The sequence below is a fragment of the Mustela erminea genome, chromosome 11, assembly GCF_009829155.1.
Source record: "Mustela erminea isolate mMusErm1 chromosome 11, mMusErm1.Pri, whole genome shotgun sequence".
Classification (NCBI taxonomy): domain Eukaryota; kingdom Metazoa; phylum Chordata; class Mammalia; order Carnivora; family Mustelidae; genus Mustela; species Mustela erminea.
Genome location: NC_045624.1, coordinates 65567435 through 65813173, shown reverse-complemented (window position 1 = coordinate 65813173; position 245739 = coordinate 65567435). Strand labels below are relative to the sequence as shown.

General features: G+C 38.5%; 2 protein-coding genes and 1 pseudogene across 2 annotated transcripts; 1 reads left to right on the top strand and 2 right to left on the bottom strand.

Annotated features, from left to right (window-relative positions):
• Positions 1-2168: 2168 nt before the first annotated feature.
• RPA3 (replication protein A3) lies at positions 2169-5902 on the bottom strand. Its single transcript, XM_032304288.1, has 4 exons — positions 5742-5902; positions 4359-4433; positions 3082-3190; positions 2169-2531 (listed from the first exon to the last, which is right to left on the bottom strand). The coding sequence occupies exons 1-4, from the start codon at positions 5838-5840 to the stop codon at positions 2449-2451; spliced, it is 366 nt and encodes a 121-aa protein (XP_032160179.1). The 5' UTR covers positions 5841-5902; the 3' UTR covers positions 2169-2448.
• UMAD1 (UBAP1-MVB12-associated (UMA) domain containing 1) lies at positions 5771-225273 on the top strand. Its single transcript, XM_032304286.1, has 4 exons — positions 5771-6238; positions 36196-36288; positions 152224-152297; positions 223713-225273. The coding sequence occupies exons 1-4, from the start codon at positions 5794-5796 to the stop codon at positions 223968-223970; spliced, it is 870 nt and encodes a 289-aa protein (XP_032160177.1). The 5' UTR covers positions 5771-5793; the 3' UTR covers positions 223971-225273.
• Positions 110867-110995, bottom strand: LOC116569721 (annotated as a pseudogene).
• Positions 225274-245739: the final 20466 nt, after the last annotated feature.

Sequence of the window (245739 nt, the reverse complement as noted above, 5' to 3'; positions counted from 1 at the left end):
TGGTACAGCCACTTAGAAAATGTTTGGCAGTGCCTCAAAAACTTAAGCATATTTACCATTTGGTGCAGCAGTTCCACTTACAGGTATATATCCAAGAGAAATAAAAAATATGTACACACAAAAACTTACACATGAATGCTCATAATAGCGTAATTCATTGTATCCAAATGGTGGAAACCACCCAAATTTCCAAATGATGAATGGATAAAAAATGATATATCCATACAGTGGAATATTTGGCCATAAAAATGTTGATGAACACTGATTTTTGCTATAAATAGATGAACCTTGAAAACATGCTAAGTGAAAGAAGTCAGTCACAAAAGATCACATATAATTCTATTTCTCCAAAATGTCCAGAATAGGCAAATCTGTAGACAGAAGGTAAGTGGTTTCTTGTGGTTAGGGGGTGGTTGTGGCGGTGGAGGGATTAGGCCATGATAGGTAAAAAGTACAGGGTTTCTTTTCGGGGTGATGAATATGTTCTAAAATTGATTATAGAGATGGTATACAACTCTGAATACCTAAAAGCCACTTAATTGTACAGTTGAAATACATTAATCATATACGTGAATTTATCCTGATTAAATATTACCAAATCAGGGAACACATGAGAGTTTGCACACATTCAAGCTATACTTGCTGAAACTAAAGTGCTGGTAGGATATCCAGGAGCAGATGTTGAGCAGCTCAGAAGTGAGGCTGGGACTGGAGATATGGCACCATAAATAATTAGTAGAAATGACTCACTTGATGGAAAGTAAGATATCCTATTCATTGAGTGCAATTTATTAAACACAGTAGTTCAAGGTAAGGTTTTAAGCAGGACACCTTAAACATTTTCATAGCACAGAGTCGTCAGAGGTTAACACAAGTGAGGATGGACTCTTTCTCTGGCATTCAAGACAAGTTATTGAGACTGGCTGCTGTTCCTCCTAAACCTAAATTTCAGCTATAACGGTCTTTACTTTCAATGTTCCTTAAGTAATTTGGAGACTATTTTGGGATAAAAGTTGAAATTGAAGATACTATCAATTTCAAATTTTGTACATCCAACACGGGGCTTGAACTTATAGCCCCAAGATCAAGAGTTGCATGCTTTAGCAACTGAACCAGCCAAGTGTCCATAAAATAAATATCTTTGGTAAAATTTATAATCTAAATTTAGAATTAGTTAATTTCCCAACTGAAGAAATTAAGTCAAGCCATAAAACCTGACTGGCCATATAAGTTACCAATTATTCTGCTTTACTCTCTATTTTATAATTGCCACATCCCAACCTGGCCCATCCCCAGTGTTACTTAGTGGTATGAAGTACAAATAAACAGAAATTTCATACTAAGAATGACAGTTGAAAGGAAGAAAAAAGATCAAATGATTTCGTCAACTGTTCTAATGATTAGATATCCCTTATTTGGCATTAGTAAATGTGGTTTCAAAATCCTGAGAAAGAGGTACTGTGATAATTTTATATGTCAACTTAGCTAAGGGAAACCCAGATAGCCAGTAAAACATTATTTCTTGCTATGTCTGTGAGGGCATTTCCAGAAGAGATTAGTATCTGAATCAGGAGGCCCTTACCAAATAGGTGGGTATCATCCAATATGTTCATAGCCCAAATAGAACAAAAAATGTGGAGGAAGAGCAAATTTGCTCTGCCATATCTGGGATGTCCACCTCCTCCAGTCCTGACACTGGAGCTCCTGGTTCTTGGGCCTTCAGATTCTGGGATTTAAATCAGTGGCCTCCCACTATTCAGGTTTTCAACCTTGGACTGCAAGTTACATCAACTCCCCTGATTCTCAGACCTTGGGACTCCTTGGCTTTCATTACCACATAAGTCAATTCCTGTAACAAAATCTCATATATATAGTTCTGATATATATGGTTCTTTTTGTTCTGATTCTCTGGAGAATTCTATATAGGTTCTCACAAATTATAAAAGATAAGGATTCTGTTTGCTCTTTTAATAAATTAAAATCACTTTTTTTCAGTGTCAAGGAAATAATTAACATAATGTAGTTTATGAGGTAGCAAGTAAATTCTTCACACATGTGGCCCAGGATTTCATTTGGTAGGTTTAAGTTCTGTCTGACCTTACACTATGAAAATTCCAAGTTTGTGTTTGAATACATGACTAAAAGAGTAAGAATGAAATGATCAACAGTATGTCTGTTTCAGTTTTTATTAATAAAACACAAAACTAAACTCAAGGCAACTGCTTTGTTCCAATATCTGGTCTGACCGTACACTGGAGAAGTGATTCTTTATGAGGAATTAACTTGCAGTATACAGACAGGTTACATCAAAAGTGGGATACTGCAATATCTAATAAGGTTAGGTAAATGAAATTAAAAAGAAAACAAATTAAGTATTAAAAATCACAGAAATATTCCCCTCAACTATCAGGGGGCTTCCTGTAACAGTCTTCAATGTGTTTATCAAGATCAATCATATTGCACCACCCCCAAAGGAAAAAACTGAGGGAACTCATGAGTAATTTTCACAGCTTCATTGTAAAGTCCAAGATCTGAAAAAAAAAAAAAAAATTTATCAAACATTTAATCTATAATGGAAAGATGTAGCATCATTTATTATCTAAAAGCTTTCTACCTCTTTCTCTTTTATAGAGATCAACTTATTTTCACAATCTATCTTCTAAAATAGATAGGGATCATCACAGCTATTTACCCGTGGCTCTAAAAAATAAAAGACATGGGCAATAGGCAACTACTCATTTTGATATCCATTGTACAGGCAAATTCTTGCCTGGTTTTAGGTGTTAGGCATTATTTGATGCTTTTGATACATATGATAAAACAAAAAAATCTATTAACATTATTTCTGTTTGCCAAGTTTTAAGTTTCTCTTCCCATAAATACTCTTTAATTAGTTTCCTGCATATACAAGCATTACTTAAAAGGGGGCCAAAATGTTCTCCCATTTTCCTTTGGGATCAGAAAATTCTATAGTAACTGAAAAATGGCAGGACTGAGATTCAAGACCAAGACATCTCAAGTTAAGAAAACTGTTTTCCTCCTAATTACATGAAAGTACTTAATACAGAATGCTTTATTTACCAAAAGGATGGTTATCTTCTTTAAACTGGACATATGATGCACACATAATGGTTGCCTTTGCTGTTACTTTTCCAACTACTTCCACAATTCCAGAGATTTCTTCATCAAGCTAACACAAAGGACAAATTGTCAAATTGGTGTTGTCATATTTCTAGTTGGTAACTTGGAAAATTGTTACAGTTTACTAATCTTTCATGTAACAAAATCAGCTTAAAATTTACCAATGCAAAAACTGAACTGTAAGTTGTTAAAAATGTTTGAGTACTTAATGTCAGCATGTCAAGTCCTATTACCTTTAGCAGTACCTTCAGGTCCAAAGATCCAGTTAAATGTTTAAGTTGAAGACAAAATCACTTAAGGATAATGAGAATGTCTAGGATTTCTACAAGGAGTAATTTATTTAAAAAGACCCATTGAAAGGAACTTTCTATTTTCTTATCTTGTGCAGTGTATTCTGTATATATTACCCAAACAACACATGGATTTATCGTCATTTAAAAAAAAAAATTTTTGGAGTACAATAAATGTAAAAACAAGTGATAACTAAAAGTACACTTAAACAAAAACAAAACAGAATTTTTAAAATGTCAAGCTCTTGAAAGAAAAAATGACTTAAAAGGTTTTTTTTTTAAATGTGATTTTTTTGGTCTTTTATAGGAATAGGAAATGTTACCCAGTTAAGGGATGTTTTAAAAAATCATGGAGCCCAAGGGGCGCCTGGTTGGCTTAGTCATTAAGCGGCTGTCTTCAGCTCAGGTCATGACCCCAGAGCCCTGGGATCAAGTCCCACATCTCCCTCTCTCACTTCCCCTGCTTGTATTCCCCCTCTCACTGTGTCTCTCTCTGTCAAATAAATAAATAAAATCTTAAAAAAAAAAAAATCAGGGAGCCCAAAGAATCATTGGTTAGAAATGTAAAGGGATATATAATGTAAGAAGAGGACAAAAGTTTAATTTTTCGAGCAGGTAAGTTTTATGAGGTGGTCCTTTATATCACTCCAAGAATCAGAAACATCAGCAAGATGAATTAACTACAAAAGTCTTAGAATTAGGGATGCCTGGGTGGCTCAGTTGGTTAAGCAGCTGCCTTCGGCTCAGGTCATGATCCCAGCGTTCTGGGATCGAGTCCCACATCGGGCTCCTTGCTCAGCAGGGAGCCTGCTTCTCCCTCTGCCTCTGCCTGCCTGTGCTCTCTTTCTTGCTCTCCCTCTCTCTGACAAATAAATAAAATCTTAAAAGAAAAAAAAAAAGAGTCTTAGAATTAATACTTGACCATACGGGCTCCATCAACTCAATAGTTCCATTTTTTCCTTCTCCATCTGAAAGAATAAACATTTTTCCAGTGGGATGAATCTAAAAAAGAAACACAGGATTAAAAAAACAAAAAACATAAAACAAACTTTAAAATCTCATTAAAATAAAAATATTGTAAGTTGGAAAATGAGATTGACCCAAAAATACTTAGTCAATGCACACAAAGCAATTTGGTTTTGAACAATTTGGTTCAGATTATAATCTTGTGTTAACCGCAACTGGTCAAACACCACCTAGTTAAAGTTGAATTTCAGATAAACAGTACTTTTTAGTACAAATATGTCCTGTATTTTTATTTAGTAATCTGGCAGCCCTGCCCTAACAACAAATTAAAGGGGGTTCATAATGTCTAAAAGTGAGATCTACTAGCACTCATGATTTAAATAGTAGGTATTCCACCAGAGAGTCTGTTTTAAAAATTAAGTTTGATGGGGACACACCTGTGTGGCTCAGTGCTGGAGCGTACCACTCTTGACCTCAGGGTTGTGAGTTTGAGCCCTACCTTGGGGGTAGAGAGTTTTTTTTAAAAAATGAATAATAAGTATGATGTAGTTAACAGAACTGGTTGCCAGAAGATTTGGGCTCTACTACTGATCTGTAAAGACTGCATTCAGGTCTGGATGAAAGTCAGCTTTGCTACTTGCTGTGGCCTTGAGCAGTTAACCAGACTCCACTCCTACCCAGTTTGCCTACTCTGAAGTCAAGTAACACCTACTGAACGAAGAGGACGAGTGGCTGAAATGAACTACTAAGGCTTTACAATAGTTTTATGTTTTTTTCCCCCTCAGCTTTCCCGGTTCACTGACTCCGAAACTTTGGGGCTGCTTCTCATCAGTAGGATGCAGACGCTGCACTCTTAACACTAAGATGAGAACACAGACTGCTATGGAATCTGGAAGGGACAACTGAAGAATGTTTATGACGAAGTGACCAACAAGAAAGCGAAGTTTGAGAAAAGAAAATTCCATTAGAAAGAAACTAGAAAACCAGAGCAGTTGCCAAGTCTGGCTAAGCGAAAAAATCAGGAGGTAAATGTGTGAGTCAGGTCTACAATTTTCTTTGTAAATACAAAAAGAAACCAGAGGGGAGGACGTTAGAATTTAGAACCGAGCGTATTTGAAAACGTCACGATTCCGCGCCATAAAAGTGGCGCCAAAATGGGCTGCAGGGGCTAAAAAGTGCGCAGAACGCCCGCGCGTGTAAAACGAAGCATTTGGGAGCGCAGTGTTGCTCTAAGGCCTGTCCTCCTCCACCCCACCTTTCCACCCTGAGGCTACGGCCCTGGCGGTCAAGGGGTCCCTCCACCCGGCTCCAAAGCAGGGGGCCCAGGGCAGCCACGGCGCGCACCTTTTCCAGCCTTCCTACGAAGCAGACCGGCCGGTCGATGAACTGAGCTAGCATGCTGGCGTTGACGCGCGACCTGGGCAACTCCATGACATCCACCATGGTCGCGGTGCGACACCCGCGGCCGGCAGGAAACAGAAGACCGAAATTCTGCGCCCCACGGCGTCTATGGGGCAGAAGATGCCGGCACCAATCAGCGGAGACCCGCTCTCTCAGTCCACCAATCAAAAGCTCGGAAATCTCGATCGAAATCGCGCAGTCCCAGAAATGGACAGAGCGGGGAGGGCTGCTTCCGGAAGTGGGGATCGGCTGCTTAGTGACGCATGGCGTCCCGGAAGTTGCCCACGTCCTCCGCAGAGTGGGCAGGGGAGGCGGGGCTTGGATGGGGCGGGGCGGTGGCTGCCTCCTGCGATCTCCGGGCCTCCCCGCCCGACTGGATCCCGGAAGCAGGGTATTGGGCTCCTGTGCGGTAGCGGCGAGGGACTGCGGCGCGAGCCTCAGGTACCCCTTCTCGCGGGAGGCGCCGCAGCCTTACTGTTTCCCTTTCTCCCCATCGACGGATGCGGAAGAAAGAGGCGGGACTGGGTTCTTGCCCTGTCGCGGCATTATCGGTGCTGCGCACCCGCGGTTGGAGTTTCCCCACCAACCGGCTTCTCGGTTCTGCGTGGCAAGCGCGGGATTTGTGTTGCAGTCGAGGTGTCGGGTGTTTTTGACACCCGCCGTCCTGGAGACGGGAAGTGGGGTCGCCAATGATCTTTCATTGCCCTTGTCAGGCTCCTGCCGCTCGGTGACAGAGGGTCGGTGATTTAACCGCTCAACTTGCGTCACTTAACTGTTCTGTTTTCACACCTGTTAGAAGGGTTGATCCGATGATCTCTACAACCCTTTCTAGCCCTCACAACCTGGCCAAGCTAAGGAGGTGGGAGTTCTCTCACCTCCTCCGTGTTAGCGACGAATTGAAGCTTTGGGGAATGGGTAGGGGGAAGGATCACTGAGCTAGGTGAGGGACGAATTTAAGTAGCTGTTAGATCCTGAGCAGGGGCGCTTCTCCCTGAGACATACTTTGCCTTTCAAAAAACGAGGGGGTTCGATGACATGAATGTTTTGTAAGATCCCAGCAGAGTTTTGCCCATGTGATTCACGGACTCGTCTTAACTTCCCAGAACTTTCCCTCATTGCTCCCCGCACCCCGGGACGAGGGAGGCATGGAAGACCACCTGTTTCAAGGAGATTTAGGCTGGGGGCGTGGATTGTTGAATCGGTCGGGGCTCAGTGGTTGTGCATTTGGGGACTTCGTCTGCTGGGACTGGTACTGACTTGCCAGGGATATTATGGAATGAGCGGTCATAGAAATACCTGCCAACTGCTGCAGAAATTGGAAAAACAACTTTTTATTTGGAAACTGCGTCCGTGAATTTGCCTAAAGCCCCAGAGTTGTCACCGTTCAAATTCGGGTTTTAGCTCGAGTGTCCCAGTTTTATCTCATAGTTGCCTTAAGCAAAGATGATTCTTTTTGACGCTTCAGGCTGCAATTTAAGATAGAAATGTGATGTTCCATAATTAAATGATAGCCTCCCTCAGTGTTATTTAACTGAATATATTTGTCTTTTAATATCGCTGTCACGAAAACAAATTTAGAGGATTTCATTAGCAGATGAAGAGTGCATGTCGTTTGGCGTATACAAGAATGGTTGTACTGGTGCAAGTCAATAAAGTCTATATTTTTGCGCAAAACGTTGACATTTTTTGCATTTCAGGGTTGCTTTGGAAGACAAGTTGATGTGCATTATAAAGGGTAGGGTGCACGAATATCTTTAACCTCGGCCTTTAAAGTATCAGGTATCAGATGCTAATGTCATTATTTTATTATATTTTAAAAACTACTTTTACATACCAGTGGCCTTTAAAAAAAAACCGTAAAGATGAACAAGATAGTTTAAAACAGCGTTTTGGATATTTCTTGGGTCATTTAAAATGTATTATGTAATACATAGTCAAGAGAGAAGAGTATATATAGCTAATATGGATTATTTCCAGAGAAATTAAATGAACTCGCAAGGGCCTCACATTCAGTTTAAGAAATGGAATTTAGCCAGTTAGTAGTTTGCACTAACTCAGTTAATCTTCCTCTCTGGAGGAGCCACAAATAAACACTATCTTGACATTTTTGTTAAGCACTCTAAGCTTTTCTATATAATCTAATCACACATGGAGGCATTCTTAAATGGTATGTTTAATTGTGCTGGTTTTGGCCGTTGTATAAACGGAATCATACCATATATATCCTCTGACTTTTGCTTTTGCTTTTGCTTTTGAGATTAATCCATGTTGGCCTATGTGGGTGGAGTTCATTCTTTTCACTCTGCTGTTTTGCTGAGTTATTGACTAACATTTTAATTGTTTACTGTTCTTTCGTACTGCAAACACGGATGCTGTGAATGTTCTTGTACCTGTTAGTTGGTGCAGTTGTGCAAAGGGATATCAGTAGAATTGCTGGAACATAGGTTGTGCCTCTTCTGCTTTACTAGTAAAACCAAGTACAGTTGATCTTTGAACAACATAGGTTTAAACTTCATGGGTCTACTATTGTGCAGATTTTTTCAAAAAATATAGCACAGTACTGTAAATGTATTTTCTCATGACTTTCTTAATATTTTCCTTTTTTCTGGCTTATGTAATGTACAAATTCAACATATAATATGTATAACATACAAAATACACGTTAATCGATTGTTGATGGCTTCTGGGATGGCTTGCTGTTAAGAGTAGGTTATTAGTAGTTAAAATTTTTGGGAAGTGGAGAATTATATTTGGATTTTCAACCATGGTGGGTGGGCAGTGTGCACACCCCAACCCCCATGTTTTTCAAAGGTCAACAGTACTGTACTCAAAGTAGTTGTACTGACTTACTTTTTTATCAGAGGTATAGGAGAATTTCAGTTGATTCACATTTTTGGCAACTCTTATTAAAGTTTTTTTTACACCCTGATGGATGTAAAAAGGTTTCATGTTGTGGTCTTAATTTGCTTTCCCTGATTACTGAAAGATTGAACAACTTTTCAAATATTTATTGGCCAGTTGTGTTTGTCATGGGTTTTTTGCCCCCCCTGTCTTTTTTTTCCTTTTTTTCATTGGAAGGAGCTCTTTTAATATGGTTAAAATGTTTTTCCCGGGGCACTTGGGTAGCTCAGTGGGTTAAAGCCTCTGCCTTCGGCTCAGGTCATGATCCCAGGGTCCTGAGATCGAGCCCCACATCAGGCTCTCCGCTCAGCGGGGAGCCTGCTTTCTCCTCTCTCTCTGCCTGCCTCTCTGCCTACTTGTGATCTGTTAAATAAATAAAAATCTTAAAAAAAAAATGTTTTTCCCTTTTGTGTAATATAGTTGAAAAGGTCAATTTAAAAATCTGCTATAAGAATCTTTTCTTAAAACAAGCTCTTAAAGACATTATATATTTAAAATAATAGTTTTGCCTTTCATATTTAAAAATACTCCATCATTTAGAATTGAGTTTATATGCACGTTGTCAGGTAGGTATCCAATTTCTTTTGTTTTAACAACTACTCGTACTCTTCTTGGCCTCTTTTGGTCTTAACATCCATCCAAAATGTTTCATAATTTTCTATACAAAAGTTTTGACTTTTAGATTATATTTATTCCTAGCTACCTTGTTGTTGTTGCTGGTATAAACAGTGTCTTTTTTAAGTTAAAGATTTTTAACTGATTCTTGCTTGTACACAGAGTGCATTTCACCTTTTATTCCGGCCATCCTGCTAAACTTATTTCTAGTAATTTTCTATAGGATTCTTTTAGGTTTTCTAGTCATGTGTGAATAATTACAGATTTGTTTCTTAGCCATTTTTACATATTATTATTGGTATTATTTTTTTTTGCCCAATTTAGAGCTTCTAGTACCATTTGAATAAAAGTAGTATTTCAGTTAAGATGGTGTTTGACTGCATAAGTAAAAGTATCTTAAATACACAAAGTCTTAGTTTCACATGTTAAAAAAGTACAGAGGCATGCAGCTCAGTGTGCAGCTGTGTGTAGTGTCTCTAAGTCATCAGGGACCCAGGTTCTTTTTGTCCCTCTCTTCTCTGATTCTGAGTATCTGGCATTATCCTTAAGGTCACCTCATAGGCCAGGATAGGTGCTGAGCACCAGCCATTTAGGCAGCAGAGAAGTGGGCAGGCAAAAGAGACTTATCTCCCTTTAAGGAGCCTTCCTAGAAGACCCTCACAACTTGTTTTCCTTATTAAGTTAAAGACTTTACCTTGTGTTCCTACTTTGATAATAGTTTTGATTGAGTGGTTATGGATATTTGATCAAAGACTTTTTTTGGTCTTAATTGAGATGATTGAAATGAATATGTTTTCCAGTCTTGACCCACACTTGCATTCCTCGAGGAAACACAAGTTGGCTATATTTTCTTTTTATTACATATTCCTGGATTTGGCTTGTTATTATTTTGTTTAGGATTTTTGCAGTCATGTTCATGAGTGAGATTTATTTGTAGTTTTTCTTTCTTATGTAGTCCTTGTCTGATTCTGGTATTATTAGGGATGTACTGGTCTCATGAAATGAGTTATAGAGTTTCTTCTATTCTCCAGGGTTTTCTGTGAAGCTGGAATTACCTGTTTATTAACTGAATAAACAGTTTCATGTGTAAAACACTCTGGGTCTGTACCTATTGCTTTAGGAATCTCCCACAAGTTTTTTAACTAGATGGTTGTCATCAATTTCTAAATATTTTCTAGTTTCCAAAATATTTCTTTTCTGATTCATGGGTTGTTTTTGTTTCCAAATGTAGAGGTTTTATTTATTAAATTTTGTTGTGTTGTTAATTTCTAACATAATTGCATTATAATTAGATGGTGTGTTCTATCTGATGCTAATTCTTTGGACATATATAAGATTTGCTTTAAGACTTATCGAGGACATGTTTTGTAAATATTTAATGTGTGCTTAGGAAAAAAAATTGTATTTTCCAGTTGTTGGATCAAACTTGTTAATTGCAGCATTCAACTTTTTTGTCTACCTTTTGTCTAATTAATGTTTCAGTAATTGAGATAATTGTGTCAGATATCTTAGAGTGGCATTGGCAGTTTTTCCTTGATTCTGATGACTTGTGTGATGTATTTTTAAGGACTTGTTATTTGACACTGAAGGATAAGGGTTGTGAAATAAAATGATGACATGAAGTGGTGAGTGTTTCAAATCATGCTTTTCAGCTTGATGTTAATTTTGTCAGCTACTGCTGGTTAGAATTTGTTTGTTGTATCTTTTTTCCATCCTGTGCTTCACTGAGGGGAGACAAGACCCAGGGGCATGGATACTTATTACTTTCTCTCTTGAGTGGCTTATCAGAGAGCTAACTTGGAAGGTCTGAGCTTCAGGGCAGAACAGGCTGATAGCAGCCTGTGGGCTCCAGTGGTTCCCTTCTTCTCAAGGCACTGCCTTAGCCGGGAGGTATCCATTATGACAGGCATGCCCAAAGGTGTGGGCACTGGTGTTCAACAGATCACCAGCATTTTGCCATTGTTATATTTTCTCCAATAAACCTTATTTGATATTCATACCGTGTGGTTCTCCTATTTGGCTCTGTGTTGGCTTGATACCTTTCAACTTTTCTGTGTTCTCCTGTTTTAGGCGTGTCCCTTGTACAGCACATGAAGCTGGAGGTTTAATTTTCCCTTTGTCCATTTATATTGGTTGTGACTACTGATATTTTTGGATTTGTGTCTATAGTCATTTTATTTTGCTTTTTTTGTTGTCTGTTTTTTCTCCTCCCTTGCCTTCTTTTGAATTGATTTTTTAATTTTTTTCTTTAATTCCATTTTATTCCTTTGTATCAGTTTAAATATTGTGTATTGTTTTTACACTTTTTGTGGTCATCCTTTAACATGTGAATTAAACTTAAAGTCTAAAGTTATTTTACTCTGTGTCAGGACAAGAACCTATATCTCCATTTACCTTTTTCCCAATTTTTTTCAAAGATGTTATTTATTTATCTCACAGAGAGATAGAGAGAGTACAAGCAGGGGAAGCAGCAGGGAGAGGAAGCAGGCTTCCCACTGAGCAGAGAGCCCAGACGTGGGGCTCGATCCCAGGATCCCAGGATCATAACCTAAGTCGGAGGCAGATGTTTAACCTACTGAGCCACCCAGGCGCCCCAGCTTTTCCCCAATTTTTAAAAAAACATTTATTTGTTTATTTTGAGAGAGAGAGCAGGGGGAGGGGCAGAGGGAGATGGAGAAAGAAACCCAAGCAGCCTCTGTGCTGAGCCCACGGGGAACCCCTGTTGGGCCTCGACTTCACAACCTGGAGATCATGATCTGAGCTGGAATCAAGAGTTGGACGCTTTAAGGGACCTGAGCCACCCAGACACCCCTCCTGTCTTTATGCTGCTGTCTAGAGTTTTTGTTCTATCTTGATTTCTTGTAACTCCACAAATTTGGAATTATCATTGCTTTATGCAGTTACTATTTGCTTGGAATTATTCACATGTTTATGACTCTCATATAATTTATTTTTATATTTCAACATTTTTTCTGGTATTATTTTTCCTCTTTTTGAGTTATTTTTAGAGAGAATCTTCGGTAACAAACCCCATTGTTTTGTGTTTTTCTGAATTCTTTATTTCATCCTTGATCTCAAAAGATAGTTTTACCCTTTGTGGAATAGAGTGCTAAATGGAAAGTTACTTCCTCCAAAATTACTTTGATATTATTTTACTCTTTTACTTTGATATTTTACTCTGTTTTCCTTAAAACTGTGATTATGTTGTAAGTGGTCATGTCTCTTCATCTGCTTGATCCTCAGTTTGTCTTTGGTGTCCTACAGTTTTCCTGTGTAATGCATCCTGATGTGGCTTTCTCTCATTTGGTTTGCTGGCCGATACGTTGTGCTTCATGAATCTGATAATTGTGTTTATTGGCACTGGGATATTTTCAACCATAATTCCTTTGAACACTGCCTCTCTCCTATAATCTAACTCCTTCTGGAACTCAAAAGTAAGAAGGATGGTTTTTATGTGCTGTTGACCTCTGTTTTGTAATTCATTGGTTTTGATTCTCTGTGTTGAATTCTGGACAATTTCTTTCATATCTTCAGTTAACTAATTCTTTATGCAGTAGTGACTCATTTGCTCTATCTAATTTCAGTACTGTTTTTTATTTATTTGTTTCTAGATCTCTTGTTTGGTTCTTTTTACAGATCTTAGTAGTTGTCATTGATATTCTTTTGTTGTAGTTTTAGGTTTCCCTTTATTGTTTCAAATAATACAGAATATAAAGTAAATTTGTTCATAATCTAGTTTTGATACCCATAGTCTTTATAAGTCTCATTCTGTATGTTTGGGGTTGGGGTTTTTTTTATTCTGTTGACTTTTCTTTCCTGTGACTTGTTTCTTCATTTGTATTGTAATTTTTGATTATGAATTCACGTATCTTAAGTTTTTGGTGATTTCTTTGAGATTTAGTTTGAGGGTATGTTTCTTCACAGAAGATTTGTGTTTCCTACTTTCCTAGGTGTTTGAGCCCCAGACTTTGTCCTTCTCCCTGTGGAGCATGGGTCATTAAAGCCCAGACTTGTAGTTATTAGGAATTAGCGATGGCCACAGGGAAAGCATTAGCTTTAGTACTTGCATATACGCCTATGGATTTGTTGATTCCTGTCCTTTCTGTCTTGTACAGGATTTCTTTATTCTTTTGTTGGCTTGGGCATACATTTAAAAAAAAAGGTGTATTTATATTTAAGACATTACCACAAATACTCTTCTTCATCCTTCCACACAGTCAATCAAAAGCAAATATAAGCTGGGTTAAAGTGGGCATTCACTGGATAGAATTTCAAGAGATATAAAATATGGCAGGGAGCATAGTAATGAATTCTGGGTCAGTTGTACTTCTTGGTCATTACCCTTTGTGTAATTTATGGAAATTTGAGTCAGACTTTGACACATGGTTGACAGAGCTATTGCGTTTTTGTCTTATATTTCTTTACGTGCATTTTTTTTCTTTATTTTTTTATTTATTTATTTATTTTCTTTACGTGCATTTTGATGATAAATTGGGAAGGAAGTAAAACAGCCAGCTTTCTTGTTTCATCAGACATCTGAATCAAGTCTTCAGACAGATTGCAATACTGCTTGACTAGACTTAGTAAATTGTTAGCCACTTGCCTGTGGTAGTGCTGGTTTTACGCAGGACTCAGCACCATGCTTTGTACCCACTGGCATGGGAGAGCTGGTAGAGAAAGAGGCTGAGAGGCAGCAACTAGACTGGGTACTTCCTTGAATTTGGAGAAAGTGCCTTGTCTCATTTTGTTTCTCTAGGGCCCAACAGTGTGCCTGGCCAGTATGTGGCCTTCACAGCCTCTTGCCGGAATGAATTAAAAAGTCGGCAGTTGGGGCCCCTAGGTGACTCAGTGGCTTAAAGCCTCTGCCTTTGGCTCAGGCCCTGATCCCAGGGTCCTGGGATCGAGCCCCGCATCAGGCTCTCTGTTCAGCTGGGAGCCTGCTTCCTCCTCTCTGTCTGCCTCTCTGCCTACTTGTGATCTCTGTTGGTCAAATAAATAAATAAAATCTTTAAAAAAAAAAAAAAAGTCAGCAGTTGAACAAACGACTGATTTTTAGCAGTTTATTTATTTATTTAGGTTGTGTGTGTGTGTGTGTGTGTGTTAATAGGCTCCAGGCCCATCATGGGGCTTGAACTCATAACCCTGGGATCAAAAGTCACATGCTGTACAGACTGAGCCAGCCAGGCATCCCATAGCAATTTGCTGTTTGTTTAGAGAGGAAGTAAAGACTTGTGATGATACAATTAAGTTGTTCTGAAAGTCAAAAGACCCTTTTCTTTTTGTAAGGAGGTAGAGAGAGAAAAGCCCTGTATGTACCAGGCGCTGAGTTCTCACCAGATGGTGAATCTGCTGGCACCTTGATCACAAACTTCCCAGCCTCCAGAATTATGAAATATAAATCTGTTGTTTTTAAGTTAAAAAAAAAAGAAAAGAAAAGAAAGTCAAATGATACATACTTTTATACGCACATTTGGGAGTGATTCCTATTGGAAGTTGAATGTGTGGCTCCTGTTGTGTGTTAAATATATTTAAGTGAGCAGATAGAGCAATTTGAAGACCTGCATTGAATGTAGTAGTAGTACTACTAGTAGTAGTAGTAGTTGTAGTAGTCGTAGTTGTTGTAGTTGTTATAGTAGTGGTTGTTGTTCATTCTAGCTTTCCCTGTGCTATAGAGGGTGGTAAAGAGCTGTGACCTTACACCATTCTCCCTTACAACAGCATTCTCCCACAGAGCATTATTTAAATCTGCCCCAAGATTTTTGTTATGTGAAGAGATGCTTTTTGATAGAATTGTCTGGAGTCTTTTTCAGGATGTTTCTTCATTTCAGAGTAGCAACATTGAATGCAGTGGGCAGAAATTAGTATTGTATTAGTAGGAATCTGTTATTTAAAGCAAAACTTATATGATTTGGGGGCACCTGACTGGCTCAGTTGGTAGATAGAGCATGTGAATCTGGATCTGCGGCTGTGAGTTTGAGCCCTACATTAGGGGTAGAATTTACTTCAAAAAATCGTTAAAAAAAAAAACCCTAAAATGGTTTTTGGCAGCAGTTATGTAGAGTTCTGTTTGTAGCTTTTCTCAAACATAAAAATATATCATTGTACTTTAGAAGAGTCAGGGTAGCACTAAAACTTGACTCTGAATTATGTGCTTGGGCAATGAATGAGATCCAAATGATATAAATTATAAGTGAAATTTGTTTGCAGGCTCTCAAAAGGCAGTAGCTTTATCTTCTAAATTTCTGTATCTCCCCACACTATTTAGCATCTTTTTTAGGGGAAAAAGAAAATCTATGGTTTTCATGTGTTACTGCATTAAAAAAAAAAAAAGGAATTAAGAAAAAACAAAACCTCTTTAAATTGAGATGTCTGCTGACTGGAATGTATCACGAATTAGGGGATTACACCCATCCATAGAGGACCAGGACCAGGTTATGATGAAGAATTATCCAGGCCCAAATATTAAGAGTAAAAAGCTTGAAAAACCCTGGTTTAATATAAGGGAAGATTTTACCTTCCTTTTTTTTTTTGTCGATTCTAGTTAGTTAACGTACAATGCAATACTGGTTTCAGGAGTAGAATTCAGTGGTTCATCTCTTAACATATAGTACCCTGTGCTCATCATCACAAGTGTTCTCCTTGTTATATGAGCATCAACCAACCCACAGTGATGCCCATCACTCATCTCGCCCATTCCCCACCCACCTCCCTCCATCAACCCTTGTCTATTCTTAAGAGTCTCTTATTGTTTCCCTTATGTTCATATGATCATCTGTTTTGTTTCTTAAATTCCACATATAAGTGAAATCATATAGTATTTGTTTTTCTCCGACTAACTTATTTTGCTAGCATAATATACTCTACCCATGTCATTGCAAATGGCAAGATTTCATTCTTTAATGGGTGAATAATATTCTTTTGTATATCTATACCACATTTTCTTTATCCATTCATTAGGCAATGGTCATTTGGGCTCTTTCCATAGTTTGGTATTGCTATGAACATCAAATCCCATTGAATCATTATTTTTATATTCTTTGGGTAAATACCTAGTAGTGCAGTTGCTGTATCATATGGTAGTTCTCTTTTTAACTTTTGGAGGAACCTTCATACTGCCCTCCAGAGTGGCTATAACACTTTTCACTCCCACCAACAATGCAAGAGGGCTCCCCTTTCTCCACATCCTCACCAACATCTCTTGTTTCTTGTGTTGTTAATTTTAGCCATCCTGACAGGTATGAAATGGTATCTCATTGTGGTTTTGATTTGTATTTCCATGATGCTGAGTGATGTTGAGCATCTTTTCATGTGTCTTTTGGGTATCTGGATGTCGTTTTTAGGAAAGTGTCTATTCATGTTTTCTGCCTATTTTTTTTTTTAATAATAGTATTTATTTGACAGAGATCACAAGTAGGCAGAGAGGCAGGCAGAGATGGAGAGAGAAAGAGAGAGAAGCAGGCTCCCTACTGAGCAGAGAGCCCGATGCGGGGCTCAGTCCCAGAACCCTGAGATCATGACCTGAGCCAAAGGCAGAGGCTTTAACCCACTGAGCCACACAGGCGCCCCTCTGCCTATTTCTTAACTGGATTATTTGTTTTTAGGGTTTGAGTTTAATAAGTTCTTTGTAGATTTTTGGATACCTTATCAGATATGTCTTTTGCACATATCTTCTCCCATTCCATAGTCTGCCTTTTAGTTTTTTTTATTGTTTCCTTCCCTGTGCAGAAGTTTTTATCTTGGTGAAGTCCCAATAGTTCATTTTTGCTTCTGTTTCCCCTGCCTCTGGAGACATGTCTAGGAAGAAGTTGCTGTTGCTGAGGTCAAAGAGGTTTCTGTCCCTGCCCTTCTCTAGGATTTTGGTGGTTTCTGTCTCACATTTAGGTCTTTCATCCATTTTGAATTTATTTTTGTGTATGGTGTAAGAAAGTGGTCCAGTTTCTTTCTTTTGCATGCAGCTGTCCAGTTTTCCCAGTACCATTTTTTTAAAAGATTTTATTTGTTTATTTGACAGAGAGACATCACAAGTAGGCAGAGAGGCAGGCAGAGAGGGTAAGGGAAGCAAGCTCCCCTCTGAGTAGATAGCCGAATGCGGGGCTTGATCCCAAGACCCTGAGATCATGACCTGAGCCAAAGGCAGAGGCTTAACCCACTGAGCCGCCCAGGCACCACCCTCCCAGTACCACTTTTTGAAGAGACTGTCTTTTTTCCCATGGAATATTCTTTCCTGCTTTGTTGAAAATTAGTTGACCATATAGTTGTGGGTCCATTTCTGGGTTTTCTGTTCTGTCCCATTGATCTATATGTCTATTTTTTTTACATACTTTTTAAAAAGGTTTTATTTATTTCTTTATGTGGTAGAGTGAGTGAGAGTGCACAAGAAGGGGGTGCGGCCTCTCCAGAGAGCAGAGAGCCTGATGTGGGGCTCAATCCCAGGACACTGGGATCATGACCTGAGCTGAGGGCAGAGGTTTAATCAACTGAGCCACCCAGGTGGCATCTCTTTTTTGTGCCAGTACCATAATGTCTTGTCTTGATGGAGGCACCTTGGTGGCTCAGTGGGCCTTCGGCTCAGGTCATGATCCCAGGGTCCTGGGGTCGAGCCCCGCATCGGGCTCTCTTCTCAGCAGGGAGCCTGCTTCCCCCCCCCCACCCCGTTTGCCTCTCTGCCTACTTATGATCTCTCTCTGTCAAATAAATAAATAAAATCTTTAAAAAAAATAATGTCTTGATGACTACAGCTTTGCAGTACAGTTTAAAGTCCAGAGTCGTGATACATCCAGCTTTCTAAGTAGTCATTTCTAAGTGTCCTCTTCAATTTCTTTCTTAAGTGTTCTATAGTTTTCAGCATACAGATCTTTTACCTGTTTCGTTAGGTTTATTCCTAGGTATCTAGTGGGTTTTGATGCAATTAAAATTGGGATCAGTACCTTGATTTAATTTTCTGTTGCTTCATTATTGATGTGTAGAAATGCAACAGATTTCTGTATGTTAATTTTATATCCTAGAACTTTGCTGAATTCATGTATTAGTTCCAGCAATTTTTTGGTAGAGTCTTTGGGTTTTCTGCATAGAGCATCATGTCTGCAAATAGTGGAAGTTTGACATCTTCCTTGCCAATTTGGATGCCTTTTATTTCTTTTTATTGTCTGATTGCTGAGACTAAGACATCTAGTAATGTGTTAAATAGTAATTGTGAGAGTGGGTATCCATGTCTTATTCCCAACTCTAGAAGAAAATCTCTCAGTTTTTTCCCATTGAGAATGATCTTAGCTGTGGGTCTTTTGTATATGGCCTTTATGATGTTGAGGTATGTTCCCTCTATGCCTACTTCGCTGAGGGTTTTTATCAAGAAATTATGTTTTGTCAGATGCTTTTTCTGCATCATTGAGAGGATCATACGGTTCTTATCCTTTCTTTATTAATGTGGTGTATCACATTGATTGATTTATGACTATTAAATCACCCTTCCAGCCCAGGAATACTTCCTACTTGATCATGGTGAATAATTCTTTTAATATACTGTTGGATTCAATTTGTTAGTATCTTGTTGAGAATTTCTACGTCCATGTTTATCAGGGATATTGGCCTATAAGTCTCCTTTTCAGTGGGGTCTTTGTCTGGTTTTGGTATCAAGGTAATGCTGGCCTTGTAGAAAGAGTTTGGAATTTTCCATTTCTATTTTTTGGAACAATTTGAAAAGAATATGTTTTAACTCTTCTTTAAATGTCTGGTAGAGTTCCCCTAGGAACCCATCTGGCCCTAAACTTTTGTTTATTGGGAAATTTTTGATTACTAATTCAGTTTCTTTGCTGGTTATGAGTCTGTTTAAAATTTCTTATTTCTTCCTGTTTCAGCTTTGGTGGCTTATATGTCCCTAGGAATTTGTCCATTTCTTCCAAATTGCCCAGTTTATTGGCATGTAATTTTTCATAGTATTCTTTTATAATTGTTAGTATTTCTATAGTGTTTGTTGTTATCTCTCCTCTTTCATTTATGACTTTATTTGTTTGAGTCCTTTCTCTTTTCTTTTTGTTAAGTCTGGTTGGGGTTTATCAAGTTTATTGATTCTTTTGAAGAACCAGCTTTTCATTGATCTGTTCTACTGGGGTTTTTGTTTGTTTCTTTTTCTTTTTTTTTTTTTTTTTAAAGATTTTGTTTATTTATTTGACAGACAGAGATCACAAGTAGGCAGAGAGGCAGGCAGGCGGGGGGGTGGGGGAAGCAGGCTCCCTACTGAGCAGAAAGCCCACTGCAGGGCTCAATCCAAGGACCCGGAGATCATGACCTGAACTGAAGGCAGAGACTTAACCTACTGAGCCCCCCAAGCGCCCCTGTTTGTTTGTTTCTGTATCATTTATTTCTGCTCTAATCTTATTTCCCTTCTTCTGCTGGCTTTAGGTTTTATTTGTGGATACATTTCTAGCTCTGTTAGGTGAAAGGCTAGGTTGTGTATTGAGACTTTTCTTGCATTTTGAGGGAGGCCTGTATTGTAGTATACTTCCATCTTAGGACTGTCTTTACTGCATCTCAAAGGTTTTAGACTGTCATGTTTTCATTTTCATTTGCTTCCATGTACTTTTAAATTTCTTCTTTAATTTCTTGGTTAACCTGTTCATTCTTTACTAGGATGTTTTTTAACTCCATGTATTTGTGGTCTTCATAAATTATTTCTTTTGGCTGACCTCGTTTCATAGTGGCGTGGTCTGGAAATATGCATGTATGATCTAAGTCTTTCTGTACCTCTTGAGGTCTGATTTGTGACCAAGTGTGTGATTATGTTCTGAAGAGTGTTCCGTGTACAGTGAAAAAGAATGTGTATTCTGCTGCTTTAGGATGAAATGTTCTGAATGTATCTGTCAAGTCCATCTGGTCCGATGTGTTATTCCAAGCCATGTTTCCTTGTTGATTTTCTACTTAGATGATCTATCATGGCAGGAAGTGGGGTGTTAAAGTCCCCTACTATTATTTTATTATTATCAATGAGTTTTCGTATGTTTGTTATTAATTGTTTCATATATTTGGGTGTTCCCAAGTTGGGGGCATAAATACCTATAATTGTTGCATCTTTTGGATGATACAATGCCCTCCTTCATCTCTTGTTGCAGTCTTTGGTCTGGGGCCATTTGGGTGGTTCGGTTGATTAAGGATCTGAAACTTGATTTTGGCTCAGATTATGATCTCAGGATTGTGAGATCCAGCCACACATCAGGCTCTGCTCTCAATGCAGAGTCTGCTTAAGATTCTCCCCCTGTTATTTGTCTCTCCTACTCCCCATTATATGTGTGTGTGGATGTGCGTTTCTCTCTCTCTCAGAAAATAAATAAGTAAATAAGTAAAATCTAGTTTGTCTGATATAAGTACGGCTACTCTGGCTTTCTTTTAATGTCCATTAACATGATAGATGGTTTTCCATCACTTCACTTTCAATCTGGAGGTGTCTTTAGGTTCGAAAATGAGTCTTTCATAGACAGCATATAGATTTTTTAAAAAAATTTATTCTGATACCCTATGTCTTTTGATTGAAGCATTTAGTCCATTTACATTCAGAGTGATTATTGAAAGATATGAATTTGATGCTGTTATATTACCTATAAGGTTGTTTTTTGTTTGTTTGTTCGCTTTTCCTGCTGGTGTTCTCTGTTCCTTGCTAGTCTTTGTTGCTTTTGGTCTTCTTTTCTCCACTCAAAGAGTCTCCTTTAATATTTCTGGCAGGGCTGGTTTAGTGGTCATGAATGCCTTTGGTTTTTTATTTGTCCTTCTGTTGTGAATGACAGCTTGCTAGATAAGGTATTCTTGGTTAGGTATTTTCCCATTTAGCACGTTGAGTATATCCTGCCACTGTCTTTTGGTCTGTCAAATTTTGGTCTGTCAAATTTCTATGGACAGATTTGCTGCGAACCTGATCTGTCTTTACCTTGTATCTTGGAATACGTTAAGGGTTCTTTTTCCTTGCTGCTTTCAGGATTCTTTCTTTGTCTATTGTTTTTTTAAATTTGTAATATTTCTTGTGGATTGACAGCTTTTGTTGAATTTAGTGGGGGTTCTTTTTGCTTCTTAGATTTCAATGTCTGTTTCCTTCCCTAGATTAGAGAAGTTTTCAGGAACTCAAACCTTCTGCTTCTTTTTCTTCATCTTCTGGGACTCCTATGATATGAATGCTGTTATGCTTTAAGGAGTCACTGAGTTCCCTAAGTCTACATTCATGATCCAATAATTTTCTTTCCGTCTTCTTTTCAGCTTCATTATTTTCCATATTTTAATCTTCTGTATCAGTAATTCTTTCTTCTGCTTCATCCATCTCCATTGTCATGGCATCTGTTCATGTTTGCCTCTGGGTTACAGCATTTTTAATTTTGGCCTGACTAGATTTTAGTTATTTTAATCTCCGCAATAAGAGATTCTCTAGTGTCTTCTGTGCTTTTTTCATGCCCAGCTAGTGTCCATATTATTGTTGTTTTAAATTCTAGTTCAGACATCTTCCTTATATCTGTATTGATTAAACCCCTCTCTGTGACTTTTTTCCTGTTCTTTCTTTTGGGGTGAGTTCCTCCCATCTTTTCATTTTGTCCAGGGGGGAAAAAAAAAGGAACCTAGATCCTAGGTATGTTTTGATCTGCTTGTTAAAAGAAGCTAGATCCAAAAAATATCTTTGAAATTTTTAAATAAATTTTTAAAAATTAAAAAGTAAAAAACACGTTAAATAATAAAATTTAAAACATTTAATTAAAAATAATAATAGAAAATAAAAATAAAAAGGAAGGTAGATCCTATTTACCCTAGAGCTGAAGCTTTGCTGCACTCTGAGCTGTAGACTAGGTGCCTGCGAGGGGTTTTTGCTTGTTACCTGAAGGAGGGGACCCTTGCTCTGATTCTCAGGTGGACTTGCAGGTAGAGATGCCCCTCCAAGGTTCCAGGAGGGTGGGACTTGGTGTAAGTAGCTTTGGTCTCCACTAGGTGGTGCTGTTTTGCTCCCTGAAGTTTTTCAGCACTGATGGGCGGGGTGGAAATGGCTCTCTCCTCCTGGGATGGGGAGCTAGCACCTGCCACCCTTCAGGAATCTCTCACAGAAGAGCACACAGTCGCCACTCCTGTGTCCCAGGCCTCTTTGACATCCCTGTCTTCACCCTGCCTGCCTCTGAGGTGTCTGTCTGCCAGCTGTAATGGCACTCCTGTGTTTTATCTCAGGTACAGGCTGAGTTCCAAAACTCCAAAGTTTAGAGATCCCTGTGGGCAAGATCCACGCTGATCCCTTGGGGGAGGGCCTGGTTGAGCTGCAGCTGCCTGAAGGTTTGTCCCAGAAATCAGAGGTGCAACCACACGGTGGCTTGGAGTTTATGGCAAGGCACAGCAGGAAGCCTGCCAGGACTCGCTGCCTTCAGCCCATGCCTGTGTTTCTGTGCTAGCCAATGGGGCAGCTCAGTGGTGTCCTCTGGGTCCCTTGGCCTGGAGAGGTCATAGCACCCCATCTCCCAAAGGTACTCCAGCAGGGAAACTGCCTCTCCACATGCAACCCAGGGCATCCTCAGACCTTGCTGCCCACTCCTGAGTCTCTGCCCTCCTTCCTCACTGGAACATTGTTAAGACCCAGGCATGACCCCGGCGATGTTGCCCACCTCTGAAACCTCACACTCTGTGCTTCCTCGTTTATAAAAACTTGCGATGGTCTACTCCTCTCCTTTTCCCGGTCATTGTTTTAGGGAAGACTTCTTGTGCAATTCTCTGTGCGCCCATTTCCACTCTTTCTCAGTCCTCACTCTGCAATCAGGGCTCCCTAGCAGTACCCACATCTCTTCTGTCCTCCAAATCAGCTCTCTGCATTGCCTACTTTTCACGATGTGGTGGTTTTTGTTGTTTTTCAGCTCTAAGTTGTGCATTTTTACTCTCTCAGTCCTCTGATTGATTGCTTGGGTGTCCAGAATGATTTGGTATTTAGATAGCTGTGTTCCAGCTGTGTTCTAGGGTCTCCCTACTCCTCTGCAATCTTAAGTCCTCTGAGATTTTGCCTTCTTAAATTAGTAGAATCAGGGGGGAACATTATTATTATGGTGTTCTTGTTTATTTATTTATTTATTTTTTATTTTTTTTTTTTTTAATGAGTAAAGCCCAGACTGGAAAAAGCAGCCAGTTCTTATCACTGCCAGGATACCAGTCTTGATTCTGAAAACAATAGGGTAGTTAGCTAATTAAGAGGAAAATAGACCAACAAAAATCCCCAAATTCAGCAACAACAATAACAGTAAAACTATGTGAAACCTCCCTGATGATAATTCTAAGAGAGACTTTAGGGGTCATATTTATTTCCAAAGTAATAGAGGAGAGTAAAATTGTATGAGGTCCATTTTTCTCTTGGTGAGATGTCTATATGCAATGATGTAAAAAGGATACGAGAAGAAGGAAGGTTCTGTTCTAAAACTTTCTTGGACCAGCTTGTGACTTTTCAAGACATTTTTGTCATATGCTTGAAAAGCAGCTCTGCTGGAGAAAATTCCAGAAAATTAGTAATTTCAGATTATGTAATGCTTCCAAGATAGCAGGATTTTATTATTATAGCAACAGCTAATGATTGCAAACAGCTCCTGGTGGTATGCCTCTTACATGCTAATGAGTAGCTGGCAGTTGAGATTATCAGATGAAGCCTTTGTGCTGCTCCCCATGGCAAGTAAAGCCAACTGTTAAAAGTCACCAAGTTGGGGTGACAAACTAGAAACACCCCCCAACCCAGATTAATAAAAAGCCTACAGAATGAAGAAAAGAATTCCAACTTGGCCCCTGTGTGAAATCTTCCTGTGAAATTCTCTGGAGCGCCTTTACACTTTTCCAGAATCCTGTCTTGCCTGGTGCTTTATAATTATGAATTTCTAGCTCAAGATCTTCCACCTTTCTAAGTATTTTAGATACTCTGTTTAGGCTAAAAATCATACCTGTTTAACTTATCAATGCTTGCTAAAAGCAGCCATATTCATCTTGTTAGGGAAGTGAGTTTTCTTAAATCATATCACTTCAGTTTTTAATGGCTGATATATATGCACATGATTTCACTTTCCAGTTCGGTGACAAGTGAAAAGGTTAAAAGTGTTACATTAAAGGACGGGCTGTCTTCAAAGTGAGGTTGCCATCACCACTTTGTACGCATCTGGCTATGTTGTAAAAACTGCGCTGGTGTGTTCTGAGGACATCTCTGAGCTGCTACAGACCAGGGGAAGTGGAATCGAAATTCCAGTTCAGGGAGAAAAAAGAGCAATGTAAAATTTCCTACTGTTAGAAAGAACTTGTTCATGTATTTTTAAAATTGTTGATGGTGGATATTAAAATGTTCTGGTGTTTAGAGTCCATTGGGGAAGTTTAAAATAATGTTATAACAGTTTTATTTCCACATTTGTATATTTATGATATGCTAGAAACTACATCCTTTATAATTTTCAGTGGATTAGTTCTAGATGTTACCTTTAAAAGTGCAAACAGGTGCATAATGTCTCACAGTCCTTTTAGGGGTTATGTGAGCAGTGCTGTAAGATTAGTGGCTTTGAAACTTTTGCCTGCAACCCAAACTAAGAGATACGTTTCATATCATGTTCTAACACCCAAAGCCAAAGTTCAGAAACCATTATTTACCATATGTGATACTCTCTGATATCTTTTTGCTTCTTTTCCCTTTCTTCTTCTTTTTTTTTTTTGTTTCTTATTTCATTCTATTTAAAAATGTGGTCATGACCCACTAAATTGAGTTTGCTTCTGCTAAAGGATTGGGACCTGCAGTTTGAAAAACAGCTACAGATCCAAGATTCAGTTCTTTGTTTTTGTTTGTTTGTATGTTTGTTTCTGGAATGTTTTGGGGGAGAGGGGCCAGTCTAAACATAAAATCAGAGAGGTGAGAATAAAATTTGTGTTAATGCTTCCGTTCAATTAATTCGCTTTCAGACTTCCTGGGAGCTTATCTGTGACATCAGTTTAAAGGTCCTTTCCTTGCTCCCCACTTGCTTATCCTCTCAGATACCCATACCTTTCCCCTATTACACCAGTATCACAAACCTTTAAAAATAAAACAGCTATCTGGGATGGCAAAACAGAGGGAAAACCTTTGGGTAATCCTATTTGGTAGTCCAAAAGTAATGGATAAATTTTAAAAGGGGTTAAATTAATCTCTTTCATACAAATATAAAAAAGAGTACTGAACTAATTAAGGAGGGAAGTTGTAAGATATTATAACTTGTTCAAAAGAGAACTCAAAGTATCACCACACATTTCTAGTCAAAGAAGGGAATGTTAATTTACAAATGGATTCAAAACTGGTCACTATCACACAGAGCAGTAATGAATGCACTCTACCTGATAAATTTCTGTGGAGAGGAATTACTGGCATGACTATCATTTTCTACAAGTTACCTCCTATAGCGTGCTGACATAACCTAGTCAAAGATAAACAAAAGTTACCATAATCCAGATGGATAAGCTAGCCAGAAGATCTGCTAAATTCCAAAGCTTTTCACAATTTTTCTTTATGTTGATGAGATTTAAGCCATAATGCACATTCCTGGCCTGGGTTTAACATGCACCTGAAGGCCACATCCAGTTTGTGGAAGGTTTATTCAATCTCTGGAGCATTTTAAAAATATTTTTAGTTTGTTGCTATCACCTAAAAACTAGATTTTTTCCAAAATAATTCGATATCCACTTTGTCTTGAAAAATCAGAGTTGGTGACACTAGGCCCACGTTCCTTCACGAAACTATCACTGGAAACACCAAAGGTGCCTTCTGGTTTTTTTGTTTTGTTTTGTTTTTTAGACAGAAAATAGAAAAATGTGAATACTACAGGAGAACTGTACAGTGAATATAAACTGGTCATGCATCCTGGTAATGATAGCTATTAGGTTCACTGTATAGTTTTCCATATTTTTGTTTTCTAAGTATAAGCATGCTTATCCCCTCAACTCTTTCACACACAAAAATAGAAATTACTTTTATAATTAGAAGGCCTGCTAGTTTTTTTTTTTTTTTAAGAAACCAGTAAATTAGGAAAACTACAGAGAGAATAAAATAGTATAAAACAAATACAGCCAAAAGACATACTGCAAAGAGTATATGGAAAAGATGTTATGGACGCCTGGGTGGCTCAGTAGGTTTAGTGACTGCCTTTGCTGAGCTCATGATCCCAGGAGTCTGGGATGGAGTCCCGCATCGGGCTCCCGGCTCAGTGGGCAGTCTGCTTCTCCCTCTGCCTCTGCCGCTCCCCCAGCTTGTGCTCTCTCTGCCATACAAAAAAATAAAATCTTTAAGAAAAAAAAAAAAAAGATGTTAAAGCAAATGATTAAAGAAGTATAAGTAGATCATATCAGCTAAAATGATCTATTAAAAAATGTTTGAGGAAAAATAAATCACTTTAGCTGGAAGGTTCTCTAAGAGGACTGAGAGAGCAGGAGCAGCAGTAGGGAGCCCCAGGCTCCTCGTCCTGCTCACAGGCCTTAAAATGGGCCCTTCAGACCCAGGCAGCTTTAGACGTTCAGGCCGCGTTCCACTGAGCTTTCTAGATGCTTTGGAATCATCTTCGTGGGGGAGAGGTGAGCTAACGGTAGCTTCAGCCTGGTCCCATGTGTGTTTGTTGTTGTTACTGTTCTTATTGTTGTTTTTAGCTCAACTGTTGTTTTTAGCTCGACTGTAACGGCGTGTGCAAATCTGAGTTCAGGTTTCCTTAACTCAAAACTGTCAAAAGCTGCCTTTCACTGGTTCCTGAATCAAGCCCTTACAAGCCTTGTTTTGGTGAAGGGCTCCTCCTCGTGGCTCCCTGGGTATCTGTCTCCCTCCCTCCCTCTCTGGAGGTGCCCCGGGAGACCAGCCGCACTCCCTATCACTCTCTGTCTCACAGGAGGCTGGCTTCACGCATTCTTAGCTGACTGGCATTTGATTTTACCACCCCTGGGTTATGCTGAAGAGGTCAGTTGTTTCTGCAGTTTTGAAACATGGAACAAGTATGTTTTTGAAAATACTGAAGAAAAGGGAGTGTACATATCACTTTGGTGGGAATTAAGGGGATGCATTGTCATAGTATAATCTGAGATCTTAGAGATCGTGACCTCAAGCCCTGAACTTTCACATTTTCCGTTTGAAATACCACTGATGTTCCTGATTTTGGCTACCACTTATGTGATAACAACTCCCTTTCTCTGGGGCACTAGGCCTTATTTTTCTAACTGCGTTTTACATATTTATATTTGGGCGAGTCCTGTTTCCCTTACCTTTAGCTGGTTTGAAATGGAATTCATTATATTTCCTCTCTCAAAATGAACTTCCCTTTCCTTCTTTTCTAATTCATAATATCACTTTCTTCAGTCCCTCAGGCTTAAACTCTCAGTCGCCTTATGGTAATTTCTTCCCATCTGCGTTTTTGTAGAGCAGAGAGTTACTAGGTCCTTCTCCATATTTGTGCACCTCGCTTCCTTTTATTCAAATGTCGCCCATCTAATCTAATCCCTTTATGCTACAGCTCTCTAACTTCTTGACTCCGTGCTCTCAGTCAGCCTCTTCAGCATGTCATGTTAAACTTAATCTTTCTGAAACACAACCTTCCTCAAGATCCTAGACCATACAGTAACACTAAACAGAGCCTGGTCTGCAACTGGCTATTCTAACATATTCTTGACTCTTCAGCCCTTTCAAAAATTTGTCTCCACCTTGCTCTTGACCTTGCTCTTGCAGTGTTAATTTCTGCTGCTTATGTGCATGCCTCTGTTGAAGTTAATCCCCCCACCCTTTTAAAAAGATTAATTAATTAATTTATATATTTGACCAGAGAGCGGGAATACAAGCAGGGCGAGTGGGGAAGAGAGAAGCAGGCTTCCCGTGGAGCAGAGAGCCTGATGCAGGACTGGATCCCAGGACCCTGGGATCATGACCTGAGCTGAAGGCAGACACTTAACGACTGAGCCACCTAGGTTAATAATCCCTTTGCTGTCCTCCAAACGCACTGTACTGTTTGTTCTTAGTGACCCTTCTTACAGCAGAGGCCCTCCTTCTCCTTGCTTTGTGTCTGTACGCTACCCAGCAGATGACGTTGAACTCAAGGCTACCTAGTTGTGAAGTCCCAACAGGGCTCTTCTAATTCTCACTGACTCTTCTGGATTCCTTCGGGAGCAAATATGAAGGGGGCGGGATGAAGCCATGCACGTGTGTATGCATACAGGTATCCCCTGCTTTTTGAAAGTTCACCTTATACTGCTTTGCTCTTACGAAAGACTTCACCTTAGTACCTGTTGTCGCTGACTGAAACAAGTCTGAGGAGGATTTTCCACTTTTATGAAAAAAAGGTGGAAAGTAAAAAGAGGGTCAGTGTTGGTTTGCAGCAAGCTATTACAGAGGCAGTGTGTGGCCCCTCCAAGCTCCTTTCCTGGGAACTACACTGAGCATTTCAGCATCAAGCCGCTATAGCTCTCCACTCTGCCCTGGCTTTATCTGCATTTATTTTGTGTATCCCTTAGCTAGATGTGTCCTAAGGTACCTGAAAAGCTGAAGAGAAATTATCTTGGGAGTCCGGGCATGTTCAAAAATTGTTCCATATAAATTAATGCTAACTACTTTTTCGTTTTATGCCATTTTGGCTTCAAAATGCTTTTCTAGAAACTCTCTACATTTGGATAGCAGGGGAAACTTGTATGTTATTACTGTTAAGTGACTGCTGTTGATCAATCACAGATGGGAATTGTGGTGTATTTGCATTTTACATTATCTAGTGTATTGAAATTGAAAGAAGATAATCAAATTGAGAAAACCAGGTTGCCTTCATCCTTTTGTCATGGGTGATATTACTTAATAGGTAAGCCTTAGAATAATAGGGAAAAATAAATATAATACTCACCCTACTCTCTGGCCTTTCAGAGCAAAAAGAGCTGCGCTGCCTCGTGATCAAGCTAATAACCCTTTTAGATGCAGTTTCTGTATACTATTTAAAAGTGAAGACACTGTCCTTTTATTTTTCTGTTTTGTGTGACTACACAGAGAAGAGAAGCATTTTGTCTTTTATACAAAGACTGTATCTGTAACACACGCACAGGGGTTTAAGAGTTTGGAGGCAATTTTCCGAATCATTGTGAACTAAACATTTTTATGACATCTAGGTTATTGTGCTAATAGTGAATTTTTAAAATAGTTTTATTGAGTTCTTACAACATGCAAAAAATTTCACATATTGAAAGTGTATCGTTTGATGAGTTTTGAGATGCATTTATGCCCCTGAAACCATCCTCACAATCACTATAATGAACATATTCATCAGCCCCAACGTTTCCTTGTGCTTCTTTGTCATCCCTCCTTCCTCCACCCGCCCCCTGCTTCCCCATTCCCCAGACAACCACTGATCTGCTTTCTGTCACTATACATTAGTTTGCATTTTCTGGAAGTTCTTATAAATGGAATCGTACAATATGAACTCTTTTTTAGTCTGGCTTCTTTCACTCAGCTTAATTCTGTTGAGATTCATGCATGTTGCAGCATATTTTAGGACTTCATTCCATTTTACTGCTGAACAGTGTTATGGATATGCCACACTGTATCCATTTATCTGGTTTTGGACATTTGGGTTGTTTCCATTTGGGGGCTCTTACTCAAAAAGCTGGCTGACATTTGTGTACAAGTGTGACATACGCTCTCAGTTCTCTTAGGTAAATACCTGAGAGAAGGTCTGGATCATATGGTAGATGTATGTTTATATTTTCAGGAAGCTGCCAAATTCTTACTCATAGTGGTTGTACTATGTTACACACCTACTGCAATATACAAGACTTCCAGTTGTTCCACATTTTTGCCTGCACTCGGCATAGCAGGCCTTCTAAATTTTAAATATTTTAATTGTTATATGGTGGTATCTTGCTTAGATTTTAATTTGCCTTTGCCTGTTGGTTAAAGATGTTGACTATCTTTGCACGTGATTGTTTGGCATCCACATACCTTCTTTATGAAGTGTCTGTCATAGCTTTTGCCCAGTTTTTATTGTTTTCTCATTAATGAGGGTTTTTTTGTTTTGTTTTGTTTTGTTTTAATTTGAGAGAGAGACAGTGAGAGAGAGCATGAGCGAGGAGAAGGTCAGAGAGAGAAGCAGACTCCCCGTGGAGCTGGGAGCCCGATGCGGGACTTGATTCCTGGACTCCGGAATCATGACCTGAGCCAGAGGCAGTCGTCCAACCTACTGAGCCACCCAGATGTCCCTCTCATTAATGAGCTTTAAGAGTTCTTTATGGGCACCTGGGTGGCTCAGTGGGTTGAGCCTCTGCCTTTGGCTCAGGTCGTGATCTCAGGGTCCTGGGATCAAGCCCCACATTGGGCTCTCTGCTCGGCGGGAGCCTGCTTCCCCCCTCTCTCTCTGCCTGCCTCTCTGCCTACTTGTGACCTCTCTCTCTATCAAATAAATAAATAAATAAAAATTTAAAAAGAGTTCTTTATGTTTTCTAGATATGTGTGGTTGTTGTTGTTTTAAGATTTTATTTATTTTTGCGCGAGAGAGAACATGAGCAGGGGTGAGGGGCAGAGGGAGAGAGAGAAGCAGACTGTGCTGAGCAGGGGACCTGATGCAAGGCTCCATCCCAGTACCTTGCCATCATGACCTGAGCTGAAAGCAAACGCTTACCCAGCTGAGGCACCTAGACACCCCTTGGTATGCGTTCTTTAACAGATATGTGACTTGCAAGTATTATCTCCCAGCTTGTGGCTGGGGCAGGTGAATTTTTCATCCCCCATCCATACTGAGGTAGCTTGAGGATTCCCATGTTTGAGAATTAGGAGACATTCATTCTGGGTTGGGTCTCAGCTCAGCCAAGCAAGAACATTGCTACTGGTTAGTAATGAATTTTTAAGAGAAAATACTGGCATTTTTCTTGTTTATAAGTATAAAATTCACTTACTGTAGACAATTTTTAAAATATTGAAAATTGTAAATAAGGAAATGAGACTGGAATATGCTTGAGAACTCCAAGCAGAAGGCCAGCTGTCAAGGCTGTGTACATGAGAAGCATGAGTGCTTGGGGCTTCCCATATATTACACTTGGGGCAGCAGGACTATTACCAGCTTCCTCCACTTTGGGGATGGGGCTCTTAATTCACTCTTATTGTTGCTAAGGATTGTCTCAGAATTATGGTGGGCTGAGGCTGCACTTGTTCCTTCTGGATATAAGTTGGGTGCTGCATCGGCAATGCTTGGTCAGTATCTGGCCTAAGCACTTAATAAATGTTTATATAATAGAAATACAAAGTAAATGAAGTTCTTGAACGTAGATGCTATGGAATTAGTAAATATCTTCAGAACCTAGAGCTGAGCAAGACTTGGGAAAGAAGGGATTGATAAAGATAGAAATGGAGTGAATCAAATGTATGTGACTGATACTGTGCATGTGACTGATAGTGATATGACATTAAAGTCCAACACAAGTGTCCCACCTGCCAAGGACTCCTTGTCTTGGTGCTTTGTTGATGAAAAGCTTTCAGTTTGGTTGCAAAAGAACTTGATTTAAAATTCTAGCTCGGCTGTTGAGTAACCACTTAAACTTGGACCAATACTTAATCTCCTTTACTTTGATTCTTTCACTTACACATTGTGAATCCTTGGACATACCTGGAGAGCTGGCTATGAGGTTGTAGGAGATAGAGTACATAAAGCAATTTGGTATAATGACTGACACTCTAGGAGTCCAACACATGTTGGGGGATTGTAGTTACTCACCTTGTTTCTAGTCTCAGGCAGGATGGCTCAGTCTAGCTGCTGGGGTTGTGACCTACCCACACAGCTCTCTGACTTCGGGCGTAGTTCATAGAGGGGAGAGCTTACAGTGTTATTGCCAGCCTCACCAGGGTATATTTTTGCGCCACTCTGTGTGTTTTTCAGTGACAGGAAAAAATCTCCTGGGAGAAAGATAATTGCATTATGTATCCTAGTGTCCAGGACATAGTCTTTTCTTGCATGGAGTGATTTCTGTAAATCTGTGTGAGTGCACTGACTTTCTTGGTGCCTTGTGGAATGACTCATTAGTGTCAGCAGCAGTACTGGCTATACAAGGGAATCCCAAGACCTGTAAAGTTGGAAACTTGTTCTCACGGAGAAACATCTTGAAGAAGGAGTTAGGGTGGAGGCCAGATTGGTGGAGTGATGGGTGCGAGGGTGACTGGTATTTTTGTAACAATTTTAGAGTTCTTTCAGATGAATATATTTTTTTAAAGATTTTATTTATTTATTTGACAGAGAGAAATCACAAGTAAGCAGAGAGGCAGGCAGAGAGAAGAGGAAGCAGGCTCCCCGTGGAGCAGAGAGCCCGATGCGGGGCTTGATCCCAGGACCCTGGGATCATGACCTGAGCCGAAGGCAGAAGCTTTAACCCACTGAGCCACCAAGGTGCCCCTCAGATGAATATTTGTAGTGAGCTATTCTTTGCTGCCATTCTGAGTTCCTTCATTCTGTCTTGACTTCTTTTCTCTTACTCCTAATCTATTTCTTCCATGTCTGGAAATTGCTTGACTCGTGGAACCCAAGTTGTCCCTCCTTTTCTAGTGTTTGTAATGTTCTAAAGGAAGAGACTGTAATATTATTCATTGCCAATCAGTCATACTAGCAACAAACTGATGGAGCCTGTGTATAGTTTAAATTTGATGTTTTAGGTCATGGAAAGCTTAAATCCTTCACTTAATTAAGTTATAAATTCTGTATAAAACACTTGAATTAAAAAAAGAAACCAAGAGTCAGACGTTTAACTGATTGAGCCATCCGGGTGCCTCTTGGGCTGGCTTTTATAACAACAGATTTCAATTTTGGGGGCTTGAGACTGACTTATCAGAGCCCTTTTTATAATTTCCATGTTCGTTCCATTTCTGTTTTGTGGCCAGACATGAAAAGGTATTGGAGGGGCACCTGCATGGCTCAGTCGGTTAAATACCTACCTTTAACTCAGGTCGTGATCCCACGATCCTGGAATTGAGCCCCGCATTGGGCTCCCAGCTCAGCAGAGAGCCTGCTTCTCCCTCTGCCTGCCATCCTCCCTGGAGTGCTCTCTCTCTCTCTCTGTCAAATAGATAAATAAACCTTAAAAAAAACGTATTGGAAATTTGAATCCTTCTATTAGAAGGCTTTTCTTTACATGCTAGAACAGGAACCAGTTTTGAAAGGGCTTCTCTTTCTCTGTGTGTCACAAAGCTCCTTGATGTAGTGCCCTGATGGCACATGACACAGTGAACTGAGCAAGCCACATGGCCGCATCTGCCTCCAAGGAGGAAAGAACACTGCAGTCCTCTGTCCCCCTAAGCCAGAGAGCCAGTGAACAACCCTAATGATCCCGTGGTTCTCCTTTGTGGTCATCACACACAGTTCTCCTCATTGTAGGCAAAATAACTCACCCCTCCCCAAGCGCAGTCATCTGAACTGCTCCATTCAGCCACAGCATCACACTCCAAGTCCAGTGTCTCTCCATCAGGCCCAGGTGTGCCAGGTGTGTCTGGAGGCTTCGTGAATTAAAATGACCCATGCCCTGGCCCCTCCCACGCTGGTGGAACTGGGAAACATACTGCCTGGACCACTCTCACTCAGAAAGGGAATGGTGGTCATGGAATGGTAGCAATTCTGAAATGGAAATGAGCGACTAGGCTTTTTGGCGGGCCCCCACCTTGGGTTGGAGGATGCTTGTTAATTATGCCCAGATTCTGCTTCCTGGAAAAGGACCCCAGTCCTTGTTCTCCATGCCCATTGGCTCCAGCCTCTTGGAGTTTCCTCCTTTTCTGGTAACTTCCTTGGCCACTAGAGAATGGGCCCTCACTGGGGTCTGAGCAATTTTCCGTCTCTAGGGCTGTTCTAAATATCCACTAGTCATAGTCCTCCTTTAACACACACACACACATATACATATTTATTTCAGAACAGAGGGAGAGGGAAAGAGAGAGAGAATCTCAAGCACACTCTAGTGAGAGCCCAGTGGAGGGCCCGATCCCATGACCCTGAGATCATGACCTGAGCCAGCTGCTTAACCGACCGAGCCACCCAGCTGCTCTGGTCTTGTTTTAAAGCCAGACCTACAGTTTTGGCTAGACATGTCTCAGATTTGCTACATCCCTCACTGCATTCACCCCGCAGGTGCTTCTTCCCTCCTTTATTTGAGGGTAACTTTTCTCTGCTAGGCTTCAGCTGAAGACCTACCCTCTTCGTCCATTCCTGAACCATTTTATCCCAAGTAAAGGAATTGACTACGTGCCACATGGATCCATGCTGAGGTTTTAATATCAGGTGTAATGGTTGTATACTTGATTTGATGCTTAATCAACTGGAGTTCCTTCAGTGGTCTTCTTCCTCTTCTGTTCTTTTTTTTTAAGATTTTTATTTATTTATTTTTAAAGATCACAAGTAGGCAGAGAGGCAGGCAGAGAGAGAGAGGAGGAAGCAGGCTCCCCACTGAGCAGAGAGCCCGATGCGGGGCTCGTTCCCAGGACCCCGGGATCATGACCTGAGCCGAAGGCAGAGGCTTTAACCCACTGAGCCACCCAGGTGCCCCTTCATCTTATTTTCAACTGCTTGAGGTTGAGAAGTTGGTTGCCTTTTCCAGTCTTTCAAGTCTTTAAATCTGAGCTCTATTTTTATAAATTCCTGCCTGTAAGCCAACCAGTTCTCTTCTAATACCATTTCATTCTCCCATAGGCTTCTCTTCATCTTACTCAACTATTCTTCGCATCTCACTCTCTGTCTTTTCATCTTTTGCACTTGCTTTTGCATCTAATCTCATTTTTCACCAGGTCCTTATGGGCCGTGTCTCCTTGTCCTCTATGGAGGATGCCAAACTATTTCCAGACCTTTCATCTGGACCCGTCACTGTATCTTATAAGTGTTTTCTTTGAGGATTTCAGAGGCTGTTCCTTTTCCTTTACTGAACAGTTTTCTTGATCATATGCCTTGTGTTATTCTTCTCCAGTTGTTATTCCTTTAAAAGTAAAATCGGCCAAGTATGTTTATCAACAAATAAGCTCCATCACTGTCCATTCGGGTTCACGGCTTAGGGCAGGTCAACCTCTGCAAACCTCAGTACAGTTCTCCATTTCCAGAAGGCTTTGCTCAGATAAAATCTTTATTTACCCTCCCTACTTGCTCTTCTGGTGTGGGTGGAATATATGAAATTAAAATGCGGAGCACTTGCTGCCACCAAGACTTATGTTGCTTTGCTTATAGGGACTGTGCTCAGAATGTGACGTATCCTCTCAGGTTCCCCCAACTCCCTTTCCAGTTGTCTCTTAGGAGTTGTTGTCCTCCCTGAATGTACGAAGATGGGAGGAGAAAGAGAAATGTGGTGTGTGGGTATGTGTTGGGGTACAAAATCTTACCAACACAAAAGATCTGCACTGATGGGAATTTGAAGTTGCAATGGATACATTCAGCCCGCCAGTGTCTGAATCAGGTAACTGACCATGGAGTTTGTTAGAAGTGCCTTCCTTTCTTTTTTTTCAGGTGGCCTCAGTTTCATGATGCTTAAACTGATGGTGGCATGTCAAGAAACCTGGACAAGTTTTTGTTTTGTTTTGTTTTTCCTTTCCTCAGTCCGGTGTCTGTGTTATAGTTAGCGAGATCTTTCCAGATTCTGATGTTATCTGTTGATTTTAGTTTTATGTGTATAATTTCTTGTGTTATTTCCTGCCTGTTCAGAAATTTGATAGAGGTTGCATGGTTCAAAAGGCACATGTGGTTGTAAACTGGAAGTCTTTGCCCCTTAATTTCTGGGTTTGTCTTCTGACACCTGGAGGGGGCTTATGTTCTTAAGTCTGGTAATAGAATTCCTAAAAGTAATTATAGTGTTATCTCTGTGTTTGGCTTTTTACTAAAAAGGGTAAGGCTTTTTTATATCTTCCTCTGAACTTGACATTATATAGTGTTTCTGTTTCAGATAGCCGCAATGTTTCCCTTCTTCAGAAAATCTCCAGAATCTAAAAAGCCTTCCACACCAGAGACAGAAGCAGATGGATTTGTCCTTTTAGGTGAGTCTTTTTAAGAAATAATCATAATTGGCTGAAGAATTTTTCCTTTAAAAGATTACTTGGAAATTATGTGATTGATTTTTTAAATTAGTTCCTTCTAATTCTAGAATTCATTTATGTATATGAAATCTATAAAAATAAAGGTCATCAATCACTTAGAATATTGTCATCAAGTCATACACTTCTTATATATTACTTTGGCTGTATCCTTCAAATTAAATGTGAAAAATCATCCCTTTTTTTCCTACATGATAAGCTGGTCAACCTTTTTAATTGTGAAAAACCAGAAGTCTTGAAGGATCCTTGGTAGATTCAAGTTCTGTTTTATAAATAGCACCAAACCTTGCTTCTTAAATTAGCATCTGAAATTAAATTAGACATCCAATAAATAATTTACTGGATGAGGTATACTTTTTAAATATGTTAAATTGTGTCTTCTCTGTGTTTGTTAAGACTGGTTTATTTTCTGTTATAAAACTGATACCTGCACTTATTATGATTTTGGTGGCTTAAAAAAAAAAAAAAAAGTTCTTTCAAACAAATACTATGCTCTTTCCAAAGGGAATTCTGAAAAAAACATTTCCTTCATGTCACTATGTCTTTCCCCCTGAGGAGGAGATTTGCAGTCTTTGTATAGTTCTTCCCAGAAATTCTCTCCCCAGAGGGTGGTGAGCCAAAACCCAATGTTCCCACGTAGCAGGCATCCTCTTCCACTCTGGACTTCCTCCTGCCAAATTGAGCTCCTTCCTCAAGAAGTTGTGCATGAATTCATAGGGCATTTGCTCCCTGGGATGTTTCTCAGGTGTCTCCCTTTCCAGATTCTAGTTTCCTACCTCTTAACAGTCTTTATCTTGGTCCTGTCAGACCAGAGTCCCCTTGCATTGGCAAATGTTCTGTATGTCTTTGAGAAGTGGAAGATGGCTCCTTGGGTTTAAGGGTCATCCTGAATTTTCAGTTTAGGCCCTCTCAGAGCCAGGGTTCCTGCTGTGTGTGCCTCTTTTCCCATACTTTTAGAAGTGTAGGTGGGTGGGTCTCTGCCTCTTCAGCCCTTCTCTTTAGGATCTGGTCTCTCACAGAAATGACACAAATGTTTTGCCTATCTCGCCCTCTTCCATTGCTAGGCCTTAATCTCTGGGAGACCAGATTATAGTTTTTCTTGTGGCTAAATATTACCTTAGACTGTCCCATCTTTTCCACAGTCGAGTTCTGGCAGGCCAGAATACACAGTGCTGGCAGATGCCCTTTCCCTTCTGGCACTTTCTCTGAATTGCCTCATATTGTCCTGGGACGGGGCAATAGCCCTGGTGGTCAGATTTCTTTTCTCTCTGCCCAGATCTCCTCCACCTCAGGCAAAATAGTGAGGCATTGTTTAATGACCAGGGTCCGTGGTTTTTCCGGGGAACTTTCTGATAGGTATAAACTGGGGTGCCATGTACACGCCTATTTATCTGGCCCTTCTTACCACGTCAGGAGTTTATGCCATGGCTTCCTGGTCAGAACTGGCTCCGTCAGTCCCAACTTCTGTTCTTGAAATCTGCCAGCATTGCTTCCCTCTTACCTCCTGAATTAGCTTCACTACTGAACCTCAAGGATGCCTCTGGTCTCTTCTTTAGGCCTTTCACAAGAAATTTATCTCTCAAAATTTGCTTCAACAAAGCCTGATGTTCCCAGCTCAGTTCTTTATTTTTCTGTAGTCTGAACACATATGTGGAGAACTTTGCTACTTTCTGTTGTTTCATTATTTGAAATCAACATTATAATTTTTGTAATTAAATAGCCACCTAAAGGCTGTGAGAGACGCACACAGACATCTTTGAGAGCATGGGCAGTTTCTAATGCTGGGCCTCGGCAACTCTTTATACATCTTCTTCACCTCTCTGGCTCTCTGGCCCGCGCTTAGCAGCACTTTAGGGCTAAGTTTTAACCAGAGGCAAAAACACTCCAGCTGCTGCTCTTTCTGAAGTCTCCAGTGTCTGGTGGCTTGAAACATGTAGATGCTTCACTTTCGCCAGCTAGACCAATAGGGGCACAGTTTCCAGGCGATTCTACCTCAGTGGGTGAAGCTTATTTGCTGTGGACCTTTCCTCTTCTAGAAAAGACTCTGGTTTAAGACGCTGTCTTTAGCTGAGCCTCAGAAGATACAGAAACTTGCAGATCTGCTAATTCACGAGGAAACTTCCAGCACTACATGACTCTGATCTGCTCTCATGTTCCAGCTGTGCCATCTGATATACCTAAGCTCTAAGGGTACATTTTCCCGAAAGCCAACATGCTGTACTTTAAGGGCATTTTCCCAGGACCATCTCGGAAGGAGTCGGGTAGGTTCTGTCCCTGCACGGTACCTCCCCCGCAGCAACCATGGTGACACTTCTGTCGTTGTTCTACCACAGTGATATAATTTGAAATGCAGCTGGTGGTACTCCCTCTTTCAGATGACCCAAGCCACACAAGTCCCATAGATGTCTGCTGAGACTTTCTCGTCCATCTGCTTCCATGAGTGTTGATGCTTGTCTCTGTTTAGCCCTGTTTCCCTCCAGGTACAAAGCTTTACCCCTTCGCCACTTTCTGTGAAAAATCTGTGCATCTACCTACTGTTCTGTGAGCTTAGTTACTCTCCGGAAGTTGTGGTGGTATCAGCCAGCATCAGCATCAGCTCTCTCTTCCTGTGTCTCCTTTCTCTTCTTATTGATCACACCACCTCCCTTCTTTCTCAGGAACACCTCAGAGGCACTGTGGGGAAGCGCAGATAAGAATCCTGACTCGAGCCAGACCTGTTGGCTCAGTACCCTGGCTCTCCAACTTGCCAGAGTCTCTGTTTTAAGGGAGGCAGAACTTCTCACTCCTCCTAAGGTCTCTGCCTGGGCCTAGGAAATACATACACATAGGACGCAATGACAGGAGGGAAGCATGCAGATTTTTCCATGTACATGGGAGCTCCTCCCACCCCAGGAAAATGAAGACCAAAGAAGTGGCAAAACCTATGTGCTTATATACCAGGTTAAACAAAGAGGCCCTTATGGAAGAGTAAAGAATGTGGGGAGACAAAAGGAAGATAAGAGTTATTTTAACAGGGTCTGTTTGTACAGAGTTCTCTTGGCCTCAGTTCTCCACCTCTGCTGATAGGAGTATTTCTTTCCTCCTGGCATCTTCTCTAGGGGACTTTATCTCCTGCTTTTAGGAAGGAAAGAGAAGGCCAGAAATCCCTTCTTGCACCTGCTCTTTTTCAAGAGCCTTCGGCTCAGAACAGTCCTTATGCCAGAGTGGCATATTTTGGAATAGTGTATATGCCACCCCCCACCATTTTGGGCAAGTTATATAACCTCCGGGGGTGGGAGGGCATTTAGAAAATGGCACAAAAATAATACCAACCCCATAGGGTTATGGAAAGGATTAAGTGGGTTACCATGTGTAAAGTGCTTAGAACAGCCCTGTCAGTGAAATGGTAGTATTATGTCCACGTACAGGTGAGAACTTAACTTCTCTGAGTTCCTCCAGCTGATGTGTAGCCAATCTGGAAGGAGTCCAGGCAATCTGACTTTGGAGCCTAATCCTCTTAACCACTAAGCTACCAATCTTTTTTTTTTTTTTTAAATGTCATAATATCATTTTAAATTTTACGACATCAGTGACATTTTAAGCTCTTCAAAAAAAAATTTTACATTGTGTTCCTTACTTTTTCAAAGAGAAACTGTTGTGTTTCTTTGGTTTCATTTTTAAATAAAAGTGTTGGTTGTTCATAAAGTTGGGCTATGATTTTGGCTACCTTAAACCTTTTGGTATGTAATATGTAATGTATAATAGTCTAAATATTTTTAACTATATCAGACAACAGTAATCTTAATGAGGTTGAGGTTGGAAGATAGTATACATTATTTAGTTAGTAAAAAAATGCACCGACAGTCAGGGACTTAATTGATTTGACTGGTAAAAGTCAGGACAGATTATTAGGCATATAATAAGCTGTCTTTAAAAATGGTTTTTAAAGGGGTTACCACTTTAAAAGTGGTAACCTCTTTTTTTAAAGCTGACTTGTTCTGCTAAGTTGTTCCTTTTTATCATGTGATAACATACTGACAAATGTAATACCCACTTTAGTCTCAGTGCATACTGTGTAAAATATTTGGGAAAATGCCAAATAGGTCAAATGGTAGATATGAAATGCTCTTACTAACATGCTCCGTATTGCACACATATATTTTGGTCATCATATATCCACATAACTTTCTTTGCCCTCATGTGCAATAGATACACTGCAGGAAATTAAATGTATATAATGTGTTTTGTTGTGTTTTGGACGTGATACAACTAAATAAAGACTTAGAAACACAATTATATTTATGGTAACAACTTCTTCTTGATATGGATTCTACAGAATTTGTGAGGTTATCATTGTATGTTTCTAAAATGGTCAGTAAATTATGTTGTGAAAGGTATGAATTATCTCTTTTTTCCCACTCCAGAGTACCTTTTACTCTAGGCAATTCTTCCTGCTTATTTAACACAAAGAGGTTTTAGGTCCCAAAGATTAGATGGCATTGTTGAGTTGCTGAAGTCAACATCCTGTGGCTTGAAACTCAGGGTTCAGGCACAGCCTAGGTACTTTGATGATAATAGGAATAGCTGGGATGTTGGTATACAATTAGCTCACTTTGGGACAGAAGGCTTTTTCCCTGTTAAGGTTTCCAAAGCTTTCAGCCTTTGTGAAATGTCGAGTGTGCTGAATAAGGATGGGGTGGGGGTGGGGGGAAGCCTTGTAGAAAAACATCCTTTCCCTTGTAACCAGTTCCCATTCACATAAGAAGGTAATAGCTATCCCTTCATTCAGTAATGAAGTTGAAGTAATCCTCCAGGGTACGCGTTTTACACAAAAACAAATTGCAGTTTTCATTTGCATCACTGGGTGGCGATTTTTCTTAGTTTTATACTAGTGTTTAAAACCCCAGAGAGCGTGGTAACTATTTGTAATTACCAGGGTTTTCTTGTGTTATGACATGTTTAATTGTACTTTTAAGACATTATCTTTAAGTTGATTACAAATTTACTACTGTAGTGTGCAACCTCGTAGTTATTTTAAATTAAGGAAAAGGGTATCTGTTGCCTAGACGTTGGCATATAATTCCTTCCAAAACTAAGACAAAGGCATGAATTAGCTTATTATGTTATGGCAAGAAGAAGGAAAAATAAAAGCAACAAGAAAACCCCACAGAATGTAAGATGAAAAGGATTAATTTAGATTACTCTTGTTATGTTCGCTGACATGGTTGACCAGATATTGAATAGGGCTTTGGACCTGGCAGAATGAAATAGGGCAAGGACTGCCCTGAAGATGGAAGGGCTGAGGTTATGGTACAAGCGACGTTCATCACAGCTTTCAGAATTTGCAGGTGCTTCTTAAAGTAGGGCACGGGGACCCATAGTTCCCAATAAGCTAGTTCTTTCGTAAAACTGAATCGAGAATCAGAGTTTAGTAATTCAGTGGCTTGGATTTCATCATCTTTGAAGTATTAATATTGAAATATGTAACTTAGTCTCAGCTTCTGTTTTCCAGTTGAAATGATAGATCAGATTTTGAAACGTAATGGCTTATTTTTTAAGATCCTCATCCTCAGAATGATTCAAACCGTCTGTACACACTCTAGTTAAACTATTCCATTTTTATATGGGAATTTTTGGTAATCTCTTTATCTCTGTGCTCCTTTCTTTATTTAAAAGTGGAAATTTGGCTGTGTACAAGACAAATTTACATTCTAAGAGATGAGGGACTGTAAGTCACTTTGAGTCTCTCTAGGGCCAAAGGCTTTAATTAAAACAACAAAGATAAAAACTAAGCATACTTTTAGTGTGTGCTTTCTATTTTTATTCCCTTTTCTTAGAACAGAAGTATACCAAATCTTTTTAAAAAATAGAGTGTTGATGGATTAAAAAAGCAACTGACCGTATTCGTATCTCTTTACCCATGTATTGTGATATCCAGAAAAACTCAAATTGCAATTACTTTACTTGGCAATCTTTGTATTTTTACTCTGACCTTTCAGTTCTAAAGCAAGTGTGCCAGGATTTTTCAACTAACTTCATCATGCACTTGTTTATTTTCCCACTATGGATAGAATTAATAGGACTTTCACATTCATTGGCTCCTAATTCTAGTTTACCCATTCATCTAGCGACACTTTGGAGTTGGAAGTGTTGAGGCAAGTCTGTCCCGTGTAGGGCGTACCCCCTGTCTTGTCTCCTGGACTGAGCAGGTTAGAAGGAACATCATGGGGCAAAGGAGAGGTGTGGACCATACTGAGAAGCAGAACTGAGCCTGCTGTTTCATACACTTAATTGTGAGCAAGTCAGTCATTCATCCTGGGACTCAGTGATGTATGTCAGTTGGATAATCTTTTTCTTTGCCTCCCTGGTTCTAACCCTCCTGTGCATTAGAGAGCACTTTGAAAAGACGCTGGTGCTGGGACCTCCAGAATCCATATATTCTGGTTAGAGAGACCTGGGATTCGACACAGACAGGAATTTTTTTTTTCTTTCAGTGTTCTCCAGACAGTTCGAGTGTGCATGCAGAGCCCAGCACCATGGCTTTTCTCTTTTCTGTGATTTAGTGCTCATACACCAGCAAACACTTTGGAAAGGACCTCATAAAAATATAGACTTACGGTTTCTCTTCTACTGTAGTTAAGCCATAAACAAATAAACAACAAGCAAACAAAACCACAACATTTCTAGGTTAAACACACATCCTTTCAAACACCAGGTAAAAAGCAGAAAGCTTGAAGTTTCTTAATATATTTGGAAACTTAAATCTTTTTTTTTTAATCAGTGGAGCAGCTGAGAAACTTTTTATTAACCTAATTACACAAATGTGAATTCCAAGTGGCCTATAACCCTTTTCGTCTTTAGCCAGAGTACATCTATGTGATGGATTAACACCTGTAAGATCTTCAGAAGAGCTTTTTCTTTGAATTAAAACCTTCGGGCAGCCATATTTTTCCTGTAGCTATTGGGGGGGTGGGCGGTCAGTGACTGGTTTACTCTGCTGCTGTTTCCCGGAGGGCACTTACTTAGGCAATATCAGTAGGGAAGCAATTTAAGCACGCGACACCGTATTTCATAAATGAGTTTCCTCTAGTATTTTGTTGGAGGCTTTCATGATCCTATATCTTCCACATTTGAGACTACTTAACTAACATTGTGATGAGTAGTTTTTATGTTTGAGCTTAAAATTTTATATTTTCTTTCATTCTATTGAGGAAATAAAAATGAGGATGACAAAGTAAAATGTACACTATAAGCACGGTACTTTGTACTGGCAATTCAGGTAGGATTGGAAGACCTAAGTGTTGGCTTTCTGGTAATCTGAATAATACGACCGTATTCTTTCATATTTTAGTGGTTGTCTTACTCAGCATCTATTTTTTTCCTTTGAATGCAACCAAAGCATGTTATGAAAGGAACGATTCTTACAAGGGTAGCACATTAATCTTCATAAATGTGAATTTCTAAAAAACGTATCTTCTTCCTTTAGTCTGTCATCATAGAATTAGAGTGTCACCTCCGAATAGCATTATCTAATAAAGTCATCCACAAGAAAAACATCTAAAATTTGTGTGATGGAGTTTTTTCTTATTCGAGTGATCACTAGTTGAACATTCCTGTGCACCCCCTCTGTCACAGGTGCTCTGCTCTTTGTTGAAAAGGCTGCAGATTCCTGGGCCTGACCCCTGCTTAGTGAAACAGAATCTTTGGAGCTCTAGCCTGAGAATAAGCATTTTTTAAAAAAGCAACACATCGGACTTTTCTATGACAAAAGAGACAAGAATATACAATGCGGGAAAGAAAGTCTCTTCAACAAATGGTGCTGGGGAAACTGGATGGCTACATACAAAAGAACAAAAGAGGACCACTTTTGGACACCCTACAAAAAAATAAACTCAAAGTGGATTAAAGACCTGGGGCGCCTGGGTGGCTCAGTGGGTTAAAGCCTCTGCCTTCAGCTCAGGTCGTGATCTCAGGGTCCTGGGATCCAGCCCTGCATTGGGCTCTCTGCTCAGCGGGGAGCCTGCTTCCCACCCCCCACCCCCCCGCCTCCCACTCTGCCTAGTTGTGATCTCTGTCTGTCAAATAAATAAATAAAATCTTTTTTTAAAAAAAGTAGATTGAAGACCTAAATAGAGACCTAAAACTATAAAACTCCTAGAAAAGAACATAGGAAGTAATTTCTCTGACATCAGCTGTAGCGACTTCTTTCTAGATGTCTTCCTCAGGCAAGGGAAACAAAAGCAAAAATAAACTGTTAGGACCATGCCACAATAAAAAGATTTTGGACAGCAAAGGAAACCAAAACAAGGCAACCTACTGAATGGCAGAAGATGTTTCCAAGTGGTATATCTGATAAGGGGTTACTATTCAAAATATGCAAAGAACTTATATAACCCAAAACCAAAAAATCAAATAATCCAATTTAAAAAATGGGCAGAGGTCCTGAATAGACATTTTTTTCAAAGAAAACATACAGATGGCCAACAGACACATGAAATGATGCTCCTACTAATAAGGGAAATGCAAATCAAATCCACAATGAGTTATCACTTTGCATCTGTCAGAAGATCAAAAAGACAAGAAATAACAAGTGTTGGCAAGAATGTGGAGGAAAAGGGAGCACTTGTGCACCACTGGCAGGAAGGCAAATGGGGACAGCCACTGCGAAACGGTATGGAGATTCCTCAAAAAATTAAAAATAGAACACATGATCCAGTAATTCCACTACTGGGTATTTATCCAAAGAATAGGAAAACACTAATTCAAAGGGATATATGCGCCCCTGTGTTTATTGCAGCATTATTTACAATAGCCAAATTATGGAAGCAGCCTATGTCCATTGATAAAGATGTGGGGTACACATGCACATATACACTGGAATATTACTCAGCCATAAATATGAAATCTTGCAATTTGCAACACATGGGTAGATCAAGAGGGTATAAAGCCAAGTGAAATAAGTCAGAGAAAGACAAATACCATATGATCTCACTTGTGTGAAATTAAGAAACAAAGCAAACGAACAAAGCAAAAAGAAACAAACCAAAAATCAGACTTTTAACTCTATAGAGAACAAACTGATGGTTACCAGAGGGGAGGTGGGTCAGGGGTTGGATGAGGTAGTTGACAGGGATTAAGAGTACACTTACCTCAGGGCACTTGAATGGTTCAGTGGGTTCAGCCTCTGCCTTCGGCTCAGGTCATGGTCTCAGGGTCCTGGGATTGAGCCCCGCATTGGGCTCTGCCTAGCAGGGTGCCTGCTTACCCCCTCTGTCTCTACCTGCCTCTCTGCCAACTTGTGCTCTCTCTCTCTGTCAAATAAATAAAAGTCACAAAAAAAAAAAAAAAGAGTACACTTATCTTGATGAGCACTGAGTAATATATGGAACTGTTAACTTGCTATATTGCACACCTGAAACTAATACAACACTGTGTGTCAACTATACTGAATTCTAAAAAAAGAATTTCTGCTACACCGTGGTTATTAGTTAAATTATAAACATCCTACAATTGGTATTTTCATTAAAAAGTCATACGTTTATGATTATATGTACATACATACTTTATGTATACATATATACAGAGATATACATTAGTCATGTTTTTAATGAGAATTATATATACTAAAACCTTACATTATGGTATAAATGACTTAAAGGAGCCATCGTTCTGAAATTTTTCAATATTCTAAGTCAAATCACTCAGTTCTAAACTTAGGAATGATTTATTTTTATTTCTGGCATCAATTATTTCCTGATGTACAAGGTGAAAATATGCTTGGCAGCACCGAAGGAAAACGAACCCTTAAAATAGTTTGTTGATGGATTGGTGGAAAGAGTTTAGTAACTGTGATAACCAGCCATTGTCCCTGTTGGTCTCCCTATGTCAGGGGTTCTTTGCCATGATGACTGGGGAGCTGAGTAGAGTGGTCTATAAACCTCCTGAGATTATAGGCAAAATTTTGTATTTGCATTTTTCTGAGGAGAATGTTCCTTGCATTTCCTCAGATTCTCAAAGGTCTGTGACCCTAAAGAGGTTAAAGAATCACATTTCTAGATGTTGCTATGTATCCAGATATTAACTAGCCCCTTGGGCTGTGTGATCTTAGGGTATTTTTATTTTAAGGTCAGAGTTAGCACAGTCATTGTCAGAGGTGTGTCACATCTCATTGGCCACTTGAACTAGCTTGGCTTCAGAAAACAGAATGACTTTTGAGCAGCTAAAAGGAAATTAAGGAATAATTACTATAATGTGAGATATGTAGCCAAGGCAGTATCTCTAAGGAGGTTAAGTGTCTCTAAGTGTCTAGACTTACTAAAATAAAAATTAAGATAAAAATAAAAATTAAATAACATCTCAAAACAATACTATTGAACATCAGGTATTCGATAGAATGACTTGTACCATTAGGGACAGCTCATTCATGTGTTGGTGTTTCTCTGTCTTGTCAGTGTATACGTGCATATTTTTCCAGTGGTACATTTGGGACATGATACTGCAATTGGTTTTGCTGTTAGAAAAACTAAAAGCATGCAGATGATAATAGAGATGTACAGATCCCAAACCGTGACTGGAGAACTCTTTTACTTGTTATATTAAATATGTAATTAGCAATGATAGTTTACTCTTGGTTTGCTTGTATATGGACCTGTCAGTGTTCTTACAGTAGTTCTTCTATCATTCTTCTGTAATGTTATTTAAATTTTTATTTTTATGTTTTACCACTTGGATTGTAACCTCCTTCTAGACATCTTGTGTGCTGTGTGTCTTACCTAATAGCACAATCAGTTCCATAAAGCACATCCTCAATCTACATATTGGCGACAGTTTTTAAAATGACTTCTGGATCATTTAGTGTTTGGTTAGAAAACTTGGTAATGTCTCCTATTAAGGCGTTTTTCCAGTGGAAATGGATCTTTGTTGAACTTACGTCACCTATCACCTGGACTTAAATTATACTAATTTTAGTTAATTATAGTAACACAAAATGAGCAGGGATGCCTCTTCCAGATTCATTCCCTCTTCTTCCACTCTTCTGAGTAAGTATTCATTTGATCTCCATGACCATGTGTTTCAGGAGAGACTGGCTTTATTCCCGGCCCTGGGAGCTCTGTTCTAGTTTGTCTTAGCCAGTCAGGGTGGCCCAATCTTACCTTGCCGGCACTTAGTTTCGAAATGGGCACCCGTGGCAATTCTGCCTGATTGGATGTGAAGGAAGTTCGGCTGAGTGGCTCAGAGGCAGATAATGGAGAGAAAGCCGCCTCTTGCCCTGGCAGCTGTTTTCTCTGGATGAAATGCCTGATGAGGTTGCATACAACGCGTCCACCTTTGCTGAGGGGAGGTGACCGAAGACAGAGATAACGTGTTGAAGATGGCAGAGTAAAATGAGAAAGCAATTTGGTCTATGATGACACTGTTGAACTGATACATTTACGAGCCTGGCATCTGTCAACCTCTGGACTCCTTCCAAGGTGAGATTGTAAATTCCCTCATTAAAATTTAAGCCATTTTTAGATAGGCTTCTGTTCCTTGTGGCTGAAAATGTCTGGACTGATGTTTGACAGGTTAGCTTGTAACATCCAGACTTCATGGGATATATATATGTATTTCTTCACTTGATATGTGTTATAGGAAAAGTTTATATTTATGTCCTTCCAAAACTTAATTTTTAACAAAACAATGTATGGAAATAGTCTTGAGTTATGTTGCAGATGAAATGACGAGGTTGTCAGAGTCCCATGTAAATATTTTGAAAGATATGGCTCCTGGCATTAGCCAGAAAGCATCCTGGATGTTGCTGGCATCTGGGAGGCTCTGTCTAACACTGCTACAAAGCAACCGATCGGTGAACAGTCATATTAACTGTTTGGTGATTAGGAAACACGTTTAACATACAAACATAATAGTTTACTACTTATATGCAGGCATTTTGCTGTATTTTAGTTTGATTTTAAGAAATTGGTTGGTAGTTTGAGATTGATATGCAACACGTTATAATTTTTCTCATCCAAACTGAAGGGAAATAGGACGGTCCCTGATACATTTTCTCATAAGTCCAGTTTTCAGAATGGATTACTGATGTGAAGCAGGAGACTCCTTTGAGAATCTGGACCAGCTATTTTTTAAAGTCAGCAATCCTGTTAATGATAACAGTCTTAAACTTAATATAGTTTTAAAGCAAGTCACCTATACGACTCACATATCTTTAGGTGTTATATATTTAGAAACGTGCCATTTCCAAAATTGCCCAAGGCAATAAATGAAATCGTAATTCTTTTTTTAAACTTGGAAATTTGGGAGGAAAATTGAAATGTGTGTTTCTTTTTATCGTCCCAAATTTATAGTTCTAAAGCCACTATTTAAAGTTTAAAACCAAGTGCATATTTTGTTTTTACTTGATTGCATGTCAGTCATGCTCAGTGTGTCAAATTTTAAAGAAGAGTTTTTAAGGGCAATGATAAAAATTTTATTAATCTTTTTTATTATAAAATCAAGCTACAATTTTTTTATATTCCGCCTTTAAAGGGTGGGAATGCTACAACATGTAATCACTAGGTGTTGAAGGAGATTTTAGGGATAATTTTAAACAGTCTCATATGTAAATATTTCCGATTGAGAGTAATGTATTTAAAATACTTTATATAAATTCTTTTGTTTGCTAAGGAGAGAAAGGAGGGTAAGTATAATAGAAGCTATTTCATATAGAATATCGCATTACCATATGAACCAATTACAGTAAAAGCATTCCCTTCCCTGTGAGATATAAATGCCTTTCTAGCCTATGGGCATCATTTTATTGCCAAAGGTGGTTTAAATTTACCACCACAAAAATTCAATTATCATTTCTACCTGTTACAAAAATATGCTAATGAATCCAAATGTATTTTAATATTCCCAGTTCAGATATGCTTAAATGTTTTCCCTTCCCCAAAAGAATGCATTTTCTTTCAGCTCCTGTAGGTCTCCAAGGTTACAGGACCTTGAAGCGTGTAGAGCTCAGTGTGGTACAAACCTATATTTCTTGGGTTGAGTTCCGTGCGCACCTTCCTGGAACAGGGCAGAGGTGTTACACTGAAAAAATTGAATAATAGTAGTCTTTCTATAGGAAAAAACAAGCTGATGGAATTGCATGTTTTTGTTCTGAAATTTTCCTTAAGGTCTAGAGAGAGCCACCATTAAATTTATAAGCAGGTATTAGGGAGACAACATGAATATGAATATGAATAAAGGAATAACTTGCAAATACACAATCATATTGACTTCTTTGGCTGCTTTGTTCTTTGAACATTTGCAGTCCAAGTCACAGTTTTATATTTTATTTGATAACCTACAAAATAAAATAAATTGCATATTAACAGCAATTTAAACAGAATTACTAAACATAAAATTTTGTCTGAACTTGTACTGTGTATGATAAAATTTAAAATATCAATATCAATATTTCATAATGTTCTGGAAAGAGCATTTTGACTTTCAGACACTAAGTGACCTTCAGTGTGGGAAGAGATTACATTTTGAAGGAGAAGATGGGAGCTCTGCTGCTTATTTCTTTTCTCATCTTACACAGTTCAGATCACTTTACTGGGACATAGATTCCTCATCTGGTGAATGAGAAAGGAAATTAGATTTTTATCTCTGAAGTTTTTGTTTGTTTTTAATAGCTTAACATTTCAGTAATACCTTTTTTGTGTGCTATGTATTTAAAGAGACTGACAAATCCCTCAATTTATTCTAATCTCTGTTGGAATAAATTGGTGGTACTAAAGTATGTTCTGATACACTGAGCTCTTTTTCAAGAGGCCAAGAAATCAGTGCACCAGCCATGAAACAAATTCAGTATGAAGCTTTTCTTTTTTTCGTTAAAATTTTATCTAGCTCGTAGACTCAATTTATCCCCGGTGAATCTTTTATTAAAGTACTTATGAAAACAGGGGAAAATTGTATAATAATTACCGAAACCTAAGGTTGACAGGCAGCTAAATGGCAGAACCTGGGATGCAGTCAGACTAGGAAAGAACCAGCTGATCTGCACAAGGTAGCTTATGTTGAGACCTACATTTTCAACATCTAGAACTTGGCAGCTGGCCCTGTCTACCCTTGGGGTTCAGTTCTGTGAGGGAAGCAGAGTACTCTGTTCCCTATTCCCATACTGCCAACATACACGTCACTGTCTGTCTTTGTTCTGGAAAGCAGCTGGTCTGCAGGTAAAGGAGGGATGGAGGGCAAATAGGGAGGCAGAATTTCCGCCAGTCAAACAACGTAGGCAGCCATAGAGATAACATTGGGGTTGGTAGCAGTGTTATTGAAAATTGACATTTTTTCAGTGTCATCATAAGGTGATAGCGATAGGAACAAAAAGACAGCCCAAGAGAAGAGTTACATTCACTGGGTGACAGCGTAAGAGAAACATGCAAATGAATTGAGCCCTGTGTGTACCAGCCTGCCTCCGGCTGGTGGGAATTTATATTTACACAATCTTTCTGGAAGAAGAATTGGTATCCTGTATCAGAAGCTCTAAAGAAGTAGATCCTTCACTTTAGAAATTCTACTTTTAGTAATTTATCATGAGAACATAAACAGATGCAGCTTAAAGGATGGTATGTTTAGCATGAACCTTTAAATTTTTATTTATTCCAGTGTAGTTAACATAGAGTATATATTAATTTTAGGCATATAATATAGTGATTTAATAATTCTGTACATTGCTCAGGGCTCATTCTGTTAAGTGTGCTCTTCATCCCTATCACCTAGGTCACCCATCCCCCCCCCAACCGCTGGTAACTATCAGTTTGTTCTCTAGAGTTAAGAGTCGGTGTCTTGGTTTGCCTCTCTCTTTTCTTCCTTTGTTCATTTCTTTGGTTTCTAAAATTCCACATAATGAGTGAAATCATATGGTATTTGTCTTTCTCTGACTGACGTATTCTGCATAACATAATATCCTCCAGCTCCTTCCATGTCATTGCCAATGGTAAGACTTCATTCTTTTTATGACTGAATAATATTCCATTGTATAGCATGAACCTTTTTCTTATATATATTTTATGTGACTAAACATTTCTGGAAGAATGTTAGTTTACCAATGGACTTTATGAATTGATGTGATTTAATTTTTCTCCTTTTTATTAGTTATATTTACCCAGTTTGATTATATTTGCTGTAATGAACATGTAGTACTTACATAAACCCAAAGTCAAAAGGAGCCTCAAAAAGATGTCTCTGAATCCCAGTTCTCTCACAGTATATGTGATAGTTCTCCCAAAAGCAGAAATTCACTTTATTCTGCTACTAAAATTGCATTGTGCTTCCTGTTTCCATGATGTAATTCAGTTTATTGAGTAACTATAAATGCTGTTACCTTCTCTTAAAATATTTCTTTAAATATATATATTATTTTGGTAGATTTAAGGCTAGTGTGTAAAAATGAGTGAAAAGCTTATCCTAAACTTCTCACTCATTTTTCAGTAACTTAATAATTTACAACGTTTTAAGAGGAAAATATATCTTGGAAAAAAATTCATCAGTTTTTTAATTTGATTTTTCTCTCTCATGTTTTCCTGGATGTTGACTTTTATTCCCATCCTTTTATTCCCTAAAATCCTTCAGGTATATCAGGAACTTCTAGTCTATTAGAAGGCATCCTTTAAACATTAAGGTCAATTTTAAGGTGAAATTTCATTGCATTTAAAAAATTGCTTATATTAGCTGTATTATTTTTAATGGATTGCATAAACTTTACCCTATCTATTTTATTATAGTCTACTCAAGACTTTAGTAACATGAATGTGGAGTTTTGTGTTCCTCTTCTTCAGTTATGTTTTAATTTCAGTTATGATTGTTTCTCTAGAATTTTAAGTTTAAACTTTTAAACACTACTCATACTGTGAATATGTATAGTAGTTTTTCATTGGCATTTGTTTTTTGTATTGATTTAGTTAATAAAGTTAAAGTCACATGTTTCTACATGTCAGATATTTATTTATTTATTTATTTATTTGAGAGAGAGGGTGCAAGCAGGGCAAGGGCAGAGGGAGAGGGAGAAGCAGACTCCTGCTGAGTGGGGAACCTGATGCAGGGCTCGATCCCAGGACCCTGAGATCATGAGCTGAGCTCAAGGCAGAAGCTTGACTGACTGAGCCACCCAGGCGTCCCATGTGTCAGTTATTAAAAAAAAGTCTCTCTCAGGAAGAAGATATGATCTCTTTTTTTATTGCCCTTATTGCCAGTTGATCTAGAATGTCTGTTGATGGTTTGTTGGCTAAAGGCTGAATTTTTTTTCAACTGAGTCATTAAGCACTTGTAGCAAATATATTAGAAATTTTTATTTTATTTATTTTAGAGAGTAAGAGGGAACAGGGGGAGGGGCAGAGGGCAAGGGTTTCCAACTCCCTGCTGAGTATGGAGGCTGACAGGGGGCTGGATCCCTCAATCCTGAGATCATGACCTGAGTGGAAACCAAGAGTTGGAGCTTAACCGACTGAGGCACCCAGGGATCCCAGAAACTTTAATTTTAAAAGAAACCAAACCTTTAGTTTTTTTCCACACCTACAGAAGAGCGCTCTTAAGTAGTTGGAAGTTCATCTCTGAGTGACATGTGAACCTTCTGAAGAAGGAATTGAGCATTTTCCAGGTAGAAGAAAGCACCATTGCTCCTGAGCAGGTAAACATACAGTAGTTGATTTGTCATCAACCTTTCCTCCACCACAGTCTATCTTGGACGGAATTTTCAAGCCCAACCAACTTTAGGATTGATTTATAGCAAAGAGTGGTTATGTTCTGATAGTTAAGAAAGGATGTGGAGAGAGAAGAATCTGTTAACTTCGTCCTTCTATCTTTTTCTAGACCTAATAAATTTATTTTTATTCTGATTCTGTCCATTTAATTTTTCTTACATGTTTCTCAACCGTGCTCGTTCCTTGTTACTTTTAGGCATAGAACTTCCTAAATATTTAGCCTCAGCAAGGACACTCAGGCTTTTCACGTTCTTTGGTATTAGCAGCTATAATACATTGACTTTCCGGCAGTGGATTTCTACAGACAGACTCTGACCCCTTGCACTGAGTCCCTGAGTAAAGAATCCTTGCTTCTGAGCATGTGCGTCTTGACAAGGACACTCAACTCTTGTTCTTAATAGACCCAGCATCTTTTGTATCTATGTGTGTTGGGAATTATTAGTCAGGCATCATCTGTAGGTTCTTTGTTTTCCACATCTGTCTTCTCACATGATCATAAATGTTGATTATAAATTAAGCAGCATTAATCATGTTACATTTTATGGACTCATAGCTGGATTTAGTAAGGCAAGGGAGTAGAAGAGAGATGGATTGTCAATCTTGCTTTATACGACATTCTTTTAACCTATTGTATCTCCATGCATTCCTGATAAAACTGTTGTCTGTGTGATTTATTTTTTGCTCAAGCTCATATGAAACTCTTTTAGAGTTGAAATTGATAAGAGTAATTAACTTAAAACCAAAGAACCAAATATCTGATTTGTGAATTATCACGATAAAAATAATTTGGAAAAATTACATGGTAAATTGTTATATGTGTCTTAGTATTGTAATTATAATTTCCTAGAAAAATATACTTTTTAGAAGACCTGAACTCAGCCATGGCATTGGCCATGAGGTCAGATTTGAGAATAGAATAATATGTGGTATGAATTTGGTAAGTAAAGTTGTGGAAATTCAGATCCCATTTGATCATGAAGAAGCATATTTTTCCCCAGCTATTAACCCATGTCGACTGCCTGAAATTTATCGCCTTGAAGGCTCTTCCTCATTTGTTGCCAGTAACTCTCCCTCCTACAGAACAAATGACTCACAAGCTCAAGCTAAATAAAGTAGTCTGTAAAGATTTTCTGCCTCTAGGACTGCTCAAAGTCAGCTTTGATTAGTGGGCACTGATCTTGCCAACTTGTTCACCCTTAATAACTCCAGGGGTAGGGCCTGTCAGACCCGACTCAGATGAAGACTCTCCTGTTATTTTGTTTTGTTTTATTTTGAAGACTGCCCTTTTCAGACATTCCATCTGCAGTCTGTTAAGAACAGCATAAGACCGGTCACAGATTTACTGATTTTTCCTGGGCATTTGACTGTGGGAAATGGAACCAGGAATGACCTAAACTTAGCGTACTCAGTAAACACCCTTTCCTTGCTCCAAGTACTATAAGAACTTCAGTCTTATAGAAGTATGTGTTCCAAGCCAACTCTAGGAATGTTCTTGTGGTAAATCAGGTAATTTTTGGCAAGAGTAAGCCAGCTTGTTTTGCACGTCTTTTTATTTTTAAATACTCTTATTTTTTTCACTATTAAAATCTGGATGAGCACCGCCTCTTCCAATCAATTCTTACCTGACCCTTTGCTGGACTGAAGGGAGAGATTAAAATCTTCTACAACAGTGCTGATTGTATAGATTTTTTTTTTTTTTTTTTTTTTGGACAGGTCCCTCACTATCTACTACTTCTGCTGTCTAGTTTTATCTGAAAGAACTGCTTACTATTTATTGCTGTAACATCAGCATCATCGTCTTTGCCAGACAAGGTGCAATATTCCATTTGCTTATCTCTAAAAGGCCTATGAAGCAGATAACTTATCTATTTCATCTTGAAGGGTTTCCTTAAAGTTATCTGCTTAAAATAGGTATCTTTTGGGTATCCTTCAGAGACTTTTAAAAATGGCTAATATAAAATCCAATTTGAACAATTATTGTGGCCTCTCTGTGGCAGGTCTGCTTGAACTCTTCTTCCAAAGTAGCCCAGTGATGAAGGAGCATGAATGTGCACCCCCTAAAGGCTTGGAGGGACACTTGACATCAAGGATTCTCACCCCTAGCCTCAGAGCTGGGGATACCTTAAACTCATGTGAATTTTGCACTTAGTGCACAATATAGCTGTGATTGCTTTAACATAAAATGCCTTAAATTGTGTAACATCCCACAGTAAAATAGATGCTAAAAAGATTTGCAGTGTTTGTCCTTTGTCATTGTGTATCTTCTCACTTGCTGCATATACCTCCTGGGGGTATTTGTCCACCAGTTTGAGAAGTGAAAATTAGAGTTCATTGGTTGTTTCAATGACTCTGTGTAATGAGATCAGGAGTGTTTTGTAGGAAAGTTTTGGTATTCCTTCAGCCCACTTTGTAACCGCTGTTAAATGGCCTTTTCTCTTGGGTGGTTGCTGTTGCTTGGAGTGGATTCCTTATAACTCTTGCTCTCTGCTCGTTTGACTGTCAGAGCATACAGTTCTGCTTTTAATTAGAAATAGAGAATTTCTGTGCTGCAGGTTCTTTCCAGAAAATGTGTTATCTGGATCTTTTGGTTGTCAAGTTCTTATCAAAATCTCAGTAACAAGCAATATTAATAGTGGGCTGCTTGAAAGATAAATAATTCATCCATTACTCAAAATAAGCCATATCCTTTTTTGGATATGGGCTGTGTGAAGATCTGTTGAAAAAAATGCCCATGTATCCAAAAGCCCAATATTTCACCTACAAGTTTAGGAGACTCAGAATCCTTGTAAACCATTCATGAATTTCCAGTAAGTTGATCATTTATTCAATAAATATTTATTGAGTACCTACTCAAATACTTATTGAGTGCTCATGGGCTAGGCACCATGCTGGTGAAGGAATTTTTATTTATTGTGAATTGCTGTAAGCTTCACCAAATCTTTTTTTTTTTCTTTTTGATGAAATTAATGAAGTAAAATATAGATAGGTCAAATTTCTATGAGAAGGTTGCAGTATATAACAATTCTTTTTTTTTTTTTTTAAGATTTTATTTATTTGAGAGAAAGAGAGAGTGATAGGGGAAACACAAGGAGTGGGAATGGGAGAGGGAGAAGCAGGCTTCCCACCAAGCAGGGAGCCCGATGTAGGGCTCAATGCCAGGACCCTGGGATCATGACCTGAGCCGAAGGCAGAGGCTTAACGACTGAGCCACCTAGGTGCCCCATAACAATTCTTACTTTTAAAGTAACTATGGAGACTTATTTCTTTAGTGGTTTTCATAAATACCTGTGACTGCGTTTCTGCCTCCCTCTCTGCCATCAGTTTCAACCAGATTGGTAGAAATTTTAAATAAGAAGTATTTGTTAAGATGATTTTCAGTGTTTCAGAACTCAGCCTTTTCCTTAGAAGTCACTTCTTGAACTGGATCCACATGACTTCACATGGTGTTTGAGATTGAATCATTGCGGACTTTAACCTGTCTGCATATTTTTCCTTTTTGTGGTAGATCATATAACTGGAGATCCTGTTTGGGCAGTTTGGTCCAAGCTTTGCAACTATCAGGTAGCCAGGTTTTACCTGTAGGTGCTACAGCTTTAGCTTCTCAGGTTCTGTTGGTAATGACGTCTTCCCCTCCCCCCTTCTCTGGCCCTCGTCATTATTAACCACCTCTATTCCTGAGCAACTGTTTAATGGTGAGGTGAAAGAGAATCTTGTCTTAAACTGAACACCTCTCAAAGTGATATGCATTCCCAAAAGTAGACCCTGAATTTTTCTGCAGCACGTAAGTGATGAGTTTTGTGGATGTTGGTTTCCTCCAGCTCGGTGGGGCACTGACTTCACTGATCGTGGAAATGCCAGACCTTTCTGAGGGCATAGTTTTATGCTTTTCCTTCTTATTGGTGTAATTTTTTTAAGGGATAGAATGAGTTTTTAAGTCTCTTAGGTTCTTTTTCTGATGATTTGAAAGTTAAATTGTGTTTATGCTTCCACCAACCATTCATAAACTTGGGCCTCAAGTGAAGATTTTAATTTCCCTAGAATTATATAAGAATTTATGGATTCATAATACAGATTTGTTTTATTTTTACATTAAAATAGGAAAATCTTGAACTGTTTAAAAATAGTGGCACCAGACTGGCCGAAACAGGAGCACTGGAAATTTTCACTTTAGAAACACTTGGAATCCCTAGTGTGGTCTGTGGATGTGATGTTCCAATCTGGAAGGTCATCTTGGAAATAGATTTAGTTCTAAGTTTAGGATAGAAAGACTGCTTCCTTCCTCCAGGCTTTTCACATTTTGCCTTAAAGCTGCGTTGAGGGAGGGCAGATATATTTTTTCTGTTCCACGACTTTTGTGAGGCTCTCCAACGTTAGTGCTCATATAATACCTTACAGATATAAGGCGTTCAGTAAATATTGGAGTTGAGTGAGAGAGTGTGGATAAATTTGTACCATAAGACCTCTAAACTAGGCCCTGGGTAATAAATAGTACTATTTACGTAAGTGGAAATAAATCTTCTGCTTATTCTAGTCAGATTATATCCAGGAAACTGTGGTTAAAGATAGGGAAAGTTCTGAAGTAAAGTGAAAGTAAAAATGAAGTATTTTCTTCTCATGAAGGGTGGTGATATTTTACCCACTTATTTATAAGGCTTTAAAGTATTTAGAGATGCTCACTGATGTAAGTAATTCCTTGAGGTGGGGGGACTTCCAAACCCCAAAACTTATAGTAAGAAAAAATCATATAATTCACACTTGGATCTCTGCGGAGATTTGGTTAGTATTTCACTTGTGTGTCAGGCATTTACTTAGCATGTTCTGTTCCTCGTGGAGAAAACTGTGTGAGGTAGAATGGAGCCTCTTTTACCTTTTAAATACATGATAGAGCATTAAAGGAATGAACAGTATAGTTTCCTCCCTCACTGTAGAGCTTAGGGCCCTGAAAATTCTCAGAAGGATGAAGTTATGGCCAATAACTTAAAACCTTGAGGGGAGACTAAGGTTGGGAGCCTGAAGTTGGTGCTGTGCTAGGACAGTTTTTGCATTTGCTGAACAAAAGCAGTGAAGCACACTAAAGAAAATCTACATGATATTTTGCACATCTTCAGGAAGTGCTACTGGACACTGCCCTCCTCCATCCCATTACTATGCCTTGTTTGTTAGGAAATTTCCCAGAGTTCTGTCTCTCATGCTTATAAGTTTATGTTGCGTTGTTGAGGATAAAGGATTTTGTGAATTATTTTATCTTTAAAGTTTTATTTAAAATCAAGTAATTAGGGGCGCCTGGGTGGCTCAGTGGGTTAAGCCGCTGCCTTCGGCTCAGGTCATGATCTCAGGGTCCTGGGATCGAGTCCCACATCAGGCTCTCTGCTCAGCAGGGAGCCTGCTTCCCTCTCTCTCTCTGCCTGCCTCTCCATCTACTTGTGATTTCTCTCTGTCAAATAAATACATAAAATCTTAAAAAAAATAAATAAAATCAAGTAATTAACATATAGTATATTATTTATTTCAGAGGTAGAGTGTAGTGATTCATCAGTTGCATATAACACCCATTCCACCATCCCCGTCCCCTCCAGCAACCCTCAGTTGGTTGTCTAGCAACGTTGGGAGTCTTCTGGTTTGTCTCCCTCTCTGACTTCATCGTATTTTATTTTTCCCTCCCTTCCCCTATGGTCATCTGTCTTGTTTCTTAAATTTCACATATGAGTGAAATCATAGATTTGTCTTTCTCTGACTGACTTATGAGGATAAAGTAATTATAAAGTCGCATTTTGGGGGAGGCCCCTCCCCTCCTTCATTTAAATATTCTGTGTCCTTCTGCTTTTCTGATTTGGAGTGGACCTTAGTCTCCTGCCTTGCAGGTCCTGCCTGATCCTGGCCTTAGAGAAGTGTGATTAGGACCATGACTAGAACATGGTTAGGCACTCCCCTCCTTACCTGTGATCAGCTTTGCGTGGCCCACCTATCCATGGGTTTGCAGCTGCGGGTCTCCTTCATGATAGATGCTCTTGCCTGTGTCTCAGATTCCTTCATGATAGATGCTCTTGCCTGTGTCTCAGATTCCTTCCCTTCCGAGCATGTCAGGCTGTGTTTACTTTCTGCCGTTTCTCTTTCTCTTTTCTGAGATTTCACTCTGATCATTTTTGCTGTTTCTTTGCTCTGGGCTCTACTTCCCTTTTCTATCTCTGACCTCTCTTCTTTTACGAATTTTCGCAACAAGAGGAGGTCATGAGTTGTGAAGCTGAAATTTGTTTCGAAATTCAGGCAGAAAAGGTATATGGAAATATATTCACATGCAGTTGAATTTGAGGCAAGGGATCCCAAGGTAGAGGAGCGATCCCTGTATAGATGTCTCATCATCATGTTTTTCTATTCTTTCCATTACTGTGATTGAGAGCTAGATTTTATGGGATAAATTATTTGTAGCTTGGCTTTAAAAAGACGGCATTTGATAATACTGGTGCAGAAATGACAGGCCATTTCACATTTTTTTTTTTAAAGATTTTTATTTATTTATTTATTTGACAGAGAGAAATCACAAGTAGTCGGAGAGGCAGGCAGAGAGAGAGAGAGGGAAGCAGGCTCCCTGCTGAGCAGAGAGCCCGATGCGGGACTCGATCCCAGGACCCTGAGATCATGACCTGAGCCGAAGGCAGCGGCTTAACCCACTGAGCCACCCAGGCGCCCCCGCCATTTCACATTTTAAAACCCTGAATCTCCATTAACTCACTCTTTCAAGTTGGTAATATAATCAATATTCTTATTCAGGGCCTGGTGGTCCTGTGCTTCCCAAACTGACTTCCAAGGAAAAATAGAAATAGTTTTAATATAGTATTAATGTTACATATTTCATTAAGTCTTATTTTTTTACATATGGTATTTTGTGAAGTAAGATCAAATTCTGGGCTAGGAGGCAGGAAAGCTGGGTTTCATTCACACTCAAGTGGCTCTTAAATAAAACTTAGGTATCTTTTTCCTCTAATACTCGAAACAGCTACTTCCATTTAGATTCTTATTCCTTGCATTTTTTCTTGGTGCCTTTTAAACATTCCTTAAAATTTCCAAACAAACAGCCCTTGAGGATGAAGACGAAAGGCATGTATTTCTTAATGTTTTAGTCAAATATTTTAAAACAGTTTTTGAAGTGATTTTCTTTAAATTGGATCTTCTCTTTCCACTGACCTCTATTATAATCTCTGAAATGTGTTCCCGTGAGTAAAATTTGGTCCCAGTTCAAGCTGCTCGACTATCCTCCCTACCTGACCATGAGTACCTCATTTTCTTTCCTGTAAAACATGCTGACAGACGAACCGAATAGTTTGTGTTGATGAACAGTTGCTGTATCCACCTGTACAACGTTCCTATCCTAGCTGCAGGGGGAAAGCACTCAGTCTTTATTTCTGTTCCTTCTTTGGTCCCATTGAATATAAATTTATTATGTGTTCTTTGAAGCTGTAAGACCAGCCACAGCAGACTTTCAGGAGAATGCCATCAGCTGGCCTTCTGGTAGCGCTACCTTGAATTTACTGCCTGCTTTTAAAATTCTTCCTTGCCAAACTTTCAGTGAATAACTCTTCATGTAATTGGGCACAGCTGTAGTTTATTTAATTTGCCAAAAATAATCACTGTCGCCCACTAAAATGGCGATTAATGTCCACTTGCTGTTAGTGACTCTTTCGCTAAGGTTTTGAAAATGTGCCTGAAGTGAGACTTCTCCAGAAAGAGTTATGTCAGTTCCTTGAATTACTGATTTACAAATCCCTGTTCTTGTGAAAGGTTGCTGTTTAAAGTAGTCTTCTATCACAATTTGGAATGAAGAGTCAATTATCATTCCAATTCGTTTCACCTATAGAATTTTTAACTTTTTAATGTGAAGTACCAACTTATTAGGACTCTAATTTTTCCTTTATTAGGTAAAAAGAAACTGTGTGTTGTATGGATGTAACCATATCCATGGCAAAAAAAATAGCCCATTAATTTTAAAAACATCTTTTCTAACCTGTATTGAATTCCAGAGGTCCTCACTCAGGTCTTAAACCGTCTGCAAATACTGGTGCTTACGGTGCAGATGATGCCAAGAATTTGTCTTAAACAATGCAGAGGCTGAAGGTGAGCCCCTGAGAGGTGTTTTTTGTTTTGGTTTGGTTTGTTTTACTTATTTCTTATTTGGCCAGTAAGATTATTTTTTAAGATTTTATTTATTTATTTGACAGAGGTCACAAGTAGGCAGAGAGAGAGAGAGAGAGAGAGCGCGCGCTGGGGAAGCAGGCTCCCTGCTGAGCAGAGAGCCACATGCAGGGCTCGATCCCAGGACCCTGAGGTCATGACCTGAGCCGAAAGCAGAGTCTTAACCCACTGAGCCATCCAGCCGCCTAAGATGTTTTAATATAATTACACAAACCTCCTTAGAATGGTAGCTCTCAAAGAGATACCTTCATGGGGTCCAGGAAGTCTTTCTTCTTGCAGGTGTTCATCTGTGTGACCCTGGGTTTTAATATACTCCAGCCAAACAATGGTAACAGTGGATCACAACACCCTGAATGCAGAAGTAGATAGGAGAACCCAGCTACCCTCTCTTAATTAAAAATTAAAAGAGATTTTTTTAAATGTAAGATAATACTTCTCTTTTCACTACATTTATTGTGGTTTTTAATACAGCTATTTTTAAATGAAAACATGCTATTTATGTTAACATGCAAAACACGATTTTATTTATTTATTTTTTAAAAAATTTTATTTATTTGAGAGAGAGAAAGCCCAAGTGTTGGGGGGGGGGGATCAGAGGGAGACGGAGAATCAGACTCCCCACTGAGCAGGGGGGCCCCAACATGGGGCTTGATCCCAGGACCCTCAGATCATGACCCAAGCCAAAGGCAGATGCTAACTGAACCACCCAGGTACCCCCAAAACATAATTTTAGATGAATTAATAAATATATTTTAAGTTTCTCAGTTTTGCTTTCTAATATGATAAAATATCAGTAGGTATCACTGACATAAATAAAAGCCCTTTGAGGTCCTTAGTATTTTTGAGAGTGTAAAGAGGTCTTGAGCTAGATCACAAAGTTTAAGAACTGCTACCTTAGAGAATTGCTACTGTGCCAGAATGTCAGTTTTTAATTACAAAATGGTTATCAGTGGGAAAAACAAACAAAAAAACAGTGCCATGTCTTGTTTGGGTAGAAGTAAAATAGGCAGGGAAGATGGAACTGATCCTGAACAGTGTTCATTATCTGAACAGAAAGAGAGGCAGCCTCACCCAGCCTGAAGGTACAGCTCCAGAAGGGGAATGACACCATGGGAACCATATAACATGGGACTGCTGACATTCTCGCTGGCCTTGTTATTATTCTAAATTGAAGGGAGCGCCTCTTCTCCCATCTTGTAAACCAGTCTTTGTTTTTTAAAACCTACGCAGTGGTGAGAAGAGATCTCTGCTTTGACCAGCTCCTACTGAATTGCATAGGATAAGAAATAAGTACGTGAACTTCCAAGATGACTGTAATTTGTAAAGGAAGCACTACAGTTTCATTTTTGTCATTATTAAGATTGTGCTTTGGAAACATAACTGGCTGATGAAAAATAGAATCTTTGCTGTTTTTAATCATAATAACCACTTACATTATTAGAGTGCTTTGAAGTACTCCAATGGATGAAATGAATGAAAAGTAACTTGAAGTGTTCTACGAAGGTACTCATTCAAGTCATGTTGTAAACCTAATATAGTGACTCTGTAGGATAAAGTGAATATAATTGGATCGGGTCACATGCTTTCTGCAGTGTTCATGTTCAGTGTGTCATCTCAAAATGCTTGATATATGTTTTATATAATCATCTGGCTCTAAGTACTGTACTTACCTAATCCATTACTTTGGTAATCATTTGAGTGTTTCCATTATAAAGCAATGAATCATAATTCAGGCTGAAGCTATTGCACATATTCAAAACCGAAAAGTGTCTGTGCTCTATAATCTATTATTAGAAATCTTGGGTGCTGTTTGGCATGGAAAAAACCTAGATAACATCACCATTCCCTAGCATAAGCTGTGAAAGTCACCAAAGTTCTCATGGAGTCTGGGTGTTGAAAAGAAAGTAGATGATGCTCGGTCCTGTTTCTGTGTGGTGTGTGATTTGGGGGAAAAAAACAGAAGAGATTAATAAAAATATGTAAAATCCATGTTGGAGCAGAGCCAGAGTCAAGTGAAAAAAAATGATCAAAAGCAAAATGAATTACTGATGCAGGGTCACGGAAAGTCTAGAATAGGTAGAAACAGTGAGGCCTATCATGTCTGCACAGCAGTCTAGCTTCGCTGATTAGGGGCCCCATGATGGGAGGAGAGAAGAACAAGTTGAGGAAATGCTGGTGGGACATAGGAAGTACATGAGTTTTAGTGATTGTAGTAAGAAAAATTAAAACTAATAATATAAGAATGTTAGCAGTATGTGTAAGATTTTTGGTCTTTTATATATTATTATTTTTTTTTAAAGAAAGATTCTTTTTTTAAAAGATTTTTTTAAATTTATTCATTAGAGAGAGAGAGAGAGAGAGAAAGAGAGAGAGAGCACAAGTAGTGGGGATTGGCAGAGGGAGGGGGAAAGCAGATGCCTTGCTGAGCGGGGAGCCGACAAGGGGCTCCATCCCAGAACCCCAGGATCATGACCTGAGCCTAACTGACTGAGCCACCCAGAAGCCCCAGATTTTTGGTCTTTTAAAGCACATTCCAAAGTTGCAGTTGAATTATGCCTAAAAATATTAGGTATTGTTATTTTTTAGAGTCGGGGAAAATGAAGTAGGCAAAGCCCCATACTAGGGAGTGATGCAAAGGACCCTGATGATACGTGATCTCAACTCATTTTGTCTTCATCGCTGCTCTAAGAGCTTGGTACTGTTCTCCCCAGCTCACAGATGGGGAAGCTAATTGTGGGAGAAGTTGAATAACTCATCCAAGACTGTACAGTTAATAAGTGCCAGAGCTAGGATTCTAAACTAGATTGTCTGAGTCTGTGCTCTTAACCAGTATCTTCTCCATCCCGTGTGTTGTTTCTGTTATTTTTGGATGGACAATCTTAACTTAGATTTTAAAAATAATCCAATATTGTGAAAACATTTACAGTGGTGCCTAAGATCCTAGCAGTGGCCCAGGGAGGTGACCGCAAATCTTCTGGAACACTGGGCTTATGTGTTTGTTCCATTCCTAATGTTGAAGTCAAATCATTTTTAGTCAGTCCCGAGAAACAGTAACATGATCGTGTCAGGGCACTTATTCATTAGTATTGAGGGGTTGTTTTCTCATTAGAAGGTCATAACCATAGTGACTGCTCTAGCATCCTTTGGATAGTAGGATGTGGGTAGTATATTTCTGCATGTTTTTGAGGAGTTAGGATTAAATAGGCAAAAAGCAGTTTCTGTGGCCCTTTGTGAGTATTGGTCTGTGTGGCAAAAAGTGTATCCAGCATGGTAGTTGACCTGCCCACAATATTCATATGGAATGCATTTGGTCATCAAATTGTTGTTACCTAGAAGACTTGAGAAAATACCCGTATGGGACTCAAATTAAGTTTGTAACTATGGCACTTTTTACTTTCTTTGAATGACTTCCCTGGAAATCAGAAGCCTTGTGTTCCGTTTCTAGCATCATCATCAATGTTACCTTTGAGAAACCATTTAAACAGGCTAAACGTATGTTCCATTTGGCAGTGGGAAGGCCGTATGCTCTCATGCTGCTTCGGTGCGATTTTGCAAAAGTGAAATTGAGTTTTGAATAGGAATATGTAAAATGATTCTATCACTTATTAAGTAGAATGCATTGTATACTTCATAAATCTAATGTAATAAAAACAGACGATAGTGTGGGACTTAAAAAAAAAAAAAGACCTCTTTAGTTTTATAGGATCGAGAATTCAGCTTAATTTTGCCTTAAAATGATTCTTAGTGTTAAACATCTAGTGCTTTTTAAAAATCAGCCAAGATCTCTTTGGACATTTAAATTCTTTTTCTGTTCAGAAATGTCATTAACTTGAAATATAAAGATGCTTTCTCGGGAAACTGGTTTGTCTAGCCAGATCGTTTAATGTAGTTATTTTGCGATCTGAGCGGTAAAACCCAAACATTGAGGCTGCTCTCCACAATGCCTTGTTGCCCAGACAGTGATGTCATGTTTGAAGCATGTTTGGTTTGCAAAGGTCCTGCTTTTGATCCTTCAGTTGCCACTTTTTTTATGCAGCTCCTCCTGAATTACAAAGGTACAGAAAGTGATTTGCTTCATTAAGGTCTGTTGCTGACACTGTTGTATTTCATTCCTCATTCTTCCCTTGCCTCCTTCATTAAGACCTTATTCAAATTTGGATCATGGTTCTACTGCGACATCCATGCCATTATCATCTAAATAGCAATTACATATTCAAAAACAACAGCTCCTCCTTAACTGTCTGTAACTTAACATTTTACATAGATTCAAGTGGGAATTAAGAGTAAAATGAATCTTTTCTTCGTGATTTACAGCCCTCCCTTTCACCCTTGATTTACTAGTTAATGTTGAATAACTACTTGTAGACGGAGGAAGACAAAATTATTGATTGCTCAGCTTTAGTTCGTAGAGGTATATATATTATAAATTGTTTCTGTACTGAGCAGTTACCTAAGTGACAGTGACCCTGATTTAATCACCCACATATTTGTTAGACAGCATTTACCCTTTGGGATATCATGGGACCAGGTTTAACACTCTATTAAGAAATTAATAGTTATCTTTTACAAACCTGCAGGCTTTATAACTTGAAACATTTAAAGGAAACATCTTAAAATGAGTTGATTTATTTGTCCTTTTGTAGAACTCGAAAGTAGATGCAAGTTCTAACAATATAAGAATAGACTTTTCTGTGTTTTGGCCATCTTAATATTATATTTTATAATCAGTACGTAGTAAGCTAATTTGACTGAAATGAGCAACTGTGGAGGCACAGTGTTGTAACAGATTCAGTGGGCATAAATATTAGGGCTTTATTTGCTGTTCAATGTGGCCAAAGGAAAGATAGTGCAAAATACCAAATACATGTACGTATATTGTATAATACAAATATTGGCAATTATATTGTATAGATCTCTTTTAAGAATTTCTTAGCCAGCCCAAAGAGAGACAGAGGCAGACAGAGAGAGAGAGAGAGAGAGAGAGAAAGAATAGGGAGAAGAGAGGGAAAAGGAGGTAAAGGCAAGATTAGGGAAGAGAAAGAGAGCCCTAACCTCAAAAATGTTAATCAGCTCTTCAATACCCAGTCTTTTGGTGCCTTGCATAATTTCTCACATATTTTACAAATTTCTTGTCATGGTTAAAGAATTTTCTTTACTGTTTGTCTGAAATGAACTGCCTTTTTTTGTTTCTCTATCCATAGTCTCAAATGTATCAAAATTATATATGTGTGAATAATTATAAAATGCTTCCAATGTAGATTTAAGTGCAGTTGGCTTTTGTAGATGTGAGCAATAGAAAGTTGTTCAGTTGTGGAGTCTTCACCTGTGAGAGTCAGGAAGACTCATCCTTGGTCATCTCACTGTCTTGTGACCATAAGCCCCGAAGATAAGGGGCGAGGCCAGATGTTGGTGTTCATTTCACAAAGCACCTACCAAGAAGGGTAGAATGCTATAAAACAAAGTGGAAGGAGCTCTGGAGAGAAGGTGGACCATTGGGAGTCAGGCACTGAGCCTCCAAGGACAAAATGAGGTGTATGCGTTGACTAGGGTTGCTTAGAAATCATCCGTCCAAAGAGGGTCTGTTGATGTGTCCCTGTATTACATTTTCTACTGTTGTTTTGTGATTACCTGGGGGTAAGGTCATTAAAGTGATAAATCTTACCAGGTATTATTTGTACCTCTTGCTTATGCTGACTTAGTACCTTTGAGCTGCTGTCAGAAAAATACCACAGATCAGGTGATCCATTTTGACTAACTTTCGTATAAAGTGTTAGAAGGAAGTCATGGTTGCTGCTGTTGTGTTGTTGTTGTTCTTCTCCTTTGCTACAAAATGTCCAGTAACAGTGTTGCTTTTATTTATTTTTTTTTAAAGATTTTATTTATTTATTTGACAGGCAGAGATTACAAGTAGGCAGAGAGGCAGGCAGAGAGAGAGAGAGAGGAGGAAGCAGGCTCCCTGCCGAGCAGAGAGCCCCATGCGGGGCTCGATCCCAGGACTCTGGGATTACGACCTGAGCCGAAGGCAGAGGCTTCAACCCACTGAGCCACCCAGGCGCCCCACAGTGTTGCTTTTAATCAGTAAAACAAAAGGTCCACAACACCCCAGATGTCCATCATCAGAATAAATACATAATCTGTGGTATATTCATACAATGCAATGTCATATAAAAATGAAACAACTCAAGGTACATTCAGGGATATGGATGAATCCCAGATATATGATGTTGAATGAGAAAGGCAGATTGCTCAAGAATATTGTATATACATTGTCATTGTGATTCCGTTAATATATGGTTCTAAAACATCTAAAACATGTAAACAAATATGGTAGCAGTATTAAAAAAGAGAATGAAGAATATGGAATTTGGAGAGAATTTGTATTTGTTGTTAGTTTAAAAAATATAGTTGATTTTTGTAGCAACCATCTTTTTTTTTTTTTTTTAAGATTTTATTTATTTATTCATGAGAAACGGAGAGAGAGAGAAAGGCAGACAGAGGCAGAGGCAGAGGGAGAGGGAGAAGCAGACTCCCCAAGGAGCAGGGAGCCCAATGCGGGACTTGATCCCAGGACCCTGGGATCACGACCCGAGCAGAAGACAGATGCTTAACCATCTGAGCCACCCAGGCACCCCGAAGAACTATCTACAGAATGCCAGAAACTCACAGATGGAAGAGTTATTTAGAATTTTTTTTTTTTTTTAAATGTAGGCTCCACACCCAGCATGCAGCCCAATGTGGGGCTCGAACTCACAACCCTGAGATTGGGATCTGAGCAGAGATCAAGAATCACACGTTTAACCCACTGAGCCACCAGGGAGCTCTTTGTAGCAACCATCTTGATAAAGTTTTTATTTCTAATAATTCATCTTTGGATTCTTCTGGATTTTCTAGGTAGATAATCATGAACACTGAATAATGATGTTTGTTTCTTTTTTTGCAGTCATTATGGCCTTTAATTTTTATTCTCATTACGTTATCTAGGGTCTTGTCTGGTATGTTGAAATGTGAAAGCAAGCATCATTTTCCATTTTCAATTGTGAAGAGAATACTCATAATGCTTGCAATGTTTAACTAGTAAATACAGAATATACTGTTTACCAGGTTACTCTTAATTTGTTATAAGTTTTTTTTTTAGTATAAACTGGCAGTGAGTGTTATTAAATGCTTTTTAGATCTCTTCATGAAGTAATTCTTTGCCTTTAATCCTTAATATATAAACAGCTTTGCATTCTGAAGTAAAGTCAAAGTATATTTTAGTTTTGATAAAAATAAATTACTGGATTCATTTAGCTTATATTTGGCTTGAGTGAAATTTATAATTTTCCTTTCTTGTGCTATCTGAAAAGTTTGGTTCAGGGTTATAATAAACTCATTTTAATGAAGTGGGAAGTATTCCTTATTTTTAAAACAATTTGTTGGAAAATTCGTGTAAGATTTTATTTTAATAGAATTGTTATAAAATTATCTGGGCCTGGTGTTTCTATAGTAGGTAGCTTTTTATCTACTGAATGAATTTACTAATGATTACTGACTGGTCTATGGAGTCAATATGCAAGTTATAGTTTCGTAAGAGATTGCTCATTTAAAAGAAAAATTCATACTTTATTGCCAGAGAATTTTTTAAAATAACATCTTTCTTTTTTGATCTCTGGGATTTTTGTTGTTATGTTGTATTTCTCCCCCTAATATTGTTTACTGATTCCTTTGCTGTTAGTTTGTTTTCTTTCTTTCTTTCTGTTTTTTTATTTTGTTTTGTTTTGTGTTTTGTTTAGTCTTGGACTTTGGAATTTATTGTTCTTCTCTCTTGTATTTTTATATGCTATGTTGTTGTTTTCTGTTTCTCCCTCAACTTTTTTCCCCTGTTTTCTTTGGGATTTATTTTGTTAGTCTCATTCTGACTTCTCAGGCTGATGGGCTTACTTTTGGTTCATCCATTTTTAGCTTTTTAATATTCTAATATAGTCCTTAGAATGCTCTGTATTTCCCTTCAAATGCTAATTAGCTTCCAATTTTAATTTGTATTCTTTCTGCTAGTTTTCAGTTTTATATATTTTTTCAATTTCTATACATCATTGCTGAGTTATTTAAAAATGTTTTAAGATTTCTGGGGCTCCTAGGTGGCTCAGTGTGTTAAGCGTCTGCCTTCAGCTTAAGTCATGATCCCAGAGTCCTGGGATGGAGCCCTAATCTGGCTTCTCTGCCCTGTGGGGAGTCTGCTTCTCTCTGTCCAGCTGTCCCTCTCCCAGCTCATGCGCATGTGCTTGCTCGCGCGGGCACGCGCTCTCTCTTTCAAATAAATAAAATCTTTAAAAAAATATTTTAAGATTTCCAAGTTTATGAGATGTTTTGTTTTGGTTATCTTTTTGGTGAAGATTTCCAATTTAATGCATTGTGGTCAGAGATTGTGGCCCAAATGATTATCTTTAAATATGTTGAGATTTGAATCACAGCCCAACACCTAACATTTATAGAATATTTGGGGGGGAGGGATAATTTTTAAGTTTTATGAAGATAAATTCTATTTTGGTGGATTTTTTATATTCCATTTACCTTTTTAGTATTTTAGAATATGGACAGATTGGAAGAAAAATCTGCTGTTACAAAAGCTGTTTTTAACAACTCAAGCTTTGTATGTAATTCTTGGGTATGGTCTATTTATTGTCTTCTATAATTCTGTCTCAAGATAAGACTTATTACTACTTAAAAGTAGAGTAACCGTATTTTTTGGTCTCAGTTTTATAATCTGACATGTAGTTCATAGATATCAAATATTTATTGTTTTTCTAAGAAAACCATTGTTTTATTGTTATGAATGCTGTTTTAACATTTGATTTTTATTTTATGCACTTGATTATTACCTTCTTGATTTATTTAATTGGATTTTAGATGACTCCATTGCTGGTTTCCAACATGTAGTTTAATATAGACATATATTTTACCTAGAATTAGTGGTGAAAGCATATTGTTTATAACAGAGGACAAAAGGTAAATAGGTCAAAAATTTGATCCAAAATCTTTCATATTGGGGTACACCTGGGTGGCTCAGTGTTGGTTAAGCCTCTTCCTTTGGCTCAGGTCATGATCTCAGGGTGGGGATCAAGCCCAGCTTCAGGCTCTGCTCAGCAGGGAGCCTCCTCCCCCCTTCCCACCCCTCCCACCCCCAACTGCCTCTCTGCTTTTTTGTGATCTCTCTCTCTCTGTCAAATAAGTAAATAAAATCTTAAAATAAAATAAAATTTTCATATTGGGACAGAATAAGAGAAGACAGTAATAATTGAGTTAAATTGGACCCATTAAGATTTACTACTTTGGGAAGATGTTGATAGTTGGTTTGAAAGAAGATTTGCATTTACATTAAGTTTGGGAAACACTGGCTTAAAATGGCTAAAGATGTTTGCAAAAACTTTTTGTCCTTATACCTATTACTATCTTGATAGTATCTACTTTGGTTTACAGTACAGGCATAAGGCTCCTTTTTTCAAGGAAGATTTTGTAAAACTGAACATTCTACTGAACGCACATTTATTAAGACTACTTAGGATAACTTTCAGAAAGTGATCATTAATTGTTGAAAATTTCAAAAAATCCTAAGGTACAAATTTTGAGATTTTTTTTTTTTTTAAAGATTTTATTTATTTATTTGACAGAGAGAGAAATCACAAGTAGGCGGAGAGTCAGGCAGAGAGAGAGAGAGAGAAGCAGGCTCCCGCTGAGCAAAGAGCCCGATGCGGGGCTCGATCCCAGGACACCGAGATCATGACCTGAGCCGAAGGCAGCGGCTTAATCCACTGAGCCACCCAGGCGCCCCAAATTTTGAGATTTTTTTAAAAAAAGATTTTATTTATTTATTTGACAGAGAGAGAGAAGAAGTGCACAAGTAGGCAGAGCTGCAGCAGAGAGAGAGGGAGAAGCAAGCTCTCTGCAGATCAGGGAGTGCGAAGTGGGGCTCTATCCCAGGACCTTGGGATCATGACCTGAGCCGCAGGCAGCTGCTTAACCGACTGAGCCATGCAGGCGCCCCAAATTTTGAGATCTTTATTGAAGAAGTCCTACATCATGAAATTAACTAATATATATTAATAGTAAGAATGCCTAACATTTCCCAGTGCTTTAAACATTTCCAAGCACAATGATATATCTTATTTCATTCCGTCTTTCAAACAGCTGTGTATTGTTGTGAGCTGGGCTTTTTGAAGTTTTCTGGAATCCTCAAAGCCTCAAGTTAAATTTGTCTATTTGGTGAATATTGCTGGAAATTCCATTCAGGAATTCTTCATTTTTGTTGCTGAAATTCTTTCCATCTCCATTTTTGAATCATTGGAAGTAATATATTAGCTGAAACTTTTGTTGTTATTAACCCATTAAATTAAAATGGAGAGGCTTTTACCTGTTTATTTTAGCATTTGTACATTCTTCTTTGCTGCTTACAGCTTTGTGGGTAGTTAACAGGAGCTATTTTAGTTTGACTGGTAGAGTTCCCATTACCAGATTTCATTATTAATGGAAATACAGTATTATCTATATCAAGATGGAAGTATTGCATTTAGTGTGTATCTTATTGGAAAAATAAATTTTGTTTCACTATGTAAAAATTCTGTTTAAAAATTCTGTGGAGCTCTTGGGTGGCTAAGTTGGTTAAGTGCCTGACTTTTGGTTTCTGCTCAGGTCATGATCTTGGGGTCCTGGGATCTAATCCCATGTAGCGCTACGCTGTCAATGCCAAGTCTGCTTTTTCTCTCCCTCCCCCTCTGTTCCTCTCACTACTCACATCCGCTCTCCTTCTCTTTCTCTCTCAATTAAATAAATAAAAGTTAAAAAATAAAACTAGATTAAACATTAAAAATTCTGTGATTGACTCTTATTAATTACATATGTACCAATTTTTTTCCCCAAAACCATTTTTTAAAATATGATACAAATGTATCTTGGAAATAAGATACATTAACAAAGGCTTGGAGAGTCAAATTTTATTTTTCTTTAATTTTCTCCAAAACACCGTTTCTTCCATTTCAGAGCCTCTTCTATTACTTTGGAAAAGAGGGGTCCCATGTTTTCCTTAAAGAATAGTATAGAAGGGAAGTCTTAATTGACTTCCACTTAGGTGAGTTTGCAAATTGATCAGTATTCTCCAGCTTCTCCAGGATGTCCTAAACATTATCAGTGTATAAGCCCTTCCCTGGTGAGCAGACATGCTTGTGCTCCTCCAGCGGAATGGTGCCCTGTCCATGTGTCACACTCTTTGCTCTGAAACATGAGTGTTTGTTCCCGTAAATAGCACAATTTAATTTTTAAAATACACAAGTATAATGAAGAAGTTATTATTTCTACAAAAACATTGTTAAATGCTTTGAAAGTAATCCATAGTTTAATTTCTAAGCAGAAAAAAAAAGAGCTATCAATTTAGGTGTGGCTGAGATAACCTATAAAAAGAATCGAGGTTTCTGCATCAGACTGATTTGCAAGTATCTTTAAGTTCTCATCTGCTACAAAACAAATCAGAGATTGTATACAATGAATTGCATGTTGGGCTTACTAAGAAAGGCTCAGAACTCTAATCACATGGCTTTTCTACAAATGTGAGCCTTGACCCCAAATCTTCCCTGCGTAGGAATGTTAAAGCAAGTAACAGGTGGAAAGTTGGGGAAAAAGTCAGATGTTGAGGTGTTGGGCACTTGAAGGGAGAGATTGTCTTCTGATCAACTTGTTGCTCAAAACTTACAAATGATTTGTTTTTTACTGATAATGACAGTTTAATTATAGATCAGTTATGCCATGTAGTTGAGTTCTCCAAAATGATTACATAGAAAAGAAAAGCACAGGGCAGTAAAGTAAAAAATTCAAAGAGGGAGTTATAGTAGCCATAGATAGCAATGCAGGTAGAACTAACAAGCTATGTTTTATGTTACATGCAAAGTCACAAATCCTAAAACGTTAGAATAACATACATTATATATCTTTTAGTGTTTTACCAAATGGACTCTCTAGATTATTTATTGAATCCCCCCCCCATTAATATGTACCCTCAGCATAGAAGCACTGGAAAATAAACTTAGCTGAAATGAGTGTGCTTCCTATACTTTAAGTTTCTTCCCATCCCTATCCTTAGGATCTTCGAGAAAGTGACCTAAAAGTAGTTTGCCATCAAATGTAATGTTCTTGCTGTAACGTTCAAATCAGAAGATTTTGAAATGTTTAAAGAGGATATAGGAAAAAACGAGTTTTGAATTTTAATTTGGAAAACAAGTGTAGGACAGAGCTAGCAGTTGTATAAAATAGACAGCATCAAACACTTAAAAAAATAGTAGGTATAGTGAGGGCACAGAGCAAAATCTCCACTGAAGTATTTACTAAACTTTGGTGAAAACTGTGACTTGAGAATATTCTGAATTACAAGTGATACTGAAGAACATAGTTTGTTATTGTTACATTGTTTTTTATTATTGTTTTTTATTATCTCAGACAAATTGAAGGCTTTTGTCAATTACTAAGAGACTAATGTATGGTAAAGTAATAGTCACAGTTTATTGTTTGTGTGTTTTCAATGAAGTCATGGATGATACAGAAACCATACAGGTTGTGACAGAAATGGCTAGATCTAAGTATGGAGAGGAGGAGGGGATAAGAGCAATCCAGTGCCCCAAATCCCTAAGTCATAGTTACAGATGCCCTAGAAATAGTTGTATATTGTACTGAGTAACAGCCTGAGTCAGGATTCAGTAATGCCAAAATATGGGAAGAGACAATGTCAGGAATAATATTAGTTCTTCTAAGTAACTTCAGATTATATACTTTCCTAAACAGATACAATTTATTTTTTTCGAATTAAAAGATATTGTTGAGAGGTGCCTGGATGGCTCAGTTGGTTAAGCGACTGCCTTTGGCTCAGGTCATGATCCTCGAGTCCGGGAATCAAGTCCCACACCGGGCTCTCTACTCAGCAGGGAGTCTGCTTCTCCCGCTGACCTTTCTCCACTCATTCTCCTTCTCATTCTCTTTCTTTCTCTCTCTCAAATAAATAAATAAAATCTAAAAAAAAAAAAGATAATGTTGAAGGTATGCATTTTTGATTTCCCACTTAACTGAATGTTTATGAAATAAAGAAATAATTTCAATCACATTAGATAAGATGGCCTCTGCTTCCTTTAATCCATCTAGTTTTCCCACTCTAGGGCATTGACAATATGGAGTATTGTAGGACAACTTGTGTTATATTTTGAATAAATAAATATCTAATAACAAGGAAATCAGTTTGTAATAGTATGGGTCAGGAACTAGGGTAAGGATGAGAGAATAAGTTTGAAATTTGACCTTAAGAGTTTGTTTAAATCTCATCACTGCTATGTGTGCTTAAGTTTCTAACTGGCTATGTAAGTAATCGTCACAGGGAAGTCTGTTTAGGAAAGCTGCCTTTTTACTAAACTTTATGTTTACTGGTTATTTTGAAACATTATACAACGCAGCTGAAAGTGCAATAGATTCTGTTTATCATAGTTGTGTAGTTTTTAGTCTTTAGGGAAATCCAGTTTTTAGAATTGACACAGTGATTGATTATTTTAGCACTGTGCTGAATAACCTATTCCAGCAGAATGTTTAACTTCATATTTCTATATAATAAACAAATTCTAAAGTTTAGATCAGATGATAAAGAAAAACTGACATCATTCACTAGGGAAGGAAAAAATTGCAGAATTTTTTTTAAAAGATTTTATTTATTTGACAGAGATCACGAGGAGGCAGAGAGGCAGACAGAGAGGTGGGGGTGTGGAAGCAGGCTCCCTGCTGAGCAGAGAACCTGATGCGGGGGCTTGATCCCAGGACCCTGGGATCATGACCTGTGCTGAAGGCAGAGGCTTTAACCCATTAAGCCACCCAGGCACCCGAATATTGCAGAATTTAAGAGTGATTTTTTAAGGTGTGTTCACTATAACTTGAATGTGTTATTTGTATCCCCAGTGGTATTTTGAAATTACTGATGTGAATTTCTTGTAAGATACTTTATTTTACTCATACAACTATTTTAGTGTTTTAATTTTTTTATATCTTACATGATATGGTATGTGTGGTGAAGGCATGGGTTGTCTATTGTTTACCATTTATGTGGCATGAATGCATTAGTAAGAAACAAGTAGAAATGCATAACCTAAAGTTTAAAATGTATACTTTCATTTCGTATATAGTTTTGGAGAAAATACTATATGCATCCAACAAGTTGAAATAGATGCCTAGTAAATTATGACTATTTGGAAATAAGTATTTTACCCCTCATCATTTTTCTTCACATCCACAAATCCCCCTTGGATCCTCTTGTCTGATTATCTTCTATGGATTTGTGATGCTAGGATTTTCTTTTTTTGTTTTAAGAGTTCTGTTTTACCCCATTTCCTTGCATAGACATCATTCTTGACTCAAGGGCGCTTATGAAATGTACACAGTAACAGGCACCGAAAAGATTTGCCTGAGATAGGCAGAAACCTGTTCTTTCTTTCTCTTCACAGCAGCACCAGCACAAGCTTTATTTATAGATTAAGTTTAAAAGAAACCACTTTAAATTATGACTCAGTAAGTCTTATATATAGCAGGGGAAATCTATGGGTGTATTTTAAAGTCTCTAGGGTGATTTTGATCATAGTCAAATTTAGAAACCAGTGACTAAGATTAATTTCTTTAGTATTTGCTAGTATGTTTAATTCCAAACAGGGAGAAAATGGAAATTTTTCTAAATATAAAAAGTACCTTTGGAACTGACAGAACTTTTATTTTAAAAAAATGTGTATGTGTTTTTTCAAGAACAGCTTTTCCTGCCTTTTTGTTAGTAAGAGTCAGCGGTGGCTGAGGTAGCTATAAACACCTTTGGGAAGGATTCAGAAGATCCCAAAGATACAGTGATGAAATAGGATTAGCAGGCTGTAGGGGAGGGTCACGAATGTGTGATTTTTGAAGTCTCTTCTGTTTGAAACCGATTTTCAGAGCCTTGAATTCGATCCAGTATATGGTATGCTACAAGTGGAAAGATTAAACCCGAGCGGTATAATTAGGGTAGGCCACGGCATCTGTGCTTGGATCGCAGCAACTGAATTTGAAACCAGCTGCAAACTGGTGACTAATCTCTCTGGCAAGCCCACATGAGAGTGTAGGACAATGAGAACGCCTCAGCCTCATGAGCACATGTTTCTCCAACTTGCCTCCGAGCAGGTGATGGCGATGATGCAATCTGATTATACTTTTGAATGTATTCTAACCACAGTCAACAGTTGAGTCTCACAAGGGATTTCACAAAAGACTTCAAACCAACGAAATAATTTTTCACGTCGTTTCAACTGTAGAGGGCCATGGAAACCAGTATCTTTTTTTTTTTCCACCTTAGTGACTAGTTCTTTGTGATACTTTATATAGTCTTAAATTTGAGAGGTTTTAATTAGTTTTTATATGGGAAACGAAGATGAGAAAAATGTGAAAAGAAGAAAGTACTTGAACTTGGAGCTCTTACTCCGAATTGTTCACAACTGCTTATACTGATCAATTAAAATAATTAAACTGTTCAGAGTGTTGAATTCTGTACACGCAGGAGATGGTGAGTTGGTGGGCCGGGGAGGGTTTCAGTGAAACACTAAACTTTCTGTATTCAGAGATGTGCCTCCCTAGCTATGTAACCTGTCCCAATGAGGTGATATTTAACAATGTCTTGAACATTAAAGGTGTTTAATAAATACTCAGTTTGACTTGGACGTGAGCCTTTATTTTTCGTCTTTGAAGAGAATAATAGTTTCTTGCAGTGTACTACAGAGGGACATGGTGAGGATGAGTAAAGCCATCTGTTTGAGAATGTGTGGCATCTTTGGGGAAAAAAATGCAATTGGACCTAGAATATAGTCACAGGTATTATTTCAAATGAGTACTTCAGAGGTAGAATGTTTAGAAACTGCCTATTAGTATTAAATTTAAATATAAAAATATATAGCTTGCAGTAAAGAACATGAACTCCCTAAGACCATTGAAATAGAATTTGCCAACTATACACCCCTGAGAAGAAGGGGAGGAAAGGAAGCGAAAAAACCCTCCTCTGGTGATATGCATACTTCGTGTACGTCAGAAGCATACTTTGGACGATTGTCAGAAGTGCGTATGCTGGGGCTTCATCCCCATCAATTCTGATTTTAAAGATGAGGTGTGAGGGGTGCCTGGGTGGCTCAGTGGGTTAAGCCTCTGCCTTCGGCTCAGGTCATGATCCCAGGGTCCTGGGATCGAGCACTGCATCGGGCTCTCTGCTCCACGGGGAGCCTGCTTCCCTTCCTCTCTCTCTGCCTGCCTCTCTGCCTACTTGTGATCTCTGTCTGTCAAATAAATAAATAAAATCTAAAAAAAAAAAAAAAAAAAAGATGAGGTGTGAGTCTTGGGCACCTATTTTACTCATCCCCCACCATATCTCTTCCACACGGTAATATTGATACAACCAAAATTTGAGAATTGTGACGCAGACTACTGTGCTATGATAGTATAGACTTTTAAGTATACCACTGTAGTATAAACTGCTCAGCTTCCTAATTTGCAAATAAAACTTTTCATTATCATCAGGACAAATAAACTTTTCTCATGGTAATTATAAAAAGATGTTTTGAAGAAACAAGATTATTGTGTTCAGTTGTGGTTTCGTGTAAAAAAAAAAACACAGTATTTTTTTTCATATATTTTTATTTAAACTTGTCACATAAACATTTTACTAAAGAACCAAAGCCTTTAGTGGAGTGAATTGAATGCAGGTATGTTGTGTCTGGTAATCTGAATTTGTAGGAAGCTGAAGTTTGGACCACCAGAGGAATGAGTGGTTAGTGCATGTTACCGTTTGACTTGTGTCTCCCATAGTAGCTGTTAACCAAATGTATAGTGGTAATCATTCTGTAATATACACATATATCAAATCATCAGGCCGTATACCTTAAACCAAAACAATCTTCTTTTTGGTCAGTTATATCTTAGTAAGGGGAAAGAGCAAGAAAAAAAATTTCAGAGTTAAGGGAAAGGTGTGGAGGTACAGATTTTTATATGCCTTATTTTTTTTATGGATTATATTCCCCTCCTATCCTAGTAGCTGGCTAAATTTCCAATTGATGATGGTGGTTTTCCTTAGAGATATAAGTGCTTATTTTTATTATTTTAATTTTTTATTTAAAAATTTTTTAAAATTAACATATAATTTATTATTAGCCCCAGGGGTACAAGTCTGTGAACCACCAGGTTTACACACTTCATAGCACATACCCTCCCCAATGTCCATAACCCCACCACCCTCTCCTTACTTCGGAGAGAACATGGCCCTGCTGACCCCTGATTTCAGACTTCAAGGCTCCAGAATTGTGAGATTCTGGATTTTGATCATTTTAATCTCCCAAGTTTGTGGTACTTTTTTGTGGCAGCCCTAGGAAACTAATAAGGCATGTGAATGTCTCTTATTTGGATTTTGACCAAAACTAGATTAGAAGGAAAATATGGAAGTTTCTTTTCTCACATATTCTCTGCGTGTCTGAAGGTTCATGTGCTTTGGACAGGCATGGTGGGCAAGGTGGAAATCGGTTTGCCGTGTCAGGGAGCCAGTGTAGTTCTGTTCCCCACCGAAAACCACACTCTACTTCTGCATGAACATGAGCCATCCAGGGGGCTCCTGCCATTACAACCCAGTTTTTCCTTAAAAGCAGCTCATGTATTTGAGTAAGTACTAAATGGTGATTTCAGAGTTTTGTCCCATAAAGTACGGAAGAGACTTTGTCATCAGCAGGAACTGGTTACCTTTCCTGGACTTTGACTGGAATGAGAACTCCCATCTCAGGGAAGACCTCTGCAAGTCAATGAATCAACTTCATGTGCTGCCTCTTCCTCCTCTGATCTTTGTGACTGCCCATGAGGATTTTGGCTACTTATCCTCTCAGTGATTTGATTGAGCTCCCCATCCAGATGTATTCCCCTCCATTGACCCAGTTTTCAACCTTTGGGACCTCCATTCTATTGTAAACTATCATGGTGAAAAGCACCAACCCGAAGCCAGTCACACTGGTCCAAGTTCAGAGATGTGTACGTGTCTGGAGTTGGTATTTTGAGCAATAGTTTAGCCTTCACTGTAGGTACCCCTGTTGTCGGCTTTACGTAGAGAGAGTGTATCTGTACCAGGAGAAAATCCTGGTTCTCTAGTGGGGCATGACAAGTAAGTCATTTAATTACACTGAGTGCCGTTTTCCTCATTTATAAAATTGGAATGATAAAGTCTATTTTAGAGGGTGATCATCTGGTTAAATGAGTGGCCATATCTCCCAAATCGGAAACACTTGAAGAATGTTATCTTTGGTTGCTAGAAGAATTGTATCAGGATTCCATCTAATGCCTCTTCACTGTTCATTTGCATATCCATTCATATAGTCTTTCATTCATTCATTCATTCAACAGCATTTCTAGTGGGTCTACCATATGCCAGGTACTTTGCTAGGCATTAGGATTAAGTGATTAATATGATGATATAGTCTGGGCCTTCCTGGAACTGACAGTCCAGCTGGAGAGACAGACTTTAATTATATGATCACCTAAATAAGTGTAAAACTACAGCACTGATAAGTGCTGTGAGAGCAGATGACCATTTGTGGAAGTTCGTGGAAGACTTCCCTAAGTAACATTTGAGCTGGAATGGAAATAAATATGAGTTAACTGCATGGAGAGAGGAGGGGAGGGGGAGGGTTCCAGGCAGAGGGAACAACAAATCATAATGGCTCTTTAGTGGGAGGGCAAATAGCCCTTGGAGGAATTGGAAAATAGGCCTGTAAGCTGATGTGCAGGGAGCCAGGAGGGAGTATGGGATTTGATAAGGTCAGGGACTTGGGCAGACCTTCACACTAGACCTGGTGGGCCCTGCTAATGTCTTTGTCTTAAGAGCAATGGAAACCATTGACATCACTGAGCTGTGGGTGAGGGTGACCTGAACAAGTATGGTTTGAAAAGACACTCCTCCCTTTTTCCCTCTTAATTGAGAGGATTCAGCTCTCTCAGATGGATGCTGCTAATTCTCACACACTTAGGATTTGGCTTCTGGGATCAGGGTTGTCAGTCTGCAGATACCACCCCGCCACCCTCGTCTGTTTCTCATGTACATAATGTACATCATCAATGATGTACATGATCATGTACATCATCATTGCCGTCTTCCAAGCTTCATACCACCTGCCATCTTCTACTCGCTCTAGATTGTGCCCCAGACTTCCCTGGGCTCCTCAACTTGACTCTCTCCCCTTCCCAGCTCCTATAATCAGTCTGAGTGACTCTGCCATCTGTGGTGATGCCCCAGCTGACACCCCACTTCAGTCCCGTGTTCTCCAGAGACTTTGCCTACCAATGATTTTTAGCTTTTCTGCTCTAGCAGTTCTCTGCTACGGCCTTGCTCAACATTATATAATCCCTCAGAATGAGGCTTCCCCTGGAAACTTAAATCTTAAACCCAGAAATCCTATCTCTGAAGTCAAGTAGTCCCTCTTGCATGCCACCATTTCTGCTTGGGTAATTGACAGTCATTATTTGCTCAGTCTCTCACCACTTCCTGCCTTCTTTTCTTATCTAGCCTGGAGCTTGCGCCCGTCATTGCAGTGCTGCTTTGAGATCCGATCTCTCAGTTATTTTGATCCTGCCAGTTTTCAACTCTGGATAAACCCAACCTTTCCCTTTATCTGCGCCTGCCCCCAGGCTACGAAGCATTCCCAGAGAAAATCACATTTGTGCTTATACAGGCTAGAATGTATTGTTGCTTTCTGCTTATCTGAACGGTGAGCGCTCTTCTTTCCTCCTTGTTCATCAGCTGTGTCTTCAGAGTGGATGTCAACCTTGACTGCCCATTGGAATCACCTGGGGGTGTTCTAAAACCCAGCAATGGCTTGGTTCCACCCCTAAAGATTCTGATGTAATAGTCCTGGAGTATACCTAACAGGGTTAGACATCCCCTGGGGCTGAGCAGGAAGCCAGACCTGGGGCTCCATCCGAGGACTTCGAAATCATGACCTGAGTTGAAATCAAGAGTCAGATGCTTAACCCGACTTAGCCCCCCCAGACACCCCAATTCCTGTCCCCTTTAAGAAAATATTTATTGGTATTAGTGACCTGAGACGTCTGACTTTTGGTAAACATAAAAAAGTTGAGTCTGCTATGAAGTTTCAGTTCAATGAGTTGAGTATTGAATTGAGAATTCAATTGAGTATTTTTTTCCTGAAATTTAGTTATGGTCTTTAACTGCTGTAATCAGTAAATTCTGTGAGAAGAAAGAAGTAGGCAGAATAATAAAATGAAAAAAATATTATTTTTTTCAGATCTTCTTTGTTTTAGACTTTCTGTTTCCAACACTTCCATGAATATACATCTGGGCTTCCTTTTTGTCAGTTGCGAGTGTCCTAGTTACCTTTTTGCTCTGTAACAAACTACCCAGTTTTAGTGGCATCAAATGACAATTTGTGATTATCTCTCAGGGTTCTGTGGGTTGACTGGGCATAGCAGGGCTATTCTTCGTTGGGATCTCTCATATGGTTGTGATCAGGTATTGGCCGGGGTCACTGTCATTACAAAGCTGGACCGGGCTTGATGTCCAGAGGGGCTTATTCACGTAACTGTCAGTAGATGCTAGGTCAAGTTAAGGCTGTAAAAAAGATTACCTATACATAGCCTCTCCATATCACATGGGTTTCTTATTGAATGGTGGCTGCATTCTAAGAGTCCGTGGTTGGAGAAACAGGAAGTAGAAGCTATCAAGCCAGCTAAGACCTGGAACCAGTACAGCAGCACTACCACCATGTTCTCTTGATCAAGGAGCTTCAGGGTGCTCCCAGATTCAAGGCACAGAGAAATAAATACTAGCTCTTGATGGGGATATGTTGCTAAGGAACACATGTGATGGAAGAGGTTTTGGCCAATTCGAAAATAAAATGTGTCCCAGTCAGTGATTGATTATAGGTAAGGTAGAGAAAAAGGTAATTCCAGAAGGTACCAACATTCTCATCACTTAAAAGAAAAAAAAAACTATTAAACTTTTTATTTTGGAATAATTTTAGGTGTACAGAAAAGTTGCCAAGATACCTCAGAGCATTTTAGAAATATTTTTCATCTACATCTTACACAGCCATAGTAGATTTGTCAGAACCAAGAAATTGACATTAATACAAAACTATTAACTAAACCACAGACTTTATTGGGATTTTACCAGTTTCTTCCATTAAGCGTCTTTTTTGTTGTTCTGGGATCGAATCCAGGATGCTACCTTGCATCTAACCACATTCTCTTTTGACATGTTAACCAGTTCCTCTCACACTGATTTTTTTCTTTTCACAACCCATTAGAAAAATGGCTTATGTACAAATATGCGTCTTTATAAAGAGTAGAATTTTTAAAAATGTGGCCCAAGTCAATTGGAGAATCAGTGATCTCTAAAATATATGTTAGCTTTTTTTGGATGCTATAAAACATTTTCTAATGAGTTGTTATTAGTCTTCTAACACGGGAAAAACGGTAACATTTCTAATAGAAACATATAACATCACAGCCATTTTGGGTGTTTTTAGAATTTCTATGTTAACTTCAAACCCTAATCTTCATTGTATTTGTGACAGAAAAAAATTAAAAATGACTTAAATCAGTGTGAATAAGACTTTAACATTGCACTTTAAATTTATAGACTTCAACATAACCACCATTTTTTGGTGATCCAACATTCAGTCTGATTTTCCACCTCATTGAAAACATTCTCCAGCTGCTGCCGAGTGATTTCATAAATTGCATTCATGATCCTGGCTTGAAGTTCCTTTAAAGAATGTGGTCTGGATGAATACACAGCAGTTTTAACACAGTCCCATAAAATATAGTTCAGTGGGATAGGTCAAGTTTAAAGTTGCACAAGGATTTCATAAACACCCTGAGTAGATGTGCACTAAAACTTTGAATGTGTTATATGGAAAAACCTTATAAAGGATGGCAGTGTTCCAAACGTAGATTGAGTTGGTCATCTATGAAACAATTCCTACTACTGATGGCTCTTAATAGTACCACCTGCTAGTTCTTTCATAGTAAATTGTGTGAAATAACACATTCTGCAAACTGATGAACTACTTATTTATTTAATAATTCCATCAATGAAAGAAACCTCTGTCATAAGAAGTGGAACTATTTATTAGACCCAAAAGGTCTTAAGCCAGAAATGTCAGGCATTTTTGTGGACAAAGACTGTTGCAATCTGGCATTGTTTTTTTTAAAACAGCAGCAAGTAACACACCATACCCAGTTGGTATATTTGTCCTTTATCTGGCAGGAAACTCCAGAATCTCTTGGTAGTCGGGTGAATGCCAAGTTAAACCTCAGAAAGACTTCAGTGGTCTTGGTGTATAGTTTCGAAGGTATTCCTAGGCTGTAAGTGTGCACTGAAGGCTGACATTTTTGGGTGTTTCACTGACACTTTTTTTTTTTTTTCAGTTATATTTATTGGTTTAGAGAGAATGTCTTTTACCCAGCCATGACAACTGTTACCCTAGAGAACAAAGTAAACCAATATAAATTTCATATTCCTAAATTAGAATTGTGGTCCTCTCGTTAGAATAGACATGGCTCGTGTTTTGAAGTTAATATGATTATATGAAATGGATGGTACACAGAAAACATAGCAATTTGTGTTGATTATGTCTACACAGGCTGGTATGTTGGCCAGACATTGTGCAGAATTAATCCCAGGGCAGTGTTTACTACTGGCCAGTCATGTCAATTGAAATTAGATATTCTGCTAAAATACCTTATTAATTTTCAGCTTGTCACTGAACCTTTCTTTAAATGTTTATGAAAACATTTGGGTTGTTCATACTTACCTATTTTATGTGCTTAACATACTCTGTTTGTATTAGTAGTGTGGAACTGTCTTGAAACCAGCTACCACACACCAAGACAGATTTCCCACTTTACTGATAAAATTATGTTTCTATCATACATGGTATGAATATCTCTCTTTAGAGAAGAAAATATGAAGGCAATTTCTGGCTGTTTTAGATAATTCTGAACTTGTAATTTCCTTGCATCTTCAAAGGATTGTTATCAACTTTGTCTTTTCTTTTTCGATTATAGTTAAGAATTAGCGGTGTATGCTTTAATTGTACAGTTTTGTTCTTCCCCACCTTATTAAAAAAAAAGCTTTTGATCCATGTTATTATCATCAAAGTTATTAAAAGTTAACGTAGAACTATAGGCTTAATTAGAACATTCCTTTTGAGATACTGTCCTTAGGTCTGTAATCCTGGGGAGACTGTTGTTTGCTCATGGAGTCTTAGAGGTGAGTCTGCCACAGTATGACTTAAGAATGCTGGGTGAAATTAAGCCATTAGACTTATCCTTGTGTGGATGTGAATCGCCTGTCAGTTGCTGGAAATTTTCTGGCTCCTGGACTGGTGATGCAGCTAACTTTTATTTATTAAGATTTTTCATTTTAACTAAGGCCTTTAGATTTGAACCTTTAAGTTCATGAAGGTAGGAAGCTTAAGCTTTTGAAATTATCTTCTTTGTTTAATTAAGCTTTATTTTGGTCCTTTTTCTTTTCAGAGTTAAACCTCTCTTCTTTGGCTTTCACTTAAGTAAAAGAGAGAGATTTGTTATTCTTTATTATATGGACAAGTATGGAATCATTACCATACACTTGAAGTTTTGTTGTAAATACTTAAGATCATGAGGAATATGGTTAAAAGGAAACCATTCACCACACAGTACTGAGAGTTAATGCCTAGCCTAGAAAGCTTTTGTGATCTTTCATTTTCCATTCATCCCTTTAGAATGAAATAGTTACCTATCATCTCCATTGATGTGCATTATCAACTTTAATAATACATCTCTTTGTTTTTGAAGCAAAATGATATGCCAGATAACTTTATTTTTCCACTCAAAAAGCAGTGTTTTAAATCTCAAATGCATTAATTAAAAATGCTTTGCAATCTCCCACGATGCTCAGGAAATGTGTAAGTCCTAAGACTCTGATATTAAAAAGTGTTTTCATGCTATTTGAATTGCATTACATAGTACATTTAAGATTATAAAGTGTTTTATTTATACTCCTAAAAGTATACTTAAATGATCTGTTGTGAACAGGGTGGTGTTATTTTAGTGGTTTCAACCATGGAACACTTGGGTTTCATAAAAACCAATGGTGTAAAAAAATTTTCAGGAACACATCATATAAATTACTGTTTAATAGACAATGATTTGTCCGTGAAGAGTGATTATGCCTTAAATGAGTATTGTTGCAAGGTCAGTCAAAGAGAAAAGTTGACATTAGGTGATTGATAGCGTAACACCCTTGAGGGCACAGGTATTATAGCTAGAGATAATCCATCGTGGTATCAGACTTGAAGGAAAAATAGTGTAATTTAAAGATTTTTTTTTTTAAGGTACAGTGATGTGTGTGTGTGTATACACATATGTGTGTGTGCACATACTGAAGGCTTCTGCCAACTTTTCATCCAAGCCCACTTTTAGTTTGTTACACACATTTCTTGCAGAACCACTGGGAAAGATCTCATATCTTCATCTTCAGAATTAATTCCTATAAAGGTGGTTTTGATTATCTTGATCCTAAAGTTTTAACTTCCCCAAAGGCTGCTTCATTCAATTGAGGAGGGCCAGGGAACGCTCATGATAAATTCTCTCCCATTCAGTTTGCCATAGTAGTTGTGTTCCTGAAATGTTGTGCCACTCTCAGGAATGGATCTCTCACTGTGTGTTCATGGTTAGAGAATTGCTTTCCAAAATAAAATCTTTGTATCTCCTGGTAAAAGAGAAGTGGTGGTATTTATTACAAAGAGCTTTGCCATTTGGTGAGAGAGAGGGTTATCTTTTGAATATTCTAGTCAAATACGCCAACTGGATTTTTGTGCTGTCCTTCCCCATGATTTCACTGCATTCTTTTGGGCTTTCCCAATCGCATTTGGGGTTTTCCGTGCTATTAGTTCAGGCTGCACTTAAGTCACTGATATAAATGAGTCCTTTCTCTCCTCAGTTCCCACTGTGAATATTATACATTCTGACTTGAGAAGCGTGGTCTTTGGAGATGTCTGTGTCTGCTGGTCAGATCCTCTTCCGGAGAATGATCCCTTTGGATTTTGGTAGTTTAGTTTTAAGACCTCTACGTGTCTTCTTCCTACATCCCAGCTCTTGTGCTAAGCCACTAGTCTTTAGGTCACAGCTCCATTTTTCCACTTTCCAGTTTGATGAAGGTAGAGTTCTGCGCCTCCTTACCTGCTGAGTTTCTACTTCTGTCTTTTTATCTGGAAGAGTTCTGTTTATTTAGATTGTATCTGTTCACTCTCAGATTTGGTTGGCTTTATTCATTTTATTCCAGTGTGTTCTTCAAATTATCTTATTGATGCAGGCCTTCCGCGATGCGTGATAGCCCTTATTTACTTGTTTTTGTTTCACTGCACATATTTTTCTTCATCTAATCAAGTTCCTATAAACATTTCTTCCAAACATCTTGTTCTTTAAGAAAGAGTTCTCTCTCTTTGAAATCTGAAATTGTTTCTTAATGTCTTCATGTAGAGTGACAGGGCAAAATAAGTGACAGACTTGTTCCTCAGTGTGTTGAGCTGAAGGTCACTGTGTCTCTCTGAGCTTTGCCACAGTTCAGAAGGCAGGTGTCATCCCCCACCAACGCCTCCAGCATGCCTAGAGCCTGGCTTCCAAGGGGCTGCCCAACGAGATGGTCACTTACCCTCTTCTGGCCTTAGGAAACAAACCAAAAACAACTGGAGTGGCCGAAGGTCATTGGAGCTCTGGTCTCCCTGCAGACCCTGCTGCTTCTCCCGGCATGAGAGCCACCTTGCTGTACAAGGATGATTTTTTTCTTGGCTTGGTCTGAACCCTTGACAAGCAGGTTCTGTAAAACCACATTTTGAGAATCCTGACGTCTTTTGGAGAAGGAGGAGTTAAGCTTCCAAAAATGTATAATTTTTATATGTTCATTTAGGGGAAACCCTTATTGTCTAGTGAATCAGACATCTGGATCTGAATCTCAGCTCTGCGACTTGCCAGCTGGGACTTTGGTGAGTTAATTAACCTCTCTGGGCTTCAGTTTTTCTCAGCTCTGAAAGGAAGATGATGACATGGTCTCAGTAGGGCTGCCATGATGTTTATATCTGAGAATTATGTAAAATACGCAGCCAAGCCCTGGGCCCAGAATGGGTGCTCCCTCAACAGCAGTTTCTCCTTCTCTCCAGCGGAAAGCTGAGGTTTCTACCCACGCTTACCATCCGTTCTTAAATTTGCCTTTTGTTTTGTCCGTGGCTTAATCTCCAGAACAAATAATCTTAGTCATGTTGGAGGATCAAAAGCCTGCAGAAAAACTACCACTGTGGTATAAGTGAAAGACAAAACCAGTAGGAAATACTCAGTATTATTTGATTTATTTAACCTATTACAGTTTCCTTTTTTTTTATGATGTACCAGTGGTTGTACTATTATTTTAATATAAATGAGATTTAATATAATTTAATTTAATATAAATGAGATTTATACAGTTTTAGTTACCCTTATATTTTCATTTAACAGAAGATGATTGTTTTTGCTTTGTTTATCTGCAAAGTTTTCCTAAATTGATCTCCTTGAAGCTTGGCATGTTACCTTTTTATGTGTAGTAAGATGAGGAAGAGTGCAGAATGTGGGCAGGTTGCATCATTTTAGAGTAGTCAAATTTTATGATAAAATGCAGAAGCATCATAATATAAGGTTGGTATATTCAGTTCTTCAGGGGTTTTTTTTGTTTTTGTTTTTTTAGATCTTCAAGTTTATTCAGTTTTTTAATTTTTTTTAAAGATTTGGTGGTGCACGTGCTCTCTCAAAGTAAAAAATAAAGAAAAAGAAAATATTCAGGATTAGTTCAAAAGAAGTGAATAGCTCACTGTTTCTGGAGAAAGAGAGAACACATGCATGCATGCATTGCAGCTAGGGAGGGGCAGAGGAAGAGGGAGAGAACCTCAGATCTCACCACCCTGAGATCATGACTCGAGCCAAAATCAAGAGTCAGATGTTTAACTCACTGAGCCACTCAGGCTCCCCCTTTTTTTTTCTTGAAATCTGTTCCCTTGGTCTTGCTGCTCATCTCTTCTGCATGGTCTCAGTAAGCATCTATAGATTTGACTTATAAAACTCATCCTCATGTTTAAGTTAGGTTTTCTTTACTGAGTGGTGCTTCATGCTTGGCAGTCTAGCCGGAATACTTCTCATGGCTAATTGGACCAAATCATGTCCTGCACATTATTTGTGGTGAATTACAGTAGGAGGTCCCAGTGAGAGACAGTTGACCCTCGTGGCCAGGGGCTTGCTTGGACTCTGATGCTCATTAGACTATAGTTCACATCTGGTGTATATAACATTAATTAGCTGTTGGTTTTTGGGCAGGTCACTTACTATATACCTCAGGCTCCCTATTTGTAGTGGGATAATTCTGTAATGGAACAATCTGCAGTGGAATAATAATGCCTAATTTATCAGATTGTTGTAAAGGTTAAATGAGATGGTACGTATCAGAGGCTTAGCCCAGCACATGTATATACTAAGTCTTCAATAAATATTAGCCATGATTATGTAATGGAAGATACAATGTTATTAAAACATTCTTACTAATCACCTTAAACCAAGTAATCACATAACCCAGTTTTCATGTTTTCAATTGGGAAAATGTATTCTAAAACCAAGCTAATAGAAAAGTCATTTCTAATATATACAGAATGATAATTATTTTGAATTAATAAGAGGGCCTATAGACCATTAAACAATAGTTAGCTATTGAAAGAATTCATTTTCTTGAAGATGTTCAACATATGACCAAGGCCTAGAGTAGGCATTGTTAGGATGTAGTATACTTTATGAAATTTTTCCAGTATGGGATCTGATTCGCTGAACTTAAAAATGAAACAAACAAAACAGAAGCTTGTTCTCCAGCGCCCATGGTGCCAAAAAATAAATCACTGCTGTATTCATCAAGTCATAAAATTTAAATCATCTCTATTTGAATTGGATAGCTCAAAGTAGTATTTGACGCTAACCACTAGTTCGAGCAGAATCTGGTGATAGTTAAGGGACTATTGTTCAAGGTCAATTGATACTAGATTGCTGCCTCAATATTAAAGTATTGCAAAAAATATGGATATAAAAAAATTTTAATTAAGCAGTGGATATAAGTGAACTTTATTCCTCTAACCAGATGTATTACGGTTTATGCTGTGTTTATGCTTAATGCTATGCATTAAGAAAATTTTCTTGCCTTAGCTTTACCAATAATTTGTTCTTTTTCTGAGCTCTCAGGACTGTGGCTAACTAGCAACAACATGTGTAGGCATTTCTTTATGTGCTTCTCCTACTTTCGTATTTTTATAGGCCAGAACCCCCAGCCCGTTATCCTCTCTGGAAGGCTGCTGATCCACAAAAGTGACATCTTCTTTACCTGGGACAGTAAAGTGCCAGTGTTTTTTGTTGTTTTGTTGTTGTTTGGGTTTTTTTTTTTTTTAAGATTTTATTTATTTGTCAGAGAGAGGGAGAGAGAGCAAGCACAGGCAGACAGAATGGCAGGCAGAGGCAGAGGGAGAAGCAGCTCCCTGCCGAGCAAGGAGCCCGATGTGGGACTCGATCCCAGGACGCTGGGATCATGACCTGAGCCGAAGGTAGCTGCTTAACCAACTGAGCCCCCCAGGCGTCCCTTGTTTTTGTTTTTTTACATCTGCCATATTCAGTTGCCTTGACCTGGCTGTGTTTAGAATCAGCTGGTAGCTTGAAAGTGGAGCTGTTGGCTTCAGGGCCAATGTACCCAGGTGAGATAGAGTTCCCAGGTGAGACCAAGAATGGGCAAGGGATATAAAAAGGAGGGGCTAGGGAATGAAATCCTGTTGTTTGGATTCCTGAGAGAGTGGGCAGAAGTTTTAGGAGAAAGGGTAAGAAACTCTTTTTACTTCTCAGCACCATTCAGGCATAATGTCTGAAGTTATAGAAGTTACAAACTTTTAAAACAAAGTATTTCAGATGTTGCGTGATTCTTACCTAAGTGTACCTGAAGTAGCTTAGGTTATGTTCTTTTAAACGAAGAAATTAGCTTAGTTTGCTCAAACATCAGGCCTTGCATTTGACCACGGGTGAGGCCGTGTGCACACTTGGTCATGAACGGCATCGGCAGGCACTGGAGGTTTAACCACACGCTCAATCTCTGTCCCGCTGTCATCATTTTGCTGGGCCTCCGTGAAACTCACCCCATACTGTCAGTCAGTTGCTGAACTTTAGGGGAGATTTGGCCTTTCCCTGCGTTGCTAACATCTGCTCTTTGCATGTCAGGGTCCTCAAAATAAACCGTCTCTTGGTAGCAGGCACCCCTCGCTCCGGCCATGTTTCTTTGAGGTGCTTGGTTATTTACACGTGTGCAGTATGGTTTGACCTCAGTACCCATCAGAAATATTAGCAAAACTTATATTCTTCAAGACCCATGTTTTTCTCAAGGAGGCTGACAGGTGTTTCTAACGATACCACAGATTGAGCAAAAAGTTTAGAAACGCTGGATATTTCTGTCGGGTCAAAAGCAGTTAGTATTTCTTGAAATATATGTGTAAAAAAGTGGAGCCTGAGTTTATACAACTCAAGGTATTTCATGAACTTCTTCAAAATTATAAGAGTTTCCTGTGGCCACTTTGGGATGATAATAAATTCATAAAGGGTAGAACTGACCCGGCTTGCCAGTTTGTTGGTTAGAGAAACTTCTCAAGATGTTCAGCTTCTATGTATTTGTCTGTACAAAGGGGAAGCACAGGAAGGTTGGTCAGGACTTGGCTGAAGAGAAATCTGAGTAAGCTTTGCAGTTCCTGTGTCAGGGGGAAAAATAGGAAGGCAGCTTACATAAGTTAAGCATCTAATTACTAGGTGGTGAGCCCCTTTGTTTCCCCGTAATAGGAGCATAATTGTTAAAAATTCCTGAAACCCTGGAATTACCACTGCTTTCAAGGCATGAGTCAAATTTGAAAATCGGAACAGTAGGCTGAAACTTTCTATTGAAAACTGGTCAGTCGCAAATTTTAATATGAAGGAAAAGCATTCCATCATTTGGTAGAAATGTATATATTTATGTGTGTGTATATCTATATCTGTATATATATTTTTGCATCTACCTCAAAGAATGTTTTGTAAGAATCCATGACTACCCTTTGTGTCACCTGTCCCCTAAAAGTATTCCCTAAATCCTCTTGTAGACAGTTGTGCATATAACTTCACACCACTTCTTAGAAGACTGATATTTCCTATCCACAGCTTAAAACACTTGATGTGTCCTCAGTTGTTTCCAATTTTAAGTTGGTATTGCCTTTGCTATAGAAATCTGAAGTTCTAGAATTTTGGAACTTGGGAGAACAAATTCAAGTAGGACATATCTTTCATAACCATTCATAACACTATGTGCTCTCATAATCTGCCTTTGGCATTACCCTTTCCATTGTGAAGGATTCATAGCCCTTTTTATGGCTTATTACCTATAGCAGTCAATAGATTCCGTAATCATTTTCATTTCTTTGGACTCTACCCAGTGCCCATTTATGTCTTGACATGTAGCTATGAGAATTAAAGACAGTTTGAGAGCAGAAATAAGTTGAAAGTCTTCCTCAGCCAATGCTGAAATCAGGAATTCACTGTTTCTCTAAGTCCTTGTTAAACCCTGACTTTTAGGCATGATTTTTTTTTCCTGTACTCCATTCATTTGATAGAAACATTAATTAAGTTAATAGCATGGCAGCGTCTCCCACTGCCACTGTGAGTCCCTGAGCAGTAGTGCACATTACATTAACTTCTTCAGGTTATAAAGCCCCCATTTTGCACGGCAAAGCAGTAATTTCAGGGAATAGGGCTTAATGAAGTTTCCCCCAGGTGTTTAACTTTTAATACGAGACCTCTGAATTCCTTCTAAGTGCAAGGAAAAAAAGTAGTTTTTTGAAACAAAATTTTTCATAGTGAATTAAAACAATTAGAATGATAGTTAAGGTTCTCCATGCTTATTAAGCCAAGATTAAACTGAATAAACCTGATGCCATTGGCTTGCTGAAAAACAATTGTGAACTCTACAATTAATATGATGAGGACTGAGCAAAACCTGCATTTCTTCTTCCTCTAAAAATGGGACTATACAGTATAAGGCTTTAAGTCAGCTTACTAAAAATTCAACACATTTGTAAAATGACAAAATAATTTTTCTGCTCCTAAATAAAATATTTTTGTTTTTTGATATAGCAAAACTAATCAGTTCATGATTAGAGTTTTATTGAAGAAATCTTACCAACTGCCTCTTAAAACTTAGCATAGTGATAAAATTGTTGAAGAGTGACTGATTGAGTCCCCTCCGTTGTGTATCATGGGGTGGCATATAATAAGTAGTCTGCAAATGTTTGTTGACATGCTAAGGGTTTACATGGTAATGGCCTCTTTCAGTGTAATATTTGCTTTTTTTTTTTTTTAATGGATTTTTTTTTTAGAAGGGGAGGGGAGAGAGAGAGAAAGAGAGTGTGTGTGTGTGTGTGTGTGTGTGTGCGCGCGCGCGCGCACGCGCGCACACGCACACACACGCACACACAAGCAGGAAAGGGAGAGGAAAGGAGAATCCTAAGCAGACTATGCACAGAGCACAGAGACTGACACAGGGCTCGATCCAAGTACCCTGAGATCAGGACCTTAGCTGAAGCTAAGAGTAGACTGTGCCACCCAGGCACCCCAGCATTTACTTTTTATAATCAACAGTTTTTTTTTTTTTTAAACTACATTGTAATTATTATCTAGGTTCTACTTTTATTTAATTATCTTTCTAAAATCTTTTTATTAGATTTAATTTAAATGTAAATGTTTGTATGAGGAAAACCTAAAACATGCTCATGTTTGAACTCTGCCCTTTTTAAATGATTGAAATATAATTGATGTACAGTGTTATATTAGTCTCAGATGTACAACATAGTGATTTGGCAATTCTGTGCGTTATTCAGTGCTCATCACAATAACTGTAGTCACTATCTGTTATGGTACAACATTATTAAAATGTAATTGACTATATTCCCTATGCTGTACTTTTCATCTCCATGGCTTGTTTATTTAATAACTGGAAATGCATGCCTCTTGATCCCCCTCACTTGTTTCACTCATTCCGCCTGCTTCCCACCTGTCTGGTAACCACCAGTTCTATTTAAGAGTCTGTTTTGTTCATTTGTTTTGATTTTTTGATTGCACATATAAGTGAAATCCTATGGCATTGGTCTTTGTCTGACTACTTTCACTTAGCATAATACCACCTGGGCCGAGTTCATGTTGTTACAAATGGCAAGTTTTCATTCTTTTTATGGCTGAGTGATATTCCACAGTGTGTATATGCCACATCTTCTTTATCCATTCATCTGTCGACAGGCATTTGGCTTGCTTCCATATCTTGGCTATCGTGAATGCTTTCCCTCTTAGACATATGTTTAAAAAAATATTAAACCTATGTTTTTGTGTCTGGAAAGATAAAAAGGGAATGGTTACAGTGGTTTCTTTTGGGGCCCGAGAGTGGATGTTGGTGGAGAAAGGGACTCTTCAGCAATTAATATGACAAATATTTGTAAAGCACCTATTAGATGCCAGACACTATGCAGAGTGTTGGCCACGTTGGGGGACCAAGACATCGTCCCTGTGTTCATGAGTTTTAGAACCTAATAGGAGATCCAGGCATTTAACATACACATACATACATACACATACATATGTTTATTTACTTACAGGAATGAGTGATATGAAAGAAAGAAAAAATGCTATGAGGCAGAATTGCAAGAGGAAAGTAATTTAAGGGGGGGGGGTGTTGTTTAGGGAGGCCTCAGAGTGATATTTGAGTTGAACTGGAAGGATAAATCAGAATTAGCTAGGCAAGAGGTAAAGGAAAATGGTAGAGGAACCAGCATGTGCAGAAGCCCGGAGGCAGTGAGGATTTGGGCTTCTCGGAAGAACTGAAGGAAAGAAGACCCATAACACTGAAGCAAAGAACTGGAGTGAAGATGGCGAGCGTACAGGGCCTGGGAGTTTGCGTTTTGTTGGCAAGGAAAAGGGGGAAATCATTGAACGTTTTTTAAGCAGAGGAGTGATAGTATCTGGTTTGCTTGTTTTAGTGTAAAGACCTCCCTGGTTGTTGGAGGGGATAATGAATAGGAAGTGGTCGGAAACAATAATAATCCAGGCAAGTGAGGTTGGCGACTTTGCCTAAGATAGTGATCACAGACATGGGGAAGAGTTGACAGGTGTAGTATGTTTTTGGGGACCTGGTGATGGATTAAATATGGGGACAAAGAGGTGCCCTAGAATGAATCTACATGTGTGCTGGCATGAGCCACAGGGTGGAGGATACAGAAGTCTAGAGAAGGAGCAGATCAAGAGTTCAGTTTTTGGACAAAGTGGCTTTTATTGTAGTAGTGGAGGTTTATAGCCGACATTGGGCTTGTAGTGTGAATTCAGGACTATTAGGATGCACATGGTATTTACGTCTTTGTGAATGGATGCAATTACATAGGGAGGGCATGTTGAGAAAGAGCTGGGGACCCAGCCTTGGGGGACTCTCAAACTGAGAGCTTGAGCAGTGTCAGAGAAGCTCACAAGAGCCTGAGAAAGAACCGTGGAGTCAAGAGGAATATTGAGGAGAATGGGTGTTGGGAAAGCTAAGATGAGAAGTGTTTCAGTAAGAATTAGGCCCACATTTTTGTATAAGTTTGTATTACTTTTATAACTTATGTGCATGCACATGTATATTTTTTTTTCCTAGAAGATACATTTTATTTATTGCTATTTGAAAAACAAACCACCGTGTAACTAAAAATGAAGTTAACCAATGAGATGATCTTGGGCAGACTCTTTTTTAGACTCCTTTTTCTTAACATACAATTACAAAAGATGTGTTTGAGCCCCTGTACAAAATGCATACAGAGTGGGAACATACAGCATGCAGAATCCAAGCAGAAGGATTTTCACAAAACGTGTATCCTATTTGCCACCTATTCTCATTAAGTTGTCTCTGCTGGCTGGATTCACAGAACTTTTAAGACCCATAAATGTGAAGGTTGAATTTAATTTCATTTTGATTCTTGCCGTGTTGGTTCTCGTGTGCCAGAACTCGGCAGAGTAAGGATTGCCATGCCGACGTGTTTTATTTCTCCTTCTCTGGGTAGTATAGCTGAACCAGCCAGACTGCAGGAATGTGGCTGGTATTCCCTGAGCCCTTTTGTAGTTGTAATAGCTGATGCTACTGAATTATCTTGCTAAATGATAGGCTGTTCGCTCCTGGAAGGAAGACTGGTCTAATGGGAAGAGCATGGGCTTGGATCCAGTCCCAGCCCTAATTCTTACTCCTGTAAATTTGCGCAGGCTACTTAATCTCTTCATCCTCCTATAATAAATACCTACCTCACGAAATTTTTTTTGAGGATTTATTTAATAAAGTTAAGTATGTAAAATGCTTAAGAAAATATCTTTAACAAAGCGTGCCCTTAATAAGTGTATTGCTTTTTAAAAGATCTCATAAAAAATAGTTTCTGGTATCTCCCAGCCCTTGCGTAAAATGCCTGGCAGGAATTATTTTTGTCATTTAAGAAGGTTACTTTTCTTTTTTGTCACAGAAGCTGAGATTTCACAACACATGATACTGTTTACAAGTTTATTTTTCATTAAGGCATCCCTGATGTCCGTGTTCTTTGCTCTGTCTCAAAGTGCCTTTTCCAAGTCTCAGCTTCTTCAAAGAATTAATATGCTAATTCATGAATTTAACACCTAGAACCAAAATTTTCAGGTAGTGATTTTCAAGATTGTCAGTTGAAAAGCAAATATATATATATATATATATATATATATATATATATATATATACATATATATGAATAATCACAGATGTGAAATTCGGTGTTCACTTATCTAAAAGAAGTTTGATTGATGAGAAAGTTACTATTTGACATTTACATTTTTCTGGCTTCTGATATTAATGCTTTACTTTGTCTAAAATGGGACTATGGTGAATATTGACTCCTCTTTCTGTCCAAATAGACTTGCTGTAAACGAAGCTGTAAACAAAGTGCTGTATGTTCAAATATTATCATGTAAAAGTAATGATTCTCCGTATATTAGGGAAGACTTAGAAATATTGATTTTAAAACACATAGGTTTTATAGTGTATGCACTAGGTCGTTTTTGCTTGGTCTATGTGTGTATGTACATTTTATATTCCTGAAACTTGAAAGAGGTGCTATATATTTAAATATTATCTTACTTTAGTTTATTCACATCAGTGTGATTTTCTGTTTAAGTATCTATCTAGAATTGGTTGGGAAGCAACATAATGAGATTTGGTCTGGCAAGTCAAAATGAAATGTATACAAATTATTCACATTCTGACAAATAAGTTGCTCTAAAATCAAAGCAGGAGAGTAAATGTAGTGTGAAATGGTACGTAAAATCCAGCCAGAGCATAATTAGCAAAAAATAGTAGAAATGCCATTTGTTAAAACCTGAATTGAAACAGTCAGTTAATTTTCTCACAACAGGAAATAGCAAAGCGGTTGAGAAACATCATCTGTTAAAAACAGCATTAAGGCAGGTTAAGGAACCAAAAATACAAAGTATATAAATTATAAAATTGAAAATAGAATGTTCAGTAGTATTTGATCTTGATGGCCTTAACAGATTTGTTGTTGTTTTACTGACTGGTTTATTTCAATAAATTTTTCAAGCTCCTATTAATACTTTCCCCCTATATATGTGTATGGGCATATAAAATCTCTTACTGCACTGCTTTAAACATTTTTCTTGGGGCAAACCATACATAACGTAAAGATTTCCATTTTAACCATTTTAAGTGTAGAATTTAGTGACATCCATTACATTGACAATGATGTGATATCACCACCGCTGTTTCCCAAACTTCTTCATCACCCCAAAAAGAAACTGTATTTTTAAAAATCTTTACTGAGACATAATTCACCTGCCACCTGCCATATCATTAACTTAAAGTGTACAATTCAGTGACTTTTAATATAATCAGAGGTGTCTAACCATCAATATAGTCAATTCTAGAACATTTTCATCACCCCAAAAAGAAACTCTGTACCCTTTAGCAGTCAGACTCCATTTTTCCCCAATTTGCCTCTAAAGGTTTGCCTAACCTGAACATTTCATATCCATGAAATGATATAATATCTGATTGTTTGTAACTGGCTTCTTTTACTTTTAGGTTTTTAAGGCTTGTCCGCATTGAAACACGTATCATTATGCCATTCCTTTTTATCTCCAAATACTGTTCCATTCTATGGCTATACCGCTTTTTGTTTATCTGTTCATTAGTCAATCAATATTTGGTTTCTACTTTTTGGCTATTATGGATAATGCTTCTATGAAATTTGCATACAGGTTTTCTGTAGACATGTTTTCATTTCTTTTGGGTATATGCCTGGGAGTGGAATTGCTGAATCATATGGCAATTCTATGTTTAACCATTTGAGGAGTTGCCAGAATGTTTTTGCAAAGGAACTGGCCCATTTTATAGTTAACTCCACATCTTGGCCAATTCTAATTGTTGCTGTAGATCTTTCCAATTTTTCTAGTCCTCCCAGTGTCTGTAAAGTGGTACCCAATGTGATTTTGATTTACATTTACTTGATGGCTAATTATATGGAGCATCTTTTCAGGTGCTTATTGGCCACTGATAGGTTGTCATTGGACATATGTCTATTCAGATCTTTTGCTCATTTTTAAGTTAGGTATTTGCTTTTATAATTGAGTTGTAGAAGTTCTTTATGTATTCTAGATACAAGCGTCTTATCAAATATGTGACTTACAGGTATTTTTTTCTTATTCTATAAGTTGTCTTTTTTGAGACTTGACTGTTTCTTCTCTCAGGTTTCTAATTACATTGTGACTTTATTTGGGGAAGTTCTGAACTGTTTATTGGATGCGCATATCAGTGACAGAGTGAGAAAGGTTACTTCCATTTCTCTGTACCCATGAAGTCCATTTCCTCACCCTGCACTTTGTGCTGTCATGTTGATTCAGGAGACATTTATTTTGGTACTTGAGAATGTGCTGGACTCTGGAACCAGCTTCTGAGAGTAGGAGAGGGAACTCCTTTCTCAGAGTCTGGACAGGTCAGAAAAAGTCATGTTGTCAGGAAAAGCACTGCATCTTTACAAACCAGGGAGAGTTTATTTTGTTAGATGTATGCTATAAACTTGCAAGAAGTTGAAGGAGACTTAAATATCATTATGTATATTTTACTTCATGGTGTGTAAAAACTAGTCGAGCGTAGTGATTCCAACAAATGGTCTGTTTCCCCACATTGTCCACTGTCCCTCATCAGAGCGCTCTGTTCCATCTCCTGAGCTCTGGAAGCTTATCCTGTTGGGTCACTAGTTTTGTCATTGCCTCAGTGGTTTCTTCTCTCCATTTACCCACGTCTTACCTGATTTCCAAGGCCTGTCTGAAGGTACCCATGATGGAGTCTTGCCGATAACTGATGATCTTTTCTTTCCCAAGTGAGTGTGGTGCTTTTGAACCTTCCTTGTGTCTTCACCAACAGTCCCGTCTTTGAATGCTTCGTTGTCCTCCTAGCTTGCATATACTAGAGTTCAGACCATTTCCTTCTTTAGGATACTCCCCACAGGGCCGAATGGAAGAAATTCGAGAAAAACAAGAGTTTCTGGTCTAAACTCTTGGAAAAGTGATGGAGGGAAACAGAGTCTGGGAAAAATCAAATAGTGGTGGGCTAGCAGATGCTGAGTTGATACACTTAATGAAACAAGCTGTTACATTGAGTTAGTGGTGACGAAAATATACAAATTCACTAGTTTAGGCTGTTTAGCATGTCCCTCCCTCCCACCCCCATGTTTTTCATGGGATCCGCACTTTGAGTAGGCTGACTTGGAACTCTCATATGCTTAAAATTTTCCATTTCACACATGTTGTCTAAATATGTGCCCATAGTTTTTGCTTTAGCTACTGACCTAATAAAAGCCTCTTGTGAATGCTTATCACCTTGTAAAGTAGTTACCAGAGCTACAGTAAAATTTGCCTGCAAGTGAAAAGGCTTTGACTTCCCTAGGGGGAGAATAAAAAACATATGAGACAAACAGCAGCAACTGAAATTATCTGGTGTAGAAAGTGGCAGAATGCCAGCCAAATGCTCTGTCCCTAAAATGTTCTAAACCTTTATCTCAACTCACTAAAAAGGCCACCTTGTTTAAAGAACTTCAAACACAAACTTGGAAATGTCTCATTATTTTGGTACAGTTTACACAAACAATCCCCCTTTTTATTGCTATCTTCAGGTATTAAAGCCCTAAGAATTACAAGAATTTTTTTTAAATGTTTCTATTTCTTTTTTAAAAGGGTGTGTGTGTGTGTGTGTGTGTGTGTGTGTGTGTGTAAATGGTTACTGAAAGTTGTTGCCGTGTTCGTTTTAGATACTTCAATATATCTAATCAGAAATGATGTTGATTGTTAAGTCGGCAAAGTGGCCTTCAAGGGTGTGGTAAGAAATGGTAACGATAAACCTTCATTAGCTATTAGGCCATGAGGACTTTTTTTTTTTTTTAAATAATAGAGATGGAACGGGTTGGTGAATCTTGCTGTTGTTTGGGTGTTGCCATGGGCGAATAGACCATGTTACGCAGAGCTATTTTGATGTCTGTCCTGGGGCAGCGGACAACTCTAGCCTTGTTTTTGCTCAAAAATATTGGTATCTTTTTCCAAAGTTACCTTTTTTTAGAAAGTTTGCTCAACTTTTTGCTTTATAATTCCTTAAGTTCTTAAACCCAGAGAGTCTTATTCACTGAAAACCCAATTATAGTTGAATGCTTTATTTCCTGAATAATAACTATTTTTCCTACCATTATTAATACCACTTCATTTGCTGAATACTGTCTTAGAGAACATTTCAGAGATGCTACTTTATTTTGATTCCTTCAGAAATCCCTAGAATAAGGCAGGGCAAATGCTTTTATATTGATTTAGGGATGAAGGAAGCTGAGGTTCAGACATACCAAGTGGCTTGCTAGAGGTCACTGGTAGCAGGGGATAATTTTCTATTTCTCTGCAGTGCCACTTGGAAAGCTTCAAATCTTAGGGGCACCCGGCTGGCTCAGTTGGTAGACCATGCTCTTGACCTTGGGGGTGTGAGTTTGAGCCTCATGTTGGGTGTAGAGATTACTTAAAAATAAAATCTTTAAAAAATACACAAAGCTTCAAATTAGGTTATTGTGATACTTCACGATTATGAAATATATTTTTGACAAGAAATAATAAACCTTTTCATCAAATCTGCCAGAAAGGCTGCCATATTAGTAACTCAAAACAGAGCCGGAAGTTTTGGGTCCTTTCATCTCTCTGACTAAGCCCACTAAGTGAAAGTTTTGGGAAATGGAAGTCTTCACTGTTGTTTGCTGAATTACTCTCTTTCTCTATATAACTGAAAATTCAGCCTTCACTATTTTCAGTTTAACAGATAATTTTCCTTAAAAGGAAGAGGAAATTTGTTTATGTTCTTGGAAGAAAGTATAGTAATTAAATCTAAACCATTATAATATTAGAGAACATAAATGCTGTTTCTGGGCCAAAATATAAGAAAATAAGTTGTAATCACCTAACAAAGTATATGTTTAATTGTATGAATTATGTTTCCTTCTATATATAAATTCAATATTTTTGTTGTATTATGTATTTATGTAATAAAGTTCTATAACTCCCTTAATCCAAGGTCTGTTCCATGGATTAGAACATATTATAAATACCTATCCATAAATAATTATTTAGAGAAACTTTATGGAGCCAGCAATGACATTTTGAAATTGCTGCTACAAAACCAGATGACCAATCCTGGAACTGGAATATAAATTAGTCAATCAGTCTTGTTAGAGCTGCCAGTTTTGGTGGGGTTTTTTTTTGTTTGTTTGTTTTTTGTTTGTTTTTTTGGACGGGAGCAGGTAAGATGAACTTTATCTTTGCCTTGGATTTCTATTTACAGCAAATTATTCAACATTGTGCTGTGGTGGTACTTGATAATACAATCCTAATGCTCATTTACCCATTTACCAAATTTTATGTAATAGCTGTTGCCTTTTTATACTTGTCTAAATGCTTTATAGCATGTTTTCTCTTGAGAATAGTAGTACATTTTAATATACATAAATTTAAAATTTTATTATATTTTTAGGGAAAAAATGGGGGGAAATGTAATATTTTTCACAGTAATACTTTGGGATTCAGCTCTGTCATTCTAGGTCAGGCATAGTCATCAATAAATCTAGGAACCACCAACATTCCCACGTTCCTGATGCCTCTTTTTGTCGCCTTTTATTACTGTGCTATGGACATCCCATCATACAAGATTTTCCTTTACTCTGGACTTTGCTTAGATCAATGTGATTGCATTAATTTCTGTATTTGCTGTTTGGATTTTTTCCCCCTTATTCAGAAATTTCCCCTCCTAGTTCGTTTAAAAGTTCCAACCTGTAGCCTTTCCATACTTGGTGTTGGTGTTTTACAGTAGATTTGAAGAAAAATTGTATGAGAGTCCAAGACAAATATTTATCACTTTTTTTGAAGTGAAAATGAATGCTGTAACAATTCCATAATAAATACCATGAAGTTTAATGTGCTAAATTAATTTTTAAACAGTTTTGATAGTTCTTCCTTGAAGGACTCTTTTCTGGGTTTTTATAATCTCACTTAAGTGAGGATACAAGTTGGTTTAATTACTTTCCAGCAGCGCACACTCTAACAGCCAACATTCCAAGTTTAAGCTATGTGTCTTCTTGGGGTTTGAACTGTTTCCACCTAATCCAAGGAAAAATATTTGAGGGACATTAGTTAATGCATTTTCCAGGAATGGGAGTAGGTAAGTATTTTTTTCATGGCTTATAGAATATTTAGCAAATTGAGCCTCTAATATTTAATTTTATAGCATTCTCGGTACTAGTGGCAAAAAACTTCCTCCAGAAATAGTGAGAAATTATGTGAATTCCCCTCTTGGTATGTTTAGGAGAGTAAGTCATAAATCTTCAGTCTCATATTTTTCTAAAATAAAACTGGGCATTGATATTTGCTATGATCTAACATGCAGATATAATGAAAAGATTCATAAAGTAGTATGAAGACTTTTGAAAGTTCTCACAAAAGATCATATAAATTGAGACTGTGATGCAGAAAACATCTAAGATTTAATTATTCTTTTCTATGATAGTTTATGTAAGTTCTGTTAAAACCTTAATAACATTAAGTACTAATGAAAGGACCTTATGTGTCACATTTGCATTCATAAATATCCATGAAGGATCTCTTTCACCAGTGTTATTCAATCTTAGTCCAGGACAAGGTCAGACATTGATTACGTTTGACAGTCTTAACAAAAGTGAATAGGAAAGATAGATTTTCTTGTATTTAACTGCTAGAATGGTGAGGGGCAATGACCTCTAATATATAGTATAATATATGAAGAGGACTGTTAGCACAATAGAATGATAATGATCAAGTACAGCTATAACAATGACTATTTATTGAGCATCTGCTAGGTGCCAGGCCCTACAATAGCTCTTTATGTATGTTTCATATAATGTAATTTTAGCAAACATTTCAAATTCAGAGAATATTCTACCCGTTTGCCCAAACATGGAAACTGAAGTTTCAAGAAATTAAATGACTGGTCTAAAGCTTCCCAGCTAGAGGCCGTTTTGCATATATTTGACCCCACTGGGCCAAGCTGTTTGTCAGTGTTTGGCTACCCTGTGATCAGAGACAGAGAAGGTATTGATAATGTATAAATTATTTATTTGGCTTGGAAATGTATGTGCTTTTAATTTTAAATTTGAATTACCTGTCTTTGGCAGTTTGGAATTTGTAACATGATGGAAGATAGTAAAACTCCACTCAAATTAGTATGACTATTTTGATTTAAGCTTCTCTGGTTACTCCCTATTTCATATTACACACAGATGCCTATTTTTCTTATAATTGACAGCCCTGGTGTGTGTCAAATGCTGCTCTCAGTATTTATGAAAATTTATGAAAACGAATTCATTTACTGCTCACAGCATCTCTATAGGATAGGTATTATTTTTATCCCTGTTTTACAGATAACTGAAGCACAAAGAATTAACGTGACTTGCTCAAAATTACAGGTAGAAGGTGACTGAGTGGGGCTCTGAACCCAGTTTGGTTCTAGAGTTTGTGCTCTTAACTGTCTGGATTTTTCAGATTTTACAGGACATGGTGAAAGCAATAATTGTTTGAAACTTATTGCTGAACTTACAAGTGTGTGAGGGTAAATGGAAATAATAAATAATGTCAGTAAGATATTTAGTAAGAAATAATGACCCCCAATAAGACCTTGGAATTCTCTACATTAAAAATAGAAGATGAATTTGGAAGGCAGCTTTAATTGTGTTAAAAGCCAGTTGAGACTCCTAGTTTGTAGACTTGTTTGATGTTGTGCAAGCTCTTCTTTATGGATATAACTGAGCAGGATATTGTTTCCTAAATTGTACCACAAGTTACATTACTTCCACTAATGAAGAAGTATTGAGTTCCGTGATGACTGTTTCCCGCCCCACTTCTATGTATCATTGCTTTAGCCCATATGTTACAAATGAGAGAGATTTCTTACGGACATACAGGACAAATGAGGCTTTTAGAATTGTTATGTTAAAAGAGGGCTGATGTTTCCAGAGCTTTAGAGAGAGAGAGAAGCTGGATGCATCAGTCAAAACAATGGATTGGTAAAACTGAAACTGAAGAAGTTTCTGAAAAAGAGTGAGAAGTTTTTGATTAAGATTTCAACTTGTATGCATTTCAGTTTTGGCAAAAACAAAGCTTAAGTGTTTCTAGCTGTGCAATGTGGGAATGTAAATGAGAGTTTGCTATGAGACTTTCTAGAAGTACACTCAGTCTAAATTGAATATTTAGGGGGTGGGGCAGAGTGACAGATAGGTGGGGAGAAACACCCAGCTCCTCTGGGGGAGTAGATTAAGGACCTTTGGTTTAAACTGGATCTTCTAACTACTCTGTTTACCTGTAATCAGAGGCAAGTTTAGCAGGAGCCAATTTACCAGGTTTAGGTTTTAGGGCCCTTTCCTTACACCAGCCCCTTCCAAGGGTTTGGGAAGGCCTCTGGCTGTATTTGTTCCCATGGCCATATTTTGCAAAATTTGAAGAATTTTAAGATACTTAAACCTCAATTAGTTAAGACTGCGGTCTCTTTTCTACTCTGGCCCTCCTTCCATCACATTTCCTCACATGCTGGATTGCTTCCACTAGGCGTTTTTTGGATTGGTTGGAGGGAAGTTGAGCTGTCAGTACACAACTCTAACTTTAGGAGAAAGATGCTTTGGAATGTTTCAGTCAGACAACTGAGAAATCAGATTCCTAATTTTGACAAAGATAAAGAGTTCCTTCTTTTTTCACCTTTACAAGAACTGAGAAAACTCAGGTAACAGAACATAAAATTAAAACAATCAAGGTGAATGATGAAATAATAGAAATTATCCTCCAAAAAATACATCCTCCAAAAAATACTAAAAAAAAATCAGATTATCCCCAAAGCAATAATTCACTGAGAAGAAATAACTTTTGAATAGAAGTAGTAAAATGGATTGCTTGAAAGTCTAGTTAACAAAGAGGAATGGATCCTATGAATCCCTCGGGAAAAGAGTTACGTTTCTTGGGGCACCTGGGTGGCTCAGTGGGTTAAAGCCTCTGCCTTCAGCTCGGGTCATGATCTCAGAGTCCTGGGATCGAGCCCCACATCGGGCTCTCTGCTCAGCAGGGAGCCTGCTTCCTCCTCTCGCTCTGCCTCTCTGCCTACTTGTAATCTCTGTCAAATAAATAAATAAAATCTTAAAAAAAAATTACGTTTCTTGCAGATTTGACCACAGAACACTAACATGGAAAAAGGTAACATAAAACTTTATCATAATGTATGTCTACAGGGAGCTTTATAGTGAATGAGTATCTTTAATTCAAAGAATATTTAGGGATACTCATGACATATAAACTTGGAAATGCCCTGAAATTTTGCACCTTATATATGAAAGAAACCTTATGGAATTTCTCCAGATTTGACAGTGGCCCTAAAAATTGACCAGAGTTGTGAAGGTTAAAAGCTTTCTTAAACATATTTCTGAATGATTGCCTGTTATATCTTCATTAGAAGAAACACCAAATTGTTCAATTTTATGTGTGGAACATTTTATTACAAAACTGTGACTTGGCACATTATATAACAAATTGTCAATGTGCGTAGTCAGACATTTTAGGAAGAAAGCATTATGGAAATGTGCCAGATGATTAATAAGAGAATGGTATTTCTCTGGATTTGTGTGATGTTTGTGGTATTTTCAGTTGCTTAAAATTTAACTTTTGGTCCTGTGTCTTATTCTACATGCATTTTCACTATCTGATGGTGTATACGTAAGTTTGTATTCTTCATCTTTAAGAGGACTCCTGGGACGTCTGGGTGGCTAAGTCAGTTAAGTGCCTGCCTTCAGCTCAAGGTTGTGATCCCAAGTCCTGGAATCTAGTCCCACATCAAGCTCTCTGCTCAGCAGGGAGCCTGCTTCTCCCTCTCCCTCTGCCTGTCACTTTCCCTGCTTGTGCTCGCTTGCATGCTCTCTCTCTCTCTCTGACAAATAAGATCTTAGAAAAATGGCTCCAAAATTGTTCAGACTGTATACTACCTTTCTGAAGTTAATAGTTTGTAATGTGAAAAGATATTATGTGGCATACATATTCTATAGTACCTAAGGTGAGGTGTAGAAGATCCCTCTCCCACTCCCATTTCAAAGAAAACTTCGAAGAAAGTTTTTTTCATTGTTTTCTACAATGTTTAGATCTGTTTTGTCCAATAAAGTAGACACTAGCCACATGTGGCTATGGAGTACTTGAAATGTGACTAAGGTACTGAATTTTTAACTTAATTTAAATTTCATTAAAGTTTAATGAATTTAAATTGAAATTTGAAACGAATACGCAATTCATTAATTAAACATACTGCTAAGTATGTTTAAGACGACTTAGGTATGTTAATTTACTTCAGCCGTGAATTTTGTGAACTCCATAATGTGACATTAGTGTGCACCTTCGTGTGTGTGGTATGTATACACTTTTTTCTGCAAAGGATCATACTCTGCATATACTCTTTTTCATCTTAACTTTTTAACTATATGTTTTTCACAATAACTTATAGATTTACCTCATTTATTAGCTGCATAATATTCTTTTCTGTCTGTATGATCTTTTTTTTTTCCACATAATTTTTGAAATATGAGATCACGTCACTTACTCATATATTTAAACCCTCCCATGACTTCCAATCTCTCAGAACAAAATCCCAAATTGTTAATATTCCTCTAAGGCCTGCCTTGTTCTGTCCCTTCACTGTTCTTCTGCTTAGTTCAGGATAGCACATGCATCTATTTATCTGTAATGTGGAGATGAAACATGGGTACTTTATTCTAATTTAAAAACACTGTCAGAAATGTTGCCAGTAAAGCAAAATGTCTTCATTTATCAAAGGTATAGTCTCATGTAGTGTCTCACTTATCTGACCACCAGCAGTTCCTCTTAAAGCAAAGAAATCTGATTTTTCCTCACGAATAACACTCACTGAAGTCAAATAAACCTCATTAACCAGAGTAAAAAATATTGCAGACGCTCTGTAATCAAGAGCACATTTGAGGGAGGAAATGGTGTTACAGCAGATAGCTGTAGTGCACTGTGTCTTAAGAATTTGGTGCTTCTTTATTGCTAGATTAAATTTCAGAATTTAGAGTCTAAATTTTCCCTTTCACATCTGGTGACACTTTTTTTAATCAGTGTGCAAAAGGAGAAAAATCTGTCTGCCTTCTCTCCATGCCTCTCACTGCAGTCCAACCTATGCCAGGCTTAAGGAAAAGCCTTTTGCGTTGGCAGGGAAACTCCAAAATGGTTTCCAAGCCTATTAAAAGTGAAGGGAGAGTTTTTGCAGAAAATCTAAGAATTTTTTTTTAATTGGAGTGGTACAAAATAAGCAACTTTTAAAATTAAACAATGAAAATCAAAATGTGTTGGCTACAAGTCATATGTAATGTTGGCGTTCTGGTGCCACCGGTGTACAGCAGACTCCTGTGATCTATTAAAACTTAAAATTTAGGAGTGTAGAATTGTGGAGGATTTATGATTATTGACAGCTAAAGGGGCGATGGCGCAAGGTATAGTGATAGTTAGAAACACATGGACTGGCGCACATTTATCACTGAATAAATGTGTGGACGAACAAGTGAATAAACAAGGAAACTGTGTTGCTGTCATCAAGTAGTGTGCGTTCGTTAGAGCATTGTGCCCTGGGAGCCGGGGACTGAAGGAGTCCAGATGAATGGAGCAGGGAGAAAGGAATATGAAGTGATTGCCAAGAAGCTGGGAGCTCTAAACCTGGCTGGAATGAAATAGGACCTGGGGGTGAGGACAACTGTTGAGAAATGAAAAGACAGCCATTTATGTGTGAGTCCAGGCGAGAGGCAACGCCACTTCAAAGTTAGCAGAACTTTTTAGACAAAGGTTTTCATGACCTCAGGAATGAGGGTTATGTTGCGGACTGACCAAAAGTGAGCTTGTCAGTGTATTCAGAGAAGATGAGAATTATGGTATAAGTGGGTCTGGTCTGTTTATGTAGAAAGGGACAGAAACTCCAGCTCCTCCTGGTTTAACTGAAATGGGGCCTTTGTTGGCTCCTACCAGACAGCATGCTGACTTCAGGAATGCCCTGATCCAGCTTCAGATGATGGTCCAGGACGGCCTCCCTTGCTGTGGAGGGCTGTTCTTCCTCTGGCAGCAGGACCGCTCTTACCTGCTGTTTGGGGTATGTGCCAGTCGCTGTTGTCTCCCACACTGTGGGAGCATCCTGATAAACAGGTTTTTAATTTTAATGTTGAATTTTACGTTTACATATGATGTTGAATTTTATTTAACCTTTTGGTTAGTAGTTTGTGTCCTGAGCAAGCCATCTTAGCCAACTGAAGATCAAGAAAATATTTATTTATCTTTCAGGCCCCACTGTTTTACCAGACACATTCTGCTCAGAGCCCCATCTAGGTTTCTGGTTGATTCTACTGTGTAGCCAGAGTTGGAGGTCACTCGCCTGGATGGTGCGGAGAGTCTTCCCAGGATCCCTGGGTACCGCCACAGTGTGGGGTAACTGCTCACCCCAGAAATGACCAGTTTGACCGAACCCCTGCATTGTTGACCTCTTATGTGGCAAACTAATACGCACTAAAGTTTTTTGTTTTTATTTTTTTAAATAGGACTTTCCCCTTTTTGGAGAGAGGATTTACTACTTGTATTAACAGATAAATGATGTGAATGTATTTGTGGTTAGTTAGTTAAAAAAAAATCTAGAGAGGGTATCTCTTCGTAAGCAATAATCAATTAATTATATTTTGTAGTCAAGATGTCTTCTTGGATTCTAAGACCTTGAGACTCCTCAACCTCAGGACTCTTGATCCTTTATTTTTCATGCTGTTGCACACTATGAGGTATCCAAGATGTGAGAAAATAAAATTATTCCAGATGGTGCTCCTTTTTCATTTTTTACAGTGTTTCCATCTAATCCTCTCCCACAAAAGAAAAATTCCCCTTGGAATTGCTTCTGTTATTATTTGTATTCGTTTTTAAACCTTGACAACCATGTGGACATAGTACAGGTGCTTTTGTAGGAGAGTGATCTATAAAGTTCCTGGTGCTGGGCTGCAGAAGTGGAAATCCTGCAAATGCCAAAGCAAAGTTGCTTCCAATTCCATTAAACATGTTTTGGAGCCGGATGTAAATGAAGTAAATTTTTTGAAGATACGTTGATTTTCGGATATCTGATCACTATAATCTGGAATAGACAGGCAGAGGAACACTGAGGACGTGTCTGGGTCTGGCCAGAGGCCTGGCTCCCCCTCTTGCTAGCTGTGTGGCCTTGGCAAGTCCTTTAGCCTCCCTGTAATGAACGTGATAGTGATTCCCACCCTGCAGGGCCTTTGTGGGGACTGAGTGGAGCAGGCTGGTAAAGCTCCAGGCTATCAGCGCCTGATCCACGGTGTGTGCTCCTTGAATCTTAGTTATGCCGTTGCTTCTGCTGCCACCACCTTTGCAGAGGCCACAGTGGGGTCTCTGTTGTGTTCATTCCTGTCTCCTTTTTGTCCATCCAGAGTGAAGGCTCCAGGGTTGGGAGACGCTTGTAAAAAATCAACATGCAAAAACTCAGGGAAGGAGCTGGAGTATGATTTATTTAAAATAATTTAAAATGTTTGATTACTTAGGTTTTTTTGTTTGTTTTGTTACCTTATTTGGAAAACCAGAGACTTCTTTGCTTCCTTTCCCTCATGTCACAGCCCATCCCAATGTTTTTGAGCTCTTCTACTTGTTGACTGTACAGTTATTTCCCTGTTTATGCAGAATTTTTATAGTGAATACTTCAAAGACAAAAGTGGAAGAGAAGTTTTGATGGATCTCTTTTTTAAATTTTAAGATTTTATTTATTTGAGAGAGAGCCCGTGAGGGGGTGGGGGTTGGAGAACATGAGTTGAGAGGGAGCAGCAGAGAGAGAGGGAGAAGTAGACTCCCCTGAGCAGGAAGCCTGATGTGGGGCTCGATCCCACGACTCTCAGATCATAACCTAAGCCAATGGCAGGTGCTTAACCAACTGAGCCACCCAGGTGTCCCAGGTTTGCTCGCTTTCTTTTTTTTTAACCTTGAAATACTGTTATAAAGTAATAAAACTTTCAAGCTGTAGAGCATAATACATCATGTATTCACATGCCTACCCTAAGCTTCAGCAACAAGCAGTATGGATGGATACCATGGAAGCTACCTGTGGACACCTCTGATCCTCCATGCCATTTTCTTTTTTTTTTTTTTTTTCTTTTTTTAAAGATTTTATTTATTTATTTGTCAGAGAGAGAGCGAGCGAGAGCGAGCACAGGCAGACAGAGCGGCAGGCAGATTCAGAGGGAGAAGCAGGCTCCCTGCGGAGCAAGGAGCCCGATGTGGGACTCGATTCCGGGACGCCGGGATCATGACCTGAGCCGAAGGCAGCTGCTCAACCAACTGAGCCACCCAGGCGTCCCTCCATGCCATTTTCTTATACCACATACTGTGTGTAATTCCAAACTATATGTGGTTTTTGTTTTGCTTATTTTATAAGTTTATCTAAGTGCTGCCATTTTCTTTGCATTCTGCTGCAAATTGCTTTCTTTACACAATGTCGTTATTTGTCAGAATCGTCATGTTGGTGGTAACTGTCATTCATTTGAACTATTGGCTGATATTTCTTTGCATGAAGATGCCATCATTTATTATTTATGAGTGCTAGTAGACACTTGCACTCTCTTTCTCATAGACTATGCTGCCATCAGTGTTTCTTTTATTAATTAATTAATTTATTTATTTATTTATTTATTTATTTGACAGAGATGGGGAGAAAGAGAGCAGAAGCAGGGGGAGCTGGAGAGGGAGAAGCAGGCTCCCTGCCAGGCAAGGAGCCTGATGTGTGACTCCATCCCAGGACTGTGGGTTCATGACCTGAGCCGAAGGTAGATGTTTAACTGACTGAGCCACACAGGCGTCCCAACCATCAACGTTTCTATTAGCAATAATCGCGCCTTGGATAAACCTCATTGGCTACAATACTGCCACTGCGCAAAGCTCCAGCCATCAACGTTTCTATACATGTTTTAGCTCACAGATCTTTATAGCTTCAGTTTTATTTGTTTTTATACTCAAAATCAGTTCTTTTTAGTTTGGTCACATTTTGTGGCCCTCATTTGCATCATCATGATAAGATTGCACTACATCTTTTATGTCCTTTCTAACTCAAAATTAAACTTTTTATATAGGTTCTTTAAACTGCGTAGTTTGAATTATTGATTTTAATAAATATAATTTCACAGTTGCATTGGTATGTCTCTTCAGTTTATTCTTCAGGATATGGATTTTACTTAAACAAGGGAAAGTTCCATTTTGAACATTTTTGAGGACAAAAATAAATGCAAGAAATTATCATTAAGCATGATGAACAAGATAATAAATTTTTTCCACCTAATTTTCTTTCCTGGAATGTAGAGTAATTACAAATACTAATAATTTAGGATAAACGTGACTTTATCCATATGTTTAAAAAACCTTGTGTACATGTAGATCAGTCCCTGTACTTGTTTCCACAAGAGTTCAGTCACATTGAGTATTTTGTGTCCTCTTTAACCTTTAACGAAATTTCATACAGTCGAAGCATTCTACTGTTCCCTTTGCCTTTCTCTCTCTTTTGCTTCTGACCTAAATGAAAACCTAATGTAAGATTATGAATAGGCAATTAATGAAGAAAATTAATTTCTTCAATTAATGAAGAAAAAAGTACCAGAGCATCTGGAGCAAGGAGAGATTAAACCTGACTGAAAGGCCTGGAAAGGATTTTTGGAGGAAGGGGAATTTAAGCAGCGTCTTCAAGAATGAAGACCTCCATCTGTGACAAGGAGGAGGCATGGGGAGCCTCCAGAGAGCCCATTGCTAACTGGATCCCAGTACCAGAGAGCCTACTCAGAGTAGTACTACACAGAACAGAAGTACTGTCCAAATTTCTGTTCCACAGATTTGTGAGGTATTACAAAGATCGTCCTTGTTTTAACTCATAAGTTTATCACCAATAGTTAACAGGAATGGCAGCAAACACCGGGGGCGGGGGCGGGGGCGTGGGGAGGAATACTTTTTTTTTTTTTTTTTGGTTTTGCTGCTTGCTAGCTAGACCAGTATCTAGTCCTCTAAAACCTGTCCCCCAAATACACTACTATAGAGCTTGTAGCAAGAAGACTAAGTTCAGAGAGAATTCCAGGCAGAGGAAATGACATGAACAAAGGTGGTGAAGTAGGGAGGGACAGGATATATGGAAGGTAGGTTGATTCAGATGTGACTGAGAGCAGGATATCTCCTGGTGAGTAGTGACTGACGAGACTAGAAAAGAAGATTACGGGCATAGTATGAAGGGCCTTGAGTGTGAGCTTGAAGAGACTAGACGACCTAGAGCTACTGAAGGCTTTTTGGAAAGAGAAGTTGTGCTAGTGGGACTTGTCTTTGGGAAACTTCTCAGATATTTGTGGGATGGACTCAAGTGTGGAGAAATTAAGGAATTAGGTTGGAAGCTATGGTAAGCCTAAGATGTCATGTGAGTCTGATTTGTGGTGGCTGGATCCAGAATGAAGACTAGAAAATAGGCAACAGTGGGGCTCAGTTGGTTAAGCGGTTAGGTATTTGGCTCTTGGTTGCTGCTCAGGTCATGATCTCAGGATCATAAAATCAAGTCCTTAATAGGGCTCCATGCTCAGCGCAGCATCTGCTTGGGTTTCTCTCTTCCTCTCCCTCTGCCCCTTCCACCCACCCTCCCCACCCCACGCCACCCCACCCCACCCCAGCTCTCTCTCTCTATCTCTCTCTCTCTCTCAAATCTTAAAGGAAAATGGGTGGGAAACATTTTTGACTGGGCTATCACTAACCTACTCAGTGAATTCTGGGAATTAAAAAGACGCCCTGTCTTTAAGACATCTTACTTCCATTTGTTAGAAAATTGTTATAATACATGTATTTAATGAGAGAAAGACACTTGACTGCCATCTACTGGAAAACATACACAACCATAGTGTGAATACTCCTCCCTGCAGATGTGGCACTCTTGTGCAGTACACAACCTGTACTACCATGTCTGTGACCATAATCATGTGAGTATGACTGATAGGATTTGGTAAGTGATTGCATTTGTTATAAGAGGGAAAAGGAAGAAACTTCAACTCTGGATGGTAGGGAAGATGGTAATTAATAGAACTGGAACTTATTCTTAGGGAATAGGTTCACAAAATAGAATTATTCTAAACATGGAAAATTTAAGTTCTTCATTTTGTTCATTGATCCAATATTTTGCATTTACAGTTAGAATTTTTTCTTTTCTTCTGGAATCTCAGGTTTCCAATCTTTCTGACATCTCAGAATGGTGACCAATCTCTTCTCTCTTGGATTCCATACCCCCCCCCACCCTCCTCCATATCTTTTCCTTCTTTCCTGATCATTGCTTCTCAGTCTCCTATGCAGGCCCTTTTTTTCCCGGGTTTTCATTCATATGCCTCTGCATACAGTGGGTGCACAATAAATATTTGTTGCATTGAATGACATTGCCGTTGGAAGATCAGTTTCAGGTTTACCAGGAGACTTACTCATGGGTGCTAGGGACTAAGGGTGTGCGAGAATTCAGAAAGTAGAAACCTAATTCTCAATACAGTCCCTTGTTTTAGGATCTATTTTCTACACAATGGGTCACTCTTTATTGGGGAATTCCTGTACTGTTGATCTGTTCATCATTGTTCAGCGGTGGCAACACCAAGAGAACAAATTATTTATATTGGCTGTGTCATACGGGTGTGCCTAATTCAGAAAATACTTTCAAACCAAATAACGAAGCTTCCCCGTCTTCTACTTTGGGAATAATGAAAAGTTCCTTTTTTTTTTTTTTTTTTTTTTTAATCTTAACTTTTGTCAAGATTAGTGATTAGTGATGCGTTAAGATCCCATTTAAGTATTTTCATTTGAGGTTACTTGCTAACATTCTTAACCACTACCACCTCCTCCTGCCCACCCCCCAAGCCCACCCACCTCAGTTACTTTTGCTTTCATTTTTCATGGGACTTGTATATCAAGGCAAACCCAAGAACTTTGCTCTTCTGACACAACTCTGCAGACATTTATGGCGTGGCTGCTTTGTGCAGAGTGCCGTGGAAGATACAAAGGTTTCAGCTTGCTTCTGCCCTTTAGGAGAGACTGGCTTAATGGGAGAAGTAGACACATACGTAACTGCTCCAGGGCAGGCGATGACAAGCGTCATAATATAGTGTAGACAGAGCCAGGACTCCCTGTGTAAACATCTCTTCAAGACTGAGCCACCATACATGGCCTTGCCATATTTCTTTTCTAAATTGTACACGTTTAACCAGTAACTTACCTGAGTTGGATTAGACCGTGTTTTCTTGAAAGATTCTTAAGTCAAAAACCTACTGTGAAGTTTAAGATTTAGCAGAATTTAACTAAAAAGACATTGAATAACACTGACTTGATTCTTTTAAATTTGATTTGGCTTTTTTAAATGCTTTTAAGTTGGTACTATCCGAAGAAATTAGAGAAAACTAGAGTGATATTAAGTAAACAAGGATGTAAACCAGGAGTTTTATGTTTATGTGAGTCCGGTATTTAGGAAATAAATATCCTGAAATTCTCTAGCCAAATTTTATTTTAAGATGTGTTTTGAGTACAGGAAAAAGAAAATTATAAACAGTACAGGAGGAAAAAATAAATATAACCCTCATAAATACAATGAGGTAGAACGTAAATACTGAATGGATCATTGCTGTTTAATTAAGGTGCCTTTTATTTAAGTGAAACCAATGACGTTTTTACAGTTACTAGAGAACCGAAAACATTCATTTGAATTTTTAAAATTGAAATGTATTCAAGATTTGAAATTTAAACAAAGTGTCACTTTTGTTTTTTTAAAAAAGAATCCTTTCTTCTACAATAACTCAATCTCAAAGAAAGGAGCAAAACTGAACCAGATATACACATTGTACAAAAATAAATGCCCCTGAAAACTCATTTTAACTTTAGTTTACAGCTAATGACAAAATTGAGAGTGTGTAATTTGTGTAATGAGTGAATACAGGTTTGCTGACTTCACATGATGACTTGCAACTTAAATTCATGCTGAAGATGAGATGCAGCTTCATGAAGGCATATTACCTACTGAATTTAACTTAAAAATCTAAAATCGGAAATGAACAGTGTGTCAACCAATTTTGTAGGCGACAGGAAATTGGGAAGTATCTCAAAGAGCGAAATAAGAGAAGTATCACAAAGATACCAAAAAGGTTTAAAAGTATCATAGGAAATAGTAAAATAATGCATCTAATAGCAAGTAATCTGAAAGAGATATTCAATGGGAGAAAATGCTTAGTAATGCTGAAAGGGTGCCAAGGTGATATCAGACAGCAATTAGGTATGAGGTTGCAGTGGGATATGGCAGGCACAAAGAGCCACTGCCATCTGGGGAGTCATCTTGCAAACCCATTACAGTAAAAAGAAAGGAAACTGAAATCCCTTACAAACTGGCAGTATCAAGGACACATTTGTCTTATACCAACCCAAGAACTTCCAAACCAGTAGCCACTGATATTTTGAGTAATTTGGAATACAGAAATTACAGTGTGTAGAATAGAATAGAGAATCAAGAATAGAATAGAGAAAGATTGACCTAATTAAAAAAATTTTTTTTAAATAAAATGCCTTGGAGTGACTGAGTGGCTCAGTTGGTTAAGGATCTGACTCTCGATTTCAGCTCAGGTCAAGATCTCAGGGTCGTAGGATTGAGGCCCACTTCAGGCTCCGCACCGGGTGTGGAGTCTGCTTTCGATTCTCTCTCTCCTTCTGCCTTCCACCCCATGTGTGTGCACTCTCACTCTGTCTCTCTAAAATAAGACAATTTTAAATAAAGATTTATTTATCTTTAAATAATAAAATAATATGAAGTTATATGATGGATATAAACGACTTAATGAAAGACAGAATTGTTTAGATTGAACGGAGACCGTGGAAGCTGGGATAGTGTGAACACTTTCAGAGGCAATTCTCAGCATCTAGGCCAGTTGCACAGATTACAAAAGAGCATCTCAGGGCCATGACGGGAGCTGGATCACTTGAAGCAGGTTTGGAGTTCATGAAGAACTTCGTTAAGTAACAGTGCCAGAATTGATTAGAAACAAGCATGTTCTAACAATGAGGTAGTATTTCTACTGTTGTCTGTACTGGTCGGATTACTCTGCCTCATTGTTTACCATCTGTGATTCACTGTTTATACTCTAGGACCATTTAGATGTCTTGCCAGAATACCCTGCCCTTTCTCTTAGCACCCTTTTTGATCTTGGCTTCTAGAATTTCTTTGACTGGTTTAACCTCTTATCTCTGCAGCTGGCTTTCTGTTTCCTTTGAAAGCACTTCCTTCCCTATATGTACCTGCTAGTCTGTCTCAGCACTGAACATATTTGTCTTCACCTGTCACTGCCTACTACTGGTGACCATCTTCGCTCTAATTCTTACCATCATTAATTTTTTTTAGGACACCTCAGATCAGATGTATTGGCTTCTTATCCTTAAATTACTGAAGCTCTGTTCCTAGTCTTCCCATCCCAAATCCAACAAATCCACAGCTTTTCACTTAGGCTGGGGAGGACAGCATCTCCCTGATCAAAAGGCTTAATTCCTTCTAACCCTGTCTTCTGTCTCTCACCACTTTATTCTTTCTGTCCCTTTTCCTCTGGTAGCTAAATCCTTACTCTGGTCTTGAAATCTTTCTCTCAAAATATTCCTTTTGTTTCTTGCAACAATACTCCAGTGCTTAATAATAAGTAATAATAATATTTAATGAAATGATACCATTGTCTCAGAAACTTACAAAAACTCCTAATTTAGATTAAATTTCTGTTTTGATATTTCCTTTCTTAAGCTTCTATGAAGAAGGAAATGAGTTATATTAAGCAAATTTAATAATATGTGTGGGTTAGTATTAAAGCCCTAAAAGTTGTCTTTTAAAATCGAAAGTTGCCGAGGCAGTAGGTAGCTCTGTCGGTTAAGCGTCTGACTCTTGATTTCAGCTCAGGTCATGATCTTAGGATCATGAGACTGAGCCCACGTCAGGCTCCACACTTAGCACGGAGTCTGCTTGTCCCTTTCCCTCTGCTCCTCCCCCCTGCTCGAGTGCGTTCTCTCTCTCCAAAAGTAAATAAAATCTTTTTTTTAAAAAAAGTAGCAATTCATTGACCTAAGCAATTTTTTTATCTCTTCTTGCACTATCAGTCCTTGATTGAGTTCCACCCCTGTCAGGTCTTGAATTAGGCCTCTGCTGAGGATTATGTAGGCTTTGGCCTTAAGAAGTTCACATTCTAATAGTAGGCAATAATTGTGATTGAACGACTGAGAAATCATTCCGATGTTCAGATGTTCAATAAGTATTTACTGAGCTTCTGACTCTATGCCAGGCACTGTGCCAGGGAGTCGGGATACACTAGGATAAGCACTAGTAGGGTAAGGTAAGGTCCCTGGTAAGGTAAGGTCCCTCCCTTGACTTTCAATCAGGTGGGGAGACAGATCATTAAACAGTTAATAAAGTGGAAAGTCAAGAGGTGCTGTGTACTCAGGGGCACTTAATCTAATAGATGAGCAAGCAGGAACTGTAGGACGATGGAGGATGGGGGTGACTTTGGGGCTGCATACTGCAGAGCCCAGCGTTCCTGTAGAACTGAAAGAAGGTTGATTTGAATTTACTTTCAATTTAGCTAGGGAATAGTGAGCGGAGAGAAGAGGGCTGCTAGTTGGAGGGAGAGCTGGGATTCTTACAGGCTCATTTAATAAGCACACATAACTATTTGAAGTTTTAGAAATCCTACGTCCTCCCCAAGATTTTAGAAATAATTATTGTCTTCCTATTCAGTATCTTCGGGATGTTTTTCTGAAAACTTACTGAATTTGTAGCCAAGAAAGTATGGGGTGTGTGTGTGTGTGTGTGTGTGTGTGTGTGTATGTTATATAGTGGTAGAACAGTTCTCTTCAGTCACAGATTGTTTTAATAATGCAATAATAGTTTCGATTATGTTACGATCGGAAGATGGCAGTTAGAACCCAAATGGAGTAATTTTCTCGTTTCAGTAAAACTGTGGGGATGCCTGGGTAGCTCAGTTGGGTGAGCATCTGCCTTCAGCTCAGGTCATGATCCCAGGGTCCTGGGATTGAATCCCACCTGAAGCTTCTTGCTCAGCAGGGAGCCCACTTCTCCCTCTGCCTGCCGCTCCCCCTGCTTGTTCTCTGGCACATGTGCTCTCTCTCACTCTCTTTCTCTCACTCTCTCTTACAAATAAAATCTTTACCAAAAAAAACTGATTGTGCCATGGCCCAATAAGCAGCAAAATTTACTTGTCCATTTTTTTTTTCCTCCTAGGCTATATATGTAGTTAAACTCAACCCAATTTTAAAAATATATTTTTACTACAAGTTACTGCTTATCGCAGGCAAACCCAGTGACCTACTATTTGTTACTTATATCTGCAGGCCAACAATTTATATTAGGAAGTAAAACTTTACTGTTCAGCATTAAAGTTCATCTGATTAATAAACTGATATTGCCTCAGGTTTCAAACTTTGTCGTGAATAAAGTAGGTCCTCATGCAGTTGAGAAACAGTGCGCCAGCTGCAAGTCCAGAAAATACTTGCTGTTACTCACATAATAAAAGAAGCCCCAAAGCCTTATAATTTATAGATTCATAACCATTTCTTGTTGAATTTATTCTTCTAAATTGTGCAGGTGCTACTTTGGTCTAAAACATACAGCCCTCTTTAGACTATCTTGAAGAACTTGGAGGTGCTTAATTTTTTTTTCCCTCTTACATTGTGAGCTGGTTAGTGTTAAGGAAAAACTCAGCACTCATTTAAAGCTCAAAGGTGTGATTGTTTTAAAACTTACCTAATATTCCTTTTTTATCATTGAAATAAATATGTCATTTTTTGCAGATGTATAATTGTTCATTTATTAAAACATACTGTGATCTTGCTATGTTCTACACAAGTCTGGATGTTGAACTGATGAATACAACAAAAGTCCCTGCCCTCATGGAAACTTACAGTCTGGGGCAAATTATATTTCGGTGGATTCTATAAGCATTCCTGCCTGTTCTGCATTCACAGAACTTCTGGCCTAATGAAATCTAGGCAACGATTTCAAGTTCTGGCTTTTCAAGTCCTTTCACCTTAAAATGATGGCAGGAGTGTATTGCTTCAGAGATGACTGTTACTGTTTGTTGTGAATAGTGAACATTCCAAGAAATGAAGCTTGCAACCCAAAGTAGGATTAAACAGTTTGCATTGTTAAGCGTGTTTATTTTAGGTTTCAACTCTAGGGTATTAGTAGCTAAAATTATTTCATTAATAAAGCAGCATTTTCCCAGAGTTTCCTAAGAGGATAAACAATTTTCCAGGAGATCATCAGTGGCTAATATGAATTCTGCAGTAAGGTACTCAGCTTCAGATCATAATAACAATTACCACCCCCCACCCCGTCCGTGCCACAATAACAGTTTCACTTTGGTGCCAAGTACTGTTTTAAGAGCTTTACATAAATTTACTAGTCTAATCCTCAAAGTAATGCTTTGAGGTAGATACTATTATTATACTTCTGTATTACATACGAAGAAGCTCAAACTAAGTAACTTGCCCAAGGTTACAAAGCTAGCAAGAAGCAAGGCCCGGATGAGATCCCCTGTGTCATCCTGTGTGCTCTAGAATAGCTTCTCCTACTGAAGTAGATGCTTCGCATTACCCTTCTCACTTTTTTGTGTTCTAGTAATTTGCTTTCTTCCAGATATGTAAATATTGATTTGTTTAGCATGCACATCGTACTCTGAAAGTGACAATATGGGCTTTTTTATTAGGGTTTTTCCCCCATGTTCATAACTATCCTATCTTACAAAGGTTGGTTGGTCTGTTTGTTTGTTTGAATTCTAAGCCTAGGAGGTAGGGTAACCTGGAAGTTCATTTGTTTTGGTTCCTTATGGAGTTTGCTGGCTCATTCGTTAACTAATTAACATATATGGGTTTTTTATACTTAGTACCCTGGCAGATTGATCACATTTAAAGTGAGAAGTCAGTCAAATTCATTGCATGTGAAATTTTATTTTTCTATACCTCTGGAGAACAATGAAAACAGAGAAGCAGTCTTTGTTGTCCCCTAAAGAGACGGAGCACGGTTTTGCCAACCTCATGTTCAGACAGGGATTTTCTCTTTTGTCCTTGCCGTATTTTGGGTTACTTTTCTCCCTTTGGGTTTCCTGCTGAAGCAAGTTATTTTTGCCGTTCTGACTCCCCACCCTGTTCTCGAACTTGTCAGGGCTGTTTGGTCCCGGGACCACCCTCCTCTCCTGTTGTGCGTTCCTTCTGCTCCTCCTCCAAGGTCCGCTGACGGCCCCTTCTGGGATGGGGCCTCTGCTCTTCTCCCAGTCTGGAAGGACTTGCTGCCTTCCGTTCGTGTGCTTCATTTTCTTTGCTGCTCTGTTAACTAATTACGCTCCTTGAGGATAAGTTTTTGTGTGTTCTCTTGTTTCTTACACTGCAAAATCCTCAGCCCCACCCAAGTGCCAGATAAGTATTAGGGCTTTGATATTTGTTGAATGAATGCATAGCTATATTATAGCACTTACTTTATTGTATTTAATAGTTTGGGCATGTTTTTCTCCTTCCCCTTTTATTCATGTTTTGTATTTTCCCCAGTGTCTGTAACATATTTAGTAGTCAGTGTTTCCTGAATTAATGAATGTGCGTCTAAATCATACTTGTACATTCTGTGGCACAGCAGGTAGAGAGGACTAAAAGGCAGGGCCATAATGGATAGTACTAAAAGGCCCATCGCAGCAGAAATTTTAGAACTCTGCATCAAGAAAGATAGAGCAGAAGCTTCAAATCCAGATGTCCCCTTTCATTCATCTGTCTGGAAGTTTAGCTTTTGCATGTCTGTATTGTCCACTTTTGGGCACAGCAGTCAGAATGAGCCCCTGATACTCCAGTGTCTGTAAGGGAAACATGGCAAAGGAAGTAGCTCTAGAACTAGGGACGGAAAATTCCATAAATCTGCTTCTGTCAATTAGGGAGACTTAATTACACAAAAATCTCAAAAAAAAAAAAAAAAAAGTAAGCACCCACCATTGTCTGCTTTTTCAGATGTAGAGAACTTTAAGTATCCTATTTTAAGTTTTACATTGAGTCACAGAAATTAGGACCTCAGGAATAATAGACAGGCTTATTACAGGGGCCCCTGGGTGGCTCAGTCGGTTAAGGTCTGCCTTTGGCTCATGTTGTCATCCTGGGGTCCTGAGATCAAGTCCTGCATCGGGCTCCCGGCTTAGTTCAGGGAGCCTGCTTCTCCCTCTCCTTCTGCCTGCCACTCCCCCGCTCGTGCTCTTTCTCTCTGTGTCTTTCTGACAAATAAATCTTTAAAAAAAAAAAAAAGTTTATTACATACTGTGGGAAGCTAGGAGACTAGGATGCCCTACAAATCATACGATGCTTTCACCAATCAAATGCTTGGACAGTGCTCCATCTGCACCCACCTAGTGGGCTTGGTGGCCTGCTGACCTTGGCCAGTGAAATTTATCTTGGAGTGTTCCTTTTCGTTTCCTTAAAGAATGGAGAGAGGTGGAGAGGGGTAGAGGGAAGCACATTTATGTAGAGGAAGCAGCATGTCCTAAGACAGAGTTCTGACAGCATGGCGTGTTCTAGCAGTGGTACAGCACATTTATGATGGTTAGAACATAGGGTCCAGGAGAAGCAGAGGAAAGAAATGGCCACTGGCCTTGGGGAAGCAGACCTAACTGGATGAAGGTAGGTATTGAGAGCTGTTGGGAACTTAAAACCCATCAGCACCATAATCCTACTCTTCCCTGGTCTCCTGCCCACCGCCTTTGCAACCAGCATTCCTCTTACGGTGCAGACTGACCCTGGTACAGATTTACGATTTCTGCCTCTAGCTCAGCACTCAGAATGACTTTCTTCTCTTTTTAAAATTTTTCTCCAACCTGTTTTTTATGAGCTGCATTTTTTATTATCTGTAATAAGTATTCGAAACTGGAACAACTTTTCTCAGGAGCCTCAGCTCTCCTGACCCCCTCATTTTAAAGTAATGACTCATTGCCCTTGTCCTTTTTCTGAGGAAATAGATAGTATCTGGCATATGCTCCCTCAGCGTGCCACCCCTCCACATCCAGACTTCTATTCACCCTCGGCCATCCTTATAGTCTTTCTTTCTGCCTCAGAGGAAAGTGTGTGTTCACTGTTCTCCGCTCCGACTCCTCCTCCGGTGCTCTTGAGCTTGCTGCGTGCTCTGGGACCTTCCTCTGTTGATCATTTGCTCTTTTATTTCTTCCTTATTTTAGGCTCTTTCCTTTCAGCTCATCAACATTCTCAAGTCTCTCCTACCCTTGAAACTCCATTCTTTGAATTTTCTCCCCCCACCCTCCACCAAGATGTCCTGTGTTTCTCCTTATTTAAACAATTTCTGAATATTTAGAAAGATTATCTGGCTGAGAGCTAGAGGAGGAAGTCAGGGAAGGCAGAACGTTGAGGAGAGGTTCAGTTAGGATGGTGTCGAATTAGAACGGTGACCGTGGGGAGGAGCAGACAAGTTTGAGGGGTATGGAGGAGGTAGAATTGACCCGACTTTGAATGGATATGAGACTCGAGGAAGAGGGAGAAATCCCTAATGACTCCCATGAATTGAGGGAGTGAATACAGAAAGAGGAGCAAGTTCACTGGTGGAAAACAATGTATTCCTTTTTGGAATACATTATCCAGATGAACTGCTCTTGGGGCATCCAGTTGGTGAAATTGAGTAGGCAGTTGGAAATATGGGAAGTATGGTCTGTAGCTCAAGAAAAATGCTTGTTCTTTAGAAACAACTTTGGTTGTCAAAGGCGTATTGGTATGTCTTGAGTTATAGTGTTGGATGAGATCCCTTATAGGTGCAGTAAGAAGAGAAAAGCCCTGGGGAATAACAGAGCTGGTAGAATAAGAGGAAGCAATGAAGGAGATGGAGAACAAGAGAAATAGCTAGAGGCATACGTGTGTGTGAGGTGTGTAATTTTTGTTTTGTTTTGTTTTTTAGCTCTTTGAAGACAAGGATAATTGCATCTCCAGCTTTTATGCAAAATGTGCCAAAATTGTGTAGACTCCATCAATATCTAATACATGCCATTATTGATAGAGCCTATTGAAAATGGAGTCAGCACCTTCATGAGAGCTTCCTTTACCTTACGTCACATGTTGCTGGGGTTTCTGGAAGGAACGAATTTGTCAATCTCATAGTTTGGAAAGGGAACATTCAACAGGAGACACTCGGAAAAGTTGGGTGACTAGTGTGCTTAGGAGATGACAGTCACTGCAGCAGCACGGGATGTTATTTTCAATAGCAACTCATTTGTCGATGTAGGTGATACTGATGGCTGTCTTGTGTTAGAGAGACATTATCGGTAACTTCACGCCAATAGTTTTGTCACCCAAGTGGAGGTTCTCAAATCTGAACATTTTCTTGTTTTTATCTCCTTGATGTTCGATCACATTTACATTCCATTGCAACACTCTAGTCATGAGTCAGAATGAAAAGCTGTTGGAAAGTAGATTATATCCTTATGTTTCTGCAAAAAATCTTGGGATTGGGGGTAGAAATTGACAGCAACCCAAGAATTCATCCGAAGCCACTAACAGCTTAGACTGGCCTCGTTTTAGCTGGGGCCCACTCAGGGTCTCCATGGAGGTGGGGGAGGTGGTGGGTAGTGTCATAGGATCAGTACAAGAGGGACCCCTGGAGGTGTGCAAAGAAAGTCTTAAAGCTTCTATTTATAAATTATTTCTGTCTCCCCCTTAAGAAACAGCTGTCTATTTTTGTGTGTGTTTTCTAATGTTCCCTAGAGATCGGTACATTGGTCCATGTCTGTAAGTAACTAAATTATATTGATATAAATCTAGAGGAGGCATGTTCAAATGTCTTTAAACTGTGTTTGCTTGATTGGGACTACACTCTGGGAGACCTCGTCTAAGTCTTAGACACTGTTTGAGCGTCGTGAGTCAATCGGAAACATTTGGAAGTTTCTTACCAAAATTCTGTCAGTAATTTTAGCTTCTATCCGAGTCCAAAGTGTTTCGCTTGCAAATGCAGATGTATGACTTAATCTTAATTCCACAGCATGGATTTTAATGGAGAGCATTCAAACGCAAGTTCAGACGCATCCATTGCCCTCTCTGGGAACACGCCAGTCTCTCACGAACTACCTAGTGCCTCTGCACACACGGTGTGCTCTTTACAGCCCTCCTTTAGTCACAGACAGTTTAAGCTGTTAAATAGTATCTTGCTTTAAAAGGTAGGCTGATGGCGTTTCTATCTTCTGGTACATCTGGTAAGTTAATAAATACAGTCTCTGCGAGTATCCTGCAGGGACCTGTTTTTACACGCATACAGGGACGTTTATGCAGAAATCAAAGGCCATGAATCAGAAGAACACAACTCTTGTTTCCAGTGTACTGGAGGCTTAAAAAAATTGGCTTTGAAAAATTGAAAGTAGTGTGGTTTGTTTTTATTGTGGAACCGATCAGGAAGAACAATTTACAGTCATTGCCATTCTTCACAGCTGAATGGAGTAGAGGAGCCTGCCTCGTGAAATGGAGCAGCTGCGCCCGTTTTCTCTGGGCTCACAAAAACATTTGCTTTTTCATCGAGAACTTTGGATGGTGGGGTACAGTTTGTTTTCATGATGGAAGTGGTCAGTTGTGCCTTACCAGACAGCTGTAGTGTAATTAAGAAAAACTGTGTGAAAGTGGATTAAATATAACAGAAGAAGCCTTTTTTTTTTTAAGGGGGGGTGGTCACCTTAAATTTATTCATTTTTCTTTAATGCTTAAAAAGCAGAAATACCACTGTAATTCAGGTCTATAAGATTTTACTCTTTCACCGTATCATTAGGAAATAGAAGATTAGACTACTGCAGAAAAATTGTTTGCTTTTGGGACAAATGCAAATTAAAAAGTAGGAGTTTTAAGATGAGTTAGCTTGTGAGAGAACTGCTTTCAAAACAATGTTTAAAAGAAGGAACTGCACACTTATATTTATGTTGACTTTAATGCATTCTAAAAGTTAGTGATTTCTTTTGTAGAGAAAAGGGTTTGAGGCAGCTTTTTAGATTCAGTTTGGCTCCAAGTTGAATGTTAGGAGAATTATCTGTTTTTGATGACCAGAAACTATGAGAGATGAAAATCACATTTTTCTTGGTAAATTTTTAAATGAATTAGTCAAATAATAATGAAGTAATCTGGTGAAGTGTTGATTTGTTGTAGTTAAATGTGGAACATTAGGCTGTCAATGGGCTTTGAAAAGCATACATTTATTTTATGCAGCAGACTTTGAAATAAGAATAGAAATGCCTTAATTTGCATCATAGTCTACAGTGGGAAAGTAACTGTTACAAGGTCAGAGGAAGCTGAATTTTAAAAAATATATATATTATTGCACTCACAAATAACCAAGATGCGTACTAGGCATTCGTTGTTTTTATGCTGATTGCCTAACATGTTGAAAAACCAGATACTCGCCCTAGGCAAAATAAAAGATTCAGGTTTGCTCTAAGAGTTTATCCTATACTGAAGGTTTTGTAGGAAAGACTCTTGGATTTTATTTCAGTTAGGGAATCTGGAAAGCTGGAGGAAGGGAGGGAGGGGGCAGAGAGTTACAGCCCAAAAGCTCTAGCTGTTTCCAGTCTGGAAGCCCTTATCCTGGGAGTTTTCATAGGAGAAGGACTCTACAATGGGTATTTTCGAGAAGAATCCCAACCGTCACTTCCCCACTCCCTGATGGCCCATTCTCTCCCGATTCCTTGTGTCTTCCCTCATCAGAAGCCCTAAGAAGACTCTGAGAATCAAGCCTGACTTTATTTCTAAATTGCAAACCATGGCTGCAATTTGATAGTTGGTGTTTTGGTTTGCAAACTGAGCCTTCATGTGTACTACAGTCTTCTTCAGACTCCAGTATCTGCAGAGTCCAGGCAAAGTTGACTTCAGCAAGGTGAACAAAGGAGAGTGTATGGTGGACTGGAAAGGTAGACTAGCAGTTAAGAAACTGTCTGAGGCTAGGTTTTCAAGTAAGCATGGCAACGAAGAACAGTGAAGATAGCAGTGTGATGCAATGAAGAAATTACTGGGAATTCTAATCACTGAAATTAGAATCCAAAGATTGGATTCAAGTCCCAGCTAACCTAGCTTTGGGGGAAGTCATTCTCTCAGGTTCTGTTTCTTCTTGTATCTGGTGGAACTGCGATAACTCTTCTACACACCAAACAAGTTGTGAGTCTTCAGAAAGAAAAGGGGAGAGAAAGTTGTGGGCCAGTACAATCCAGTAGTGTAGTTATGGGACCAGTTGAGCCATCTGTATCTTTTCTGGAGGGGTGAAAGTGGGGAAGAATTCTTGGCAGCAAGAAAAGAGAACGTAGCAAACATTAAATCTGGCTACATCGATTCTTTCTCTGAGTGTTCTCAGAGCTCTTTGAGAATCCTGTTATTTATCTCTGTTTGATCCCCAACCCACCACTTCCCCCATAACACCAATTCCAAACCCTTTCACCCTCCCTAAGTCCCAGCCCAGCCCCTTCTTCCTTAGTCTTGGGTTTTGCTGGGGGTTACCCTCCCCTCCTTTGCCGGGGTTACCCTTCCCCACCTACCATCTGGAAGTGTTTCTCTTTATCCGTTCCCTTTTCACTTTCTGTTTCATCCTCACAAAAGGTAAACTGTGTTCTTGATGCCTTCTCATCCTACCTCATCTCAAACTTTGCTTTACCAGTTATCTCATATCTTCCTCTTGTTCCTCTCATCTCTCCCTTCCTGGTTCTTCTCCATAGTCAAGTGGCTCTGAGTTCAGTGTCCTATGTGGTTGGTTGGTTGGTTTTCATTTTCACTGATGAAATTAAGAGTGATTTGAGTACTTCCTTTCATCCTTCATCCATGCTTTCTTTAGATCCATTTCAATCTGATACTGTATATTTCACTATGAGACTCATGTCTCAGAAGGCACCAGTGATCTCATGGTCAAATCCAGTAACCATTACTCTGTTTGCTTCCATTGGTCTCCATGCAGAGTTCCACATGGACTTCTGCGGCCTCCCCTCTCCTAATTACAGGCCTCTCCCTCTCTGGCGTCTGTTGTGTCAGTACATTCCTTGTTCTCCTCACTGACTGCTCTTCTCTTTTCCTTGGCCTCTAAGGGTAGATGTTCCCTAGAATGCTGTACAGAGCTCACACAATATAGAAACATTCATTCAAATTGGGTAGAGGACCTAAATATAATATCTAAATCTATAAAACTGATAACAACATACGGGAAAATCTTTGTGACCTTGGACAAAGATTTTTTTAAGAGCCAACACAAAAAGCGTGATCCATAAAAGAAAAGATTTGATGAATTGGATCTCATCAAAATAAATATTCTGCTTTAGAGAGGTATTTTTAAGAAGATGAAAAACTCAGATTGGGAGAAAATATTTACAAAACGTTTTTCTGATAAAAGACTTGTATCCAGAACATAAAGAACTTTGAAAACTGCATAATAAGAAACAAAGAGCCTCATTTAAAAAAAAAAAAAAAAAGTGGGGTGGGCAGATATGTGAACAGATACTTGATCAAAGAAGATATATGGATGGCAAATAAGCACATGAAAAGATGCCCAGCATCACTAGTTACTGGGGAAATGTAAATTAAAAAACCATGATGAGATACCACTATACCCACTGGAATGACTAAAATCGCAATTATTGGCCATACCAAATGTTGGGAGGATGTGGAGAAATTGGAATTTGCAAATAGTATTACTGGTAGGAATGTGAAATGGTGCAGCCATTCCATTCCTAGGTTTTTACTGAAGAGAAATGAAATAATGTGCTATAGGACTCCTTTTATATAAAAGTCTAGAAGACCTGGTGATGGAAAGCAGAGTAGTTGCTTGGGGATGGGAGTGTGGTCTAGAAGGAATGGATTGCAAAGGAGCATGAGGAAATTTGGGGGAGTGATGGATATATTCATTATGTTGATTGTGATGATGCTTTCACAAATGTATACATATGTCAAAACTGATCAAATTTGACACTTGAAAATGTGCAGTCTGTTATACATTAATTATACCACAATAAAACTATAAAAAATTCATAGAACTACACACTGAAAAGGATGAATATTACAACATGTAAATTATCCCTCAATAACCCTGACTTTAAAAAAAAAAAAGCATATGAGAAAATGAAATATGGGGATTGAGGTTGCAAAAATAATTAAAAGCCAATCTGAAAAGATTACAGACCATACAATTCCATTTATGTAATAGTCTCCAATGACAAAGTTATAGAGATGGAGAACAGATTGGTGGTTGGTTGTCAGGGTTTAGGGATGGTAACCGTGGGGGAAAACGAGGTGAAGATTACATGGGAATTTTCAATGCTATTTGTGTAACTGTATAATAGGCAACTAATAAATCTATAATTATATCAAAATAAAAAGTTTCTTTTTTTTTCTTTTTTTTTTAAATTTTTTATTTTTTATAAACATATATTTTTATCCCCAGGGGTACAGGTCTGTGAATCACCAGGTTTACACACTTCACAGCACTCACCAAAGCACATACCCTCCCCAATGTCCATAATCCCACCCCCTTCTCCCAAACCCCCTCCCCCCAGCAACCCTCAGTTTGTTTTGTGAGATTAAGAGTCACTTATGGTTTGTCTCCCTCCCAATCCCATCTTGTTTCATTTATTCTTCTCCTACCCACTTAAGCCCCCATGTTGCATCACCAAAAGTTTCTTTTTTTAAGAAAGCCAATTAGGTATTTTTGTGTTCTCTGATGGGAAGCCATCAGTGTTTTTATATGTTAACTCTACAGTAATGTTTATCACACAGACTCTAGAAACTGATTTTATTGAGATAAAATCATACATACAACTTAATGTTGCATTGTTGTAGATAGAAAACACATCAAGAATCATTTTCCAATTGCTGGTTCCCCATCTGAACATCGAATATCTTAACTTTTTTCTCCAAGATTCTTACTTAAATTTTTCTGACTAGATAATACATACACATGGTTAAAAATACATAACAAAGGAAGCAATAAAAAGTCATCTCCCAAAGATTTCTACTTCACAGTTCATACTTCCTCAAAAGTAAACAATTTTTTTTTTAAGATTTTATTTATTTATTTGACAGAGAGAGATTACAAGTAGTCAGAGAGTCAGGCAGAAGAGAGAGAGGAGGAAGCGGGCTTCCCACTGAGCAGAGAGCCTGATGCGGGGCTCCATCCCAGGACCCTGGGATCATGACCCGAGCCGAAGGCAGAGGCTTAACCCACTGAGCCACCCACCAGGCGCCCCAACAATTATTAATTTCTTGTGTATTCCTCCAGAGTTTCTTCATACGTATATAAGCAAATGCAAATTTTTTTATGCTCTTCCACTTTTTAAAAAATTTATTTATTTGTCAGAGAGAGAAAGCATATAAGCAGGGGGAGCAGCAGGCAGAGGGAGAAGCAGACTACCCACTCAGCAAGGGGAGCAGCAGGCAGAGGGAGAAGCAGACTACCCACTCAGCAAGGGGAGCAGCAGGCAGAGGGAGAAGCAGACTACCCACTCAGCAAGGATCCCAATGCGGGACTTGATCCCAGGACCCAGGAATCATGACCCGAGCTCAAGGCAGATACTTAACCAACTGAGCCACCCAAGTGTCCCTCTCCTCCCTGTTATTATCCAAAAGATAGTTTACTATATTGAATATTTTACATATTTCGCTTAACAGTGTGTCTTAAATTTTGAAGGTGATATGCAGAGAGCCGCTAAATTCTTTTTGACAATTGCATAATATTCCATTATGTATTTAAATACATATATTCTATACATACATTTAGAGACAGTTACATAATACACACACACACACACCTGTGTTCATGCACACATATACACATATACATAATATTTATATACTAGGTATTTCCAGACTTCCACTTTTGTAAACAGTACTGGAGGGAATATCCTTATATGTATGTCATTTTTTACATGAACAAATATATGTGAATATGTGAAATTGCCCATACTGACTTTTTTACTCTAGAAAAAATTTTATGCAGTTGAGCCTAATATATGTGGAATAAGTTTCTAGATGTGTAATTATTGGAGACAAAATGTTTAGTGTCCTTTGGATTTTCTGCTTCCCTACCAGATGTATATGATAACTTGGATGCCTAAAAATGGAGTGGAGACCCACTGCATCTGTGTTCTTTTCCATAGAGCTGAGGGTGAGATGCCCATGTGCACACACAGGGGTATTTCCCAAAGCCTGGTGACCATTCAGTGGCAGGTCTCACTCTCCCCCTGACCCAGTTCTGTCAGTCTTCCTTGCCTGTTTCTGAAAGCCTTTGGTTTCTCCTTATTCATAGACCTAGACTAGAGCTCTAAGCCCTTTGTTTTTCCCCAGGGGGTATTGCCCCAAATACCTTCTTGTCTGCTATCAGTGTGTTATCCCGCATTGGTTCTCCCAATTAATGCAGCCTTAGTATTACATTAGGTCTTATGTGTTAAATCAGATTCTCTGAAAAAGGCTGACTGTTTGTACACCAGACAAGAAGATGGAATGTACCCTCCTCCATAATGAGCCTACAGATTAGAGTCTTGGCTTCTCCAACACTGGTTGTGTATGTGAGTTTGTAGGCAAGAGAGAGAGAGAGAGAGAGAGAAAGAAAATAGGACAAAATTTAACAGTTGGTTAATAAAGGTGAAGGGTAAAAGGGAAACATTACTGAGGCCCCAGGGCCTTGAGGGTTGAGCAGAATGCCAGCCTGTGGGCAAAGGATCAGATTTTCTATTGATTTAACTTGTTTTAAAATAAAAAGTTGAGAGAAAGCATATTTGCTCCTGAAATTATTTACCTTGAATTAGTTGGTCTTCATCACCCATTATGTTCTTAGTTTTTGCTTTGCTATTTCTAGATCTGAAGACATCTTAAAAACTCTGCCCCCAGATTAAGAAAAAATGATGATAGCAATTTATAATTATTGAGGGTTTCCTCTGATGTTGGGCATTTTATGTGGATGATCTCATTTAAGCCTCTTATCAACCTGTTATTGTCTTTATCATTTCTCAAATGAAGCCACTCACACACAGTGAGGTTAAATAACTTGCCCCAAATCACACAGCAAACATGTGGTAGACATGTACTTGCTGTGCGACCTGCTGTCACTATGCTTGACCCGGTCTTTATTTTGGCCTGAAGTATTTGAAGAGAAAGATAGATTATCATCTGGCTAAAGCTCTTAGAGCAATCTCCTGGTCCAGATAATGGGATCATCTGAAGGCTTCATGAAGAATGCAAGTGGTTGTACCTGGAGTGGAAAATTGACAAGCTTCTTGATATGTTAGATTTACAAAACTCTAGGAAAAAGGACCTGTTCTGTGTGCATACAGCAGCCCTTTTTACCCCTTCTTTTGAGTTTGCCTCTTTCGTGCATACTCACGAGCCTGCTAAGAGGCGTCATTGGCTCTTTTTTGGTTTATTTCCTGTACGTTTTTTTCTCTGTTGACTCCTTTCCATCAGAATTTAAACAGGTTCCCCCTTTACTCCACACACCCTCAGGCCACCACCATCTCTTCTCCAAACCAAGCTTTCCTAATAAATGATACCACTGGGGTCTTTTTCTGTTTTCCACCAGCTCCTCTAATCCTCCACAATCCCCTGCTTATACCCCCAACAGCCGATTTCCTTCTAGCGATTTTTCTGTGCTATTGTTTAATTCACAAAACTGAGACTATAATTCATGCACAGTTTTGTGGCATGCTTTTCTTCCTGCTTTAATATTGTGGACATTTTTTCATGTCATGAATTTTTAAACCCTTCTTATTGATGAATGGCATACAGAACATATAGAATGTATATAGAATAGCATACAGAAACAAATTTAAATTTCAATGATTTTTCATATGTCATTACCATCTAGATCAAGAAATAGAAATTACAGAATCCTAGAATATCCCCCCAACCCACCACCACTTTCTGTCATTTTACCCAACTCTCCAAAGGTATCCTGACTTCTTGAAGCATAGATTGTTTTATGTGTATGAAATGCATGTAAATGCAGTCCTACATTGTATACATTTTGTGTCTTGCTCATTTCATTAAATGATTGTGAAATTCACCCACATTATATGCAGGTGTAGTTGATTAATCTTTGTTTTATAATATTCTATTGTGTGAACACGTGAATGTTTTCAAACATAACGTTAATGGGTATATATTATTCCATTGTATAGATATGCCATAATTTATTCTATTTTTGCTAGGTTTTTTGCTATGATAAATAACCCTATAATGAACATCTCTATGTATAAATACTTAAACTAATGTCTGACCACCCCCTTAGAATATATTCTAGAAGTGCATTTACTAAGAGGATATAAGCTCTTTTACAGTTCTTAATACATACTGTCAGATTGCTTTCTGAAAATATTACACCAGTTTACTTTTCTGTTAACAAATCACCTGGCACATAGGTATTCAGTAAAATGTCATTGATGTGAGCTCAATATACTAAAAGTTCTTTTATATCTTGGGATCAATTTCCGAGTTTTATGGTCAATGATCTTTTCAGTTCATTATTGTTTCAATTAATTTAGCACTAATATTCTCCCTAATTCTTTTTTTTAATTGCCTGATTGTTCTTATGTTTTAAATTTTACTGGTATAGCTTTAAAATATATTGCCAACTTCAGGAGGAAAAAAATGAGGATTTTATTGGAATTGCCTTACTGGTATTTCTCTAAATTTATGTGGCAAGAATTGACATATGTATATAATCCTACCCAAGGATGATTCCCCATTCAAGTATTTTCATTAAATGCTCCTTTGTAAAGTTTTGTAAGTTTATTCACCTAGGACCTGGTTTTCAAAAAATTTTATTTCCACATATTTTATATTTTGTGGCCATTATGAATTGGATAATTTCATTATATTTTATAATTAGTTATTTGAAAGCTATGGAGTTTTATATATTTATTTTGTATTTATCCTTCTGGCTGAGCTCTTACTAATGCTAACAGCTTTTGTTTGGATTTGGTACGATTCATGCTTTGGGGTTTGTGACCATTTATTTTTATTTTTTTTTTTTTAAAGATTTTATTTATTTATTTGACAGGCAGAGATTACAAGTAGGCCGAGAGGCAGGCAGAGAAAGAGAAGGAGGAAGCAGGCTTCCTGCTGAGCAGAGAGCTCGATGCGGGGCTCGATCCCAGGACCCTGGGATCATGACCTGAGCCGAAGGCAGAGGCTTTAACCCACTGAGCCACCCAGGCGCCCCATGACCATTTAGTTTCTAAATTCAGAGAGGGAGAAATTGGTATGAGGAAAAATAAAAAAAAAGTAACCTCAAAAACTATTTTTAAATAGAGTTGTAGAATTCTGATGATTTGCAAAACCCCATTTTTTTCATGCATTGAGGTATTCTTTCTGCCAAATCCAAACCATTTTCTCTAGACTTATATTTTGAATGAAGAAGTCACACTTTAGTTCAACATAAAATTAATGAGATTTTTAAATGTGAAAACATCTATCATTACGGTAGGTAAATTACTCCTGTAATGAAAACCACATCATTTACTGTTCGTGTTATGCTAAATTTACTTTTTTCCATTCTCTTACTTATAAAAAAAAAATTCTTTATTAGAGAGAGAGAGAAAGTACAAGTGGAGGGAGGAGCAGAGGGAGAGGGAGAGAATCTCAAGCAGACTCCCTGCTGAGCATGGAGCCCAGCACGGGGCTGTATCTCACAACCCCAAGATTGTGAACTGAGCTGAAATCAAGAGTCAGGTGCTTAACCGACTGAGCCACTAGACACCCTCTCTCATTTTTTAAACTTCCATTTTTTTTTCTTATTTTCTTTTCTTATCTTATCCATGTTCTCTATTTTGCTTCTCTATTTCTTTTTAGGAATATAGTAGTTTGGGAAGAATTTTTTAATACTATCAGAAAAAAAATCTTCAAAGTAAGGGAAAAACTAGAAATCTTTCAGTTCCTCTAATTTCTCTCCCTATATTCACCTATACTTTTCTGTTCTGGATATTTCTGGTGATTTTCTGTCTCCTTATACACTATTTATTTGTGTGAATGTTTACACGTATGTACATGTGAGATATATGTGTTTGTGTCACCTGTTTTTTGTTACCACCTTAGAGGTAAGAAAATATGTCTAGGTCACATATAAACATGTTATTGCATATATAATAATTTTTCTTAGTTTAAACAGTTCTAAGTTTTTTTAATTTGTAAATTTAACTTGTAAATTTGTTGTCTTATTACTTTTTTTACTCATTTTAAGTGTGAGGGTTATTTGGTGGGTTTGTTTTTTGTTTTTTTGTTTTGCTTTGTTTTGTTTTCTTTTTTGTTTGTTTTTGTTTTGCTTAATCTTAATAGTTTTAAGATTAATAGCTTAATCTTAATAGTTTTAAGTACACAGAAACTTGAACCACAAATGTAATCAGAAAATAATACTTTAATCCAAGTTAATCCACATTGTTGACCTTCTGGGCCTACATCAGCAATAATAGCAGAATGTCTGGTACATAATCTCTTGTGTGGATACCCACATGCACAGGCCAAGTCTGATCTAGAAATGAGATCCTCTTTTGAGATGGTAGTTTTGCTGGTTTTTAAGAAAATACCATTAAGTATCTCATTTAATCCTCATAAGAGACAGGGTGGTTGTATGGTCTTACCTCATTTGTAAAGTGAAACTAGGTCAGACCAACTACAGATAGTTGTAGCATGCTCTAAGTGGTCGGTTAAGCCACGGTGGGGATTACTAAAATACGTATTTCCTGTGTCAAAATAAAAAGAATTCATGATCTCTATATGGCAGTAGAGTAAGTTGGAGTATGAGAACTTAAGAATCCCGTCTTCTATAGAACAGAAATTTTATTTTCCAAAAGGCAGATGCTGTAGGGTGTGTTTCTGTGGGTCTTTACTAAGCTTTGAGGCTGGGAGGAGAGAAGGAATGGGCCACAAGGACACCATGTTCCCCATCTCCCTTATAAAACAGGCTCATGGGCAGGAACAGAGGACAGCAGTCAAGATTAGCTCAAAGGAAGGGGTGCCTGGGTAGCTCAGTGGGTTAAGCCTCTGCCTTAGGCCCAGGTCATGATCTCAGGGTCCTAGGATCGAGTCCTGCACTGGGCTCTCTATCCAGCAGGAAGCCTGCTTCCCTGTCTCTCTCTGCCTGCCTGTCTGCCTACTTGTGATCTCTGTTTGTCAAATAGATAAATAAAATCTTAAAAAAAAAAAAAAATTAGCTCAAAGGTTGTTTCCGTGGCTTTGCTACCAGGAGGTTTAAGAAATGATCTCTTAGAAACTTTAGAGGTAAAGTGATGTGCTTTCATTAGAGAGCTGTAAAACTGGTTCCAAGTCCTTAAGAGAAAATGGAAATGAAACATAAGAGCCAAAAATAATTACACCAACCACATAGTTAAAAACCAACAACAAAACTGCTTCAACAGGCACCTTGTTCCATGTGGCATTTGGTTTGTTTTGCACAATGTCATAAAAGTACACGGTCAGTGTACTTCTGGTTAAGCAAAGTGAAACCAGAATTAGACTCTGTGCCCCATCTACTCTAATTCAATACACACAAAAAGGCGAAATAAATTTAAAATGATAAACGGATCCAGGTTGCCTATGATGCTATGCCATTCTGAAGGTGGATATTGTTCAGGGAGAAAATTCAGAGTAAACGGTTTCCTTTTATAATTACGTTAAGAAGAACATGGGTCTTAAATCCATACAGAGTTTCATTTGAATACAGGCTCTATCGCTTAGGCATTTTTTGATGCTGGAAACTTTACCTCTCTTTCTCATGATTTTCTTTACCTGCTAAATAAGTAAAAATATTCCTTCAGAAAGTTGTTGGAAAGACATTATCCCTTTCATGAAGTTGTCACAATTTCCATGGAAAGTAGGAAAAAAATGCTTAAAATCTTTTCAGGAAGAGTGCCATACAAGAAAACAAACAAGACCAGCCTGGTTACATGTTATTGAATCATCTGATTATATTTTTCAGTTAGTTTCTCCCCCCCCCCCCCGCCCCCCGCCTTAGAAAGAGGTTGCTCAATGATCTGAACTGTTTTTGTTGCGTATGAAACGTCCCTGGGTAGTTGTGCATACTGCTTGACTGTGCCATCATTTACAAGGGAAAATGGTAAAAAGATGCAGAGAGTAAAGGATTACTTCTGTTTCGGCTGGTGGGTTGACGGAGCCACCGAGATCCCTATCTCCACCTTGACCTAGATCTCTGTCTCTTGCCTATCTTTATTATCCTATCTATGTATTCTAACCATCCTAATTATTCACCTCATTTATTTTCTGTTTCTTTTGAAATAATTTTGAACTTGCAGAAAAGCTGCAAAAAACAGCTTTTTGTCTTATCATTTGAGAGTAAATTAGCAACGTGTTGTGTCATCACTTCTAAATACCTTCGCATGCAGTTGGTTGCTAAAAGCAGGGGTATCTCCTACATTAGTCATCAAAATCAAGAAATTAGCCATCAGAGCCATAGGTCGCTATTTATATTTTGTTCAAATTATGTACTTTGTAGCAGAAGGATCTTATTCAGAATCGCATATTGTCCTGTTTGTTTAGTTTCCTTTAGTCTGAAATAGTTCCTCCGTCTGTCCTTGACTTTTCAATATCTAGATATTTTTGAAGACTACAGACAAGTTATTTTTGACAGATATCTCTCAGTTTGAGTTTGTCTGCTATATGTCCCTGAAATTAGATTTAGGTGGTGTATTTTTATTAGGAATATCACAGAAGCTACATGTTCTTCTCATTGCATCTGATATGGGAGTGCATAGTTCCTATTTCTTACATTACTGGAGATTGTTAACTGTGATCACTTACTTAAAGCCATGTCTACCAGATTTCTCTACTGTAAAATTACTCATTCTCTCTTTATGATCAGTATGTGGCGGATGGTGGTTTTGGACTATGTAATATTTTATTTCTTATCAATCTCCCACCAACTAGTTCTAGCATCTATCTATGCTTCTTGGCTGAATTAATTATTACTCTGATAGTTGCCAAATGGTGATTTTTCTAATTCCTTGGTTCCTTCTGCATTCATCAGTTGGCATTCCACTGCAAGGAAAGACTCCCTTCTTTTCTTTTTCATTTAGTCACTCTTTTATTTATGTCAGCCTGGGTGCATGGATATTAAAAATTATTTTATCATTTATGGATATTTTTAATGGATTGCAATCTGATATTACCATTATTCATTTTGATATTTAAAATGTCCCAGACTTGCCCAGAGGGAGCTCCTTAATTTCCTTTTTTTTTTTGTTCTCCCCCCCAAAGATTTTACTTAACTATTTGACAGAGTGATAGAGGGCCCAGGCAAGGAAGTGGAAGGCAGAGGGAGAAGCGGGCTCCCCACGGAGCAAGGAACCTGATGTGGGGCTTGATGTAGGGCTCAATCCCAGGACCCTGGGATCATGACTTGAGAAGAAGGCAGATGCTTAACCAATTGAGCCACCCAGGCACCCCGAGGGGGCCCCTTCAAACCGTCCTCCTCACTCTTGGAGCACACTCTGGCACTATGGGATGAACCAGGCCCATCTTCACCCTGCTTGTATTCCAGTAGCCTAAACCAGGCCATTGCTGCCACACTTCCCCGCATCTTCCCCTGCTTAGTTGGGTCGTGAAGTCCTGCCACTGCCTAGTTGTTGGGACTCAATTCCTCAGGAGGGGAGAGAAGGATGAAGAAAGACATGGATGGATGGATAGGTTGATGGATAGCTAGGCCGGCTGACAGACTTAAAAAAAAAAAAAAGTGTTCTGCCCATAGATATTGGGAAATAAAAATACTAGCTCATCAGTCTGTTAGGGAAACAGATATTTGGATAATCAGAAATGACAGATATGTCCCAACTAATTTATTTATTTTAACCTTAGAATGTGTCTTAGTCCCTTCGAACTGCTATAACAAAATACCAGATTGGGTAGTTTATAAACAACAAAAGTTTACTGGTCAGGATACTGAAGGCTAGAGAGTCCAAGATCAAGGCACCAGCCGGCACCGTCACTTTCTGGTGAGGGCCCTCTCCCTGGTTCAGAGCAGGTGTCTGCTTGCCCTGTGCTCACATGGTGAAAGGGGCTAGGGACCTCTGTGGGGTCTCTTGTATAAGGCACTTTTATGTATACTTATATGTGTAAGGTCTCTTGCATAAGGCACTTGTATAAGGCACTAACCCCATTCCTGAGGGCTCTACCATTGTAACCCAAGCACTCCTGAAGTCCCCACCTCCTAGTATCATCATCTTTGGGGGTTAGGATTTCAAAATATGAATTTTGAGGGGACACATTCAGACCATAGAACGTTTCTGCTGTCTACTGATGTTTGAATATGGGTCCATTTACTGTTCTGAGAACTCGGCCTAAACCAACCCAAGTTCTCCAGCTCTTTATCCTACTCCTTCTATATACGGCCTCCCTGTCTGACAAACTTCTTACTAAGTCCACTATTTGCTATTATCTCGGAATCAGGCTTAAGAAACCATATTCTTTATAGTTTCCTTTCCGATGTCTTTTGCCCTGTCATGCATAAGTAGACGCATGGCCTACAGACCAGTTGGCACTGTACAGAGAAGCATTCCATAGTTTCCTCCTCAGGAAGCCTTGGTGGGAAGCTACTTCGTGCTCTTCCTCTTCGATTGGGATTGCCCCGTGCTCTGGTTTCCAGGACCCTTGTCTCTCATGAGGGTTAATGTCTGGTGAAGAGAGAGAATCTGTTAGTCTCAGGAGGGAAGTTTGCTTTTTAAAAGTCTGGAGGCGGGGGGGCGCCTGGGTGGCTCAGTGGGTTGAGCCACTGCCTTTGGCTTGGGTCATGATCTCAGGGTCCTGGGATCGAGTCCCGCTTTGGGCTCTCTGCTCGGCAGGGAGCCTGCTTCCTCCTCTCTCTCTCTGCCTGCCTCTCTGCCTACTTGTGATCTCTCTCTGTCAAATAAATAAATAAAATCTTTAAAAAAAAAAAAAAGTCTGGAGGCGGATAGGGTAGGTGAGTGGGAGAAGAGAAGGAATTTGATTAAGACAAGTTGATTGGAACGAAGCAACTACTCTGGGATGGCTTTGCATAACAGAGCTGGTTGGTTAATACGTTCCTTTTTCTGTCCTAGTCCTTTAAGCCTTAAAGAAAAAAGAAAAAAGGGAAGCTCTTTGAGATTGGACCTTCTTCTTTTTTTTAATTTGTTGCAATTGGGCGCATGTCCAGATGAATCCTAATTTTGCTAAACCCGCCCCCAGAAGACTACTGAATTTATTTGAAATCACTGAGTCATGAAGATATAAATATATAGTGAGTACTTAATAAACGAACTCTGATTTCAAGAATATCAGATTTATGAAACTGAGCAATACTGTGGAATTAGGTAGAAATAAATTAGAAATGTAAGTTTAAAGCACATAAACCATATGCAGTTTTCGTAACTTTAAAATGGCAAATGGTTTTACTGTTTAACTGGTCTTGAAACAAGTGATTTCTTCTTTACAAACTGAAAGAACTGTAGGTTGCTTTTTTTTTTTTTTTAACATTGCAACTGTTTTGAGAGACATTTTATGCCACAAAAATGTTAGTGTGTATTCTAATGTGACACTATGTTTTTGTTTTAATTTGGGGGAGGACTTTTTTTTTCTTAAAGTATTTTAAAATTTATTAAATACACATCAGTGGGAAAAACTTAAACAGCATTAAGTACACTAAGATAAATAAAAATATTTTATCAGAATTTTTTTGGCATCCCAGCTACCACTTCTATTTCATGCCATTATCTCAAACTAACTGTAACTACACAGAACCCAGTAAAACCTCTTCTCTGGCTTCAAAGTCACTATTGACTCTTTGTCCTTGTTCTACCCTTAACAAACTGCTGGGAAGTGTTTGCAAGTATTTTACAGCTGGTCTACCTCATCCTTCCTTATTGCTGAAGTCCTGTCCAAACTTTACATTAGAGCTGTGCATATTGATCTCTGCTTAAGCCTTTTGTTCTACCTTTCGCCCAGTTCTCACTGCTATGATAAACTTTCTTTTTACCAGTCATGGTGCATCCTCTTCAGCTTCCTTTATTTGTTCCATAGTTTCATCAGAAATGTATTTGTCTCAGGCTATCTGCCACTGGCCTTTTGTCAGTGCCACGTTGGCGCTGATACATCGGTCAGAAAACAGCCATTATGGGGTGCCTGGGTGGCTCGGTGGGTTAAACCTCTGCCTTCAGCTCAGGTCATGGTCTCAGGGTCCTGGGATCAATCCCCGCATCAGGCTCTCTGCTCAACAGGGAACCTGCTCCCCCCCCCCCCCACCTCCGCCTGCCTCTCTGCTACAAAAGAAAGAAAGAAAAGAAAACAGCCATTATGTAAGTGTCTGCCATGTGCATACTTGGTACCAGCCACTGTACTAGATGCCACGAATATTGTGGCCAATAAAATAAACACATCACTGCCTTGGTGGAACAGTCTAGTGGGAACAACAGCTAACTAAACAAGAGAGTATGTACAATTAAATGACTGCAAATGTGGGAAGCGCTTTGGAGAAGAACACATGGGAGCACTGAAGGGGCATGGGTTTGGGAGGCTGAAGCTGAGATGTAAAGACTGAATACATATTAACTGGTTGAGGTCTGGGTTGAGGAACATCTCAGGCACAGAATGGTTCTTGCTCTTCTCATCGTCACTTTTTGCGCTATAATGAAGCAGATTCTCCTACGGTTCAGCCAAGCCCACTGCTCATGAAGAATCATGGTGATTCTTCATTCTTAATGGGCTTCTGCCTTTTGACCATGCTGGTTTTGTGCTGTCAACCTATTTTGGAGCTCTGGAGGTCCCTGTTCCAGTTCTTAGACTAGGATTTAGTCTAGGAGCCAGTGGCAGGTTCTTAAAGTCTGATTTGTCCTCTGCCTTCTACCCTGTTACTCTTTCTTCCTTCCATTAACTCCATCAATCCCGCAAGTGGGATTTAGGTCGAAAAGCACAGGCCAGCAATGGGCATGTTATAGGGGATTTGTTGATATTGAATCTCATCCCCTAAACACCTGGATTCCATTGTCCGCAACCCCCCTCCTCATCCTAGTGACATCATGGTTTAAGGTGATTGAAAAATGCCTCTTTCCTAAAGGAAGTTGAGGTATTTTGCTTCGGATCATTAAAGGATATGCATATTAACTGTGAAGTTGCATACTCTGTCATTGTTTCATGTGTTTAGCCAGTGCTTTATAGCTTAGATTTCTTGATTCAAGTTATTCCAAAATTTCCATTTTTATAACCAGCATTTGAGATTTATTAGTATATTGATATTTACTATCACTACCACCATGTTTCCTGGTGATGTAAGGACATACAAGCTTGCAGATACATGTCAACAGAAATGATCTTACTGTACTTATACGGAGTAGCCAAAGTGTGCTCTCCTAACATTGGTTCTTTTTTTTTTTTTTTTTAAAGCAATGTATTGTAACTGGGCAGCTGGTCAGACTATTTCTTATAGCCCGGCTCCTTATGGAACCATAACCAGTTCTGGGGCAGAGAGACAGAAAACACACAATTTCCTTCACATGATTTTTCCTTTTTTCTTTAAATATGTGTATTTATTAAAAGAACAAGAAGATGAAATAAAGACTAATGTATATGAAAACACATATTATAATGAAACTATAATAAATTGTAAAATATAGTATTAGCCAATAGTAGACCTATTTTAGCTTCCACCATTTTATTGTTCTAAATAGAGGATGACCATCTTATTTTAAAAATGGTTTATATTTGGGAGCCTGGGTGGCTCAGTCAGTTGAGCATCTGACTCTTGTTTTCAGCTCAGGTCATGATCTCATGCTTATGAGATGGAGCCCCACATTAGTCTCCTCGCTCAGAGGGGAGTCTCTTTGACCGTCTGTCCGTCTCTCTCTCCATCCCTTCCCCCAGCTTGTGCTCTTTCTCTGTCACTCTCCAAAATAAATTAATCTTTTAAAAATGTTTTATGGGGGGGAGGGGGGTATGGAAAGGGTGGTTGAGTTATAGACATTGGGGAGGGTGTGTGCTATGGTGAGTGCTGTGAAGTGTGTAAGCCTGATGATTCACAGACCTGTACCCCTGGGGCAAATAATACATTATATATTAATAAAAAAATTTTTAATGTTTTATAACTAATTGTGTTAAAAGACGCATAAACCCTGCTTTTCAAAACTCAGAGTCTAATACCAATTGAACATCTTTCCATTCCCCTCTCCCTTCCTGCCCTGGCAGCCTCCATTCTACTTTGTCTCTATGAATTTGACTATTCTAGGCACCTCCTTTAAATGGAATCAAAAAGTATTTGTCTTTCTAGGACTGACTTAACTCACTTAGCATAATGTCTCCAAGGTTCACTCATGTTGTAGCGTGCATCAGAATTCCCTTCCTTTTAAGGCTCAGTAATGTTCCAGTGTTTGCATGTGTCACATTTTGCTGATCTGTTCGTCTGTTGATGGACACTTGGGTTGCTTCCACCTTTTGGCTCTTGTGTGTGAATGCTGTTGTTCTAAACATGGACATACAGATACTTCTTCAAGACCCTGCTTTCAGTTCTTGGAGGAACTTATCTTATTGAGCCCCAACCTTAACACAGAGATAGGGACTCTGTGTTTAACTATTTAAACAATGTGGGAGGGAAGGAAAGAGGGAAGAAAAGGGGGCAGTCATTCCAGAAATTAGGCAGATGGTAATCTGCCAGCCATGTGAGGTTATCTAAGTCGGCTTCGGTGTTTTTCAAAGTGTTGTTCATGAATCAGCTGCATTAGAATCTCATGGAATCCTTGTTAAAAGTTTTGAGGTGCTTCACCAGAGTTCACAAGACTGAATGTCTTGTGAGACTCAAGAATTTGCATTCCTGGTGATTCTCACGCACACTGAAATGTGAGATGTACTGCCCCAGTGGCAGGGAAAGGTCTCAGAATTTTCCTCTGTTTCTGCATTTGAAGGCTCTGCTCCCCGCCACTTTCAGCCTCTGCCTTCCTTTGGCGCGTGATCATCCCAGGCTATCCCGTGACACACTTATCATCCCAGGCTATCCCGTGACACACTTTCTTGCCCTCTCTGTCTATATATTGTAGCCCAGCTAAAAGTTTTATAAATATAACAAAGGATGGCCAGGCCTGAGTTTGCAACCTTAAACTTTGATCTGGGCCCTTTTTTATTCAAGGTGTTTTCTTCCTCAGTATACTAAGGGGGAATTCACTGTTGCTGTCTGTCTGCTTCAGTCTGGGGCCAGTGAGCAGGTTAGGACTTCCTCCCTTAGCCTTGTGGTGTCTAGGTTTACCTGAATTCTTAAAGGGACCACTTATCTTTTTCTTTTTTTTTTTAAAGATTTTATTCATTTATTTATTTGGCAGAGAGAAATCACAAGTAGACGGAGAGGCAGGCAGAGAGAGAGAGAGAGGGAAGCAGGCTCCCCGCTGAGCAGAGAGCCCGATGCGGGACTCGATCCCAGGACCCTGAGATCATGACCTGAGCCGAAGGCAGCGGCTTAACCCACTGAGCCACCCAGGCGCCCCCCACTTATCTTTTTCTTAAGTGAACATTTTAAATACGACACAGTGTATTGCAGCCCTCGGGACGGTAATTTTATACATTTATGCCATATGACCAAACGACAAGGGTGACATCTTCAGTAAAACCAACCAGGTTCTTCAGCATTTTGAAATCAAACTCCTTGTCTTGATTAAGTTATCTGATCACGCCCCCTATAATATCTGCTGTGTGTGGCTTTGCTTCTGATTGTGATCTGTGATTTGCAGGGGATTCATTTTTTTTTTTTTAAATATCAACTTTTCTTCAAATAATGTTGATGTGTTTTCAGAAATATTCTCTTCAAATGTCTGGGTAACACAAGAGTGTGTTTAATATTTGACTGCCATTAAAAGTAATACTAATGACATACTTAAAAAAAAATGAAAGGAGCTGTGGGTGGAGTGGAGGCAAAACTGTGGTAAGGAAGTTTGGTTTTGTCATCGCTGGCCACCTTTTCACAGAGTGCTCCATACAAATTTCTATTCCTTAAGTGATTGGGCACTCCCATAATTTTTAGGTTTTGGCTCATTTCTACAGCCGGTTTTTGTGACTGACTTTTGCTCAGTTGAAATCCCTTCTAGGAAAATGTAAATGACGCAAGGGTGGGGATAGGATTGCGCCAGTTTACGTGGTGCCCAGCATAATATGTGGTACATAGCAGGTGTTTAACATAAATTTCCTGAATGAATGAAACTTAACTTGAAACTTCTATTTCATATACTGTGCTCATTTCTGCTAGAGATTTTCTTTGCAGTTTTCTACTACACTAAACCCCCCCCCCCTTTTTTTTAAACCAATCTAAGAACTCAGGTTCAAGTGCAAGAGAAGCTTACGTACCTAATATCTCTGATTGGACCAACCGATGCTATGTTTGAAATACCCTTTTGATTTCATGGGATCACTTGTTTTTCTATGTTGAAAACTGACTGAGCAGAACTCTTGACACCAACCAGTAACTTCACAAGTTTATTCTGTTGGTTGGAAAGTAGATGACACTCCCAATGGTGAGTGATATGATGTCCATATCTCTCCCCGCCAAGGCTGCATTATTAGTGATAGGTTGATGCCATCATTTTACCCACAATAGGCAGCACGTTTGAGTCTGTGTCTAAGGATACCAGATAACCTAGGAGAGTGAGCCTACTCTTTTCTCTTTACAAAGTTTGGCTTCAAGCCATACACACTGAAAATCCTTTTTGTGTCAGTGCTGTTTGTTTTCATAGAGCCTATAGAAGCTGTTGTCCATGGAGGCTCAGAGCGGCCCTTTACGAAGCTTTCTTTCCCCAGCATTTTGGGATCCAGAGTCAGGAATGGTGAGCCGAATGTACTCTCACAGTATATAAGTTTACTCTGATTTAGGATAGATAGTAACAAAAATCCTCTGAAGAAGATTTGTACAGCATGATGCAATAGTGTACAAAATTAATCGGGGGGGGGGTGTCTTTTGTGTTTCTCATCTTCCAGTCCAAAAGTAAGAATGCCTAGGTTTAAAGTATTGAAGCTCATAGTGTTAAAGCTGAATGGATGTTTTTGGTTGCTTTAAGATCTTCCAGAAAAATTATTACCCCTAGCTACAAAGTAACAATACTCAGAACTAAAGACATCCATGGACTCCTAGGACAAATTAATTAAGAGCGGGCCAGTAAGACTGATCAGTGGGTCTGACCTCATTTGGATTTGCTGATATTCCTACTTTCCTGAGTAAATGTGTTTTCACTGTTCATGTGCCCCTAAGCTTTTTCTTTTCTTTTCTTTCTTTCTTTCTTTTTTTTTTTTTTTTTTAATATATAATGTATTATTTGTTTCAGGGGTACAGGTCTGTGAATCATCAGTCTTACACAATTCACAGCACTCACCATAGCACACACCTCCGTGATGTCCATCACCCAGCCACCCTATCCCTCCCCCCGCAACCCTCAGTTTGTTTCCTGAGATTAAGAGTCTCTTATGGTTTGTCTCCCTCCACAGCCCCTAAGCTTTTAAAGGAGTAAGCAAGATTTTAGCTGTGCGATTTTAACAGCAGTCAGAAAATTAAAATCTAACATGATGTCTACCTAAAAGTTGTATATCAGTATGTATTAAAGTTAAGATCCACACTAATATAAAAAGTAGATTTTTTTCATATTTTAACATTCATTTATAATTCCTTTTTATAAGCCCTTGGTAAGTGTGTATATAGAACTTTCTTCTCCACCCCTCTCACCACACCCACCTCAGTCAAATCAACAGATGTCTATCAAGTAAGAGTTCACCTCATTGTCAGAACGATGCCATTGTGTTAGTTGTAGTCCATCCTTAGTGAATCTGGGTGTAATAATTTTGGGGGTACTAATCTAAGATAGTCTTAGTGTCATTTTAATTTGTTTTTCTTTCATCCCTAGTCAGCTTGAACCTTTTCCCATTTTTGTTTGCTAACTTCATTCCTCCCTCCATGGCTTAGCTGTTCCTCTTGGCTCATTTTCTCATGGGGTTATAACAGTTGTCTTCAGAATCCTGACCTGACAGCAGTGGGCTCCTGGGCAGGACCTGTCTTCAGCAGTTAGTACTTTTGCTTTTTGTCTCTTCTTCCTTTCTTCATTACAGTGGAAAACGGGGAGTAAAATGGATAGTATGGGAAACTGTGGAAGGGAAAACTAATCAGACCTGGAAGAGACCCCAATGTAAAGTGTATTAAGCTGAGTTGGATAACTTAAGTTTTGATAAATAATGAGAAGCAGCGTGAGATTATGTAATGATTTGGCATTGTCGGCGGGCTTGGACTCCAACAGCAGGCCTGCCATTCTTACGTAAATAAAATAAAGCCTACCTCACAACACTGCCAAGAGCACTAAATGAGATGACACACGAGGGCCTCTCCTGTCCTTTCTCCTTTGGGAGGGTACAGGCAACAACAGCCCGGTGACAAGGGCAGGAAGGCGGATGAAATCAGCACTAAGGATGAAACCTTTATCTTGCCCAAACTCCACCCTGTTCTTCCCCGCTGTTAGCATTTAACATGTTTTCTCATTCAGTCTTCATAGCAGCCTCATTATGTCTCATTATTCCCATTTTTCTGATGAGGAAATTGAGGCTCTGAGAAGTTAAGTACCTTGCCCAAGGTCATGGATTTGGTAAAGGATTTGAGCCGAGTTCTGTCAGATTCCAGAGCCATTCCCTTGCCACAGTGCCAGGCCGCCTTGTATAATGAGTGTGTGACTAAAGAATGAAAAGGAGTTAATGGACTGGTCATTCCACTGTTCTTTCCACTACTTCACTTGGTGAATGACTAATAAGCAAACACTCCCAGAGGGTATTTGCATTTTAAAAGAGGAGCTCATTAACCCTAATGAATCTCTAATTTGTGGAATATGTGGGGGAGATATTTCTGATCACTGGGGCTTTCTCCTGTGTCTTCAAGGTGCTGGCTCCCCTGTTCTCCTCCATGGATTATCACCTGTTCTGGAATCAGAATTATGTGTAGAATGCAGTCACATACTGATAGTTTGCCCCAAATGCCATTGAGTGAATTGACAGGGAGTTGTGAAAAGATCGCCAAAAGAAAATAAGTGTAGATTAGCACTGTGGAAAATGAATGTTTGAAAGCTGAATAACAAATGGGACAATTTTGAGGGTCTTCTGAAGAATCAAGTAAGAATGATATATTTTATAATCAATTTTTAACTTCAGAAACATTCTATCAGCATTTCTCACAGCGTGTTCATAGACCTCTGGAAGATGTTTAATGAATATTAGGTGAATAAAATGCTCCATAGTCAAATATATTGTGAAAAGGGGTTTTAAAGTTTTTCCTTCCTCCCTTCCTTTCTTTCCTTAGAGAGGACAGGAAGGGGCAGAAGGAGAGAGAGAGAGAGAGTGAGAGAGAGAAAATCCCAAGCAGGTTCCACACCCACCATGGAACCCAATGCGGGGCTCGATCTTACCACCCTGAGATCATGGCCTGAGCTAAAATCAAGAGTCTTATGCTTAAGCAGCTGACCCACCCACCCAGGCACCCCTAAAGTTTCTTTACTGAAGAATTTCTGAGAGCCTTTCACATGTTTAAGTGAATTGGAAATCAACTGGAAGGAAACACATGCTGCAGATTTTTCTCATACTTTTGACCATAGACATATTTTTTTCCACGTGAACCCCTCAAAACTAGTGTTTTGTAGACCGCATTCTGAGATACTCAGTTTTATGTAATTCTTCTTTAGTTAAAGGAAATAAAACCGTTTTCTGTACTCACAGCTCTTCATATTTAGGTGGGCTCCAGACCTGTCCATATCAGCCCATTCCCAGTCCAGTTAGACCCTAGGGCCTTCCAATAGTAACACCCCTCTTCTCCAGATAAGATTTAATCAATTAGGGGGAAAAAAAACCAACCAAATAGAGACCAGATTCTCATTTTTACTGCCTATTAAGCAGTAAAGAATGTGGCTTCCATCAAGGACCAAATGGCTTTCTGAATCCCAGAATTAGATTGAGCTTCCTCTAGTTACAGAATGCTGGGCTAGGGCAGGTTTTTCAGGGTGGGAGAAGGTCCCTATAGAGGGTTAGAGCAGACAGAGCCATGTGCTCTCTATGGTCCTCCCATTCTCAAGAGAAGGGGAAGAAGTAGGGGTGAAACCACATGTGCAATGCCCCCTAAATTACAAAGCCATGGATTAGGGAACAGAGAGAGGCCTGGGGTTAATGTTAGTAGAACTTCTCCACACTGAAGGAGGCCTAAGGAGTGAGGGCATTCCCTTACCCCCTCTCCTGCCAAAAAGTCTCCTCTGGGTAACCCGAATAGGCATTAGAGTTCCTTTCCCATCACTGAGGATTTCTCTCCTTTTCTCTATCTCTTATACTGAGTGTTCATCTTCACCACTATTCCTCTCTGCCCTTGACCCAATTCACCCAATAGATTAGGATCATAAGGATACCCTAATGACCACCCCTTGCTTATTTCCTCAAATAACTCAAATATAATTCAGCCTTTTATCCTAGAAAAGGCAGAATACATAGAGTCTCTAGAATAGGGATCAGAAGGGGCACCTGACTGGCTTAGTCAGTAGAGCATGCAACTCTTGATCTCAGAGTCATGAGTTTGAGCCCCACACTGGGCATAGTGATTATTTAGTAAAAAAAATAAAAATAAAAATAAAATAAAATAAACAAATAGGAATCTGGAAACTACAGCCTGAAACATGTTTTTATAAATAAATGTTACTGGAACATAGCCACATTCATTGTTTTATGTATTGTTTGTGACTGTTCTCAGCCACAAAGGCAGAATTGAGAATTTTGTGACAGCAACTGAAGGGCCCATGAAGTCTAAAATATTAGCTATCTAGCACTATATTAGAAAAATTTACCAGTCCCTAATCTAAAATATAGAGGACTTTTGCTTCAGCTCTTTACGTTCCGAAAGAGTTTCCTTAGTCTGTATATGTAGCCTTTATCATTTACTCTAAATAAAAACTTCATTTTAAACCAAGAAAATTGCATGGTTGTAATGTAATAGGGGTTGTTGCCTTTTGTGAAGTTGTTTCTAGCCTTACAAACTTCTGGAAGAGTATCAAGGGGACTTCCTTCCCATCTTTTCTTTGAAAGATGGGAAGGAAGGACAGAGGCTTGCTCTGGTCAGAAGTATTTGGCATCATCAGTGGAAAGGGAAGAGATCAGATAATCTGTGGGGTTTATGGAAGAAAAGAGGAGTCCAGAGAACTTGTAGGTGCTGAGAGGGTTGGACCAACCCAAGATCCGGCATTCAGAGCTCCCTTTTGGATCCTTGGGACCTTCTCTTCACCATTCTCTAATTCAGACTTGATTCCACCACCTTAGCCCACATCTACTGGAACCTTCCACCAGACCAGAGAGTCCCTAGAGATGTCAGAAGACTAGGTTGTGCTCCCACTCTGACTGCCTTCTACCTGGAAGACTTGGGGCAAGTCACTGAGTGTCTCTGCCCCTGGGGGTTCTATTCTCCTTTTTAAACAGCTGATTTGCGAATGAGAATTTTTAATCTGTCCAGTATACAAAATCAGAGTTAATGATCATTTTGAGAACTAAAGTACCTTATTTCACATTTGTCACATGTGCTGTATTGTTGAAGTATCTACCTTTTGTGTGGATTATAAAAAATTGGAGAAAGTAACTAATGTTTCTCATGATAAAAAAATTCTTCGGTGGGAAGGAAAAAAACCTTCAAAAATTATATTTGATTGTGACCTGTTATTTTCTGTTTGTGATTGTGCAGTTTTCGTTTTGTGCCTTTGTTTATAGAGAATAATCTCACAGATGGCATTTTTCCTTGTAATCAGTTATTGTCCTATCTGAGTCATCGCCAGACATGGCATTTCAGTAAATAGTGACTCTACAATCGCTTCCAGGCAGATGTGTTGTGTGATGTCAGGAACACCAGCTGATAACCTTTCTGGTTATTCAAGCAATAGGGAGAAATGGAGAAAGCTTCATACAGACACACAGCTTGAAGTCAGAAAATGGCAAAGTAAGAGCTGACTTGGTGTTGAACGATTTTAGCCAAGTACAGTGTTTGTGAGGCTATGGGATAGAGCAATAATCACTTGAGAAGATAAAACTCTTGAGTAAATGACCTTGTATTCTGATGTGAGCATTGGGCATGAGTCGTTAAAGGCACTCTGACTTCAGGGTATAAAGACTTGCATTACCTGGGCTCCTTTGGCTGTTCTGACCTCAGGCTGTTAGCCAACCCAGCCAAACTCCCTGGGCGTCGGTTTTGCCAGCTGTAAGCTGGGGGTGATGATCTTGTCCCTCACTTTAAGAGAGAAGAGAGAGTTCTGAAAAGCAGGCTCTCCCAGATATGCCAATAAATGGACAGTTTAAATGAGCACTTCCAAAATCAGTCAAAATAGTTTGACATGCTAGGTTACAGGAGTAGTTTTGTGTAAATTTTTCACTTGAACAGTTATTAACTTTATTATCCTATAGACCTAAACTAAGAGTTCCTGATGCTGTTGCCTTGGTTTGATTTTTTTTATTATAAATAATCATTAACTGCTTTTAAAATGTAAGAAGTCATGCCACAATCATGGATCCCAAGAATAAATACACCTTAGTGGTACTTAATATAGTTGCCTTTTAAGTTTAACAAATATGTTTTAGAAGGACATCAACTGTATGCTCAAATGCAGCTTTTATGACACCATTTAATATTTTAATCTCAGTTTTATGGACTAGAAAGTATAAAGAGAGTTCACTTATTTATTCAGCTAGTATTTATTGAACACCTATTATGTGGTAGGTCTTGCCCAACGATAAGAATGTTGTACATAGCTGAGAACAGAGCTTATAAGCCAGAAAATGCAGAAAATGATTGATGTGCTTGCATTGTATTTTTTTTTTAATTTTTTTAAAGATTTATATATTTATTTTAGAGAGAGCAGGGGAGGGTCAGAGGAAGAGGGGGAGAGAGAATCTTAAGCAGGAGCCACACCGGCCAGGAACCTGACACAGGGCTCAGTCTCATAACCCTGAGATCATGCCCCAAGCCAAAAAAGCACGAGTCAGACCCTTAACCAACTGAGCCACCAAGGCATCCCATAATTCTAAATGATTTTAGAATTTAACAGTTTTATTTAATTCCTTAAAATTTCAATGAGACCCTTCCTTGATTATCTCCAATGGTATGCTAAACTTCTGTGTTTCATTAAAAAAAAAAAAAAAAAAAAAAGTTAAGCTCAGCCAGGACTTGCATACTTTGTTATCTCCAATCAGGACTTAGAGCCTTCCTTATTAACAAATTCCTACTCTTTGGTGTTGGCCAAGTCATCATCCATGAATTTTGTAATCTTCCCTGTTGTGGACATTCCTGAGCTGGCTTAATTTTACAGGAAGTGTAGTTTACAAATTACTAAATCAACCTCTGATTAATTGTTTCTTTACCTACCATGTGTTAATCACAGATCATTAGTGATAGTTAATAAATTAAAATGGGCCATTAATTAATTAAATTATGCTTAAACTTACCCTATGTCCTTGGAACCAGCGTGGTTACCAACTTCATTTAGTGATATAACCCACCCAGGCATCAGTCTTAGGAGTCAAAGTATTAACCAAAGGCTAATTTATGAACTTGTTCATTGTTCTCCCCTTCTGTAAAGATTGTTTGACATTTGGTTAACTACTGCATGCAAATATACATATCTACTCTGAGGCAAATCTACAGACCTACAACTAAACACTTACAATGAGTAAGCCTTGTTAAAAAAAAAAAACTAATTTGGAGGAGAGTTATTCATATTATAAAGACTTTTAAATTGAAAATAATTTTCCTTGTCTTCCTTAAATCCTAAGCTTTCCTAGTTTACTTGAAATATGACTCGATTTACAAAATAAGAATTTTTTCAGAGTAAACCTCTATTAAAGCATCTGGGTTGAGGTGGTGTGTGTGTGTGTGTGTGTGTGTGTGTGTGTGTGTATGTACATATGATTCCTGGAACCTGTATAAAATGATCATTCTTAGAAATTAACTTACTTTGTAACAAAGAAAATAGTAGTTGGCTTCCATAATGTGAAACATACAGGAACAAAAGATATTTTAAATAAACAGAAGACAATTTGGCCTCAAGGATATGGTAAAGGTTTCGTTGTGTTTTTGTTTTTTGCTTCCCAGGAGATACAACAAGTGAGCAAAGAAAGGCAGCAGAAGGTAAAACTTCAGAGGCCGAAGGCAGCCAACCTTTGGAGGTAAGTGAAACTCAGTAAGTCTTTTTGGGGTGAAGCTAATAAGTCAGTATGATTATATATTCGTCTTAGGATAAATAGTAACTTCCACTCTTGCTTATGTAGAAAGATGCCTAGGACAAAGAAAGCAGGTGATCTGCTGGAAGTCAGGCGGCAGTAGAGGGAGTGGTTTCGCCAGGGCTAAGCTTTTCCTAATGCTGGAAATGGAAACTTCCAGTTGAAAAAAGAGGAAAAGAGCACTTAAGTTAAAACGTTTGAACTATTTTTGAGTGGCCATTTTCTAATACATTGGAGTAAATAGATAATATATGAAGCTATAGAGAAGGGTTTGAAAATAACCTATTCAGAACCGTATTCCTTTTTTCAGCATCAAAGTATACTCCTTGACATTATTCGGTAGAAGGACTAGAACATTTGTTCTTTTCCGCGTGAGAAATGATTTCTTCCTTGTGGGTGCTTCAAAATGTAATTCACAGGGGCCCCTGGGTGGCTCAGTGGGTTAAAGCCTCTGCCTTCGGCTCAGGTCGTGATCCTGGGGTCCTGGGATCGAGCCCCGCATCAGGCTCTCTGCTCAGCGGGGAGCCTGCTTCCACCTCTCTCTCTCTGCCTGCCTCTCTGCCTACTTGCGATCTCTGTCAAATAAATAAATAAAATCTTAAATATATATATATTAAAAGAAACTTTTTAAAATGTAATTCACATACTTCCACATACTATATAGAAACATACTGACATCATTTAATCACTAAAACAATCATTTTTAAGATTGGGGGAGAACATTAATTATTAGGTGATACAAGAGAATTTTGGAACTTTCTCCATGGTGACACACCCCTACTTGTATTCGTCTTGTAGCACAGGGAGGGTACCGCTGCATACAACTAGAGAGAGGTCAGGGACCTGTCCTATTTTGTTTATCACTGGAGCCCTAAAGCCTAGCGCAGAATAGGCTGTTGAAAAGTTTGTTAAATGAATGGATGAATACAGTCATGATCAGTCGAGATGAATCTTATCCCGTCTCATAGTTTTAAGTTCTGGGAAGAGGCCAAGGACTCCCCAAGTACATCTCCATGAGACCTCCCCCCTGATCTCTGGACTGTACCCAACTGCCCACATGCCATTTCACAGACAAGCTTCCAGGCAGTTCAGCCATTACATAACAGAAGAAGACTGGTTGATTCCCAGCCCCCAAAGCCCTGAAGGTTCTCTCCGCTCAGGTTTCCACCATCTCTCTGTAACAGCACCACACCTTCTATAGAGTTGTTTAGAATCAAATTGTATATAGTTGTTTAGCCTCAGGTGTCCCAACTCCTCTCTTCCTCACATTCCACATAGAGCCCATCCCTAAGCCCTGTCCGGTTCCTCTATATCTGGAATCTGCCTCCCTCTCAGAACCTTAGACTAAGTCACCACCCTCAGTCCTGTCCTTCTCCCTTAAATCCATTCTCCACACAGGAGACCGAAATATGAATGAGATCACATCATTCCTTGGCTGAAAACCTGCCTGTTGGCCCACAGTAACTAGAATAAATGCTCTCCCGTCTCCTTTCTCTCCACACCCCAAGCCCCAACTCCACCTCCCGTTCTGTCCCTTGGTCACGTTAAGCTCCTTCCCACCTCAGCCTTTGCATTTGCTCTCCCTTGGTCACCGGAGGGTCATTCAGGTCTTCTTTCAAATGTCACTTTTCATGACTGCCTCAGCTAAAGTGTCTCTTCCCTTGGTCACTGTCACATAAACCTGTTTTATTTCTTCCATCAAGTTTATTCTCAGATTACTCATTTGTTTACTATCTGCCTCCGTGACTAGAACAAAAACAGGCTCTCTGGGCCTAGAAAAGTGTCTGGTATGTGGGAGGTGCTCAATAAATACGTACGTGTTAGTGATAATCAGGATTTCCTGTAATGTCACCATCCGTCTGCCAAGTTAAAGGCCTCAGCATGTCATTTGGACTCCTTCTCCTCAATCTTTTTATCAAGTCTACCAAGTCTTATTGATTCTACCTCACAAATATCTTCCAAGTCTGGTTCTCATTCTCCAGTGAGGTCTTCATCTGCTCACGAGACTGTTTTTAGATGAGCAGTTTCTTTCCCAGATCCTTTTCTGAAAACCAGCAGCAGGTTTTGGGATGTCGGCCCCCCAAATACCTTGAAACCTGCAGCATAAACCTTAAAACCAAAATGCTATCCAAACGGCACCTCCTTTGTGAACTCTTTTCCCTGTGCTCCCAGCCAGAGATAGCCCCAGTGTCCTTGTACTACTTGTCTTGTCTTTATGACTTCACCAAAGTGTGAGTTCCTGGAAGGTGGAGCCTACAGCTTCATGAACTAGCTTCAGCCACTAATATCCTGTCAGATGCATGTGGTGTGATAGAGATGCCCTGTCAATAATTCCAGGATGGATAAATGAACAGATAAGCAGTCTTCTGCAAATGCGGTCTTGGGAGTCTCTTCATTTAATCCTATTTTTATTTTATTTTATTTTTTGTTAACATATAATGTATTATTAGCCCCAGGGGTACAGGTCTGTGAATCATCAAGCTTACACACTTCACAGCACTCACCATAGCACATACCCTCACCGATGTCTATAACCCAACCACCCTCTCCCTACCCCCCTACCCCCAGCAACCCCCAGTTTGTTTTGTGAAATTAAGAATCTCTTATGGTTTCTCTCCCTCCCAATCCCATCTTGTTTCATTTTTTTCATTCCGTACCCCCCAAGCCCCCCACATTGCCTCTCAAATTCTTCATATCAGGGAGATTGTATAATAGTTGTCTTTCTCTAATTGACTTATTTTGCTCAGCATGATACCCTCTAGTTTCATCCACGCCATTGCAAAAGGCACGATTTCATTTCTTTTGATGGTTGCATAGTATTCCATTGAATATATATACCACATCTTCTTTATCCATTCATCTGTTGACGGACATCTAGGTTCTTTCCACTGTTTGGCAATTTTGGACGTTGCTGCTGTAAACGTTCGGGTGCACATGCCCCTTCAGATCACTACATTTGTATCTTTAGGGTAAATACCCAGTAGTGTGCTAATCCTGTTTTTCCCCGTCCACTATAAACACGTAGTTCTCACCCCTTTACCGCTATGAAAAGAAAAAGCTTTCTTATTTCTTAGGGGGTACCCATAAAAATCTATTAATTTACATTATTTTTGATACTCCTACTACATTACCAAGGAAAAGTATAATGATTTCAGTTAGTTTAGGAAAAAAAAAAATAGATAGCTGTGCCTGGGTGGCTTAGTCAGTTAAACATCAGCCTTCTGCTCAGGTCATGATCCCAGGGTTCTGGGATTGAGCCCTGCACCAGGCTCCCTGCTCACTGGAGCCTGCTTCTCCCACTCCTGCTGCTGCTGCTCTCTCTCTGTCAAATAAATCAGTAAATTTTTTTTAAAAAGATAGATGTCTGATTAAGAAAGTGTAAATACTGTACCAAGCAGGAAAGATTCCCACTATTTTTTAAGTGGCTGTACTAGAAATGTTGAAATATTATTTATAATGAGAATATGCTTGGTAAATTAGCTATAGAAGCAGAAATTCGCAATCTATTCATGGAAAAATTAGAAAGTACCACAAATCACTGTAATATAAAATGGAATAAATAAGTTCCTTAAACTCCGTAACTACAAAGATAAGTGAGATTTCAGTGAAGGAAGAGGTGTCATTAGGGAGGGAGAGTGTAGAGAGGCCTCAGGCAATAGGTGAGCTTCAGACCATGAAAGAATTTGTCTCAGCATTTACACAATTAATTCCTGCATGATAAATCCCTGTGAAATTCCGTAATGAAATCCTTCAATAAGAACATTAAAAAAAAAAAAAACTTGGGGGGAAAAAAAGAACATTTTAGAAATACAGGGGCAAATCATGGTATGAACTGACTTTCCACACAGGAATCTGAATGATAGATGATAAAGGGTTAAGAAACGAATGTGCTCGGCCTATGCCACACTGCAGTTTTGATGGCGGTTAAAATATTTTAAGTAGCCTGTGATATTTTTCCTTACACTTCATAGCCCAAGTATACTTAAAACATGTGTTCCGTCTCCAAATAGAGCTCTCACCCGACATCATGGAAATTCTAGCATCTAGACAGAATATAATGTGCAAAAAAGAGAGTTCATTTTTACAGAGGGTGGATTATGAGATACCTTTACAGGTTTACACAGATGACTATGAAAGGCAGCATATTTATTTGTATTATGTTATCAGTGGGACTTTTTACTTTGTGAACTGAAAGTAATATGGCATTCATTTCAGAAAAACATAATTTCTCAGTGTACTTGTCTTCTTTAGTCCCCCTCCCTAAATATTTTAGGGTTACTCTCAGTGATGACTTTGAATGGTTGCCACTGTTTCTACCTTGGTGTTCCCTCTGTATGATCCCAGAGCATCCTCACCTCAAATAGGATAACTTAAGGAAATACTGAACCATCTAATCATCAAATGTGGTTACTCTCATGTTGTGTTTCAGTCAGTTTAAAGAGTAGTTTTTAACCACTAAAGAGTAGTTTTAACTGGTAGTTTTTAAAAGAATTCATCATGTTTTCGGTATGTAGAGCATGAGCCCCTCTAAGCCTATGTTTGGCCTTACTGAAATGAAAGTCATTAGACTCTAGTACTTGGGGAAAGCGTTATAATTTGGAACTAATTCCAGTTGGAGGATTATCCATCTCCTTCTGTTCTTTCTTTTTTTCTTGTTGCCTTTCTGGGTGAATTTTGGTCATGAGTCATAATGATGTTGCCGCTACTTACCGCCTTCTGCCAGTCTAGGAGCCTGTTACTTACAGCTCAGGGGAATAAACCCACAGATTCATGGGGTATCCACTTTGAGTTTTTGCCATTATAACTCCTCTTTTGAGGGAAATAAACATTACAAGTAAGCAGGTAATTAGTCATTATTTTCAAATCATCAGTCATGGCAAGTGTTTTGTATTGTGAAAACTGGAACCCATATTAGCGGCTAATTTACTGGTGGGCCTATTCTTTTTTGGTTTTGTAGGTATATTTCAAGAGCTATGAATATGTAAATTTCAGGTTCTTTAATTATATCCAATTTTGGTGGCTATTAGTAGATTTTAGTAGATACTTATAGATTAAGTGTGTATTGAATTTAAATTTATTTGTACTACAAAAATTATTTTTAAATTTGCATTTAGTTTCTGTTTCCAAGACTGAGGAATGTTTATTTAGTTCACTTACTGGCCTAAAGATAACAAAACACAAAAACAAGCCAATAAAAATCTCCCCACAAAACCACAATTCTATTTATATATTTGTCTTGAGTGACAACTAATTCACATATGCATATGGAGACACATATAAAATAATAACTAACAGATGGTATAGCTGCAAAGTAGGATTTATAAAGATTATTATCAGCTGGTGGTATTGAGATACTACTGTGGTTATGCTGACAGAAGACACAAAAATTATTTATAATAATAAACTGTGACACTAATATCCCCCCAACTTCTGTTAACCAAAGTAGCTTATTGCATATTTAATATAAATTTCTTAATGACGACCTAAACAAACGTACAGCCAATTTGTGCTAGGAAATTTCATAGACAGCAATTGCCAGACAGTAATTGAGGTAGCAACAACAAAATGCTTGCTAAAAATTGTTAAGTGCAGAATACTAGAATCCCTGGAATGTGAAGTAAATATTTGGGGGATTTTGTTCAGCTCATTTCAGGCATATTTCTCAATGTAGTATACTGGGCTTTTTTTAACTCACGTATTTGAAAATAGATGAGTTACCTGTGGAATTCACATTTCAGTAATTTAGGAAACAAAAGATTTTTTGTATGTTTCTTTTGAAAGGCATGGAATGCACATATTCATGAAACATGTCCACTTTTCTTCTAATGTGTTTTTGCACTTCCCTTAAGTCTTTTAACAGAGTGGAGGAGCCTTCAGACTCTGTAGGGATTAATTTCCTTGTGTTTATTTCAGATAGTCATTAAAATGGATGAAAATATCCTTGAGCTTTGTGAATTCCATACAATAAAGTCTTTGATTACCATTTCTTAAAAGGGGAATAAGATGATCTTAATAAAGACTGGGTTCTGCGTAGAAAAGAATTGAGGTTCTGTGGTGCAGGGAAAAGGGAACTAGAGGGAGTGATTTTCAAGAAGAGTGTTAAGAATAGCGAACATTCCTCTTCCGGGTGTCAGGATTTCGGCTTTAAGAATTTTCTAGTATAACATAGCATCTAAGTTTATTTATTTAAAGTATTGGTGCTATAAAGATGATTATGAAACTTGTTTATTCTCACAAGATAGTCATAGTCCAAATACAGCTATAATGGGTATTGATATTGAAGGCCGTTTAAATTGGTACAACCATTTTTGGAAAGCATTTTGGCAGTAAATATCAAGAGCCATAAAGACGTTAATATATTTTGACAGTAATTCCACTTCTAGGATTCTATTTTAAGAAAATAATCTTTTCAGTCCCCAAGAAGTTCTACATGCAAAGAAAGAAAAAAAAAAGATGGCAGTTCATTCAAGGGACTATTTTTCCATTTTCCTAAATGCAATTTATGATTAGTTTTCAATCAAATATGAAAACTCTTGGTTTCATAATTTTAGTTAAAAATATGAGGTCCAAATTGTATATACCATATTGTTGCTCTGTAAAAACTGTGCAGAAAAAGATGATGGGGTCCATAAAAGCAGAAAGGGTAGTTACCTTTGGGATGAGAGCTGTGTGGGTTAACTCATTCTTTCCAGTGTTCTTATTTTCCGATTTGTCTGTAATGAGTGTATCTTATATTTTAAATGTTAGTGAGGTCAGTGATGAGGAAATGATGTATTCACTCAAGGGCAGATTTTGCTTAATAGAAGAACTATTTCCTATGGCAGTAAAAACAATGGAGCGGATTATTGAGGGTGACCCTTAGGAGATATGTTGGGATGTTTCTGCCTTGGCTCATTTAGGTTTAAGATCCCTTAATGAGTTGATCACAGAGCACCACATCTGATCACGATTTGTCAAAACATCTGTCCTCTCACCCAGGGGCCTTTCCAGCAGGGAGAAGAGTGAGGTGACTTGGAGGTTATTCTTCACATCTCATTGGAAATCACACGGCCCAAACTTTTCTCATTGATCAACCTGTCAATGTCATTGGATCAGCTATAAAGTCATATTTCCCCCACAAAATATGTTGTGGGCTTTCAGTTTAAATGTGTATTTGTCTAAAAGCCTTGCTTTTTTCCTTTATACTGTGATGTTGAGACACTTAGTTGAACTTAATTAATTTCTCCCTTTATAATAATTAGTTGATGAGAATGTAATTTTATCAAATGAGTGTAAGGATCTTTGTTGTTTGTTTCCTCTAATATAAAACCTTTTCAAATTTCTGATTTACTGGGAAATGAAGCACAGTTGGATTATGTCATTTAAATGGTAGATTTAATTCTTTAATGTATTTATCCTCCTTATACAAGATACCTTTTGAGAAGAAGATTTTATAGAATGCATTTCTCCCTTACTTTCATTTGAATTATTGCACAATATAGTAGGAAGTACATTTTGGGGGACTCCCCTGCTCGCCGAATGTATCATCTGGGACCAGTTGCCAAGGTTCTCTTCAAGTTCAGTTCTCAGTCAGTGAGATAGGTGTAGGTGGGTTAGATGCGGGATCTGAGATTTTTTTTTCTTGCCAAGAAGTCCTGGCTCTTGACCTCTTTGGAAAGTGAATTGAGATTGTGCCACCAAATGCCAACCTTTATATCACTACCGTGATGGTGATGAGGAGGCAGTGATGGACGGTAAGGTGAGAGTCTGCTGTGTATTGAAGACTTTAGGCATTGATTAGTCAAGCTTTTATGCTTGTTAAAAAGGAGTGGACCAGCAGCCCTTGCTGGTAAATTGTCAGACTGCAGAAACTACTTCCAAATATCCTTGCTCTTGCTTATAACGTCTGTCTTGGGCCACTGGTAAAGAACAATTAAAACACTTTACTATTCCTGCAGATCTGTAAACATTTGACATTTATATTTGACAGTCAGACTTGCCTAGGTCGTTGATTACCCCAAACACTGGCAAGATGAATTAATTTGAGGCTTGCTTATCAGAGTTTGTAAAGACCTTCTCTGTAACTTCAGTTTTGTATGTTTTTGTTACCACTCCATCTTTGTTCTAATTTCATTTTCACTGGAAAAACTTATAATTGAAAGGTCATAATTCTGGTGTTTACCGGTTTCTACTGGGGTTTACTAGCACACTGAAACATAATGTTCATTCATCCTAGTCAGTAAGGCCAAACTATGTGAGGTGTAGGAGAGCTGCCCCTGTTTCCATCCAAAATGCACATATGGTGTGGGGAAGCCAGTAATGTGAGTTTTACGCAATGTTTCTGCTCATGTACACAGTCTGTTGCTCAGAACCAATTATTCCTTGCCAGAAACCCGCTAACCTGCTGCTTTTGTAGCTCTGCTTGATGAAGCTAGGTAGCTTAAATTGACCACAATGATATTTATTTAACTTCAGCAATCTTAGTTTGTTAAAGTTATACAACTTTAACCACCTGCCTCATCTGCTGATTTATTGCAGTTGATTGCAATTAGAATCCGAGAACTGGAACCTTGTTACCGCATTGCTGGAGCTGCATTAGAGCCAATGTGTGTTTATTATATATGTGTAGGCGGAGGAGCCCAAATGTGGAAATACTAGCTTTTTGCTTAGCAAATCTAGTTTTCAATCTCCAAATTAGAGACTATTATTTTTAAAAGTAAATTGGATCTTCTGTTTATATTTTGGTAGTCATTTTGTTGTCATTTTTCCAGTTTTCCCACTTTTATAGTTTTAAAAACCACAAAATCAGCAGGGTGAGAGGTCCATGTTGGGAGAACAACTGTTCTCTATTTCCCATAGCCATCTTTTTTCTAATCCCCTGTTTTTTAATTAGTAACAAATGGTCCTTATTTTTTTCCTCCTTCGGTTCATGTTACAGTCGTAACTTCTTGTGACTATGTACAGAGTTTAAATTAAAGCACAGCCGCATTTATGTGGTCTTCACACAACTAGAGTTTGGTTTTTTTGAGAGACGGTTCATCTGACTCTTTTGTAATGGAAAAGTAGCATGCAGATAGGTGTTTGGTCTCATTGGCAGTTTCTGAATATTCCACTTTGTACCTTACTGAGGATTCTTGGTGTGAATCTGCTTATGAGGGTAAGAATACATAAAAAATAATTACACTGTAGTGAAGCTCAGCTAAATTTATGTTGATTTTTGCATTGCTTTCCAGATCTGGCAGGCACTGTTCCCTACATGTGTCTTTTTCTTTTTAATGAACCTCTGTGTTCTTCTACCCTGTTCAATAATTAACATTAATTTCCACCCATTCAAGGACTGTTTAATGTCCACTTTGGGGATGTCATAGCCTTAGGAACATGCCTTTCACACATTGCCTTTTAAATTAGTTAAGAAATCATTATGGGTGTAAATTCATAAATCATCTCTACTGCCCATTATATAATAGAGAGTATATGTACTAGAACCTCCTAATGTAAAAGCCAAAAGCCCTAATTTTTTTTAAAGTAATAGCAATCCATATTTTCTCTGCCTTTTTATGCCACTTGGAGAAGGAGAAAAGACTGGCATATACTCTCCCTGAGAGCACAGTGATAGTAGACTGAAGTATCGTTTACATAGTAATAAAAAGTCCATAAAAACTTTCTCAGAACTTCTGAACTGAGAAGAGTGTGTGAACTGTTGCATAATCCTGCTTTTTTTTTTAATTTATTATGTTAGTCACCATAAAAATACATCATTAGTTTTTGATGCAGTGTTCCAAGATTCGTTGTTTATGTACAACACCCAGTGCTCCCTGCAATCTGTGCCCTCCTTAATACCTACCACGAGGCTCACCCATCCCCCATCCTCCTCCCTTCTAAAACCCTCAGTTTGTTTCTGAGTCCACAGTCTCTCACGGTTCGTCTCCCCCTCCGATTTCCCCCAAGTCACTTTTCCTTTCTTTCTCCTGAAGTCCTCCATGTTGCAAAATCCTACTTCTTAAGCTGGTTTTGGTTGAAGACTAATTGCCAGAACATGCTATTTGTTCACCTAGGTGTTTGGGGATTCGTTACTAGATCCAGCCGGTCCCACCAGAGTGTGTTTCTATCTCCTTGGCTTAGTCCTGCACAGATTGCCTGCCCTGAATGGTTTTTCAGCTTGACTGAGTAACTCTGTGAGAAACTGTTGTGTGGAATACACTCTGACATTTATTCGGAGGGAATTACTAAGACGTTGTCTACTACATGACACGGTCTCCCCCATGTCAAATCCCACTCAGGTCTTCTGGTTTCTTATTGCCTTTGTATGAATTGAAAATAGTTCGGTTCTCCTGAGGTGTTAGTATTCCCTTTATCTCAGGGCCATCGTGAATTCTGTATTTCATCATTTTTTCTGTTTTCCTTTGGCAGGAGGAGGCTCAGATCTAGATGTACAGCTCAGTTTTAGAAATTATTTAGCATCCTGTAGAATATGTATTTGCATACTTCATTTTCCTCTTTTCTTTGCTCCTGTATTTTTCCTGTACATGATTTTTAAATTTATTGTGACTCTTGTTAGCTGCTTCAGATTCAGTGTAGACATGAAAGGGTTACAATTCGTACACATTTGTACACATATATTTATGTAGTACTTATATAAAGTAAGTCTCTATTTCATGTGTGCTTTTTATTTTACTAGGTTATAAGAGATACATACAAAGTAGGTTATAAGATATATATATGTGTATGTATACACACACATATGCAATTTTGATTTTCTTTCATTCCTCCTTTTTAAAAAAAAATGTGATAAAATTATACATGAGTTCTTTTTTACTGTGAGAATCTGTGGACATGGGGCACCTTACTTAACGCCTCTCCCATGTCTCAGGCTCATACCCTGATCTCCAGTCAGTGTGGTTTCTTCAGGGTTGTTGTTGACTGGAGGACGGGGTAAAAGGAACCTCCTTTCCAGATTATCAACTTTGTCCAGCTGCTTTCAGGCATAGTGTTCCTTAGGCTCCTGTAACTTGCCTGGCTCGCTCCATCAACCACTCTTTAGCCTCTTTCTACACACACTCTTTTTTAAATGCTCTTAGACGGCTTACTAGTTGGATTTTTAGATATAAGTATGGAAGATGTAGGAAAAATGACTGCCTGATTTGGAGACACTGTCTTGAGAGTCATGATTTCTCACAGTGGTGAATCCACCGACCCCTGCAGGAGCACGGAGCATGGCCAGAGCATGAATGCCATCACCAGACAGACTTGGAGCTTGGGTCCTGGCTTCCCCATCAGCAGGGTGCCTTTGATCATACTTAGCATCTTAGATCCTCCGGTCCCCTTGCCGTAAAATGTGAATGGAAGTACTTAGCTTGCAGGGTGACTATAAGACTTAAAGAGTCAATATGTAATTTTTATTTGAATGTCTATATACACAACGCCTGACATATACTGGACACTCAATAAATGTTTGTTTCTTTTTCAGCTGGAAGAAAATCATGGTTAATGCCTTGAAAATCATACTAAAGTAGGTCTGAAGGGATTAAGTCAGGAATTGTGCTCAGATGAAAGTTTTAAATACCTGAAAGGCAGCAGCTTAAATTAGGGCTTTCTTTGTCCCACGTGTTGAAAAAATGTCTTGGAATGTGGTGGAAGCATTGTTTCAGGAACACACTTTTGTCAAGACTGATGTCCTGTGAATCTTGATCTTTTCCTCATAGTTTGCAAGGCGGTCACTGTAGCTCTAACCATCATACCCAGTTTCCAGGAAGTTGAAAAAAGGAAGGAAAGTGAAGGGAGAATGAAAGTACCTGTGACCAGAAAAATTTCAAAACCTCTCTAGCAGAGATCTATTGGCCCTAATGTATCACATGGCTACCCCTAGCAGCAAGGAGGCTTGGGAACTGTTTTTCACTTGGTACTTTGCTACACCCAGCAAAATCAGCATTCATTAATGAAGAGGAAAGGAAAGCTGAATATTGGATGGACTGCAAAAGTCTCTGACACAGTTATGATCCTATTTTGCCTTTAGAAGCTTCCTTTTTCTAACGGCAGTGTGGATGAGTGTGGGAAGTAGAGAGAAATACCCATTGGTGATAACTAGACTCTCTTTGGAGGCAGGAGGTCTTTGAGTAGTCAAAGGGGATGGGAAATAGAGAAGGATATTTCCTTTATTCTTATCTTTTGAATCTATGACAAGTTGGGCATGGTGCTAATAGGAGGTTTACATATATCATCTCACCAATTTTTACAGATGAGGTAGGCTATACTATCTATTTTATTGAAGAAGCAACCAAGTCTTAAGAATATCCATTTCCCAAGGTCACACACGCCAGAAGTCAGACTCACACCTGACGAACCACAGAATCTTTGCATTGCATCATATGACATTCCTGTAGAACTCCTAGCTATTGTTCTTGGCTTTTATTTTTCTATAATGCCTTGTACTAGTGGGGTTCGTAATAACTATATTTTGACCTCATTATTTGTGTACAGAATTAAATGGAGCATCACATAAAGGATTGCTGCTGTTGGTTGCTGAAGGTTGTATAGAGGAGGCTGGGAGAGGCGCAAGTGGTGCTTCCCCCTCTCATCACCACCACTCAGAGGTGGGGCCAGCTGCCTCTGTATTTCTGTGTCTAGTCAGCAGCACCTACGGACATTCTTTAGGACAAAGGGAATGTGGCAAAGCAGCAGTGACCAATCTCAGGAAGCCAGAATCCAAAATTGAAAGCTGACAGAATGATGTGGCGTGGAGACTGGTATCTTCTCAAGTCAGAAGCCAGGGAATTACCCTTGACTTCTTCCTCTTTCGCCACTCTCAACCCAGCTGGTCACCCCGTCACTTTGCTTCCACCTCACTTACCTGCCCTTTCCGCTCCCTCTCCACTCAAGCCTAATTACTGCTCACGTTGACTGTTGTGAAGAGTTTCTGAAATGGCCTTCTGGTCCTCAGTCTTACCATCATTCAGTCCATTTGTCCACAGATATGACCATGGAGCTGCCTTACCTGATGATGTTAGGGGCTCTTCAGCTGCTTCCAAGATAAAATCCAGTAACTTTGAGGGGCATGGCTGGCCCTTCATGATCGGCCTTGCCTGTGTAAACATCCAGGTCATTCTTTGTCACCATACGGAGTTTATAAAACCATGCCGAGAACATAATCTCTTCCTCAGAGTTTTTATGTGCAATTTTCTCCTTTTTCTGGAGAGCTTTATCTTTTACCCCTTGTGTTCACATGGAAAATCCCTATTCATCCTCAGACCTCTGCTCAGGTATCTTTCATTTTTGATGCCATCTTTGTCTCCCTTCAGCAAGGTCTTCTCTTCTGCTTTCTCAATCCCTTTACATGCCCATGTCTAGCTCCTCGTATCATGACCAAAACCATCATGAATTAGGGAATCCTGGTTGATTTAGCACTGTGTTCCTACTGCCCACCACTGTGCCTGGCATAGGTCAGCCACTCAATAAAAGCTTAATGCTGATTGTGTGCAGGAGTGAACATTTAGTTTGGACCTAAGACAGAATAACTTGTTATCCAGTTTGTTATTCTAGCCCTGAAACACCATAACTTTGGGCACATTCCTTATTCTTTTAATGCTGGGTTAATGGGAGTATATCTGTAAAATCACTCCATCTCCCTGCATTGAACTGTTCTCACAAAGTTCTTCCATGGTTTCTGTTGGTTTTTCAGATTATCTTTATTTATTTTTATTTTTAAAAGATTTTATTTTTAAGTAATCTCTACACCCAATACGGGCTTCAAACTCACAACCCCGAGATCAAGAGTTGCATGCTGTTCTGACTGAGCCAGCCAGGCACCGCATCAAGTTATCTTTAATCAATCCCATTAGGCCAGGTCAGTGATGATTCTGATTTCCAAATCCTAAAGGAGCTTAGCTCTATCATGTATTAGGCCTTTACTCAAAACTCAGTTGTGTATTCAGTGCTTTTCCTCTATATTGACTGTTGTAGGCACCCATTCGTGACGGAAAACATATTTTAAATTATATTTTTAAATGCTTCACGACATTTTTCCTCTTATATTTTAGTGATTCCTAAGTGTATCTTTTATTTAAAATTTTTAATTTGAGTATAGTTGACAAAAACAACACTGCATTTGTTTCAGAGTGATTGGACAAGTCTGTACATTACACTGCGGTCACCATGAGTTATCCTCCACCCGTCACCACACAACACGATTATAGCACCACTGTCTGTATTCCCTGTGTTGTACATCTTATTCCCGTGTGACTCCTAAATATCTCTTTGTATGTGTTTTGTCCCTTTTAGCTATTTCGTGTAAGACTTTCTTGCACAAAAATTAAGTTGACAAAATAAGTACCTGATAAGCATCTACAGTTTTTCTCCAAACCATATTATTGCTACTTCTTAAATTCTTCATTCCCAATTTCTAATATGCCAAACGTTTACATTCAATAGTTGCTTAGACTGCGCTGTATCTGACAAGGTATAGGTAACTACTGGAAGAATAGAAGATTCTTGAAAGCTGTGTTTTTCACTGTCTTACTTAATGCTGAAATCCCAGAGCCTAAAAATAATATTTATGGGCGCCTGGGTGGCTCAGTGGGTTAAGCCGCTGCCTTCGGCTCAGGTCATGATCTCAGGGTCCTGGGATAGAGTCCTGCATCGGGCTCTCTGCTCAGCAGGGAGCCTGCTTCCCTCTCTCTCTCTCTCTCTCTCTGCCTGCCTCTCCATCTACTTGTGATCTCTCTCTGTCAAATAAATAAATAAAATCTTTAAAAAATAATAATAATATTTGTATAAAATCCGTGTCAAATAGCTGTTGAAGGAAGGAAATAAGGAAGCAGCATAGCAGCATTTTAGTTACCCAGGGGCTGGGCAGCTATTGTTACAGTGAACTGGCAAGTCCAACTCAATGTACATCATACATTCGTACATCGTACCTACAAACACCCTGCAGAAATCACACTTGTGCAAAAGGGCCGCTGAAGCAGATCAAAGAGATGTGTACCATTTTCCGTTGGATAAATTTCCAGGGGTGGACATGTTTTGTTTTGTTTTTTTAAACCTCTACCTCATGCCTACTGACACTGAAAACCAAAACCAGTATTCTGTGCTTTCAGCCTACTTGTAGTTTTGCTCTGAAAGAAAAATGGATTCAGATTCTAGCATTAGTTATTTAGTCACCAAAAGATCTGAGTAACTTCACACTGTTATCTTTATCACTGCCGAAGTGAAACCTGATTAGCCAGCTTAATAAATTATAATTCCCTAGCTTCTTATCAAAGAGCATTTTTAAACTCTCAGACCATTTCATTTATTTCAATAAGTATTTCTTGAACACCTCTTTTGGCCAAGGCTCTATTAACCATTGTTCTTCACATCTGAAAATCTCTGGGTTATTACTCTGCTGAATATTTGTGGTTTAAAAAAACTGTGTTACATTCTGTAAGCTCATGCAAGATCATACAAGACAGTTGACCATAACTGAAGCCCAGGATTGGAAGCTGTAACTGTCTTTCAGAGATAATCGTCACTCAAGCAAATTTTAGGGCATCACAAAGTTAACCATCAATTAACCAAATGAATCAGTTAACCACTGCTTTCCTTAACCAAGTTAAGTGTCAAGGAGTTTTACTGATGCAGAAAGGTGGTGCCACAGGAGAGTATGAGATGTGAAAATGATATATTAGGAGAAGTAAAAGGTTAAATTGTATATAAATTAAGGATAAAAGCATACTATGAGAATGTTTACTTTTTCTGATACATTCTTCTCATAAATGATTTAGGGACTATGCTGTTTGTATCTCAAGATCTTTTTAGGTGTTGATTATAACATTTATAATTCTATTAACATTTTGGTTTTGGTTGCTGATATATTGCCTAGAATTATCAGTCAAATCAAAACCCAAACTTGAAATTAAAATCTTCTGACAACTCATGAGAGAGAAGAAAGAAATGAACTGGCTTTCCTTTTTTTTAATTATGCCTTTTAAATTTCAAATGTTCAGATTTGAGGATTAAATACTGGCATCTCTCTGTCACTTATTTTTCTACTAATGATCATCCCTGCTTCACCTCTTTAAAATGGTTTGTTGGGTTTCGGTTTAGCATGCAAGCCCTTAAGCTGTCTTTTGTCATTTCATAAGGGCCAAGAGCTTGTTAGCCTGGAATTTAGTGTATTTTGGTAGTCATTTGTTTTTAGTTATTCTTTTCTTGATTTTTTGGAACTCTTTTCATGAGGAAACTCCACGATTCTTACCAATTAGTCATAAACCAATTCAGTTTTAGGAATTACATAATTTACCACTTTGGAACACTATATTATTCAAAGATAGGAATATTTCACTGAATGTTGGGCAATGTGGCTGATAATTAGATCCTCAGAGAAAAAAACAAAGCTCCTGAAATTTGTGGCAGGATCAGAAATGGGGCCAGGGAAAACAAGTAGTTTAATATATAAATACTTGTTATTAGTAAAAATTAAGCATGGCCTTCTTAGGATTCAGTCCCTGTTTTTAGTGCTATAGTTTGTGTTTTCAATGTGTTCATTAACACAAAGAACAAGTAACTTCACTAGTGGCTTGAGATTTGACTCACAGGAAAACATTAGGTAGTAATTAGGAACAAGGCTTTTTTTTTTTTTTTTTTTTTTTTTTTTTTTTTGGTTTGAGAGATTTTAACTATACGGCCAAATGTGGTCACTACTTGCCATGTGTGGCTTTGAGCACTTAAAATGTGACTGTTCTGAATTCAGATGTGCTAAAGTGTTAAAAAAAAAAAAAAAGTTCTGGGTTCCCATGATTTGGTATGAAAGAAAGATCAGAACTCTCTCAATAATTTATGTTGAATACATGTTATGATAATATTCTGGACATACTGGGTTAAAGAGATTAAAATTAATTTCACCCTTTTCTTTTACCTTTCCTACTATGGCTGAAAATCACATACATGGTTCGCCTTAAGTTTTGCCGGACAGTGCTAGTCTAATGGGTTAAAAAGATCCTTAATATTGTATAGTAGATATTAGTTAGTAGCAGTATATTTGATTTGGATTTTAACCTCTTGAAGAATCCATTTTGGGGGCAGTTTGGGAAGCCCAATTATTCTTCTGCTCCATGCAACGGCTGCGGGTTGAAGTGGCTGTTCTTCAGTCTTGCCAACCCTGTTCAGTTGACTGATAGCAATCAATAGTTACACAAGGAATAAGTGCCTCTTTGTTGTCTTGGCTGCCTAAATGAATGGACTGCACCTAGTGTTTCTCTCTTTTTCACCTCTGTTCCCTTGATGGCTGTGACATAGTTGTTAATAACTGGTTGATATTTATAGTAAGATCAATCTAAATTAATGCAGTTTTTCAAAGACCCAATTCATATATTACCATATGCCATAAATTATGGTATGGTGCAAATTATCATGGCTTATCTTATTTACAACTCTTGACTAATATTCTGTCACTTATTATGTTATTACATCTTATTACTGATAATATCCATAACCAAAATGAATTTTTCTTATTGTGCTTTCATAAGAAACCAGCCAAAGCAGAACGTGCATGTAGGAGGAGCTGGGAAACAAGCATTTCTTAATAATCAGCCTCTCTTTTCCAAGGAGGTTTAACTGTTTCCTTTGTTGGGGGGAAAAATCATTTAAGACTCGTGTGTACTTTATTTTAAATTCTTTAATTTATGAACTGTTTGACACCACCCTAAAAGGTTTTGGGGCACTGAGATTAGTCGAATGAGGTCACATTATGTTAGGCAGAGAGGCAGTTGAATAGGCATTGACAATAATAAAACCTGTAAAGGTCATTCTGTGCAGATAAATGTAATACTTGAATTAGTCAGTCATTTACTTTCTCTAAAAAAGTAATAAGTTAATCTTGTTCCAAAAAAACCCTCCAAGACTGGTAGTTTTCTTTTTAATGCCTTTCATCTTGGGCAATCTTTTGTATATCATGCAAAGGACCATACAATTAGCATGAAATGAGAGAGTGCTTTTTAAAATTGATGAATAAAGGCTCTTTTTTCTCCAGCTGATATGCATGCAAGGTGGAGGTCTGTATCTCGCCAGCAGACAGACTATTTGGTATCTATCCTATGAGTAGCTCCCAGTTTATATCTGTACCTTAATGAGGAAAAAGGTCTGGAAGTAATAAAAGTGAGCTTAAAGTACGTTAAAAATAGCACAATGCTTTAGTGTAAATCCTGCAAGATTCCCAGATTTGGACAGTTTGGCTTTCCACCTTGCCCTGGATTGCAAAGATGGCCCTGTCATCCATTTTTTTTTTTTTTCTTTTTTCTTTTCTTTCTTTCTTTTTTTTTTTTTTGGCAGTCAATTGAGGACATATTAGTAAGACTTCCATGAGCACAAAAACTTTTTTGGGGTGGTGGGGGGGGTTGTCTTTTCTGTCATTTATCACGAAAGCATTCTTTCTTAATTTTTTTTTTCCAAGTGTTACCTCCTTAAAAAAGTTTTTATGCTTCTATATTCTTGTGAGCTATTTGCTCTTTAGAAATACTTGTCTTTGAAGTCACAGTACTTATAATATGCAATGAACATTTTTCTTTCTTTAAAAAGTGTTAATATACTGTTTCATTAGTTAGGAGTGGATGCTCCCGTCCTTGCTGTTTTGTTTTGTTTTAAAGATTTTATTTATTTAACAGAGAGATCACAAGTAGGCAGAGAGGCAGGCAGAGAGAGAGGAGGAAGTAGGCTCCCCACTGAGCAGGGAGCCTGATGCGGGGCTCAATCCCAGGACCCTGAGATCATGACCTGAGGTGAAGGCAGAGGCTTAACCCACTGAGCCACCGAAGTGCCCCCTGTCCTTGCTGTTTTAAGTGGCATAGTTTTTAAGAGATTCCCAGCAGAAAAACTGAGAAAGTTTTTATAACTGTTTTTTTGTTCATATATTTACCTTGCTGTGCTTCATAATTCCCTCCTTTGTAGCTACAGTACTTCCTATTACATAAGAGAAGCCACTAATAAGGTAAATCGGTCATGAATCAAGCAACTTTTCCCTATTAAGGTACTACGGTAATCAGGACTGCCAGCTGTAGCAAATAAAATACTGGATGCCCAGTTAAATTTGAATTTCAAATAAACAACAGTATTTTTTAATATAAGTGTATTCCATGCAATATTTGGGTCATCCTTAAACTAAATAAGTTATCTCTGTTTGACCCAGCAACCATAACCGTAACTCAGCTCCCCTATTAACTCCGAGAACTCCAGAGTTGGGTTCATTCCATGCTGGTGGTTCTGCACAATGCTGACTGCTGATCATCCTGCCACAACCCAGTACTTAAGGACCTCACAGTAGAAGTATAGTCCCTGGAAGCTCAAAGTGCTTCAAATATGTTTTCTCTTTTATCCAAATATTCAGGGGGAGATAGAAAGGGCACACTCTGTTGTCATCTTGCCTACTTCTCATTCTAAAAAACAGAAGTTTCCCTCTTGCAAAGTGATAATAAAGTCTCCTTACTGGCCACTATTTTTGGTTCACTTAGCAAAATCTCTAGCAGTATAATTACAGTTTAAAAAACTTTAAAAGAAGTGAATTCAGAGAGAACATACATTTCCTGTGTGCTTTATAAAGGTGGAGGGCAGGTGAAAACTGACTCTTCCAATGTGAACACTGCCATCCAGGTGAAAGATTTTACTCTCCCTTCTCTTCCCACTTTGCCCGCCACATAACAGATGCTGAGAAGAGCCACTCAACATGCACACCCTCATCCCTTGTCATCTGCATTATTACTAAGGTTTCCTAGGTGATATTTCTTCCTCCAGCCTCACTCCCTTCCAGACTGACAGCCAGCAGTGATATTCCTAAAACATAAATCTTACCGTAGCACTGGCACACTTCCCCTGACTAGCTATCAGAGAAAAGTACATGCTGATTAGCATGGCATTCAATGCCCTTCCTGATTTGGGCTCTACTTAATTCCCTTTCTTTTGCTTCTTCCTTAGCACTTGATGCTACAGAAATAGCAAATATTTGGAATGCCTCAAACATGCCAGGCTTCTCCATATCTCCAGCTTTTGTGCATTGTTCCCTCTGACCGGAATGCGTATCTCCCCTTTAATCTCCCTAGTAAAATCTTGTTCATCTTTGAAAATCCTCTATAGGCATTATTTGCCCCAGGAAGCGTTCCCTGATCACCCCTCACTATCCTTAGAGTGAATTCTGCTCTTTTCCTTCAACTTCCGTATACACTCGTGGTATCACGTACGCCACAGTGTATGGCCGTGCTTTTTGTATGTTGCTCAGTTTTCTGGGGACAAGCCATCAGCAGCATCATTTCCAAATCTCTGGTTTCTAGGACAGAGCCTAGAAAATAACAAGCACTTGGAGAATGTTTGAGTGCCTGAAATGACCACTCACCTGCTAGACAAACTTCAGGTAAATGCAGTCCCCCTGAACTGGCCCTGTGCTTTGGCTGCTCCCTGCTACCGTCTTGTCCATTTTTTCACGGCAGTTAGTTGAGTCCCTTCTCTATCGATCATCTACCGAATGACTAGTCTACCGGTGCTGTTTATTAGTTAACTGGAATTTTTTCATAGGGTAAAGTACTCCCATATAGAGGAGGGGTTGTGGGGACCCTTTATACAATAAAGAATTGCAAGTTTGCCTTCTGATTTTCGGTCTCCTTTTGTGTCTTGTGCCTTCTACCTCTAAGGCTGCCCATCAGTGTCTTTGGGGTGGGGATGGAGTCAGGAGAGAGAAGGTGGCGGTGAGGGAGGGGCTGGACAAGGAAGGGGTGATTATTTACTGGAGTAGCCTGACATCGCTCCTTTCCTTGACTAGTCTCTCTCCAGGAGAACTTATCTGTCTTTATGTTCTGTTCCCTCAGAATCTACCCAATCGTGGACTTTAATATATTAATTCACAAGGAGATACTCAATTATATTGGTAGCTTAAAGTATAACTTTTCTCGGACAACAGTTGCATTTTAACAGATGCTTCTAATCCCTGTTTCCAAAGAATGAATAATATGGCATAATATACTTTATAGAAAATATATACTTTATAATACCAAGGGGGGAAAGTGTGTTTGAAAAAAACTGGGGGTCTTTAAGTCTCCTCTCAAACAGAATTAGCCAAGTGCTGCCTGTAATGTGTATATACATGAATGAGTCAGGAATTGCATTTGATTGTCAGTAATGGACAGTCATAAACTGGTGGCTTACACAAATCAGGGTTTGTTTTGTTTTTTCATCTAAAAATGTCCTGAGTTCTGTAATCAAGGCTAGTATAATGGCTCCATGAGACCATCCCTCCCTGTCTTAAGAATTCTGTCTTTCTGCTCCACCACCTTTAATGTGTGACTTCCATACACCAGGGTACCTCTTGATTACAAGGTGGCTGCTGCATCTCCAAGCATAGAAGGAGGGGACTGAGGCAAAACCAAGCCCCACTTAAATAGCTTTTCCAAAAGCCCAATTCAACAGCTTTCACTTGACTACTTTTACCAGTAAGGATGGTTGGGAAATGTTGTTAGCTAGGTACCTTGCCATGATACATACCTCTAATTAAGAAACGGATGGGGTGGGGTGCCTGGGTGGCTCAGTCATTAAGTGTCTGCTTACTGCCATAATCCCAGAGTCTTGGGATTGAACCCCACATCTGGCTCTCTGCTTGGCGGGAGGCATACTTCTCTCTCTCCCACTCCCAATGCTTGTGTTTCCTCTCTTGCTGTGTACTGTCTCTGTCAAATAAATAAATAAATAAATAAATAAATAAATCTAAAAGAAAGAAAGGAAGGAAGAAAGGAAAGAAAGAAAGAAAAGAAAGGGATGGAGTGCCTGGGTAGTTTAGTCAGTCAGTAAGGGTCTGCCTTTGGTTCAGGTCATGATCTCAGGGTCCTGGGATTGAGCCTAGCATTAGACTCCCTCCTCCCTTTCCCTCTGCAACTCCCCCTGCTTTTGCTCTCTCATTTGGAAGGGAAGAGGGGAAAGGGGAAAAGGGAAGGGCAGAGCCCACTGATACAGAAGTAGTAGCGGAATTAGGGCAAATAATCTGTTATCTTTTATCTTTATGGGATCGTTCAAGTAAAAAATATTCAGAACTAAGTTTGCTTATTTTAGTTAATATTATAGTAGAATTTCCTTTAAGATGCAATTATTTTTTGTTCTTAAATTAATTTTTTTTTTTAAAGATTTTTATTTATTTTTCAGAGACAGAGGGAGAGAGCGCGAGCGAGCACAGGCAGACAGAGAGGCAGGCAGAGGCAGAGGGAGAAGCAGGCTCCCTGCCGAGCAAGGAGCCCGATGTGGGACTCGATCCCAGGACCCTGGGATCATGACCTGAGCCGAAGGCAGCTGCTTAACCAACTGAGCCACCCAGGCGTCCCTAAATTAATTTTTTTTTTTAACTTACAAATTGTTTTTACAATTTTTTTTTTAAAGTAGGCTCCATGTCCAATGTCGGGCTTGAACTTACCTTCCTGCTATCAAAAGTCATATGTTCTACCTACTGAGCCAGCCAGGAGCCCCAGGCCACTTAGCTAATATGTAGCTCAAACTGGAATTTGGATGTATTAGACTCAGTCCAAACACTTAGCTGCTGAGTCAATGAATCACAGTTGTGAGCTACAGATCTGCCTCAGGCTTCCATGGCCCCTCGTTCAGAGCTATCTGCAGCTAGGTCAATCCCGAGGGACCCCATCCCAGCCAACTTCTGTGTGTACACTCACATGCCTGCACGTGCTAGGGTTGAGGGACTGCCACTAAAGCCTTTGATCCAGAAAAGAAAGGAGATAGCCCCTGACCTGTCTCACCCACTATCCTGCCTGCCTTCTTGCCCATGAAGCCTTCCTGAAACCCAGCTTCCCAGTGACCCTTGTCTTCAGCACCTACATAACCAGTGGTACAAACCCTCATTCTTCAGGAATCACCACCAGGTTAAAAGGAATTATGACTCGAAATCAGTTGACCCAGATCATCTAGGCCTTTAAAGTCCAAATCTCGAAATTTGACCTCTATTTTGTATGGAATTAGGAGGTCACTGACTAATAATAGTAAATAGATTAAAAAAAAGTCAGTGGTTTTTCTCCACAATACAAAGATGGAACATCATTTTAAAGGGTAAAATTTCTAATTATATAATGATCATATAGTCATGTCACTTTCAAAGGAAACATTGTAAGTGCATTGAGTATCTACCAAACATCTTGTTCTATCTATAGCAATTCTTAGCACTAGCACTAATGAGGACTTGCCTTTGGATACAGCAGCTAGCAATTTTTCATAACAACAATTTTGGTGATAAGGGTAGACTATTTAGGAAATAGATTTTTGCTGATGAAATTTTTCGATTGTCTCATAATGAACAGCAGCCATCATTTTACATACCTCCCTTTAACAGGTAGTCTAATACTATCAGTAAAAAGTGGCTACAGGTTTAGGGAATAGGTGATTTCTATTTGACTTCAAATTTTAAATTTATTCATTCAAGTAATTTTTAAACATCTGCATTGATCATAGTTTTGCATTATCCCTGGTGACGTGGGAGAGGCATACAAATATACTCAGAGAGTGCCACATCATTTAAATCTCTGGGGGGAACAAAAGCTCATTTTACTTTTTATAAATGTAAATGAACAGAAAAGGACAAATGCTAAAGTCTGAACTAGAAATATACTACGGAGCTTTCGGTTTCACATCATGGGGCTGGCTGAAGTAGCACATCCCATTTTTATTTTAAAGAAGGATACATTTAATAACCTGTTATCATTTTGAAAATCAATTCTGTATACTTTTCAGTGACAAAAAATATTTGTGACATAAAGGGATATGTTAATTTGGTTGACACTAGTCCTGATAAAACATAAGAAGAAGATGCAGTCTCCTGGATGTCCTTGGTCAGGCAGGATTTAAGGGCTCAAGTCCTGGACGACTCATCCTTTTCCTCACATTTAATTATTCACTAAGTCCTGTCAGAGAGTCTCTTGTTTGTCCTCTCCTTTACCTCTCCCATGCCAGGACCAGAGAGCAGACCCTTATCATCCCTCATCTGATTTATTACAGAGCCTCCTGAGATCTTTCTTCCTCTTGACTTCCTCTAGGCCTTTCTGGCCTATTCCTGACATGATGTCAGAATTTTATACTTAAGGGAAAAAGAAGGAAAAAGAAAGAAAAAGGTTGTATTCTTGCCTCTCCCCACCACCCACCCACTTCCCCTCACACCTCCCCCCACCCCCGCCAGTGTCAAAAATCTAGCGTCCCCTGTTACTTAAGAGAAATGGACAAAGCTCAGCCTGGCATTTGCCTGTGGGCCCTGTGGCTGTTGCTGGGCCCCTCTGGGACTGTGTTCTATCTCGCACTCGAAGCTAGACTCTTAATTCCAGTTCCCAGACATGCCTTCTGCTTGCACGGCTCTCTCTGCTTGCTGGGCTTTGGGTGGCATGCCCTTCCTACAGCAGCTGCTTTGGAGCTCAGCCCTGACCTTCAAGCCCAGTTCAGGATACAACTTGTTTTCCCTGCTTTCCCTGTCGGAAGTCAGGTCTCTTGTTTTAGGCACTCCCACACTATATTGATCTTTACCTCTATAAGGCATTTTTAAGTATTTAGTTATATGGGCTAGTGTCCTTTTCTCCTCTTTTATCCTACCCCTCTCTCTGTCTCTTTCTCTCTCACCCTTCCTTCTTTTCTTTCTAACTCACATATCTTTTTTTTTTTTTTTTTCTTTTGCTCTGGGTGCCTGGTAACTTTGGACCAATTTTGAAATAGAAAAATAAGTCATACAGAGTCTTCCTTTTAGCATGTTTTGTTTCTCTTTTCCTTGTCCCTATTTATTTTGGTGTTTTATTCCTCTGTCGGATATTGTCTCAAAATCTTTGTAGGAAGAGATATACTAGGGCCCAAGTAAATATAAATAAATCCACAGACCATATGTCTGGGAAAGCAGGAACTGTGTCTTGCTCATCTTTGTGTCCTCCAGCACTGTGTCTTCACCAGGTAAGTGAGATGAATCGGAGCATATTTTTATCTCTACATCTTTATACGTATCTGCATAGAGAATTTCTCATCAATTTTCTGAGGTGGCTACAAGAAGATTTTTTTAATTGTAGAAAGTAAACCAGTTCTTAAAATGTATAGTATATGGTTAAAACTGAGCCCTCCTGTCTCTCTCATTTCTTAAAGAAGATATGAAGTTTACAGAAATACTAATGATATGCATTTATAAGGAAGTTTATTTGTATTGTTTATATTTGTATTAAGTTAGATATTCCAGGCTAGTGTAAATTGGGTGCTCCAGATGAGTAATCAGGTGTAAATTCACAATGGTTAGAAGTAAGGTAACGTTACTTTGACTGTTGTAGTCCCTCACCGCATGTCTTTATGTCCAGCGTGTCCTCTGAAGCTCCTACAGTCAGACCGTCCTTTGCAAAAATTTCTCTTACATATTTTTGAAAGTTCCATTCATTGGAGATGCATTCTGTGATTCTATATACCCTTTTATTATCTGTCCTATTTGGTCATAAAATCAAACCAAGGAACAGAAAGTTCTACTTGTTCATTCCATTTTTTTAAATTGAAGCACAGCTGACACATTACATTAGTTTCAGGGGGACAGTGTAGTGATTACTAAGTTATTATTAAGATTCAGTTTGTATGTTTCACCATGCTCACCACCAGCGCAGCCACCGTCTGTCACCGGACAGCACTACTGCCTACAGTTCACTACTTTCCCTATGCTGTACCTTTTATTCTTGTGACTTACTCATTCCACAACTAGAAGCCTGTATTTCCCCCTCCCTCTGTCAACCGTCACTTTGTTCTCTGTGTTTTTGGACCTGTTTCTGCTTTTTGTTTTGTTGTTCAGATTCCACATATAAGTACAATTAAGCAGTATTTGTCTTTCTCTGTCTGACTTCTTTCACGTAGCATAATACCCTCTAGGTCTGTCTGTTGGCATATAGGGCAAGAGCTCATTCTGTTTTATAGCTGAGTAATATTCCATTGTACATAGATACCACATCTTTACCCATTCATCCATCATTGGATGCTTGGACTGCTTCCCTAACTTGACTGTTGTAAATAATGTTGAAATAAACATAGAGGTGCATATATCGTTTCAAATGAGTGTTTTTGTTTTCATTGCATAAATACCCAGTATTGGACTTACTGGATTATATGGTATTTCCATTTTTAATTTTTTGAGGAACCCCCATGCTGTTTTCCATAATGGCTGCACTGATTTACTTTCCCATCAACAGTTCACCTTTCTCCACATCCTTGCCAACACTTCTTTTTTTTTTTTTTTTAATATTTATTTATTTTAGAGAGAGGGAGAATGGGCACAAGTAGGGAAAGGGTCAGAGGGAGAGAAGCATACTCCCCACTGTGCATGGAGTCCAGTGTGGGACTTGATCTTAAAACCCTGAGATCATGGCCTGAGCTGAAATCAAGAGTTGGGTGCTTAACTGACTGAACCACCCAGGCACCCTATTTCTTGTCTTTTTTTATTATAACTATTCTGATAGGCATAAGGTCATAATCTCCTTGTGGTTTTGATTTCCATTTCCCTGATAATTAGTAATATTGTATCTTATCATGTGTCTCTAGTCCATCTGTGTGTCTTCTTTGGAAAAATGCCTATTCAGGTCCTCCACCCAATTTTTTTTTTAAAGTAATCTCTAAGCCTAATGTGTGGCTTGAACTCATGACCCTAAGATCAAGAGTACTGTGCTCTACTAATTGACCCAGCCAGGTGCTCCCCTTCCCATTTTTTTAAATTAGAGTATTTTTTTGGTATTGACTTGTAGAGGTTCTTTATATATTTTAGTTATTAATCCCTTATTGGATAGATCTTTTGCAAATATCTTCTCCCCTTCAGTAGGTTATCTCTTTGTTTTATTGATGGTTTCCTTCACTGTGCAAAAGCTTTTTGATACTCTCCCAATAGTTTATTTTTGCTTTTGTTTCCCTTGCGTAAGGTTACATAGCTAGAAAAATATTACTATAGTCGATGTCAAAGAAATTACTGCCTATGTTTTCTTCAAGGAGTTTTATGGTTTCAGGTGTTACTTGTAGGTCTCTAATACACTCTGGGTTTATTTTTGCATGTGGTATTAAAAAGTGGTCCAGTTTCCCCAGCACCATTTATTGAAGAGACTGTCTTTTCCCCATTGTATATTCTTGCCTTCTTTGTCCTAGATTAATTGGTCATCTAAGTGTGGATTTATTTCTGGATTCTCTATTCTGTTCTATTGATCTGTGTGTCTGTTTTTGTGCCAGTATCATACTACTTTGATTACTACAGCCTTGCAGTATTACTTGAAATCCGAGATAGAGATGCCTCCAGCCTGGTTCTTCTTTCTCAAGATTGCTTTGACTATTTGAGGTTGTCTGTGGTTCCATACAAATTTTAGGATTCTTTGTCCTGGTTATGAAAAATGCTGTTGGTGTTTTGATAGGGATTGCATTGACTCTGTATTTTGCTTTGGTTAGTATGGACATTTTAACAATATTAATTCTTCTATAATTTAACAGTATTAATTCTTCCACTGCATGGGCATGGGATTTTTTTTCCATTTGTTGGTGTCGTCTTCAGTTTCTTTAATCAGTGTTTCATAGTTTTCAGAGTATAGGTCTTTCACTTCCTTGGTTAAGTTACTCCTAGGTAGTTTATTGTTTTTGTGCAACTATAAATGGACTTGTTTTCTTTATTTTTCTTTCTGCTATTTTGTTATTAGCATAGAAAATGCAGCTGATTTCTGTGTATTAATTTTGTATCCTGCAACTTTACTAAACTCATTCATTATTTCTAACAGTTTTTGGGTGGAGTCTTTAGGGTTTTCTATGTATAGGTATCATGTCATCTGGAAGTAGTGGTAAGTTTAACCTCACCTTACTGATATGGATGCCTTTTGTTAGCTCCATTCTTGATGCTTTCTGTGTTCTTCTTAGTATAAGAAGTCAAAGTAGTTTCTAAATCACAGGTCACTTTTCACCATTCTGAAACTTGATTACTTAGTTCTGCATTGGTTTTAGCCTCATTTTTACTGATTACCTGAACCAGACTCCCCTTAGAACCTCCCTGGTGACCTGGGCCTATATTCAGTGCCAGGGGCTAGGGGCTCCAATTCCTTTTGTGGCTTTTTGACAATTACCTAACTTTCCTGTATTTCCTCATTGACACTGTTGAGATAATCGCCTTTTCATACCTCATAGAAGTATTGTGAGATTAATTAATGTTTGTAAAGTGTTTTCAGGATCATGATGAAAGGTATTAATTTGTAAGCATGTGGTATTATTATAATTATTAGTAGTAATAGGGATGGTTGTTTAATGCAAATTTTCATCTAAGTGTAGTGTCATATTTTCAAAGGACAACCTCTTTCTTTGTGGCCAGATGTGGATACAATTAACCCTTTACCCTTTATTTTGAAGATACAATTAGTCAATTGTGTGTGCAATTAGACGTGTATGCAGTTTTTGCCAGAAAAACTAATTACAGCCTTGGTAAAAAGTCCTTTTGAAAATGCTGGCCCTTTGAATCTTGACTGTCCCTATGTGTGTAATAAGCAATTTGTGCTGCGCGTATTTTGAGGCCACGGAGGCTCCTTGAATATTGAAGAATTGCTTTTGCGGTTACTGGAGAAAGATTTGATTTTGTGAAGCCATAGCATTGTATTTTGCCATCAAGCCTAAAAACCCTTTCATGTAGTTCTGGTTTCAAAGGTTTTATTGATTTTTCTTAATCTTGACATTCAGCTGAAAGATTTTCCACAGACTGCATTTTGTGAAACAGGTTTTTCTTTTGTAACTTTTTTCTCTCTTGAAAACTCCATTTCCCTTCTGTCTCTAATCCAAACCTATCATCTCATATTCCCCCTTACTCACTAAATAGCCAGTAAGGAACAGATTAGTACTGATCCTCTCTCTCCAGATATGGCTTTGTGACACCATTTTACAAGGGACTTTTAATCACTATAATGTAAGTTCTATTTATACAGAATAGTAGAAAGAATACTGAAGAGACCAGGAATATACTGTTTTATCTGTGGCTATCCTATTATTAAGATATTCATGGCTTTTAATAAGTTTTAAACAGCTTATTTTAAAATGTCTACTTTTTAACACTTCTTGTCACTGATAATTCTTGAACTTGAATTCGCACCATCCTACCAACATGGGGATTCAGAGATGAGCAAAGCCCACTTGTCACCTTCTAGGAGCTTAATATAAAGTGTGGACGATAAGAAAGGTGGTCCGGCCAGCAGACTGCAATTAGTGTTGTACGAAAAAAGCGCAGGGGTAGGATGTTCAGTGGAGGTGGGGATCACCCTTATCTGGGCATCAGAAGTTTCTCCGAAGCTGCATTGGAGATAGGACTGAAGAACTGGTCAGTTTGTTGGTAGACAAAAGGGAAAGTTGGATAGACAAGAGGGAACGTTTTTGTGTGAGCAGAAGCACCAAGCTGCTAAAACAGAGGCAGGTTCAGGGAAGAGTGATTGGTTTTGCTCGAGTTGCAGGGACCCTGTGAAGGAAGTGGTAGGTGTTAAGACTGGAGAGGTAGCTTGGGGCCACACTAGGCAGGGAGGACCTTAAAGGGAGAAAGAAACATCTATATTTAGTTCAGCTGTCCAACTGAAGCAACTCTACGGTTTTGTTAGAGTGATATGTCCAGTGCTGGGCTTTAAAATGAAGCAGGCCCCACATGCCAGATGAAGTGCAGTGGGCCAGACTAGAGGACACGAGATGCACTCAGGCATGTTGCCAGAATTAAGACCAGAGTCATCTCTGCGCTGTTAGCATTAGGAGGGAAAAAGGAAGTTGTTAGATACATGAGGCATACAGCAGAGTTAGTATTTCTTGATATTGGCAACTGTCCCAACGTGGAGGTGAAGGACAGGAAGAAGCTGGGTTAAGATGCCTCGGAAGAAAGGGGAAGTACCTTTCACGGAAATCAAGATGTCAGGAGGAGGCCAGATTGAAGAGCACTAACTCGGGAATTGCCACACTGTGGCATGTTGATACAAACAGACAAAGATAGCAGGATAGAAGAAGATTAATTCTAGATATCCCATGTAATGTTTCCAATAAGAATAGTAGACAAGAATTATATTTTATCTCAACAATAGCAGAATCAGCTTGCATTGCTGGGGCACCTTCATACCATGCCAAATGAGACTATAAACAGAAAGCTTGAAGAAATTAAACAAATATATATCTTGGAGCCTATTAACCTTTATATTATGAAAAACTAACTGGAGAGCTTATATATAGGCAACATGTCCAAAACACAACTCTGTGTATCTGCTTTAAAAATATTTTTAGTCACTGAAAAGTAGCTAGAATCCTGGTGGCTACTTTTTCAAGTTTCTATTTAAAACATTTGAAATAAAGAAGCCAGGGCAAAATAGTATTCTCATATCTAATCTCAGGAAAGTCTGTTCCCCATCTCATTCTGTCAAACACTGGCTCCTAAGGAGGTTCTATGGATAATTTATCATGCCATCAGCCTCAAGAATGTGGAGATCTAGCCAGGTATCCCTAAAACCCCTAGATAACCTCATATAATTCTGTCATCCATAAATTTCCTAACATCTTTCCAGCCTTTTCAGGCTTCCCCATGTCATTGAACAATAAATCTCATGATTCAGGGAGATATTACCAATTATTGAGGGGGGGAAAAAAGTCTTCCCAGCCTTCATTGGTAAAATGAAAAGTCTGTAATCCATATGGAGGATGCTCTATGTACATAATCTCAGTTGCCTTTTTCCTCAAGTAAAGGGACATTGTGGAAAGATTCTGAGCTTTGGAATAATAACTAGCTACCTTCTGTATAAAATGCAAATAAAGAAACATTATCCTTCTGGTCGCTCAGGCTGAATCTCTGGAGCTCTGCCGACTCCTGCTCTCTCTTGTACCTGTACCAGTCTACCAGCAAATTCGATTGGCTCTACCTTCATATACATCCAAAATCCATCACTTCTTGCCCCCTTCACTGCGACCTTGGTTCAAGCAAACATTATCTCCTATCTGAATTATTGTAGTAGCTTCTCAGCTCCCTCCTTCCATCCTTGTTGCTCAGCCCTCTGTTCTCAGCTACATAAAGGACATAGTGATTCTTTTCAAACTTAAGGCACATGGCTTTCAAGTACAAGCCAAAAAGCCTTTGACCATATCTCTGGTCTCTGCGTGGCTTCTTTTCCTACCATTTCCTTCCAGCCTCACTGCCTCCGGTTGTTCAAACTCCTGCCTCAGCCTTTGCAGTGGTTGTCCTGGCCTGGATTACCCCTCCCACATCTCCTGCAAGTGTTTGTTCAGTTATCTTCTAATCGAATTGTAACTGCCCGTGCTCCATACCTCCTTTCAGCTTTGCTTTTCTCCGTAGTACTTATCACCACCTATGATGATACAATATATTTCACCTAATTTTATTATATGTCCTTCTCAGTGCTTGTAACAATGCCCAGCATAGTGAAGGTATTCAGAAAATGTTTGTTGTGAATGAAAACAGCCACACTTTTAGGCACTGATTATTAAATGCAATTATATATCAGAACAACACGTATTTGCTCAATAAATGTTTCCTTCACTATTTTCCTTTCATTTCTCAAGGCAAAGCACATAGAGTTGCACACAGCAACTGATTTCAACTGAAATCAAATGTAACAAAGTTTTTATGCAGAAAATGTATCATTATTTAACCTGTGGGGCTATAGAACCCCATACTGCACTAGTGCCTTCAGAAAGCACAGTCTTCCATTTTTCTGTTCACTCATTCAGACTTGAGCTTACTGCAATTTACTTGCCTGTTTGACACTGTATTACTTAGAAGGGTTAGATAAATCTGACATTTACAAAAACAGTAGATCAGTCTTAGTTATGGTTTCCAGATACGTACTTATAAATTCATATAGATCAGAAAAATTTTCTCTAGTCCAAATTCTTATCTCTGTTCCATGAATTATTTTCTAATAGCTTTTGGGGAAGAAAGTTTGTCAAAAGCTACCCCCCCCCATGGAATCGTCTAGTAAGCACTTTTTAGTGATTATTATTTTGACTAAATAATGTTTACTGGGAAAAGACTTTGTTGAGTAAAAAGTTTTTTATGTGCATAATAAACACATACACATCAAAGAGGTAAGTTATTCAAATAATTTATTCTTATTTATGTCTTATCTACCTAATCTATTAGAGATTATTAGAAGTATATCAGGTACTCATCATCCTTTGTAATTCTGTATCTATCTGTATTTCTCTTTTTGTTTTCTTTTGTATATGTTGGCCCTATTTTTTTGATATAACAGTATTTGTGATTTTTAAATTTCATTATGGGTTCTGTCGTTTATCAACAAAATAGCTTCTCTGTATTTTTAAAAATATTTTGCTGTTACTTTTTATATGACATTATATTATAATCCTGCCTTTTTGTTTGCCTTTTTATTTTTAATCTTCATGATTTCTGGTCATTCATTAATCCACTGATATAACACATTTTTGAACTTCTAGCAATATAGGCATGAACAAGACAACCATGATCCTTTCTTATGAGGTTTATAATCTAGATAGATCAATCTAGATATGACATGTATATCAGTAGATATGTCAGTAGATCTATCTATATATCTGCCTGTCTATATTAGTTGACCATATAGCTGTATACATCAGTAGTTAGCTCTGTCCATATACAGATCAGTAGATACAAGGATTATTACTCAGCCATAAAATAGAAGGAAATCCTGCCACTTGCGACAACATGGATGAAACTCGAGGGCATTAATATTAAATGAAGTAAGTCAGAAAATAACAAATAAGGTATGATCTTATATGTGGAATCTAAAAAAACTGAACTCATAGAAACAAACAATAGACTTGTGGTTGCCAGGGGTGGGGAAGATGGAGAGATTTTGGCAGAACAGAGCAATAGGAGGGAGAAATGAATACTAAGTTTTTTTTCATAGATGTTGTACCATATCGGATGCTGATATAAGGGATCTAGTAGAGAAGTGAGAAGTCCTAATGAGAAAGAAAGGGTGGTTTGGAGAACAGCATTCTTGAGAAGTGATGCAGTGCACAAATGAATGGTTTGGCCTTCAGGACAGTTCCTCCAGGTTAATGGTGATTGTAGGAGAGTATATAGTCCAGTAGGTTGTTAGATTTTTGGTGGGAAGTTGAAGATGGTCTCTAGAGATTTTGAGCCATAAATTTAAAATGAAACTAGTCAGCATGATTCTGTGCTTTCCTCCAGTCCACATCTAGCTGCCCAAGTGCATGCCAATTTGCAGTTGTTATAAAACTGGGTTTAACTGGGGTTGAGATTTTACTAGATGAAAACCAGGTACGAACAAACATGACAGTGGACTTGAAGGTGTATGCAGTGAGCTAGTTAAGTGATCAAACACACAATCCAAGCTGGATGGAGAAGGAAAAGACATGAGAATGTTCTGGACATTGAAAACATGGATTTGCCATTTTTGTGGAGTCACTTGAATTACCAGAGTGCAACTTCTAGAATATGAGAGGTAGAGTGTTAGAGGATGGTGGTCATTATCTGTCATGAGGTAAACAGAGTTCTGGAGTTAGGATTTTTATTATTAATCTCCAGGTTCAAGATGACTATGGAAGTACATAGCAGTTGTGGCTCGGACAGGAGGATTGGAGGTGGGGGGTACATGGAGCTGAAAGGCTGGAGTGTTGGGTGGGTTGTTTGTTCATGGTTTACAACCCTGTCTGCACATATTCTGAGGAGCTTTCAAAGAATATCTGTGCTAACTCTACCCCAGACCAATTAAATCCAGATCTTTGTGTGAGATTTCTGGGGAATTTCTATTTTGAAGAATTCCTATGTGATTATAATGTGCATCCTAGGTTGGCATTACTGAGAATGATCTTAAGAGACATGGTGGAGAAAAGTATGGTGAGTTGGGAGTATTGGAAGGCAGGAGGGATGATTCAGAGGATCCATCTGTCCTTGAAAGCCACTTAGCTTAAGTCATTGCATACGATGTATGCCCTCAATCAATAGTAGCGTTTATTTTACCCTCATGATTATTGACAGTGGCTACATCAGGAGCATTATCCTGGGAAAAGCATCCAGTTCTTTTATTAATTTCTCAAAGGGTCCTTACAACGGCTAAAACCCACTAGTTTTAGATACTATCAAGGAGGGTTCCTAATGGGGTATGGAAAGAAAAAACAAAAACAAAAAAACCCTAGCAATTGGCAGCATTCTTCACGGACCTTCCAGAGTAATACTTGAAACCAGGGGGAGCTCTAGCCTGTCACTGCCTGAGGTGGCAGTCTGCTGGCATCAGTGGCCTGCTGCTCAGGAGTTGGGGGCAACTCTCTGCCCTGAGGAGCCCAAGGATCACCTAACAGACTCATTCTCTCTTGTCAAATCTGAAGGCTAGGCAACTGCTGAGAACTTTTTAAAAGCCTTTTAGTTGTGTCTCAGCATTCCTGTGGCAGGGCTGGGAATGGGGAGCAGAGGCAGACATTAAACATGTAACACTCTAACACTTTATGTTTTCAAATTACCTTGTCTCTTTTACATTCTTGCCTCCTCCCACACAAAAGGAAGTGGATTAATCAGAATAAACAGTACTATTTAAAGCTAATGGATACTTGGAGACATTAAAGTGACTCTCAAGATGTGGTCTCACTAAAGAATGCACGAAATTCTACCAGGTACAAACTGCAAATGTGACTTAATCTTATTTCGGTGTTATTTCATACAAAAGCTTGTTTTCACATAGATTCACTGAATCACTGAGAAAGCTGGCAGGCGAACATCTTAGAAAAGATAATGTCAAAGAAAGAATTGGGAAATATTCCCATCTGGAACATTCCAGCTTCATTCTATTCTAGTTTGAAGAAGAATGAGATACATATCTCTTTGTATCCAACCAAATTTTAGTTGGCTATAAAGAGACCTAGGCTCCTATGCTTTATTCCCAGTCCTATCTGTCCTCCATAATAGTTCCCGTCAGCTTGTATTATAAATGAATAAAAGAGCTAATTTAAAATCCTATCATCTGATACAGGAAGGCATACACTTTTCTCCACTGCCCTATGTAAAAATAATGATGACAAGTCTGGATAATGATACTTTACAGTAAAGAATGTAATTTCTGTACAGTGTCTCTGTTAGGTAAGCAAAGACAGACAACTAAACAAAAGTTTATGTTTTATAAACCAGTCGTCTTTTAAATACCTTCAGCTGTGTTTCTGTCCTTATTTCACACTTGAAATTCCCAATTATTCCCTTCCTACTTGCATGATACTGAGTGACTTAGCTCTACACACTCCAGTTCTGCCTCTGTAAAATGAGGGTAACATACTCTTTCTCTCCGCCCCCCCCCCCCCCCCCCCCCCCCGCTTCTCTGCCTTCTTCTCAGGAATGTTATTTAAAGCAAAAGAGGTTATGGATGTGGAAACACCTTGTAAACTAGAAATTGCTGCATGTAATGTTTTTTGTTGCCATTTCATTTTGTTATTGCCATTGCGCTATTTCCAATCTAAAAGGTGGACCTTAACTCATTTTGGTAAGCATCACTGAGACCTAGATTAAACTTGGTTTAAAACTTGATTTGGCATTACCAGAACTTAAAGAACTTAAGATTTTAAGATTTTTACTGTGATGAAAAATTTATTCAGGTTTTTAAAAAATTGTATTATATTTTCTGATAACTTGTGGGCATTTCCCTGGTGGTGTTGAGTAGACTATAGCAAGATAAAGGAAGTTGCCTTTTTTTTTTTTTTTTTTTTGGACTGCTGTTGTGTGACTGTTTCACTGAGAAAAAAGTTCACTATCTGAAGAGAGTTATTAATGGAGGAGGGACAAAAGAGTACATCTCTTACTCAATACATATCCTTCAGAAATCTTGGTTGCTGGAGGTCCATTTTCTTTTAGTCCCCCCTGAGAAAATTCTTTTTTCCACCAAATATTTCAACAAATATTTCCTAAGCACCTGTTGTATGCAAGGCATGCTTCTCAGGAATGGAGAGAGAGTGTAATTATGAACAAGATAGACATGGTCTGTGACTTCCCAGAGCTTTCATACTGTGGGGAATAGTTTAAAAACCTTAGGGCCCCGGGTGGCTCGATCAGTTAGGCATATGCTTTTGGCTCAGGTCATGACCCTAGGGTCCTGGGATTGAGCTCCACATCAGGCTCTCTGCTGAGCAGGGAGCCTCCTTCTCCCTTTCCTTTTGCCTGCTGCTCCCCCTGTTTGTGCACTCTCTCTGTTTCTTTAAAAAAGAAAAAAGCAGAAAACCTTAAATACTTCGTCCTATGACAGTCAAGAGAAACACCGTGGGCCATACATAACCTGCCAGGTGGAGACTCTCCCATTTCTTATATATGATTCTGTTTAAGCTGGTCCATGACATGCAGCCAGCCCTTCAAACAGCAGTCTGGATGCACATATTTAAAAATTTTTTATGTGAATCTACTTTGCAGAAACTGAAGTATTCTTGCCACTTTAAGAAAAACACAGAATGCCATTTTAAGCCCCCTGTTTTTAAAGTTGAGCACTTGACTACAAAGTTTGTGAAAGGCCAATTGCTTTGGCATGCAGATGTCTCTCTCAGGGCCCACACTTGTCTGTTTTCAAGATTCACTGCCAAGATGAACTTCTTTCTTGGCCCAGTGAGTTGCTCCTTGGGTGGTTCTAGGACTAAAATGATTATTAAAGACTGGCAAATTCTTCTGTTAGGAATGGTAAACCTAATTTTAAAGTAAAAGATCTTTAGAACTTAGCATACTTTTCTTCTGATTGCTTCTAGATCTTTATGTAAACCCTTATTTCTTTTAATCAGCCGCTGAAGAGACTGGAAGTGGAGACTATGATTCTTGTTTTAATACATTGAAAGTAAATGAAAGAAGATCAAGTGCACTGCCTATACTTGTGGTATTTAATATCATCCAACATTTTATTGAGCCATACATTTGAATTCAAACCTATCATGAATATGCAAGTAGGAGGCTGGAGCTAACCTTACGAGCCTAGAGAAAGGAAGACTTAGTAAAAAGCATTGCTGTCTTTTCTGCAATGGGATTCCTTACCACCTTATGGTTGATAGATAAAATTCTTTTCATCTAGAAAAAAAAGTTCTGGCTCTGGAGCCAGACTGACCTAGGTTACAATTCTACTTCTACAATATCCTGAATTGACATTGCTTGTCCCAGCCGCAGTGATATCCATTCTATAACCCCCCAAAACCCTTCTTTCCCCCCGAACTCAAACTCAGGGAGTTTCCCCCAGCACATATACATACACAATTATGTAAGTCTAAAATTGAGGCTTACTTACAAGAATAAACTGAGTGGGGGCACCTGGGTGGTTCAGTCAGTTAAGCATCTGCCTTCGGCTCAGGTCATGATCCCAGGGTCCTGGCATCGAGCCCCATGTTGGGCTCCCTGCTCAGTGGGAAGCCTGTTTCTTCCTCTCCCACTGTTCCCTCTCTTGATGTCTCTCTCTCTCTCTGTCAAATAAATAAATAAATTCTTTAAAAAATATAATAGGGTCTTTAGATCTTATAAACTAGAGGAAAAAAAAGAATAAGCTGAGTGAGATGCTAATTCTTGGTTTATGACCAAGTGGTCCTTTCTGGCTCACCAGTGGGAAGGAATGAACACTTCCCAAATTCATAGCCTTCATCCACCTGACAGTAAAAAGGCACGGCTAATGTGGCTTTGGTGACACTCTGGTTGACTTTCCTCGTTCCCCTTAACAAGAGGCTGGCACAGCTTTCCCACATATCCATTGTGCAGATATGATTACTGCAGAACCTTCCTCTGAATCTCAAAGTGGAAACTGGATGATAAGAGCGTACAAATTACAGACAGTCCAGGTTTTTGCCTTCAGCAAGCTCCATGCCCCAGTCTTACCATTTCTCCTCTCAAGGTGCTGCTCAAGGTTTGAATTTCATTTGCCATTTAGGACAGGTTATTTTAAATTGGATTGCCTAGCTGTGCTTCTTTTAGTAACTCTTACAGTGTTCATTAAGACTTCTGGGACGCCTGGGTGGCTCAGTTGGTTAAGCCGCTGCCTTCGGCTCAGGTCACGATCCCAGGGTCCTGGGATCGAGTCCCACATCGGGCTCCTTGCTCAGTGGGGAGCCTGCTTCTCTCTCTGCCTCTGCCTGCCTCTCTGCCTGCTTGTGTTCTCCCACTCTCTCTCTCTCTAACAAATAAATAAATAAAATCTTTAAAAAAAAAAAAAAAAAGACTTCTTAGAGGAGCGTAGGTGCATAATCCCAACAGCGACTGCTGGCATTAGTTCCTTCCCGACATCACTGTGGCCATGGCGGCCATTAATGGACATTCAGGTCAGCTCTTAATTCCTTCTTTCGTGTGTCTTCACCTCGCATGTGATTATCTGGATTCTGGATTTTTTCCCATTTTACTTAGATGGTAAGAATACAAGCCTGAATCATAAGTGGGTAATTTTTTCTTAGCTATCTACCATTCATAGGTTTCATCCCTACTCCCCCTGTGTCATGTAAAATGGTAGTGATGTAAGTAATAGGATAAACCCAAACACATACCCATCATGTGTTAAAGACCCTTTAATTTAATATTTACAGCCCATATGCTTCTAAAATGATTTTCCCTTTGTACTAAGGACTTAATTTGTCAATTTGTTATCTTCTATAATGTATATTATAAAACACTGAAAAAGGGAAATACCCATCAAAGATGAATTTTTGGGCTTCTCTAGATGGGGACCTTCACAGTGCTGCCATTAAACCACACTATGTGGACAATTACTTTTATTAAGCCTGATTTCTGCTGGTTTGCCTTGTTCTTATGATGGAATAATCCTGAAATATTTCACATGAATTATTGGAGAACAGACCATATTGGCCATTGACATCTATAACTGTACACATGTGGCTACTGAGCATTTGAGGTGGGTAGTCTGAATTGAAATGTGCTGTAAGTATAAAATACACACTGGATCTCAAAGACTTAAAATGAAAAAAGAACCTAAAATATCTCATTAATAATTTTATATTATTTATTGAACTGACATTTTAGAAATATTGGGTTAGATAAAAATTTGTTTAAAATTCCAGCTATTTCCTCTTCCTTTTTTTTTTTTTTTAAGATTTATTTATTTGAGGGATAGACTGAGCAAGAGAAAGAGCTCCTGAGCAGAGGCAGAGAGGGAAAGAGAGAAGCGGATTCCCCTGCTGAGCAGGGAGCCCAACATGGGGCTCCATCCCAGGACTCTGGGATCACGACTTGAGCCAAAGGCAGATGCTTAACTGACGGAGCCACCCAGGTGCCCCTCCTCTTCCTTTTTAACCATTGCTATTAGAAAATTTTAAACTACATATATGGCTATTAATAATATCTATTTAACAGGGCTGATCTATAGGGTTAAAGATCTTCTAACGCAGCCCCTTCATTTTAGAGATAAGAAAACCAAATAGAATTCAGAAAACTTAAGTGACTTGCTTTCTACCACATAGTATAAAAGTGGAGCAGTATAGTTTGAGACCAGAAATTCCTCTCAAATGTTAAGATCATTGCCTTTCTCAGTAACATCAGTTTTTTGTGACTATGATACTTTCATTATAAGAGGAGATGTCTACCTTTCAGAATTCTTCATTCAGTCCTTTAGTTAGAGCAAAGATTCTTTGTATAGTGAAAGTAGAAATTTCTTTTAGTTTGTTTTATGAGTTTGAAATTTTAGTCACTAGCTTGTTCTTAAAATGGTGGTAGTTTTCCCTATGAAAACTCTTACAAAGAGACACTTATGGCATTGGAAATATTTTAAAAATAGATCCAGTAAACATCATACTGAAGTTTTCAATCTCATTGCACTCTTATAATTCAATATGTCATAAATTTCAAATCTTTATTGGGTATTCTCAAGTCACACTGTCATGATAGCATATAACCTGGAAATGATGCTAGGCAAAGTAAGGCCTCCAGGCTATATATTTCCTTGGTAAATTGCTAGGCAACTAGTCATTTTCTCTTTCTAAGCTTTAATACTATCGGTGTTGGTATTGTGAGAACAGCCTTTATTTGAGCTAAAAAATTGCCCATGTGTAGAAAAGTCGTTGAGAGTTCAGTTTTTAAGAGCAGGATAGTGTTCTGTGGTGTACAAACTGTGACCTTAGTCCAGCTATTTAATATCTCCGTGGCTCATTTTCCATGTCTGTAAATTAGGGATAATACCACTCATCTGTAAGGTGGTTGTACACATTTGAATGACATATATGTAAAGCAAGTATAGATGGTTTACTATTCCATAATGTCTCATAGTATCAATTTTGTCTTAGTACAAAGAAAAAGTAAAAGAACAAATATTTGCTCTTACCTTTAAAATATTTTTAGCCTCTTTCCATCCTCTCTTGCCCAGAAATCCTCTACTATGGAAGTAAAAGTTCTTGGTCAAGTGTGGTTGTAAGAACATCTTGTTTTCCATATAAAAATTCTTAGTCATTATCTGAGAGCTATCTCAGTCCTTAACAATACTTATAACTGGACATACTCATTATAATAAACATAATATCCATTAAAACATCAAATTTATGAAATATAAAAAGATGAGACTGTTAAAAAGCTTACCTAATACCAGTATTAATTTTCCAATTGCATCAAAAAGAATAAAATACCCAGGAATAAATTTAACCAAGGAAGCATCATGTTCCCTGATTTCAAACTATACTACAAAGCTACAGTAGTCAAAATAGTTTGTTACTGACTTAAAAACAGACACATAGCTCAGTGGATCACAACAGACAGCCCAGAAATAAACCCACGCATATGTGGTCAGTTAGTTTATGACAAAAGAACCAAGATATACAATGGGGAAGGACAGTCTCTTCAATAAATGGCACGGGGAAAATGGGACAACGACATGCAAAAGAATGAAGTTCAACCACCATCTTATACTAAAAGCAAAAAATCAACTTAAAATGGATAAAAACTTGAGTGTAAGACCTGAAACCATAAAACTTCTTTTATTTTTTTTAATTATGTAAGTCACTGTACAGTACATCTTTAGTTTTTTTTTTTTTTAAGATTTTATTTATTTATTTGACACAGAGAGAGTGAGAAATCACAAGTAGGCAGAGCAGCAGGAAGAGAGAGAGGGGGAAGCAGGCTCCCTGCTAAGCAGAGAGCCCGATGTGGGGCTCGATCCCAGGACCCTGAGACCATGACCTGAGCTGAAGGCAAAGGCTTAACCCACTGAGCCACCCAGGTGCCCCCATCATTAGTTTTTGATGTAGCTTTCCAAGATTCATTGTTTGTGTATAACACCCAGTGCTCCAAACAATACATGCCCTCCTTAATTCCCATCACCAAGCTCACCCATCCCTTTCACCATCCTGCCTTCTAAAACCCTCAGTTTGTTTCCTGGGGTCCCTAGTCCCTACTCCGATTCTTTCCCCCTTCATTTTTCCCTTTTTCTCCTAATGACCTCCAAGCTATTCCTTATGTTCCGCAAATAAGCGAAACTTTATAATTGACTTTCTCTGCTTGATTTATTTTACTGTGCATAATCTCCTCCAGTCCCATCCATGCTGATGCAAAGTTGGGTATTTATCCTTTCTGATGACTGAGTAATATTCTATTGTATATGTGGACCACATCTTTTGAGGTACCACCTTACACCAGTTAGAATGGCAAGAATTGACAAGGCAAGAAACAACAAATGTTGAAACCATAAAACTTCTAAAAGAAAACACAGGCAGTAAGCTCCTTGATACTGGTTTTGGCAATGGCTTTTTGGGTATGACACCAAAAGCATAAGAAACAAAAACAAAAAACATACAGTGGGACTATATTACACAAGCTTCTGCACAGCAAAGAAAACAATCAACAAAATGAAAAGGCAACTTAGGCATGGGAGAAAATATTTGCAAACCATATATCTGATCAGGGGTTAATAACCAAAATGTATACAGAACTCCCACAACTCAATAGTGAGCCCTCCAAAAAAAATCCCATTAAAATATAGGCAGGAAAAAATTTTTAATTAAAAAATAGCCAGAAGATCTGAATAGACGTTTTTCCAAAAAGACCTAGAGATTGCCAACAGATGCATGAAAATGTGCTCAACATCACTAATCACCAAGAAGTGCATATTAAAACCACAATGAGCTATCTTTTCACACCAGTCAGAATGGCTATTATGATAAAAAGAAATAGCAAGTGTTGGCAAGGATGTGGAGAAAAGCGATCTCTTGTGCACTGTTGGTGGGAATGTAAAGTGGTGCAACCACTATGGAAAACAATATGGAAGCTTCTCAAAAAAAATAAAAATAGGGCGCCTGGGTGGCTCAGTGGGTTAAAGTCTCTGCCTTCGGCTCGGGTCATGATCTCAGGGTCCTGGGGTCGAGTCCCGCATCGGGCTCTCTGCTCGGCAGGGAGCCTGCTTCCCCCTAGCTCTGCCTGCCTCTCTGCCTATTTGTGATCTCTTTCTCTCTCTGTGAAATAAATACATAAAAGGTTTTTTAAAAAATAAATAAATAAAAATAAAACTACCCTATGATCCAGCAGTTCTACTTCCAGGTTCTTAACTGAGGAAAAGGAAACACTAACTAGAAAAAGTAAATGCACCCCCATGTTCATTGATGATTATTTGTAGTAACCAAGACACACATGCAACCTAAGTGTCCGTCAATGGATGAATGCATAAAGTGTGTGTGTGTGTGTGTGTGTGTGTGTGTGTGTGTGTGTGTGTAATTCAGCCTTAAAAAAGAAAGAAATTTTGCCATTTATAAATGGATTTGAAGGACATTATGCTAAGTGAAATAGGTCAGAGAAAGACAGATATCATGTGATCTCACTTATAATGTTGATCCTAAAAAAGAAAAAAATGAGGCTCTTTCAATTGGCTTTTCTAAATCATAATGGAATTTTTATTATCTTTGGTTATGCTTTGGTAACTGTACCAGATACCGTACCATTGAATTGTATTTTAAAACTTGAAGTCTATTCAGTTTTATTATTGAAGTAAAAAGTTTTCAGTAATAATTGTTCCCAGATTTCAAATATTTTAACTTGAGTTAAAATAAGTATGGCAGTTGAGTCACATAAGTTTACTTTAAAGGGTTTTCACTTTAAAAAAATATTTGATCAGATGTGCAGTCAGAATTCATTTCTTGTTCCCCTTCTTGCCCACCACTCGTCCCATTTCTTCTCATTGCCTGCTGTTCCTTCCTTATAACACTTCCCAGTTGTTTTCCTAGGGTCTTGTCAAATTTTCTCTGTGTACTATAATCCTGACCAAAGCAGCCCTGTGACTGTTTATTCTGCATTCTGTCTACTGCCAAGCATTGTGCCAGACACACCATAGAGAAAAGATTTTTTGAATAGATTAATACAGTTGACCTTCTGATTTCTAATTCATTTTTTTTCCTCTGTATTATACTGTCTTAGCCATTTTTACAATTAGGATCCACATTTTTTAACTCCAAAAATGAAGGTCACTACTTATACCCATATGGCTGAATTTCTTAAAGCCATTTGGTTTCTTTATATGTACTTTCAAAATTCTTAAAATATTTTTAGTAGACAGTCATCTTTTGATGTATTTGAGCCAATATGAATCAAGCCCATGAGGATTTTTTTTTAATTTATTACTAAATGAGGAAAATAATCCTTGAAAGTTTGAGATACCACTGGAACCTCTGAGCCAGTTATCTGGCATATCGTTTAAATGGTAATTTTTAACACTTTTTAAAGATTTTATTTATTTGACAGAGAAGGAGTATGTGGGGCTTGATCCCAGCACTCTGGAATCATGATCCAAGCCGAAGGCAGCTGCTTAACCAACTGAGCCACCCAGGCGCCCCTTAACATTTGTTAACATTAATTGACTAAATTCTTGAAGCCTCTTTCAACTAGTCCTTTATTTTTCCACAGTAACTTTAACTAAATTTAACAGACTCTGCTATGCTACTAAATGTATCAAAATACACCTTATGGTCATTCTGCATTTTATTTGCCATCTCAATATAAAGGGACATTCAATTAATATTTTCAAAAAGAGACAACATTTTAGCAATTTTTAATGCATTCCAGTGCCTTTGGTAATGGAGTTGAAGTTACACAACTATGTGGTTTCGCTGCAGAAGTCTCCAGTTCCTAACATCACCAGTTGGTCTGATGTCTAAAATGTTCACAGTTTGGTTAAAATGCTCAGTACCAAATGTGTGACTTCCACCAAGGAAGGTAGAGTCAAATGACACATCAGGTGGTCTCAAAATGACAATAGAGGATATGCTGAATCAAGCTTACTGTTACTGCCATACTTGTTAGAAGTTATTTCTCTGAGCATTGTTAAGAGAAAAGGAGGAATTTATGAAATCTTGACTGGAATAGTGCCTGGATCCATAGCACTTGGGTTTGGAAGCCAGGAAGTCATTATAAAAATTGTAATTGGCTCTTTTTTTATTTAGTCATCAAACTTAACAGAAAAGACAACTGGAAAGTCAGGTCTACTTTTAGAATTATTGGGTCAATTATCAGTTATTTCTGAAGGCAAGATTTTTTTTAAAGATATATATACTGTAGAAACTCTGTCATATTTTACTGCCAGCTTTATTAAAACTGCTTTCTCAGTTTGCAAAGATAATGATTTCTCTTGTTATTTGAAAAGCTCTATATGTGAAATTCCATTTTTAAATTATTTTCTATTATTTATTTTATTATTATTTTATTTCTATTATTTATTATTAGCCAACGTATATGTGAAATTCTTATAGTACTATTAGTCTACCTGTTAGTTAAGTTATGATTAGATGTTATAACACTTGAATTTCTTAGGATGATACTGATTATGGTAGACACTTAACATTCTCAAATTTCATGATAGCTGGCAAGGAAAAAGAACTAACATTTACTGAGTACTTACTGTGTTTTACAAACTATATTAAGGAGCCCTTACCAGTGTTATTTCATTCATTCATCACAACATCTTACTGAATAGGTTCACTTATTCCTATTTTACAGATGAGAAAATGGGGGCACATGAGGATTAAGTCCCCAAGGTACAGAATATAAGGCAACTTTTCCAAGACAGCACAGTTGGGGAGCCCTTAATCGGTATTTCCATATTGTCATTTCTACATGTTCAACATGGTTCACTGCAAAAGCATTTGTGGGGGTAAACATAGAAAAGTTCATCCAGAACAAAATTAAGGAGCATGGCCACGAGGAAGAAAACAAGCCAAGGACTATGTTCCCAATGGATTATTGGAGGTCTTGTAAAGGAAGGGTAGAGTTAATATGATTTCAGTACTCAAGCCCACAACATTCATTCATTCAGCAGTATTTATTGTTTATCATGTGCCAGGTACCCTGCTGCTACACATACAATTAATTGGACAGGGACTTTGCCTCATGGAGCTTACATTTTAGTAGGAGCGACAGACCAAAAAAACTAATCTAAAATAAAAATAGGCAAAGAGATTATGATGTCAGGCCATGGTAAGTATAGTGAAGGGTATAACCCATAGAGTTAGAGAACAAGTCCTTGGTGGGGAGAGGAGCAACTAAAACAGGGTGGAAAGAGCAGGTTTCTGCATGGAAATTATATTTAAGATGAGACTTAAAGAATTATTAGCAAGATGCGCTGAGGGCGAAGCAAGGAGAGAACTCAGGAGCAAAGACAGATTATTTCACACTCAGATTGGAAAACATTAAAAAGCCTGACAAACCCCAAGTTTTGGTGGTACTGTGCAGAAAGAGTCCTCACACCCTATCTAAGTCTAAACAACTACTCTAGGGAGCAATGTGATATCTAGTAAATTTGAAAACAATTTTGTACATATACTCTGGGGCAGTTATTTATTTTTTTAATTTATTTATTTGACAGACAGATCACAAGTGGGCAGAGAGGCAGGCAGAGACAGAGAGAGGGGGAAGCAGGCTCCCTGCTGAGCAGAGAGCCTGATGCGGGGCTCAATTCCAGAACCCTGGGATCATGACCTGAGCTGAAGGCAGAGGCTTTAACCCACTGAGCCACCCAGGTGCCCCTGGGGCAGTTATTCTTAAAAGAAGTTTTAAAAACAATGTACTCCTTCTTACACATTTTTAAGAGGTCATAAAAACTTTCTATCATGACTTAAATTGTTGCAAAGGATGGAATTTCCCACATACTGCAAATATTGACATTTAAACATAAAATGATTACATCATTCTTTCAAAAATATCCAGTGAAATTGAGATCCCATAACAATTTGGTACATGACATCACCCATTTAAAAAATACATGAACAAGCTCTTTAATAATCAGAAATTTCACATCATTCCTTTTTCTACCTGAACTCAGATTTCCATCCACTTCCCCCAAAGAATTTTATCCTTTATCTTTATCTTGAAAGTCATTTATTGATCACTCTACCTTATTTCCTGGCAACAAAAACTACTGGTATAAATTATTTTTAAAAATATATTTACTTTGTGGGGTGGCCGGGTGCTCCGTTAAGTGTCTGCCTTTAGCTCAGGTCATGATCCCCGGGTCCTGGGACTGAGCCCCACATCAGTCTTCCTGCTTGGCGGGAAGTCTGCTTCTCCCTCTCCCATTCTCCCTGCTTATGTTCCCTCTTGCTGTGTCTCTCTGTCAGATAAATAAATAAAATCTTTAAATATTATATAGATATAGATGTAGGTAGATCTCTTTACTATGACCCTAAGGCCAGATGTCTTCTGAATTATTAGTATATAATCAAAACTATACATAATAAAGTTATGTAATAGACTTTAAAAGTTTATTTTTTAGAAGGGCATCTCTTGGTGATGTGGAACAGCTTGTTTTCTTTTAATTACTTCATGCAACTGAAGATGACTGTTACTAGAATGAAGCTAACAGTAAAATGAAGAGAAGATAGGGCTGGTTGGGGGCTTAAAAAGGTGCATTAGTATTTTTTAAGTGCATTATATCGAATAGAATCTGTAATATTCCTTGCAAACTCATCTAAATATACATAGGTTAAATGAACTTTAAAATAAATATAGATGTATGATATTTAAAAATATGTGGGCAAAAGAATGAAAATATTTGAGTCTGATTAAGTGATTGAGAAAACAAAAAACACTATGACCGATGCATATTCCTTTCACTTGAAGATGTATCTTCAATCTGTTGGAAGTAATGCTGAACTTTTCAACACTCATCTACTTTTTGTCTCAACAGATTTGCCTATTCTGTCTATTTTATATAAATAATATGTGTTCTTTTGTGGTTTCTTTCACTCAGCATATTCTTTTCAAGGGTCATCTGTGTTGAGGCACATATCGATACTTCATTCCTTTTTACTCCTATAATTGTTGGATAATAGTCCATTATGTGAATATACCACTTTTGTTTAGCTGTTCACCAGTTGATGGACATTTGGGTTGTTTCTATCTTTTGGCTATTGTGAATAATGCTGCTATAAACATTCATGTACAACTTTTTTTATACCTGTTTTTGATTTTTCTTAGTATATACTGATGAGTGATATTACTGGGTATCATAATAACTCTGTTGAATTGTTTGAGAAACTGGCCATTTTCCCCATCATCTTGGTGATGCCACATCTTACATTCTCACTAGCAGTATGTAGTGGATCTCGTTTCTCCACATCCAAGCTAGCAATTGTTATTATCTGGTTTTTTATTATACCCATCCTCCTGGGTACAGAGAATCTCACTGTGTGGTATCTTATGGTTTTGATTTGCATTTTCTTCATGACTAATGATGTCAAGCACCTTTTCATATGCCTACTGAGCATTCATTTATCTACTTTGGAGAAATATCTATTAAGATCTTTTGCCTGTTGTGTAAATGGGTTGTCCTTTTATTGTTGAATTGTGTTTTTTTAAAATATATTCTAGATGCAAGTCCCTGATTAGATGTTTGATTTGCACATATTGTCTCCCATTCTGCTGATGGCATTTTCATGTTTGGCATAGCATCTATTGAAGCACAGAAGTTTGTAATTCTGGTATGGTCTAATCTATCTACTTTTTTTTATTACTTGTGCTTTGGTGTCATAGCTAAGAAACTATTGCCAAATGTGAGGCCATGAAGAGTTAACTCTACATTTTCTTACTTAAGAAATAAACAGTTTAGCTTATTTCAGACTTCGGTTCATTTTAAATTCATTTTGTATATAATCTCATATAAATTACCTTTTGTATGTGACTGTCCAGTTGTCCTAGCACCATTTGTTGAAAAGACTGTTCTTTCCTTCATCGAATGATCTTGGCACTTTGTCAAAAATCAGTTGACCATAGACACACTGAAACAACAGACTCACCTGTAAAACTAACTCTGGAAATGACCTGAAGATTGGTGGACAGACTTCGCACAGCCAGTTATAGAGAAAAGACTGCATCAGATACATGGCTGGGAGAAACTGACATTAATACAATAATAGTAGGGGACTTTAACTCCCCATTTATGTCAGTGAATACATTATCCAGAGAGAAAATAAGGGAACAGTGGCTTTGAATGACACACTAAATCAGATGGATCTAACAGATGTATACGGAACATTCCCTCCAAACACAGCAGAATACATGTTCTTTTCAAGTGCACATGGTACATTATTTAGGATAAATCATATGTCAGCGCACAAAACAAGTCTAAAAAAATTTAAAAGGACTGAAATCTTATGAAGCATCTCTTCTACCCACAACTGTTGAAACTAGACATCAATTATAAGAAAACTGGGAAAAAAATACAAACACATGCAGGCTAAACAACCAGTGGATCAACGAAGAGATCGAAGAGAAAATTAAAAAAACAACAACAACAACATGGAGACAAATGAAAATGAAAGCACAAAGATCCAAAATCTTTGTGACACAGCAAAAGCAGGTCTAAGAGGAAAGTTTATTGCAATACAGGTGTATCTCAAGAGATAAGATTAGATTGTTCACTTGAGATTTTTCTTAACAACTAAAGGAACTAGAAAAAGAAGAACAAACAAAACCCAAAGCTAGTAATAATAAGGGAATAATAAAGATTATCATGGAGATGTGTGAAATAGAGACTTAAATAATAGGAAAGATCAGTGAAACCAAGAGATGGTTCTTTGAATAGATCCACAAAATTGACAAACCTTTAGCCAGTCTCATCAAGAAAAAAGAGAGAGGACTCAAATCAGAAATAAAGGAGGTAAAATAACAACTGACACCACAGAAATACAGAAGATTATGAGAGAATGTTATAAAAAATTATATGGCAACAAATTTGACAACCTAGAAGAAATGGAGAAATTCTGAGGATCATACAATCTTCCAAAACTGAATCAGGAAGAAACAGAAAATCTGAACAAATTGATTACTTACTAGTAATGAAATTGAATCAGTAATCAAAAAAATTCCCAACAAAAATCCAAGACCAAATCGCTTCACAAGGGGATTTCTACCAAATACTAAGAGTTAATACCTATTCTTCTCAAACTATTCCAAAAACTAGAAGAGGAAGGAAAGCTTCCAAATTCATTTCTGTGAGGCCAGCATTACCCCTAATACCAAACCAGACAAAGACACTATAAAAAAAGAAAATTACAGGCCAATATCTTTGATGAACATAAATGTGAAAATCCTCAACAAAATATTAACAAATGAGATTCAATAATATATTAAAAGGATCATTCACCACAATCAAATGGAATTTATTCCAGGGATGCAAGGGTGGTTTGTATTTGCAAATCAATCATTATGATACATCACATGACCAAAGGGAAGGATATAAACCATATGATGATCATTTCAATAGATGCAGAAAAAGCATCTGATAAAATACAACATCCACCAATGATTAAAAATTCTCAACAAAATGAGTTTATAGTAAACATACCTCAACATAAGAAAGATTATTGATGACAGACCCACAGCTAGCATCATACTCAGTGGTGAAAATTGAGAGCTAGGATCAGGAACAAAGCAAGAATATCCACCCTTAACCACTTTTATTCAACATAGCACTGGAAGTCCTAGCCACGACAGTCAACCAAGAAAAAGGGAAAAATGACATCTGAATTGGTAAGGAAGAAGTGAAATATTCACTATTTGCAGATGACATGATACCATATATAGAAAACCCTAAAGACTCCACCAAAACACCACTGGAACTGAGAAGTGAATTCAGTAAAGTTGCAAGATACAAAATTAATATACAAAAATCAGTTGCATTGCTATACACTAATAATGAAGTAGCAAAAAGAGAAATTAGGAAAACAGTCCTATGTGCAACTGCGCCAAAAAGAATAAAATACCTAGAAATTTAAATGTATTGATGTAGGAACATTAGGAGGCAAGAATATACATTCTCTTCAGTAAATGGTGCTGGGAAAACTAGACAGCTACATGCAAAGGAATGAAACTGGACTACTTTCTTAAACCATACACAAGTATTGTGATGAGCACTGGGTGTTATACACAACTGATGAATCATTGAACACTACATCAAAAACTCATGATGTACTATATGTTGGCTAACTGAACTTAATAATAAAATAACTCAAAATGGATTGAAGACTTAAATGTGAGACCTGAAACCATAAAACTCCTAATAGAAAGCATAGGAGATAATCTTTTAGACATCTGCCTCAACAACTTATTTATGGATAGGTCTTCTCAGGCAATGGAAACAAAAGGAAAAATAAACTATAGGAACTACACCAAAATAAAAACTTTTACACAGCAAAGGAAACCATCAACAAAACAAAAAAGCAACCTAGTGAATGGGAGAAGATATTTGCAAATGATATCTGACAAAGGGCTAAAACCAAAATATATAAAGAACTTCTATAACTCAACACCAAAAAGAAAGAAAAGAAAAACAAGTACTCTCATTAAAAAGTGGGCAGAGGAAGGGTGTCTGGGTATCTCAGTTGGCTTAGCATCATACTCTTGATTTAGATTGATTTAGGCTCAGGTTGTGATCTCAGGGTCCTGTTCTTATAGTGCTGAGATCGAGCTCTGCAATGGCTCTATGCTGGCTGGAGCCTACTCAAGATTCTCTCTCCCTCTCTCCCTCCCCTACACTCCACGTGTATTCTTGCACTTTCTCTCTCTCTCACACACAAAAGAAAACAAAGTGGGCAGCAGAGACCTGAATAGACATTTTTCCACAGAAGACATACAGATAGCTCACAAACACATGAAAAGATGTACAATATCACTAATCTTCAGGGAAATGCAAATCAAAACCACAGTTAGCTATCACCTGACCCCTGTCAGAATGGCTAGAATCAGAAAGACTAGAAATAACAAGTGTTGGCCAGGATGTGGAGAAAAAAGAACTCTTGTGCACTGTTGGTGGGAATGTCAATTAGTGCAGCCATTATGGAAAACAGTATGGAGTTTCCTCAAAAAATTAATAATGGGGGGGCGCCTGGGTGGCTCAGGTGGTTAAGCCGCTGCCTTTGGCTCAGGTCATGATCTCAGGGTCCTGGGATCGAGTCCCACATCGGGCTCTCTGCTCAGCAGGGGGCCTGCTTCCCTTCCTCTCTCTGTGATCTCTTCCCTTCGTCTCTCCTACTGTGATCTCTCTCTGTCAAATAAATAAATAAAATCTTTTAAAAAAATTAATAATGGGGTTATCATATGCCAGTATTTGCACTATTGGGTATTTTACCCAAATAAAGTAAAAACACTAATTTGAAAAGATATATGCATCTCTGTGTTTACCACAGCATTATTTACAATAGCCATCCTATCGAAGCAACCTAATTGTCCATCAATAGATGAATGCATAAAGATGTTGGCTGTGTGTGTGTGTGTGTGTGTGTGTATGTGTGTGTGTGTGTGAGAGAGAGAGAGAGAGAGAGAGAAATCTTGCCATTTTCAACAATGTGGATGAACCTAGAGGGTATTATCCTAAGTGAAATAAATCAGAAAACAAAAACAAATACCATATGATTTCCCTTATATGTGGAATCTAAACAAAACAAAAATACTTCTGGTTAGGGACATTTGGGAAGGTATGTGCTATGGTGAGTGCTGTGAAGTGTGTAAACCTGGCAATTCATAGACCTGTACCCCTGGGGCTAATAATACATTATATGTTAATTTAAAAAATTAAAAAATACTTCCTTTTGTCTTGAATTGATTTTCACATTTAAAATGTCTTTATCACATTGCTAAGAATTCTTTTTTTGTTGTTGGTTTAGTTTTTACTTTAATGGTAGTTAGTTACCATATAGTGTTAGAATAGTTTCAGGTGTACGATCTAGCGATTCAACAATTCCATACAACAGCCTGTGCTCGTCATGACAAGTGCGCTGCTTAATCCCCATCACTCTATTGCACCCATCCCCCCACTCCACCCGCCTCCTCTGGTAGCCATCAGTTTGTTTTCTGTAGTTGAAAGTCTCTTGGTTTCTCTCTGTCCCTCTCTCCCTCCCTTTCCCTTTGGTCAAAAACAGACTCTTATGTACAGAAAACACACTGGTAGTTGCCTGAGAGGAGGTGGGGGGAGGTGGGCACGTAGAGATTAAGAGGTGCAAATTTCCAGTTATAAAATAAATAAGTCATAGAGATGAAAAGTACAACACAGGGAATATAGTCTATAATATTATAATAGTAAAAATGTGACAGATGATGACTATACTTGTGGTGATGAGCGTGGAATAATTTCGAGAATTGGTGAATCAATACATTGTATACCTGAAATTAACACAGCATTGTGTGCCAATTATACTTAAATAAAAAAATAAAAGTTAGGCACCTATAAACGTAGTTCATCATAGACACATATGTTATTTCTGGACTTTTAATTCTATTCCATTGATATATGTCTGTCCTTATGTCATTACCACATATCTTAGTTACTGTTGCTTTATAAGTTTTGAAATCAGAAAATGTAAGCCCTCCAACGTTGTTCTTTAATTTTAAAGATTATTTGGCAGTTCTGGGTATTTGGGAATTCATATGAATTTTAGGACCAGCTTATCAATTTCTACGAAGAAATCAGCTGGGACTCTGATAGGAATTGCATTGATTCTATATATGAATTTTTAGAATACTGCCATCTTAATAATGTCATATTCTGATTCATAAACATAAAGTGTTTTTCCATTTAGATTTTTAAAAAATGTCAACAGTGTTTTATAGTTTTCAGAGTATAAGATTTAAATTTATTTCTAAATATTTTACTGTTTGATGCTACTGTAAATGAACTGTTAACTTCATTTTTAGATTATGTATTGCACATGTATAGAAATACAAATATATTGATCTTGTATCCTTCAACCTTGCGGAACTTATGAGTTCTAATAGTATTTTAATGGATTTTTTAATATTTTTTCTACATGCAGGTTCATGTCATTTACATATAGAGGTAGCATCCAAATTAGAAAGAAATAAAACTACCTATTATTTATTTTAAAAATCTATTATTGATTCATTGCCTAATTGCTCTGGCTAGAACATCTAATATGTTCAACAGAAGTGGCAAAAGTGGACATCCTTGTCTTCTTCCCAGTCTTAGGAGGAAAGCATATGGTCTTTCATTGTGAAACATGTTTGCTTGGATTTTCTGAAAATGTTCTTCAATCAGGTTGAGAAAGTTCCTTTCCATTCCTAGTTGGGTGAGTGTTTTTACCATGAAAGTATACTTGATTTTTTAAAAAAAATTTTTCTGGCCTGAGATGATCATATAGTTTTGTTATTCAAATGATGTGGTATTACATTGGTCAATTTTCCCTAAACTCATGTAAGCCATACTAGTGGCCAGTACAAAGTTCATGCTAGAAAAAAAGCATAATATTATACATATATTGTCTGTATAGGTCCCTTTTCAAAAAAAATAAATAAAATCTTAAAAAAAAAAAGGCAAGAGCAATAATTTCTGAAGGAACAGCATAAAATGAGTAAATTTTTATGCAAGTGAAAGTATTTTTGTTTTCCTCTCAGTGATTACCTGCTCAGAATTTTAAATTGTCTTCAAACTTGTGATTTGCTTTACTTTTTGTAGTTGGTGATCCAGATATTTTTTATAGCTTTTCAAGCAATCAGCATGAAATTTATATTTTGAACTGCATCACTTTAATCAATTTTTGTTTAGGTTTCAGTTCAAAGCAATTAAACAAATAGGAAGTAAAAAACACACAAGGCCTTTTAAAAATTAACTGTAGGCTTTGAGCATGAAAGCACCACTTTCATTTGTGCTCCTCTGGCCATAAATAGTGATGATGTACTTCCCCTTTTTTTCTACATTTAAGGGTCCACCCAGAAATTTGCAACTATATTGAGTCCCGGAAATGTTCTCATTCTCTTTTCTTGTCTGTGATATAATCTCTTAACACAGTTGGTTCAAGAAGCAAGTTAAATTGACCCAGATCACGTGTTTGAGCCTTTTAAAAGCAAAATATCTTCTCTGTTTCCTGAGAACAGATTGCAGCCCCGGTCCAGGCACCTGGTGCCTTCTTGCCATTGCTTAGCAAGTGCCAGAGGCTAGGGGATGTGTGGGCAGTTGAATCCAGTCCATTCTTGTCACTGGACAGTGAGCCCCAGAGGGCTTGTCACAGGAAGTGTCATCATTATGTTGTCACTTTACTTTCTTAAATTTAACTAGAATATATTTGGTTAAGGTAAAAATGTTACTTTACAAATATATTATTCAGTCATCACAACACTGCTTTTTAGGAGTTAAAAATGTGTAAATAGCCTGTAATTTCAGGGTGTCTATAATCCACATAGCATATGCAGGTGGATATAAAAATGACAACGTGCAATATTTTCCCCTTGTCCTTGGTTTTTGTTTAAAAAAAAAAAAAGTTACCTTCCAAATTACATGCGCTTTTCTTTGTTTTGAGAGAAAAAGGAGGTGGGATTAGTAGAAGACTTCTATAACCCTTTCGGAAGGAGAAAATCCTTTTGAAAAAATTTGAAGTCTTTAGAAACAGTGCATTTACCAGGTATGAAGCAAAGTTTCCGCAGATTGTCAGGTTTTCGGGGCAGCATAGAATAGTGAATCAGAGTACAATCCCAAAGTTAGACTCAATTCTTTGGGTTTCAGTGTTCCTCATGTGTTAAATGGAGGTGGAAGTGGTATGTACTTCATAAACAAAAAATTAAATGAGAAAACACAGGTAAAGAGCTTCGAGCAGTAACTGCCAAGTAAATGCCCATTTACCAGTTAACCGATGTCTGTGGCAATAGACATTAAGTACACTGTTACAACCTTAAGACTGACTCAAAATAAAGTTGATAAAATTAGAATTAGTAATACTAACATACTAATTAGTATATATTAAAGCTCATCATCTTTATCCTTACTTCCATTCTCACGGGTAGACCATAAATTAGTTTCTTTAATGAATTCCCATCATCAGCTCACCTACAAAGTAGGCATAGCAGAGAAAATAGAAGCTCTCGGACTCTGAGTGTAGTTTCCATACGTTTAAGAACACTTTAGGAAATTATAGGCATTGGTTTTTAAACCACTTTGGCCGTTAAAGCAATAGCAATCAGGGGCACCTGGGTGGCTCAGTGAGTTAAAACCTCTGCCTTCAGCTCAGGTCATGATCTCAGGGTCCTGGGATCAAGGCCCACATCACATTGGGCTCTCTGCTCAACAGGGAAGACTGTTCCCTCCCCTCTCTCTCTCTCTGCCTGCCTCTCTGCCTAATTGTGATCTCTGTCAAGTAAATAAAATAAAATCTTAAAAAAAAAAAAAAAAAGCAATAGCAATCGTTTCTAGAAAGCCAAAAAAAGATCTGTACTGGGTTCTGAAATTCTGAAAATCAACTGCCTGGAAATACCAGACTTTTGAAAACTAGTGCTCAGACCACCATGTAAATGGGTGGGTCCCAGAGAGTTAACTGCAGCTGCTGCTTCCTTCCATGAGGCCTTTCTGTTCCCTAGTTCAACCATCACGCACACCACACTGACCTATAGTGAAGTCAATGGTTGGCCAAAAGGGAACTGGGTGAGGCTCTTCCTTCTATCCCATCTTCCATTTCTATCAGCAGGTTAATTATGTTTACACTCTGACTTCTGATAACCAGGCATTCCCACCTCCAATGAATTCCTTTTTTTGTTCTACACATGCATCTCTCTCAATTTCTTTCTTTTTACCATATTTTACTGTTTACTCTACTTTGTCACCTTGCTATTTATGGGATTAAAATAAAAAAATCTTGAATGCAACTCTCCAGACTTCCTAGATATATTTCTAATGAAAATACCTGACAGTGCACCTAGGCCAACAGTCTTGAAAAGTACTCCAGAGTACCTTCTAGATTCTCTACCAAAGTTCAGGTCCTACGATTAAATTTGGTTTCTTTTTTTAGCACTGACAAAATAATTTTAAAATGTTTAATCTGTCTTGTTGTTATTCTGATTTTAACATTAATAATTGCCTTACATGTATTTACTGCAAATACATAGGCTTTTATCTCTATTGTGGACCCACTGGCCTGAGAAAATACATTCTAAGTTCTTAATAATTATAACAGTGATTTTCTAGGTCATAACTTGATAGAAGATTGGCACCTACATACACACACACACACACAAATGTAATTATATTATTTATATTTATATTATATATTTATATAGACATATATATGTCTCTCTCTATATATATATATATATAATTTTTTAATCCAAAGTGTTTTTTATCATAATGAAGAGCAGTGTAAGTTAGGTCTTCTTTCATGACAGAAGTTCTTTTATGGAGTATCACCTGAGGTATATGTTTCCTCTCAAGATATATAATTATCAGTTGATATTTTGTTTCTAAAGTTATATATATTAATTTAAATGCTGTTTCTATAAGAATTTTTACTATGCAGAAGATTTGGGTGTAAGTCTACTTGGAATTATGGTACTTTATAGCTGGATCACCTGGCCCAACTATTTCATATTTTCAGGGGAATTAATTGAAACACAGAAAGCTCAAATAATTGGTGTAAGGTCACATGGTTTAGATGGAGACTATAGTCACTAGGACTTGGATCTGGTGCTCTAAGTCTTGCAGATTAATTTTCAACTTAAAGTACAAGTAATAGTATATATTCTGATAATTAACTTCTTTCTCCCTAAAAACTTAAGAATCTTGAAAAAGGATGTTCCTAAGAATTGAATATCTATACTAAGCAATTATTCTATTGTTCTTTCCAAAGTACTTTCCAAGCACAGTGTATATTTTCCTTTTTTTATTTTGCTGAGGCATTTAAAAATTTTTAATATTTTAACTTTAAATTTAAAAATTAAGATAGTGAATTTTAAATTTTCCTGTAAATTTGGACATGATTATGGCTTCTCAGTTTTAATTGATGCTTAGCATTATTCATTCTATAGTTTGTTGGGTAGGCTTCCCCCAAAAGCAGGCAATGACATCTTATACCCTTAAAATAACACACAAAAAGAATTACAGCATAGAGTTCCGGAGTGGGTGGATTACAGCATAATCTTAGAGATTATGGTCTGCTTCAAACAGGATTGAAATACCATCAATTACATTCAAATTTTAATCCATAAAATCCATAAAATATTTAATCCATAAAAAAATCCATAATATTGGCAAGGCTTACTTTAATTATGATTTTTAAAGCTAAGCAAAGTGTGTATTATAAAAAGGTACATACAAACTTAATATACCTTAAAAAAATCACAAAAGCAGGAAACATATTTTATGTGTCCCCTCACTTCCAGTTCTTGATAATTTTTCTCTATGTATGTAAATACTCTGTATTCCTATATTCACTGACTCCTTTTAGAATTATTTCTGATTTCCTACTTGTTGATTGTACTCTAGTTTAAAAATACTAAATTGTACTCTAGTTTAAAAATAGTAAAAATAGCCAAAAGGTAGAAACAACCCAAATGTCTATTAACAGCTGCATGGATAAACAAAATATGGTATATATTTAGCTTCAGAAAGGAATGAAATTCTGATACATGATACAACATCCATGGTCCCCAAAAACATTATGTGAAGTGAAATAAGCCATTTACCCCATAGAAATAGAACCACACAATGTTTATCCTGTAGTGACAGGATAAACATTGTGTGGTTCTATTTCTATGAGGTATCTAGATAGGCAAACTGATAGAAAGTGTAATAGAGGTTACCAGGGGCGGGGGAAGGGAGGAATGGAGAGTTGTTTAATCGGTACAGAGTCTCTGCTTGGGATGATGGAAAAGTTCTAGAGATAGACAGTGGTAGTATCTGCACAACACTGTAAATGTACTTTATGCACTGAATTATACACTTAAAATGGTTAAGATGATAAATTTTATAATGTATATATATTTTACCACAATAAAAAAATATTATCCTGAGTTAACCATAAAAAATTAGCACTCTCCTTTGGGCTCTGAGTATATACCTTCAAGGGATACGCCTCTTACCATTCTGAGTAGCCCCTTCATTCTCATACTGGAGTGGAGAATACACAGCTGTATTTACTTTTCCATCCACATCTATTTTGAAATACAACCTTTTTTTGCATGAGAGCCAAGGTCAAGTGACACAGCTCTCTACTCACCATTTTAGTTTGCCAAACATCACTTTTCTAGCGGAGTGCTGGGTTAGGTACAGCAAGAGTGGATAATCTGAATGGAATTCAATTAGTCTATCTTAGTAATTTCTGTACTCCATTTGGTATGACGCATTTCCCTTCATTTCCATCTCTATATGATAATGTATAGTGGTGTATTCACTACTATAGTATTTCCAAGTGTGTGGCCTATTCCACACATCATATTCAAATTACAAAGAAAATAAGGCTTTTCCTATCCAGTATTTTCCCATTTCTTAACATTTTTTTGTGTGTCCTGAGATTAGAAAGATCTTTATATACAAGGTGACCATGAGATCCTACTGATAATTGTCTTTGAATTCTGGCTATGGACATGGCAATTCTATGTACATATTAATTCTATGTACATACTATGTACATATTTATGTCTTCATATAATAATGTAAATTGACAAAATACAATATTTTTAGTGCAAATTAAGAGCAGCAGAACAGATTAGCTTTCTGTCTTCAAACAATCTTAACATGACATAATTGCATTTTTATTACTTATAATATCTAAATGTTTATTGTTAAAAATACATATTATACTTAGGTTATGAATTTGTTAAATGTTCATTCCATCAAAGCACATGCCCCAAAAACCCCAGCATGTAGTTATTACTTAATATCTTTAGACTTACTTTCTTTTTGTGTTTCCTACTACTATAGTATGCTATTTGTTCCCATTCAGTCAATATCATATATGTTAAGTCTATTTATCTAATTATATAAAAAGGATAATCAAATGTTTCTATTTTCTTACCATCTCTAAAAATAGAGAGCATTCCATTTTCTTTCTTATTGTCTATGCAGACAGTTGAAGTGCTTTATTGTTATACAAAATGAAAATCCTTCATTTGAGTGGAATTAATATTTCAATTAATATTGAGATGTATGAGATCATTTTTCATTATTTTCCTTTGAAATTATCTGGAAAAAACATGACCATGTTGCATTTCATTCTAAAGGAATTGAATAGATATTTAAAATAACTAAAGCTGTATCAATGGGAAGTTAAGTAGAATCCAGTGTGACTAATAAGGGATATCAAATTCTTCAGATCTGTGGTATACATAATAAGCTTAAAGAATTCATGTACAGAAGCCTAAGCTATTGTGTAGTGGTGGCTGTGATCAGGTGCTATAGTTTTAAGCTGTTACATATTGCATCCAGTTTACTATATTTAATTAAGTAACAAGATGCTTAGTTGTACGGATCCTTTGAACTCTATTTCTATACTGGCACAATCTATATTTTTTGGACCTTCATTCTCTACTCCAGATGACACTTGTCCATAGAGAAGTGCTAAGTCCACAAAACAAACAAATTATTTCCCGTGACGACGATCTTTACCTTGATGGAGGGAGCACTGGGTTGTAAATCAGGTGACCCAGAGTACACATCTCTGCCAATTAGTAGTGACGTGACCTTAAACAGTCATTAAACTTTGAGCCTCAGAAGATGAGAATTGAAACAGTGTCTTCCCTATCAAATTTAACAGGTTGTGAGGCTCAAATGAAACAAAGTATGCGAAACTACTTCAAAAACTGTAGAAAGCACTAAACAAATATCATTTTCCCAAGATTCTGATTAAAACTTTTCTTATACCACAGATTTAAGTGAATTATGAAACTGATAAAATCATACCAGTAAGTTGTTTCATAGAGAATTATAGCATATTTAAGTTTTAAAAACCATTAGTTTGTTTCAGTTTTAATTCCAAGATCATTTAACATCTGCATGACTCTGTTTTTGTTTGTTTGGTGTGGTTAATATGCCTCTCATTTTGGTATAAATGGAGATGTGTGGACAGTAGAAATTGGTGGGGTCATAATGTCCTAATAAAGGGCACTCCTTTTCCTCATCTGCATCCTGCTAAAAGAGCCAGCAGGCAGAAAAACACATGTCCCTCTTTTGACTAACACAGCCTAGGCTGAAGGAGGCAGCTTCATGTAGTAGTGTAAATGGACTTCTGCACTCCCAGTTACCGATGTGCAGATCTGTGGGGAAAGTTGAAGTCAGCACAATGGACACTCTTAACTCGGATAACTTGCCTCCTCTGGTCCAAGTAGAGAGCAAAGAAAGAGAATTTCTCTAGACCTCAGGAACTTGGATGTTTTAGTGTCCCTCATCTAGAAACATGGACCTATGGCCATTGTCCACCAAGTGGGTAGCTCAGTCTACTTCCTTGGGGGAGGATAGGGGGGTATGGCAGACACCAATCTACCTAGAGAGAAATCCCTCTTTATGGAAACCGGAAAAGAAAGAGGTTTTCTCTTTAACAGAGGTGAACGGAAATTAAATAAGTGGAATGTACCCAGCCATCCCCTCTCCTACTCAGATCTCATCCCTGAGGCTTTCCCTCCCCTTGGTGCCTAGCTAGTCCTGCCGCCCTCTTCCTGGTCCTGTTCCCCACACCCCTGCCCTCAGGCATAGGCTCCACGGCAGCCCCTTCAGACTATACCAGAAAAACTGGTTCCTGGGACAGAAGAGCTGTGTAAGGCAGGTTGATGCTCTAGATTGAATGTCTGCCCCCAAAATTCATATATTGAAACCTAATCCCCAGGGTGAGGGTATTAGGAGGTGGGGCTTTGGGGAGGTGATTAGGTCATGAGGGTAGAGCCTTCATGAATGAGATTCGTGCCCTTGGAAAAGAGGTCCCAGAGAAAGCCCTGGACTCTTCTGCCATGTGATGTTTTAGGAGAAAGAGGGCAGTCTGTGAACCAGGAAGCAGGCCCTCACCAGACACTGAATCTGCCAACACCTTGATCTTGGACTTTCCAGCCTTCAGAACTGTGAGAAATAGATTTTGTTGTTTGTAAGCCACCCAATCTATAATATTTTGTTATAGCAGCCAGAGTGGACTAAGGCAGTTGATTGGGCGCAATTTGTAGTTAATAAAGTTAGCTTCTTCCTCTCTCTCTCTCAGTGAAAGGTGGGTCTACAATAAAAATAGTTGCCACAGTCTCACCTACATTGTAGCAGAAACTTACTCAACTTCTGTTGGGAGACACATCTGTGAAGTTGTTCATTTGGCAAGTCAAGAACAAGGCATCTCATTCATAAGGAAAGTAAACTAGTTTTAAGTTCTATCTGAATTTAATATCTTCCATCGTTCATCATGTGGGAGATAATACAGTGAACAAAATCTTGTTAGGAAAAAGAAAACAGATGTGGAAATGCAGCTTAACATAATTCCTGGCTTATTCTGAATAAATCTGAATATGAAGTTCATGAAAAACCTGAAATTATTTAGTCATTCAGTAAACATGTATCAATCACCTATTATGAGCGGCATTGCTCTGATTGCCAGGGGGAATGGAGATGAAAGCTATCGTCCCTGGCTTTGAGCAGACCATGGTTTTATGAGAGTGACAGAGAATTCTAGTCCAGTATGATTTGTGCGGTGAGAGAGATATGCACAAGCTATTGTAGCAATACACAGGCAAGCACTGGGCCCAGGTTTGAGGAGTTACTTGGGAAGATCTTTCTGAAAGAGTCCTGGTGTGCATCCTGAAGGGCTAGTTGAAAAGGCAAGCTGAAGGGAGAAGAAGAAAGACCAATGTCCTCATTAAGGCAGAAGTAATCCAATGAGCTAAAGCTCAGAGCTTAAGGGAGAGCTGGGCATGATGGCGTAAATGATGATAGTAAATAGCTTGGTATGGATGAAGACGTTAGGAAATGGTAATATAAGAAATCAGTCAGGTAAGCAGGGCCAGATCATACCTTATGTGCTATGATATGGAGTTTGTTCTTCTGTCCAAAGGCATTGAGAAGCATTAAGCAAGGAAGAGCATGTGTGTTCAACAGGACCAGCGAGAGGGAGAATGTCATGTAGTAAGTGTAGTAAGTATAATGTAGTGTAGTAAGGCTGTATGCAGCATTCATGACACGGGCTATGGTGGCTTGCATTAAGAGAAGAGACGGTGGGATTGATGAGAAATGATGGGACTTGGGGAGACATTAAAGACCTCAAAATCAGTAGGACTCAGTCATTTACTGGATGGGGGGAGCATCCAGAGAGAAGTCAAAGATAATTTAGGCATCTGTGTTTGGCAGTTATTATACAAAAAATACTAGAAGAGCATTGGGTTGGGATAGAGCTGGGCAAAACTCATCAGGTTCAGAACATGTTGAGCTCAGTATTCCAAAAGAAGAGGTATAATAGGATTTGAACATGTGGGTCAGGAGCCCTAAGTGTAAGTCTAGGTTCGAGATGGGTGTGGACATGTGCATGTGTACACATATGCGTGCATCCACATACTTACCTACTTTCAGGAGTGGAGGGATGGGGCAGTAGGAACCAAGGAATTGTGTTGAGACGAGGAAGAATAAAGGAACAGAAATGAGACCCTGGAGACTATCATTTCAGAAATAGACAAAAGAATAACCAGCCAGACAGATAGAGGCAACACTAAGTGGCACAGAAGCCAGAAAATAAAAACTCAGGGTGACCAGTCTTAAGTGCTACAAAGAAGTCATATAAGGTTAGCACTTCAGAACGTCTTCTCAGTTAAGCACAGTGTGATTATAAGTAACCTTGGACAAAAGCAGTGTCAGCACAGGGGCAGAGAGAGAAGGCAGATTGCAGTGGGTGAGGAGTGAAACAGACAGCGAGTGTCAACAATCGTCTCAGCCTGGCTGTGAAATAAAGGAGAGAGATAATGTGGGCGTTCAGTGGGTAAAATGCCAGTGGGTGCGAAAGACCTCAGCCGAATTCTCTGTAAATGGTGAATTGACTTTATAAAAGATCAGCAATTGGGAGCCACCTCCTAACAGACGAAGCCACGTCCTTGAAGTGTAGAGACCACGGGATGGATGTGGAGTGCTGGGGAGGGGTTCGATTTGGGTGGGAAGAGGGCAACTTGCCTGTGGTGGCAGGAGGGAAGCATGGAGTGGTAGAGATGCAGAGTTTTTTGGGCGCGGTAAGTAGAAGAAATCCTCGCCTGATTCCTGTTTTCTCTGCAGAGTGGGATGTTAGCCCACCGGCTGGCAGCAAGGGGCCAGGTGGTGATGTAGGGCAAGAGGAGAGGAGAGCAGGGGTGAAGTGTGTGCTGGCAAGAACGAGGGGGAAAGCCTATAGGAAAATACGAGATTCCTGGATAGCTTAAGGTCAGAGATGGTGAACTTCTATAAACTAACTTTTTAAAAAAATATTTCTAAAAAATCACTGGAATAGCCTTTTTTATTTCCCAGACCAGTATTAAACAGGATCCCATGCTGAACATGCTGTTTCTTGCTGGTTCCTTTCCTAAAATGCTTCTCTTTCCTCTTTCCACTGCTTCCCCCCGCCCCACCCCAGTTGGCTGTACAGAATATTTTCCGGCTTCAGTGAAGCCACTTTTCCAAGAATGCATGGAACAGATTACAGCAGCCAGTGCCAGCCTGCTTACTTCCCCCTCTTCACTTGCATAGGTTCAGCTGGAGTTCTGAAAAGAGGAAGTCAGGAGGATTTGGGGGTTTTGTTTGTTTGTTTGTTTGTTTTTTAAAGAAAGATGGAAGAAGCAAGAAGCATAAACTGGTGGAAATACTGGGGGTGAGGGGCTAGGGAAGAAAAGGGAACAAATACTGAAAAAAAATATCATGAGCCAAGTTGTAAATTGAAATGATGTCAGAAATCAGAAAGGAAAGGAAATCATAAAGGAAAAGAAAAGATCTACTTTCTAACCTGACCTCTTAGTTTGCTACCCCAGAATACAGCATCCTCAAACTGGGAGGCCAGGCCATATGGGAAACAGGCTGGCAGTGAATTCAACCTTATTTCGTGCCTAATTTATCTGTATCAGTGGTCAGGTGTTCTGGGCTTTTGTTTGTTTCTTTGGCCTAACCCCCCGATATAAAAAATCAAGTCGGGGGTGCCTAGAATAACTCAGAAGTAAGGGGACCCCATTCAAGTGCCACAAGTGAGTGCTTGTGTCATGCAGGTGTTAGATTCTGGGTACGGAGGACTTGCAGAAAAGCAGCAAACAAAAGCAGCAAATTTCTTCCTAGGGAAAGGGGACTACTTTTTAGGACATGTATAGGTATAAGAGACAGTCCCCTGGCTTTTATCAGATAGCCAGACATTTATTAGCAATTAGCCTCTTAGAAATAAATAAATAAATAAGGAGCCTGAGTACTGCCCTTAACTGTGCTGTTGCTTCTCTCACCTTCTAACCTCTTGTCCCCTGACGCTTCTGACTCAGATTTGCCCCCCAAACCACCCCCATCAAGATGCTGATGTAATGCAAGCAGATACCAGCTGAAGCCAGAATAGAATGGATAGTTATCTGGGGAGATAAAGTGACAGTGTTGCCTGTTCGGGCTATTGTTCAAAGGAACATGTCTTTTATTTATAGATGTTAGAATTTAAAGGCATAGACAGCTAGAGCTTGACATTACCTCTTCTTACTGTAACTCGTTTCCTAGAAATAAGCTTTAGCCTATAGCTACCTTCTTTGCATGTAAATTGAATGTGTTAGATGTGTGTTTTATACCTGGTTTCATATTCTTCTAATAGGTTCTGTGACTGTTTTGGTTAAGGTTGGTTTCTAAATTTTAATGCTTCAATATTTTGCTTTTATTGGACACTATTTTATCTCTGCTTATCTGAGGCACGGGTTGCCTTAAAAAGCAAGAGGTTTAAAAAGAGGCCAAATAGAGGTGATGTTCATATTAATAAAATATTCATATTTTAGTCGGGTAGAGCTTCATTTGGAGATGAAGGCTCCAAATTGTTAGCGGGTTTGCAAAATTGGCACCCCTTAATAGATTTCATGGTGGTTTGGGGGGCTTCTGTGCCAGGAAAAATGTAGTCTGTTCTCAAACCTGCATTTCCTTGCTTTCAAATACCCAGGAGTGAGGTTCACAGGATGCCACTAACCTTCTGTTGCTCCAGGGAAGTGACTTCATTTTTCTAAGCCTTCTCTGAAAAGTGTTATGTGCCTTGTATTCTTGGACTGTGTTTTCTTCCGAAGCTCTGAGAAGATTTTGCAGATTGAACCTCATGAATCTTTGCAGCCCCTCTGCAAGAAAGAGAGGAATAGTGTCTATAAGCCTTTTTGAATTATTTGAAACAAAGATCATAGAATGTGAGGAATACAAGATAAACTTAGCCCATTTTTTAAAAGGTTAACTGATGAACAAGAAATAATTTTTATACAGACATAAAAATAGGTGATTAACTGTACACTTTGCTGGAAATTTATCTTCTCCCCCAGATTTAAAAAAAAAAAGAAAGAAAGAAAATCTGATGTGGCATACTGCTATTTAAACCATGTAAGGACAAACATTACTTTGAAAAAGAAGTATTAAAGCTAGATTATACGAAGGAACTTACATTCAAGAACATTGTCATAGCAGCCCTTCTGTCAACAGGATTAATCACAAAAATAACGAATATGCTTTATGAACGTAATATTTGAAGTAATTTTTTAAAATTTGGCTATTAACCGTAAGGTTAATTGATTCTTTTCTTTGTGCTCCATTGTGGTTAACATACTCATTCTTCTCTTTAAAGACCCATTTTATTATGCAAATGAAAAAAATTGAAAGACTGTGTGTGTAAGAGAGAGGGCTGCTTTTTGCCGGGGAACTCGTGCACCTGTTTCGGCCCTCAGCCCCCACCTCTGCTTCCACAGGCTGCCAAGCTCGGCTGCGTGATCAGAGTAGCGGGTGTGGGGTCCTTGAATTTTGACTCACATGTTCTTTGTGACTTACTCTTGTTTTGCCTTAGAATTTCCCCCCTTCCAGCTCTCAGCATGCCAGCGGCAGCTGCATCATGGCGCTCACCCTGCTGCCAAGAGGGCAGGCAGCCTCCTTGGAGACGGGGATGTTGCACTCGGGCCAACTGTTAAGAGATAGATGTTGGAGTAATACGCCCAGCACAGCTGAAATTCAGAGCCTTCTAGGAGGCGTTTGGTGGAACACTTTGTCCATGGTATTTTTAAGTTAATTTTTGGAAACTTTTTATTTGGACAGTTCAAAACAAAGGTAGAAAGAATACTGTAGCACATGCCTGTGTACCTTCTACCTATCCATTTCAGCCGTGGTCAACGTAGGGACCATCTTGTTTCACTGACCCCAGTGTTTCCTTGGGGTTTATCCAGACTACTGGTAGATTCATTTCTGGGGATAAATATCTCATAAATTACAGTTGCTTTTCTGTCCTTCAGTCTAAGATCTCTCACCTTAATGATTTTTTTCGGTCCTTTCTTGCTAATGGTAAAAGATAGTAGAGTCTTTTTTCCTTCCAAAGTAAGCCAAGATATGCTATGTTGGCACCTATCCTATTTTGTAATACCGTCCCCTAAGTTTTCAGGGCTTTGTTCATTCAGTTGCCCAGTCTGTCCAAAGCTGTGGTGTGTGGGGTCTTCAAATGTGGAGCACTAAAGGTCGCCAGGTGGGATTCTCAGTGTTACTACAGACTAACCATGTAACCTGGGACAACTTCCTTCACCTTTGTATGCTTCCATGCCCTCTTATTTTTAACGTGGGACTGATACTGGTACACACCCCACGAAGCTGTGGTAGGACTTAAATGAGTGAGAAGATTTAAAGAGCTCAGACAGAGACTGGCACAAAGGAAGGGCCCAGTATATGACATTGCGCCCATCCTCCTCTTCCTTCTCATGATTTTTTGTTTCCATCCCTCATCACTCATTTCACAGACTAGAGAAGTGAAGTAATACAGCAGTTTTATCAGGAGAACTTGAACAAGGAACCACATGTCTCTCTACTCCTTTATTATCCAAGACGCAGATAATAACCCTTAGAAGTTGGGGGTTTCGAAAGCAAAGCCGTACGGGTAACACACCTCCTTGTTAGTGGGGGAGGTGAGATTTCAAGAATGTTTTTGTTTAAGAAAGGCGATGATTTGGCAATTGATATTGGTACTTGATATACTGATATACTGATATATTGATATACTGTACACAAGAAAGAAAAGAAAGTTCAGGCAGGGGGTGCTACTCATGGATAGATCTTGGGAACATTTGTGCATGAGATCAAGAGAAAAAGCAAGATATAAAAAAGGATAAGGGGGGCGCCTGGGTGGCTCAGTGGGTTAAGCCGCTGCCTTTGGCTCAGGTCATGATCTCAGGGTCCTGGGATCGAGTCCCGCATCGGGCTCTCTGCTCAGCAGGGAGCCTGCTTCCTCCTCTCTCTCTCTGCCTGCCTCTCTGCCTACTTGTAATCTCTCTCTGTCAAATAAATAAATAAAATCTTTAAAAAAAAAAAAAATAAAAAAGGATAAGGGAAGATGATTTGAACCATCAGTGAATATCAGAAACAAAAGAGGGGCACCTCAGTGGCTCAGTCAGTTAGGCATCCGACTCTCAATTTCGGCTTGGATCATGATCTCAGGGTCATGAGATCGAGCCCCACATGGAGCCCTGCATCAAGCTGTATACTCAGCACAGAGTCTGCTTGGGATTCTCTCTCTCCCCCTGCCCCTCCTCTCCGCTTGTATACTTTCTCACTCTCTCTCAAATAAATAAATAGAATCTTAAAAAAGAGAGAGAGATGGGTGAATCCTAAACTTTATCTAAAGCCAAGTGGCACTGGCCATTCCTAAAATTATAATTCACTCACTTTAACATGTGCTAAGCATTAGTGTACTTACTTATAAATATCATTTTGTTAATCCTCATAGCAAGCCTGTGAAATAGGTACTATTATTGATCTCATTATGCAGCTAAGGAAACTGAGATATGGGGGAGTTAAATAACGTGCCCAATACAATAAGCAGGAGACCTCGGGTTTGCACCTAAGCAGTATGGCTCCAGAATCTGTCCTGTAAACACTGTTGTGCTGCTTCGAGGTAAACAAAGCCTCAGCGCATAGGTCATCTTGAGGAAATCAGCGATAGCTAGGTGATAGCCTCCAAAGAGGCTGGAACGGTGGCATCATTGCTCACTGATACCTGTGCTCTCATCTGACCCAGGGATCCTTAGTATTTAAGTCTCACTCAGGTTTCAGGAGGCAAGTTCTGTCCACTACACATATGGATGTTTCTAATAAGCTTTGTCCTCGCAAGGTGCGGTTACATTGTTCTAGCTGCAGTCCTAAGAAAGTTCTCTGGTGTTTTATTTTCACATGAAGTTAAGATAACTCTTGCTAGGGATGTGTTTGGTTAATTCAAAGTCATTTACTAAACAACTATTTCTTGAAGGCCTCTGTTCTAGGTGCTGGGGATGCCTTGTGAAGAGAGCATTTCCTTTCCTACAGAATCTCCGTGGAGTTTTCCTTTCTAGAGCTTCTCATTAGCATAACAACGGCTGTCATTTCTCTCAACTCAAGGCAGCAAAGGAAAAATCTAGAGAAACCTCTCTTGACCCCACAGCGCTTTGCAGCCACTGGCCCATATATCTTTTTCCCATCTATAGCACCATGTCTAGAAATGTTGTCTGTTCTCATATTTGTCTTCACTTGCCTTCCTCCCATAATTTTTTTAAAAATTTATTTATTTTAGAGAGGGTACATGTGCAAGCAGGGTGAGGGGCAGAGGGAGAGAAGCAGACTCCCCACTCAGTGTGGAGCCGGACACAGGACTCAATCCCATGACTCTGAGATCATGAGCTGAGCCCAAACAGAGTCGGTTGCCAAACTGAACAAGCCACCCAGGTGCCCCCCTTCCCATCATCTTTTAAACACAGCACCAAGCAGACTTTCTCCTCAAGATGTCCCCCCAGCTCCACACTCTTACGAGATCCCCCTACCTACTAACAGCTCCACTTGGATGTCTGTAAGGCACTTGGAATGTCCAAAACATCTCATCTTCCTGCCACATGCACTTCCCACCGACACGCTTTTCCCATCCCTGTAAATGGAGAATGGAGACTCCACCCTTGATTGCCAAGCCAATGACTTTGGCTTCATCCTCGACTCTGCTCTTGCTCTCACACCCCACATCCATACCTCAGCAAATCCTACTGGCTTTCTCCTTGGTCGATCCATAATCCAACCATTCTCTCTCACCCTTACTATCACCACCTAACCCACAGTCATTTCTCATTCCCAGCTGGTCTTCCGGCCTCCTTCCCTGGGCACAGTACCCTCCATCGTCTATAGTCAACACAGCGACCAAAGAAATTCTTTTGACATCAGTCAGAATTTATCTCCTCTACAACAATATGTTCCTCAAAAATTTTTTAAAGCTTACATCAACAACATGGATGAATCTCATACATAAAATGTTAAAGAAGCCAGAAAAGAGCTCATACTGTATTATGACTTCACTTAAAATACAAAATAACAGCACAGACTGTTAGAAATCAGGATGGTGACTGAGGGACAAGGAGCTGCTTGGGAATGAAAGCACCTGGTGGGCCTCTGGGAGAGCTGGTCACTTCTATTTCTTGATCTGAGTGCTGGTTGCTCACAGCTGTTTGGTTGGTTAAAATTTAGCAGGCTGTGCTCTTATGATGTACCCTTTTCTGTATGCATTTTCCATTTCAATAACAATTTTTACAAAATTGCTGTTTCTTACACAGAAAACCATTCTCCTCTAGACTTAGAAGGAACTTATCAGCGCTTAAAATTATGAGCCCCATGCAGGCAAAAATCGTGTCTGCGTTCATCCATTCAACAACAGAGTTATTGAGCACTGGGCACTGATGATACAGCTTTGAACTTGGGAAGTGAAACTCCTTAAGCTTCCAAGGGGTGGTATCACAATAACTTATATACCATAGAACAAGGTCCTGACGGCTATGGAGAGGAACAGGCAGGCTTGGGAGACAGAGTTCAGGAGTGCAGGAGGTGAGGGCCAGGACACAGTTTAAATAAGGTGGCCAAGAAGGGCTTCCTTGAGAAGGGTGCAAGAGAAGGAGCGCCTGGGCAGGGACTGGAGAGAAAAGGCTCAAGCCAAAGCGGGCTCGGTGTGCACAAACAATAGCTGGAGGCTGTGGGACTAGAGAGGAGAGAGCCAGGATGGACTAGCTGGGGATACTGCCAGAGAAGGACCCCGGGCCAGAACAGGAAGGGCCCTATGGGCCTCTGTAAAGATTCTAAAGTTTTGTTCTGCATGAGACCTGGTTGAGGGGGTGGGGGGGTGGTCAAGTTTGCCTAACCTGGTTTGAGATAAGTTTCAGCCTGTTTGGAGCAGCAGGTCATTGGTCCTCATTTTTGTAAATACACTTCAATTTTGTATCCATTCTCCTGGGGTGGCTACTTAGGTCATTTCCAGTTTGGGGCTTACATAGAGTGCTAGGAACACCCCCCCACCCCACCCCGGTGCATATCTCTTGGTGAAGTACTACATGTAAGGTATACCAGTCTTAAATTGAACAAGATAGATAGGTTCTTATTTGAATACCTTGGGCAATGTAACATGCTAGTTCCAGCGAAAGCAGGCAATCAGTTAGTACTTAGGTTCACACTGGAGGTCAATGTTCGAGTATGTTTTAGGGTATACAAGGTGGAGGATATACATGCATACATACAAACTATACAAGGTAAGTCTATGCCAGGTGGAGAATACAAAGAAATGTCAAATAGATTTCTTGCCCTCAAGTACCCTGGAGTCTAGTTGGGGATAAGACATACGCATATGAAACAGCAAGGATACAAACAGGAAATGCCAAATAACATCCCAGACATTCTGCCCCATATTCTCTCTGAAGCGGGCAAGGTCACTTTGGACTGTTTTGATACAAGATTTTGCAGGGAAGCTGGGCATGCTGTAGAGCCTGAAAGCATCCATCAGATTTGTGAGCCAGACTCTGTAGATGTTATCTGGGCTAGGGAAATAGCAAGAATGTCAATCTGTATTCAAGGGGAGCCATGCGTGGTCAGTGTGAGTAAGAGTAGGTTTTAAGATTCATTTCAAAGCCTACTAGACAGCATTCTAATCTGGAAATATTTCTATATTCCACATTTCTTAATCATTTTGCTATATTAACGCCACGTTTACCATGACTAAACCTCAAAGTCCACAAGTTATTAAATGACTTAAATATATATGTATTTTTAGACTGGCAAAGAAAACTCACCCAGTGCAACAGTAGCAGGCCCCAAGATGGAAAATAAGTCAGGCCAGACTTTGGAAAACAACTCATTAATGGCCGAACTGCTGAACGATGTACCCTTCACCTTGGCCCCCCACGTGCTGGCCGTGCAGGGCACCATCAGTGACCTTCCAGACCACTTACTCTCCTATGATGTCAGCGAAAATTTATCACGGTTCTGGTACGATTTCAGTCTTGAAAATTCAGTGCTTTGTGATTTGTAATATTTATGACTATTTGCACCATAACAGCTTTAAACAAAAGTTTGCCTGTTTTCTTTTACCTGTTTGATATTCTATGCCATTTCATTGCTTAAGGCCTCAGAAAAGCAAGGATCATAAAGCAAACATTATGTTCATTATGCTGTTTTTTAGAATAAAGTATATTTGTATAAAATTTGGGACTTAAGCTCTGCTTCCTTCCCACCAGATAATAAATTTAAAAATTAGGCTATCGAGGTTTTATGAAAGGAGCAGATTCCTTCCACCAATCTCTCCAAACAGAACACCTCAAGTTTATCTTAGGAGAACTGTGACAAAGAGCTGTGGCACTTTTCTTAGTTACCACAACTCCAAAGTCTGTGCTTAGAATGCATGTGATTTCTCTTCTCGGATTTGGAGTAAGCTTGAATTAATGTTATTCCCTTTCTTCTTCCACAATGTTTATGAATGAATCCAGGAAAAAAAGAAATGTTGCCAGTTAGCTTAATTTCTTCAGTTCCTATTTAGACACCGAGAGGGAAATGTAAAACTTTTCCTGAAAAGCAGCGGTCGTGTACTGATCCACGAATGCTGTCCCTGCTCTGGCTGCTGCTTGTTTGGAGTGATACATGTGATATATTTCAGTTGCCCCAAACCCACCGCAGCCCTTTCCCCCTTGAATGGTTCCCGTGTGCCTGCCTTTGTTTTCTGCCTCACTGCTACTCTGGAGCGTGTGCCCTCACCAGCTTTCCAAAGAACTTCCCCTCTTTCTGCTTCAGTTGGCATTTGCTTCCCTTCCCACATATGTTCCCAGTTTATGAAGAGATCCACGTTTCCTTTCAACCTCTCTGCCTCCTAAAGAAAAACATCTCATGATGATACGTATTATTGCTGATAACACCCTTATTTAGAAATTTGTTGGCCACAATACAGATGGAAATGTTTTGCTGCTAGAAAAGCTGAAATCGACTCATTTCCAATTAGATTGTAGGCAAAACACCTAACTATGACTTTTGGTTCTTGGCTATCCATTATTTATTCCAACTAAAGCAGTAAAGAACTGCCATTGGTCAGTAAATGGTAAAGGGAAGAAGCAAATTGTGATAGAGTATTTTCCATGCCATGGAAAATTTAAATCACATTTGTTTTGATCAGGAGCAATACAGTTTATTGATTCTGTGCCAAACTAGAAGTGTATTTTTCACAAAGATAGAGTGCCATAGCAAAACTAAACACTGTGCATAAAGGTACGTGAATCATTCAAGTTTTAATGTGTTGTGAATGTTTAATAAATGTAGCATTATCTTGATAAAAATGCCATATTATTTAGAAGCATTGTCTTGATAAAAATGCCATATTATTACAAAAATATGCTTCATTTACAAATAATGGTACCACATGAAGTGAATGATTACATTAAATCTTTACACAGTTTTCATAAAAACATCAGTCTAGGAAATGTGACCTATTAGTAACACAAATGTGAACATTTTATAGCAGTTTTTGTGAAAACATCCTTCTTAATACCCATGTTAATGTACCTTGAAGCTAAATGTTATGTCATCAATTTGTCTAATATATTTGTTAAACTGTCTAAAATACATTTCATTTATATTTTATGTCTACCATGTTATAAATATGCTTATATTTTCATTTGTCTAAAATAATTGTTATATTTAAATAAATGTGAGTTAAAATAAACCAATATTTTGATTATTTTCAGATCCAGAAAAAAATAGTGTTCTTTACCTTCATATTTGAATGCAAGTTATTAATTCTTTGTGAGGCAAATATTTAAGTATATAGTTGGTGCGAGACCACAAAAATAAGAAATTTCCACTTGTATGTGAACTTTAGGGAATAACATTGAAAATGGTTAAGATTCACTAGTCCTGGTTCAATAGGACTGGAGGGATTTGGAAGAAATCACATGAATATCTAGCTCTAGAAAGATCTCCGTCATCCCAAAATTTAGTAAGGGCTACTGTCCATGAACTTTTTTTTTTTTTTTTTTAAGATTTTATTTATTTATTTGACAGACAGAGATCACAAGTAGGCAGAGAGGCAGGCAGAGAGAGAGAGAGAGAGAGGAGGAAGCAGGCTTCCCGCTAAGCAGAGAGCCCGATGGGCTCGATCCCAGAACCCTGGGATCATGACCTGAGCTGAAGGTAGAGGCTTTAACCTACTGAGCCACCCAGGTGCCGCTGTTCATGAACTTTTAACAAAAACATTTTAGTTTTCTTAATCCTGTACATAAATCAATGTTACTATTTTAAAACTGGAAGGAACATTAGAAATCAGCCAGCCAACTTCATTTACCCAAGATAAACCTAAAGCCTAGAGAGGTTCAATGACCTAACTCACCTGGTTTAGTGATAAACACTGAATTGAATAGTGTTCATAATTATAAAAATATAACAGAGATGTATGCTCGGATGGAAAGAGTTCGGGCATTTGAGGCAGCCAGACTTTGTAATGGCGTACTCACTCACAAGCTGTGGGACTTTGGTGTTTTTAGTTCCCACACTTGTTAAATAGTAACAGTATGCACCTTGCAGAGCCGTGTTAAGTTTTAGATGGTGTTTGTCAGATGCTTGGCAGCGTAAAGCTTGACATACCATAGGTGTTCTGAGAAAGGGAGCTGCTATAATTCTCATTACTTACCACATATGCACACTAGACTAACAAAATGCAAAATGCGTATTAACTGAACATATTAAAGAGGCACATAAAAAATAGCAACCTACGTTTATTATTGGTCTCTCCTGCCCCATTTTTTCCATAGTAAATGCCTAACTATTAAAAAAAATCTCTAAAATATGTTGGTTGACTCTCTGCAATTCCTTAGTTAAGAATTCCCTACAGAGAAATACAAATCAAAACCACAGTAAGATAGCACCTCACACCATTGAAAATGGCTAAAATTAAGTCAGGAAATGACAGATGTTGGCGAGGATGCGGAGAAATGGGAACCTTTCTACACTGTTGGTGGGAATTCATCTGGTGCAGCCACTCTGGAAAACAGTATGGTGTTTCCTCAAAAAGTTGAAAATAGAGCTACCCTATGACCCAGCAATCACACTACTGGGTATTTACCCTAAAGATAAAATGTAGTGATCCAAAGGGACAGGTGCACCTGAATGTTTATAGCAGCAATGTCCACAATAGCCAAACTGTGGAAAGAACCTAGATGTCCATCAACAGATGAATGGATAAAGAGGATGTGGTGTGTATATATATAATGGAATACCACGCAGCCATCCAAAAAATCTCACACGAAATCTTGCCATTTGCGACGACATGGATGGAACTCGAGGGTATTACACTAAGTGAAATAAGTGAATCAGAGGAAGACAATTATCATACGATCTCTCTGATATGAGGAATTTAAGAGGCAGGGCTGAGGGTCGTAGGAAGTAGGGAGGGAAAAAATGAAACAAGCTGGGATCAAGAGAGAGACAGACCATAAGAGATTCTTAATCTCCGGAAAGAAACTGAGGGTTGCTGGTGGGGGTGGGGATAGGGTGACTGGATTATGGACACTGGGGGAGTATGTGTTATGTTGAGTGCTGTGAATTGTATAAGAATGATGATTCACAGACCTGTATCCCTGGGGCAAATAATACATTATATGTTAATTTAAAAAAAATTTCCTACAGAACAATTTCTTTTCTCTTACTATCAATCATCGTGGCCATTTTCCTTAATACATGTTATCATTGGAAAAAGTACAATAGATAGAGATTGTACAAGTGCTTTTACTGAATCTTCTTTTTAGCCCTGAAATATATTCAGGAAGTTGCATGTATTTTTTTTTCCAGCTTTCTTTAAGGGCGTTTGCATCTTTTCCTAAAAGCAGAATTAGATAATTCTGACCAATTTATTATGGTCAATTAAATCAGATTGACTGAACTTTAAAAATTGTACTACTAAGTATTAACCACATTTCTTGTTAGCAGTTCTAGAAAATCATAATAGTTGTTTTTTTAGGTAAACATTCAGTGACACCAACACTTTTCTCGCCTTTTCAAAGTAAAATGATAAATTGGAAACAGTATTAAAGCAATCTTTTCTAATATTCCCAGAATCCTGATCTGTTATAATTCTAAAGGACAGATACGGAGTAGCAAAGAAATAATCTCATTCATGTTATAAGACAGTGGTACATCAGACCTTACTCCCTTCCCTATCATGATGACAAATGATCACTAAATGAACACTGCCCTCAGTTACCTAGCAAAGAATGTTACTTTCAGAGATAATACATTGTCTTATTAATATGTCAGTAGTAACATTCACATGAAATATAAGTATATTGGATAGGTAGCTGAAGGATGTTACATCTTTTAAAGCCACTGAGAAATAAGGGTTTGTGGATATTATCTTTTGAGCATTTGTGTCCTATTACTAAGGGAATGACCTAAATATTATTGAAAAATCTGAAACGCTCAAAATAAGTCTGACTCCACTGATATTACATTGGCCTGAAAGATGAAGTATTCCTAGGTGTCAGGAAAATGACTCTTTATGCCGTATGGTATGGTTTGGTGCATCAGTGTGGGTAAAAAAGAGAAAGGTGTGTTGATTGATGTGTAGGATGTAGCAGTATATTAAACATCATCAAATAAACTTTTTATGTTAGCGGTAGCTTTAGAATTATAGGAAAGTTACAAAAACAGTACAACGTTCTGATACACCTCCCACTTACTGTCGCCTACTGTGGACATCTTACATTACCACAGTGCATTTGCTACAACTAATGAACCAACTTCAGTACCTTTCTGTTAACTCAAGTCCACACTCTGAGTTCATGGTTTTCCATCATGTCCTTTCTTCCCTTCTAGCATTCCATCCAGTAGAACATACTACATTTAGTCATCCTGCTCCTTAGGCTACTTTTGGCTCTGACAGTTTGTTTTTGATGACCATGACATTTTTGTGGAGTACTAGTCAGGTATTTTGTAGAATGCCCTTTAATTGGGGCTTATCTAACATTTTCACATGGTGAGACTATGGGTTTTCAGAGGTAAATTACAAAGATAAGTGCCCTTGGATGAGATCATATCATACCAAGGCTATATGCTATCAATATGATACTCCTCCTGATGTTAACCTTTATCACTGGGCCAAAGTAGTATTTGCCAGATTTCTCCACTGTTATGTAAATCTTTCCCCCACTTTTATACTCTGCTTTTTGGAATTAAGTGATAAATCATAGCCCACACTCAAGCAGTAGGAAATTAAGCTCCACTTCTTAAGAGGCAAAGTAGCTACATAAGTAGCTATGTGGAATTCTTCCACATGAGAGATATGTTTCTTCTCTCCAGCTTATTTATTTATCATTTTCTAATTTATATTGGGACTCATGAATATTCCCTTTTTTTTTCTCCAAATCTAAATCAGTGGGAGCCAAGAAATATATTTACACCTTTATAAAAGGTAATAAAAGATAATTTGGCACATTTTACATGGTGCACATGAATACCATTTGTTGTTGGACATGATAATATATTCCATAATTTCCTCAGAATTCATCTTCCTTTAGATATATTACTTCTTAACTTGCCATGACTGGAACTGTATGCACAATAGAGTTTCCCTGAGAGCTACAAGTGTCACATTGTAGGTGGAGCCCTCTTTCCTACTTGGCCTTTTCCTACCTCTCTTTCCTATAATGACTGTGTCTTACACATGATATCATTCTTCAGCAAGTGGTGTAGAGACAAGATTATAGTGTAATCGTTTTCCTCTCTAAAGAACCAAGATAACTCAGGATACACAGAGCTCTTCTCTACAATAGATGACTTTTTTTTTAGTAATCACAAAAACAAAGTTGCAGCTCATAAGTTTCTAAAGAAAGAAATGTTTCATTTTCAACCTCTAAGAAGTAGTTTTAAGAAGCAGTATAAGGAAACTCAGTCTTCTTTTGGAGGGGGAGGTGCCCAAGAAACTCTTATTTTTACTTCTGATTAACCAGAACAGAACTGTGTGCTCTAACGTAAAGTTGATCTGCTCCAATTTCACTTGGGGGGGAAAAAAAATCAATCAAAGCAAAAAGCATCTTATTTTGTCCTTGGAAGAAACCTGAATATAGTTCTTTGTCAAGAATTTGCCCAGTCCCAATTTTAACCCCTACCAAGGAAATAAATTCCTTACAATCAAAGGTAAGGCAAAGGATAATTGCATCCAGAACAACCCCGTCAGTACGCTAACTCTGAACCAGCCCCACAGACAGCTTTTTAGTTACTACCCAGGCCAGAGAGAGAGAGAGTCAGACAATAGACTGTTTCAGAGGTCAGTTAAGGAGACAGCCTCCCACTTAGGATTGCTGCCAGGGACGTACAATCCAGTGTCTGACATCTGGGCTCTGCAGCTGCCAAGTCTGCCCCTTGTGTGGCCACAGGTGTTAGCTATAACTCTGAGACACGTGGGGGAGAAGGAACAGGGAGGGTAATGTCAGTTTCACTGTGTGTATGTGTGTCCATATGTACAGTTTTAATTTTATCTTTAATTTTTTATTTTAATCTTTTCAAAGGTACATCATTTATTTTGTTTCAAAATTACTGTATTTCTGCATAATGGCAAAGAACATCTGGGAGGCTTCCAAAGAAGCAGCTTTTGTTCAAGAACAAGGGCATAACAAAGCCGAGATCTTACACCTGTAGGGTTCACCGTACACTAATATGGTGTGTGTGTCATTGTTAGCTTCATTTGAATAGGCCTTCTTAGGACTGAATAGAAAGAAAATGGATGCTAAAAAGCAAACAGGCAGTTGGTCTAAGTTAAACCCTAAATACTTATCTTCTCCCAAAAGCCACCTCCACCCCGACACCCTTGTTTGGGATGTTCACGAGAATTTGTGTTTATCAATAGGTGTATAAGTACAGCCTGGGACACACTCTATCTACTTCTTTATTTCACACTACACCAGCCATAACCATCAGTAAACACAGCTTAAAGAGGCAACACAGGAGACGTATCTCCTACTTGAGGGGCAAATCTAGAATTCCCCACCTCAGGTAAGCATTTGAGGTTCCTAACCCTGAAGATATGGGCAGTAGTAGAAACAAAGATGATTAAGAAAAGGGAATGACACTGGTAAGAAATACAAAGAGTCAATAGTCAACAGCATTTAAAAATACAGATATCTCTATAGCCCCAGAATTAAATATACACTTCCTCCCTTTTTCTGTCTACTTCATAGTCTGAAATAGAATGTAATGGAGGAAAAGGACTGTTCAGATTTCATCTTCTCACGGAATCTCTTCTAAGGAGAAATGCTTGAATCCTTAAGCCAACATTTCTCTACCTGTTAAAACCAATGCACCCTACGGTTTTGTTTTGTTTTGTTTTTTTCCACTGTATCTCTTATATATTTTACCAGTTAGGAACATTTTTGACAGGCTCTACTTTATATTTTCTATTAAAAAGACAGTAGGTAAATTGAATATACTTTTTCAAAGTACAGCCCACAACCCCATTTCCCTTAAGAATCTATGCTCTCTTACTGACTTTCCGTCTGACTTATGCTTGCCACATAAATCCTCGATTAGGCTTCATTGAATAAATGAGTGAACCAATGAAATAAATCATTAAATTATCTATAAAGGAGACTTCCCAAAAGCAAAGGAATAGAATTTCAAAATTTCTGTAGCTTTTCAGGCCCCAGTAAGATCATTGCTGTGTTTATACAGCTGAAAGTAATACCTAGTTTACCAAGCCTCTACAAATTGTGCCTTTTGTCTGTTTTGGGTATTCTCCATGTTTTTCAGGTTGTGTTTTCCTCTGCCCATAATGACTATGTATGTTCTCATGATGAGTAAGAACTGATTCTAGACAATACAGTATATTTTGGTGCTGTGTATTAACTCATTTGAGGTTTTATCTAGCTGCCAAGTTTCCCTTGTGTGTCCTTGATTATTTTTGCCTATATTTTTGCCCTGGAATTTATTAATCCTATATGACCTACCCTTGAAAAATGTCTCATCTTTCTTATGCTTTCCTAGGCACATCTGAATATTTCAAATGCACTTGGTTTAGATAAAGACATTTTTCTATGATCGGGAGCATACCTTTCCTTTAGAACTCTTCTGTATCTCTGACTTACATTTCCTACCCAATCAATTCTCTTCCATCATCATATGAACATGTTTAGATCCTTTCCCTCTAACTCCAGCTGTGAACTCTTTTTCCATCTATTTGGAGTCAAGTTTCTTGAGTGGTCTATTTTTGTATCTGTACTTCCTTATTTTCTGCTCACTCATTAACCCTCTGATTTCCCATCCTTGGTTAGAACCTCCACCGAACTGCTTCCTACGGAGCCACCCCCACCTGCCAACTGCCTGTGCCTAGTTCTTCCAGGCAGTCCCCACTATCCGTTACTTTTGCTGTCCTGAAACTCTTCGCCCGTGATTGCTGTGACACTTGCCTTTCTGGTTTTCCTTCCATCTCTGTGACCATTCCACCTCATACCAGTGGCAACTGCTTTTCCTCCGTTCCACCCCTGAATTGTTGGCTCTCTTCTGTTCCCTGTCTTCTCCCCACACAGTCCTATACGTGTCTGTCTGCTACTGCTGACACCCAAACTGATCTCCAGCCCGGGACTCTAAGTTCTGCATCTGTCTACACAGTCTGTTATCAGACACCTCTCCTGATGCTCCCTCTCAGCTTCTTGAGCAAGACCAGGGTAGCTGTTGTTTGCATCTGCTCTACCCTCTTTCATAGCCCTCCTCTTCTGCATCCATTTTCTCTGAGGAATTCCTTCTTCACTCCGTATGGAGTGAAGTTCTCATGGGAAACAGCACACTTGTTCCCAGTCCTGGACCCCAAAGGGCCAGACGGACACCCTGACTGGGTTCAGTCAGCATCCCTCTTCCCGACTGATACTAATGGAAGCAGACAGTGGCACCTCTTCTTGCTGGTCAACCCTATCTTCCCTTTGTGTTTCCAAGTCCTGGCATATCATCTGAGACCCTGGGCTACAGTAGCAGGAAACTGAGCAGTCTATCCATTCTTCCTTCTTACTCTACTCCATACTCAACTGCTGATAAACTTTTGTGAATTATCATAAAGTCTTGTCTCTCCAACTTGTGTGTCTTCTCCATACCTACGGCTCCTATTCCGGTCTCTGTCGCCACCCTTTCTCCTAACTGATCTCCCTGCATCTTCGACACTATAGACAGGAAGAACTTATTTAAAAACAGATTTAAAACCCTCAGTAGCTCTCCGGTATCCTCTAGAGAACTGAAGAGCCTGAAAGCAAATAAGGGCCCTCGATCGCCTCTCTAGCCTCCTCTCAAATCTTGTCCCATGTGCTCTTCCCTAGTAAGCAGAACATGCCATGCCTCCTTCAGCACGCTCTCGTTCTGTTCTCTGTGCTTGGAATGCTGTGATCTTCCCTTCTATTTTTTTTTTTAATTTTATCGCTGTTTGTTTGTTTTCCTGGTGATAAAATATTTATTAAGGTTTACTTTAGGGAATAGAGTGAATATAAAATTCAGGATAACAATATAAAGTAATTTAATTTCAATCCTTTCAAAGTCAGCCCAGCCCTCAATGCTCTGCAGATGTCAACCCACTGGTGAGACTCACTAAAAGCAGTCCGACAACTCCAGAAGAGGCTTTTCGTGAACATTTCCAGCTAGAGCATCGGAATACCTTTTAAGTGCAAAACCACACTACACTTGTGCAGCAGCAATGCATTCATATGGTTCTCATTAGTCATTAGGAGTCAAATCGCATAAAACCCCAGAAAAAAACACACGATGGAGCTCACAAAATATGCTTAAAAATGAACCTGTCCTTGCAAAACACACACTGTAATGGAAGAAAAGACATTTTTTAAAGTACTGTGCACACTATTAGGAGATGTGTGCATTCCAACAATCTCCAGTGGACTAATGTGTGGCTAAATTATTTTACAAGGTTTCGTTCAATTATCACCTCCTCTTGGAAACCCTTCCTTATTCCTCCTAAGCTGGACTGGATGTTCTTCCACATGCCTTGGCGATCCTTTGTTCTCCTCTCTCAAGGTTCTAGACCACAGTATGACATTGTTTGACTAAGTCATAACTCTGTGAATGGATCCTAACCTGTATTTCCATGCTTAACATGATGCTTGAACAGTGTGTGTGCTTGATATAAGTCGGTTGAAGGTGCAAATCATTGAATTACCACCAATTTGAGGAAATGTAGAAGGTTCTTATCCCATCTACATTAGAATTTGCCCTTCAGTTGTGTTGGAAGCCTATAGGCAACCTTTTAGATGTTCATACTAGAATATACCATTTCCTTAATGTTCCCAAATTTGTATCCCAAATAATTAGCTTCTTAAATTTTTTTTTTTAGCTTCTTAAAATTTTTAAAAGTAGAAATGTACCTTTTGTTTGGTTAGCTATATCAGTAACAATACAATAAAACTGTTTTGTATTTATCTTAACCTTTTAGTGTTAACTCTTTCAATTTTGGAGGTATAAGTGACTATGACTATTATACCTTGGGTTTTATTATTTGGTTTTCTTTAATGTACACATAGAGGGAACTTTCTTCTGCCTTCTATTAAATTGGCATTGATAAGTCTTAATTAAATTACATGGCTCTTTTAAACCATGGATTTTTTTTAGAATTAAACATATAACGTAAAAATTGAATGCTTGATGTTTTAATGCACTGTGGCATTTTGTTTCCATGTAACCTAACCTTACTGAAGGATGTGGAAATATTAACCCTTTTGATAGTGGTCTGCATTCTTGAAGAATAGCTCATTTTACTTTTGAGGAAAAACAAATAATTATCTGAAGAAAGAAGAGACTCATGTTGATTTTTCATGCAAGTAAAGAAGGTTCTAAAATATTCTTTAACTGGTCCATTCATTTGGTAGCCAGTTTACTGCATGAATTCAACTTTTTTAAATTTCTGTAATGAATTATAATGATTCTGTACAATATTAGTCAGTGGAGTACCTAACCAGTGTGGTCACATTGGTAATTGCAACCTCTAAACTTCCCCACAGAGACAAAGATGCAGATTTACATCATTTTCAAAAAACAAGGAAAGCATTAGTAGCCAGTCTCTTAAAATTTTCATTCAGTCTATAAAAAGAGAAATAAATTCCAGTTATGCTGGCTAGCAAAATTCTGCATTTCTGTTGTCTAAATAACAGCTTACAAATATTTTATAACATCAAGTAATAAAATATTTCATGAGATAAGCTTCTTAGCAGAAACAGTCTCCAGAACTAAACTCAAAAGTAAGTTCTTAATCTTTATTACCTTCCTATTCTTGATTAAAACATCTTGTTAAATGAGTATCAAGGGTCAATAGTTTCTTTCCCCGCCCCAGCTGAAAAAACGATCTGTGGAAACTATCTCTGCTCACTTAGGTTTACCACCCTATAATTTTAAGTGACTCTAAGTTTCTATACTTGGCAATGTGCACCCATCAGAAAGGGACTGTAGGCATAAAGCCCTCCGTAAGCAAAGCAGTTGTCTCCGGGGTATGGGTTATTTCCATTCAGGCTTCTCTAGTGTTCCTGGAGATACACTTGAGGCATTATTTCTTTTTTCATGTTGATTGTGATAAGAGCCTCATTTCCCAGTGCACTCTATCACTGCCCCACAGGTCGGAGACCACTGGGCTTACTGCTTTTGTTGTGCCGAGGACAGCAGATGCGATATCCTTCAGCCTGGGTGTGCTTTGTTACGCCTGTTAAGTACAAAATACCAGAAATGTACCTAGTGCCTGACAAAACATAAACCACAAAAGACAAGAGCTCTATCCTTACCACCTTTCATTCCAGAATATAAAATAGCAGGTAGCAGTAACTATCAGGCTGACCACTAAAGACAGGTTTGACTCTCATGAAATGCCTGGTGAGTCAATTTAAATGAAAATCATGTACAGAGGGGGCTGGGAGGGCATATGGTGGTAAATGGAGGAACCCAAGAACATTTTTTGAGAGCTAGGTTTTGGGGGTTTTTTGGGTTTTTTTGTTTTGTTTTGTTTTGTTTTAATTAATAGGTATTCACCTTGCCTAAAGTGTGTGCTATGAAACACATGATATTAAAAGACTGGGCGGGGTGGGAGGTAGGCCAGAAAGAGTCTACAGCACCTAGAAATGAAGCCATAGTCTCCTGAGACTAGCCTGGAAATAATGAGCTACTTAGTACTTGTGTCATTCCTGGCACCACTCTCGCTATTAAACCTCATTTCCCAAGAGTATCCAGTCAGGCCAACGTCTCTACTGCATACTCGGGCCCCCACCCCATCTCCTTTCTATCACCACGGCACTCCTCTACGGATGCTGTTTCTCTTTCTTGCACCCTTCTGTTCTTCCTATTTACATTCTCCCCACCACTCAGTACAGCTCAAGGTCTAGCTCCCTCACAAACATCCCCCAAATGGGGAGTTCACGTACCATGCCAGAGCCCCAGTGGCAATCTGATTTTCTCATGGGTTCTTCCACTTATTTTCTGAAGAGATTGTGGGTAGACGAGTGAATCTTGACTTTCTAAAATCGTAAGGTACATCAGGGCAAGCTGCTCATTAATTTTTTTAACTATTAAACACATTTCCCACAGCTGGTACTCCATAAATACCTGACTTCCAAACATTATTCCAATTGTTGATCTTAAATGACTGACCATCCACGCTTGTCTCAAAGATCTGCAACACCAAACTAAGACTTGCTGTCACCACTGTCATTAGAGATTAATTATCGTTTCTTCCACTTCTTGCCTACTTGCTGTTTTCATGTGTTCTTCAGGATACACATCCTCCCCCAGAGATCTTCTCCCCAAAATTATCTCGCACCAGCTAACAAGTTGACTTGCTACACCCCTCTTCTATGGACAGACCTTTTAGCTCTATATTCTACCTTTCCCTATTACTTGGAGGGAGAATTTTGTTTTTCCTACTTAGAAAATGGCACTCTTCCTGGTACCAGCCATGACCGCTACTAGATGGAGCTTTTTTGTTTTGTACGTCTGTGAATGAAAACTTAGGGGCAAAGGATGAAAGTCAACAATATTTATGAATCAGTTTTAAAAAGGACTCTGCAGGATGGGGGACTTCATAAGGTCTGCCTCTGGTTCATTGATAATTTAGACCAGCGAAATACCCCTGTCCTAGAGAAATTTTTGAAGATCATGATTGATTGCAGAACTGTTTCATCATCATCAGAAATGTTTGTTAAGCACCTCCTTTTTTTCTTTGTTATTTCCAACAATTTAATCATGTGTCACTTCAGCTTAGATTTGAAGCATAGTATTACTCCCTCTTGAGGGGCTTAATGCATTCTGAGCGGACAGATAGAGCATGGAAGAATGGAAGGATGGATAGATAAGTGAACATCTCTGTCATGCCTACTGATAGTGACTGACCAATGAGAGTATTGTTAGCTTTGATTTGTACAGTAGTGATCAAAGTTTTATGCCACTGAACCCACCTACTACTACATTCCTCGTTGGAACAAAAGACAGTTGACAGGGTGAATGTGATGAGAAGCTATTCAATGTAAGCAGTGATAGTTTTAATTTTCATTTGCTAAATCCTTCTTAAATACTAAGCATTGTTCTGAGTACCTTACTTTTTAATCTTATTTTACCTTTCAAAACTCTAGTATTGCCAAGAGGTAGAAACAATTCAAATGCCCATCAACAGAGGAACTGACAGACAAAATATACACACAATGGAATATTCATAGGAAGGAGTCCTATATCCATAGGAAGGAGTCAAGTTCTGATACATGCTGCAATGTTAGATGAACCTTGAAAACATTATACTAAGTGAAATAAGCCAGACACAAAAGGACAAATATTGTATTATTCCATTTGTATGAAATATCTATAATAGGCAAATTCATAAAGATAGCAAGTAGGTTAGAAGTTACCAGAGACTTTGGGGGTAGAAAAGAAGGGATGGCAGTTATTTGCTTAATGAGTATTTCTATTTGGGGTAATAAAAAATTTTGGGAATAACAGTAATGGTGGCACGGCATTGTGAATATAGTTGTTACCACTGAATTGCATCCTTAAAAATGGCAAATTTTATGTTATTTAAATATTTCTTCCAAAATAAAAAATTGTGGAAAAATGCTATTATTAACCTAATTTGAAATTTGAGTACCTCAAGAATGTTTAAACAATTAGGAGTCACATATTCTAACCTAACAAGAAGTATAGGAGAAAGTATATGGCACTGATTCACGGTCTCAACAATATCTAGGCTATCCTTTCTTTAAATCTCGGCTTTCCTAACAATTGCAACATGGCTGCTGGAACTCTACATATTGCTTTCATGTTCAAGGTAGAAAGATGAAGAAGGGGATGCAAACAGTCTCATCTTTTTCTTGTATCAGTAAGAAACAAAAGCTGTTCCTGTGCCCCCAATAAATTTCCACCTACATCTTACTGGACAGAACTGTGCCTCGGGCTGTCTCTAGCAACAAGGCACAGGAGGGCTGTCAAAGGAGTATCTAGCTTTCTAGACTCTACCAGGGAGGCAGCAAGAAGACGGGTTGGAAATATCTGTTAAGAAATGAATGCTATCTGGCACAATGACAAAAATGAGGAGCAGAAAAGTTAATCAGAGTTTCTCAACCTGGCAGTTGACATTTTAGACTGGATAATTCTTTGTGATGAGGGGCTGTCCTATGTCTGGTAGAATATTTAGCAGCATCACTGGTTTTTATCTACCAGATGCCAGTAGTTCCTGCCCACCCCCCACCGCAATTGTGACCATCAGAAATGTCTCTAGACATTATCAAATGTCTTGGGGGAGAGAGCACAAAATGGCCACCAACTGAGAAGCTCCGGGGTAGATGACTGGCCAAAGTCTCATTGCTGAGAGATGGTAGGGCTGAGGTTTGATCCCAGGACATCTGAATTTAGAGCCTTTCCTATGGGCCATTCTTCTGACCACCCTACGCAGTTGAGTAAATGGGCTTGTAATGAACAGAAGCAATGGGTCAAATGAATTAACCACAGACTGGGTTAATGAGACACCCATGAATTCTGCGCTGACTCTCCACATGCTTTTCCTGAGCACTTGTTATTTAGCCCCAACCTTTTACAGTTTCAAAGGTAATAGCAGGCGTATGATGGAGAAGCAGGGATCAAGGAGCTGTCCCAGATGCTCTCAAGAGGGCAAATTGGTTCCTAGGAAAGCAAAAATGTCTTAGGCAATTAAATGGTTTGTGGCCCTCTGAAACTCTGCCCTATCCAATAGATCTTATCTCAGTATTTAATTTCTCCATAAGGGAGTATTTAATTTTTTTTTTCTCTTTTGAGAAGGCATAATGGAAAAACACATTGAGAAACAGTGCTGTAGGCTAAGGTACTAGGTGGAGCAAGGATTTGTTTCAGAAAAGGTGAGAAATGCTATTACCTAAAATGAGACGGTAGGGGATATCTAGAATGTGAATGAATGGTGAGTGGATTTTAGGAATCCTGGGGGTGTTTTCATTAGGTGCATCCCTTTAGCAATTGTTCCAGTCACTAGTCACCCCAATTAAATCACTTTCATGTCCCTCTATTCATGAATGTAATAAGCATTCATATTTATCTCTTTTTTAATCACCACATTAGTTTCATTGGGCTATGCCTTTCCAACAAGTAAACTCCCCCCTCTTCTTCAGGTCCTCGTTATTCAAGGAGGTATCTCTCTAACGTTTTAAGGAATAAAAGTGTCTAGAAATACAGTTATGGTATTAAAATTTCTTGGGATCACCAGCTAATTATTCACACCATATAATAATATGGAAGTAAACAAGCTTAAAAGCCATAAAATTCAATAGATCTTGGTTTGATCCCGTAACTTTGGGCCAATTATAGAATCTCACTGAATCTTCATTTTCTTATCTATGAAATGGGCATAATGTTTACTTCATAGTGTTGAGATGAGAATAAAGGAGGTATTTACATGTCAGCCACTTGGCAAAGAGTCCAGCCTATAGTCAGTGGCCAGTATGTGGCAATTACTGGAATAATATCGGTAAATAAAACTTAATAGATTTTTTTTTCTTTCTTTCTGATAGAAAAAGGATAGCAGTACAAGAAAGGACTGGCTCAAATCAAAGTGATCCAAAAAGTTCCTCTTCAATCAGTGTTTGGCTCAGGACAGTAGGCCAGGATTGAATGGACATGTTCCAAACCCAACCGTGGTTCTTGTTTAACACAAAGACAAAGATGCCTAAAGTTCATCCAGGAGAAAGGCAACCATGGCCTCTCTTCCCCTGATATTCCTTCCTAGAGCTGATGCTGTCCAATGCTTAGTAACCATCCATTTCTCAACCCTCTTTTAACAAGTTAGGAAGATGGTACCTATCTATTGAGATTGTGAAGACCAAATCCATTCATTTATATCTATTCCACACAAGGCAGAAGGCAGCGCAGTCCCTATCCACACAGAGTTTACATGCGGCCCAATGCCATACGACCTTCCTTATTTCAAACCCTTTGCTTAGTGCTTAACACCTAGTAAACACTCAAGAAATAACAGTGGTTTATTTGTTGCTTTGTTATTCTACAAAATATATAAATTTTAAAATGCACGATAACAATGTAATGCTGACTGCTGACCTTAGTGAAGGGGGTGTTCATTGTTGCTTGGGTATCTGAAGTGGGTGGTTTGGATGAACCAGCTATACTCTTGGATACACAATTCAGTTTTCTACTGATTTAGGATAATAACGTGTTCAGAGAATACTTGCTTTTTAGGATGGATCAGGTAGAGGTAGAAACTACATGACTTTTGAAAGAAACTGTTGTTTGTACTTTTTAAATCTCTTATCTGAAAATTACTATTTGGTTGAGACTTCTTCCTTGAGTTACTAAAGCTATAGATGGGGTTTTGGAGAAGGGATGTGTAATTATTTTCCAAACCCTATTTTCGACACCTTTTCTAAGCTGTTAAAATATATGTGAGATATTAACATTAAGGAGATACAGGAAAATATTCCATAGCTTTATTTTATATTTATGACTTCATCTGGCTGTAAAGCAAATGGCTCATGGAATATTGTAACAGTCACTTTTATATTGAGAGTCCTAGTTTAAAATCACTATAACAGGTACTACCAATGACTTTATTTGCCAGAAAGGCACATATTCTAGACAAATTTTGGCCTAGGGAACTGCTATTAATTCCAATACATGAAGAGTCACAGGATAATCTTACAAAATGTTCACAGTTAAGCATTGGATTTTGTCTTCTCTGACACGACTAGGTTCCTTAAACAATTCCTTCCTACACAGAAGTGGCATTAGACCTGAATTGTTGCTAGTCCCAGCTATTTGATTTGGATATCTTAGTATCTTTTAAATATATATATTTATCTCTTTTGAAACATCATTTTCCTTCAAATCAACCTAATTCAACCTCTTCTCCTGTCCCCTCATAGTATTAATTTTATCATATATCAGGTTTGTTTTGTTTTGTTTTTCATTTTCATTTTTGTTTTTGTTTTTAACTCTAAGAGTGGAATTGTCTAACTATAAAGGTGAAAGTTCAAAAGTCATGAAGTGCTAGGGCTAAAGTTCTTCCAACACCAGTAAATCCCCCTTATGGGCCTTTCTGCATACTCCAGTGCTCATTTAACAACCCAACTAGACATCCTCCATCCTTTATAGGAAAGCATTAATTTTTGGTTTCCTGGCTTTGACATGATTATGATCAATTATTTCTTTTACTTTAGAATTTCTGGTTCATTTTTTTTTCTTTCTACCTCATCCCCTTTATTCTAAGGCAGGGTGGGTTTGGAGATTATTTATACTGAAGAAGAAAAATATAGAGCCCTAAACTGAAATTCCATGGGATTTGAGGTAGGTTTCCTTAGATCCAGGATGATGCTGTTTGTCTAAATTTATCCATACCTTCTGATTTGTTGGATATGGTAAGGAATTCTCATCTTTCTGCTACTGGCCTTTGTGATCCAGTAGAATGAACAGAGATCCTCAGAAAATGTCCCTTAAATAAATGTAATAGTAAATGTTCCTTAAAGTGTGTATTTTATCTCCATATTTTACATTATTTAACATATCATACAATTTGAGTTCTGCCTAGTAGATGCCAGTGCCTGGGCATTTGATCATTCTAGTTATAACTTCCAATAGGCATGGTATCAACCTAGCCAAAGAGGAATTATTATTTTCTTCTATAAAACAGAATTTTGTTGTAGCACATAAGTACAAATATAAAAGGAACTTTTTTTTTTTTTTTTTAGATTTTTTTTATTTACTTGAGAGAGGGGACACGGGAAGGGGAGACAGAGGCTAACTTCCCCCTGAGCAGGAAGCCCAATGTGGGACTCAATCCTGGGACTCCAAGATCATGACCTGAGCCCAAGGTAGATGTTTAACCTATTGAGCTGCCCAGGTGCCCCTAAAAGACCATTTTGTTTAATGGGGCACCTGGGTGGCTCAGTTAAGTGACCAACTCTTGATTTTGGCTCAGGTCATGATCCCAGAGTCCTGGGATCAAGCCCTGCGCCTGGCTCCCTGCTCAGCAGGGAGTCTGCTTGAGATTCTCTCTCCCTCTCCCTCTGCCCCTTCCCCCTCATACATGCACACATGCTCTCTAAAATAAATAAATCTTAAAAAAGGGAACATTCTATTTAATTAAAAATCACATAATAAAACCTAAACTCAACATTTTAAACACACATTTGAAAAAATGTTACATATAGAGCTAAGGCTAAAGAAATACAATTGACCTTGGAACAGCACAAATTTGAACTGCAAAGATATACTTAACACATGGATTTTTTTTTCATAAATACAGTACAGTACTGTTAATGTATTTTCTCTTATGATTTTCTTAGTAACATTTCCTTGTGTCTAGATTACTTATTAAAAGGATAACGGTATATAATACATACATAAAATATGTGTTAATTGACCATTTGTTTTATCAGGAAGTCTTCCAGTCTACAGGCTGTTAGTCGTTAAGTTTGGGGGGGAGTCAGAAATTATACATGGATTTTCAACTCTGTGGGGTTGGGCACCCCTAACACCCACAATTGTTCCAGGGTCAACTACACGTGTTTCTCCGTGGAGTTAAATACCTCATGAACATTAGCTGTTCAGTCACTGTGATTCAAAGTCAGTATTTTCCTAGATTTCAGTAGATTCCCAACTTAAGCCTTCCAGGGTTATCCATCTCAAGTTCTTTGAGGAGGTTTCTAGAAAGCTTACATCTTTCCCTAGAAACAAGGATCTTCACCTGCTGGTTCTCAATTTAAAAGGGAGAAGAATTTTATTTGCCATTCCAAGAATAAAGATCTATTTGCTTTCCTAAACTGCCATTTTCTCCTCTAACCTAAAGCACACAGAAAGTTAAAAAAACAAACACTGTGATACCACCAAAACTAATCAAAAAGAAATTTCACTGCCACTTCTCAAATCTCCACAACTTCCCTGTATCTACTCTGGCTTCCGTCTGCCTTATTTTTAAGATGAATCTCTTTCCTCCAAACCCCTTAAACAACAACAGCTCACTCAAACACGACATTACATAGTATTAAAGTAGAAATAGGAGATGGTTTCCATCCTTTACTATCATTTTTATAGTGCATTTTATCTACCAGAGTTACTTAATAACTTAGTAAACTTGTCCTAAATGTAGCTCCTCGTAAGGACATTAAGAACCTGTACTGGTGACCCCCTCTAAGGAAATGACAGCAAAATTCCCCAGAACGTTGCCTGCTTGGAAAGCCATCTAAAAGTTTAGTGCTGAGGAAGGGACACTGAGTGTTTGGCAGCTTGGAATGTGTTCCTCTCGAGAGACTGCCCATGTGCAGAGTTGGCAGAAGGGGACCTGGACAGGCATCAGACGCTCCTCCAGCCACTCAGAATTAGGGGTCTTGACGGGTGGGGGAGCAGTGAGAAGAGGAAGCGGAAACTGGTTGATTCATGCTCCTCTGGCTTGTCTCTTGTCTCTAGGCACAGCCCAGAGATGCACCGGCAGGTGCAGCTGGAAAGATCGAGAAAGGCCTTTGTCCTTGCCATTCACTAACAACCAGATTTGGGGTGACAGGTGCAAAATAGGCAGGACTTCAGGCAGGTTTGGAAGGATCTTAATATTCTGAAACTTATTCTTGATTAGCACGCTGGAGGTTTGAATCATTTGGAATTTTTAAAGAAAGAAATATGTGGATTTTCACTGATCCTATGGGCGTTTTGAGGAGATCTTCACCCCCTTCTCACAATAAAATGCTTAACTTTCGTTTTAATATCTAATGCTAAACATTTTTATCCTTTTTTTTTCCTTTAAGGAAAGATCATTATTGTCTATGAGGAAATGATGGGCAATAACAAAATCTCTCAAAATCTGTTTTTAATGTGCTGTTAGAAAAAAAATCATGTGAATTTTTTTACCTCAATCATGCTGGAAAAAATTTGTGGCTAAGGATGATGTGGAAAACTTCAACATTAAAAATAATATGCTAAGTAATCCAAAAGGGAAATTAATTTTCGCTTCGAAGGTGTTCACTAGCACAAACACTAAAATAATGAGTGACTGGGCTCTCCTGAGAAAATGCCAACTGTTGCTGCTTCCCACAGGGCTGTAGGTGTAACAAGCTTCTCTCACTGCCCTAACTTCTGACTCTGTGTCAGGAGACTTAAGAAGGACATCTCTTTCAGCAATTAAAAACAATCTATTGTGTTATTATATACCAACTTCTCCCACTGTTTTTTGTTGTTTTTGTTTTAAGATTTTATTTATTTATTTGACGGAGAGAGACACAGCAAGAGAGAACACACACAGGGGGAGTGGGAGAGGGAGAAGCAGGCTTCCCACTGAGCAGAGAGCCTGATGCAGGGCTCGAACCTAGGACCCTGGAATCATGACCTAAGCCAAAGGCAGACGCTTAATGACTTAGCCATCCAGGCACCCCAACTTCTCCCATTGTTAAGTCTCTAAGAATTAGCTGGTTTCCTTAACAAGTGAAACTGTCACTGCTATTGAAAAAGAATGACAGTAATACCAGGCAACTCAGACTGCAAAGGACATTTGAATTCATGGTATCCTCTAGAAGCAGCAGATATGATGGAAAACCCATTCGCACCCAGATGCAGAGACCAAACCCCTCAGGGATTGCTTCACTGGAAATTTCAGGGCAGTATTTTCCCTCTGAGGCTTTGTAGCAGTTATGAAGTATGTGTAGCATAAATAATTTAAGTTCATCTTCCATAACGTCTCATGTTATTATATAAAAGGTAGAAATTGAAAAAGAGAAACAAAGGTCTTGAGCAACCCCTTAGATGAATAATCATTTACTGAAAAATTAGAAATTGACTCTGGGAAAGTCAGTTATGGAGCTGGCTTGTTGAAACCACCTACTTCCATGTGCCCTTCCCTCCAGGTTGCCTTATCTTCATGTCTCCTACCATTTAAGGGGCAATACAGGCACTGCTGCTCTTAGCTCCGCACCTCCACTCTTGCCCATAAAATTCACAAATATCTTCATCTGTTAGTGTTTTTCAAGAATAGTAGCAGATGTGGACCATGCTGTGAATAATCTTAATAATACAGATTTTTTTTTAAACTCACAGTCCCCCCTCCCCAAAAAAATACCTCAGGATAATTATATTCAAACTAGTGTCCCACTTTACTAAATACCTGCTTTTTGGGGCACCTGGGTGGCTGAGTCAGTTGAGTGTCTGACTCTTGATCTCAGCTCAGGTCTTGATCTCACAGTTGTGAGTTCAAGCCCCACACTGGGCTTTGCTCTGGTGTGGAGCCTACTTAAAAAATATAATAATAATTCCTGCTTATGATAAGTGGAGCTACATGC

Bases quoted from the DNA above. Each gene is read 5' to 3' on its own strand.
- UMAD1 (XM_032304286.1), top strand. From the start codon at position 5,794: ATGCTGGCGTTGACGCGCGACCTGGGCAACTCCATGACATCCACCATG. The intron at 36,289-152,223 runs GTGAGTCTTTTT...TTTGCTTCCCAG, and splicing joins AGATGGATTTGTCCTTTTAG to GAGATACAACAAGTGAGCAA. The intron at 152,298-223,712 runs GTAAGTGAAACT...ATGTATTTTTAG, and splicing joins AAGGCAGCCAACCTTTGGAG to ACTGGCAAAGAAAACTCACC.
- RPA3 (XM_032304288.1), bottom strand. From the start codon at position 5,840: ATGGTGGATGTCATGGAGTTGCCCAGGTCGCGCGTCAACGCCAGCATG. The intron at 4,434-5,741 runs GTGCGCGCCGTG...TTTCTTTTTTAG, and splicing joins TCGTAGGAAGGCTGGAAAAG to ATTCATCCCACTGGAAAAAT. The intron at 2,532-3,081 runs GTAAATAAAGCA...TTTTTTTTTCAG, and splicing joins AGAAGATAACCATCCTTTTG to ATCTTGGACTTTACAATGAA.